The sequence below is a fragment of the Chionomys nivalis genome, chromosome 8, assembly GCF_950005125.1.
Source record: "Chionomys nivalis chromosome 8, mChiNiv1.1, whole genome shotgun sequence".
Taxonomy (NCBI): Eukaryota; Metazoa; Chordata; class Mammalia; order Rodentia; family Cricetidae; genus Chionomys; species Chionomys nivalis.
This window is the reverse complement of record NC_080093.1, coordinates 66,681,376-66,969,733: the sequence shown is the minus strand read 5'-3', so window position 1 is coordinate 66,969,733 and position 288,358 is coordinate 66,681,376. Positions and strand designations below refer to the sequence as shown.

General features: G+C 46.5%; 1 protein-coding gene across 9 annotated transcripts; it reads right to left on the bottom strand.

Annotated features, from left to right (window-relative positions):
- Positions 1–177,626: 177,626 nt before the first annotated feature.
- On the bottom strand, positions 177,627–281,596 carry Fgfr2 (fibroblast growth factor receptor 2). Of its 9 annotated transcripts, none has more exons than XM_057777580.1 (18): positions 281,093–281,596; positions 277,082–277,400; positions 257,779–258,045; positions 256,579–256,656; positions 243,842–244,011; positions 233,767–233,890; positions 215,222–215,412; positions 213,990–214,137; positions 210,595–210,797; positions 201,939–202,090; positions 198,746–198,867; positions 196,503–196,613; positions 194,337–194,527; positions 187,615–187,737; positions 186,487–186,557; positions 184,647–184,784; positions 182,709–182,814; positions 177,627–179,267 (listed from the first exon to the last, which is right to left on the bottom strand). In XM_057777580.1, the coding sequence occupies exons 2-18, from the start codon at positions 277,245–277,247 to the stop codon at positions 179,103–179,105; spliced, it is 2,526 nt and encodes an 841-aa protein (XP_057633563.1). In that variant the 5' UTR covers positions 277,248–277,400; positions 281,093–281,596; the 3' UTR covers positions 177,627–179,102. The 9 variants fall into 9 exon arrangements, with proteins under 9 accessions (XP_057633563.1, XP_057633565.1, XP_057633564.1 ...); XM_057777582.1 differs by having other exon boundaries at positions 210,601–210,797; XM_057777581.1 differs by lacking the exon at positions 213,990–214,137 and adding an exon at positions 212,740–212,884 and having other exon boundaries at positions 281,093–281,595.
- Between the last annotated feature and the right edge of the window lie 6,762 nt (positions 281,597–288,358).

The window sequence follows — 288,358 nt, the reverse complement described above, 5'->3', positions numbered from 1 at the left end:
GACTTTCAGCATCATCAAAGAACCAAAAATAAATCCAAATTGCTCTGTAAGTGTGAAGTGTGCTTTTTTCCATTCTTGGTTGAAAAATGGCTGCCGAGATTGTACTCAGATTTTCCAAGCTATAAATCTCTCTTGAGCAAGGACTAGCAAGGACATTTTTAGCCCCAGAGAATATTTTTGTCAGAAAGATGTGACTGAAAAAAAAATCAAGAAGTCATGATGGCATCTATGTGCTCTGTTGGCTGCAGAGGTCACCACTAGAAGCCAGGTCATCACCAAAGGATCAAAAAAACAAAAACAAAACAAAACAAAAATTTTTTGATTGAATTGACTCAATTCAATTAAACTCAATAAAAATAGCATGCATCAGGAACTATAAAAGTGCTCATGTTCTTTGACTCACTCATCCTGTTTTTAGACACTCATCCTAAAGAAAAGCAAACCACAGTAACATGATACAAAATGTGAAGGAGTTCATCGCTGAAGAAGAAGATTTGGTTAATCAAATTACCATACATCCATTTGATGGAAGGTTACATCTCCATAACGACATGGAAGGCACTTGTGTGGTAATAGATCATGGCTTATGATATAATAGGGAGAGGATTAAAATGTAGACTATTATAATTATGCAAGCCAGTATGTCTGTGTGGAAAGGACTAGAAGGGACTGTGTAAAAGTATAACTCTTGGTGGGCTGTATTAGTTACTTCTCATTGCCATGACAAAAGTCGTGACAAAGAGTCACTCAACAGAGGTAGTGTTTATTTGGGAAACGGCAAGAAAGTAGAGTGGTGGGAACATGAGCTAGTATGCCGTGTGCCATCACCCATGAGGACGGTGCTCTGTCCCCTTCCTCCTTTTTATTCAGTCCAGGACCCCAGCCCATGGAACAGTGATGCCCATAGTCAGGGCAGGTTTTCCTTCCATTGGGAACAATCTCACGGACACACCTAGAAGTGTGCTTCCAAATGCAATCAAGTTGACAGGGAAGACAAACTGTACATAGGCATATCCATGTTTCCATCTTTGTAAAATGCAGAAATAGTATCCATTGTGGAGTCGAGAAAGAAGTTAGACACCATGCGAATTTTATGATAAAGAATTCCACTAAGCAAGGTGCGCTGTCACTGCCAACCACACTTGTGCTACTGATCGCAAAGCCGTGGTCATCAGAGAGGCCCGGTCAAGAAGGAAGGAAGAAGACAAAGCTACAGTTAAACCAGAATGTGATTCTCTATGACATTCGCCATGAAAATAATATTTAATCAACAGAGATAACAACAGAGGCTCCTAAATCCCGTGCACAAACCCTAGATACTGCTGCTAATTTCCTATCCTGTCTTCTGGGAAGAAGTTGCAGACAGATCGGAAGTTCCCTCTCTGTTCTAGTAACCTGTCTTGGCAAGTCACCCATCACTAAGATGGCCAATCCTCAGTTCTTCACTACACCCTCCCTGACGATGACTGAGAGGGAGCCAGCCTGGCCTGGCAAAGTGAGCCACAGTCTAGAGTGGTTAATTCACTGGTCAGCCTGGCTGGGTTGTGCTACCCGTTCATTTGGCCAAACATTCTAGATGTTTCTAAGAAGATATCTTTTAAAATGAGATTAATATTTCCATCAACAGACTTCTAGTAAAGATGACTCTCCACAATGTGAAGGGTATCACTCAAAATGGCACTAGCAGTAAAATGACTGACCCCTGGGAGAAGAAGAATCCTGCCAACAGAGGGCCTTGGGCATAAAATGAAGCATTGGCCTGTCTGATCCCAGCTTGTTGGTTTCTCTGCAGTTTGGCCTTGCTTGCTGCCAATTCCTTTAAAATCCATTAATTGGCCAGTCAGCTAATCATTTCACTCTCTGTCTTTTCTGTCTCTCTGAGTGTGTCTCTTTCTGTAATGTTACACATGCATATCACATACATATATACACAGTACATATATATGCTTTGAAAACACACACACCTTATATTTTCTTCCTTTTTCTCTAGAGAACCCTATGAAGACAAAGGCCTGCATCCCTGGATGTGTGTGCACTAGCACCAGGCACAGAGGAGGTGCTACCAGAGGACATCTGTCAAACGAGAAAGGGAGAGGTTCTAGAATGGTGTTCTCTCAGGCCAGATCTTCCCATCCCTCCAGAAAACCCACATAAATTAAATCATCTGCAAAATTCTCATCATTAATAACTCACAGACAAGTAAAAAGGCAGGCTTGGTGGCTCATACCTGAATCCCCAGCACTAGGAAAGCTGAAACAGGAGGATTTCTGTGAGTTGGGGGCAGCCCAAGCTTCACAGTGAGTTTTAGACCAGCCTAGGCTACAGAATGAGGTCCTGAGAGTTTTTCTCAAAAATCCAGGAAGGGAAGAGACAATGAATGTGAAAAAATATGTGGTATACAAAAATTAAAAATTGCATAACAAGGTCCATTAATCTACACAATGAATATATGCTAAAAAAACCACAAAAATATAAATTAGAGGAATTAGGCAAAGAAAAAATGAAAAAAGAGATCACATTTGGCATTTCGTTCTCACACCTCTCACCTGCATCTGAAATTGCCCACTACTGAGGTCTCACTGTTGCAAATAGCTTGAGGACTTGCCATGGAGTCACATGCTCAAAGGACTGAACTGTTCCCGACCTCCACCTTCCCTGTGAACATTCATGGGTGGAAAACGGTGTGCCCACTGTTTTTGTATCTTACCATGAAGTGCTACAGACAAAGACCCTACTATCCTGGGGGTGACGTTGTTAAAGACTTCTCACTTTTCTAGGCATGTATTGAACAAGGTGCAAGGTTAATGCTCACCTGCAATCTTAGTACTTTGTGGGCTGAAGCAGGAAGACCATCGAAAATTCAAGGCCAGCCTGTGAGCTCCTGCCTCAGATAAGCAGACAGAAAAGATATCTATCTGCATGTCTGAGTTACTAACTTGATTTTCTCGTCCCTATTTTTGTTTAAATACTTTGAATCCTTTATTTAGTCCAAAGAGTGCTTTTAAATGTGTTAAATGTTTTCTTTTTAGGGGTTCACAAAAGGCCTGGTTTTAAAACCACCTTTTCCACAACTGTTTTAAATCAGCACAAATGTTCTAGGAGTAGACTGGTTGGCTCTTTTAACACGTTTTTACTGAAATGGATAATCTTTGACTTGTGCAATTAAATACCTGATTGGTTTAATGTCCTAACACCAACCAGCTTCGTAACAGGCACGAACACTTTGGCCGCCAAGGGGGCAGCCATACAGAGTGGGACCTAAGGACCCACTTGAAGCTCAGAATGTGACTGCTTTTGCAGGCAGAAAATTAAAATCTCTGCTTTTTGACACCCCCCCCTCCATTCTCTTTATTTCCTCTTCAGCGAAACTATCCTGGGACTCTGTCTTCAGGAGCAAGGTTAAAGGTCAGCCAGCTCTGAGACACTTGCTGTAGGATGGAGCAAGGGAGAGCTGGTCTCGTTTACAGTTGTGTTCCATCTGTGCTTGGAGGAAGCCTGTCTGTTGAGGACAAGCAATAAGAAACAAATCCCTGAACCACGAAGCACAAAGTAGCCAACGCCCACCTCCATCTTTCTCAGGAGGCCTGAACTCTGCTCAGGACATCAACCAGGTCTACCCCACTACTGGATTTGCTTTGTTTCATCTGGAGCTAAGAACCTCACACATAGAGGGCAAGCACTCTGCCAGCAAGCTATACCCTTAGCCTTGTGCATGCATGTGTGTGTGTGTGTGTGTATGTATGTGTTCTTGTGTATGTGTGTGCGCACACATGCATGTATAGACCAGAAGTCAACCTCAGCTGTCATTCCTTAGTCAGAGTCTCTTACAGGTTGTCAAGTAATCAGACTGGCTGATCACCATGTCCCAAGAGTTGGTCTGTCCCTTCCTCCCAAGTGTTGGTATAAGAAGCTTTGCCACTGTGCCTGATTCTTCTCGGGTCTCGTGTCCGTGTGATAAGTACTTTACCAAATGAGCCATCTCCCTGAGCCCTGGCCTTCAGTCTTTTTTAATTTTTCCTTTAGGACAGAGTCACCGTCACAAGTGGCTAGGATCCACAGGCTCGTGGATCTTGATCCTAACTGCAGTCTGTCCAGTTGCAGTCAGAGGGGAGAAGACTCGCATCCCAGGATTCCGGAGCCCCACCCTGGACCAGTTAAAGCAGAATGGACAGGGCGGAGCCTGGGCTCCTTGTATTGAATCCAGTAGAGCAAATGTTCAGACTCATGGGACAGACAGGCTTCCTAAAGAGAGTTCTGAGAAACAGCCGAAAGTCGCTCTGCCCTGAAAGCTGCCATTCAAAAGATTCCAGGTCATATGCCTCAGGCAACCGAGAGGCCCTAGGCTCCAGGGTTTCACTCAAAGAACGCTCACTTTTCTAAACCGACAAGCCCTCTAAGGCTCCCTAGAGATTCATGTGTCCAACAGTTGAATCTAGTTTGTGTTGGGGTTTCTCCCCCCACTGGAAACACATGTGTCCTTTTGTTCCATGGTCTCACTTGGCACTGAGTCCCCAATTCATGTGCCCATCAGATTAGCTTGAATTCCATGCTTTCTCTGCTCTGACAAGCTAATGCAGAGACCTACAATTACCTGTGGGCTGGTTTGAGCCCTAAATGGAACTAATGTCTGCCCTGACCAAATGCCTCAAGACCCGCTCTTTTTTCCCCTCCTGTAAATTGCTGTTTTAATAGGCTTTCTTCCAGAAGCAAAGCCCCAATACAAGTTGGAAATGTAAGCCTACTAGATTCTGTGCACACTGTTGTTGAGTCTTGGCCACGCACACCCGTGTTCGAAAGCTTAGCAAAATGAACAGTATCATTCTTACAATGGGAGAGAGAATTACTGCCTCAATATAATCTCATTTCCTATGTCCCAGAAGTGAGGAGAAACCACTAGTTCCTCTCGCCTTCCATAGGAAGGATCTATAGTTGGGCTTTAGGAAGATACACCCCTGCCTGTTGGTACCTGTATCCTGAAGCTCTAAACCATCTTACCAAGGAGAAAGAAACCTACTTAGCACTCACATTGGCAATATTAGAAAATTTCAACTCCGGTTTTCAAATGATGACATGGTACCCAAATTTGTTCTGACTGACTCAAGTTTTGTAAACTTAGGAAGGGACAAAAAAATGAATGTATCTTAAGTCTCAGGTCTTACTTATGGGCCCCCATGGAAAAAAAACAGCATAATATTAGTATTAAATTACCTTCCATATCCATCAGCAATGTGCTGTGTGTCAGTCCCGAGAGGGACAATCAGATAAAACCTTACCAAGTGTCTGTGGAATTTGCTGCTCTTGGCGTCAGAACTGAAAGGGCAAGGGGGAGCCAAGCAGAGCCAACTGTGCCTGGGGAGTGCGGGGGTGGGGTGTGTACACCTACCTGGCTTCAGGAGATGAGGGTCCCTTCCAGCTCAGGCCATCTGCTGTCGTGAAGCCCAGTGAAGGCTCTCGGTAGTGAAAACGGAAGAAGTGAGAGCCACGGTCCTGCTCTTCCGTGATGCCGAATGTCCCTCAGTGAAACGATAGCCATTGTCTCCTCGGTAGTCAGAGTGGACTCCCCTTTTCCTGGGCTCAATCTTGTTCTCGAACCTTCCATTGTGGGTATATGCCCAAATGCTAGATTGCATAAAAATCAAATATCCCTTTAATTCTTGGGAGATAAGCACCTTTGTGCCACTTTAGGAGCATTCATTTCCCTCTCATTTAGCATTGCAAAGTACCTGATGGTAGCTCCCGATGTCCAGGGACCTATAAGGCCACTTTGTCCGTAAATGTAGTCTGTGTTACATGATATTGCTTTCACCTCATAGACATGACTGCTATATGGGCAGATAGTGTTCCTAACAGCACCAGACAAATTCATGTAAAAGCATGTTTTAATTTAAAGTAGCATTTTGGACATTGCACATGCTGTCATTTGACACTAAATACGCAATGACAGTCTCTAGAATTGTTGGACATTATGAGTAGGTAGGTCCACCATGTTTGGAATCACTGAGCTAGGAGGTCATCCGAGTTCATTAACATCATCAAAGTCACTTCCAAGATCCCCCCCAAATATGATTGTGAAAGTTTGAAAAACAAGATTCAAGATGCTGCAACTTTATTGCTCCCATTTCACGCATTGGAAGTGCTCTACCGTTAAGACAGCAGTGATAATGACACCTGGGACAGCGTCTAGAAACAGCGACAGCTGGCCCAGTGATGAGCAGATCCCCGCCTGAGGAGCTCAGGTCTCCAGGCCTTCTAACATCCCTTCCAGCTCCACACTGTTCTTATAGGATCGAACTCAGCTTTGGTTAAGAGCTAAGAAGGCAGACTGTACCCACTTGAATTAATACCTCTCCCCTCTCATAGCTGTGTCATCTTCCTCAACTTACCCTCTCTCAGCCTGAGGACACTTGCACAATGAAAAGGCCCCCAGTGAATTCCTGCTGTGAGATGGGGCAGGTAGGCCAGGGATAGCTTAGCCTCAGGACCTGACAATCACATTGGCTGTTCTTAAAATTCCAGCCCCTCTGCTGATCAGGTCCTTGCACATTCTGTCACAGGCCAGTTTGGAAACACCTGCTCCAAGTCAGGTACTGACCCAGAGCACAGCTTCCAGAACCTTCCCCGCCACATTTCAATTACTGTGTGTGTGTGTGTGTGTGTATGTGTGTTTATGCATGTGTAGGTATATATGCATATGTGTATGCAAGCATGTAGAGGCCAGAGAATCATAATCTTCCATGCTGTTCCGCAGGAACCACCCCCCTTGTCCTCTGAACAGGTTTCTCATTGCCAGGAGCTTGGAGAGTAGACTGGCCTGGCTGACCAAGGAGCCCCAGGGAGCCACATGTCTCCATCGCCCCAGTGCAGAGACTATAAATGTGTGCCACAATGCCTGGATTTTTTTAAATGTGGCTTCTGGGAGTTGAACTTGGGTCTTCATGCTTATATAGCAATCACATTACCAACTGAGTCGTCCTTCAGCCTTAAAAAAAAAAAAAAACCAACAAAACCTATTTTTTTTTTGGTAGCCTTTATGTATTTCAGTTTAGTTACAGCCTTAGGGTCCTGATTTTTACATAGAAGCCCTTCCTCCTCCTGCCCAGGTAGAAAATGGGGTATGTGTTCCCAAGGTCCCCATTAGGCTGCACTTAGGTTTAATCATGCACACAAGTATAACACACACACACACACATTGACACACACAGACACACACACATACACACACTGACACACACACACAGAGACACACACACGGGCACACACACACACAAACACTTCATCATCATCACCACCATACAGGTACAACCACAGTACTGTCGTCAGGTAATTATCTTCCTGCTACCTTTGCTCTCCAGAGTTCCCTTCCTGTCCTTCATGCAGCTGCTCCTGACTCGGGGAGCCCCCGGGGCAGCAGATCTGCCCAGCCTTTCCATCCTGCCTCATCTTGCCCCTATAAAGACATGCTGCCCTGAGCTATACAATTTCCAGAACAAACATGTAAGCTGCTTTACAGCCCAGCCCAACGCAGGAGCAGAAAGCTGTCTCTCTGTTCCGATGACTGTCTTGTTAACTGGTATTTTATCAGTCCAGCAGGACTTGCCCGGACAAAGCGGGACTATTTTTACCCAGGCTGTCATTGCACAGGTGTGGCCAGCAATGCAGCCGGGGTCTCGGTCATGCCATCCAGCACAAGATGCAGAGGACATTCAGGTGTACCTGGCTGGGCGCAAACACCTGTGTGATGGCCACTGCCCCTCTCTGCTCCGTGTTCTTCACACCACAGGGGTGAACGATCCTGGACAGTTAGTAACCAAGCCAGCAGCAGAGGTTATGGGGTCAGGATTCCTGGGAAGAGGGGACCATTAAAATGTGCACTTCCTGAGGATGGCAGAGGAAAAAGTAAGCTGGAGGGGACTAAGTGGTTCTGCAGAGCCGGGCCCATACCCAAGGAGGGGCCTCTCTGGGTCACAAGGTCACTGCTCCCACTGCTAACCAAATTGTGCCAAGGTATTGGCCCCTGCGAATCATTCTTCACCGTTTGCACATGGCTGGGTGTCTCCAAATGTGACCTTGCTGAGGGAAAGTATGTTCTCATTTGTCACTTTGGGAATAATAAACAATTTCAAAACAGCTGGGAGGGTACTGCAGCTATTTTGAAACAGATAAAATATTATGCTAGAAATCATATTTTGAAGAAAAGAAGGGCGTGACTGTTTCTCTCTCTCCCCGTCCTCTTTCCCAGTCCTCAAATAGCCAACCAAAGGAGCACAGCTATGTTTGTTTTTGTTTTTATTTTGCATGCTTTCAGAGATCTCCACTAAAAGGCTCAATGTGTGCTAGGGACAAATACACTCTTGTGGCTACTTATAGGAGAAACAAACTCCAGCATGAAAACACCAAGGCTCTTCTCTTTTCTTATGTAAATAAATCTCCAGATGGCTCATTTGTAGGGCTCTGTTTACTGATTCTTGTTTTCTTTCTAGACAATCTGTTCCCAGTAACCATCTTATTGTGAATACTCAGGAGGTAAGGCTTCCAAGTTCATTCAGTGGAACATCCTTCTGAAGACACAGCCAACCTGAGTACCACATTAGTGGTGCCAATGCCACACAGACAGCGTGCATGTACCAGATACATACATCACATATACGGTACACACATACACCACACAGATATCACACATGCATACTACTACACACATGTGTACACACAACGCAATATACCCATCATCTATATATCACACACATAACTCACAGACATGTCACAATTACACACATTGCACACACATAACACACCTATCACACACAAATACCACACACGGTAAACACAAATCACATACATACCACACACATGCATGCATATACTACACACAACATAGGCATGCATCACACGTGTCACAAATACACCATAGGTTACACAAAAATGAACACACAACATATACACCACACACATCATATATACTACACATATCACATACATCCCATCACACATCACACACACACACACACACACACACTGTACCTAATGAAGGACTAAAACACTTGTTTTATTGTTGTTTGGGGACCTGATTTATGTTTCAGTGTCAGACAATAATTTCAGATTTATTTAAATATCAAAACTAGTAATAGGTATGTCTAGTTCAGAAGTGGAAATGTGTGCTCAAATTTCTTTCCTCCCTCCCACCTAGCGCTCACTGAAGACATCACAGTCATGCATGTTATCCTTTCCATGTAGGATCATGGTGATCGCATGAGCGTTTCCAACAGCCTCAACCAAGTCACTCCCAATGGACCGCAGTTGTGTGTGAAGTGACACACATCTGCCACCCCTGAGCCCTTTATTTTACCATGGAGTCACGGGAACTGGGATGGGAACGGTAGTGTCCGTGTCTCCCACCCACTCGAGAGCATTCATCATTACGGGACCTCACACAGGGGACTCTGGTGTGAGAGGGGAAGCTATGTCTTCATTTTAACTACTCTTGACTATGGTTCTATAATGTGGCCTTTGTTTATGAAGTCAAGTGGTGTAGCACCAGAGTGTTATTATATCTGGCTTCGTCACCCATGGAAATCATGGCGATTTCCATGTAACATTCTGTTTTTGCAGGCTTCTCAAAACTGTCACTTCTGCTTACTGCTAATCCTAGATTATAACAGCGACCAGGCCTGCAGCTCTGTCTTGTCTTTTGATGTATCAAGAACCTATGTTACTGCATCATAATTTAAAATAGTACTTTGCTAGTAAATGCATTTCAATAGATTTGATTTCCTTTGTAGGTCTGCATCTTTCATTTATGTGCTTAAATCATCATCCTCAGAAGGGATCCATAGATTGTGCTGCTTCACCAGGTAGGATCTATGGAACGCACATGCAAAGACTAAAGACCCCAACTGAGATAAAGTCAGGTTCTCTGAACTCATGCTCATTCTTCAGACACATAAATGGCCTTGCTGTAAGATCTGCCATCATAGATTAAGCCAACATTTACCTCCATGCTGATAAGAGATTTATTAATTTAAAAATTATTCATGTAAGAGATAAGACAAGAAGAAGATGGGGAGAAAGACAGGCATATGAAGTACAAAGAACAAATTCCTATGTTCTAATCCCCGAGGTCACTATTGGGATGGATTTGACATACAGCTTTTACACACTGCACTCCTTACATAAAAATAAACAAATAGGCTGAGTGGTGGTGGTGCACACCTTTAATCCCAGCACTCAGGAGGCAGAGACATGTCTGTGAGTTTGAGGCCAGCCTGATCTGCAAGAGCTAGTTCCAGGACAGTCTCCAAAGATACAGAGAAACCCCGTCTCGAAAAACTTTTTAAAAATACATTTATTTCCCTACATCTAATACTTTTCACTTAATAAAATAGAATAGAATGTTACCATGGACATCTTTCCTTTATAAAAGTTTGCCACATTCTTTTTAGTGACTGAAATATTCCCACGGATGAAGACACCCCAATATAAGAGAATCTCCTCAGGCGTTACTTGACCAAAGCTCTAACAAAGAGGAGTCTTCACTGGGGCCTAAATATTAGACACTTGAACAGCTCTGGGCTAGACTACCATGGCTGAATCAGTGGCTGAGACGATCATTAGCAGAATTAACCTCAGCTCCCCAACTCTCCAGACACAGGAAAGGTCTCTCTGTTCTGGGCAAGCAGATGTGGCCACTGCAGGGGTCACTGAACATTTGAGGACAGGCTGGAGCAGAAACAACAGGCTTGGAGCCCTATCTACTGACCCCTGAACCTGAGCAAGAGGGTTCCATCCAAGAGTAAAGTCAGGCTCTTGTATTCATGCAGCCTCTGGGCCCCTCCATTAGTGTTACCATTGATACTCTGGTGGGACTAGCCACGAACCTTTCAAGTTCTCCCAGACTCCACGGCATGGCTGGAAAGAATGCCTATCTGAACAGTGTGACCATCTCCCTCCTTGCTCAGATCTATCCCTTCTATGGCTGGCACACCTCTGCTACAAACCTTTCTCCTTCAGAGTCACAACAGATGTGTAGCCACAATAGACATGTTCATGCACAGTGAAACATGTTCATATACAGATGTACAAGTCTGTGAAACGCACGATCACATGTGAACATATATGTATATGGACAAATACATGCACATACACATTTCATACAGTAACACATTCCCGAAAGTGTCCGGTCACATGCAGACACATACTGTCATTATTGACCCACAGATCCATCAGCGCTCACACAGACACGCATTCCCCTGTGCACACACAACAGAATTGCCAAAAATCAGAGTCTAAACTCTGACTCAACAGCCTAAACCTGTTGATATCACCATGCCCAGCACTGTTGCAGCTAAACACGAAAACTTGGGCAAGGCCAGCCTAAGGCCAGAGGCTCCAACTCAAAAGAACATAGGGAGATGGAGCAGCCCATGGCAGGTCGAGCCTCGAAGGGAAGGCAGCTCTCCCTCCTGTCAGCATTGTATATACTGGGACTCTGGAACCTCAGAGCTGGACTCTGAGAGCCAAGCACCAGTCACAGGGCTCCAGGCTCCTGTGACACCAGTTGGTAGGCCCTCCTGGGTCCTCCTCTCCCCACCCATCATGAGATTAAGGGTTGCATATGCGAAGCCTGCCCAATGCCCTTTGCTCCTCTGCTGTTTGTCTTCGAAGCCACAAATCCTCCGCCAGGCTGGCCGTATCCAAATGAAGCAGGATCAATGAAGAGCCTGGCTCTCCACGAACTACCTCTCTTTCTTTTTGAGCTTCTCTGTACTACTTGAAACCCTCTCCTCGCTCCTAGCACAGAGGTCAGAAGGTCGGCCTCCCTCTCACGTACACGGTCCCCTTCACATCTTACTGTCTCCTTTCTGCTTTGGGTTTCAGCAATTTTCAGTTCCCTGGCTCTGAGTCAGCTCTTCTATCAGAACCACCAAGGCTCCAGACTTTTCCACCTCTATGCCGTGCGGGAAAGAAAACAAAGCCGGGCTTGTTCCCAGTTTGATAGGCTGCAAGTTTAGGGAACTGGGGCTTCAAATGTTTCCACTATTTTGTTTTGGCACCAGAGTGTCTGTGTTTAGTTCCATGTCTCCTGCCAGACTTGGGAAGCCAAAGTGATAATATCAACATGTGGAGGGACGGAGAGCGCCACCCGCCATCGTCTCTATTCCGGGTTGGCATGGAGTAAGGATGGGGAATCACAGAAGTGCACAGGCCTATGTTCGTACACAGGGAAACAAGACCACATATAGATACACACACTCTGTGAAACACAATCACGTGTGAATGTATATGCATATGGACAAATACATGCACATACATAAACAGGCCATGCAGAAACACATTTCCATGTGTGTATGATCACATGCAAGACACATACTGACATTATTCACCCATAGATACATCAGCACTCACGTGGACACACATTCCCCTATGCACACACTAATATATTTCTTAGCCTATATACACAGTCAAATGTATGCACAAACATATATTCGCTCATCTTCTTGGTTTTGTTTGTAGTACGATAATAAACACCATGATCAAAAACAACCTGGGGATGAAAGGATTTATTTGGCTTATAAATCCCACATCACAGTCTACTGCTAAGGGAGATCAGGGCAGGAGCTTAAGAGAGGAACCTGGAGGCAGGCACTGAAAGAATCCATGGAGGAACTCTGCTAACTGGCTCTCTGTGCCTTACTTAGCCTACCTACACAACCCTGGACCACCTGCCTGCGGATGGTACCACTCACAGTGAGCCAGAACCTCCCATATCAACCATCAATCCAGAAAATGCTGGGTAAACATGTCCAGAGGCCAATATGAAGACAGCCAGTCTTCAGTTAAGATTCTCTCTTTCTAGATATATCCAGGTTTGTGTCATGTTGACAAAACTAACCTACATGCTCATGTATGCATAGTCACCTTCCACCTAAACACATATTCACACCCAATACATATACACTCACATGTATACCCATGGGTGCATACACTAATACACATATTTCCAACCACACATAGACACCCTGTCACACACTTTCACATAGAGGCAGGCACATGAACATTCTTGTATGCACACTGATGCACACACGTGGGGCAAAGGGAGGTGTGTGCACTCCCCGACAGACTCTAAGCAGGCTACAATGATATTAAACTATGAAAATGTCATAGAAAGCTTCCTATTTTGTGCATTAACTAAAAGGTGTTTTAAATATTTAAAAGATAATGGCTAGCTCATAGAATGGCATCACCAAGTGGTTGGGTTGATGTTCTCATAGTTTTTGATGTCCCGGCTATACGTCCCTTGAGGAGAACAGGTCCTACACCGAAGGAAGGGGGAGATCCAACACCCGCGGGAGAGGGTCTGGAGAAAGGAAACCTGTCAGAACAGGATAATCCAGAAGCCACTTAAACGTCCTTTCCTTGCAGGTTCCATATATAGAAATATAGGAAGAAGAGCATTACGAATACATGATGAATTCATATGCTTTGTAGACACAAGTCTCCTGACTTTTCTGAGCAAGGTTCAGTGCCAGCTGCTAGCTCTCCGGAATAATGCAGACCATGAGGGAAGGGCAACTTCAGCCTGCTGCCCTAACAGCCTCCACTGAGCTCACCTCTGCCTAACAGTCTAATGGGCATCTGCTCTGATCTCTTGATTGCTCTCAGAACCTTCCCTGAACTCCAGCCTCTTGTGATCCTTGCTGTCAGGAATGCCAAGTTGTTGAACAGGGTCTACTTATCCAGGAAATGGTGCCTAGCACTGACCCTGGGTCCTGGCCAACCCTTAACTAAATTCTGCTCAAGCACTTCCTAGACGAAGACTGCAGGCAACTCCAGCATCAAGACCCGCCTTAATATCCTCGTGTCTTCAAAGGGGAGAATCAGAGAGAGTGATGTTGGAAAGATACTGTGAGGACGTGACAGGGTGGCACATGACCCGTTCTCTATAAATGTTAGTATTCATCGATTTGCTTGTGGTCCACCATTTTGCACAATAAAGATGTGTGTGTGTGTGTACGTGTATGATGTGCACATGTATGCACTGAGCTGGGTGAACAGACAGGAAATGAAAGGAATAAATAAAACTGATCCTAGCATCTTGTGATGGCCCACAAGCCATAAACACAGCCGAAGCGCTTGTTCTCAGAGCTGTTCCTCACGGTGTCTACATTCAGGACATGGCAATTGTTTAGTAGTGATCACACTGCATTTTTTTCTAGGGAAGATCGGATTGAAATTTCTTCCGGAAGCACACTTTAAAGAAAATTATAAATACATCTCAGTCAGTGCCTTCTGATCAAAATGGAATTCAAACTCCCAGTCTTGCGATGGTGACCTAGAGCTCATTAATCACAGTAAATTATTTTGACACCCAAGTGGAAAGTCCCCTGTAATGCTTTTAGGATCCGATTTTTATTCAACACTAATTAAAGGCTACTAAGCGTAAAGTATTAATGAAATCAAATTCCCAAAAGGAGCTCCCAGTACACAGACCCTAGCTCTGAATGAGATAGGGACCCAGAGAAAAACCACAGACCATAATGAGTTTTGAACCATGGAAATGCAATCAGCATGGCCATGATCAAGGGAGGGCTTTGCTGAAGAAGATAATAGATATTCCCAGTAATAAATTTTATGATCACCGTTAGCCTCTCTCTAGCAGTTTATGACTATTATGGCTATTGAGCAAAAGCTTTCCTAATCAAACATCCTTGCCGAGTGGCCCTCTGTTTGATTGCCCCACAGACACTGGGCCAGGGTTTATGCTGAGCCTTAGGGTAGGGAAGTTAACTCTGTAGCTTCCAGGAGGGGACTCCGAGGCTAAGGCCACAGGTAATCCCTGGATAGAAGTGAAGGCTGCAGTTACCCTCTGAGATCATGTCCTGAAAAAAGAAATCTGCACTTGTCTTCTTCGTTAGAATATTTATTAGCATATATTAACTCTACCTGATAATGGGTTTCATTCTGACCTCCTCATACATATATATATATAAAATGTATTTTGATCAGATCCATCCTCATTACCCTCCTCATTTCCCTCCCACCTCCACTGCTGATCCCCCATCTCCCTCCCCATTAATTCCCTGTCTACTTTCAAGTCTTCTCCCCCACCCCACCCCACCCCACCCCTCGCCCTGCCCTGTGAGTTTCATTAGAATTCTTGCAGGAGCACCAGGGAAGGGTTATTTCCAGGGGCATGGCAACTCTTTCCTCTGAAGAACCATTAACTCCACACAGACGGTCAGGGAGGGCCAGGGACTCCTGAGACCCTCCCGCAGCTGCCCTGCCTCCCTTCTTTAAGAAACAGTGGCTGCCAGTTTTCTGCCATCTCCTTAAACTTGTCTTCAACCGGATGATGAGAGCACCCACCCTGGAGCTCAGCCACCAGTGACTGGATGGAGAGAGAACTGGTCTGCTTTGGTGTCCATTTCTGAGGTTATGTCATGGGGCCATTGTGGCAAAAAATCACAGAACTGACAGAGAAGCCTCTGGAGAAGATGTGTGTAGAGGTTCAAGTATATCTGCTCAGGTTTGGTGACCTCTAGAAAGGGCTTAGCTGTGATCTTCCCGAGTGTTGTCACATTGAAAGGAGGCGGGACCTGGAAGAGGTGGGGCCGTGAGAATGAAGAGGTAATTGGGTCATTAGGGTTATAACTCAAGCTTTCTTCTATGTCATAGAGGTTGTGCATGAACTCTCGACCCTCTAGCCTTTGCCTCCCGAGTACTGGGATTACTGACATGCACCACCATACACAGCTCTGAGGTAGTTCTGTGGAACTCTGAGTTAGTGCCCCCCTGAGAACAGCCTAGTTGGCCACCAGCCTGAGACTCTTTCTTTCTAGGCCATCGTGTTTCCCTCTCTCAGTCACTCTTGTCACTAGGCTGTCACCCATTGCAAGTTCCTACCACAGACAAGGTGGTGATGGTGGTGTGTCCTGGTACCTTCGGAGCTGGAAGCCAAGCAAACCTCTCTCCTTTACAAAGTTAAATAGACTCAGGTATTTCATTCGGGCCTCAGGAAATGAACTGACAGTCTTCAACACAGTCATGCCAACACTTTCTCTGCCCTTCCCTTGGGTAACTGAATGGAACCCAGAGAGCTTTAGTCCATGTTTTATGATCTAATAGCTATGGCGGTGCATCTTAAAGAATTGCTTGCCTTAGCGCATTTCTGTCTGCAATCCTCATGGTTTACTGAAACCAAAGTTGTTATAAAGCTAAGAGCCCCCAGCCTAACCTCACATTTAAATAAGAGGCGTTGGTTATCGTTGATAGTTCTCTTCAGCTATGGGAAACCCTCTCTGTGTGCTCTGGTAGCTTACCAGTCCTGTGATCATCTAGTCAAAAACAGTTTTTGACTTTCCGTTTCAAATAGGGGCATTATCAGAACTAGAAGCAACCAGCATGCAAAGACTAGTGTTTCATTTTAGCAGCTAACAACCTTCACCTGCAGCCCACAAAAGCCGGACACTTAGCTTTAGGACCACCTCTAGAGCTGATGAGGGACAGGATTCAGACACTCTAGACCTTGACATGAGATAAATCAGAATACAGTGGACAGTGAGTCATGTGTCAGCTGGAGAAGAAACAGACCTGGTCATTATGCCGGGAAGAAGGAAGGCTAGGAAAGTTATTAAAAGTTGCAAAAGTCATCCCAAAGTCCCTGCACTCACAGCATCACCCCCAAACATTGCAGTCTCTTTTCCATCATTGCCCCCGCCCCAAAGAATCATTTCCCAAATGAGAAACCTCAAGAGACCATGAAGATTCTCCGTGTTTCACAGAGAGCTCTATCCACTTAGGTGGGCAAGGAGATTCCCCAGTATTGTGCCTGCAAGCTCAACTAGCTGAGTAGACAATAAAGAGCAGATGGGCAACCCCATCTGCTAGCAAAAGCGATGACAGGCCGGGCTTGAGGGGTGCAGATACCAAGTCACTTGAGATGGGATGCTATGGTCACGTGACTAGTATTTTTACAAACCCATCAGGACTCATCCATCCAGATGAAGGTTGTTCTCGGTAAGATCACCTTAAAAGGACGTGTAATCGCTCTTCTCTTCATAACCACTTAGAAATCCACTCAGTCGAGTCCGTTTCCAAGGGATTTGGTAACAAGGAATCTTGAAGACTAAAATGAGAGGGTGAAACGAACTGGGCCTCAAACATGCTTACCACGGCGCTAAGTGTACGATAAGAATGTAACGGGTGGTGATTTCTATCAGGGTTATTTTCCCAAGTTCTTAAGATGTGGTTAGCTTCCCTTTCATGAGTAAATATCAGCCTCTGCGAGGAGAGACTGTCCATCACCCAAGTTATTTCTCATCTTTTTTTCCCATGAGGCACCAGGAGCACATGCTGAGCATGGAGGGATGAAACCACAATCCAGGGCTAAATAACGCTGTTGTGATATGGAATACTGACCAGGCAAGCTAGGATCGATGTCTTCGGGTGCAAAATGGAAACTTCTAATTCTAAGTCTGCTTGGCTGTACTTGGGCTAAGCGTGTGGCTCCTGCCTCTGTTTCCCTGAAGTGCGAGGCAATTACGGTGGCTGGGATAATTCATATGCTCACCAAGCCTGTTCTTTCTCCCCAAATACGTGGGAAGACTGCATTCCCAACATCCTTTGCAGTTTGATGGATACCATATCATTTGCAGTGCCATATCCTGTGATCACACCCCTGCCCTGCTTCTTCTAAGCCATAAGCATAGACTTAGGGGTAAAATGGGAGGAAGGAGGAAACAAACTGTCGCAACACACACACTCACATAGACATAACATAAGCATACTGTGGCAACGAACACACACTCACATAGACATAACATAAGCATACTGTGGCAACGAACACACACTCACATAGACGTAACATAAGCACACTGTGGCAACGAACACACACTCACATAGACGTAACATAAGCATACTGTGGCAACGAACACTCACATAGACATAACATAAGCACACTGTGGCAACGAACACACACTCACATAGACGTAACATAAGCACACTGTGGCAACGAACACACACTCACATAGACGTAACATAAGCATACTGTGGCAACGAACACACACTCACATAGACATAACATAAGCATACTGTGGCAACGAACACACACTCACATAGACATAACATAAGCATACTGTGGCAACGAACACACACTCACATAGACGTAACATAAGCATACTGTGGCAACGAACACACACTCACATAGACATAAGCATACTGTGGCAACGAACACACACTCACATAGACGTAACATAAGCATACTGTGACCATATTATTTTAACAAACAGACAAATAAGACTTTTTTTTAGGAACCTGTTTTAGCTGACCAACTTAAAAATCCCCGTGTAGGTAGGCGGCAGAGCCAGGGAAGCACACAGGTGGTCCCATTAAAGACCAGATTAGCAGCGGCTGTAAGGGGGAATAGAAACTTAAGGACAGGAGAACTATACGGTTTTTAGAGTGGAAGGACAGGGGGAAAACAGATCTGGATCCATTGTAGAGAACAGTGAGAGATGAACAGCTAGAGAAGCAGGGAAGGGAGTGGGAAATGGAAGTGGGGCCGGGAGCACCGCATCCAGAAACCATGGCTTTTGGAGCCTTGTTTGCTTTTACATTAGATGTTAGCCCCAATTTAAAAGGATTCTTGTAAAAGGCAGCCCAATGGCATTTGGAGATCAGGCTTTGAACTGCAAGAGCCCACTTTAGAAGTCTATGCCAAATCTTGGGACTCAAGCCTGTCAGAATGCGTCCACCGTGACAAGGTTCTCGAGGCAGAAATGGGGGGGGATCATGAGAAATGAGTGGCACTCAGTCCCACCTCAGTGAGAACTGTCTCACTGCTTGTGTTGGGCACCTGGCATGACCGTGGCTTTTACGGGATATCCCAAAAATCGACAAACATAAACATAAAATGGGTCCTGGACCCTAGAAGCATGTATTCAAAAGGGAGAACTCACCAAGACAAAGTCAGTCTTAGCCTGGTGAAGAGCATGCGCAAGAAGGGCGTTTTCCAACATGTGGCCCTGGACCCGTGGAAAAAACAGCCCTCCCCCACTATGGGCCCTCCAAATGTTAAGTATTTTCTTACCAACAAACCTCTCTGCCTACACAAATAATACCAATCAAACCAAATCAGACTGAATTAAGAAATACCCATGTTTAATGGGTGCCAGTGCTCCAGGTGGTCTCAGGAAAACATGGAAGGGGGTAGAAAAACCAAACTGACCACCAGAGAGGAAAGAGGTGAAACCACCGGGAAGGGGTCACCGTTTGGCGAGCTTTTTTTGGAGGTAGAGTTTGGACTGAGGCAACTCCCAGGGGATGAAGCTTATGCCAGGAGTTGGGGTGAAGGCCCCAGCTAAATATTCCAGACTTTTTGTATAAAGGGGTGCCAGGGAACTGAGGTGATGCTTCTGACCAAACATTGAACTCTGGTAATAGTGTTACCATATTGTGAACTTCACTGTTAAAAGGGCCTTGACAATATTTTTTACTATTTTACCATTTTTTTATAAGTACAACATTTCTCACTTCTGTTTTTCCTGTAAACTCTCATATACACCCCTCCACATTCTCCATCAAATTCAAGCCCTCTTTTTTTCACTAATTGTTGTTGCATGAATATACATATATTAAAAAGTATGTATTCCTTAATATAACCTGTTTCAACCATATACTGTTACTCACATGTATGTTTTCAGGGCTGATCGTTTGGTACTGAAGAGCCATTTGGCACGCTCCTCCCAGGGAAAGGCTACCCCTCCCACTCTCAGCTTTCCCCAGTTGCTGATAGTTCTTTGTGTAGGGTTAAGGTCTCATAGGATTTTCTCCATCCTCTTTGATATGTCCAACGGTGTCATCCGTATTCAGCTAATATTTGGGCAGTCATACTGATGAGACTTTATGGGTGTAGATTCTGACATTACTAGGTGGCACTATCTCACGGCAAACTCCCTGATCCTCTGGCTCTTACAGTCTTTCTGCCCCCTCTTCCGCAATGTTCCCTGAGCCTTGGATCCAGGAGTGTTTTGCAGATGTATCCATTGGGATTGGGCACCACAACTCTGTATTTTTGTTTGGTTGTGGTTTTCTGTAATAGTCTCTGTCTGTTGCAGAGACTAGCTTCCTTAATGAGGAATGAAGACTACAGTTACCTGTGGGTATAAGGATAAATGTTGATAGATTGCCGTTAGGAATTATGCTGGTTTCATAAATTAGTGGTCATAGAATTTCCTCCAGAAACCATAACTGCTCTAACACTGAGTGGTTATCTAGGTTTCCAGTACCAGCCATGGTCTCTCTCTTGTTAAGTGACTCATAAGTTTAATTAGAGAACCATTGGTTACTATCAAGGTCTGTGTGTCACTAGTGCACCCTTAGGGTTATCATGCCATGCTGGTCATTGATATGGTCCATAGGCATCATAGCTGGGTAGGACTGTTGGCTGCCTCCCTCCTTTGGAAGCTTACATGGTTCCTTCTGGTACCATGAACACTAGTCCTCAAGGAGGGGCATTGAGGTCAGTCCCAGCTCAGGAGTCTTTGGGTCCTATTTCAGAAGTGCTTGGTGTCTTCAGCTGCAGGGACTTCTTTTTTTTTATTAATTAATTTATTTAATTATTAAAGATTTCTGCCTCTTCCCCGCCACCACCTCCCATTCCCCCCTCCCCCAATCAAGTCTTCCCCAAAGAAAAACATATAAGCATCCTCCTGAATATTAACCTTCATCAGGCGATGAAAGAAGACAGAGACAGAGACCAACATTGGAGCACTGGACTGAAGTCTCACGATCCAAAGGAGGAGCAGAAGGAGAGAGAGCACGAGCAAGGAACTCAGGACCGCGAGGGGTGCACCCACACACTGAGGCAATGGGGATGTTCTATCGGGAGCTGCAGGGACTTCTACCTCTTTGGGCAACCAGAAGCAGTAGCAATAGGCTGTAAGTGTTGTGATTGTTTATTTTTGTACTATGCTGAAATTTTTTAGTTTTATGGAGTTGAAAGGGCCTTGATTTGACATGGAACTAATAAGAATCATCTTAGGAAAAGAAAATGATGCTGTTATTCCATCTGTGGTGAGGTTAGTTCAAACACTGAGGTAAAGCAGACACTTTTCACGCTGTCCCTATGGAAATAATTAACATGTGACTCAATAACAGCTTGCGAAGAAGGCAATATTTTTCACTTACACATTCACAAGTAGTGGCTAGTGCAGGCATCCCACATCCTTGAGGAAATACTTCCTCTGTGCTAGAACAGGCAACACAGACTGCAGGAAAAGGCACATAAAAATCTGGTGTCCATATCCACTTCTTTTTTAAAAAAATATGTTTTTAGTTGAAATAGAATTACGTAACTTCCCCCTTCTTTTCCTTCCTCCCGCCCTTTCTAGGTGCTCCCTCTCAAACCCCTCTTATACACTCTTCTCCCATTGATAGAGCCTCTTTTCTTTACTATTACACACATATATGTACAGATATATACATATATCCTGCTGAGTCTATTTTGTTATTTGTGTTTATGTGGTTTCATCTCCCTGCATTGGACAACCAATAAGAGATTATCATCCAGCCACGGCGTGATAACGCACGCCTTTAATGCTAGCATTCAGAAGGCAGAGGCAGGTGGATCTCGGTGAGCTCAAGGTCAACTTGGTCTACAGAGCGAATTTTCAGGACAGCTAGAGTTACACACAGAGAAACCCTGTTTCAGAGAGAGAGAGAGAGAGAGAGATTATCATATCAAAAAAAGGGGGAGGCGCTCATTTTCCTTTTCTAGTAGTCCTTAGTTGCCTGTAGCTTTTTGCCTAGGAATAGGACTCTGAGAAAACTTTCTCTTTTCTTGTTTACAATGATATTGATTCAGTTTTATTTTTGCAGCCATTTCACAGAACGACTGTTTCATAGAAGACTCCCTGATCTTCTGGAAGTGCATTGTAAGCAACTTCCAAAGTTCTACAAATGACAAAGACATCTCGTTGCCTGGACAGCCACCCAAAGTTCTTTTGTAACATTGGGGCAATCCAATTTCAGCCTACAGGCCCATAGTATCTGGCAGACTTTTCAGTGAAGCAGGATATTTGAAGATCTGTTCTGCCTTTTACTGACAAAGTTTATCAGTTGCTTACTTCCATGTCCTGCAGAATGCCTGGTTGTTTCTTCTGTGAAGCAGGAACACTGAAGGACAATTCCATCTTTTGGAAAGTTCAGCTGTCACTTTTCTGTGGGTCCTGCTTGTCCAGTTCATACAGCATACCATCAAGCAGTGCAGGAAAGAGCAGTTTCTTGCCCAAATGACTAGCCTTTTGAAGGTAAATTCCATAACGAGATTCTTCAGTCCTCATCAACCTCTCTGAAGTAACTGATGTTGCCAAACACAGACATGTCTCATTATTGAGAATAGTCTAAGTTCTTAAAACTTTTTAAATGCCATATTTTGTAGGTCTTTGAAGTGTTGATGATTATCTAACTGAAATATATTTCTGTATATCTAGAAAACTTAACCAACATGATTAAAGTTTGGTTATTATAGATGACTGTCTATTAATCTGTAATTTTAATTATACATTACATTCTTAAAAGAGCTACATAAATATAATATCTTAAATAAGAATATATATAAACAAAATTGACCTAAAATTTGTATTAATAGACCTTAATCCATACCAATGTAAAGTATTTATTTCCATATCATATTCCCCCTGTTTTTTTCTAAAGAAGGATTGATTGTGACCATTAACCATTTGTACCCAACCCCTTTTTAATAAAAACCAACATTTATAAACAACCATTTTGGGAATTTGGGCATAGTTTTCCCCCAAACTACTTCCTGCTGTTTCTTGGGCAAAGTATTTATAGGGTTCATGGAAACCTTTTAGGAAAATCTTGTTCCATCAAACCACATTAGACTGGAAGGAATCCACAGGTTCCCATCCACTTTGGAAACAAAAGCAGAACCTTTTCAAAGTAATATATCCTTAGATTCAAATTTTGAAGTCAGGATCCCTTTAAAATATATATGTTGCTTTAGCTTAGCAGCCCCCAGAATCAAATATCTCTCTGCATTTGAAAAACTCAAAGAAAACATAGTAATGTAATCCAGACTCCTTGTGTATTTTTCATTTTTTCATGGCCCATTATTTTTTTTAACTCTATTTTTAAGAACCTCAGTTTAATATCCTTAAATTATTTCTTTTTAACTATGGCTCTATCTATCTTTTATCCTCTCTCTGTCTTAAGCTCATACACATTTATTAAACATACTGTGGCCCATGTAGAGGCCTTTTTTTAAAATCTGAATCTGTCTTTTAATGTGTATCTGAAATCATTTTCTGAGCAGTTTTTAAAATACTAAGTGGGCATGTCTAGGACTAATGCTGCAGCTTTGCTTGTTGGCTCTACCCTTTCAACATGGCAAAGGTATTTTCACTGCCTCTGAGAGCCACACTCACTGTCCCAGCTCCAGGGACACAGCAGGTCTATGTTGCCATTAAGCAATGAGTAACACAAACCCCATTTAAGCACTCTGTAGCAGGACCTCCCAAAAGAGCCAGAGTGGTTCATGCCGCCAGCACAAACCAGGAAGCTGTCTCTAGGCTGAAGATGGATGCCCCAATGTTACAAAAGAACTTTGGGTGATTGTCCAAGCATCAAAATGTCTCTGTCACTTGTAGAACTTTGGAAGTTGCTTACAATGCACTTTCTGTTTCCTTAGGTAATATTATATCCTTCTGGGGTCTTTGAATTGGAGAGTAGATTGTTATAATTATAGTTTTCCTTAGTTATGATAAAAGATAAATTAGATATAAAACTTTAGACTCACAAAGATAGAAGATAGAGTATTTGTCTTAACTTGCCAAAATGCAAATGGCTAGACCTTGTTGATATATTTGTTTCTTGTTTATATTGTATATTGCTATTGTACTTACTGCAGTTTTATTAGTTAGAACCTTCTCTTTTTTAGACAAAAAAGAAAATGTAGTGATATTTCATTTGCATTTTAATAAATAAAGCTTGCCTGAAGATCAAAGAGTAAAACAGCCCCCCTGGTCAGCCTTGCCACCAGGCTGTGGTGACACACACCTTTAATCCCAGTAACCACACTAGTTTGCCACAGAAACCTGGCAGTAGTGGTGCATGCCTTTCATCCCAGCTTTGGAGAGGAATTTAAGACGGGAGGAGACAGCTCTCACACACAGTCTCATTCTGAGATTCCTGAAGGCAGGATCACCATTTTGGACTGAGGTAGAGGTAAGAGCCAGTGGCTGGCTGTTTTGCTTTTCTGACCTCCAGGTTGAACCCCAATATCTGTCTCTGGATTTTTATTAATCGTGCTACAGAGTGTGAGACCAGCTTGCCCCTGATTGTGTACTTGGCAGCACTCAGCTCCAATCCAACCAATAGCAGGAGACTGTTAACCCCGCAAATCTCATTTGCTCCACATGACTCATTGTAGGGGAGCTGAATAATGATCTCCCCCAAAATAATGATACCCCCCAAAAGCATGAGAGGATAACCTTCTGTTATTTAAGTCCCCCCGTTTGTGGTTATTTTTTGTAGTGCTTCTGGAAACAGATACAGGGGTCTTCTGGGAAAGATAGCATGGAGTACCTGTAAACATCCTCAGACCAGTCCAACACGGCCCTGCTCCCTCTCTTAGAGTCAGTAGGTGTGGTTGCTGATCCTCATGGTCAACAGAACTAGATTTAGAGTCACCATGGAAACACAGCTTTGAGTATGTCTATATGGTGTCTCCAGAAATGTTGCAAACCTACCCTGAATGTGGGTGGCACTATGCCACCAACTGGAGTGCTTGACTGAATAAAGGGGAGAAAGTGGGGTGCGCACTTCACTTTCAGCCAGCCCCCCACCGACAGAGCAGTGACCTCACACTCCTGCCCCGCCTTCTCCTCAGTGATGTACCTGATCTCCTCTTAGGCTGCAAACAGAGGGTCAGTTCTCACGACCCTCCCTCCCTATGTTCTGTGGAGTATTTGATCAAAGCTACGAGGAAAGGAAGTCACTCACACTTAGAGACACTTTCCAACGACAACCTACTTAACAGCTGATTGATTCACTCAACAAACAATCGTTGGCAAAGATGCCCCCTCCCTTCTAATGGGGAAGGGCGGGATTGAGAAAAAAAAAAAAAACAGAAGCACTCTATAGCACACTCATGGGGAAGACAGGCTGTGTCCCAGTTTCTGGGGATGCCTTCAGAAAAGACGGGGCAAGTGTTTGTCACCTGAGGTACAACTAGGAGGATTTTTGTAACCCAAGAGCAGCAGGGCTGTGAGCGGTGTGGATCCTACATATTTCCCCCTTCTCTTTCCTCCTAGCCCCAGGCAGGACAAGAGGAAGCACCATTGGTCTCAGTGAGAGGCAAAGGCTCCTTCAACTCTCTCAGAATCTCTCTGAGTCAGGTTGAGACCACAGTTGCCACTGACACGGACACTAACACCTGCTCCCTTTCACACAGGGGAGGTACGTTCAGTCTGATGATGTGGAGACCACGCACCATCAGAATAAGAGTCCATGAGAAACAAGCCCCTGTCAGCAGCCAGCCTGGTCCTCGGCTGAAATACCCAGGCAAATAGCAAAAGAAAGAAAATCCAGAAAATCCACACGTGCCACTTGAGTTTCTCTGAGATTGTAAAATGAAAGGTTTGTTATAATCTGCTAAAAATAACCTGCTGGGAGAATTTACAGAGTATAGGCATGGAAGGGCAAGGGAGCAGGGTGTTTAACCAGGAAGGAAAGGTTCACATCACAGAAGGCTCAGAACCCACTGAGTCTGCGCTTTCGTGACAGGAAGCCTCCGAGTTGAATGTTAGAAATGTTCATTCAGGAATCCAGCCTTGGTTTTTAATGGCTCAGATCCTTCAAAAATAACAGCAGGGGCCTAGAGAAGCAGAGGAGTGGGCGCCAGGCTGAGAGTACAGAGGATGTGGCCGTGATGTGGGCAGATGCCCACATGACCTCCAGAGTCAGGGTCAAGAATGGCCCAGAGTCAGTGACCCCACTGAGATCGCACAAGTGGTCAGCAGCCCCTGACTAAAGCCAGTTCTGGGAAAGCAGCAATCTCCCTGGAATTGTTTATAACACACGCTGGCTCTGTCCTTTCCTGCTCTCCAAGGAGGACTGAATCCATTTTGCTCAACACAGCATTTTTAGACAATGTGGGTTTTATGGTTTTTGTGAAACAGAGGGAGGAATGAATTGCAAAACCAACTATAACTAGAAATGGCTTTGTAATTTTAAAATAAAATAAATGAAAACATTTCAGACCAAGGATCGCCCTCCAAGAATGGAAACCCAAACACAATCACTTTTTGCTGAAATATAGAAGCAACAGCAGAAATAAATCCAAGGGGATTGAGATCCAAAACTGAAACCCAATAAACTCAATGGCAGAAATTAAAGACAAATTATTAAAAAAAAAAAATTGTACCAAGCCTCCAGGCGAAGAGTACATGCACAAAGAAATCTATTGTCCTTCCACGTTTTCCTGGGCAAGCATCAAATTTAGACTTTGAAAGCTTCCCGCTGCTTGGGGAATCCAGATATTTATGTTGTGATGGGCACGCTGATTTGAGTGCTCCTGTCTCTGGTAGCAAATGAAGCAAAGGGTTGACAAATATTTTGTTAACTCCCCCACAAATGCCAGCCTTAGCACTGTCTGCACCTTTGCTTCCAGAGGAAATGGGAGTAGGAGACTATTTTTCTATTTCCTCAACCTGTCTAAAGGCCCAGGAGAACAGCCGGGAAACCACTGAAGAGTCACTCAGGAGAATAATAGACAGCCCTTCAGAAGACGGCCGAAGAGGCTGCATTGCATAACCGTGGCGTATTGTGTAATGCTTTCAAGTGCAGAGTGAGGTTTAAAAATCCATGTGCAGTCCTGGTAAAGCCAGGCTAAGATGCACCGGGAAAGGAACCAAGCCGAAATGTTAATGGGAACTCTTGAGTGGGGGACGGTATGTAGCTTGTACCAAGATCAGCTTTGATTTTCTCGCTGTTTTGTCTCATTTAAAATATGCAATTCTAATGACAAACGTAATGGGTAGCCAGGTAGATGACAGACACTTTTAACTGTCTAGAGCACATCCTTAAATTGTCCTAATAGATGGCCCTTTTAAAATAAGAATGTCAGGCGGGAAGTGGAACAAGCAAAACACAAAGGTCATTTCAATGCACCCTCTCTTGTTCTGGTCCCTAGGAGACAAATTTGGGGGAAACTAAGTGTCTAAGTGTCTCAAGCACTTTGGGCCTAAGGTACCTAGGAAGATTTTAGGCCAGTTGAAGGGCGGGGCTTACAAATCTTTAATAAAGAAGGTTCTCTTAACGTTTTAAATATTATGATCAGGAGACAGTGTCGGGAGATATTTCCAATCCTCAGATGATGGTTCCTTTGGTCACTTTAAACATGGGACAATAATGCGGCGTGGAGTTAGGCCAGTCTTTCAGATCTTTGTTTGAAGGCACAATGAATCACTCTCGGTTTCCGGTCATCTGAAATTCTGTACGTCTAATAACATGTTGAGCCAGGATTATACTTGCTGGTAACAGAAACCAACAAGAGCCATCCTCAGTAAAAAAAAAAAAAAAAAAAAAAAAAAAAAATGGGAAGAACGAAGCCCCACAGAACTGATGAAGCTGGCGGCATGGTGGGCGCGAGGGTGGAAGAGTCTGGGAAGCAGGAAGTGAGACCAACTTCCTTGATGGGCAACCACGACACAGAGTCAACACAGATGGCTTCCATCCTCAAGGTCTGAGGCCAGGTTTCTGGGAGAGGTCATTCCAACCGGCCTCATGTGGTCAGGAGCTCCTCAGTTGAGCCGAAAGGGAGCAGGGCATCTTGATTGACAGCACATGGAGACTACACAAATGTAGCAAAGAGGACCCTTAACATGAAAGAAAGAAACAGATGCCAAGAGAGAAGATGACTGACAGCCCCTCGTCTGCCAAGCCCAGGAGCACGAGCTCCAAGTACGGTGTGCTCTGAAGGTAACCACTGCTGTGCGTATCAGGCTGTTCGACCGGGCTGGAGCACACACCACCATAGCTCACAGCCTTAGAAGAACCAAAGAGAAAATGCTTAACAAAGACAGTGGCTTTGCAGTTCTAAGTCCAAAGCCAAATGAGGCAAACAGGGGAGGCAAGGCCGTTTTTCAGAGTAAAATGCATTCAACAGTCAAATTAACAACAGAAACCTCATTGCGCCACGAGCCTCTTTTATTGATTTATTTTCGACTCCAATTCTGAACACAATGAAAGCTGTGTTTTTTTAAAAATAAAACAAATATTTTTTTTTCCTTTCCCAATGCTACACAGAAACCTCCCAGGCAAAGCAAAATAAAGCTTCATTATACGAGATTCCACTCATTCCAGAATTATAATAATTTGGCCTGGGCTGCATTGAAGCCTGCCTTTGTACTCTTTCTGAGGAGTGGTTTTTCTAAACAAATCAATATCACACACCAAATTTCTGGGAGTCCTGGGGAGGACTGAGCAAGGGAGGGAAGTTCAGCACACAGCTTACCACAAGCGACATCACTCATTGAAGATGGGTCTTAATCATGGTCAAACAAAGATCAACTGGAAGATCTGGTGGTAGCCAGCCCCCATCTCTCTAGGCCCCTGTGTTTCTCTTAAAATCTGCACTTGAAAACTTCCACCCATCGCAATGGGTCTCCATCCTTTTGGTCCCATCCCGGGAGGTTTGAGCTGATCATGTTTGTACACACAGTCATCCGCTTAGAAACATGGCAAGTGTATCCTATGTAGAGAGTCTCTGTCCAGAACAGTCATTTGCCCATGCCCAATCCAAAGAGAGCATGTAGAACCTTGTTTGCCTCTTGGTCTTGAAAGAGAAAGAGGTGAAGGAGGGGGAAGAGAAGCAGGAGTGAGAGGAGGAGGGAGGGGAGGAGGAGGGGGAAGGGATGGAGGGGAAAGGTTGGGAAGATAGCATAATTGGTAAAATGCTTGCTATGCCAGCTGGAAGACCTTGGTTAAATCCCAGAACCCATATAAAAAACTGGGCATGGTGGCTTGCGATGTCAGCGCTGGGGAGGGAGGCAGAGACAGCAGGTTCCCTGGTGCTCACTGGAACAACTAGCCTCAGCTATCTGGGGACTTCCAGTTCGTTGAGAAGCCCTGTTTCAAAAAGCAAGGTTAACCACTGAAGTATAGGCAACCTACCAGAGGCCATTCCTCGAAGAAAACTGAATTCCCTCACCCCCATGGGGGTTGGGGGCTGGGCTGGGAGGAGTTGGAGGGAAGGAAGTGAGAGACTGATTGATCACAATACAAATTGTACTTTTTTCAAATTATACATACATGTATTTTTTCAAAACAAATTATATATATACACATATGTGTGTATGCGTATGTATGTATGTGTGTATATATATACATATATACATACATACATATATATAGATACATATATATATATATATATATATATATATATATATATATATATATGAGGGGAGTAAGCAGTGGGTAGAAATAATGGTAGCAAGTGACTGAAATGAGTTCCAAGGTTGACTTCTGATCTGGACATATGCATACATACGCGCACGCACGCGCACACACACACGTTGGGGGATAATGGGTGGGATCTTGGAAGTTATTTTTACTTCAAATAGAGACAACATTAGAAACGGTGAATTATATAAAAACAGAAACTGTATCTGAATAAGCCCATCTTGGATGGACTGCAGAAACAATACGATCCTGTTACATACAGCATAACTCACAATGTTCCTTAACATGTAACCGCATTTGAATATCATGGTTCGTTCGCACAGAGACCCATGAAGCAAAACCAGGAAGGCAATCAAAACCAGGAAGCAATCCGTGAACTTCCCTGGCATTTCCCAGCGCCCCCTGCAGGACGTGTAGTGTGAGCAGCAGATTACAACAGGAAGTGCGCTGCCTCCACCTCCACACGTGTTCCTGTATGATAGCTACAGATCCCGGGGAAGACAGCAATCATTAAAGTAAGGGCGCTCACCCAGAGCGACTTTCTGGAAGACGGCTCTGGAGAACAATACCAGCTTGGAAGACTCAAGAGTGAAGTAGACAAATTGTGCCCGAGGGGGAAATTAGGCACGGTGACTAAACTAAGAAGACTTAGAGAACTGACCACTCTGCGGTGTAGCTCAGCCTACTCAGGTAATACGCCACCTAGGACTTCCCATCTCAAGGTTGAAGGCCAGGCTGAGAGTAAAGTGTCAGGCTTCAAGCTCTCTGAACCCAGTGAGCTTTCCCTCAAATCTGAGTTGTTTTCTGGGTGCACATGGCTAGTTGATTTTCAGTAACCGTCTATGCAGCAAAACCAGAAGAAACACCCCTCCTGGTGACTTGCCTTCTGCAAAGAGTCATGGTGCGCTGCAGCCCAGCGCAGGCTCCGGCCCTCTGCTGAGCTATATCCTTCTTATAATGGCTGCTTCATGGAATCAAAGGAGTATTGTGAGAGGCGTGAGCAGTGAGAACAGACTCGGGAACCAGAAAAAAATGTAAATACAAGTCCAACTTTTCATTCTGCCAAATTCAAACAAACATCATTTTAATGGCCTGGCAGCCCCCGCAAAGTCAGCAGCCACCAGTTAAAGAAAAGACCATTCATTTAAGAAGAGAAGTGTCAACACAGGCATTTAACATAAGTCAGGTTTCCACAGCAGAGGGACCCTATATACGGTGACAGGCGAATTCGGACTAGAATTAGCCAAACAACATCATCACCCAAAATAAACACAAGGGGCACGTTGAAGGCCCCTTCCCACTCCTGGACCCATCTTCTATTAACAAAGCTTCATGGAACTTCTAAAGGTCCTCACAATTCATCATTCAGGGAGGCCGCCCTCCATCAGAGCTCACAGGTAATAAAAGTACCAACTACCAACTCGTCTCGGTATGAAGTTCAAACTGTACTAGCTGTAGAGAACAATCCAGCATATGTCTCATAAAAATACAGAACTCATGGGAAAAGGCTTGCGAATGCATTCTTATGACCCTGGGGGAGGCAGAGATCAGAGAGGACCCAGAAAGCCATGGACATCAAAGAGGGGAATAATTGTTGGGCAAACTCAAATATTTACCTTTTTGCTTGTTGCTAGCTAGATACTGCAGAATAAGGAAGCTAAGCAAGCCCCAGATGTGAATAGACCATTGGCCACACATACAGCTGGGAAGGCTTGATTCTAGAATGCGTAAGAATCCCTACAAATCAATGGCAGAAAAACAAACAACCCAATAAAAAATGGGAGCGAAAGATTTAAACAGACATTTACCAAAGAAAATATCCATATGTTCAACGAGTCTAGGAAAGTGCAATTGTCATCAGTAGTCCTTGGGGAGATGAAAATTAAAACTAAAACAAGGGGCTGAGAAGACGGCTTGGTCAGTAAAGTGTTTACCATGCAAGATTGAGGACCCGAGTTCACACCCCTAAATCCCACATGAAAAAGTTCAGTATAGTGGTGCAAGCCTCCACCTCAGCACTCTGAAGAAGGTGACAAGGGGATCTCTGGGGCTCGCTAACCAGCCGCCTAGCTGGATCGGTAAACACCAGGTTCAAGGAGAGACCTTGTCTCTCCCCCAAAAAAACTTAGTGTGGAGAGAACTGTAAGCAGACACTTGACAAGCCCAGCCCCCATCACACACAAACACACGTAGAAAGGACACTAGGACACGGCCGCACGCCCGCCAGGATGACTGAAATGAAGTGACTTGGTGACACCGGGTGTTGGAGGGACGGTGTACTGGCAGCACTCTCGTACCCTGTCAGCCGGAGAATGTTGTGGCAGCATTTAGAGTCACTTCTACTAGACAGGTTTAACTTCCTTAAACTTAAGTTTGGAAGTTGGGGTTTCAGAATTGTTTTGGATTAGATGTGTTCAGCCAAAGTCTGTGCTAATGGTAAAACAGACAAACAAACCTCACCACACACACCCCAATCTGAAACACAGCTGGTCCCAAGCCTCTCAGATGAGGGATAGGCTGAGCCTCCATCCCTCCTATGACCAGCGCTTTCCCAGGTACAGGGGAAACGGGAAGGCATCTCCAGGGAAACAAAGATTTGCTCATAGCAGCTTTATTCAGACCGGCACAAGCTGGACACCACCCAAGTGTCAGTCAGCAGTAATAAGGAAGTAAATTGGGCTAGGGCCACACAATAGAGTACCACACAGCAGCAGAAAGGTTCAGATTGCAGGGGCACAAGAGAATGTAGGTTTCTAAGACATAATGCTGAGTGCTGAAGGGAAATATCATACTGGATGTAACCAGACACAGAACGGTGTGTATCAGGTCATTCCATCTGTATAGTTAGACATAGCTTCCACATTAGAAAATTAATATATGGTGATAGAAATCAGACTAGTGTCCCTATTAATAGACACGCACATACACACACACACACACACACACACACACGCGAGATGGGGGAGGGAAGGAAACTGAATTGGTGATTGCCTGAGAGGAAGCAGGCAGGACACCTCTTGGGGTAGTTAACCTACTCTGTGCCTTGCTGGAGTGTGGGTTCTGCAGTGGTATGCATTTGTCAAAACTAATGAAATAAAACCCTTGAAAACCTGTAATTTTACTGTATGTAAAGTATATGTCAGTTTTTAGAAAGTGCTGAGGAAGTACCTTCTATATTAAGGACAGAACTGTAGGAATTTACCAGAAACATCAGAATGCAGAGACAACCCCCCCCCCGACACACACCAGAAAATAAAGATCTCTTCCAGACCAGGCGAGGTGGCAGGGTGTTTATGTTCAGCCAGTTTGAAGTCTCGGGGAAGGCAGGCTGTTTCGATGACAGTAAGTACATTTGATGGCATTCATTAGACCGAGGGTAGTGTCAAACACTCCTGTACATGGGTAACTTCAGATCTTTTCTGTCACACGCCTCCTCCAGACTCCCCTTTGAAAGGCCTGCTTGGTCTGGCCTCACTCAAGGGCAGCCTGACCTAACCCCGACCTCTCACCTCCTGCCCTGGAGCGTCTCTGATGCCCTGGTGTGAGATGCAATTGATCCGCAGATAGTCAAAATGTCCATGTGAGTTGGGGTCCCTTGGCTGGTGCAGGAGGAAGCTGGTGGGTCTGTCCAGTCATCTGTATCAGCAGATACCCTCCCGATGTCCCCCTCCTAAGGCTCCTCGGGAGCTCTCTGGGGATGGAGCACAGTCACCTGTCTGGTGATCAGCTCAGTGACAAATCCCTCTGCTGTCCTCTCCCTCCTCTGTGCTCCTTCTGTCTCTGTCTCTTTTTCTGGGACCATTTTTCAAATAAAGCATTTCCATGCAAACTGTGTCTTAAGTTCTGGTTTCAGAAGAGGTGACGCCGGGGCGGGGGCAGTTACGGGTCTATCCATACACAGTGGTGTACATCTGCATACAGATGTTTTCCTGAATCTGGAAACTTTATGTAACACAGATCCCCGCTCAACTGGCTGCTGGCCTGGTTGTTATCGCTTGTATAAATGTGGAAGACTGATGGCCTCCTGCTACCAGAGTCGGCTCCGGCTAAGGGAAACCCCTTGACGGGAAACATAGCTACGTAACTTCAAACCCCCTCAAGATCCACTGCTTTCTGTGTCAATAAGGAGCCTGTCACTAAACTGAGTTCAGTCCCAGGAGCATCATGTAGTTACAGGCTACCCTATGAACTCTGTTCTCAGTAACCAAGAGACAGGTCAGCGAGTGTCACCTACCTTATAAAAGACAAATCAATGATAAAAGTCACATTCACTTTGAATGACTATTACTTTACATTTGGTGAATTATGGTGGAATGACAGAATAACATGGAAAGAACACGAGCCGGTGTGTGAGCACGGCTGTGTCTGTTATGATTATTTCTGGGCTCTGTGATCTGGCTGAATCCTCAACCACTTGAGTGCTGCTGACAGACAGGGAAATCTGTACTCCAGGCTCGCGTGTCCTTCATCCACTGCTGTACACTCGGCTCAGAGCACACAGGAGAGCTTCAGGAAAGGAATGCTGCCCTTTGCATTTCTGTATTTCTCCTGAGTCTAGTCAGTCATCTGTCTCCCTTCCTTCTTCCCTTCCTCCCTCCCTCCCTCTCTCCCTCCCTCTCTCACTCTCTCCCTCCCTCCCTCTCTCCCTCCCTCCCTTCCTCCCTCCCTCCCTCCCTTCCTTCTTCCCTTCCTCCCTCCCTTCCTCTCTCCCTCCCTCTCTCACTCTCTCTCTCCCTCCCTCCTTCCCTCCCTCCCTTCCTTCTTCCCTTCCTCCTTTCTTTCTTCCTCCCTCCCTCCCTTCCTCCCTTCCTCTCTCCTTTCCTCCTTCTCTCCTTCCCTCCTCCCTTCCTTCTTCCCTTCTTCCCTTTTTCTCTTTCCTTCTTGCTTTCCTCCCTCCCTCCTTTCTTCCTGCCTCTCTTCTTTCTTTTCTCTCTACCTCCCCCTCTTCCTTCCTTCATCCCTATCTCTTTCTTTCCTTCTTATGTCTGTCTTTCCTCCATTTCTGTCCACTTCCTCCCTTAATTCTGCCTGCCTGACTCCTTCCTGTCTCCTTTATTTTTTTTCGAGGGTAACCAGAGTTTAGAAAGAGAGCAGCTAGTGAAAGACATAGTATAAATATATCAAAAAGCCGTATTCAGAGAGGGAAGTTCATTAGAATTAAATGGCTCGTTACAACAGATTCTCAGCTGACTTGCTCAATGTGTGCTCTATAATTCTTTATAAGGCATCTGCCAACATTTAGCCAGAGTGGATGACTCTTATATTGGCATTCCTCTGCAGGGAAGACTCAAGAAAACAGGGATAGGATGTGAAGACTATTACTTAGAAGCATGTTGATAAAGCCCGGAAAAATAAATGAGGAGATATTTAATCTGAGAAGAATGGAGCCAGGCTCCAGGTAGAAGTGGAGGTAGCTAGGCTTGGGTTCCACATCAGCACCTGAGATCAAGACTCACCTGTGTCTGGTCCCTGTCAGTCACTCCTCTCAGTTCCACTGTCTTCTTGTCCCAGATGGAGGCAGCATGGGAGGACAGCCAGCACCCAGAAGTGCAATCCATTCTGGGGAGCTGAGGGATATATGGTGGGGGGATGAGCTGCACCCCAACATTGCTGATATTTTTTTCTGATTCATAGATTAGTCTAAAAGAGATTTTCTGGTTTCATTGCAACCACAAAGGGCACAGTAAGTGTGCAAATTGCTCGCAACACAAGCTGTTCAGACTTCAATAGTAAGAAATGCCATTTGTTAGATCCATATCTATCACCATGCACAAAACTCAAATCCAAATGGATTAAAGACCTCAATATCAGTCCGAACACACTGAACCTGATTGAAGAAAAAGTGGGAAGTACTCTACAACACATGGGCACAGGAGACCACTTCCTACGTATAACCCCAGCAGCACAGACACTAAGGGCATCATTGAATAAACGGGACCTCCTGAGACTGAGAAGCTTCTGTAAAGCAAAGGACACTGTCACTAAGACAAAAAGGCAACCCACTGATTGGGAGAAGATCTTCACCAACCCCGCAACTGACAAAGGTCTGATCTCCAAAATATATAAAGAACTCAAGAAACTAGACCGTAAAAGGCTAATCAACCCAATTGTAAAATGGGGCACTGAGCTGAACAGAGCATTCTCAACAGAAGTTCAAATGGCCAAAAGACACTTAAGGTCATGCTCAACTTCCTTAGCGATCAGGGAAATGCAAATCAAGACAACTTTAAGATACCATCTTACACCTGTCAAAATGGCTAAAATCAAAAACACCAATGATAGCCTCTGCTGGAGAGGTTGTGGAGAAAGGGGTACACTCATCCATTGCTGGTGGGAATCCAAACTTGTGCAACCACTTTGGAAAGCAGTATGGCGGTTTCTCAGGAAATTCGGGATCAACCTACCCCTGGACCCAGCAATACCACTCTTGGGAATATACCCAAGAGATGCCCTATCATACAACAAAAGTATATCCTCAACTATGTTCATAGCAGCATTGTTTGTAATAGCCAGAACCTGGAAACAACCTAGATGCCCTTCAATGGAAGAATAGATGAAGAAAGTATGGAATATATACATATTAGAGTACTACTCAGCAGTAAAAAAAACAATGGCTTCTTGAATTTTGCATACAAATGGATGGAAATAGAAAACACTATCCTGAGTGAGGTAAGCCAGACCCAAAAAGAGGAACATGGGATGTACTCACTCATATTTGGTTTCTAGCCATAAATAAAGGACATTGAGCCTATAATTCGTGATCCTAGAGATGCTAAATAAGAAGGGGAACCCAAAGAAAAACATATAAGCATCCTCCTGAATATTAACCTTCCTCAGGCGATGAAAGGAGACAGAGACCCACATTGGAGCACCGGACTGAAATCTCAAGGTCCAAATCAGGAGCAGAAGGAGAGAGAGCACGAACAAGGAACTTAGGACTGCGAGGGGTGCACCCACACACTGAGACAATGGGGATGTTCTATCGGGAACTCACCAAGGCCAGCTGGCCCGGGTCGGAAAAAGCATGGGATAAAACCAGACTCGCTGAACATAGCGGACAACAAGGACTACTGAGAACTCAAGAACAATGGCAATGGGTTTTTGATCCTACTGCACGTACTGGCTTTGTGGAAGCCTAGGCAGTTTGGATGCTCACCTTACTAGACCTGGTTGGAGATGGGGGGGGGGTCCTTGGACTTCCCACAGAACAGGGAACCCTGATTGCTCTTTGGGCTGACGAGGGAGGGAGACTTGATGGGGGAGGGGGAGGGAAATGGGAGGCGGTGGCAGGGAGGAGGCAGAAATCTTTAATAAATAAATAAAAAAGAAATGCCATTCGTCTGCCCTTGATATCTACAGCCACCTTCCCTAAGCAGACACAAGCTCCCATCTTCCAACATCCCCTGCCCCATTCTCTACACAGGCCCGGCCGTGTGGTTTACAGCACCAAGCATTTGGCCATTTTTTGCTGAACCTTCTGGTCCTCTTCTTTCACGGCCCTGATTCTCTGAACAATTCCCACCCCAAGTACTTCCCACTGTACCCCATATATTATCCAATCTCAGCTCTCAGAATACTAGAAAACAAATTCCTTGGGGATAGGGGTTGGGTTGGTGTTTAGGCATGGTGGGATATACCTGGAATCAAGGCACTAAGACGATGGAGGAAGGGGATCAGGAGTTCAAGGCCAGCTTCAACTAGGTAGCAAGTTCAGGCCAGCCTGGGGTACATAAGAACCCTATCTCAGAAAGAAAAGAATTTGGTGGACAGGCAAGTTGGTTTAGTAGATAAAGTCAAGTGCCAGTCAGCCTGATGACCAGCTTTTGATCCTCGGGATCCACATAGTGGAAGAAAAGAATTAACTCCACACATTCATGTGGCATGAGCACACTCACGTGTATGCACACAGTTCCTACCTACCACACAAATAAATAAATATAATAAAATTCTTAATTAACAAAAAAAATTGACATAGCTGTTTCTGTACCTTTCCAATATTTACCTCAAGACAATTTGATTCATTCACATGAGAAAAAAAAAAAAAAAACATTGGTAGATTACTGCCTTGAACAGGATTTGCAAGAATTTGGGGCGATATTCATCTACAGACTCCAGAAAGTTGCACCCCCAATCCTAGCAACACCGTGGAGAAAGTACATTCTGTAAAGTCTGCCAGCTTCCCCACCCCCAGGAGCCCAAAGTTGACCCCGCCTCCTCCCCAAGCTGCCCCACAGGCAAGAAGCCTTCCTGATGCAAACACAGACCTCATTTCTAAAAAAAAAACGCTCAAGGTGGTGGGCAAATGAGCAAGGTGCAGGAAATGCATGTACACAGCAAACAGCCAAGGGGTTCAAATCAGGACTTTTCAAATATTCTTTCTGGAATAGTCTTTGAGTTCAGGGCTTTGAACCTGTGTGACCTTCTTTGGAGTCTGAAGGGTGGCATTGGAAACTGCATAGTTCCTAATGACTCCCAGATCCTTCAGGATCTGTCCATTTCTTCCTGTCTCTCTTCTGTTTACACAACAAGACTCACTCAGAGACAGAGCATTTACCTCCAGCAAAATGCAGAGGTAAGAGAGAAGGACCAGGTAGAAAGGCGAGAATAGAGTTTAGAAATACCTTCCCTCCTGTGCGAAGAAATGGGCTGCTATTCGGCAACATTACAAACTATGATCCTTGAAGTCAACAACAGAGGTGACTCTGGGTCCCTAGAGGTGTCCATCACAGCTTTGGCTTGACAAACTCCCAAAGGCAATGGGAGCTGTCTCCCAGCAAGCTGTGCACCCCACAGTGAGAGAGCTAGATCAGCCAGAAAAAGGTGGAGTCCAACAGTTTGGGAAGGGCACATTCAGACAAATTAGCTAATTTTAGCTTCAGGTACAGCTGGGCTGACCACTAAACTGTGACCTCACGTCGTGCCTGTCACTGAGAAACCACATTATCCTTTTGAGCGTGTTTATGAAAGCACAGGGAACTCGTGGTATTGTGAGTGAGACACTTTAAGACAGGTGGATGGAACCACAGCTGAGGCTCGCCACGTGTGGATTCCTGCAGAAACAGGAAAGGGAAGCCTGCCGGAACGTGGCAGCCCTGACTGGAAGGGGATAGCAGAAAGGAAGCAGAAACAAAATGGAAGTTCAAAGATGAATAGCAGAAGGAAGCACACGTCAGTCACTAACTTCTTTACACTGGTTGGTCACTGAGGCTTTTTCCCTCCCTCCCAACCTCTCCATCTCTCTTCCTCCCTCTCTCTCTCTTTTCTCCTGCACTATGTGCCAGTTAGTTTCGCTTCACCTTGGCACAGATTACAGTCATCTGGGAAGAGGGACGCTCAATTGAGAAAATGCCTCCATTAGATTGGCCTGGAGGCATGTCTGTGGGGCATTCTTTGGAGAGATGATTGATGTTAGAGGGCCCAGACCACTGTGACAGATGCCACCTCCTGGGCAGGTGCAGAGTCAGGGCAGGCAGGCTGAGCAAGCCCTGAAAAGCGAGCCAGTGAGCAGCATTCCTCCACAGATTCTTTCAGTTCCTGCCTCCAGGTTCCTACCGTAAGTTCCTGCCCAGACTTCCCTCAGTGACAAACTATAACCTGGAATTGCAAAATGAAATCAGCTGTTTCCTCCCCAAGTTGATTTTGGTGAGAGTTTCACCACAGCAAAGGAGAAGCAAAGGAGGACACATGGGAAAAGCTTCCCCCGAGCTAATCTGATTCTCCCCTCCCTTCCCAACTTCTAAGCCTCGGGCCGGAACACCTGCAATTTTATCTATAGCTGGATCCCATATTCAACTGAAACTTCAGAATATGCTTTCCCGACGCTTGCTCGAGAGTTTCGGATTGTTAGAGATGCTGAATAATTTACATTCTATAAATTCTTTTCAAACTTCTCCAAAAGAATAATTCATGGGTGCAGACTCCAGTTTGGGAAGCCGCTTAGCACACCCCTGTGTCTGGTGGTCCCCAGCTCCCCAGCCCAGGTTTAGAAAGATGGTTGGGAAGTAATAGGCACTCTATCACTTTCTCCACTGTGCATGGCCTTGCCTTGTATCTTCCCATTTAGAAACAAATCCTGGTAAGATTTTGCCTTGATCATAAATCCAGTTCAAAAGCAGTTTTTAATGGCAGAGGATTGATACTCCAAGACACTGGTTTGTTTTGTGCAACCTGAATAGATTTGTATTTAAAGTGTGTTTGAGGCATAGCAAAAGATCCTGGTGACGGCTTCTACAAATGAAGCCAGATATTAAATCTACATACTGTCAGACATTTTAAAAAAATGTCATGTTTGGTTGATGTCCCTGGGAGGCCTGCTCTTTACTGAGGGGAAGCAGAGAGGAAGCGTAGATGAGACGGAGGGAGAGACTGAGGGGAGGCGAAGGATGTAACAGATGAGAGAAAGATAAAAAACAAAAAACAAAACTCGCTAACTAGAAGATAGGTAAATTGTAAGAATGAGCTGTGAGAGCATATCCTAGAAAGTCAGCTGGTCTGCAGAACATGAGAGATTTCTTCTGAGGAGGGAGGTGCAGAATAAAGCAGGAGAAAAAAGCACAGAGACGCTGGGATGTGAAGTCACAGACTCGGGAGAGAATGAAGCAGAGGGCTGCAGCCGTAGCCAGGGGGAGTTTCCTGCCTGTGTGAGAGGCCCAAGGTTCAAGTCCTCAGCATTTCCCAACCTCCCCTGCCCCCAAGGAAAAAAGATAGAGAAAATGAGGCAACACCAGCACCAGGTCCTAGAGCAAAATGCCTCAAGCAAGCACAACAGTGGCCTCGCCCTTACTTAGGTTCTATTTACTTCTAGAGAATTCTGCTCCAGGGAATAAGACTCCTCTGGCAGCACAAGGTCCAACAAGCCAAGGGAATTCACTTGTATGGTAATTTCCTTTTCTATTCTATAAGTCTTGGGATGTCTGGGTTCTCATTTAAGACAACAAAATTTAGCTAGTTTTCTGCTATCCCTGTGAATACAGTCTAAGATACACAGTAAATGGCTGAACCCACACACAGTGCCAATCCTACCTATAATCTGTTTTTCCTTTGTATAGTTTAATTTGCAAATTATGTGCTCTAAGGGATTAGTAACAGTAGCCGGCAACAAAATTAATCAATTACTACAATAAGCAATAATAGAAGTTATATGTATATAGCCCCCCTCTCTCATTGTGCTACAGACCTCAGCAACTTCTACGTATAGTTTTCCCCCTTTCCTCATAACAGAACCCCTTTATGGCTTCTTTTCCAACGTACCCACATTGCTTTGTGCTTCGTAAAAAATGAAAGTGGCCAGAACACACAGCACTATGATAACATGACAACTGATCTGATATCCCAGGCAGCTTTTAGGTGACTCACGGGGCAGCAGTGTATGAGGCATGGACACACTACACAATGGGAGGATGTGTGTCCTGGGCACAGAGAGGGATACTGTGAGATTTCATCACGTGACGCAGAAGGACGTGTGATTTAAAAGCTTACAGAGTGCTTCTAGGACTTTCATTTCATCTTTTCAGATCATGAACTCAGGTAACAGAAACCACACAAAAAAAAAATGAGACTGTGGGTAACTGGGAGGGGGAGGGATAACTACTGAATTGTTCTTAAGATGTTTTCTCTCTTAAATGGGACAAGAGAAATAAAGCATGTGACTTCGGTCCCTCTTCCCTTTGCCCTCAGCTGACAAAGCCCCTTGTGTTTCTCATCCTCTGTCACTGGTGCTGAGGATGCATTCCGGGGTCCCGCATGCAGCAGACTCGCCCAGGAATCTGTTGAATATACATTCCCAGGGCTCTCCCTACCAGGAGTTCCGCAGCTACGACAGCAGTATACGCCATGAGCCCTCTCAATGTTCTGACACTTGAAACAAGCGAGAGGACCACTGACCTGGCTGACCCCTTCCCATGGGGCTGACTGTCCCACTATCCCTAGACAAAGACAGAGAAGACGCCAGGCTTGCCTCTCAACAGCTAGCTCCCCTTGTTCAGTCTACAGGGTAGTTTTTTTCTTCCTTCCTATGTGTTGGATGGGTATGTGTTTAACTTACAAGACCGTTGCTCTCCAAACAGCATGAACATCGTGGGGTTGTTTTTATTTTATTTTATTTCAGCCATTTCAGGTAAAATTCCCCACATGGCCTGTAACCTCCAGAACTCTGGTGAATGTTCGGATTGTTTTGCAGACAGGAAGTGACTGCGGCATTAACGCTATCCAGAAATGAGCGCTGATAAACTCTGGTGTGGCTACAGAAAGGAGAAACCAGGCCCAGAGATGCAGACACTCAAAGGCTGTGCACTAGAGAGGAAAAACCCACATAAACTCAAAACAAAGCCAGTTCAAATAAACCTCGTCCTTGCCATCTATAAACACAGGGAGTTCAAGAGAGAATCTTTTGGCCCCAACATGAAGCGAGGAGCGAGATAAGATGTGTTCTTTTATTTTTGTGTGCGGGCTGCAGGGGAGCCCCATTATAAAGGCATTTCAAATATCTGTTAATGATTTAATTGACTGAGTCTCGTTCTCCCCATATTGGGTTTATCTGGGCAGAGTTTCCTGCTATTATCTGCATCTGTGGGGGCTTAATGAAGGCTGTGTGTCAGCAAACACTGTTTAAAAAAAGAAAGAAAGAAAGAAGCCCGCGAGGATAAACTTACTAGGAGCTGACATTCTATTAGATATGGAGGGGTCAGTCATGCCCCGACTTGACTTGGATTCTAACACAGCTGTATCAAGGAGTCCGCGTGGCTGGAGGCAATGGAGCTGTTAGATCGTGTGCGTGGCAGCCATCCTTCCGGCTTGAAACACAATCTAGCTAATGAATTTACCTTGTTCATACCCCAGGTCCATGTCAACATACCCCAACCTGAAAGCTTCGTGCCCTAATGTTTTCAAATCCATATCCTATCAAATTCCTGCAGGAAGTCAACGCTAGATTTTGTTTCTCTTTGAAAGGGCATGCTTGTTTCGAGTGTATTGTGAGAGAGATGAACGGAGCTGTGAGACCTGGCTGTGCTTTCCAGAACAATCACTGGAATTCACTCTAAACCAACCAAACCCCTTTTAACGAGTTCAGGAGAATCCATGTGTTTGTATTGGCCTGCCTGGCTTTCGAGGCTCACAGAGCTAGCTGGCCAGCTTAGGCCCCATTGGCTGCTGGGGAACGCATTAGTCTCCCCAACATTGCTACCCTGCAAGCTCCGTAGCCAAAGGCGGTGCCAGGGAGTTCAAGCGATTACTTGCTTTAGGGAAACAAAAGCCGGCAGCCCGAGAATCAACGTCCCCTGGAAAAGGTCAATAATCCACGGTACTGCAATGGATGTAACAAATATTTAAACAAGGATAAAGTGAAAATGTGTTCAGTCATTTTGATTTATTTCCAATCACTTGGCTTTCGTGCTACTAAGTCGTTCACAAATTCGGGCTTGATTTCTGCTGACTTGTTCAGCCACACCGCTTATATTTTCCTTTCTTCTATGTGCCTTTCAATCACAGCTCACAGTCTCTTCCAAAACGGACCGCAAAGTCTAGCACCAGAGATAGTCTCCGTCCGTCAAGTGGCTACATACCATGTGGTTTCTGCAGCAGGAACGCTGAGCCAAGCTTCTGTATAATGCAGGGAGGAAGCCAAGCCCTGGACAGTCAAATCTGAAGCCTTAGAGAAAGGCCAGCCCTCGTTGATTCCCCACCCTCAGAGCAGTTTCTTCCGTTTCCGGGGCATGAAGACGGTGATGGTGGAGAAGGGAGAACTACCTTGACTTTGGAAGCAAAAGCTTTCATTGGAGCAGCCACCAGTATTTACTATGGCAGGCCCAGGAAGCAGAGGCTGGACCAGAGGGAGTGAGCTACCCAAGATTCTAAACAAGTCAATGTGTGGAGACAAAATACAGAAGGAAGAGACCTGGCTCTGAATGTTCGTTCTCTCCTCGCCTACAGGGCTGGGTCCAAGTGTGCTCATGGACAGAGAGACACTGCTAAGGCCCCTGTTAGGGCCAGTGAACTCCATATTCTTTCTACATAGAGTGATATGTGTAGGGTGGGAGGGGAGGCCCCACCGAGAAGTGTGAGCTTCAGACATGTAGTTGTGCCTACCTCCACTTCAGTACCCAGTCTCTTCCTCGGGATATTAACGCCCACATGTACTTTTCTCCTAATATCTTCTTCGGATTTGCTAGTACCCCTTCCAAGGTCACAGCCCCTTATTCTCTGGGCATGCTATATGCCAGGAATTACAGAACTCTAGATTTCCCAAGACTGAGCCTGGTACCATTTATCGAGTAAATCTTATAACTCCTCTACAGAGCGTTCTATGTTACTGCACCACATTTATGTTCAGCTTTTCAATTTACTTTAAAATTGCATAGAGATTGCATGTTTCACCATGGACTTGACCTTGTCCCTCTTATTGACAGCACTATTCCCAGCGCCTATAAAGGGCACCTCACACTGAGAACCTACTTCACCAACACTTGTGAGTAAGAAGCCTCCGGCGGAGGAACTTTATCTTAGGTAAATGGTTTCATCTATTCAAGGCTGTTCAACTAATTAGAAGAAAAGTTGTCCTTCCAACACAGACATTCATTTTGTAAATATAATTAGACTCAAAAAAAAATGTCCTTATGCTAAGGGGACTAGGAACTCTCAAGATTCTGTAAGGAGTCTAGCAAAGGCCGGGAGAGCACACAGGTTTGCTCTACCACGCCCCTGACCTCCCTGGCCCTTGAGAAGTCACAAAGCTTTAAGTTCTTGTTAGAGGGAGCATTTTACCTTCATGGTCTATTTCAGCTATTTTGGGAAGTAGCAACTTGCTGAGCAACCACATCTAGTACACACTTGGCACGGCAGAGGCGGAAGCAGCTCCAAACCCACAGGAAGAATGCTGGGTTCTTCCGAGACACTCGGCCCGATGACAAGTTCCACAGGCACCCGCAATGGTGAGGTGAACGATCAGGAAGTCTGCCCAGGACCTAGAATTACAACCTTCCACAGTAGTGTTATGGTTAGACATGTTGATATAACAGAAATTGATGAGGGAGGGAAATAAAGACTGCTTGGGGAACGGTTAATAGGCTTTGAGTTCATGAACATTTATGGAACAAAGGATGTTTTCCAGATGTAGCGTCTTCACGGGACCAAGTCTTAACTGGAACTGAGCTCTGCAGCATGGAGAGCTTAGGGTTGCAGTAAAGTAAAAACTCCCCCTCAAGGGACCACATTGCGGGGTGGGGAGGGGGTGGGCATTACATCCTAGAGTTATAGGAAAACAAAGCCAATCCACCAAGAAGCTGTGCCTACAGTAGCGGCAGACATTAAATGAGCTAGCTCATCATAGGTACAAGCATTTTTTTTTTTAATTTAGGAGAGGTTTATCCTTCTGAAGACAAAGTCTCTGAAATTCATATAATCTACTTTATACCGTGCTAAAAAATAAAATCTAATTTAAGGGATCTAACAGACTCTTAATGAAAAAGAATAAATCTTCAGAAGTTATTACCTGCAAACCCTGGACATTGTCTGTGGAGCTGGTTACCTGTGACAACCTATATTTGCCAGCTGGGATTGCCAGGGGGTCAGATATCAGCCCATAAAGTTGCTACCATAATTGATCAGCCCAACGGGAAGCAAAGCATCAATCAGAGTTAGCAGTCAGCAGGCACCACACAGGTGGGGGTGGGGATGCCGGCTCGGAAGCCCTGATTCTGAAAACAGACCTTGTCCCTGGAATTTTCCTGTAGGCTACAATGGGAGGGCCAAGCAAAGCCAGGTGTTCGGAGCAGGTGAGGAGCACCAGCCTGGACTCCTTTCTGTGAAGGACACAGACAGCCCACTTCCTCTAAGGTGCAGCCACCAGAAACAGAAAGCTTTGTTTCAACAGGAACTCCGAAGTTTAGAAACCTCTTGGTGCAAGTTGTTCGTGTTTGGTGGCAAACACTGAAATGTGTATGACCAGACTGTAAAAGCTGTTCTGCCTGATGTTGAGGATTCCAGAAGCAGGAGGTTGGGTTTATCCTGTTCCTGGGCTCATTCATGGCTCAGTGCCATCAACAGGAGGGCGATCTGATTGACCCCCTTGCCCCTCACATTACACACAGGCCTAACACATTTAATACAGAGCCTGAAATTTGTAGGCATCCCCATAAAAACATGATTTTGTAGATATGCTTATACTCTAATTTACATTGGTGGCCTTGAGCTGAAACTCTATTTTTTTTTCTTAATTTCCTAATTTTATTATCTCTCTGTGCCTACGTCTATGTACAGGTTTATGCATGCCACAGTCAGCATCTGGAGGTCAAAGAACAACCTTGGGGGTCATCCTCGCCTTCCGTTTGACTTGACCCAGGGTCTCCGGCTCAGTGCTGCATGTGCCAGGCTAGCACGCCCATGAGCTCCTGGAGATTTTCCAGCCTCCACCTCCCATCTTGCCAAAGGCTGAGTACAGCCACCTTCTCACAGCAGGACCATCTTTAAATAGATCCTGGGAGCCCAAATCCAGGTCCTTATGCTCCTGCAGCTAGTGCCTTACCCATAGGTCCACATTCTCCCCTCTTTCATATTCATCTTCACGAACCAGTTCCCTCCTTCTATCTTATGGGTCCCGAGCAGCGAACTCAGATGGTCAAGTTTGGTGGCAAGCCCTCTTACTTGCTGAGCCATCTCCCCGACTCCATCGATGGCTTGTTTAATCATTTCCTCTCTACTGGAAACACACGACTCCATTTCTTCATGACACAGGTGGTAGGCAGCAAGCATTTGCATCCATGCCCTCCTTTGGACCAGACTCTTCTTCTGAGATTGTCCACAGCAGGGTTCTTAGATAACCCTGGCCCAGTTATTCCCCTTGATGCTGAATCAATTTTTCCCAGCACAAAGTACAAAAGGCTCCTGTTAGCCAAACATACTGCCGGCCCCCTGGATAGAAATTAGATATAATTTTGTCAGTTGAAGTATGTAGAGAATTTTATCTCGTTCCTGTTTAATTTTACCCTCTCTGAACATTACTGAGTCTGGGAACCTCGTCACTGGGTGTGTGGCCGTTCACATTTCTCTCCTGTGAGCTGCTATCCATAGCGTTTATCCGTAATTGTCTAGAAGCCGTTTCTTTTTCTCAACTCCTGGCAGAATTCTCAACATACTAGTTATTTGGTCTTTGACGGCTTTCATCTGGGAGTATGATTGTTGGTTGTTGGTGTTTTTGTTTCCAGTGAAGCCGGTCTTACTATACAGCCCAGACTTGTTTCTACTCGCTGGCCCCCTGCCTCAGCTTTCTGAGCACTGGGTTGACAGGTTTGCTTTGTTCCCAGATCTTACACTGGCCCAGGAAATTGCCAAGTGCTTCCCCAGGCCCTCAGCTATGTGATAACTTTGTTTTCATTGCCATTTGTATGTTCGTGTGTGCTTGTGTCGGTGCGTGAAAGCATGTTGGCCGACAGCATCCTGATGGAGTAGACTGGCTGTCCAGCAAGCCCCAGGGCTCTGCCTGTTTCTGCCTCAGTCCTGGCATTACAAGTTTGTCCCACACCTGGTTTTTTATGTGGGCTCTGGGACAGGAGTTCAAGTCCTCATACTTGTACAGTGAACACTTCACTATCTCTCCAGACTGTCTTTTTACAAACAACTGTAGTATGTATATCACAACCGTCAGTCACTGTTTGCCTGTAGAGGGAAGAGGTCAGCATTGAGAGATATCTTAAATTGTCTCCCCCTTATTTGGGGGGGGGAGGGTCTCTACCTAAACCTGGAGCTCACTGATTTATCTAGGTCACAAGGCCCGCAGGTTCAGGTTACCTGGTGCTCTGCTAAAGAAGCCAGTCTTAGCTCCAGGTCCACTCTTCCCTCTTGGCATTCCAGACTAATTTTCCGTCCATCCAGGGTCACTTCATTCGTGGTATAAGCCATGACTTGGGTTTCTTTTCCTCTCTATAGTGAGTGGGTCCATCTTCTCAACACTTTCAGTTAAGTCATTTCCCCGCCCCAGTATCCGCTGACCTTTGATCAAGTTATTTAAAGACTAAGTCTCCCAGTTGTTTCTGTTCCGTGGGTTTATTTCTGGGTTTATAACAAGATATCTTTTTCCCCTGTAGTTCTGTACTGTTTTAGTACAGATCTGGGTTCTGGGAGTAGAAGGTTGATTTTCCCCACATTATATCAAGGTAATAGAGCTATTCCTGAACCTATACCTTTTGTATATTGACTAACTTTTCCACGTTCTTCAAAAGGTATCCACTGTTGTTTTTTTAATCCACCGAAATTGTGGATTTGTTTGAAGCGAATTAAAATTTTTTAAATGCCAAAGCCTCCCTTTCACAAGCGTGGAGGCATAGCAGCAAGGACCCTCTGTGAAGCCTCGACAGCATTTGAAGTTTTCTTGCCATCACTATGGCGCCGTGTTTACACTGTGGTTTCTGCTTTCTCTGGTGGTGTTGGGACATGCGACCGGGTTTTCGCAGTTGGGCTGTCTCCTGCAAATTCCCTGAGCTCCTTGTGCCAATCTTCTGTTGATTAAGCTAGGTCTGTGTTTATGTCACGGCATCAGCAAATGCCCCCCTCTCAATCACCAAACCGTCTTTGTTTATTTTGCTTTTGTCCCACGGAGCTGACCAGGCCCTTCCTAAACATGTTCGCAGTGGTGGCAATGGCGGCAGCAACATATGTTCCTTAAGGGAAACTAGTCCAAAGCCAAATTCTTCTTGTCTGCTCTAAGCTGGGGACATAAATCTTCATCTTTACCCCATTAGAAGGACATGAATTTCTATGAGATTTTAGTTTGCAAAGTTGGCATCAAACTTTACAAAATGCTTTTCAAACATCTTCTTGTGAGTGTGTAGTATATGTGTGTTTTATATGTGTGTATATGTACCTGTGGGTGACCGTGTGTGTTTGTATGTGTGCACATGCATGTGGAGGAAAGAGATCAACGTTGGGAGATCTCTCCAATCTGCCTCCACCTTATTATTTGAAGGAGGGTCTCTCCCTAATCCCAGAGCTCACTGGTTTGGCTAGACTGCCTGGGTACAGGGACCCTTCAGTATCTGCCTCCCAAGTTTGCTGGCATTAAAGAAGTGTTCCCATGCTTATTTGGGTGCTGGGGATACAAACACAGGTCTTCATATTGTATGTTGAACACTTTACTAACTACTGTTGCCCTAGCTCCATTTTCAAACTTCTCCTAAGACAAACTGTTGACTGTTACTTCTTGAATTAATAGTAATACATTCTCTGGGGTTCGACTACCTTTTCTTTCCTAGGCTGGACTGTCTAGGATCACCTATTCCTTTCACATGTATATGTATCTATATATGTAGCTAGGTAGGTGTGATGTATGTAGCTAATATTTCCAAGATGCCTTTATCTGACTATCCCTAACAGAACTCGGAATCAGCAACAGGTTTTACAGAATGACTTCTAAAGTTTTCACCATTTGGACGTCCCAGAGCTGTCTATTTTTTTAATGCATTTACTTTCATCTTGTATATATGAGTGATTTGTCTGCGTGTATGCTGTGCCCCTGGTGCCTTTAGATGTTAGAAGAGGGCATTGGATCCCTTGGAACTGGAGTTACGGATGGTTATGAGCCACAGTGTAGTACTGGAAATTGAAACCAGGTCCTCTGCAAAAGCAGCAAGTGCTCTTAACCACTGAGCCAGCCCTCCAGCCCCAAGTTGCATATTTTCTAAAACTAGAGTCAAACTCACCTACAAAACCATTGGTTTTGGGGGAGAAAAGCCTTTTAGTGCTGTCTTCATTTTATGATAGCTCACTGACCTATTCAACATGCTAAAGTGTCTCTTTCATTAATTCTGGCAGTTTTTGATTTTCCAGAAAGCCTAAGTCTCCTGGAAAACTCCATATCCTGTAGTTTTGGGGGGGAAAAATCTATGGGTGGTTAATTTTCTAATAGTCTTTCATAGTATTTTTTAGCTGTATTATTATACTTCCTTCTCCTTTGTTCTGTGTCTGTAGTATTTATTTTGTCTTTTTGCTAATGCCATTAGGAGGAGGATGCCCCTCTCAGCCTCATTTTCTAAATACCAGACTCCAGGCTCCTGGCTCTTCTAGCACTACGCCACCTATCACACGTTACTGTCTCTCTCTTTGTCTCTCTGTGTTCACTCCTTCTCTTTCAACCTCTCCATTCAAATCCTTTCTTGTCTTCCACCTTCCTCATTTTCAAACAAATGCTTCTAAGAGTAATCCACGTCATCCTTGGGGTACTGTCTTAGGTGTATTAGTATTACTTTTTTTTTTTTAGATTTTCTATTTTCTGTTTCATAATTTTTCTCATGACTCTTGTTTTAACTTGGGTTAATTTGGTTCCAAATATTTGGGCTATTTTTTCATTATTCCTCTGACACAGAGTCTTCATTTGATTGCTTTGTTATTGAAGAACATATTCTGCATTGACTAGGATTTCTCGTGCTGTGTAAGACGCCTTGGAGTCTTGGTGAGCTAGGGTGAGCAGTGCAGTCTCAGAACATGAGGTACTTCTCCAGTTTGTAGAGCATAAAATCTCATACTTAGAGTGTGCAATGGTGGCTCAAGCATTTAATCCCAACACTTGGGAGGCAAAAGCAGGGAAATCTCTGAGTTCCGAGCCAGCCTGATCTACGGAGCAGGTTTCAGGATGGCCAGGGCTACACAGAGAAACCTTGTCTCAAAACAAAAACAAAAAATCTCATACTTATTCATCCGTTTCTAGACTGATATTATTCAAGGATATTTTATCATTGGCTCACCTTTAGTCTACTTAACCCATCAGTTTGAGAACACAGCTTTAAGATTCTGTCTGTAATTGCTTACCTGTCTAATTCTTTCCAGAATTTTATCACTTTAGTGTTTTAAAGCAATATTATCGAGTGCCTTTGTGTTTGTGATGACTAGACATTATTATTACATTGCTATGTATGGGACACAGCTCTTTAACCCTCTGGGATTTTTGATTTGATTTTATCAGATAAGAATATTGCTATTCCAGCTTCCTTTGGTTCCAGTTTGCCTGCTATGTATCTTTTGTCCCTCTGTTACTATCCCAATGGAATCCTTATCTACCGTCACGCCTGTCTTTCTAACAAGATGTTGCTGGTTCTTGTCTTCCGTATCCCATCTGGGTTCTCCTGTCTCAATGGTGATGTAAATATATTATAATTACAGTTACTTCAGGATTTATTTCTGCTCTTTTGTTTTACTCTTTTTTTTCCATCTATTGAACTTTCGTGACTTTCTTCTCTTCTCCTATCTTCCAATGGATTAGCCAAATTCATTGCTTGCTTGACGCTTACATATTGTGCTTTTGTTTTCTGATAGTTGGTCTTAACTTATCAAGATCCCTAATTATGTTCCTGCCCCATCGACTACACAGATTTATGAGTACTCACACTTCACTCTGAACAAACACCTCGACGTGCCCTCACTCGCCTCCTCTCTCATCAGCGTTCCCCATTGGCTCCTCACTAGAGCCATTATGTCTCGGCGTTCTTGCTTGTTATGTACATCAGTGATGAGGACATGCATGGGTTTCCCTTCTGGAGGTGGAAGACTTTGAAGAGGCTTCTCCAGGCTGCTCCTTCTTGAAACAAACTTGAAAGCGCTCATGCCAAAGAGTAAACTGCATTCTCCTTGTAGAGTTGTTGACTCACAGGCAATTAACAAACATAAAGTTACCACATGAATGGTCATCAAATCATCACAAACAGCATTAGCCTTGGAAGCCTCCTGGGTGAGAAGAGAGAATCTCACCATTCCCAGGAGACAAATATTCCACCGCTCTGCTTCAGCTAAAGGTGTTCGTGTGACCAAGTCCCAAACTGTGACCTTTCGAATACCTAGCACCTGTGTTCACAGAGGGTCCCCAGGGAAGGTACCCATAAAGCAAATGTACCTAAGCACAAATGCACCCATCACCAAAGACATCAGGCTATGGGAAAAGGCATGACTGAGAAAGCATGGTCCAGATGCAGCCCAACCTTGTTTCTTGGTTTAGACCCGGCTCGAGCACTATCTGTACAGGCGACTATTCTTGTTCCTCCCTTTCGCTGAAAACTTTGTGTATTCCTTTTTTAAAGATTTGTTTTTATTGATGTGTATGTGTATATGTCAATGTGAGCTTCGGTAATTGCAGAGGCCAGAAGAGGGCATCAGATTGACCATAACTGGCAATTGTGAGCTGCCCAAGGTGGGTGCTGGGAACAGAATTCCAGTTCTCTGGAAGAGCAGTAAACTCTTTATCCCACTAATCCATCTCTCCAGCCACAAATTAAGGATATTCTGAGATATGTATTTTAGTCAATAAATATTTCTGAAGCTCTATCATCAGATAGGAAGGGGTTCCATGAGATAGAAGCATCTTTATTCTTCAGTAGCAGCTTACCTGTTGGCTTTCAAAGCTGCAGTACTCTTTAGAGATGCCCAGAGGTATTCTGATTTGCCTCCTCTTAGGTACCCATGTTATTGTCTCTCCTTTTCCTCATGATAGTAGCTACTATGACTTTGTGTCCTCTTTCGGCCAATGAAGGGTATGAGAGTGTGATGAACGCTACTTGGAAAATGTTTGCACCTGTGTGGGTCAGCAGCAGTCACTCCACTCTGCCATTGAAGATCGCGACATGCCATTATGGAGCTCTCAGTAACCAGAGATCAGTGTCATCTCTCCCCACAGGACATGGGACATGAATGGGAAGTAACTTGGTGATATCTTTATCTACGGAGACATAGGGGTTATTTGTTACCATGGCATGACATTGCCCATCCTGACTGATATGAAGGGAGAGATGCACAGGAATGTCTTCAGCTGCTGGCTTGTACAACTCCAGGTAGAGACATTCATGCTACGTTTTTATCTGTAGAGTATGCATGCACAGAGAACAGCCATTCACTCTGTGGGTTGTGTCGCTAGATTTGGGCAGCACTTTGATTTAAAATTAACAGAAAATACTTCCTGCATTATATGTCAAGGTTAACTCATGAATAGGGGCATTCTTACTGTGGTATAATAATTTTGTGTTTAAAATAAAAATATTTTAACCTACTCTAGATGTGTTTTTTAAAAGAATTTCAAAGTACTACGGTTACCAATAAGGTAGTGGTTCTCAACCAGCACGGAAGTAGAAGAAATCCCCCGCCATACACACACACACACACACACACACACACACACGCCCACCACTCCAGAGGACACCTGGAAATGTCTAGAGACACTTTGACCTGCCATCATCAACAGAATTTGCTTCAGGCTCATGGCATACGGAGACCATGGATACAGACCCTGTGACAGTGGCTCACCTGTTCAAAAGCCTCAGTGGTGTCACTGTGGAGAAGAGTTGCCTGAAGGAAAAAGAACAGGTCCTCCTCCGGTAGCTCATCCTCAGTTACATGGTCCATTGCGAAGAGAAGGGAAGGGTGATAGTTAATACTGATGGCAGCTTGTCAGGATCTGGAATTACCACAGTCAAGCTGCTGGGTGTGTGTGGGAGGAGGAGCAGCCCCCACAGGCTGGGGACCCAGTCTGCATGAGGAAGAAAGAGCTAGCTGGCACCAGCATGTCTACTTCCTGAGGATGGATGCAACACAACCAGTTGCCGCCTTGCCTGTCCTGCTAAGATGGACTGTGGCCCCTTGAACTACAAGATAAAATAAACACTTCTCTCCTGGCCTGCTGAGTGTTAAATCTCAACTTGACAGAGTCTAGAATCACCAGGGAAATGGGCCTATGCACATGCTTACAGAAGATTGTCTTAATTATACTAATAATGCGGGAAGACATATCTGAATTGGAGGCCATGCCATTCCCTGGGCAAGAGGGTCCTGGACTGTAGAATGTGGAGAAAGCAAGCTGGGTGCTACCCTGAATGCAGCCCTCCCAGTTTCCAATCCGGGGGTGTGATGTGACCAGCGGCTTAAAGTTCCTGCTCTTGTGAAGGGTTTGTAAGCTTAAACTGTGGCTAAAATAAACTCCTTCTCCCTCGAGCTGCTTCTGTCAGAGGATTTGCCATAGCAACAGAAAGAAACCAAGAAATACCCCTAGGTTGCTTCTTAACAGACATGCAGGCACAGCAACAAGAGCAACACAGACAACCAGTACAGGAGAGGGGAGGCTAAATGAGGAGCTCTCACGCTGTGGGGTCACGACTCTTTCACAGGGGTCACCTGAGACCATCAGAAAACACAGATGTTTACATTATGATTCATAACTGGAGCACAATTGCAGTTATGAGGTAGCAATGAAATAATTTTATGGTTGGGATCACCACAGCATGAGGGACAGTACTGAAGGATTGCAGCATTAGGAAGGTTGAGGACCACTGCTCTCATGACACAGAGTTCAAGATGTCAGAACATACTTAGGCAAGGTTGACTGTGCTTCCTGACTGCCTTCCTGGGGTAAAATGGGAAAAGAGCCACCAGCTTCATGGTGGTAAAGGCTTCCACACATTGCTCATTCAGGACACACAGTTAACATCAAAAGTGACCAATCATGTCAGCAGAATGATATGATATGAAAGGCAGTTCACCTCCTCAGGAAGAAAAGGCCAAGAGTAAGATAATCTACAAGGTGCCCTGATGCTATCCCTTCATGCTGCCAAAGTCATCAAAAATAAGGGAAGTCTGAGGGCCGTCTCAGCAAAGGTAAGCCAGAGATGTGTTGGCTAACTGGCCTCCTGGATGAGACCTGGACAGGAAATATAAGATGACAGGTAGGAATTAAAGAATTAGGCATAAAAGATAGATTTTTCTTAATATTAATATGTCAACACAGACTGCCCCATTGTGGCAAATGTACTGCATTAATGTAAGATATTATTAACAGGAAGAAATGGGTATGGGAATATAAAAACACCATGAACTTTTGCAATGTTTGGTAAACCGGAAAATAGCATGAAATGAGATTGTATTTGTCCTTGTTTGTTTTTGAGTCAGGGTCTCTAGCCCAGGCTGACCTGAAACTCCTTATACAGTCAAGATGACCTTGAATTTCTGACCTTTCTGTTTCTACCTCCCAAGTACTAAGATTACAGGCAGGTAGGTGGAGAGGTGATCTTCCCCAGGGGAGAGTACACCAACTGATTGCCCAGTGCTAAACAATCAGCCCTGAAAATATACATAGGAGTAACATTATATGAATTCAACCGGTTATATTTGGTAATAAATATGTATATACATATCCATATACATATGCAATAACCAATGATAACAAAAGAGGCCATGAATTTGAAGGTGAATGGGGAGGGGTATATGGGAGCATTTGGAGGGAAGAAAGGGAAGAGTGAAAAGTTGTAATTAAAATGCAATCTCAAAAATAAAGACAAAAAGTTACAAACATGTATGACTGCACCCCATTTCTGCAGTGCTGAGGATCAAACACAAGGTTTTTGGCGGGCTAGTTATGCATTTTCTCAACTGAGCTACCTTTCCAGCCTACAGAAAGATGCCCATTTCAAGAAAGATGATATGGCTAATGCAGGAGAGCTAAGATGGATTTTCTAGCAGTTACAAAGGTCCCAACACAATTGCTCATTAGGAGACATTACAGAATTGCATAAGGAGCCGGGCAACCAACCGGTCATTCATCTAGCTCAATATGCAGCCATTCTTTCTGAATACAAGACAGGCAATAAGCCTATCTTGTTAATCCAACTTCCATTGCTGAGATAAAATATCTGAACAAGACAACGTGCAGGAGGAAAGGCTTCTTTGGGTCCAGAGTTTTGAGGGTTCAGTTCATTATAACTGGATGTAGGATATGGCAAGACAGAGCATCTGAAGAAGGCCAGGAAACAGATAGGATGTTTTCTTCTTTGTTCCCTTGTACTAGATCAGGGATCCCTCCATAGGGAATGAGGTTACCATATTCAGAGAGGATCTTCCTCCCACAGTTGACTCTCTCTCTGTAGACATCCTCAAACACACACCCAGAGGAGGAGTTTATAAATAAATCTCCTAGGCATTTCTCAATCCAATCACATTAACGAAATTTACCATCACACTTGATTGACTAATACACTATAACATGAAGAAGGAGTCAAAAGAGATGTGGGCTGCAGACCCAGAGGGCTTACCTAACCTCTCTGCAGCTCAGAGAGGAGGGCCCAAGGATCTCCCTGGGAAGGGGAAATAGAAGGGATCTCCTGGGTGGAGTGGGGTGGGTGGGGATGGGAACTTGAGGGATTGGGCTGGAAAATGGATGTGAGGGAGAGTACTGAGAGAGAGGGCTGGAAAGGGAGAGGGCATCTTGGGGTCAGGTAGAAACCGATGCAAGGATGACCCCAGCTAAGATTCCCAGCAATAGCAGCTACGTGGCCTGAACTGGCCATCTCCTGTGATCAGATTGGTGACTCTCCCAATTGTCATCAGAAAGCCTTCATGCAGTAACTGATAGAAATAGTGTAGAGACCCACAGCCAAACATTAGAGCGAACTCGGGGAATCCTGCTGAAGAGAAAGAGGATGGATTGTAGGAGCCAGAGGGGTCAAGTATGTCACAAGAAAACCCACAGAAACAACTAACCTGGCTCATAGGAACTCACAGAGTCTGAACCAACAACCAGGAAGCCAGCTTGGGACCAACCTAGGCCCTCTACATATACACGACAGTTGTATAGTTTGGTCTACTTGTGGGGCTCCTAACCATGGGAGCTGGGGCTGTCCCTAACGCTTTGACTGGCTCTTGGGGCCCTTTTCCTCATACTGGTTTGCCTTGCCCGTCTTTAATACAAGGGAAGTAGTGAGTCTTACTGCGACTTGATGCAACACACTTTGTTGTTATTCATGGGAGGCCTGCCCCTTTCTGAATAGAAAAAGAAGAGTGGATGGAGGCGGGGATGGGGGGATGGGAAGAGAGGAGGGAGGAGAAACTAAGATTAGGATGTAAAGTAAATAAATAGTAACAACAACAAAGAAATGGGGGCTGTAATAAGATGGCGATCTACTTGAACACCGACGCAACAGGACTGAACAAAGCTGAATGACAAAACAGTGTTGCTGGACAGTGGTTTCCAAGTTGCCTTCCATTGAATTAATGGTCCAAAGAGTCTGGACGGTATCAGTTTACATCTGTCTCAGGTGGTTTCTAAACCATAATTAAAAAGTAACACAATCTTGCACGTCTCCTTAAAGTCTAGCATACCAGAGGCTGGGGTGGTTCAGTGGTTAGAGCACAGGACACACGTTGGATTCCCCAAGCTAATTATTAAGGTTAGATTAGCCATATTGGCAAGCTCTGAGTTTGATTGAAAGACCTGCCTCAGTAAATAAAGTCAAAAAGCAATTAAGGACGATTCCCAACATCAATCTTCAGGCCTCTGCATATACATACACATACACAAATGTACACACACCTACACACATGTACATGCACGCCCACATACATGGAAACATTCAGATACATGCACACCGGCCACACACATGTGAAAACGGTAAAATAAAAACTGTTTTGAGTGCAACACAAAGGAAACCGATAACACAAACGATCGCGCAAAGTTTCAGAGCAGTGTCTCCCATCATTTGTGAACATGTGAACGGTGCAGAAAGCAGCATTCACGGGGAAGGAGGGAGTTTCAGGCTTGCCTTTTGCAGATGCCCATGGCTGTGTGTGCCGTACAAGTGAGCAGGCACACAAACATCTTTCTCTCACGGTTGTCTTACAGACAAAACTGTGTGGTAGGGGGAGCGTGAGTAGTGGTGTGGGCAGGGATTGTGATGATGGGGACATGAGTGGGGATGGGCGCATGGGTAGTGGTGGGGGCATGGGTGGTAGTGGGAGCATGGGTGGTAGGGGTTACTGGTGGGAGGGCGTGGGTAGTGGTGGCACAGTGGGTTGTAGTGGGGACACCAGTGGTGGTGGGGGCAGTGGGCCAGGGGTCACAGGTGGTGGTGGGGACACGGTGCGGGGGCCATGGGTCAGAGCATTTGGGAAGGTTAGGATGCGGCCTGGTACCTGGCAGGTTCTATGGATGTGTGTCTAATACGTTTTGTCTCGTAGGCTCTGTTTCTCCATGGTACTAGCTCCAGCTTGTCTGTCTCACCAACCTTACAAGATGATTCATCCCAGGCTGTCAGCTCTTCTAGATGCCCATCCTCCTCCACCTGGAACCCACACCTTTTGCTTCAGGAAACTTCCACACCTGTCCCCTCCAGCACATCAAATGGAGGATGAATCTTTATTCGTGCCCCCAAGGTCTTAACCACATGTGTCTCACAATGTTTATTAAGCCATGAGTAATTGTTGTTGTTGTTTCACGAAAGTGTTTTTATTGGGGCAAAATTGGCACTGAACATGAATCATTTCAGATGTATCATTCAGTCCCACTAAGACACATCTTGCCACGATTTCTAAAATTTCTCATCTCTCGTAAAGGATACCCTGTTGCCTCTCAGCGGTCCCTTCGCCTTCCCCCATGCCTTCTTCCCTGAGTAATTTTAACCTGTGGATTTGCCCATCCATGATATTTCGTGTAAAGAAAGCCATCCTGTTTATAGCTGATTGTTGTCTGGCTTCTTTCAACACACCATAGTGGGTGCTGGTGCCGTATCTCTTTGGTGAAGTGATACTCCACGGTATGGCTATGCCGCATCTTCTTCCACTCATCTTTTGGTGGGTGTTTGGCTATTGTAGATAGTGCCACGAGAGAGAGAGAGAGAGAGAGAGAGAGAGAGAGAGAGAGAGAGAGAGAGAGAGAGAGAGAGAGAGAGAGAATATTTTCAGTTCTTCAGATAGATCCAGAGGAGAGTTGATAGGTCACACGCCAATTCTAGGTTTTGCTTTTGAAAGATCCTTCATATTTTTTCCATGGTGGCTGCACTATTTTCCATCCTCATGAACAGTACATAAGGGTTTTAATTTCTTCATATCCTTGTCAACATACGTCATTTTCTACTTATATTGTTGTGGTTGTTATTATTACAGCCCTCAGAGTAGGTATGTAGTGGTTTCTAGTGTGCTTTTGATTAGCATTTCTTTAATGATTAAATATGTTGCACATCTGTGTGTGTATGTGTGTGTGTGTGTGTGTGTTATTTATATACCTTCTTTGGGAAAAAGATGTTGGCATTGAGTGTTCTGGTCGTCTTGCCCTCCAGATGTCAGTTCAGGGTAGTATAAAATGTTCCTCCTATTTGGGTCTTCAGTGCAAACATCAGTCTTAATGTAGATGTGACCTCAAGGTACGAGTAAAGAAAATGTCAGAGGGATCTGCTACGGGTGTGTGTGTGAGTGTGTATGTGTGTGTGTTTGTGTGTGCACGCACATTAACTTAAAAATTAATTTTAAGACCTTTTCTCTAAATTAAAAAGAAGTTCCCCAAACCTGGGATAAAATGTAGTGAGCAGAATTTGCTGCTGAGTGCGTGCGTATCCATCCCCTGTTGCTTCTCTGTTTGCTCACAGGTGCAGTAACCAGGTCCTGAGCTCACTCACTAGGGTGCCGCACTAGACACCTGAGGACACTGCTGTGTACTGGGATGAGGGTGCCAGCCTCAGAGACCTCACACCTTACTCTGGTCCCCACCTGGAGCTGCTCAGACTCCGGTGGTGTCTCTCCTCCTCTTCCTCCTTCTTCTAACATGTGGAAATGAAAACAATATGGGAGTCTCACAAGATTCTCCTAGGAGATTCTAAACATCAGATGTCCGCCTGCAGAGGATGGCTCTTCTCTCTCTTTTTCCTTGCCTTTGGTTACACTTGGCCTCCCACCATCTTCCACATCCAATCCCCAAGAGGTGGGGCTGAAACAGTCACCAACTCCACCTTTTTCCTCTGATTGGTTAATGAAATAGCCACAGGGATCTTTTTAAAGCCTCTTGGGGTTCAGTATAATGACAGTGAGCCTCAGATCGGGGCTATCAATAAAAGACCCCAGTCATATTTCATGCGTGTGTCACAATACAAGGCCTTTCACAGATGTGATCTCTTTCCACGAGGTGTGCAAAACCAACTCTAGTATACAGACAGGAATGAGGGGACACAGAGTGAGATGAGCGGGGGGGGGGGGCTGGCCTCATATGAAGACTGGAGTTTGACCCCCAGAGCTTATAAAAATGACGTGGGGCTGGCAGCCCTCTGTAATTCCAACAAGTATAAGGCACAGCGAACTTGCTTTCCAGGCTAAGCAAACAGCAAGAGACAGCAAGCTGAGTACGGGATCAGCAAGGGAATCTGCCTCAACATGGAAGTTTGGGAGTGATAAAGAAAGACATTCTGCTTTAACCTCAGGCCTCCATAGCACATGCGTGCACACACACACACATGAACACACATACACTCATGCGAGCATCCCACATAGAGATACATACATATGTATCCAAAAAAGAAGACGTCTTGCCCAAGTTCACATCACTTCTTAGCCCTTTGATCTTGAAAGCTGCCAAAGCATTCACTCACAAGAAATCGTAATATAAGACCAAATTTTGCAAGTCGCTCGGTTCCGCTAGTCTTTAACAGGTTAGAAATAGTTAAATTTCGCCGAATGAAACTCCCTGCCTTAGTATCCAATACTTTCAACATATTTCATGTTTAATTTTAGACCTCAATTTCTTGGCAACTAGTCCAAACAAAATTTCAAACCCAAGCTGTACCCTTCCCTTCCCCCACCCCAAATAGTCCGTGGGCGAATTGTTCCACGTTGTGCTCGATGACCGGGGACACAGCTGGCAGAAGGCACCACAGAAAGTTTTTCTATTTGTCAGGATGGTTTTCTGCTCGATCCTCGTGGATGGCTCTTAATAACTCAGTCACGCACTGCTCGGCAGTGTATTGCTTCCACAATGCTAATTTAAACCATGTCAGTGTGCTTGCATTGGGACCGACAATAGCCAAACAACAGGGGAAGAAAAACGTTCATTCTTCAAATTAAATATGCGCTATTCATCTGCAAACCTCCTGCTTGAGCTGCTAGTTAAAATTTTTCTTTCTCCTGTCTCTCTCTCCCCCTTTTCCTCCCTCCCTACTTTTCTCCTTCCCTTCCTCCCTCCCTACCCACCTTTTCCTCTCGTTTCCTCTGTGTCTCTGTATCTTTGTCTCTGTCTCTGTGTGTGTGTGTGTGTGTGTGTATGTCTCTCTCCACATATTGGATAATTTCCAAGCATCTAACGTACACTTTACTGAAACAGGCTGTGTAGACCACACACATACGCAAATGGCCTGAATAAGTCGGGCGCATAAGCAACAGCCACTCGAGTGCAGAGAATGTTTAAACTTGAGAGAAAAAAAACAATAAATTCGAGCAGAGCCTTTCTTCTCAAGTGATTCCTTATTGAGGCTTCTGCTCTGAATTAGAAGTTTGTGTCAGGGTGGTGGTGGACATATCTGGGGCCCACCCTGCACTTTCTCTTTCTTCAGAACAAGTGACGCCATGGGAAGGGACAGCCCTGGGAACAGCCTGCCAGGGTTGTGCAATGAAAGGAAGGGTCGGAGTTGAGCCTAGATCATCTTCCAGCTTTCCAGAGCAGCCTTTAAGTCCTTCGAGAAAGGCGAACCCCTGGGGCTTAAGGTTGAAAGGTTTGCAGCCTACAGTCTTACAGGTTTTTCAAAGGCGATCGCTCTTCTGGCCTTACCTGCCAACACGAAATCCCAGACGTGGCAATTCTCTGCCATTTTGGCCTTGTGTCCTACAAGGTCCACATGGTCAGGAGCCTGCCTGGGTCCCCGAGACTCCTCCCCTGCCCCTAAGCTCCAACCATCCTTGCTTTCTGCTTCATCTACCCCAACTCCACCCCTGACATCCTCAGATCTGCCCAGTCCAGCTGGGTGCCGCCTGCCTCTCTTCCTCCGATCACTCTCTGTGTTCAGACCTCAGCTTAAATGTCACCTCCTCTCCTTAGCGTGTCGTCCCACCCCCACCCCATACCTCTCTCGGGAGCCTCGATCGCTTATCTCGGTCCTTGTTCCCTGGCAGCAGGATTACACATCCACACCCTTGCCTGGTGTCTTCGCAGGCCTCTCACTGTGAGCAGGACACATCCTTCTGTTGACATCGCTCATCTGATTCTCCTTGGCTGGAGATACATGGGTGTTGGTGGCAGGGGACCAGGCCTAAGCTGAAGCTCCAAGAGCAATGGCCTGTTTACACTCACCCCCTTGCTCTGTTGAGATCCAGCAAGAGACGTCCGTGCTGAGAGGATCACCCATCACCATGGGTCCAAAGCAAACAACAAAGCCACAATAAAGAGGAGCTCTCAAACAAGTCTGTTTTCGTGAGCCCCTGATCTTTAAACATGGCTTGTTACCCAACAAAAAGATAATATACTTCACAATTAACAACACCCCCAGGAACAGCCATGTCATCTTGTTTTCATTATGACCCTTTCATTCCTAATATATAATTTCTGATCTATTCACTCATTATTATTTCTCCCCACCATAATGTGAGTTTCATGCAGTCACTATGTCTCCAGTCTCTAAAGCACAGGCTTATAGGAGATACTTCAAAAATAATTGTAAATGAGTCGGATCCTACTTCTAATCCTCAGAAGGATTTGTACTGCTTTCCCGTCTGCAAAATCAAAGGAATCCCCAGTGTCCTGAAGAAAAACACTTTTTCTAGAATTAAAAAAAAAAAAATAGTGGTCAGAAAGTGGCTCAGCTGATAGAGGTGTTTGTAGGACAGGCCTGGGGGACCTGAGTTTAGGCCCCAGAACACACAGAAATATAGAAGGAGAGAGATGGTTCTACCTCCACGCACGACGGCAGCCCACAAGGCTACGCACACATCACACGCTTGTACATACACAATCATGAAAAAGCAAAATTAATAAAGCTGGATGTGGCCGTTCATTACCCATCATCGTAGCACATCGTGACCTGAGGTGGAGGATTGCTGCCAGTCCCAAGCCAGCCCGGCTACGAAGTGTGAAGTAAGCGCAATAAAATTCGTTGGTTTGCCAAGTTGGACTTTGGTGATTTCCTTATTTTGATCTGTTGTTGTTTGCCTATCTCATGTCTCCCAGGGGTAGGGACACACTACACTGCACGGTAGACGTGGTAAGGAGAATGGCAGTGAGGGGGATGGAGGTGGTAGAAGCAGTTGTGGAGGTGACTGTGGCAATGGTAATACTGGTGGTGAAGGTGGTGATGATGATAATGATAATGGTGATGATGTTGAAGGTGGTGGTGGTGAGTTTGGTTGAAAGCATCACCTCAGCTCCCTGGCACCCCTTTATACAAAGAGTATGGATTGTTTAGTTGAGGGGCTTCACCCCAGCCCCCTGGCATCCATCCTGAAATGTTGGGTGGAAAGCTCTATCTCAAAGCTGCCTCCCCTGGGAGTTGCCTCAGTCCAAACTTCACCAAATGGTAACCCCTTCCCAGGGAAGGTCAAGACCACTTCCACAGGCTATTTAAACTGCCCCCCAGAGAATGAACACGTGGTCTCCCAGTTTTCCATGGTCTTTTGGTTCTCTGTGTTTTCCCATGGGGCCACTGGGGAGTGTTGCCATCCATTAAACCTGGGCATCTTCTAAATTGATCTAATTTGGTCTGACTGGGATGATTTGTGTTGGCAGAGAGGTTTGTCAGCTGAGGAAAAAAACTTAACAGTGATGATGAAGATGATAGAATTGGGGATGGTGCTGATGCTGAAGTAGAGACGATAATGATGAAGATGATAGAATTGGTGATGGTGATGGTGCTGATGTAGTAATAATAATGATGAAGATGGTAGAATTGGGGATGGTGTTGATGCTGAAGTAGTGACGATAATGGTGCTGCTGATCCTGAAGGTAAAGCTAGCGACAGAAATGGATATGAACATCATAATGGTGGTGATAATAATGGAGGCTATAGTGTTGGTAATGACAGCTGGGACCAGCATCTCCAACCAGATTTCTGGTACTGAGGCTATTATGCCCTCTAAAACATGCAGGGAAAATTGATATCCACTGCCTGCTCTGGCAGAGTGCCTGTAGTCAATCTAAAATACCAGTCCTTGTGCTGACAGTGAGAGAGAAGCAGGAAGGGCCCTGTGCACAGAGAGAGAGACAGAGACAGAGACAGAGAGACAGAGACAGAGAGACAGAGACAGAGAGACAGACAGAGAGACAGACAGAGAGACAGAGAGACAGAGAGACAGAGAGAAAGAGAGAAAGAGAGACAGAGAGAGAGTAAAGATAGAAGCAGCCATTTCAGACTGTAGCCATGAGGCCTCCTGTGTGGCAGCACCATGCTGTGAGTATGGAGGAAGGGATTCAGCTTGAACAAAAAGGGGCCTGCACAGCCCTGAGAAATGGAACTGACTACAGGGGCGTGACTCAGCCAACTAGCCGAGAAACCCAGAGGCTGCAGATGGAAGGAGCAGGTGCAGGAAGGTGGTGTGCGGAGCAGAAAAGGGAGAAGCCTGGGCTGAGTGATGAAGAGATGGGAGAGGATGGTTACTGCAGAGTTGAAACCACGAAGAAGAGAAGGGGAGAGCTCACCAGAGCCCTACAAGGAGGGAGCATCTGGGACAGCAAGGAGGGACTTTCGCTAATTTCTAAATGAGACATCAACTCAGATCCAAGCTCAGTCTCCAGGCTGGGGAACAGCAGAACAAAGTCCCTTCCCCCTGTCAGAGGTACTTGCTGATCAAATGAAGTATCCAAAGGCAGAACTGGCTCAAGTCATAACGGTGTCGGTGTCGAGTGCTAAATGAGCTCAGGCACCAATAAAAATGGTGCCCTCCTAGGGTTGAGATTTGGGAGAACAGCAATAGACAAGAAGAAGTAGAAAAAGCCACGTGTGCCTTCAGTATATCTCAGGCGGTTCCTTGAGGGCTCTTTCCCATCCTCTGGAGGGGTCATTTTCCAGATTCCGGTGTGAACACAACATGGAGAGATAAAGGACAGCTGCCACTGGGGCTGTCATGAGTGGGGCCAATGAGGTGCTGACTCCAGACTTCTCCAAGCTGTTCAATAGGAACTGTCTCCTCGCTCCGGGTAGTCTGAAGGAAGTGAAGTTCTGCACCGGGTAAGCAGGTGCCAGAATGCTGCAGGACTCTGTTCTTCATCCTCCACTATAGGTCACCCCAACAAGAGAAGCCATTGATTATTCTTCTCTAGTAGGAGAGGCTAAAACCAACAGCTAAGTGTGCTTCCAAAGAGAGGGACCCGTGGAACCAGGAAGACAAGCAGGAGCTGCCAGCTCCACCTCCTTTGTGACCTTGAGCAGGTCACTTCACTTCAGTGACCCTTTGTAAAATGGGGACAACTAGCTAAGCCAAGTCGATCTGTCTCAGTGACTCTTGCTGTGCCCTTTGGTAGCGTCCGTCTCAAGTTTGCTTTGCTTATGACCAACTGACTGCCTCTCCCAAGGACACCGCCACAAGCTCCGTGAAGACAAGCTGAGTCTTGTCTTATTCGCAAATAGATTTTCAGGACAGAGATGCCATAGGTATTTAGGTCGACAGAACAAAAGAATAACTAGGTCCTTTGGAAGCATTAATCCTATTTCACAGGATTAATTCGTAGCTGCAATCCGAGGCTGGGAGAAATGAATGGCTTCATCAAGGTCATGCTCAGAAGGGTATAGAGTAGAGATTCAAACCAAGCCCACAGGCTCTCCAGGACACTTCTCACAGGCCAAGAGGAAAAGCTGGAGCCTGAATGTCCATGACAGGTACAGCCTCTCCCCCTCCGGGAATAAAGAAATCCATGCTCCAACGTGGCCTGCAAGATTCTGTTTGTGTCACCTTTACCCCCCTCTCCATGTCACTGCATACCCAGTTCTTCACCGTGCTAAGTCAAATCAGCCACATTTGACCTTTGTCCCTTCTGCACAAAACTCACTGGGATGCAAAGCCTTTGCACTTGCTCTTTCCTGGGCCTCCAGCACTCTTTAGGGTCTTCCTGAAGGTGCTGTTTGCTTATCGCTGGGATCTCAGTGCAAAGGGCAGGTGGGAGGGACCCGGCAGGTCAAAAGCTGTCGCTGAGAGCCCATCCTCTGAGCCTCTTATCTCCACCTGTCCCCTTGAGTCATTCACTAGTTCCCCACCTGTTCTAGCTTCTTTGCAGTTGTTTATCAAGACCTGCACTTATCTTATTTGTCTCCACGCGTTCGGGTCTGCGATTGCTGCCCCAGCTAGAAGTCAGGCTTCTTAAGAGACCAGCATGTCCGCTTCAGGGAGCGGCAGCTGCCAGACTTCGGCCTTAGTCACTGTGTGCACAGCACATATCATGGCCCCGCCATGACTATTCAGGCCAATTCCCGCACTAGAGTAAAGGAGACAAGATTCTCGTTCTCACTTGTTCTCTCTCTCTCTCTCTCTCTCTCTCTCTCTCTCTTTCTCTCTCGTCTCTCTCTCTCTAAGGTCTCAAGGTCTCTCTATTCATCTATAGCTAGCCTGGAAATCACTAGGTCAGTAGTTCTTAACCCGTGGGTCACAAATCCTTTGGGGGGGGGGGTCAAATGACCCTTTTACCTAAGACCATCAAAAAACACATTTATTTACATTATGATTTATAGCAGTAGCAAAATTTCAGCTATAAAGTAGCAACAAAAATAATTTTATGGTGGAAGGGCATCGCAACATGAGGAACTAAAGGCAGATGTTAAAGGGTTGCAGCATTTGGAAGGTTGGGAACCACTGCACTAAGTAGACTGGCTGGCCTTGAACTCATAAAGATCTGCCCACTCTGTCTGAGTGCTGGGATTAAAGGCTTATGCCACCATACCTGGGGGCTCTTTCTCTTTTCAGATGCAATTACTCCAACTAGAAACAAGGATGCATTGACCCAACATGTTGTTACAAGAACTCAAATGAAACAGCAGTACATTGCATGTTTCTCCAACATCCAGATGAAAGGAACATCCATCTGTGGCTTTATTTTTAATTATTATTAATTTCTTGCACACTCCCTATGACGTGGAATCTAGACCGTAGCAGTGAGGTGACAATTCTCGACCTCGGAGACTAGGGAGTCAAGTTCAGACAGCCACGTTTCAGCTTCATTGTAAGCATGAGATGACAAGTCAGCATAGCAAGTACATGCTAGGCCAGCACAGCTCTGGACCCCCAAAGCTAAGGCAGGAATCAGGGAAGGGAAGGACACTTAAGCTGACAATGACATGAAGAGGCAGAAAAGGTCCCTTCAACCAAGGGATACCAGTATGAGGTGGAGAATATAAATGGACTTAGGGGTCCAGCAAACAAAATTTAGGTGGCCACCGAAGCCGAACCCAGGAACGGCAGCACGGTCCTTGCTCTGTGGAGCGATCTGGGAATCAGTCACTAGTTCCACTTTGGCTAAAGACATAAGTACAGAGCCATTCTTCTCTACTCTCCGAAGAGCAACAGTGCTTTAAGAAATTGCACAACCTCAGAGGCAGGAAGCCAACAGGTAACGGTGAAGACTGTGGACAACTCCAGGCCCTGGGGAGAGATAGTGTTGAGAGCATGTTCACTATTTCAAGAGAAGATAGAAATTCGGGTTTTTGTTTTGTTTTCGTTTTAAAGCAAAGTCTCTTTATTGTGTCAAATCATAAGTTAAACAGTATATAAATTAAGTAATGTACCCAAAGAGGGTCAGGCCCGTGGATCCATAAAATGCAATGACTCCAACAGAAACGAAGAAGTCTACATCTGCTCATTGTAAATATAGTAGAACGGACACCATGTGAACTTACCATTCATCTTATAAGTGCCCTCCAGGCAGTCATAACAGTAACTACTGAGCAGGTTAAAGGGTGGAATTCCACTAAACGCTTTAGAGAGAAACATCACGTTGGTGATCTGGGTCTCTTGCAAAGTCCTGCAGTGCAGGGTCAGAGACTGAAGCTGCCGTTTAGGAGACTTCAAGAGCAGAGCCATGCACATGCCTCCAGGTTTCTCATTATGGAGGTGGGCATCTGGAGGAAAACTCCTCAGCAAAGGCTGTGGGCATCAGGAGAGCATCGTTTAGTTAAATACAATCTGGAACACCTTCAAGTCAACACTGAAGCCCCACCCTTCCTTCTTGGAATGGGGTGCTCTTTTTCTTTTCTTCCTTGCCCCCCCTGTTTCGCAAGATGAATTCCACGAAGCAAATGACTTTTATTTAGCCTTCCAACCCCAGCACCGCTGCTGTCCCTCAATAAAAGTTTTATTTAGAAGTTCCCAAAGAAGGCAAGTAGGGAACTCAGGTTCTTTAAGAGCTCCATTAATACAGCTGCTGGGCCGGCAAAGTCAACAGAACTCGATAATGTGTTTTATTTGGACCTGTTCTGCTCAGCACATGATGATAAGGAGGTCCTTGGAGCTCACACACTCACTGTACTGTGCTCACTCGGCCCCTTATTGATTCTGAAACAATGCATGCTTTCAGATCACACCCACGTAGGTGAGTAAGAACAAGGCCAGACAGGGAAGCAGCGAGAACCCGATAGAGCACTCAGAGGTGGCACCCAGGGACTGAGCTTCAAGGGCTGCCCCCTCCTTGTGCAGGGTTTTTGCGGATTTATGGGTCTTCACTCTAGCCTTGGTTCTGTTTGCAAAATAGGGCTTAACCAGGCTCTGATATGAGAGGGCCAAGCACAATGGCAAAGGCCTTTAATGCCAGCACTCAGGGGGCAGAGGCAGGCAAGTCTCTGTGAGTTCCAGGTCAGCTAGGCATAAAAAGTGAGACCTAGTCTCAAAAGACAAAAACAAACTGCAAAAATAGGGCAGGGGCATCTCCTGGAAGTCATACAACTTAAAAAAAAACACCTCATTGAGTATGATTGACCTCAAAATCATTGCTTATATGTAATGTATATAACTTAGTAAGTTCATGCGTAAGAACATAACATGGTCAGATGTCATGTTGCATACCTGTAACACCAGTGCTGCAATGGAGCATCACAAGTTAAAGATCAACCTACACTAGATAGAGAAACCCTAAAATACACCAATAATAGCATCAAAGAAACCACAAAACCCCTACTAACCATCAAGGCTTTAAATATATCCATCACTTCCCGCTCCTGAAACATCCTCCAGCCCCCAACTGACATTATCATCATTATCCCTATCCATCCCCTAACGAACTCCCTATAAGTCTTCAGATTCCAGTGAGCAGAAATCTTGGTGGTCATAATCAACACAACCTTTGTGGGTATCACCAGAGTCTCACAGGCAGATTTAGAAGGGATCCTAGCAACCTTGGGTCCTTCTCCACAGCTGCAGCCAGTAGAGTCCATTGTTCTGCCATCATCTATCCCGTTCCATCCAACCCTTCTGTAGGCACAGCAGGCTTCTGCGATCCTGAAAACTCCTGCCTTTGCTATTCCCTGTGTATGGAAGGCTACCGTCTTGGATGTCATGGGGTTTAGCTCCATTTCACTCTCTATCGCTTCTCCTGGCCATACCAGGCAATGTCCTTCCCTTTACCATCTATAACATCATCTCTTACAGTTTTTCTAGAAACATCTCAGGAATTACCTTGGAAATTGTCTATGGAGATGTTTGGCTTCCGTCTGTCCTAGCAAGAAAGCTTCGTAAGGGTAAGGGTGTGGGCCTGCATTGTTGTCTCCCATGACAAACCTTAATGCTTGGAGGGGTGTGATGCAGGATCTCTAATGCGTTTAGGAGCTAGGCAGAAAGTGGCCATAGTGAGAAGGACTGGATATTCCACAGAGGGGAGTGTCATGTTCTCTGAGTCTATGTTCAATGGAAGCATTCAAGCTAAGTGCAAGGCTGACTCAGCGAAAACAGGGGTAAAGGCCCCCTGTGTCCTCAGCTCCAGCCCAGACAAGCTCAACCCCAGTGGAGAGACTGGTGAGCCAGGGCAGGAGCCAGAGCAACCCTAGGCTTTAGGTTTGGGGGGTCTCGCTCTGTTTTCAGGTTCTCCAAGAACAAATACATTCATCCAACAGAACAGTTGGGTTGTTTTCAAACTTGCCCCATCTCAAACTTGCCCCGAACATGGCTACCTTCTTTCAGAAATGCCAGCAGAATTATAAATCAAATTTTAATCAAGAGAACAAAAGAGTTGGAACGGAAAGAGCTCAAGAATAGCAGTCTCACTGGCAAGAGGCAGAGAATATATTGCCTGCTTTGCCCTTCGACATGATTTATCCTCTGAGTCCCTCTTGGGTTAGGTTCTCGGTATCGAGAAATTTCTTTCCTAAGTCTGTGAGCATGCACTGACAAACGTGCCACTCGGACGCACAAGAAACTGTGTCGACTGGGATTAGCACATTCTGCTCTAGGTCACCCCAATCAGGGCAGTCGCCATGGAGATCTCCAAAATAAACTTGGATACTCACCAGGTGAACACATTCAAATGGGAATTGGGGGAGGAAGGATAGGGGAAGATGGCATTTAAACTGAGACCAAAAAGACGAGGTAGGAAAGGTTTCTGCGGGCACAAGAGGCACAGACAAAGGTGCCAAGGTCAGTGCTGGGGAGGGCCAAGTACAGAGCAAAGCACTATACATGTGGCCATCTGAGAAACGCCCTGTGTTTCTATTTTTCAAAAACCTTCATGTATATGCGTGTGCACATGTGTTCATATGTGTGAGTGCGGGTACATGCGTGTCATGAACACGTGTGGCGGGAAGAGGACAGCCTCCGGTGTTGGGCCTCATCTTTCACCTTGTCTCTAATGTTAGCCACTTTGTACGGGACCGTGGCCTATAAGATCCTGGGGATCTTTCTGTCTCTGCCTCCTACCGCCTCATAGGGCACTGCGATCACGGATCCACTCCACCACCCTCAGCTTATGTGGGACGGGGTCTGGGAGTTGGAGTTCAAGCCCTCTCACTTGTTCAGTAAGCCCTTAACTCACTGAGCCCTCTTCCGGGTCCTCTACCCCCACTTCTGATATAGACAAGTAGACAAAAAGAAAAGATAAGAAATGTGTCATCCTCAGGCGGGGCTCTCAAACTTTGAACAGATCTGAATGGAGATGTTCTTTCAAGGCTGGAAAATGTGGGCATTTCTCTAGGTTGGGGGGAAAAACTGAGAAGCAGAAGGACACGTCATCAGGAAGACTGTTTGCTCAAGGTTTTCTGTTTAGCCTAACCCCCCCCCCCAAAAAAAAAAAGTTATGGAAACACATCAGAAACAGGACTATATGTCTCCTTCCAATTTCCACTGCGGTCCGGCCCTGTTTTGCAGGCACAGACCTTCAAAGTCTTGAGGTCTGTGTGTTAAGCCTCCCCGGCTCTCCCACTGCCAACCAGTGTAACTCACAAGTGGAATTCATCTTGCGCTTGGGTTTTCCACATTTCTCAAATCAGAAATGAATGTGAAAGGAGCAAAGCTAACTCACCACAAACGCAAACACCAACAGCCTAACAGGAAGGCCCGCCCTCCCCAACCCTATCTGGTGGAGAGAGGCTCAGGGTCAGCTCTTCCGTCAGAATGAGGGATGACCTGGGTTGTTTTGATCTTTGTGCTTCAGAGTGACGCTGTTCAGAGCCTGCTGTGGTCACTGGGCATAGGCAGGGCTTTTAAACATCTGAAGGAATCAGAAGCCCCTGGGATCAGGGCCACCACTTGCTGGCAAAGCCATCAACCCATTTCATGGGGCCTAACATGGATCAGTCTACAAGAAGCCTCCTCCCACCACCACCCCCACCCTCGGCACCGCAACAACTTCCTTCCATCTGGAAACAAGGCTTTAAGTAGGAATGCAAAATCCTTGGGAGAGCTGCTTAAATTTTGGCCTCCTTAGAATTCCATTGTTTGGCCCAATTTGGAGAGGTCAGAGGAGGAGGGTTTAGAGGGGCAGAGGGGCACAGGGCTCAGAATTACAAAGCCCTTGGCCCCATTGTTTCCAGGGCTGGCTCCCTCCCTGCTCTCCTCTGAAGTGGCCAATCAAGTCAGTCCCCCTTGAGGCCTCTTGGTCTCTGAAAGACTTGGCAGCCACTCCACATAATGCAGTAGGAGGAATATTTAGGTTTCCTGACACAATGGTCCAAACAGTTTCTCTCCAGGACTGGACATCAGACAAGAAAGAGGACCAGCATGCCCCAAAGCCCTCTTCCCAGCAGCAGACCTTTAAATAAAGTCCTCTGGTGTCCCTAGGACTTTGCACTTGTTTGGTCAAATGGGTTAAACATTAGTGGTATCTTTATTATGGCCTTAGGCTAACCTAAACAGCCCCCTGTGGTGGGGGGGTGTGGGGAAGGTTGGGGTAGAGAAACACGCACAGCATAATTCACTTTACCTCTTGGTGGTAGAAAAGGACAAGCGAGGAAGGGGGAGAGGGCAGCATTGTCCCCATTGTCACTTAGAGGTTTATAAGAGAGTGGGGGGGGGGGGAAGAGGGCTTTGAATGGAGTGAATCAGACAATGGGAGACAAACCAGTGCAAGGCTATAAGCTTTTCGATGGGGCATAGGTCACGTCTAGGGGTCTCTGTGGAAGGAGCTTCTTGAAGATTTATGGTGGGTTTTGGGGCCATGTTGGGAGTTGGATTGAGTCTTTGCAAATTTTAAGATTGGAAAGAGTTTCTAAATCTTCAAAGCTTACCGGCCTCTGTTGCAAACCATGAAGGAATGTTGAGTTTTTCTCTGCCAAGGGAGGGTTGCATAGAGGGAAGCCTGTACATGCACACACAGTCCCCAACCTAGGATGGCTCAACCGAACAACTTTGCAACTTTATAACGGTGTCCATCAGTGAGCGCCTCGATGGCAAGAGGACCCAAAAGCTCCTTTGGAGAGTTCTGCAGTATTGCCGGGGTGGTTAGCAATTTAGAGGTAGTCAGCTCATGTTCGGTTTGACATTTAAAGCTTATGGTGTGTGTTATCAGAACATCATCCCAGGTTGAAGGTCGTAGGCTAAGAACCATATACATCAAATTACAAAATTCCTACCACACAGAAAGAAATATTATCATTTGACTGATTATACAGAAAACTAAGGGGTCATGTAAGAGCCCATGGCGGGTTCCATTAAAGACATTTGCTCCCTTGCTGGAATTGCCTTATTTGGAATAAATTCTTAAGACTGTCCTGAGGTACATTGTCCAGGGGTGGGGGTCACAAGTGACCCAGAGGCAGTCAAAGTCCTGAGGGGCCTTTACTACGCCTTCCTTGACAGAGATGTCGAATGTGAACGGCCCCTGGTGCCCAGGTAATAACACCAGCTAGATGGTAAAGAGAGAGCCAGGTCAAGAGGAGTCTGTGCCACCTCGGCTGCCTGGATGCCCCTGAAACTGAGCTGCGAGCCCTGTGAATTGGGTACAGAGACTCAGTTCAACAGGAGAGATGTCGGGTGGGAGAGATCAAAGGCGGGAGGGCTTTGTGCCACAGGACCCCAGTAAAACAATATGAAATTCTGACCAGAACCAGGAGCCCCGGGGCATCTAAGAGTCAACATTTGCATGCAGCTGGAATCTGAGAGGCAGCCCACAAAGATGAAGTGCCCCTCCGGTGGCCACGTTTGCAGTCTGCCAAAGGACAATGGCTTTGTTAAAAAAAAAAAAAAAATCCACGTGGATGTGTCGCTTTTAATTCAAGAACCATCATGAAAACATAACGTCCTTGAGTCTTTCCAGGATTTCCGCATTAACCCTACATTTTTAAATACCGCAACATTACGGTGAGGCAGACGTTTGAATTATGGAAGCTGACCCTGTGAAGCAAACATTTATTTTATTTTGAACTATCTGATTATCTCAGGTTCTCTAGAAGGGGCAAGGTGGGGGAGGGGTCGTGTGTAGGAAAACCAAGAGCCCTCACTCCATCAGGACAGTTAAGGTTGACCCTGTTTGTAGCCAGGCCACCACTTCCTGGGCAACAAGCTCACTCGGCCATGTGAGATGAATTAACTGTTTACTGCAAGGAACATGATACTGTTAGTTTCTTCTCACACCAGAGTGGGCTGTCAAATTGGAGTCAAGAGCAAGGCAATGATCCATGTAATTTAGAGATGAGGGGGTGGATGGCTTGGATATATATTTATGCCTAAATACCAAATGAAGGCTACTGACCAAGGCAGCCTAAGGTAGTTCTACTCGGAAAGATAATGATGTCTTGAAGGAAAACCTAATCTGTTGACTGTAGACATCAGCACTTGAAAATGTTGACTCAGCCTGCTAATTTTAAGACCATAATCCATTTCTGGGAAGACAAACAGGTCTTCCCTTCCTTGGGAACACTGTTGTCCTTAAAAAGAAAGCCAAGGAGAAGTCAGTCGTTTCTCAATGTCATAAAGACAGCACTCTGGAAACAGAATGTAAAGCATGTAGACACAGGCGCCTGGATCCCTCTACGAGGAGGGCTGGCTCGCGCACCATATTCGCTAGCCTACAGGATCTGGTACTGCCCTTTGGTACGTCTTAGCTAGCAAGAGGAACTGCTGCAGGCTGCCTTTCCATGGGATGAGGCCCATGTGACTCTCCCTGTAAGTCTCAGGGCTGCTATCCTTTGAACATCTTTCTAGACTAGTTCTGTTATCTCTTTCTACACATAATGATCAATACCCTGCTCATTACAGCTCTTTCTGCTAAAGGCTATTTTAGGCTATTTTATATCTCCTGACCTCGGTTTCCTCATGTGTTAAATGGAGACTATGCTTCATAAAAAGATACAAAAAAATCCACATGGAAGAGAAAAATTAGTGCCCAGTGTGTATCACACATAGGTCTCCACAAATTAAAACTGATTGGCCCATTAGCTCTAGCCTCTCATTGGCTAACTTTCTCGATTAACCCATTTATTTTTTAATCTATGTTAGCCATGTGGCTCAGTACCTTTTTTAGTGGGGCAGATCACATCCTGCTGCTTTGGTGGTCTGGGCAGAAGTGGGAGAAATTAACTTCCTCCTTCCCAGAATTCTCCTGTTCTCATTATATCATTTCTACTTCCTGTCTGGTATTCCTGCCTATATTTCCTGCCTGGCCAATCAGCGTTTATTTATAACATGATTGACAGAATACAGATAATTCTCCCACACCATTTCTGCAAACAAAACAGGCTATTTTATTTCTCCTGACCTCAGTTTCTTCATTTGTTAAGTGGAGACTATGCTTAAAAAAAGATAGAAAAAATCCGCATGGAAGAGAAAAATTAGTGCCCAGTGGGTATATGATAAACACAATTCCTTCTTCCCTTCTAGCTATGTTGTTTTTTATAAAATGTATAAGGTTGATGTGGTGTGTGTGTGTGTGTGTGTATTTGTGTGTGTAAGAGAGAGAGATACAGAAACAGAGACAAAGAGAGAGAAAGAAACACAGACAGGGACAGAGATGCACCAGGTAGCCCAGACTGGTCTTGAACTGACAAACCTGCCTCTCCTCCCCCGAGTGCTGGGATTCCAGGCATACACCACCATATTCAGGTTAGAGCGTGTATTTTGCTGTGTTGTTTTACCTGTTCTCAACATCAGTTACTGTCTCAGGGAAACTCCTTATTCACTTTTGTAGCAACAGAACCCAGCGCAAAGCCTAGAAGAGAGGAGGACATACGGCTCAATGAAGGATCTACAAAATGATACTCACTTAAGAGACCGATGAATATTTTTCTGACAGTTATCATGTTCCAGACAGCTTCCAAGGTATTGGCCGACAGAGTGCATCAGAACCCTCAGGAATGCTTTAGTCTAGATGACATGGTGGACTGTGGGTAAAAGGAAGAAACCAGCCAGTGTTCCATGGTGTTTTTATTGGGGAGGCCATGATCATATACAGCGCTCAGAGACGGGTGGTGGTAGGTCCATGGGTTGACTCGCAGATAGCAAGTGGGAATTTTTTTAAACATATCTACCTACCAGGAGGCCCATGTCATCAAGGAAACACTAAAATATATAGTCAGGTCTTTTCTTGCCACTTACTGATACTTATTGACCCCTTCACTTTGCTGTCTTTGAATACTTGAGGTTCCCTTAGGAAACAACAAAAGGCATCCAGTGTGACAGACAGCTGCCTACTTCCATGATTGTCCTACTGTTGACTAGAGGACTAATTTTCTACCTGCCTAGCTTTGAAGTGGCCTTCGGCATGTCCATAGGTTTAGAGAAGAAAAGAGGAGAGGAGAAGAGAGGAGAGGAGAGGGGAGGGGAGGAGAGGAGAGGGGAGGAGAGGAGAGGGGAGGAGAGGAGAGGTCCCCAGTGAATATGTATCATTGATACAGCCCAACCATGGGAAGGACCCTAACACCACAGACCCACAGAAAGGGCAAAGCCCTTCCCCTGGTCCAAGACCCAGTGTTGACAAATGATGGCCTTTCACTAAAAAGGGCATACACAGAAATCATCAACCACAGCCTGCTCCTCCTGATGAATGCAATCTAAACCCGCTCCCTGACAAATGCTTCCTACTGAGATGAACTAAACCTTCTTCCTCATTCAACTGTATACAATAAACCCTCTCCCTCACTCAGCAGTAGGTATAAAAAAAAGTGCTGAGTTTCCCAGCTGCTGGTGTGTCTCCATCAGATCATAAGACCCACCCCATTCTCGCTTTTCCATATGCGTGTCTGCCATTTCTTTATTCCCCGTCACCTCAGATAGGTCAACACCTAAGCCATTCAGGTTGTGGCAGCTGGTCGCTCCTTCCTACTCTCCTTGCTCAGGTATCCCTCTTGCTCTTGGTCCAGGACCCTTGCTGGTATCCCGTGTGCATCATCCCCCTATCCAGTGTGAAGGACACAGCTGACACTCCACTCCCACAGAAGAGGCTTAAGATGAATGTCTCTGGGGTCTCTGGGTACCAATGCAGCTCTCCCCTGTTTGGCGCTAAGTCACCGGGACACCGGAGAACGCACTACCAGGGAATCATCTGTTTCTCTCAAGTCACCACAGAATCACAGCCCCAAATAAAATGAGAAGGACTTTGCTTTATTTTTAAATAAAAGAAATGCCTTTAAGTCCAAGATTTCCAAGTGCTCTTAGAATGTGTCATATTTATCCCTCCATGTAAGGATTTTGTTGTTGTGCTGTTAGAAGTGATGGACAGACAAGAAAAGCAAAGTGTCCCAACCAGGAGGACAGCTGGTATCCTTAACGATGCAGGAAAAGAAGCAAGACTCAGGGCGTCCCATTCAGTACAGAAAGGCCCAGGTCCCACTTGTTCCCTCCCAGAGCCTCCCTGCTTTGCTGCCCCATCTCACTCTCTCACTGTGGTCTCCTGACCCACTCTACTCTTGGGAACTGCCCTGAAATCAAAGAGTTGCCAGCATGCCTCCAGCAGCCCCCATCTCCATCCAGACTCCCTGTTCCTTGAATCATCAATGTTTCCCCTTATGGGCGCAGGGTGTGCCCTCCCCCACCTCTGCTTAATACAGAGCCATCTATCTGCCTTTCAAGGATCAAGTGCACGGTCATTTTTTTCTGTGAAGTCTTCTCGAATCTCTCTGGCACTCAAATGTATTTGCTCTGTAGGTAGCGTTTGCTGCTAATTATAGCCCACATCTTATTTGTTTTGTGTCCGTGCCACTGACCTCTGCTCCCCGAGTCCTCAGTAACAACCCCCTATCATAAAGTCTCATCCAGCCTTTGTGGGGACAGAATACAGAGGTGGGGCCTTGCACAGCAATGTTTACCAAATGAATGAGTGAGTGAGTGAGTGAGTGAGTGAGTGAGTGAGTGAGTGAGTTAATGATTCCTTGTTTAGCAAGGGCTGCTCTTCAACGCAAATTCTCTTCCATCGCAGGTGCAGTAATTGCAGAGGTGAGCGAGTTAAGTTTTTCATCTTTGTGGTTTAATTCTTAGGCACTCAAACTAGATGTTTCTATTAAAATGCCCTTCAAAGGTCCCCTAGGTTTTGTTAATAAGGCTAATGGAGATTTCGTTTCCACCATTGCTACCTTCTAATGGAATTTTCTAGAGGTGCTTTTCTTTCCTTCGCCACTTCTTTAGGCAAGGGTCTTTTTCTTTCATGTCAATAACTTTGAGCGTACAAGAACCCTGATTCTAATGCATAGCCCAAGCCAAAAGAGTCATTTAAGAAATCTTAAATCTTCAAGATAGTAAGAGAAAGGGGATTAATGCCGCCTCCCTATGATCAGGGTATTTTCAGTGAGTAAGCTGCCTGGCAGCTCCTCTGGAGATGTGTGGATAGACTTTGCTGCTGAAAATTGAGGCCAGGTGAGCTGAGCATTAGTTCACATTTGGATTTTAATGCCCAGAAACTTTCTCATGCCAACATTGCAGTCAATAATTCATGCCTTCATGAGATGGGAAATTAAAGAACCAGAGAAGTTTTTGTCTTCTGATTTTTTTTTTGTTTTGTTTTAAATAAAAACGAACTTCTGGCAGCAACAAACAAACCACAGCATGGACCCTGGGAGAAGTCATTTTGTTAAACAACCCCACTACCCTATTGCAGCAATGGCGTTTCTAGCAGTTTTAAAAAGTATATTTTGAAAAACTTTGATCTTATTCTGTTAGGAAGTCTCTTCGGGGGAGAGTGTGTTACCTCTTCGATCCAGATGAGTAAATGTCATCAGGATACCTGAGAAGTGGCTGTTACTGCTAGTCCCAATGTGCTGATAGTCTCTCATTTCCGAAAGAGCATGCTCTTCTTGATAGCCTTGACCAATAAGCTGACACGGAAGAAAAGCGTGCCCATGAGCACCATACTACCTCTCTCTCTGGTCCCCTCAGCAGTCATATAAAAGAGCGTCATTACTTCCAATTTTTGTTTGTCTTGGTGACTTTGATTTGTTTTGGTTTTGTGCTCTTTTTCATTTCAAAAACATCATGTTTACCATTTTGATCAATTTAAATCACCAAATCCAGTGGCATTTGGTACATCCCCACCGACCTGCCACTGAAGACTACTGATCTATTTTCCAGCTCTATAGTTACCTCATTGGATATTTCAAACAAAAGGGATAATACAATATATGAGCCATTTGGCCTGATTTGTTTCTCTTAGCACAATACTTCCAAGTTCACCTACCCTTTTGTGGCTGAATGGTATTCCACGGTGTGGGAAAATCATATTTGTATTTGTAGGATCTAGGAGATCACATTTTGGGGACATTATTGGTTTAGGAAATTATGACAGGAACATGGAAACTGTGTTCTTGTCGGAAATCAAGCTCACGGATAGGAAAAATCACCTAAGAAGTAGCAAGTGAAACTTAGATCCCAGCAATTCAATGCCGGAGGCCCGAAGCCTATTTATAATAGGAGTAACTACTCACATAGAGACACAAGCATAGGAAATGACAGGTGGATGCAAACCTTACATTCCAACCTGCTTAACCCACGGTGATTCATTTTAGCGAAAGTGTGTAAGTACCTTGAAAGTGGCGAACCTTCTGAATTGAACTCTCTGTAGCATTTAAAAGACGATTCTTAGGAAAGACGCAATGTTTACAATACTTAATTAAAACATAAAACATCATGAATACTTAGATATTCCTTTATTTATTTGTTTTACATGAATGAGCGTTTTGCACACATGTATGTCTGTGCACCATGGGCATGTCTGTGCCCATGGAGGCCAGAAGAGGGCATTGGATCCTCCTAGAGGTGCTATGAGATGCCATGTGGGTGCTGGAAATCAATTCTGAGTCTTCTAGAAAAGCAGTTAATGCTCTTAACTGCCAAATCATCTCTCCAGCCCAAATTTAAGTACTCTTAACCCATTTTCTTCTTTTAAAGTATGTTTAAGTGCTCCACTAACAAGGGGCCCTTCAGAACAGCATCATTATTGAATAGCCTCTTTTCAAAGATAATTTTCTGAATTTTTCCATCTTTGTATTTTAGGATTAAATAAAAGACACCAGGCAGTGATAGCACATGGCTTTAATCCTAGCACTCAGAAGGCAGAGACGGATGGATCTCTTTAAGTTTGAAGCCAGCCTGGTCTACAGAGCGGGTTCCAAGACGTGCTCCAAAGCTACACAGAAAAACCCTGTCCCAAAAAACAAAACTAAAACAAAAACAAAAAAGTCAATAGAGTAGGTAAAGCTATAAATATGTAGCTAATAAACCATTTCTCCGTCCACCACCCAAAGCGTGCTCACTGACAACTGGAGAGTCTCAACTGCTGAGGCCTGGGTGTTATAGCTACAATAGTCAATCCTTTTCTACTTTCTTCTTCATTTACCAGTGATTCTCCTCCCTAGGCAATGTAGCCAAGACCTGACCAAAATGGTGGAACTGAGGCACACGGAGCCAGATATAATCCCTGGTTTCTCATATAGATCTTTCGAAAGGCAGGGGCTCAGTGAAGGATTCTGCCTAAAAGTCTCAAAAAAAGGCATTTAGTTCTAGGGTCTGAATGAGACAAGAGTCTGAAATCCGTGTGACTGAAGGGATTCATTGACTTGTGTGGACGTGGCAGATACCTTACTGAGGTGAGGAAGTACAGACAGACCAAACTGAAATAGGTCTGCTGTCAATCTTCCAGAGAACCAGCTCCAACACATCTTGTTCCTCTGGAGCCGCTCCAGCACGGTCAGTGGTAGACACAGGATTCGTGCGTCAGTGAGACAGAAGCCCCGCCTACACACTTTGAAAAGTGATTTAGATCAGCAGGAGGCTTGGGACTCCTGTTTGGGTTCTTTATTAAATTGCCTTAAGGATATTTGATTTTCCAAAGCAGAGTCAACGCCTTCACCAGAACTGAAAGGAGCCCCTACTCTTTCTCATGAAGACTGGAAATGTCATCACAACTAATCTCATCTCCTGGCTCAAGCCCACTCTGACTGGCCCACCTTCTCTCCTTCTACCTCTGGTCCTGGCTGAAGTCAAGACCTTCAGCAGGTCAGGCTGATTCTATATCACAGACTACATCACATCCTTCCCTCTCTGCCTTGATCCACTTCGTCTTCGAGAATCGTTTAAACATCACTTCTATGGACGGGGAGTGGGGCTTCCCACACATTTCCCAACCTGAAGAGCTAAGTGCGGTTCCTTGGTTCTGTTCCAACTGAACATCTTAGGCTTCAATTTCAGAGCAGTTTCCACCGTCTAAAGTGAAATGCTGGCATGATTATTTGTTTGAAGCTTATCCCCTCAACTGGGATGTAAAGCTTGCAAAATCTGGAAACAAGGCTGTCTTGTTCATCCTAGGAGGTAGCTTAGTCATAGACAACCAAGGACAGCTTTCCATTCCTGGACTCAAACACGACTCTGGGACCTGTGCTGGTGTCTCACTTTCTGCCCGTTTTCATGGCCTCCCCTGCCCATTTAAAACTTAGCCCACCTTGATCTGGCGCTGCTGGGACTCTCACGTGTTTACCAGGAAGCTCTGAGCCATGCAGACAGCGAAACCCCTATTACTATGCTTTCCACATTCCCAGAAGAAAAATATGATCACCCGGAATGGTGTCCTGCGTGTGTCCTGCGTGTGTCTGCTGGAGCAGAAATCCTCCCTGTGGAGTCTGTTTATTTCCTGAATTTTATGGTTCTTTTCGAAATTCAAATGAGCAGCAAAATGAATGTGGAAACGGCCGCCCCACTTGCTTCTACCGGAGGAGACACAACTGCACCACACGGAAGACAAATCAAAGCCCTGATTGTCACTAGAAGCCTAACACGGCGGTCACAGGAAAGGTCAAACTGGAGCTATCAGAAGCCAGGTATAAAATGAGATTTTAAAAAAAAATAAAAAGTTTGGTTTCTTGCCTCCAATAATTCCCTACGTCTCCAGTAAGTAATTCCTTCCCATCTGCTGCTGATAGTTCAATGTCCCCTCTGATAATGCTCTCGGGTGTCAGCTGATAAAGTATGGCTGCTTTGATCTCAAAGCCCTGATTGTCGTCAGTTGCCCATGCTTTGGACACGTTCCCCTTGGAAGCCCATCCAACAAATTTCAGCAGTTACGGGACTAGTATTTCAAATGTGGTCAGACTCTAAGGGCCCTGCCTAAAAATGGGCCTGAATGACCTCCCCTGAATAATGCCTGATTCCTGACCAAAATAACAACAACAACAACCAACCACCCCCAGCTGCTGTTTGCCCTATTCCTTCTTTAATCTGTACTCCTATCCCTTAAGAAAAAAAAAAAAAAAAAAAAACTGTTCGAAGCACTGCCAAGGTCTTTCAAGAACCAGTCCAAGAAGCCTTGGACAGCCTGGTTCTCTAAAAGGATACCATTGTAATGTCAAGCGCTCAAATTACAGCGACACACATACATGTCTCACAGAAACCAAGGTTTATGTGTTTCAGGATTTCTTCTTAGTTAACCACAATTGCAGGGAAATGGTACCACATTCGTTGAGTTAAATGTGGTAGCAATTACTTTGCTGGCAAAGGAGAAGGAGGGGCTTGATGGCCCACGTTCTACGAGTCAGGATTAAATAACCGTGTCTTTCAGAGTTACACTGATAACTTGGAACGCGCCCCTCACGCTTGCAACTTCTGAGAAGTCAGTGTTTCTCACAGACAAGCCCATTTGGACCTAGCCAGGAGGCACGTCAGACAACTTCAAGAGGAAAAAAATATCAAAGAAAAAAATTAATACATATGTGCGCATGCGCACCAGCACAGGCGCGTGCCCAGACACACGGACAAAGCCACTCTTGAGTTTGCGGGTTATTAAATGCTTTTAGATACCAGGAAATAACTTGAAAATTGCTTTCCTGTATCATATTGACTAAAACAGTTCTATGGCATGCTTTAGGGAAAGAAAGATAGGGGTCGGGTAACCTGAGCATTGTTTAATGGTCACTGATTTTACTAATGGCCAGCCAGCCTTTTGGATTTCCTTAGAACGCAAGAATTCGATAAGATTCCTGGGAGCACGCTAAACCTAGGGGCCCTTTTCAAATGCAATATAGTTTATGTTTAGGATCCCAACTTCACTTAGAACAGAAAATGATTCCCTTTCTGCCATTGGCTAGAATGCCACAAATGGTTCAGATCTTGAGTTCCCTAAGTCACACATAAACAGAAGTACAGACCCATGTCTATCTCTTCTCCCACTAAAGCGTGTCAGCTCCCGGACTGAGAAGCAGACGCTCTTAACACAACCCAGCACACTAGCAGGTCAGGGACAGAGGCTTTCCTGGCATGAGAAACGATGGAGTCAGATGTTTTCTTCTCATTGGGAATTGCGCCGATACCAAGCAAGTTCAGAAATCCAATAATCCGCAGACTCACCAGGGTGTCTCACGGCTCCGGGCTCGCCAGCTCAGTTACTAAGAAAAACACCCAAAGGAATTGGAATTCGATGAGGTGTCTCTAAAGGTAGGAGGCAGAGCAAATTTCTTTAAGAAAAGAAATTTCCTTAAAAGAGCAAGATAGATTTGAATGGACGGAGGGAGAAAGGAATAATAAATGGATAGGATCAACCAATGAATACATAGGTAGTCAGGCGATGGGTGGCTGGTATATAGCTAATAACGTATCTATTGACTTAGGTAGAGAGAGAAAAAGACCTAAAGCAAAAACCTAAGCTTGATCCCCTGCCATTTTATAATAAACATGGCTAGAAATGTGTTTCTTCTCTGCAGTGAGACTAGCTCCTTTTCTAAAAAACAAACAAACAACAAAAACAAAAAATCCTTGTCTTCAAATCCCTTTGAAGATCAAATGGCAACAACCAACTCAAACATTTATTGAATAAGAGAACATAGAAGGCAAATGTGCCAAGTCTCAAAAAAAAAAAAAAAAAAAAAGCAAAACCTTTTTGATGCAATCTAGTGTATCAGAGGTGGGCCCAAATTCACTATCTAGTGCATCAGAGGTGGGCCCAAATTCACTATCAGTCTGCTGCATCAGAGGTGGGCCCAAATTCATTACCTAGCTTAAGATGACCTTGATATTCTCCTCGCATCTCCACTTCCAACGTACTGAGATTATAAGGATGCACCAACAAACCTAGTTTACAGGGTGCTGGGGTTGGACTCAAGGCTTCCTGCAAGCTAGGCAAGACCTCAACACCAATGGAATAGCATCTAAATATATATCAAGGTAACAAGTTAAGTAAAATATGCAGTCCTCCCTCTAGGGTGATGTGGAGGACCAGAGTGTCAAGGAAGAGCCAGCCCCAATCTGCAGCCTGACCCACTTTCCCCTCATCCCATCACTCCGTATGCCACAGTGGCCCCCGGGAACACACACGTTGATCTTCTAGCCTAGGCATCCCACTTCTGCTCAAGCCACAGCACCATAGGTCCCCTTTAGGAGTTAATACCTCCAGGTCCGGGTCCTGAGGAGAGTTTGGGGACCTATCGGCAGAGATCCCAGCGAGGTAAGTAAATGCCCTATGGACGGCACCAAGCAACACAGGCTGCACAATCGTTAGTCCAGGAGAGAGAGGCCAGAGTAAGCACAGGAAAGCACAGGCGGGGTGTGTCTTGCCTGAGTCTAAGGCCGATGCCTCCAGCAGCTGTATTCCTGATTAGCCACTGTAGATATTAAAGAGAAAAAAGATCACGGCCCTGCTGAAAACGGAACTAAGTTACCGTGTGACTTATCAAACTATCCCAAATCTTGGCAGGCTAAAACAGCAAACATCATTCCAATATTCAGTTTCGCTAGACCAGCAGCAGGGAGCAGCTTAGCAGGGGTTGGAGGTTGGTGGGGAGGTCTTGGGGTGAGGTCTCTCCTGAAGTTTCTGTTCCTGTGAAATATTGGAGGAAGAACCTACCTCAAGCCCCACCCATGTGACTGTTGATAGGCCTGAGTCCCACACAAGAGCTTAGCGGGAAGCTATTCCCCACCACGTGGGCCTCCCTCTTCACAGAATGAAGGACTGGGAGTAAATACATCTGCCTTTTACGCTTCGTTGGAACTGGGGTATATTTGAACTTAGAATTCTTCCCGCTTCCCTGAACATTCTCATGACATAAGTGGAGTTTCTCCACACACACACTCCAAATTTCCTACACTCAACTCAGAAAGCAACCCCCAGGGAGTAAGAATACACCCAAGTCCTTTCATAACCAAATCTCAGAGGCAACAGAGCACCCTCCTGCCACAACAGCTGATTGGTCACACCTTGGTACAGAGGTAGAGGAGACTATACTCAGGAGTGAACCAGAAAGGTGGAGGGGCGGGGACAAGGAGGGTTCTTCCCTGTGAAAGGCTAGTGCTGTTTCCCAAGGATCCTTCTACATCTCTCTTTGGAGATCAAGTGGCCATGACTAACTTTAACATGTGTATTGCCTAGAACAAAGGTCAAACAGCGGCTCATATGCCATAAGTCTAAATATGTTGTAGTGTTGGGGTCACCCACAGAGCCTTACACATGCGAAAAGTCTACCATTGAGCACCGCCCCCCAACCCCATGAGTCTAAATATTTAAAAGCTATCAATCACAATAACTAATTGTGTATTTCATTCATGTGAAGCAAGCATGTGACATAGCCAGCTTCGGTCCAGAGATGTCCCCAATAAGTAGCTTTGGAAGAAAGTAGGGGGTGAGCGCAGGAATGACTAAGAACGAGGGTAAACAGGGAGTGGTGGAATGCATCTATTTTCCTGGAGGACCAAGTGACATTTCCCTCTGCCTCACTGTAATAAAGCTAGGTCTAGCCCTTAGTGATGCAATGTTTTTTTTTTCAACTCTTCATTGGCATCCTTCAAACTGCCACATATCCACAAGCAATACCCAGAAGGCCAAACCCCAGTTACAATGACTCTATGTGGCCCTCCCATAGTCTACTGGAATAGTTTATGTTTAGCTCCAAGACTCGGCTCTGGGAGATGGCAGAGCGCTTTTGCACAGGATGGTGTTCCCACAAGTCCCATCCTCACTGTGAGCACACTCTCCACACACCATCCCCTGGGGCCCCCACCTTCTCTTCCCTGTGTTGTGCAAGGCCAGACCCCCAGAACACTTTCCTATCTGCTTGTTCCTGAGCCCAGCTCCCCCAGTCCAGGGTACCCAAATCCCTTGAGTGACTCCTGTTGAAAACAAAACCCACCCGCCCCAGACAGTACCTTGGGGATTTCAGCCTAGAGAGAAAAAGGGAAACTGTCTCCCAACTCTTCCCTCTGTGGTCCCACATCTGTCTTCCTAGGTTACACTTGAACACTACTTGGAACTTTGCGGCAGTTACACGGAGGAGTCTTGTCTGGATCAAAAGTCACGCGCTAACTCTATACTGCAGTAACGACACAAGAGCTAACACTAACACACAGAAGTCACTTTAAGACATGCTTCTTTTTGCTATGGTCTTTAAAAATATGATTACTTAAAAATCCTTCTTGCTCTCCTAAAAGGATAATTCCCCCCTCCCCCCCGGGAAGGGACCAGACCATGGGGACATAAGGGGTCTCCTATACTGTGCAGAACAAACGGCTAAGACGTTTATTGATTCTCCACTTAAGACCCTATTTCATTATGTCCATAAAATCCGTTATAATTTTTAGTATGATAAATTTCAGACAACTTATAATTCTGTCTGATGACTTAGCAGTTAGTAAATCATTTCTTATTTCTAAGGAGCACTCAAGCTACCCATTAAATAGGAGCGGAACTGTGTACAGGAGCGAAGCCGAGACAAGCTAGAGCAGGGGCTGTGTCTGGGTCCCCGCCCATCAACTGCGGAATGCAGACTTCTGAGAGCCCTGCCACATCTGGTTCAGGTTGCTGATGGCCCACAGTGGTCTGCGTTCATTACCATCTAATAACCACCTGGCCGCTGTCAAGGCCGCCTAGAGTGGAGGCTGGAGCCCAAACCCACATCTGCTGTGGATCTCTGCATCCCCGAGTCCCCATCCTTGTGACCTCCATGTCGGCTGCCACAATGTCAAGGGCATATATAGTAAGTCCAGCTGCCGGTACGATGCGTGCCTTCGAGTCAGAGATGTTGGTTCCGATACCCTGTAGATCACATAGCATGTTCTTACCCAAAGCATGGGGGACAGGAGGCAAACAATTGCAAAGAGCCAGTGAGTTTTTATCTGCGACACCCTCATAATATATCCTGGCACCTTGGAGGTGGCTCAGCTCTTTGAGTGAAGGAGTAAAGGTTCTTTAAATATAATAGTGAGTCCAAATTTTCTGTTTTCTTTTTTTTCTAAAGTTGAGGAATCACTTGTTTGTTTGTTTGCTTCTACTTATTTTTTGTTTTTGAGACAATGTAGCCCCAACTGGCCTGAAACTTACAATGTAACCCAGGCAGACCTTAAAGTCACAGTTATCACACTTCCTAGTTCAATCTCTAAATAAAATAACACACACAAACACACACACGCGCTCATCTATCTCTTCTGATAGACATTCAATGATGCACATATTACAATAGCATTTGCCACCTCACCAGATGAAGGGTCACACCTCCAGCTACGACAGGTTTTCTGAGCAGCTGGGATGGTTCTTCTAGGCAGCCTCTGCACCAGGCTCATGAGCAAGATGCTTCCTCACTGTCAATCAAGCCTGCAAGTGCTGAGGACACAGGCTAAGCCTATCAGGCAGGAGGTAATGCAGAGGCTATGACCTAGCCGGCTCAGGGGAACGTTCTGAAGCAAATAGTTCCTTCCCCTAGAAGACAATTGTTTCTGCAGTCCCATGACATCGCTAAGAGGACACGGCTTTGCTGTAGATGCCTGTGAGCGAATAGGAATGAGGAGCGTCTCCATTCTAAGTCAGCCTGTCGGTTCAGGACAAGGGTTCTCTGGGTTGGACAGTCGTCACAGAACGTCCAAAGAGTTAGTAAGCTTAGAAAGGGTTTTGGGGCCTGGGATGGAAGGGCTTTGCTCTCAGAGCTGGAACTCGTAGGACCTAAAGAAAACAGTGCGTTATCCTCCCCATGTGCCTGGGTGGATGAGGGACAAACAGTTACAATTTAAAAGTTATTTATTTATTTATTATTTTTAATGAGGAAAAGTCTCACTACAGGTGGTCTGGAGACCAGTTATGTAGACCAGGCTGGCCTCAAACTCACAAAGATCCCCCTGCCTCTGTGATCTAAAGTATGTGCCACTACGCTTGACTTGTTAAGTTTTTCAAAAAGTCCAGGGGGAGGGATCCTTTGCTCCTTTCTAAGAGGATTGTTCATTCCTTCCTCAGCCCCCTTCCGCCATTGATTCCATCTGCCGTCTTTTGCAACAGAATGCAAGGTCATCACTTTGCATCTTTCTAAACAAGGCTAATTCTGATAGCAACTGTGCACTCAGTGGGTTTCTTAATCCCCAGGAAGAGCAGGAGGCAAATGCTAGGTTCCTAACTCACACTCTTGTGGGGACTCTCACTGACTCCACTGGTGAGACGTTTTGGATTGTGGTGATCCGTGCTACGGACCACCCAATATGAAAATAAACTTACTGCTAAATTCTTCCAGCACACAGCCAAGTGCAACAAAGCCAACGGGAACGGGCAGGCGGGCCACCCGTGGCAAGGAGCCACGCGTGGAGAGGTCACACAGGGAGTGTTGTGCTGTGGCAGGCTGCTGGGGGAGGGAGGTCTAACAGAGGTTCACACTACCACGGGAGAGATGTGGATAGGTTACACAGTGGGAACTTTGCACCGCCCTGGGGCGATGGGGAGGGGCACTGTGGGAGGCTCGTTCCGTAGGAGATGTGCAGGGGTCCTACATTGAGATTTGCACTACAGGGGATATGTCTAAGGAGCACAGTGGGGTTGCCCTGCAGGAAAGTTGTGTGGCGGGCTCACACAGTGGGAGAGGGCTGCAGTTCAAGAGAGATGAGACAGCCACACCGCGGGGTTACCCAGTGGGTGTGTCCCACAGTGAGGGGTTTGCTGCCAACAAAGGCCTTTCCTAGAGGCAGCAGAAGAACCCAGCCCACTTAAGCCTTCATCTTGGACCTGTGAGGATCAGCTCCCTCCTCATAGCTGACTGTCCACTTATACATCATTTATTTGGAAGCTCGCTCCATCTCACACGACAAATATTTTCGAGCACCGAAGTAGACCAAAGTAAAGACAAAAGTGAAAATGAAGAAATGAGCAATCTCTTGTTTTATAAAGTCCCCAGTTTAAGGGAGCTGTTGCCGGTGAAACCACAGACACCTGCCAGGGCGTGGTTCTGAAGGACACTGTTGTCAGAGACCTAGGCAAAGGGTATGTGGCAGTCCCTCCGAGAACTGACATATGAACACTCAGACACAAGGACAAGGAAAGACTCATTCAAAGGAGAAGTGGAAGGAGAACATTCTAGGAAGAGGAACAGACCTAAGCATGCCTCAGACCTCACAGAGGTTGGTTAAAACACCTGTGATCTACAATCAGCAAACACCTGCTTCTCTTTTCACTTAGGAAGTAGTCAGGGTTCCAACATTTAAAAAACCGGGAACACGGCTGGCAAGATGGCTCTGTGGGCAAGGGAGCTTGGTGGCTGCCACGCCTAAGGATTTGAGATCAGGGTCAAGAACCCACTTGGTAGAAGGAGAGAATCAGCTGCAAGTTATCCTCTGATGCCAGCATGTGTGGTGTGACACATATACTCCCCCATCCTGGCACACACACACACACACAATAGAGATAGATAGATAGATAGATAGATAGATAGATAGATAGATAGATAGATAGATAGATAGATAGATAGATGATAGATAGATGGAAGAAGAAGAAGAAGAAGAAGAAGAAGAAGAAGAAGAAGAAGAAGAAGAAGAAGAAGAAGAAGAAGAAGAAGAAGATAGATGATTGATAGATAGATAGATAGATAGATAGATAGATAGATAGATAGATAGATGTAATCAAAAATACATCCATCTGGACTGAATGTAGACTACAGGAAGCAAGTGTGCAGTCTCCAGAGGACACTTTCATAGCTGTTCTATCAGACAAACTCAAACCAGATGCCAAGATAAAGCACAATTCCTCACATACCCAACATGCTACTTTCAAATAAGCTTCCTTAGGATAATTAGAAGATAGGATTTTTTAAGTGTGTGTGTGTGTGTCTGTGTCCAAGTATGCATGTGGAGGTCAGAGGCTAACTTATGGAGAAGACTTCACACTCTGAGCCATCTCACTGGCCCTCTGGGGAAATAGAATTTTAAAAGAAAATGTAATTAAAAGTAGGAGGCTGCAATAGGATTGTTGCAAGTCGAGCACTAGATTGGGTTATATAGTAAGTTACCTTCAGCTACGTTTAAAATAAGCAGCGAGAGCAAAGCTAGGATAGCAGGGATAGGAGAACACGTGAGGTAAAAGTCAAAGAAAAAGGCAGGGTTTTGCTTATCTTAAAAGAAATAGTATGTTCTATTCTGCTATTTTATTATTTTAAAAATTACTAACTCCCAGGCCCACAGACCTCCCTATTGGGAGGGGCAGCACCTGTCCCTCAACCAGTTCTTGCTAGCCATCAGGTTCGCCCGAAGAGGGCTGAGAATCAGACCCGCAGGGAACCATGACTGGCACCGGGGATTGCACTGAGGGCCAGGCGCTTGGAGAATGAGAAGGAAATGGAGAATGTGCATGAGTGAGCCTCGTTGTGTGAGACGTGTGGCTGGCACAGGCAGGACCATGGGCCTCCGGCCCACAGGCATGGGGAGAGGGGGTCTTCCCTTCCCAACAAGGAGCAACCATCCTGCCGCTTTGATCAAACTTTGAAATGAATCCAAGCAACTCTGAGGATGAGAATGTATCCCTAGGTTCTTCCTGTGTGACTCAGCTCTGACTTGACCTTGTTCCCTGGTCTGGGCAAAGCCTGCCAGGAGACACACTTCTCACCAGAGCTCCTGAAGGCTTCTTGTGAAATCAAGGACCTGCTTGAAAACCCCAGGTGAATCACCCTGGAAACTGAGGTCTACTTCCTGGAGCCTCATCTGAGGTGCTCCCTGAAGGTGAACCTCAGGCTCCCCACTCCCTTCGTCTCCAGCAGTGTCAAGGCCGTCAGCCTCAGCCGACTCCCACTTTGACTCACCAGAATCCCCAGCCTAAGTTATTGATGTGTAGACACCTGGCCTGTATGCTGCTTTTGCTTTGAAGGGAACCTGGAACTGATACACGAATGGGGTGTATTAAAGCAACAGGGCGAAACTTAACTGAGCACCATGTGCTCGTCCATCTTTACAAGGCCCCTGACTTAGCGTTCACGCCATCATGCGGAGCTGGGAGTATCATTACCCCACTCTATAAAGGAAGAGACTGAAGCTAAGGGGGGAGGGGGGCAGGTCCTGATAGGTTTCTCCTGGTACCGTTCACTATGCTTCACACTGAAGGAATCACAGGTTTAGTTCAAAAAACTATGTGCAGTTTAGTTCAGCCCACATCCTGGGCACTGTTAACAGGAGAAACTGGAGCCCATGAGGTCACTGGAAAGGCACAAATGTTTTTAGAGCATCATCATCATCATTGTTCTGAGCCATCAAGAAATGGTTTTCTGAGACAGCGTCTCAAACATGATGTTTGCAAGGATGACCCGAAATTCTCATCTTCCTGCCTCCATCTTCAGCATGTGGGGATTATAGGCATGCACTATCCTGCCAGACTTGGGCAGTGCTGAAATTGAACCCAGAGTATCGTGAACGCTAGGCAAGCATACTACCAACTGAGTTACATTCGTAACCCAAATGGAACAATTCTAAAATAATTTTCCAACAAGAATTGAAACGCTGAAGCCAGGCCTTGGTTGTGAATGCAGGGGTTCCAGCCCTCCGGAGGCTGAAGCAAAAGGGTTCCAAGTTTGAGGCCAGGCTCAAGATATTGCCTTAGCATACAACCAAAACATACATACATACGCACATACATATGTACATACTAAAAGTTTGAAGGCCTTCTGTATGACTCTTAGACTAGATGGCTAAACACCACTTCAAAGCCTTCACAGTAGCCATTTGGGTACACTGGGCACATTTGTGTAAGTAACCTTCACACATCAGCCAGCAAGGTATGTTCTGTCTCCAAACAAAGGTTTTGCCCTCACTGTGAATACTCCAGCTGGAGCATGGAAAATGGGTCCCCAGACTTTGAGCACATAGGATGTCCTGGACATGGTGATATGTGAAGTTCATGGTCTTTGGACCTGGGGTCTAGAACACAGAGTCTAGAACTTCATCCCAGGCAGGAGTGTGGTTCTCCTCAGTGGAATCCTGAAGCAGCCTGGAGGCTGGGAAAGAGAGAACACTTAGCTCAGAGGCTGGCACGCAGGAAGAGACTTGAGAGGGGTAACACCCCACACGGCCAGTCTTCTTAGTCTGGGACAAACGGACGCTATGGAGAGAGGAACCTAAGTCTAGGGCTCTCAGACAGGGTTGTGTCAGAACATCTACCTTTCAGCGTCTGTCTTTCTCAGTTTTCCTCTTGTTGGTGGTGTTATTGTGGCTGGAGGATTTATGAAGGGCTCTTCTCTCAGAATTTGGAATATCTGGGAGCCTTTATTATGTGGAGATTTCTGGGACTTCTATCCAGTTGGCTTTCAGAAAGACTCCTCAAATCCCAATGCTCTTGAAGTTCTTAAAAAATGGCTCTTTAAGGTTTCGGTATATAAAAGAGCTTGTCAACAAGCCTAAGGGCCTGAGTTCAGTCACCCCTGGAGCATACATGGTAGAAGAAGAGAATCGACTCTCACAAATGGTTCTGGTTTTTATGCTGGGCCATAGTATATGTGTGCACACGTGCACACACACACATGTGCACACACACACACACACACACACCAAGATCTACACTGAATAGGTATTAGTTTTACTAAAAGTTACTTCTCCCATCAGAGGCTACCTGCTGGAGGAATCTCACCCATTACTGAGTGGAAACAGGTAGGGTCTTCTCCTACCCTGGTTTGTCCTGTGGCACTACAGACAATGAAGACATCTGGTCTCTCTCTTGGGGGAGTGGCTCCTGATCTCTCTCTCCCATAATGTGGTCCGGCCAGTTGGGTGTGGAAGAATCTGAGGTTCCGAGTAGATATAAAGAGCAATTTACAAATAAACTATTGAGAAAGGAAAAACATTCGCTCACCTACCACAAATCAGTCATCCCAGTGCCTGCTAGAAACCAGACCCCTGAAAGCCTTGGGGAAGCCTTATCTCCCATATCCAACAGCTTAAGCTCTGTGGGAGGCATCAGCACATTCCTCAGAAGGTTAGAATGTCAGAGTCCAGCTTCCAGGAAAGGGAGACTGAGGCCTAGGTGTCTTCCCTGCTCAGCGGGTCCACATGAGTGACACGGTGAGGGGGTTTGGGGAGGAGATGAGCGCCATTTGATTCTGGAGTTTTAATAAACAAGAATAAATGAGGCTTTACATGGCAGGGTGAAGATCATGAACTCCGCCTTCCTGCAAACCCCAGAGAACTGAGTGCAAGAGCCGATAAGCACAACCCAGGGTGAGATAGCTAAAAGCAAGAGTCAGCTCCTGAGCCTGCTTCCTACTTGCTTTCCTTGTGGTGTCCTTGTGCACTGAATGTCATCCTCTGCTCCATCCATGGCACACGCAGCCTGGGAGATTTAGATCAGATGCCATTGAAGAAAGCTTTCGTAAATCTATATGGGTTCATTTACTCTTGGCTTTGCCCTTTTGAAGCCATGTGAGGAAGAACAAATGGTTTTCTTATTTCTAAACTGAGAATATTAATTGTTAAGAATTAAATTAGAAGGAGTAGGGAGATGGTTCAGTTGGTAGAGTATTTACCGTACAAGCATGAGGACCCAGGTTCAATTCCAAGCACCCACTTAAAAGCCAGGCATGGCAGCAAATACCTAAAATCCCAGTTCTGTGGAGGCAGAGACAAGAGAATCCACGAGGCTTGCTGGCCAGCCAGTCTAATCAAATCATCAGGCTGTAAGTTCAGTTAAAAACCCTGTGTCAAAGAGATAGATAGATGATAGATAGATAGATAGATAGATAGATAGATAGATAGATAGATAGACAGACAGACAGGAACCCAGTGGTAACCTCTGACCTTCACACATACATGCACATATGTACACACACACACACACACACACATGAATATTCACATCACATAAAATTAAATTAGCTGCTTGGGACCGTAACACACACCTGTAATCCCAGCACTCAGAGGCAGAGGCAGAAGGATTGCTACAAGTTAGAGCCCAGTCTTGGCTTTATAAATTCAGGTCTGCATGGACTATGGTGTGAGTCTTTATCTCAAAAACAGGAACGAATAATTAATTTTTTAAAAGTAAGCCATGAAATCCAGTATTTGCTTAGAATACATCATAATTTCTTTCCCTTAAGATTTTCTTCCTTAGTTACCAGTATACATTGACCACACCAGATGTTGGTGGCTGCTTTAGTTTTCCAGCTATTTATTTTCAAATTGGGTTTAGAATTTCTCCTTTCACACAGATAGCTCAGGAAAGATAATGGGTAGGAAGACAAAACTTAGGAGGTGAGAGCAGGAAAAACAAGAGTTCAAGATTAGCCTCAGTTACATAAATTCAAGACCAACCAAAGCCAGCTACACAAAAACTGTGTCTTAGTTTTTTAAAAGCTGGGGAAAGAGCGTAACAAAGCAAAAAATGAATAAATAAAATAAATCTATGTCCCCAGTGCCTGGCACAAAAGAAGTACTAAATAAGTAGGAATGTAGTGTTCCAAATGTCACCATCATCATCAGTGCATTAGTGGACTGAGAACTGAACATTAAGTGTGCAATTCAGAAGGGGAACACAGGGACAGAGGCAGACAGGACCAGAGAAAAGAAGGTCCCTCAATCTGAAGCTAGGAAGTTGGGGAGGGGAGGAGGAGGTGGAAGGTAGATCCTGAAAGCATTATCACATGGGGTGTAGGTCCATATTTCTATATGGTGTGGCAGCCAGGCTCTGAAGCCATAGGTCCCATCTGAGGTGGTCACCTAGCCCTGCAGACAGGCTGTCACTGCCTAATAAAGGGTCAGGATGTTGGTGTTCCTTTCTTTGTAATTTGGAAGATGCCTTATAGAGATGCTGATTCAAGCCTACGTGACAGCTAGCATACACAGCAGACAGGTAGATGCGGACGTGACAAAACGCCATTCACCTGGTTACCTAGGAGACAGGTCTGGTGTGTTTTCCCGCTCAGTTTATGTGTCGGTATAAAAGCTGTTCGGATAATAAACGCGGGGAGATCTTCAGGAGACGAGAACCCTGAGATGCCCTTCCGTGATGACCGTGTAAGCTGTGTCTGGTTATTCCTTGCAGCTCCGTACCAGTCCAGTTAGGAAAAATAGTTATCTATGTTGGGGCCCACGGGCTCTAACAAGGGGGATAAAGTAGAAGGAAAATACATTCGGGACAGGCCTATGGATGTATGGTCCAGCTATCCAAGGCCCTGAGCGCAGAAGGCAGCCGCTTGGCTGAAGTCTCTGCGTTCACCATCTTAAAGTCCTTACTACTTTTGAACAAGAGACCATTTCTCCCTCCTCGTTTTCCTCTTACCCTGGGCCCTGCAGATGATGTAAACGATTCTGAATCTACAACGCTGCTTTTTCCACTCACTCGACAAGGCATCTATGAATTCAAATGTGTCATGTCTGTATACAACCTCACAGCCCTCTGGACAGAGTAAACTGAAGGAATGTTTAGAAATGAAACAGTCGCTGGGAAGGCTGATGGACAAGAGGCCTTTCAAAGCAGCTGGATGCTGACTTTTTTTTCCTGGAAAGGGGCCTGTCTGCAGGAAACTGGCTTGCTCCAGGTGACAACCGGCCTATTTATTCTAAGACAGGATAAGGCAAAACTCCCTGCCACGGAATTCAAGCCATAGGGTTCACAACTTGCTGATATTCTGAGAAACCATAGAAAAAATATCATTCCAAGGAGCAGCACGTGAGGAGTTAACTTTTTTTTCCATACTGGAGAGTAGGGTCTCAAAGAGATTTTTACATTGAACAAATATCTATATACAACCTGACAGCGGAGGGGATGGGGGCCTTTCAAGTCAGTATAAACAGTGGGGCTGACTTCAGAGTTGGAGAACTCAAACTTCTGAAAACGGTTTTTATTTCCGAATGGCATCCTCCCCACCCCCACCAAGAGGTCACTTCTTTAAACAAGCAGCAAGGGTAACAGTATGATGAACAAATTTCACTTCTTGTTCAGCTTTTCCATCCCCACCACGGCCTCCGTGAGGCCAGATGGTACCGGAGTCATCGCTCGTAAGTCAATACATCTGGCGACATTCCTGAAATGACAGACCTGACAGAGCAGCGGCAGGCTCCCACACAAAGCCCCTTTTCAGAGCGCCTGCACTGGGACTTGTCTGCCATAAGCAGAACCTAATGTGTGAAAACAAAGTAAAACCAAGCTCTTTCACGGGCCCTCGCCGGTGGGTTTAGTTTTCGCTCTTCTTGCTAATGCAATTCGCACTCCTTGTCCCATTCTGCACCTCAGCCTCAGCTCTGCCTGATACTGAAATGGTTCAGAGCTCTGACCGTGTTGGAGCTGCTGAGGGTACAAAGCCAGCTGCCATCAGCCCAGCCAATCATGTTGTGACATCCAGGTTGCAGGGCCCCTGGGGACTTGCTATCCCTCAAAGGAGAGAAGGGTGAGTCTTGCTATCCCTCAAAGGAGAGAAGGGTGAGTCTGGGAGGCATGGGGACCAGCCCCAACAACAACCTTTCCCCGGGAGGGTTTATGAAGCAGGCCCCTTCAGTAACCTCTGACCTGCCACTGGACAACAGTCCTTCAGAGAGCTGCTTGGCATAGCCATAAAAGCTCATGAGGTACAGCCATAGTGGAGGCGGGGGAAGATGGGAAAGAACTGAAATTTAGGTGTTTAATAAAGTCGAAGGTCACTTCCCCAAAATGACTTGGGTGGGTGTGCTCTGAATCATTCAGCTGACTATTCTAAACACCATATTCCAATGAGATCTCTGCCAGTGGGGCTACTATCACTTCAGATTCTTGAGCCAACATTTGCCATCTTAATTCCAGTCAACAAAAATGTCAAGCTGAAGGTCAAGGAATTCCTCATCAGGAGAGAGTCAGAGATCACGCAGTTTGGGTGTCTATGCTTGGAGATTTACTTCCCTGCAGTATTGCATGCAGAGCAATGTCCTCTGGTAGAAGACATGTAACAGATGGACAGTTGAGCTGGACTCGCTTGTTCCAGTGTGGTCAGGCACAACGATGAAAAGAAATAAGTGGGTGCGACAGAGTAAAGGACTTGAGGCGGCTTTGGGTGGGAAAGTTTTGTCAGGGACCTACAGATACCATGGGGACAGTCATGCAAAGCCAGAGCAAACAGGCCTCCTTGCTAAGCTGCTTGTGTCTCGAGTGAAACTCTGAGGAGGAGATGAACTTGACTCAAAGAATAGGAATAGGATAGCCCGAGGAGACAGTAGCAGCAGGGGCTTTATTAACCCAGAAAGGATTCTAGATATTGATGGAGTCAGTGGTTCTTAACGGCAACACCTTTGGTTGCTGTGATCAGAGTGGAGGCAGTGCTCTGGCTTCTAGTTGAGTGGAGACCAAGGATACAACCACCATCTTACAATGCAGCCCCCACAGGTCAACAGTGGCCCGCACTGTCAACAGTGCTGGCGTTTCCAAAATTCTTCTCAAAGTGCAGCGGGGAACAATGAGAGGCCAGGTTTGAGGAGAAATGAGCCAATTTAACAAAAAGAATATACTGGAAAGGAAAGCATGCTGTGAAATCTGTGATCACTAGTGTGTGACCTTTTCAGGGGAGGGGCTGAGCAAACACCTGCTGACCCACGACAGGACACCAAGGACTCCCCAAAGGGACAGTGCCCCCCACATCCAGTTTGGTGAACCAGTGAGTTTACTAGGCTCATTTGCAACAGCATGAATGATGGAGGTTACCTTCTAGGGGGGCTGGTGACTCCCAAACAGCCTCGTCAACAAAAAGCCCTCCCCTGACACAGACGATAACCTCCCCACAGATGCACAGATGGAGTTCCCACCTAACCTTCTACTACCTATATATATATATTCAACCACTTACTGTGCTGGCTAACCTTTGGTGTCAACTTGTCTGCATCTGGAATTAATTACAACCCAAGCAGCTGGGCACACCTATGAGGGATTTTCCTTGGTGGGATTTTTGGAGGTAGAAGACCCACCCTAAATCTTGGCCACACCTTCCGATAAAGCCTACATAAAGGACATGGAAGAAGGAAGCCTGCTTGCCCTCGCTCTTGCTGACAAGATCATCTACGCTGAGCCACCCCTTCACTGATGTTAGAACATCATCCAGACTCCGACGTTAGCTGGAAGCAGCAAGCTCTCTAGGATCGCTCCTGGGATTGCTGAGTCATCCCTCCTTGCCGACTAACTATCTACCTGATGCTCGGTCTTTCATGGAGGAGAAAACCTCTGTGAGACTGCTCAGATCACAGCCTGTGAGCCACGCTGATAGATCTCTTTTAATCTATGAGTGTATCACTTCATTCTGTGCTGTCCCTTTGGAGAACTCTCAGACACCTACAGAGACCATGTAGCTCAGGCAGAAGTACACACGGCTGGTAGAGGGTCCTGGAGGGAGCGGCTGGACTCTCAGGTGACAGTCCCTCCTTCCCGAAGGGGACTTCAACAGGCCCAATCTTATTCAGGGCTTCCTACAAGGAGCCACGGTGGCTCTTTCATCCCTCCAAGGTTTAGACAACATGGAGGAAGAGTGAGCAGAGAGAACATGCAAGAGCTAAAGGACACGGAGGGGTGCTGCGAACCATCTTTGTCTTCGGGATGTGACTTGGCCATCACCCTCAGCAACTCACAGCAGCTGTGGCAAGCTGCACGAGACTGAGCCCATCAATATTCCATCATGGATAGGGAGTGGGCTTCTGAGGCCCCACCCAGCCCCAGGAGCTAAAAGCAGTTACTAGTTTACTGGAGGGGAGAATCCTAGTCCTCAGGGGTGTGACCAGTGACTTTAGGAAATGTCCCCACCCATGCTCATACTCCTATCAAACCTGGAACACACACACAGACACCATTAAAGTGAGGGGGTGCTGTTGGGAAAAAGAAGGGGTTTGTCAAGAGTGAAAGAGAGGTATGGGAGGACAATAGCGGAAGATGTGGTCAAGGTACTTTACATATGCATATAACATTGTGAAAGAAATTTGGGGGAAATAAGGTTATTTATCAGCTGTAATTCTCTGAGTGTTACACAGCAATTACCCTGATACATCAACTTGCTGGCGAACGTGTTTGCCCTCCGTCAGAGAAAAACCTACAAACGTCTAAGTCCCACATTCTCACACCCAACTGTCCCCCCAAAATAGGCACCACCGAAGCTCGAACTTCCCATGCCAGCAACCGGATGGGCACGGCTGTGTGTCTTGAACGGAGTGGCCACTGTGGCAAAGGCAGCTTTACTTCCTTCCCATTCTATGTGATCGTCAAGTTCCACATGTGGTTGACTAAGAACCTTGATGAGCAAATGGCCGGGCATCCTTTCAGGTTTGGGACCTGGTCCTAATAACGGGTTCAGCGTCCCTAGGCACTAATTCATAAGCAGAAGTTGTCTCCTAGGGAGAAAGGCAAGGGGGAAGGTCTGACTGTGGCCAGCCATAGAGACCACACTGTGGAAGGCAGCAGAGAGTGCCCTCTAAATGTTCGCGCCCCCAAACACCTGTGGAGCTGTTCCGTTTCCTCAGGAACACGGGGGTATAGACTCACTCAATAACACCAGGACTTGCTCATCCAAGAATAGGATTTCAAATGGCATTTCCTATGATCCCATTGGCATTTCCTTCTACAGCTGTAGATTTTCGACAAGATCCTTCCAAGCTAACTCTATTCTTATTTCCTATCAGAAAACACAGGCGCTGTCTTGCTATGTGCTCACTGAAGCGTCGTTTGGAAGTCGTCGCCTAACCCATGGTGAGATTCTGAATTCCTTAATAGTTGAAACTGTATCTGGCCGTTCTTAAAAAAAACTAGCCGTGAAGCCAGACCCACACCCCACTCTGTGCCTCTTCCTTCATCTGTAAAAGGGTTAAACTCTTTGAAATGGTCCAGATTTGATTCATTAATATGAAGCACTTTTCTCTTTGATGTCAAACACTGAAAGACCTGAACAAAGCATGTGGGATATTTAGCATCTTAGGAAGAAATGAAAAACATATTTAAAAACCAAACCAATTGAAGACTGGGTTTATAGGCCAAGCAAAATTGAAGCCACAATATAAAAAAGGGGGGGGGGACGCATGCAGTATATTTGGTGATGTTAGAAGAATATTTGGAAGTCAACACACAAAATTTGTAATGTTCCTGTTCAGTTTTTACTAAGAGCATGTGTTTCAGCTTGGTCTTTGATTTCTCAAAAAATATTGAAGGCCATTTTGGAATGACACTAAACTCACTGTCCAAAGGACACAGGAACAGTAACACAGAGAAACATTTGTCAGTACCTGACAAAGTCCAAGATGGAATCTGCACCCTAAGAAACCCACTTCTGTAATTTCACATGTGTGTTATAATAGCGGAGATAGAAACAACTGTCCCTCATGTTGCATGTGTGGATATAACCTGTGTCTCAGTCATTTGACAAAACGTCGTTTCACCGGTAAAATAAACTAAGAATTGCCTATATCAACATCATTTGATCCAACGTGTTTTTAAATTTACTATTTATGAATACACATAGTTTAAAATGTATAAAAATGAGCTGGCTGTGGTGGCATGTGTCATTCCAGCACTCAGAAGATTGAGGCAGGAGGATGGTTGCAACTTTAAGACAAGCCTGAGCTACAGAATAAGATTCTGTCCTAAAATTACCAAAAATAAGTCCTATAAAACACGCATCGGATGCAGGAGGCCGAGACGACCGGCAGGCACTGAGTGACAGTGACGGTATGAGCGTATTGTACAGTGTGGATATTCAACTTTCTGTGCATCGAGTACCAGGAACCATTTCTGCACTCCAAAAGAATCAAAATGCATTATTCCTTGGCGGCAGTGGCTGAAATTTGGGCATTCTTTCTAATTCCAGTGACTGTTAGTATAGTAAGGAACCAGCCATGACTAGTCATTGAGTACTTTTTTTTTGTCCCATTAAGTAAAAGTAATTTTGAAAAATTTATTCTGGGCAGAAAGGCTTTTATAACTAAACTCCCCTCCCCCCCTTTTTTGTTTAAAGCTGTACCAAATAGTTCTTTTATAGCATTATCTAATTATGTAAATTATATTGTTATCCATAATATGTTTGTATAAAACAATAGACATTTCTAGAATGTTCTAACCGCGACAAAGGGCTCAGGGTCAGCCACAAATGTCATATTTTCTTTTTGGTGGTACTGGGGATCAAACTCAGGACCTCCTGAATGCCGGGTAAACTCCCTACCACTAGGCTATGTCCTTCATCCTCTGTCACGCGTTCTTTATTTCTTTTTAATGGTCTCTGAAGCTAATCTGATACTGATTATTTTTATGATAGCATGTAAGCAACTATTGTTATCCATGCTGCTATTTTTGGATAAAGTTTGCAAGTTTTGAAACTAAAACTGGAGCAAATTTTAATAATTAGATTTTGAATTTGGCTCCCAAGACAGGATTTTGCAATATATCCCAGATTGACCTTAAACTGGTGACAATCCTCCTGCCTCGGTTTCTTCTTCTTTAACTGTCGTTTTTTTTTTAAAGACAGTTTTCCTCATATAATACATGATGACCGTGCCTCTCCCCTCCCACAGCTCCTCCTAGATCCTCTCTATCCACCTAACACCCCCATTCTCGCCCTAAAAACCCCCCACAAGACCATAACCAAACTATGCAAGCAGAAGACCAATAAGACAATAAACAATGCCCAAACAAAGCAATATGAGATTTTTAGAAGTCTACGAAAAACTACCACTGAATTTATTTCGGATTGGTCAACTACTCCTGGATCTGAGGCCTGTTCTGAAGTGTATTTAATACACCAAGTATTAAATTGTATTTCATATAAACACAATTATAAATATAAAAGTATTGGAGAGAACAGGAGAGAATTGATACCTTTGCAAGCAGGTATCAATCACAAAAAGCTTCCTGCTTAGGGGTAGGATTCCACTTTTCTTAGCACTGGGATCCTATCTTGCTTGTGCCTATGCAGGCCCTGGGCACACTGACTCAGTCTCTTGCGTCCATATGTACATCAGTTCTCTTGTGTCTGGAAGACATCTACCACCTCTGGCTCTTAAAATATTTCACCTCCTCTTCCATACAGACCCGGAGCCCTAAGCCGAGAGGTTTAATGAAGACGTCCACTTAAAACCGAGTGCTCCCGAGTCTCTCACTCTGCACACCATCCACTTGTGGGTCTCTGTTAGTTCCCATCTACTGCAAAAAGCTTCTCTGGCGACTGATGGCTGACGCGTGTGAGTTCATTAATCCTGCCAGGTCGAGCTGACCATCAATCCCCAAGGATCCCCATCTGCCCCTCAGTGCAGGGATTGCAAGTCCGTGCCACCACACCCAGCTTTTCACATGGGTTCCGAACAGAATTTGAATCCTCATTCTCGTACAGCAAGCACTTTACTCACTGAGCCTTCTCCCCAGGTTCGAGACTTCATAAGTTTCATCACAAAATCCCACAGTCAACTATTGAGAAAAACATCTTTCTGAACAGTTTTGGTTCCCGCTGGCTCTCTAAGAATGCCCAAAATGTTACTCTTTAGACCCTCAAAGGCAAGAAAAACAGAACAGAAAAAGCACCATTTACACAGAGCTTGCACCTTCTGCTTAAGAAAGGTACAGGTGGGCATGGCTTGGAGCTCTGCTCTCTGGAGCCAGACAGTCGACACAGAGGGAAGCTGATTCATGAAGCTGTCTGCCAGAAGTGTGGTCCAGCACCTCGCTCCAGACCCAAAGTGGGGGAAATACCATGCTGGGTGAGCGTGGCGGCACATTGCCTTCACACCGTGGTCTGGATGCGTTCTTGGTGCAGGACTTTTAGAGGCTCTGCGGATGCCAGTTGGTCTCAGGGAAGCATTGCTACATTTTGCTGAGCTCCAGCCTCAGAACGAGGCAACACTGTGTCAGTCTCATTCCCAACAGCGTGGCCCACCAGGACTTCTAGGAAAATGCTTACCATCACCCGCAAGGCGCTCTCTGTCTCACTGGGGGCCTGGGTGAGCTGGAAAATGACCCCCACGGCTGTCCCCGGAATTAAAGCATTATGGACCACCCTGCCCTAGAAAATCAGAAGGACTGGGCTGAGTGTGACCATTGGCACTTGTCATAACAGCAGCGAGTCCAGTTCCCTATTCTAAACACTTTTGAAATGAGTGTCTCAGGCTGGGCAGTGGTGGTGAACACCTTTAATCCCAGTGTTTGGGAGACAGAGTCAGGCAAATCTCTGTGAGTTCGAGGCCAGCCTGGTCTACAGAGCGAGTTCCAGGACAACCAGGGTTGCCATGTCTTTACAAAGAAGAAAATTGTTTCCTTGCTATTTTCTCATGTCCCCAAGTGAGGTGCTGGGTTACTATGTGAGAGAATCTTTAGCTGTATTCAAGCCATGAAATCTTTTTATTGCACCCCAAATAGGCTCCAGGTGAGACTTCTTAATGAGAACGTTGTTCTGGAGAGAGAATTCACTGACAGCTCAGTCATCCAGAGCTGCAATGTTTGCTCCTAAAACTCCATGGAAACTGTTTTCTTCCCAGAAAAGTAAATATGTAACAAATGCTATAATAAATGCATAGGGCTGCTTGAGTCTCTCATCTCCCTGGAGTTACGTTCCTAGCATTTGTGAAGCCTGCCTGACTTCACACTGCCAAGTCCAAAGAGAAACCTAGCAATCCGCTTCAGCTCTTCCGGACACCAAATTAAATGTCCACCCTGGAGGAGGAATGATAAAATGTGCAGGGATCCTCCTGCCAAGGCTTCCGAGGGAGAGTGTTGAGTGCCACATGTAGCGGTCACTTGTATCTGTCTCTTCCTGGGTCACTTTGCCTCCTCCAGAAGAAGTCTGGAGTTCAAAGATGCATGGTTTTAGAATGACCCAATACATAAGCCAGCTTGACGTCACAAGGTGCAAAGGCAGCAATGGTAAGATCTCCCAAAGACAAAGGTCACGTGCCCCCCCCCCCAGTGAGGCTTATTGAAACGGCACCATGTTGTCATGCTCTGATTTCATGAACTTATTTGCCTGTGGTGTAACATTATGACCTGTTTGGTTCTGAATGCCTATTTGACACCGTACTAAGTGCCCTGAGAAGGGACTGTGAATTGAGGGATTTCCCGGATCAGCTTGGCCTGTAGACATGTCAGTGATGCAGTATCTTGATTATTAATTGACATAAAATGGCAATTTATAATTTATGAGCAACGCCATTCCCTGAGAAGGAGCTCTTGAGCTGTTTAAGAAAGAAGCTAGCTCAGCATGAGCCAAAGAGTAAGCCAGCAAGTAGCATGCCTCCATAGTTTCTGTCCGGACTTCTCTCAAGGACAGACTGTGACCTGCAGGCAAACCAAATAAACCCTTTACCCTTCTGAGTTGCTTTTTGACAGAGTGTCTTATTAGAGCCAACAGAAAGGAGACAGACACATTGCCCTCACTCACTTCTGAGCGCATTCTCTTAGTCATTTGACTCCGACCCTGTACCTTGAGACCCTAGAGCCCAGAAATGTGTTATCTGCCTTGGGTCTTCTCTAAGAAGCAGCATCCAAAGGCACTGAGCACTGTGTGCCTCAGCCTGAACACAGGGATCAAAGGCATAATCACTCCACATCAAACTATAATGTTCCTTAGCTCATCTTGTCTGAACACATAGTCTTCCAGAAACACCCGAAGCCAAATGCATTCCCAACTACAAGATATCCACCCTTGGATTAATTTACCAACTTTCTAAAATTTCCAAATCAATCCCCCCCCATCCCCACCCCACTACTGTATCAAGAACTACAGCTTCTCCACAAATACAAAGAGCCTTGCACTGAGGTTTCGAACAGCAGTTTTGAACTTACTTTCAAACTAAATTCTCATTTATCTGCCACCTGCCTTTAAAACAGCGTGTCCTCATTTAGCTCAGGCTGCTGGCCTGAAAGCAAAGCAAAGCAAATATCAATAACAATGAAACGTACACTACGTTAATTGCAAAAGGAAATGAGTTTCCGAACACAGCAAACGCTGCAGGCCATGGGCTGCCCCCGCTGTGGCAGTGTTCTGAGCATTTCAAAGGACAGAAAGGAAAACTGGGAAAGATCAATATCGAGACACCAGTGATCTGCGAGAGTAATAAGTAAAGATGTCCGTCAAGGACCATTAACTGCTAATCACACTTTGGACCAAAACTAGCAGAACAGCCCCACCTGCTAACACAGAGGCTGCCTTTGGGTCATCCTAAAACCCAGCTAGGGCCGCCCTGGGTTTGTTGCTGATGTGTGTGTGTGGAGGGGGGGGGATGGATGGAGGGCCTTACAGGGAGTCTCAGCTTGAAGGTGTAAGTGACAACAGGGACCACAAGAAGAAAGCTTGTTCTAGTCACAGAATGGATTGTCCCTAGGAGTAGCCTCATGCTGAGGAGTTGGATTCCAAAGACCTGAGCCAGTCTCTTGGGCCAGGCCTTCTTTAGCTGGGGGAGGAGTGAGGGTTAAAAAACAAAAACAAACAGAAAAAAAAATGTGTGGTTTTAACACATTGCATCCAGCTTAGAAATCTCTAAGACATATGCCAGGGACTGCATGGGATTTTTTTTGGGGGGGGGGGCCAAATCACACATTATTTAAATCATCCTAATTGCACATCATGCCCTTTAAGTGTTTTTCAATAATTATAACATTTCTATTTACAAAAGCAATTAACAATTCAAATTCCTGGTACTTTTTTTAATGTATGGTACTTGGTAAAATATTTTCCTCTATGAAGAGGAACCAAATAAAATTTACGTAAGTATCTAGAGTCGCTCCTTTTTCCATGGGCAGCACAAATTCTGAAGGCTCTCATAAGAAATGCTTTCTTTCCACCCACTGGAATAGACGTAGGTTCATGCTGCATCGTCTCACGTGACCTCCTTCTGTGTGGATCCTTATGAGGGTGCTCTCCTTGCACCCCCAGGGGAAGGGCTGGACACATTTGTCTCTGGTTCCGGAGAACCTTTGTTATCATCTGTTACCCAGTCTCTCACCACCAATAGCAGAAACTGTTTAGACTTCAGTCTCACTTGTGGATTGAAGACGTTGTATACTCAAAATGAATTGAACCGTCCACAGATTATAAGGTGCAGCACCACATCTCTTGGTCCATTTCACCGTTTTCCTTAGAATGGAACAACACAAAAGGAATTGATCTTCATGGTCAACGCCCTTTATGCTGGGCATCATATTCCTTGGTGCCGGTGGGTTCTACAATATTCTCTCCTGCTTTTCTATTTTTTTCCTGTAGTCGAGACAGAAGTGTCATGGGTCATTGGTATCATTTGGACAATCCGCTTGTCTTTCTCTGCTAGAAGAACATCACATTTTTTGGAAAATATTATGTCACTTTCTTCATTCATGCTTTCATTTTCAAATTGCATGTTAAGCCTCTACTTTCTAATAGTCCCACTGACTCTACTTTTCTTCTGCTGCTGAATCGCAGCTGTAGCATCGCAATAATTATCCTGGTAAATATGGCGCCCTTTGCAAAGATGGGGTCCAAGGACTCATCTCCAGACTGCAGATACACTGGGGTCACTCTCACATACCAACCCAACAAGTGAACTGCATGTTATTTTTGCTGGGTTGTACATGCAAAATTTTAAACTTCTCTTTGGAATCATTTCTTCGACCAAAGACAACCAACCATTGCTTTGGTCTGTAGATTGTTCAAAATTTATGCAGGAAAGAATCCAGCACAGTTTGGATCTTGCAAAGTGTCCCCAGTGACTTTCCATTTTGACTTTATCACCGAAGTGCCAGAATGTTCATGTTTGCTCAAATCTACGGTGGAAAAATAGGGGCACATACAAAGGACCTGCTGACCAACTGTCTTCCAAGCTATCTTTTCTTATTGGAACCATCAGAATAAAATTAGGCCAAGGAATTCTCCATGTCCTTCTGTGTAAGCGGAGATCACTTTAGTGTTCTAGATGGTGTTTCATTACAGTTCGATCGTGACCATTGGACAGTTCTTGGCACTTCATCTCAAACAGTTCATCACCAGAAAAACAGATTAAATTCATCACCGAAAAAGAAACTGGTCACAATCCCTTGAGGGTACAGAGTCACACTGAGATGGAAATGTAGTGACCCCAGCATGACCTTCAAAGATCTGTGAGCGTGGTGGTCTGTCAGTTTCAGACCAACAATTATCAGAACCTCGTCAGTGTTGGAATCTCTTGAAAGCACTGCCCCTTTGAGCTTCCTTACAGGTCTAATAATTTCCCTGACAGTAGAATCATCTCCAAAATCATCAAAACAGTCGTCCTCACCTTTGGTCTCAGATCTCACTAGGAATATCTGGGAAATCATCGTGACATATTTCGGGAGGTGCATCCGTTCTGCTGATTTCCCTCCTTTTTCTGAGAGGGGGCATTTCTAAAAGCACCAGGAACTATTCCAGTGACCAAACACAACGCAACCGCAGTGCTTTATGGGGTTGTGCACTTATATAGTTTATCGTAGATTAACCTGCACGGTTTCTGCCCTTGAGATCGCTTCATTCAATGTGGACAAGACAACGTATGGACGGACATCTAAGGTCCATAACAGATGGAGAGCAAGGAAATGATAAAACCTGCGAGTGGTCCATAACACAGAGCAATCCTGTCTTGAGAAAGCAAACAAACAAAATCAGATTTCTTTTCAGTTTAGGAATGGTCTGCCTGTATGGTTGTTCACTCCAGGTGCATAGTGCCCTATGGAGGCCATAGAGAGGACCAGGTTGCTTGGAGCTGGGGTTAGAGGCTTTTGTGAGCTGCCTAACCTGGGTGCTGGGAACTCAGTTCTGCAAGAGTAGCAAGTACTCTTACAGATGAATCATCTCTCCAGGCTCATACGTATCATCTTTAAAGAACCTGTTTAAGGAAAGCCCTCCAGTCTCAGGTAAGCATTCATGGAGAATATAGCTGGTGCAGTACAGCCAGTACATCCACCGACTTGATTTCCAGAATGATCCAGCCCTGCTCTCCAAGGTGGATCTGCAGCCGAAATGTAGCTGCTGGGGCCTCCCTCAGCCCCACTGGCTCGTGTGGGAATCACACTGTATGGGGAGACTGAGGGAAGAGAAGGACCCTGAGGTTAAGGCCAGTCTGGGCTACATAGCAGGACCTTACTGGGGCAGTGGGGGCGGGGGGCTAGCAGAGAGTAGGGGAGCTTAGTGGCAGGGGTTGCTGATTGACAGTCACATCCTTCTAGATATTGAGTGTCCATGAGGTGGAGGCAGCGGTTTCTGTTTTCTCTAATTGCCTAGAAGATGTTAAGTCCTGAACCTGCAGGAATGACCTAACTGAACACTCAATGTAATCACCGAAACTCCACCTGGCCTCCCTAATTTGATGAAGGAGGAAGCAGAAAGCGATTAGAGGATTGAGAAGGGCTTAGAGAGCAGTGCCTCACAAGTGCGGGGTCAACTTTTCTTTCCTTGAAAGAAAAGCTCAGTGTATCTTTCTGGTCACACCACTCAGCGTAGAGACTCAGCATGGGTTACGAAAAAGTTCCTTTGCTCCCTGTCTCAGGCAATCATCCTCTCTGACTCAGTACCTCATGCACACAGAAACATATTTATCTGTTGTCTCTGAGCAACTCTTTATATCAGAAGCCTAAGGTGTCTTCCAGTTCAAAGAACAGCATTTTGAAGATGCCTTTCAGTTCAAAGAACATCACTTCCTCGTGGCCACGTGCCTTGTCTGGAGCCCTTGAAGGTGGGCACTGTGGATTACTGACAGTAGCTGGTTGTGTATTGGAGTAGCAGAGCCCCGTGCAATTGCTTCTAAATAACGGATGATGTACTGGACCGTCATGGATCCCACGAGACAGTGAGAGCCACGGTTCATTTCCAAATCCCTGTCCTACCTAGCAATCCAACCTGAGGGGAGGTGGGCTTAATCTTGACCCAGGAGAAAATTTGGTTTCTCTGACTTACATCTACAGCCAATAAAGGAGAGCTTCATAGATCTGGATCCATGAGAGTCAAAAAGAAGATTTTTAAAAGCATGTAATAATTGTTATATAAAGTCATCAGCAAAACTGGAAAAAATATTTACTATGTATTCCATAGATAAAGGACTATTATCATTAATATGTATATAGAAGTCTAATCTGTGTGGCAAGGGATAAAATACAGTGTAAAAATGGAAAGGAGCATAAATTCATAATTTGAGAAACCAAATCTGCCACTGATGGTTGGACAAATATAAAAAGATTCAAACTCAGTAATAACTAGAAAAATTCAAATATTCCTGAGACACCACTCTCCTCTATGAGATCAGCAAGTTCCAAACCATGACCGCATATTCTCTTTGTCTGACTGTGGGGATACAGACTCTAGGATGCTTCTGAGGGGAATGAAAATTGATAGGACCATATAGGGAGAAATGTGTTGCTAGCCAATAAAAATCACTATGTACGCATGCATTTATGCTCAGCCATTCAACCTCTAGGAATCTCTCCTGAAGATACCTGATACCTCTCCAGCAATACAGCAACATACATGTGCTGACAGTCCCCCCTCTGACAACTTCCTTCGACAACTTCTTACATATACACGATATATCTTGATAATATTTACCCCCAACCTCTTCCCCTACTCTTCTCAGAGTCCTCTGACACATCTCCCTCCCACATCTATGTCTTATGTTATAGTCTGACGAGTGTTGTCCATAGGCACAGTGACTACAACCTCCCTCATGATCTCTCCTTCCCTAGCAACCATCAACAACTAATATTTCCTCAACTAGGATGGGGACTCATGACCCCTCCCCCATTCATGCTAGACTGCTGACTGGCTTCAGATACCCCATTCACGCTGGACTGCTAACACGCTTGAAATTCCCCCATCCATGCTGGACTGCTAACTGGCTTTGAGATACCCCACTCACGCTGGACTGCTAACACGCTTGAGATTCCCCCATCCATGCTGGACTGCTGACTGGCTTGATCTCACACCAATCTTGTGCAGACAGCCGCTGTGAGATAGTGAGTGCAGCCACCATGTCATATCTAGAAGACAACATGTTACCACTCTCCTCCTCATCTTGCATCCTTTCTACCTCTTCTTGTGTAATGTTCCCGAGTCTTGGATGGGGTTTAATATACAGATCCCACTTAGGGCTCACGGCCATAGTAATAGGGAAAGAGGGTACGCTCATGTACTTGGGCAACTGGAATAGAGAACTGCAGCCGGGCAGCTTAAGTAACAGTAGTTATTGTCTCACGCTTCTGGAGGCTGGAAGTCCAAGATCGAGGTGCTGGTACTCCTCAGGCCTTACACACACACACAGGAGTAACCACTTCATTAGTTAAATTACTATAAAGTATTTAGATTCTAGTATCTGTTACCTAATATCTGACTCTGCCCACCACCAGCCCCGTCCCCCAACATGTTTTATTCCCCACCGTGCTTCTGTGAGAATGAACATGAACACAGCCAACCTAAAAGATTGTTGGTGCAAGATGCTGGTTTTGATGTCTCCAACTTGAGTTTTCTGTACTAATAAAACTTTATTGTTCAAATTCATCACCTCCAGGTTTCCCATACAGGAGGAAAGGACACCAATTCCCAGCACATTCAGTAACCTTTCACCCCAGGAAGAGCATCCTACCCAGACAGGCTTTTTTTCTATCCCTTGCTCCTGAACCTCCCACACTTTTGTTTGAGGCATGGTTTGCTTTCCTTACTCTTTCAGTCCCAGGAGGATTTTCCTTGTTAAACCCTTTCCTCAAAGCCTGCAGACAGAGCTCGCCTCCTCTGATGCCTGTTTCCCACAGTTCTGGGAGAACGTCATTTGTGATCATCCGGTAACAGTTAGCCATGGTGTGTTCTCCATCTCTGCTTGTCCACCCCCAAGGAGGTCGAGCTCTCTGGAGTCTAGCAGGGTGGTCAGATACACCTGAGTTGTGACAGGACATGCCTGTGTTTTCTGGCCAGCCATGGAGTCTTTGTCTCAGGGAAGACACTGGGATCACCAAGTATGTGGGTTCTGTGGCTAAAGCTGGGTTTTCAGCATCTTTGTGCCCACCCCCTACACAGCATCTTTACTCTATCAAGTCTCGTTTGCTTCTTAGTTCAAGCTTTGCAAATTTTTAAGTTTATATTGCCGTAGTTCCCACTTCTTCTCAGGATTAGAATCCCAGCTCCAACCCTTAGATAAGCGAATCACACTCCTATTTTCTTATGAGCAAGGATTTATGATACCTAGGTACCCTCACCTCTCAAAGCTAGCTGCAAGGCAAGCCCTTCCCATCCCCCACTGCCTACCACCACAGCCTCCCATCCCCCATTCTGAATTAAACTCAATATAGAAATCAGGCTTTAGTGTGCAAGTCTACCTGATGCAACAGTTTCAAAGAATAGGAAAGAGAACCTGAAAGTTTTAAATTGATGTGATTATAAATGTTAATGTAAACCACAGCCGTATTTCAATATTAATTCAGATGACCAGGAATAATCATGGTGATGTCCCGAATAAGGAAGTCCTACACTTGCACAAGTCGGCTATCTTATAAGAAAATCAGCCAGGGCCAATAGACTACAGCTTTTCTCTCCTTCCTCTGCCCCCTCTGGGCTCTGTCGCTGTTACAGTACCCATGAGAACCCAGAGGAGGGAATCAGCAATGCCACAAGAGGAAATGCATCTCTAAGGGTGCTTCCAGGCCGTCACAGCTCTGGATGAATGAGTTAAGTCAGGGGGTGTTCCTCCTGAAGCCTGGCTGATTGAGACTGTCTGTGCCAAGGGAGCTTGAGTCTGAGTCTGAGATGAGAAACGAGTGCAATAGCTTCGGTTCTGAGATCATCGGAGAGGCCAGAGCAGACCAGATGAAATGCCACGGTTGGGACTCAACTGATTACTGCAGCATCGAATAGACAGACAGAGAAATACCCAAGGGGGTTTGCCTCACGGGAGGCTTAACAGACTGCCAATGAACTTGGGGAAGCCCTTCAGCCTGAAAACCATTAAAATATTCATCTCAAGTGTAACATCAAAATACATCCTGGCCCATGAGCCAGATCTCTTGACACTAGAAAGATGAAAAGTCCAGAATTTGCAACAAGCCTCACTCAAACCAAAGGATCATGAAATTTGAATCAGGAAAAAAAAAATGAGGAGGGGTGGTTTTTATCCAATGATTCTCAACCTGAGGAAGGGATTTGTGTTTAATGTGTGGAAAACTTCACAATTCCCCTTTGAAATATTATCTCTTGATTAAAACAAAAATGTGTTCCATAAGACAGGGAACCCAACAACATTTCACCTTGGGTAGGGGAGTGGTGTGGAAAGTCCTTCTGTATCTGTGTTGCTTTTATTTGTTAATAAAGAAGCTGTTTTGGGGCAATGATTTAACAGAATATAGCCAGGCTGGAAAGATATATCAAGAGAGTAGGTGCAGTCAGTGAGAAGCCATGTAGCCCCACAGAAGAAAGATGCCGGATGAAACTTTAACCAGTAAGCCACAGCCAAGTGGCGATAAACAGATTAATAGAAATGGGTTAATTTAAGATGTAAGAGCTAGCTAGAAATACGCTTAAGCTATTGGTCAAACAGTATTGCAATTAATACAGATTTCTGTGTGATTATTTCAAGACTGGTGGTCGGGAACAAACAAGCAGCCTCCAGCAACAAGGGAGAGGCTCATAAGACTTCAACCCTCCCTGAGGAGCCATGGGCAATTAAAGATTGTAAGGGGGAGTCATATTCCATAGCTGTGCGCCCACTGGTACATGGAAAAAGTCCCCCACATTCATTATTGTGTTAGCAAAGTAGGTGGGTAACCAGTCTCCCCATGACACCCACCCATGATCATACAAGCTACCCTAATTATACACGGTAGGGCACACACACACAAGAAATAAAAGATATGAAAGTAGGCAGGGAACTTGGGAATATAAAGAGTGTGAGAGGGAAGGGGAAATAAAAATGATAAAATTATGAATTTTACATATGAATTATATGTATGAACATAAGATTATATAGTAAAAACTAATTACCATTTGAAGTGTGATAAAATATTGTTACTAATTCAGAAGTTGAGTCAGCTCATGCATTTAATCCTGTAACATCTATGTACGTGTGTGCGTGTTTGGTGTGCATATGGAATCAAAGACAGAAGCCCCTCTGTCACCGTCTCCAGGGTGCCACATGTCTGCCAAGAACTCACGCGGGAGAACTCATCCAGTAAATTCAGAGAAGGTGATCTCACCAGCTCCTCTCTGACCCCACATACAAAGCTAGCAGGTAACATTCATGGGAAGAAAACATGAAGAACACGCATCCTAGGCTTTGCCCTCTGTGAGGGAGGTCCAGGTCCAGGGTGGTTTCATTTGAGGCCGGCCCAGAGGAAAAGAGAATTACCTGATGTGAATTCTCCACAGCTTTTGAGCCTAGGCACAGAAAATAAACCGCTGAGACCATAACCTCTGCTTCATCCTACCTCTGAGACATTCTAATTTCCTATTAGCTATGCTGTTTGACCCACGAGGCACACAGGTATTCCTTTTCTGGACTGGGATATGATGTCTGACCCCTGGCCCATGTAAGGCAGTGTGGCCCTGTTCTTGGGGCCCACGGTCACCAATCTTGTCAAAACAAATGCTTTGGACATTTTGCTCAAGACAAGGACAGAGACACTGGTAACCTGGGGTAGAGGACTGAATAGAAGCCTCGGCCTCACCTGCCGGCCGTGACAAAGCCCTGGGTGTCTTCCCTAAACCATCATGAGCACTCAGACATGCTTTCCTTCTTACTCATGCTGTGACTGTTCTTTTGTGTTTAATATTTGATTTTTTTCATGTTTTTTCTTTAAAAGGACAGAAAGAGCAACAAGAGTATCATAACCAAGAAAGGAGATGGTGTGTCTAAATGGGAACATAATTGCACAAGGCCACAGTCAGTTAAACCTAGTAAATCACGATGAGCAAAAGTGATTCTGAAAGCTGCTGCCTGCTTTGTTCAGATATCAAAGAGCCGGCGCTCTCAGATGGGCGAGGTTTGGGACTGTGTGATGATACTTCAGGCAGGCTGGCAGACTGATCCGAGGTGACCGAAAACTAGATTTGTGTCCTTATTCTAAATCTCATTTCCTCTGCTCCGATAGTCTGATAAGAATATCTTTACCATCGATTGCCTCCAAAACTGAAATTATACAAGCATGGAAATTAGCAAGTATGCATGGGAAATATGCAGTAATTGATAACTTATTATCAGGCTACAGGCAAGTTCTCAGCAGGGAGGATGGGCAGTACACAGTCACCAAAGCTGGTTTGTTGCTGCTCTTGTCGCCAGCATCTGTGTGTGGTGTGTGTGTGTGTGTGTGTGTGCATGTGTGCATGTGGGTGCCCACACTGATCTGTGCAGCGAGCCTATATGGATACTAGAGGTTCTCATCAAATGTCTCCCTCTATTGCTCTTTTTTTTCTTTAAAGTTTTTTTCTATTTATTTACTGATTTTATGCATATCACTGTGTCTTGGTCAGTGTTCTCTTGCTATGAAGAGACACTATGATCACAGCAAACTCTTATAAAGGAAAGCATTTAATTGAAGCTAGCTTATAGGTTCAGCAGTTTAGTCCATTATTGCCAGGGTGGGAAGCAGGCTAGCATGAAAGCAAACACTGTGCTAGAGAAATAGCTGTGAGTTCTACATCTGTATCAGCAGGCAGCAGAGAGACTAACACTGGCCTAGCTTGAGCTTCTGAAACCTCAGAGCCAACCCCCTCCAGCAATGCCATAGCTACTCCAACAAGGTCACATCTCTAACAAAGACACTCCCTAGGAGTCTATGGGGGCCATTTTTCATTCAAACCACCATAGCATGTTTTGCCTATGTATATATAAGAGTTCCATGTGAATATACGGCCCAGAAAAAGATAGCAAAGCTTCCAAAACTGTAATTGCCAACAATTGTGAGCTGCCATGTAGGAAGTAGGAACTGGACCCAGGTTCTCTGCAAGAGTAACTGTAGGCAAAGACTGCTCGTTTGTTCCTGGACTCCCAGACCCAAAATAATCACACAGAAACTGTATTACTCACAATACTGTTTGGTCAAGAACTTATGCATATGTCTAGCTAGCTCTTACATCTTAAATTAACACACTCCTATTATTTTGTATTTTACCACAAGATTCGTGGTTTACCGTTAAGGTTCCAGGGCATCTGTATCCTTTGGCAACTACATGGAATCTCCCTGATTCCACCTTCTTTTCTCCTCTATCTCTGCTTGGATTTCCCGCCTTGCTCTATTCTGCCCTGCCATAGGCCAAAGCAGCTTCTTTATTCATTAACCAATAAAAACAACACACAGACAGAACTTCCCACACCAAATAGCAAGTGTTCTTAATCAGTGAGTCAGCCCTGCAGCCTACCAGCTTTCTACACACACCTTACTCCTTAGATGGCTTCTCTCTCTGAATCTGGAGCTCATTGCTAGGCTGTCTCCTAGGAGTTCCTGTCTCTGCCTTCCTATACTGAAATCATGGGCATGCAATCCATGTAGTGCTATACTCAGTGTTTTATAAAGATGCTGTGGTTATGATTCATGTCCTCCTGTTTGCACAGCCGCACTTCATCCACTGAGCCATCTTAGCTGTCTCTCGGGAACTCACCGAGTAGACCATGTTGGTCTTGAACTGAGAGAAGTCCTCCTGCCTCAAGCTTCAGAGTGTTGGGATTACAAAGCCTGAATCACCTTGAATGACTATGGTTTTTATTTTTAAGCTCTGACATAAGAGTTACTAATGAACACTGATTCCTAGAGTCAAGATCCAACCATGTATATTGGCTTAAAACTGTTCGGATTTACTCTCGTGTCTGCAGCAGGCGAAACTTGTAAAACAATAGTTACCTTGGCACTAAGTGTCAGGCAGTGGAGAACACTGATCCCTGAGAAACAGAAAGCAAACAAGGTGAATCCTTCACTTCCCCAGATAGAATTTTCCGGGTTTGCAGCAAAGAGGGGGAAACTGAGGCAGAGCTTTACAGACCTCCTAAGTTGAGGTCTAAGGTCAAAGCCGAGAATCTGTAAAAAAGCAAGGCAACTGGAGTTCATAGACGAGAACACCAGAGAAGAATAAGGGGCCTAGAGAGAAGAGCCTGGTGGTCTATAGAGAGCCTCTTCAAAGCCTGAACAAGGTATAAGGCCATTAACAATGCCAGGGGAAGATCTGCAAGAGGCTTCAGGCAAAGGATGCCGGGTGCGCACACGGAGCCACACTGGATCCCACCAGCCAGCCCAAGAACTCAACATTCATGAGGCATTGTGTAGGGCACTCAGGAAGGTCTTGCTTCAGTGATGGGGAATAATCAGCCCGAGAGAGGGCTGTGCTCTGGCCCAGCCTAACTAATCACACACAGAAGACTCAAAGAATGACACTGTTTCCAAGGAACTTAACTGCAGCCCAGAACAAAGCTCAAGAGTGTTTATAGTAACGCAGAAACAGCACCTACCACAGGCAAATCACAAAGTGTGCCATCCAACCGAAGATCACCAAGCATGCGTAGAGACAAAGAAGACAGAGTCCACAGTGCGAAGAATAGTCAGCCAATGGAATCTCAGCCCCAGCTGACTCACACGCTAAATTTAGCAGAGAAGACATTAAGTGCGTACTTTGAATTTTTTTTAATTTTATTTCACTTTTATTGATTTATTTCAGTTGTACGCAGGTGTATATGGTACATGCATGCATGGGAAGGCTCCATGGCGCGTGCATGGAAGTCAGAGGGCGTCACGCGGGTCCCAGGGTTAAAACTCAGGTCATCAGGCTTGCCGGCAAGCACCTTTACCCACTGAGTCATCTCATTTGTCTGGTTAGTAGAGCTTTTGGAACATAGGAAATATAGTTAAATGGAGTCCCATCTACAGATCAAAATCTGCTATATGGGACTCCTGGTCAAATAAACAGGGAGATGAAAATAGGTAAGCTTGAAGGTGAAGGAGTGGGGAGCTGTCCAAAATAAAATATGCCGTGAAAGTGGCCAAGCAAACAAGGCAGCAACACGTGAAATGGGTATTGTTGTTTTGAGATTTGAACTTGCTAGTTCTCAGAGCCTTGGATCCCTGATCCTCCTCCCTCTACTTCCCAATGGGGTTACATTGAATGCCATTATGCCTGGCTAGACAAATGTTCCTAACCTTAGACAGCAAAAGGTGCAACCCGTGAAGAACAAGACAAAAAAATTGGGTTTCACCAAAAATAAAACTTATGCTCTTCATAGGATGAAAAACAAGATCTCTCAGAAAGAAATTTTTTCCAGACCTCTGTAGTCTGTGGACTGTGGAGCCTACCTACCTACCCTGTGGGCCAAAAGCCTACCTATCCTGTGGCTATGTCTCACCTGGTTCCCATAAGTCACTCCCCATAACTGCTCCAGACAAAGCAATCAATGCCTTGGGGCACCTAGCCTGTCCACCTAGACACTGCCGCCTGTGTGCTCAGCCTTCAGCACTGAAGGTCATCTATCCCCTTCCCAAGAGCTGTGTTAGGAAATGTCTGTACTAAACCTGGGTGCCATGGATAACCCCACGTAGCCATCTCTAGGAGAGGAAATTATGAGAGAGGCGAGCTTGGCTTTATGAAAACTCACTGAAACTGCAACCAGACTGATGATCTAAGAAAGAAAAGCAAAAGCAGGCCGAGATAGGAAGATGGGTCTGTCTGCCGCAGGGGAGGCTATCTATACATCACCTTCATTCTGAAGCCAGCAACGGCAGGAAGCCCACTTCAGCACACACCCTGGACCAGTGGATTAAAACAAACGCTGATCTTCCTGTATTTCAGAGGAAGGCCCAGGATGAGAGGTGAGGAGAGGACAGTAAGGCCAACAGTACCTGAAGTCAATGAGAATGGCAGATGGGGACAACTTAGCTTCAGAACTGTGCCTCCCAAACAGTAGTGTTGGTATGAAGTGGCAGCAACATCCCCTAGAAACTGGCGACATCAGCCCTCAGTCCCTGCAGAACCTGAGCCCAAGGGTAGGCCTGCCCCCTGCGCCTCTCCAGCCTTCTGGTTACTGTAGGGGCATGTGAAGGGGGCCTTGGCTTTGAGTGTACACTGGACTCATGTGGGGGCACCTTCAAAGCCAAGACCAAGATGGAGACCTCTTCCCAGAGATCTTGATTTTTGTGATTGACTTGTTCACCTGGGATCAGGCCTGGGAACTAACATTCTACCCCCAGGGACATGTCGGGTCCCTGGGGACAATCAGGAAAGGTCACTGCTGATGCTCACAGATGCAGACTCTCCAGAGGGAGCGGAACATCCCTGCTCAAACAGGCGTCCCACACCCATGTCATTCCCATGTTCCTGTTTTACCGTCAGGTGTTCTCAGCATTGCCTAACAGGGCTAAGCCTCTAACCCGGGACCTCATTCAAGCAACAACTGTTCCATCAGCCGGTCAGCAGACAGCATCATTCACGTGCCAGCTCCGCTCCGTGTGCCCATCTAAAAGATAAAAAATGAAGCACGGGGACTCTGCTGTGGCCACGTGTGATCATGACGGTGTCCGCACAGGGACAATAAAATAAGAAAGGGGATGGACAAGGAAGAAATGGAAGGGTTACTCTTTTAAAGTACATTTCAGCTAATAAAGAAGGTGAGTCAGTCAAGAACTCTTTGGAAATACCCAGGAAGGTCTGCCCACGGAACAGTCAACATGCTTCCCTTCCCACGCTACCCCTGGCCCACTTATTCCTAGGGAGGTTAAACAAACAATTTGTTTTGTCTCTTGAAAAAGGGGTGTAGACATCCATCACCAGGGAAGAAAAATTAAACAGCGCCAAGGCCAGCTGAGATGCTTCCAAGAGAGATAAAGGCCAGAAACAGAGTAAACTAGGAGAGAGAGAAGGGCGATGAGGGAGATTAACCCGTGCACAGACTGTGCAACCTGCCAGCTGGAGTGGCTAGGGCCAAGAGGGCGAGGCCTGCAGACAGTTGCCAGGGCCAGGGCTGAGCTGGCTCTCCGGGTGCTAAGTCAACAGCTCTAAAGCATTGTTGTGGATGGAGCCTTGGGCCCTCACCAGTCTGCTAAATGGACGTATTGTAATTCCTTGTTTACGAGCCGCTCTCCTCCTCTAAAGAAGGGCTCCCGAGGAGCTGAGTTGACTGTCACCTAGCCCTTGACTCCTGGCAGCTGGCACAAACCACCTGGCACGAACCACCTGGCAAGTGACCCTACGAGACATTTTCTGTGGCCTTACATAAATAGCCTATTCTTTAGAGGGGATTGCGAATGTTACATAAGAGCCCGGCTAATTTCCCATGTACCCGGTTAGCAAAAGGGAACAGGGGCTGTCATTATCTGAAGGTCCGGCAGAGCTGAACGGTGGATTGAATGTTGTGTTCCCCTCACACTGCTAATGTCCAGGTGGGCCTCAGAAGAGGACCTTGTAGAGATAGGGTCCTTGGGTTTAATAGTTGTAGAGGTGGAGATGTGAACACCCTAGGATAGACTGGCCCCTGGGTCCAAAGAGATGGGGGAAAAAAAACACAAAGAGAGGAGTCACAGGTGATAGAGGGAGGCATATTGGCACATGCCACAAAGCGCCCAGTGCTTAAGGGCTGGAAGAGATTTTCCCTTTAGCTTTTAGAGGGATCGTGGCTCAACCAATGCCTTGATTTCAGACTTCTGAGATTCTAGACATTTTGAATGTCTCTAGCCAAACCAAGCCAGCAACCGTTTGTTCTGAAGGCAAGAGGACAGGAACGCAGGCAGTAAGGGCACTGGGGTTTCATCCTCACAACGGCCTTGGATGGACGTGGCCCTGGACAAGACTAAAGAGGACTTTTTAGCGGGGAGAGACACTGGGAGGAGCTCAGAGTGTCACTCAGTTGACACAGCTAAGGGCACAAATCAAAGGTCCTTGCTTTTCTACTCCGGTCAAGAACAGTTCCAAAGGAAGGGATGTGAAACAGGGAACATAGCCAGGACGGACTGACAGACAGACTAACAAAGTACACCCACACCAAGGCCAGAGCCCCATAGATACCACCAGTTCCGGCCAGGCAGCCCCATCCTGCTCCTGGGAACGATGCTGCCCCCACATCTCAGCAGAGCTCCTGTTGATGAGGAACACATCACTTTTTCAACTACAAAGACCTACTGTACCGGGCATTTACATGCCAACTCCTAAATTATGGCATGGAGATTTGTTATTAGTAATGAAAGTTCAGCCTTCTCTCATTTCTTGCTAGCTCTTTATAGCTTAAATTAACCTGTTTCTTATCTACATTTTGCCTTGGGGCTTTTTACCTTTGTTTTATTCTGTACATCCTATTCCATGGCTGGCTGGCAGCTGCCTGACCCTGGGTATTTCCCTCTCTTTTCCCATCTCTCTTAAGCCTAGACTCTTATTCTCTCTGCCCTCAAGCCCCACCTATCCTTCTACTTTCTAGCAATTGGCCATTCAGCTTTTTATTCGACCAATCAGGTGCCTTAGGCAGGCAAAGCAATGCATTTTTACGTCAAGGTAATGCCCTCCTTGCCCTGATGTAAGCTCTAAAGATTTTAAAGCTCCTGAAATAGAGTGGATTGGAAATAAAAACAAAATAACCCCAGTTGTCAAAGAATGTGCTCCCTTGCCTCCCGACCCATGGGAGAAACTGGAGAACCTCCTGCTTATCTGTCAGCAGACAAAGGCGCTCATGGCGCTTCCTGGGAGTTGAGACAGGGTCTCTCTGTGTAGCCTTGGCTGTCCTAGAACTCACTCTGTAGAACAGGCTGTCCTCAAACTCACAGAGATCTGCCTGCCTCTGCCTCCTGGGTGCTGGGATTAAATGGCACGTGTCACCACTGCCTGGCTTTTCAAAGGACTTTTAAACTATTTGATAATTTTTAAGTCTGCATATTCCACACATTCCTCCCCCTCAGTGTCCACCAACTCGCATCTCTTAGACACAGCCTTTCCTAGATGGAGAGCAGGCAGAATAAATCGATCCTATGGACAGAAGAGAAAGTGCGAGCCTGGGAGAAGATTCAGCAAGCGGAAATATGAGGCACCTACTCAAGCTGAACTCCATAGACTACACAGCAAATATTTGTAAGCATAAATAAATCCCAAATGATTCTTGGAACATTTGTGCTTCAAAAAAAAAGTTGTTTGTTGTTTGTCTGAAATTCAAATTTAACAGCTTTTGCTTGTTATTTTTAAGTCGGGGATTCATGCAGCCCAAGCTGATCTCAAAACTTGCTATTTTGCTGAGGGTGACCTTGAATTTCGGATCCACCTCCTGAATACTGCAATTACAGACAGGCACCATGCACCCAGTTTATGGAATGCTGGGGATCAAACCCAGGGTTTTCAGACTTAGCCACACCCCAGCCCTCCACCTGTATTCTTATTTACTAAATTTGCAAGCCTCCTTGGAAGAGCTAGGTCTGGATTTGCATGGCGATTCAGCTCGCTCTCTTCTCTTCTCTTCTCTCCACACACACACACTCCAAAAACAGCTGAAATAGTATAAAAAGGATGGCATTTGTTAAGAAGGGGTTGCAATATTCCAGAAAAGAAGTGCTACTAAAGATGGGGAACAATTACTCTTTACTTCATCCACTCGATTCCAGAAAGCTCAGCCTTTTTAAAGAAACCAGAGTGGAGGGGCCAAGAGCTCCAGGTTTTCCAGCTCCAGACTCGATGTCCTTGCAGACACAGCCTTTGTTTTCCTCTGGGAAGGCAGCATTCCCAGTCTGCAGACCTTCAGCCGAGATGGCTCTCCTGTACTGAGCGGCTGGTGCCTAGACGAGGTTCTGTCGTCTCCAGTGCTCACAGCTGGTCACGGCCACAGCAATCATGAAAATGAGGAGCTCACCGCGGGCACTGTAGCAGGTCCAGCAGCCTTGTGGCTACTGCTTGGAACTTGGACCCACTGTCAACTCAAAGAAGAGGAGAAGAACGTGATGGAGAAGGACCAAGACTCCATGACATCATCCAAATCCTGGGTCCAGTTTTAACTGAAACTTAAATTTCCCACCTTTCACACCAGTGTCACTTCCTGGGTTTATTCACTTGCCACCAAAATGCTCCTTATTAAGATAGGAAATCTCTTCAATGTGATAAATGGTAGCTTGCTGCAATTATCGCAATTATTGTCATACCATTGATTAATAACCAAGGGTAGATCCAGGTGTCAAGACACGCTTTCCCTGAACCTCCGAGTCAACTCTTCTTTCAGAGAATTAGTCATTCTCCCTTGATTTGTTTTTCACAAATTAATAATTGCTTACTAAGAATACATTGAGCCACAAGTATCAGAATATCTAACAGAAAGTAGGTTACATCATTAGCCTCAAACAACAGCTGAACTAGAGGTTAGTCATGGGAGTTTGATTAACTACCTCAACACTTCCCACTGTTCACCCAAGACTTCGGACTTTTCCGTCTTTCTGTTACACGGCTCTCACACTCTAAAGAGAAGGAAAGCAGCGGGGCAAAGGGGTTTTTCTTTATAGTACACACCACCCATTGTCAGAAGGGAAAAACTGGCCCGAAAGTGTTCCACACTTCACACTGTTGGCCAGGCCTTTGTTATAGGCTCCCTCATAAATCACCTCCCAGAAAGAAAGTGGGGTGTGGGGCAGGGGTGGGTAGTGTCCATGACTAGCTTAGACCAGCTAAACGTAGAGATTTTCATCGGGCAGAGTGGTTGTCTGTGGGGAGATGTCCATCAAAATGGTTTCATTCACCTACCATTTTGAGAATCAGGACATATAAAAAGGAAAAGCACTAGGCAGGTGAATCCCAACTTTAGAGAAGTCACACATGGCGTTTATCTTTTTCCATAAAGTAAAATCACAATGAGCCAAAAGGAAAGGCACCTATGTGGAAACTATTTCAGATGCCCTGGAGCTAGAGGAGATGAGCCAAAGCCAGAGGGCGGGGCCAGACCTACACATAGCTTTGCCTGCCTTTGGCAATGAATTCTAAAAATACAGACCTTTGACAGCGTCTATTTTAAATTGCACAGGCTATGTATAGGGCCTCTACTCCTTCTCGGCTAGTTCCTAATTTTTTGTGGTGAAGAAGGAGCGAGAGCAGGTTGGACTTAGCAGAACAGGTAAAGGTGGCCTTTTGAATCTTGGAGTTAGTATTTCCTGGCTGTGCGGCTCTTCTCTGTGCACCAATGTCCTCATCTGTGAAGACATTAATAATACCTACCTGGGGAATCTAGAGAGATGGCTCAGCAGTGAAAAGCAAGCATTGTTTTCACAGAGGACCCAGGGTTTGGTCCAGCACTGTCATGGTGGCTCACAACTATCTGTAACCCCACTCCCCGGGAATCCAATGCAACCTTCTGACCTGTGTGGGCACCACACACACACATGGTGTGCAAACAAAAAAGGCAAAATACACACACACACACACACACACACACATATATATATATATATATATATATATGTAATGAGGAAGTCTAAAAGATAATGTGTTAAATAAATATTCACCAACCGGTAAAGGTGCTTGCTGCCAAGACTGACAGCCTGAGTTCAATCGCCCTAGAAGTCACACGGGAGGAAAAAAAAAAAACCCAACATCTGCCAGTTGTCAGGTGCTGGCATTAGACAGCATGGCATGTGGAGGCCCAAACACACACAAACACACACCCAAATACCCCACTACCACTACCAAATAAATAAATGCAATAACAACAATAATATCACCTCATAGGAGCCAGTTGCAAACACACACAAATCAATTTGGTTTACTCCCTGTAAATGGCCTCCAACCCTGAGACTCAAGTGGGGCCCGACACCCCCCCACCTCCTCACCTCCCCACACCCCCACCTCCCACCCCCCACTTTTGGAGTCTGATGAAAGTCGCCCTCAGAGTTCAGCCTCCGCACTGAACACTGATTAGCAAGCTGACAGAAAAACAGCTGTGTGACCTCGTCTGTAGGGCCCAGCAGCACTCAGCTCTCTCCACTCGGCAATTCGGCTTCACCTGTGGAAATAGCGCCCTCGGCGTCCCTGGTACACTAGCCAAGCTTCAGACGCAGGCATCAAGGAGCCTTCAAGGGCTCCAGAGATGGCTCAGTCAGTGAACTGTCTGCTTTGTAAGAATGAGGCCCTGTGTTCAATCCCCAGAACCCAGTTTTTGAGACAGGTGGGTGTTATAGTGCCACTTAAAACTCCAGTGACAAGAAGCAGAGACAGGAAGGCTCCGGGACATCCCTGGCTAGCCAGCCTAGCCTACTCAGTGAGTGCTGGGCCTGTCTGAAGAACAACATTCAAGGTCATCGTCTGTCCTCCAGGCACAGGTATACACACACACACATGCACGCATGCACGTGTACACCTGCACACACACACGCATGCACGTGCACACACACATCCACATGCATGCACATGCACACACACGCACATGCACACACGCGCACGCATGCACTCACGCACTCGCCATTCATCTGCCCTTTTCCCTTCCCGCCATGTCCATCTCCATCTCCATGGACTGTTGCTACCTGCATCCCATTTTCCCAGTCCACCTTCCCCACGCTGCCTACTAATGGCATAGCTTGAAGTCCCTGGTCCAAAGCTTCTCACAGCTCCCACTACCTCCTGAGTTTGTCCTAACTCCTCCTGTTACCACATTCCATATGAAGTGAGTGTCTTGAGGAGAGGGAAGCTAATAGGGATAAGCCATTAAACAGCAAATTCCCCCTCTTGCTTTAGGTCATTTAGGAGATAAATGTTTGCATATTGGGGTGTGATAATTTGTTTATTCAGTAGATACAGAACCCTGATCAGTCAAAGACACTCAGAAGTAAGGCTGTCTCTTGGAGAGACCATGTGACCTCACTTTTCCATATTATCTGGAAGGTGGAGAGGCTATTCCTTCAGCACTCCTAAGGCCAAGCCATTGCAACCCTACCCTCAAAGCAAAGGTGTCTGGTAAGGGAGGGACTTCCTCACTGAACCAGCGAGACTGACGAGTGGAATTATACTTTCAGGCCTAGGATTTTAATTCGGGTCTAGTCTTTTAAAATGAAGACATATGGAGTGCGCACGGAGTGCCAAAGGAGGCAGCATCGCTCCCTTTTCCAGTAATCTTCACCAGTCACAAGATGGATGACCCCTTGACCCCTGTTGATCCAGTTACGCGAGGTCAGCTCACACATCATTAAAAAGAGTCAGTTCAAGCCATGGGCACTTTCCCCTGAAGCCCAGTGATACTTTGTCTCTAGCATGGTGTTTTGTTCAGAATCCTCTGGGCTTACTGGAATTTTTCCACTGCGTTTGATTCCCTGGGATTCATGTTAAAAGAGAATTTTAAATAACATCCTTCAAGAGGCAGTGACCTGTAGGTGACTTTCCTACCCCCAGCCCAAGTCATAGCCACCAAAAAAACAGCCTGACCTGCCATCTTGAAGCAGGCTGTCAACTCCTATCTGACAACAGGCAACCAGATCAGGGCCTCACTGCCCCAGTTTGCCTCACATCAAAGCCAGGGAGCAACTGGTTGGATAATTTGTGCCAGTCATGATGGAACTGGGAAACACACAGTCTGCAGGTCTCTTCCTGAGGCTGCGTCCACTGACATCACTTGGGTAGCTAGAAGTCAGCCCTAGCAGGAGTTGGAACTACTGTTCCATAATGGAAGTCAGGAAACCCACAAGTCCCAAAGTCTCCTGCCCTCCATCTCCACCCCAGTCTTCCTCAGCACTTACCAGCATGCATTGCTTGACTGCAATGCTCTAAGGCTTCATCAACACCAATCAGCGCCAATCTGTACATCCTCATGATTTTGTAAAACTTCCCTGAATTCCAGCAAATTAAAGAAGCTTGACACCTCTCAGTGACAGCTTGGGCCTGTCCCATTATCAAACTTTCTTCTAAAATTATCCCTCATTCATCCGCTAAGATGCTTCCTAAGCCTTTCCCTCCTCAAAACGGGCCGGAAAGCAAACTGGCCTTTATTGCTGCCTTTTCTGGGTTTCCCTGAAATCACCTTTTCCCAGTCTGCCCAGAGGAAGCCTAGAAGAAGGGCAGCAGGTTAGATCCGGTTTCCCTCTGTTTTCATTCGAAGCCTTTCACAGACTTACACTGAGAATTGCCTTGTTCTCCGAGGCTTACGAGGCTTCAGGCTTGTGCAAGGGTTCATGGCTGGCCAGGAACTTACAGGGCTGGATGCCTCCCCAGCCTCTGTGGCTCTTCTTGGTAAAAACCAAGGGCACTTGATCAGGCTCAAGGTTGCTCATACGCTCACCGTCTATGCCTCAGCTTAGGCCAATGTGATTTAGAGGCCTTCTTTCTGGCCACAGAGAAACAGGAGCACCTCATGGTTAGCCGGTGGGAAACTAGGCCTGAAGTAGGTTCTGAGCCAGGTAAACGTCTTTAGCACCTCTGTGCTTCCTGTGATCAGAGGCTGCAGGCCCCTCGACCTCACATAGATCGGCACATTCAGTCTCTAGGGGAACCGTTTTGACCTATAACCAGTGCTTCTCCGGAAGCAGGCAGTCCCTTCACACTGCTGTGTCTTCCACAGAGCTGACCTGAGTGTACTCCCCAGAAATCACATGGTGGTTGGAGAGATCTAACTCCCACGAAGTTACCCTCACACTTTCCCATGTGCGCACATGCTCGAGCACACACACACACACACACACACACACACACACACACCACACTTTTTAAAATTTAAAACAAGAAGCAGAGTCCCCACAACACCGCCTCTACCCTCTCCCAGACTCTTGCTTTCTCCCCTCTGCTGCTCCCTGCCCCCAACCCCGCTTCTGGAAACTCCTCATTGATTTTCACTGAATTTCAGACCACGAAAGCTAGTGACCAAAGAGCCTTAGAAGGTCCAGGGACAGAGCTCAGGAAGTTGCTCTCAGTTGCTGGACAGGAAGGTAGACGTAGAAAGGGAGAGAGATTTAAAAGCCTGTGACCTCCCCACACCTAAACCGTGCCCCAGAAGTGCCACCTCCAGCTCCACCCGTGCCTCACCCCTGGTAGGAGATGCCACACGGAAACAATCAATCATTTAAGTCCTAACAGCAGGGGAAACGGAGTATGTGCCCCTACCCATCAGAACCACCATTCCAACATTCTTTGAGTTCAAAAGGAAACCCACAGGATCAGCTTTTCCCACCCTCTTCAGCCATCGGGTGTGAACCAGGCCATCTTTGATCTAATTTTCGGTCGATAAGCAGAAGTGGCCAGGGAGGAGAGGGGAAAGGCGACTGAATCTGTGTGGAGAGGGTGCACATGCGTACACGTACAAGGGTGTGCTCCGGCACTTAGGCAGGAGCTCGTGAACGGGCATGAGCCAATTGTGGTTGAGCTGATGGGCGGATGAAAAGAGACAAAGATGGTGGCTCACTCCCCAGTGAATCATCAGAAGTGGCTCCAACTGCGTCACCAGCTGAGAGAGGTTAGAAACTTCGCATTCAGTGAAAGCCGCAGCGAGATGATCCTGAGCTTCCTGGTAACTGGCTTTTCAGTAAAACCTCGCGATAGTGTTATTCTTGCGTCTCTGAACACTGTCCAGACCCGCAGAGCTTTCCGTTCAAAGAATTTTCAAATCCGTTTCCTTCGGCAAACATCATCTGAATGGGAACCTCAAATTCGTAATCTGTGGTACAGGGCCTGGTGGATAGTGTTGTGCATGTGTGTGTAAAACATCAAGATGATGCCTAGCCTTTTGCTATGCCTGAAGCAACCTTTTACGGGCATAAGAACATAAGCCAAGATTCAATTTGGCAGCCCCAGGGAACAGTTTAGCACCATGATGTACCCACCCAGCTCAATTTTGCACAACCAGGAAAGAAAGAAGCTCTGTGACTCCACACTGTGCTTTGAGATGAAAGCAGGAATTTCCTGGCCCACAGAACAACTCAGAACCATGGAGGCAAATGTGGGGGAGAAAGCAGATAGAGAAACTTGATCACTCATCCTCAGTTATTAAAAAAGGAGAGAAAAATTACATTTCTGATAGCTACAAAAGCTACCCAGGCCTTACAAGCCAGATCTTGTCACACTGTTCCTCAAAAGACTTGAGGAGGGCAGGATTCAGTTTTCAACAGCTTCGGCTCAGGACCTGGAAGATCCCCTGACCTTAGTGGTCAGATGCAGGGTCAGAAACTATGAACCCTAGAGGTTGCTCCTGGGGAAAGAAGGGAACGCATGAGAGCAGATGGCAGGGGCTCAAAGTGACCTCAGTGGCGTTGAATCCTACAAAGCCTGTGTCTGCTTCCTGGGAATCCCCAAGTTCTGTGAAAATTCCTGCTTCTGTGTTATTTTCAGTTGTTTTCAGAGAACATTTAGCCCCATCTCTCCTGCTATGGGTTAAACTCCATTCCTCCTCAAATCCGTCCCTAGACATCATGGCAGCCAGCGTGACTGTGTGTGTAGATGAGGCCCTGTCACAGTCCATCTCAGGGCACCTCAGACTGGGTAGCTATCAAAACTGAAATATGTTGCTTACAGTTATGAATGCCACGAAGTCCAAAATCAGATGGCTTCACTGTCTGACAAAGTGGTCTTTCTGCTGTGGGAACAGCCCCTCTTGCTGCAGCCTCACACTGTTGAAGGTACCAGAAGGTTCCTTCAGACTTGCTTTACAAGGGTACTGAGCCCACTCCTGAGGGTTCAGTCCCCATAATCCGAGTTGTTACTTTTAAAGACCTCGCCTAGGCTTCAAGACATAAAATCTGAGGCTTGCAAGATGGCTCAGTGGTAAAGGTGTCTATAGCCAAGACCCATGACCTGAGTTCAATCTCTGGGACCCAAATGATAGAAGGAAAGAACTGACTCCCGCATGTTGTCTCTGACTTCCATACACATGCCATGGTGCGTGTGCCCACACACAAATAAGAAGACATGACGTGTGGTTTCGCACAAACACTCAAGCATTCAGACAATAGCAGGTCTTTAAGAAGTAGCTAAGGTTGAATGTAAGGGAGCCCTGATCCAGAGGGTAAGTATTCCCATGAGAGTCATGGTCAGAGAACTTTCTCTTTGTACATGCTTAGAGGAAAGAACAGAACAGCCATGTTCAAGTCCCGCCCTCACCAGAAACTACCCAAAGCATTGGTCAAAGCCACTCACTCAGCTTGAGGGGTCTTGTTCTCACTGCCCAAGAAGACTGAAGATGTTACTTATGGGAAACTGAGTCCCACACCATTAAGTTGAGGGAGCAGATGGTACATGAAGCATCTTCACTATCAAGTTTGTTCTCTGCCCAGCACAACGTTAGTATTGTGCTAAGTGTTGTGTGGACTTGCTGAATATATCTAAATGGATGTGAAACTATCATTGAGGAATATGTCCTGTGCTTCTTATTGCTCATGGATACACACATGCGTGCACACATGCACACACCACACACACACACACACACACACCTGTCAACCCAGCTGATTGTTTCTTGACACAAATGGGAAGGTATAAGGTCTGCGCTTGAACTTTTCTATTCACCCTGTCTCTCCTCTTACACTTCCCATCAGCTGGAAGCTCCTCTTACATGAGGTCTTCAGGTGCCTGCATTGTTCCATTCCCCACTGGCTTCTCTGGGTACCCTCCTGCCCTAGGGAGGAAGCTGCTCACACCAGTCCAGTGGCTCCTCGTCCAGCCAAGGCCTGTCCACTTCCCGGAGTGAGAGAAGAGGGTGACTGGAGGAAAGGAAGGGGCTCAATGAAGTGACAAACCAATGATTTGGAGCGTAGGTTACCAAGGTGAACAAAACAGTATCAAGGCTAAAGGGGTAAAATGTCTATGATGACAGACCACGGGGACACTTCTCAAAGATCCTACCAGCTGTAAGAATAAGGAAGCCCAATACAGATTGCTTAAGAACGGAAAACCATGAGGAGGATGGGGTGCGGATAGGAGGAGCTGGCTGACCCACAAAACCCTCCCAGAGCCCAGGAAAAGGTGAGCTAGACACACCATTGGGTCTGGGCAAGAGAGAGGGTCAAACAGGATTAACAGTCAATTCCTCTTCTCCCCCTAGGATTTCTTAAGATGACTTCATTCCCAGACGCTGCTCTCCAATGGGGAAGCCAGGCTAGATGGACTGAAATAACTACTTTATCTAGGTGAAATTAAATGAGCAACCGTAAAACTGTGCCTTCCCAGAGAAGAGTTCTGCTCTGTGGTAGACAGCTTCATGCCCCTGTTCAGTCAAGAGAAACAGTGGCATTTCATTTGTATTTTAGTAAGAAAAGTTTGTCTGAAGATCAGAGAGTAAAACAGCCCCACTGGTCAGCTTTACTATTAGGCAGTGATAACACACCTTTAATCCCAGAAGCCACACTAGTTGCCATAGAAACCTGGCGGTACATGCCTTTAATCCCAGTGGTACATGCCTTTAATCCCAGAGAGGATTATAAAACAGGAGGAGACAGCTCTCAGGCACAATCTCATTCTGAGATTCCTGGAGGCAGGATCGCCATTTTCAGACTGAGGTTGAAAGAGCCAATGGCTGGCTATTTTGCTTTTCTGACCTTCAGGTTGAACCCCAATTTCTCCCTCTGAGTTTTTATCAACTGTGCTTCAGAGAAAGGCTTGTTAATGTATAGTGTGGAAGAAAGCTGACTGCCATGTGACATTGCAGTCTCTTCTGGTCAATATTCTTGTGAGGACACCCTGGTTAGACTCTCTTGAGCAGGTGGCCGTGCTTAGGAATGTCACCCAGGCTGAATAAATTCTCAACAGAATCTATATACTGACCTTCTCATTCATGTTTGGGGAGATGGCTCTAGTCCCTTGAAATGTCAAGATGACAGAATCCAGAAATTCATATTTGACCTCCATAGAGCAAAAGACCAAGGACCCAATTTTGGCCTGGGTTCCAACAGTGAAATTCAGCTTCCATTTTAACATTCGATATTGCTCCTTCTTCTTTCTGAAACTTTTTTCCCCCAAGAAATCTGCAAAATTTCCATTTATAAATCTTTGCCAAGGTTAGAGGCTTGAACTAGCAAACTGAACTTGATCTTGTGAGGATGAGCAGGTTTGAGTCCAAATTCAGCAGTCCTATATACCTATCAAGATTTATTGCCTATTTATGGCCACGTTTGCAGGGACAGAGGTTTAACAGCCCGTTTTACCAGAAACCATGCAGACCCAAATAGTGTGGTTTTGACAATGTTTATATTGAAAAGAGATATGTGATTCTTCGATGCTGCTCTGGAATGGAGTGACCACATGCGAATGTGTTTCTCATAAGTCTGGAGGCTGCCAAATGTGACAAGGGGGTTGTTGGTTGGCAAATGAGGAGCGAGGTTGAGGTCACACCTAGTCAATAGCAAAGGACAGCCAGAGTCTTGGCTCAGAGCACCTTGCACTAATGCCAACCCTACCCAGGACAGTGAGCACAAAAGGCAATGTGTCCAGGGGATACATACTGCACAGCAGCCATGCTCACAGTTGGTGGAAACTGAGGAGACTTATAGAGTTTGGTGTAGATGGAAGTTTCTGTCCTAACTGGTCCCACAGCCATTCAGTCCCAAAGAAACACACAGAGGCTTATATTAATCATAAGCAGTTTATCTTATTGCTCAGGCTTATTACTAACTAGCTCTTACAACTTAAGTTAACTCATAATTCTTATCTATGTTTAGCCACGTGACTTAGTACTTTTTCTCAATAATATATTACCACCTTGTTTCCTCTGCATGTGACTGGTGACTGCCTCTCTGCTTTCCTTTTCCCAGAATTCTCCTAGTCTGGTTGCCCCACCTATACTTCCTGCCTGGCTACTGGCTAATCAGTGTTTTATTAAACCAATACAAGTAACAAATCTTTACAGTGTACAACAGCATCATCCCACAGCAGTTTGGGCTCATCCCATGCCCTCTCCTCAACTGTATTCTCTAAGCTCACAGGGAGTATCAGTAGTTATACCAAGAAGAACTGGTCAGCATTCTGCCAATTACCTTACTTATGAGACACGTCTAACATGATGTATTGCTACTCCATACCCATTGGTACTCAGCACCCATTCTACCCTTCTTGTTACACACCTGCTTGAGTTGTAGGGGCTAAAAAGCTAGAAGCTATATTTCCTGAATGCCCCAGCAACTATGTCTTCAGATACATGTTCATCTTGCCCAATCAGATTCTAGCATGATGACAAGGAAGGTAGAAGGAATGCCTTGTTGACTCTCCCTTCTGATAAACCTGGCCTTGAAAGCATTTAGTTTCTGCACAGCAGTATCAGTGTCTTGGTTTCATGGGTGTCAGGAATAGGAGACATCCACATGGCTAGTGTTTGTCACAGCAGATGTGGTTGCTCTCTGGTGTTGGTGGGGACCCTGGTGTCTTTGGATTGCAGGAGTCAGTGGCTCCCATCAGCATTTGTCAACTTAGAGCCTGCTTCTTCGGCCTTCTCAATAATTCTCTAAAACATTTTGACATCTGGGAAAGTAAAGAAAACTGTACTCATTTAAATAGTGTGTGATTTTGCTCTCTGTGAATAAGACTTGAATGGGCGGGCCTAGAAAGGTCAGATAAGAATAGCAATGTGTTGATCGCTCACTGTGAATTAGAAAGTAGAATTGGCAATCTATGTGACTCCCTCACTTTAATCTTTAGGGAATGAGGGGGACAGTTGGGTTACTTCTTCAAGCCCTGCAGCAGTGAGAGCCTAGTACAGAAGACTGACAAACCTTTGATGTCCAACGTGCTTCCAGAAGCACTTCTTTAGGACACAAGCGCACTGGGTGAAAGGTGACAGAACAACTCTTTCCATTTTCAAGCAGCTAGCAGGTTACAATATTGTGGTTTTGGATAGCTGAAGACTATAAAGTGAACTTAGAAGACTATGCTCCTTGACTTTAGCGTGACAAAACCAAGGTGTTTATAGCATCAAAGACAGATGTCATCAGACAGAGTCACCCACATTTCAGTTCCTCTCAGTTCTTCTCCCTTAAGCTACCCATGTGGCTGAGCCACTGCATTCAGGGAAACCTTGAAGGACATTTATACTTGAAGTTTACAACAGCTTGATCCCATAGCTGGACCAGAAGTCAGAGTCCAGTGAGACCACTATCCTTGGGAGGAGCTCTGAGATGCAGGTGGACAGCCCTCCCAAGCCTGCCATCTTGAATTCTTGACCTTTCGTTTCCACAGACCTCATTCTCCACTCCCAAGGAGTTACCTGGTATCTAGGCAGGCAATGCTTCTAGTGCTTATAATACAGTCACAGATTGGGATACAATTTTAGAACACAGGCGTTCTTCCTTCCTCGTGCCTCCTCATGGCTCTCCTCAGGCCTCCCTGTCCACTGTTCGCTTGCCCTGGTTTCCACCCTTTCTCTCCCTTGCTCCTTTTTCCTGCATTGTCAGCTTAGGTTCAGCAGTTGATTCAGACATTCTCCTATAGCATTCTAAATCCCATTTTCCCTCCATTGCTGTCATGGCAGAGGCAACATAAATACCAACAAATCCCGTGGTATGTCTTATTCACTACATGATTCTGACTTTCCTAAGCATCAGAATTCAAGTCTAGACTGAAGGGCTGCCATCATGCCATACCCTCCCCTCACTACACAGCATCCCCTCTCCTTATCACACAGTACCCCTCTCCCCTCACCATACAGCACCTGCTCCCCTCACCACATGTCACCCCCTCCCCTCACCACACGGCACTCCCATTTTACCTGTCCACTATGTCTCCTCACTGAGTTCAAACTTCTGTTTAAGTCTCACATTCAACTCAAGATCTCCCTATTTCTACCCTCCTTGCTCTCCGCAGGTGACAGAGAAGCAGACGCTTGGTTGGAAGGGAATGCTGATTGGACCTTCTTTCCTTCATGTTCAAAAGGGGGAGGCTGGGGCTGGAAGGAAGGCTCACTGGTTAAGAGCACTCGTAGCTCTTGTGGAGGACCGGAGTTCAAACCCTAGACCTAAGAGGAAAAAGCCATTCTCAACCAAGGAATTGGACAGGAACAAGATGAGTACTGTCCTTGCTATGGGATAAAGATCACTAGGCTAAGAGAAAGAGAATCGAAGGGCAAGTTAACTTAGATAATCGTGTGTGGGTGGAATCTTCTACCACCTACAACCCCGCTCCAACCCACACCACTCTGGGGTGTGGGGCACCACACTGAGATGAGGTAGGTGGGCCTTCAGGCATTTGAGAAAGTCCTCTCCTGTCTTGGTGTTACCTTAGGGTCTTTCAGAACGGAATGAGGACAGCTCAGCAGCAACCTTTGTTGCCCAGAAAGTTAGTACACAATTTAACAGATATTAGCCTGCTCTCTGGGGCTTGGCCTGCCACCTCTCTAAGTTTGCTGCCTCATGGGCCGTGCCTCATGGATCCTTGGGAAAGAAGAGTCTCCTATGTTTATGAAGAGTTGGTTTCTGCCCTTGCTTGCTTCAAATAGACATTGTATTAAGAAAGAAGCTAAATAAAGTAATTGTCCATTTTGGATGCTGGAGTGGATGACTGATATCCAGAAGACTGTGGTGACACCCATGTGGTAGACAAAGGACATAGACTCCCATAAAAGACTACACTAGTCTGGAACTTTATTTTGTCTGGAGACATAAGAACTGCCTTAAATCTACAGGAAGGGTCAGTACTTAGTGCTGGAGGAATACCTTGTTGTACCAAGTCAGGCTTCCTACTATTTGGGTATCAGAGTTGTACATGGTTGGGAGGGGAGCAGGACCAGAAATAACAAGGTCAAGTCTGAGAAAGTAAATGCAGAAAGGTGAGCAGGAAGGATGCCTCTAAGGTATACTCTGGCCTCAGTCATACTCGAAGGAATCTTCCTTACTCTGAGTTTGTGTCTTCCAACCAGAGGACGCCCTAATTCCTCAACCCATAGCCAATTTAAGAGCATAGTGCCATATAAAAAGAAAGAAAGAAAGCACCTGTGACAAGTTCAGGATGCTGACCCGGCCATTTAAACTTTGATTCTTGTCTTACTTTTATTTCCTGTTGCCATGATGAAAATACCCTGGCAGAAACAACTGAAGGGAGGAAGGGCTGATCTGGCCCACAGTGCTAGGTTATGGCCCAGGATTTTCTGGAAATTCACTCAACAGGAACTTGAAGCAGCTAGTCACATCCAGTCAAGAGCAGAGAGAAAGCGAAAGCATGCCCACTAGTACTGGGCTCACTCTCTCTGCTCTTCCAGAGTTCAAGACCCCCTGCTTAGAGACTGATGTCACCCACAGTGGGGAGGTCGTTCCACCTCAATTAATACAGACAAGCTGATCCTGCACAGACACACCCACAGAACAGCCCAATCCAGACAATCTCTCACTGAAACATCCTTCCCAAGAGATCCTAGACTCTGTCAAGCTGACAGTCAGAACCAGCCATCACCCCTCACCAGCAGGCCACTTACTCAGTGCTCAGGTGACTCACTGCTGTGGAAGAACCAGGGACCAGGTAAGGCAGGAGAATAGGGTCTCGGCATTCAGCCACATTCCTCTGGGCCAGCAACCTACCTCCTGGTCTCCCTTTTTTTCTGGACTTCTGCAGACTGGGGAAGTCAGAGATGGAAGAAGGATCGATAAGATTCCTTAAAGCTAAAACTCTGCTTTTTATTTCATACACAGCCTAGCTGCAGCGGAAGAAGAGCTTGACCACACAGGCCTCTCCTCTGCCTCCAAGTAGTCCCAGTGATGATGGCCCCAGCCTCTCGTCCCATGGAACACTGCTCCTTTCTGCTCTCTTCTCGGTCATCTAGATTTCTCCCGCCCCCTTCCTACTCTTGTTGGTAAAATGCTTGCAGAATAGGCCCTAATGTCCTCTGGTTTCAGAGAGCACACCCACAAAGGCTCTATTTCTTTGGTGAAAGTAATAGACATTTAAGCAAAATCACACAAGGTCTGAGTCGTGTGGTCCCATTTCGTGAAAACAGTTCCCCCTGGCAAACCGTTTGCTCTTCCTGTCAGCATCCAGGTACCACAGGTCCACACCCCTGGCCTTGGTAATTCATCTACAGACCTGCAGAGCCGCGGCACCCGGGCGTTCTCCTCAGAGCTCAAAAAAAATCGAAAAGGAATCAACAAGTCAAGCTACAAGGCTGCCTTGGCAAAGAGAGATGTATTAGTAAGGTTTATCACTACTGAGTGAGCCCTAAACACAATCCTTGTTCTAACCGCAAACCCAGCAAGGTGCGGCCACTCCCAGATACTTCCTTCTCTTTCTTCCCTGCAGCCTCTTCCCCTCCTCCACCAACTTTTTTTTTTTTTTTAAGTATTGCACTTGGAATTTTTTGCTCCTATTATAGTTTGGATTTTTTTTCCCCTATTCTTCAGACAGCAACTGTATCAAAACCTCACATGAGCTCCAGGCTCCTCTTTGCCCAGGCAGCGTAATGGTTCCATTCCAAGCTACTCAATCTACTCAGCTGATGTCTGAAATGGTGAAATGGTCCGACACCCACTTCATTAGCATCAAGGGCTAATTTCGTTTGAAAGGAGTTGAAAGCAGCCAGGACTTAGATTCTGGGGTTAATTGGTCTGTTTGCCACTGTTTGTCAGAACTCAATTGAAAGAACATCTTCAAAGCCCGCCTGTGATACTGGCTCCCACACTGTCTGAAATGCTTCAGATGTCTTTATCAATGCCAAAAATGCAGCGAGTGAAACGGCCTTTTTTCCTCAATTATTTCTGCAAACCGAAGAGGGGAATCCATGTAGACAGATAATGAGAATTGACACAGTGAAATTAAAATGCATGCTCAGACAAGCGCTCCGCTCTTCCAACAGTGAGCATCACGAGATTCCACCTGCCCTAGCTCGCTGCCCTCAGCCCACGGTATTAGGCCATCCTGGAAGCTTCCTGTCTTCTTGTCTCCCAGAATCCTTTCTATCCTAGAATCCCAGCCGATTGGAGTCCACTGGTTACTTAGCAACTCCAGGACCAATTGGATTTGGTTTTAAAATGTCAACATCTGCATTGTGTTCAAGGTTATTTTTTGATTCAAAAGTTTATGTCTGGAGACAGGGAAAGAAACGTGTGCGTATTTAAAAACAAAATTGCAGTTCCTGGTAGAGCTTCCTCCTAGCTGCAGCCCTGAGCCGTAGATTCTGAGGTTGCTGTTCAGAAACTCAAATCTACACTCCTAGTTCCCTTTTCTTCTGGACATAGAGAGAAGTAGAAAGGGGGAATAACGTGGGTCATCCACCTAGAAATCCAGCAGAAAAGAAAAAGAAAAATACTCCTCACTTTACAACAAATAGGGATGCTTCGGGCCAAACAGAAGGTCTATCTCAGCCTCCATTTTATTAAGAACTGCAATTATGGATCTGGGCTTACACGCATCAGATGGGCAGCCAGCAGAAGTGAATGGGCTACCATTCTGTGTTTGGTTATTCTGCTTACACCAAGATATCATGGCTATTGCCGGGCAGTGGTGGCGTACACCTTTAATCTCTGTGGATCTCTGTGAGTTCGAGGACAGCCTGATCTACAGAGTGAGTTCCAGGACAGCCAGGGCTACACAGAGAAACCTTGTTTTGAAAAACAACAACAACAAAAAAGATATCATGACCACTTTTTCCTCACATCTCCCCAAACCAAACTACAACCCCCAAATGAAACTGGACAAGTCAGCTGGCAGAGAAACTGGGATAGCCCACACCTAATAAAGTTAACTTTATATTGTCCACAAGTAGCTCACCTTTTAAGGCCTTTGGCCCCCATTACACGAAAGCCTTCTCTCCCCGGGGTGGTGTATTGGGCCTGCTATGCTTTGGGAATCAGGACTTGGAGTTCTTGCCACTGTTAAAACTCCCTGGTGCCGATCTGTTTGTGTGCTGTTTCGGGGGGAAGTTAAACAGAAACCCCCACAGGGAAATCAGATTTGGAAAGCTCACCAGCAAAGGCAGCTCCAGCCTAGCACCTTTCTGTAAGACATCCAAACGGGCTGCAGACCGATGCTATCACGCCACTGGCCTCTGCTGAAATGAACACATTAGCTCGCCTGCCTTCCATTCTAGAGGTCAGATTACCTGCTGGAGAGGAAAGGAAACACTAAATCACTGTATGTAAGGAAAACTAGCCAAGAGGGAGCTAAGCAAGCAGGGCAATAGAGACTCGCTATCTAGGGTAGGGTCTCCTGTCTTGAAGGAGTGTGAAGTGTGTTAGCTAAAAAGAACTGCAGGACGGAAAAGGGGCCAGAAACAAAAACACTCAGCACATTTGACTCACCTCTCAGCAGAACACCCAGGCCTTGGTGAGGCTCAGACCATTCCTTTCTTGCCCAGAGCAGAGACCTGATTCCTGTTATCTTCACTTCCACAACTACAAATGTTATCATTACTTCCCCACTGATAGGGCTCTGTTTTACATACACAATAGAAGACTGTACCACACTTGCCCTCCTGCCAGAAGGGACTGGCTTAACAGGAGGAAGGGGGGAAGAGGGAGAGAGAGAGAGAGAGAGAGAGAGAGAGAGAGAGAGAGAGAGAGAGAGAGAGAGAGAGAGAGAGGAGAGAGAAAGAGAAAGAGAAAGAGACTGGGAACTAGACTAGGAGAAGCCCAGAATATTAAAGCAGCCTTTCAGAAAGAACTGTGATGGCACGCACACAGGTACATACACATATGCATCTAAAAAGCCACAGCTAAAGCTAAGCATTGAGCGGGCGTCATGTCAGAAAGAGTGATTTATTTATTTCACTGGTTCATTTCCTCCCTCCCCCAGATTCCCAATATGCTTTGGGCTCAGATCTTTATATGTGAGGAACAGAAGCCTGAATCAAGATGAACAAGAATCAGTTATAAGTATGACAGTGGCATATCTCTGGCCTCCGAAGAGCCCCGTCTGCTTGCCCAGACTGCAAATACTTTTTCCATCCAAAAAAAAAAAAACCCACAGAGGGCTTAAAGTGGGGTCCCCTGCAGCCAACCTGTCCTGCTTGCCTGCCACCTATGGGGGCAGAAGGAAGCCTGATCATGGATCTTCTCCAAACCAGAGCACCTAGGCACGCACGCGCGCGCGCACACACACATACACACACACCTTAAGTCATAGTCAGGAGCACAGAAAATAAGGCTTACTGAATATGCTGATCCCATCTCGCAAACCTGACTTCTGTTAATTCTCTCTCTTTCCTCTATTTTTCTTCTGGGATAGTATCAAAGTTCCTGAGTGCGCCCGTCTAGGCCTGAGCAGCAAATATAGATCGGGGTTGTGGCAGGCCTGCTCCCCAAGGCCACTATCTCCTGTGCAGTTACGAGTAGGACTCTCTGCCCTATGACCCTCTGGCATGCATCTGTTCCTTTGTCACACTGGAGCTCAGCACCACAAGGACTTAGCATTTATCAGTACAGTAACTAAACACTATGAAGGCTCAGCACTGTAACACAAACCAACGTTTACTTTGGCTTCTCTCTAATTTAATCCCTCCTAGAACCTGGGTGCACCATCGTGCCCAGCTTCACATTTTTGCTTGTTTTAAGACAATATTGTTAAGATTTACTTTATTTTTAGTTATGTGTATGAGAGTATGTCCATGTGTGTCTATGCATGTAAGTGCGGGTGCCATAGGGGTCCAGAAGAAGGAGACCGATCTCCTGGAGCTAGAGTTTAAAGGTAGTTGTCAGCTGTCCAATGCAAGTGCTGGGAAACAGACTCCAGTCCTTTGGAAGAACAGTACTTGCTCTTAATTACTGAGCCGTCTCTCCAGACCCTCTAAAATGGCATTTTTCTTTCTTTTTGAGATCTAATTCACATGCCTTACCATGCATTCTTTTGGACGCGTCACAGAGGTGCACATTCATAATCCCAGCACCTAAGAGGTTCAGACCAGAGAATCGGGACTTCAAAGCCAGTCTTAGTAACATGGGATAGCAAACATAATGAATAAATCATCTTTGACCAACGAGGGCAAAAGTAGACAGATTTCTGAGAGTTCCGGACCAACCAGGGCCACTTAGAGACTGTCTCAAAAAACAACACACACACACACACAGCAACAATGGTTTTTAGTGCACTTATGAAGGTATATGATTGGCCCAATCCCAGGATACTTCATCCACTGTGGCAAAACCCTGCTTGCTACCTCTTCTGAATTATTTTCTAAAGAGGATTTCGAGTTCTATGACCTGTAACTTGTTTATAATTTAAACTCACCCCTAGATTTTGCCAACCCCCAGAAGGCCAGACTCCTACAGATCACTGGGCAGCCAGTTCCCATCTGAACAAGGTCTCCAGGAAGAGGAGGTGCAGACCTCTCCTACAACTCGGATCCCCTAACCTTCCTGAGATCGGGTAAGTCAATCTGTCTTCTTTCTTAGCTCAACCCACCCCCAACCCTGAAAAAAGCTGGGACTCAGCAACCCATCTCTTTATAGATTTCCCCTTTCAAGTTTCAAAGATTTGCTTCTTCGCTTCACTGAATTGTGTCATCCTTCCCTGAGGCTGAGAAGAGGCAGAGGTGACTGCCACTCCATAGGTCACAGGGCAAAAGGAAGTAATGGTTTCCCGGGTAGAGGCTAACTCCTCCAGTTTCTCCTGTGATGTACTGGAAACTGAAGGCGCTGCTCAGGGGCCTCCCACATAGAGGTGTGCCAGAGTAATGCCCTTTCTCTACATAAGAAAAACTGAGAAAATAACTTTAAAAAAATATTAATCATAAAACTTCTGATCGGCCCAACATGCCAATAGCAGGTAAGACCAAATACTACAGCTGCAAGGGTGGGTCTGAGGGTTGAGACTGACACAAAAGTTTTAATTTAGGTCTCTGGTCATCTTTACACTCTGAACTTTGGTTCACTCTGCAAAACAGGCAAGCTAATTTTAATAGACCAGGGAACTCACCCTCACCCTTTGAGAGATCTCACTCTCCCTCAGTGCTTCATGCAATTTCTTTTTCATTTCATCTAAATTAAAAACGGTTTGATTTAATTTTTTTTTTTTTTAGTTTTTTTTAGTTTTTAGTTCATCTAGTTAAAACATTGAGGAGATGGGAGAATCTGGAAGGAGGAAACGGAAAGAGAGAAATGGTGTAATTATAATCTCCAAAAGCAAAAACATCTCTTTTAAAAATGTGAGGGGGCAGGAAGTTGGCTCAGTCGGTGGAGACACCTGTTGCCAAGCCTGACAACCTGAGTTTGATCCTGAGTCCCTGCAACTCCTGCAATATCTAGGCAACCGTTGATTGCTATACAGATGTGGCACATGTGTGCCCATGCAAATGCCCATGCAAATGCACACAAATAAATAAACATAGAAATAAACTTAAAAATGTAAAAAAAATAAACAGTGGGTAAAAGTTGAGTGGTGAATAGGGCACAGAAAATCTCAGAATCCCCCTTACAATGGCCAAGGCTGGACACATTGGGGTCACTCGTTGTCTTGAAAGAAGGTCACCTACACTGGGGAGAAAGCAAGGGAGCCAGTGCATTCCAGTGATCTGTGTCAACAAGGCTGGGGGGAGGCAAATCTGAGTTTGGAGCTATCAGTTAATTGATGTGGGATTCCCTTCTGTATGCTGTGAATATCATTGGTTAATAAAGGAACTGCTTTGGGCCTATAACAGAGCTATATGGGAATAGAGCCAGGTGGAGAAAACTAAGCTGAATGCTGGGAGAAAGGAGGCAGAGTCAAGGAGAAGTCATGGATCCGCCACAGGAGACAGACATGCTGAAACTTTGCTGATAGGCCACGACTTCATGGTGATGCACAGATTAATGGAGATGGGTTGAATTAAGATGTAAGAGTTAGCCAATAAGAAACGAGAGCTAATGGGCCAAGCAGTCATTTAAATAATACAGTTTCTGCGTGATTATTTTGGGGCTAAGCAGCCGGGAACTAACTAGTGGCCTCCCTACTACAGTGACTTGGTAAACAACCAGGAGATTGGGCAGATCCCCTGTGCCACTGTCGAACAGTTTACATGCAATAATTGCTACCACTTAGGAGATGAGGGAACCCTGTTAAAGAGATTAGACTATTTTATCAGGGTCCTACAGCTAGATATTGAAAGTGAAGAACTTGTCCCCCATCTGCCTTTGGGCTCTGTTTTCCTAAGCAGTTCTAGGGCAGCCTAGGCTACAGTATGAGAACCTATCTCCAAAACAAACAAATGGGCAACTATTTTAATTATCTCACTGAGAAAAATGTATCCCTACCTTATACCAGAAGACCAGAATAACTTCATTTGTAGCAACAGTTAAGCAGAGTGTTGAAACCATAGGCACAGGATAGGATGGACCAGTATGATGAAACAGTAACACTGTTTCAGGATCACCTAGTAACACTGCTTTGGGAGGCTCCTGTAACACCTCACAGGTCCTAGCAGACCAGAACTCTTCACAGACTACCTCTGTTCCTGTGCAGAAAAACAAGACTAGGCCCGGCGGTGGTGGCGCACGCCTTTAATCCCAGCACTCGGGAGGCAGAGGCAGGCGGATCTCTGGGAGTTCGAGGCGAGCCTGGTCTACGAGAGCTAGTTCCGGGACAGGCACCAAAAGCTACAGAGAGACCCTGTTTCGAAAAAACAAAACAAAACAAAACAACAACAACAAAAAAAACGAAAAAAAAAAAAAAACAAGACTATTTAAAAAGCCAAAGGACAGATGAGAAACATATGATAGACACACAGCCCCTTAACTTCATAAATATCTCCTATCAAATAAATACCAGACGTGCAACAGAGAATCTAGGTGAAGGCGATGAAAGAGCTACAGTAAAGAAGTGATAAAAGTCTTGACAAAATTCCTAATGAAAGCAAACAGGGTAATTGGCCGAGGTCTGCATGGATTAGTAAGAGTGTGGGCAAACACATTCTGAGCCAGGGCTGCAGGGCAGGCATGTCCTGTCAGCCTCCAGCAGGAGCAGTTAGGCAGCCAATGCTTGACTCTGCAGCCTTACCTTTGGGGATTTAATACGCACGTGCTTACATATGTAGGAAGTGGTTACACGTGCACGTTGTTGTCTCTTTGTTCTAAGTAAGAAGGGTTGGAAGTAAATCAAATAACATAATAGGAAGAAAACTGGTTAATAGACTCTGGAACAGAGAGGGGTGTGTGTGTGTGTGTGTGTGTGTGTGTGTGTGTGTGTAAGAGAGATAGAGGAGGAGAAAGAGAGATGTACTTGTATATGATGTAGTATACTTGTGTGTGACATATGTGCTGTGTTTGTGTGTGAGATAAGCTTGTGTGTATTTGTGGTGTGCTTGTGTGTTGTGTATGCATGATATGGTATGCTTGTGTGAAAGATGTTCTTGTGCATGGTGTGGTGTGTGATGTTCTTTTGTGTGGTGTGCTTATGCTGGGTGCTTGTATGTGTATTGCGTTTTTCTGTGTTATGTGGTGTCCTTCTGTGTTATGTATGTGATGTGGTGTGCTTGTGTATAATGTCATGTATGTGTGATGTGCTTGTTTGTGTGTGAGTTATGTGATGTGCTTGTGCGTGTGATGTGTGTGATGTGTGTGTGTATGTGTGTGAAGTGTGGTACATGTGTTTGGTGTATGTTTTTGGTTTGGTGCATGTACATGAGTGTCCTGGTACAGGCACCCATACACGCACATGTTAAGGCCAGAGCGGGAGTCAGGTCATTTCTTCTATCACTCTCTGTCTCATTGCCTTGAACAGGGTTTCTCACAGATACAGAAGCTCACCATTTCGGATGGGCTGCTGGCCAGCATGCATCTGGAACCTATGCATCTATACCCTTCATTTATTTAAAGAATATAATATAATATATATGTATAATGTAATATATAATATAATAAAGAATAAATGTCTTTATTCATTTTGGAGTTACACAGTGTCTTAGTTAGGGTTTCTATTGCTACAATAAAACGCCATGACCAAGTTGAGGAGGAAAGGGTTTATTTGTCTTACACCTTCATATCTCTGTTCATTATTGAAGGAAGTCAGGACAGGACCTCAAACAAGACAGGAACCTGGAAGCAGGAGCAGATTCAGAGGCCATAGAGGAGTGCTGCTTACTGGCTTGCTCCCCATTGCTTGCTTAGTCTGTTTTCTTATAGAACCCAGGACCACCAGTCCGGGATGGCACTACCACAATGATCTGGGCCCTCCCCCATCAATTACTAACTAAGAAAATGCCCTACAGCAGATCTTATGGAGACATTTTCTTAAATGAGGTTTTTTCCTTTAAGATAACTCTAGCTTATGTCAAGTTAACATAAGACAAGTCATCACAACTGACCCCTTGTCAACTTAACACAATGAACACATCACTATTAAGCCACAATCTTTCCTATTTTATTCATCCCCAAAATCTCATATTAAAATCATAAATATCTTTTTAAAATCCCAGTCTTTACAAATTGAAATACATTACAATTTTGGTCCCTTTTAAATAGCCAATCTCTTCTAAAATCCAAAGTCTTTTAAAATTCAGTCTCACAACTGTGGGCTCCAGTAAAATAAAAAAATAAAATAAATCAAATATGTTCTTACTTCAAGAGGGAAGAGCCAGAGCACAATCTGAACAAAGCAAAACCAAACTCCAAAAGTGTAAATAACTCAATGCCAAGTGTCTGGGATTCCCTCACAATCTGGGCATTTCCAAGGGACTCAGGTCCCTTCTCCAGTTCCACCCTCTGCAGCACACACGGCTTGTCTTCTAACACAGGCTCCACTCCACTGCTGCTGCTGTTCTTGGTGGTCCATCCCATGGTGCTAGCATCTCCCAAATGCTGGGGTTTTCTGCTGAGCCTCTCCTGACCTCTCACAGTGCAAGCCTCAGCTGTTCTCCATGACCCCTTCATGCTTTCAAAACCAGTACCAGGATGAGGTACAACCTCGGCCACCTCTGGAACACAGCTTCTGTGTGCTAACCCACAGGGAACACTTCCCAGAAGATTTCATCTCAACAATGCTACTCTCTTCTTAATCACCACTGATTTCTCAACTTTAGTTGACCAGCATCAATTATCCCAGCAAAGCAAAGGCTTCACTTTAACAGTTCTGGTGTCTTATTAATCACAGCCCCAGCAAACCAAAACCACAGAATCTTAATTCAAAATAATAACTCTAATAGAGTCTTTAAACTTCCCTCTGAAATGTCACACACCAGGCCTCCATCTTCTGCATTGCCCTCAACATCTTATCTTCTTATCTTCATCCTTATCTTCTAAGCTCCAAAAAATAGTTCACCAAACTATTTGTTCAAACCTCTAAAGTCTTTCCACAGTCCTTCCAAATGCAACATGGTCAGGTCTGTCACAGCAATACCCCACTCTTGGTACCAACTTCTTAGTTAGAGTTTCTATTGCTTCTGTGTGTGTTTCTTTACATGGGTACTGGGAATCTGAGCTCAGATCTTCATGCTCACACAGCACATTGTACTCCTAACCACTGGGCCATCTTGTCAATCCCTGGAACAAAATGCTATGCAAATATCAAAATGGTTATCCGTTATACAAAAGAATTAAGTTGGTCCTTTATCTCACTCTGTACAATAGGCAGGCACTGTCCCACTGAGCTACATCCCAGCCTCTATGACACCATTTTATGACACTCTATTTAAATAGAAGTAAAATTCTATGATTTTTGAATTTAATAGTACACTTTAGATATGACACCAAATGCATAAGCAACAAAAGAAAGATACATAATCTCAAATTTATCAGCATCAAAAACTTTTGAGTACCAAAAGATATGTTAAGACCATGAGAGGACAAAGTCGAGCATCATGGTCCTGTGATCCTAGCTTTGGGGAACCGAAACAGGAGGCTGGCAAGGCCAAGACCAGTTTGAACTGCACAGTAAGAAGCTGTCTCCTGAAAGAAAGAAAAGGAAGGGGGAGAGAGAAGGCAAGAACTACTGTAGCACGAATTTTAATTGGTATTAATAATAAAACCCCAGAGTCAGATATAGGGGTTAATGCTGGAAGATCAGAGAAGCAGAGTGGCTAGTCACTAGAGAGTTCTTACCTCTACCAATGCAGACTGTAGGGGCCATCCTGTCCACTGACTGCATCCTCAGACTGACTGCTTCAGACTGCTGCCGCAGACTGTACTGAGCTCCTGTCTCCTTCCGCCCAATATTCTTCCCCTCCACTCAGCCATATCACTCCTGTCTCCACCTCACTAGTGCTGGGATTAAAGGAGTGGGATCCCAAGTGCTGGGATCACCTTTGTGTGAGCTCTGTGTCTCTTTTAGCCTGGATCAATTTTGTGCAGCCCAAGATAACTTTGGGCTAACAGCAATCGGTCTGCCTCTGTCTCTGGAGTCCTGGGATTAAAGGTGTGTGCCACCACTGCCTGGCCTCTAGTGGCATAGCTCTATACTCTGATCATCAGACAAGCTTTACTTGTTAAACCCAAGCAAAATATCACCACAAACTCTTAACAGATATTTCTCTTAAAGGGAGATGCAGTCAGCTAACTGCTGGGCTTGACTGTCACTGATACAGACTTTCCTCTATGATAGTAAAAATTTTCCCAATTAGACAGACAGCAGCAATGCTTGCATGACCCTGTGAGTTCTCTGGGAGCTGCTGAGACATGTGCTTTAAATAGTCATTATGGGCTAAGGACGCCGCGATTGGCAGAGTGCTTGCCTAGTATACAGGAAATCCTGGGTTCAATTGACAGCGCCACGTAAAACTGGGTGTGGTGGCACACACATCTCATCCCCGCCCTTGGGAAGTGGAAGCAGGAGGGTAAGAAGTTCAAGGATAGAACAAGTTCAAGGGAAGTCTGAGATGCATGACACCCCATTTCAATAAAAAAAAAAAAGTTGAAATGGTAACTTTTACACAGGTTACATTTTACCTCAAGAACAAAAAGGAGTTCTTTATTTACCAATAGGACTAATCCCCAGAATACTTGCTAAGTAACATCAAAAGCACTTCTCTGATACAGAACTACAGACCACAGGCTATCATTCATACATCACTTACCATAATGCCCTTATTAATACGGCTTAGCGTCCTGGGAAGACAGGCAGAGAAGCAGACCTACACCTGAGCCACCTTAAACTCAAGCCAAACACGTTCTTCCCATGCAAGTGTCAAGCAGCACTTGCCAATGGCTTTTTTGTACAAGTCAGGTTGGTTTCCCTGATCTTGGGGTCCACACAGGCAGTTCTGGGCTGAGTTTTGCATCCCTGTCTTCTGTGCCCAGTTATAACTGCTGAGCAGGGGGCCTGGGCAAGCTCCCCAGTACAGAGCTCACATGCATTCCTCCAAGGCTGGACCCCCGCCCCCCCCCCATGCTCCCAGTCAGTCAGCTTTATTCTGTTAAACGAGGCTCCTCCCTCATATGTTGAAGACCAAACCCCAGGACCATTAAGAGGCAGGACCTTTGGGAGGGGATTAGAATTAAATAAAGTCCTGAGGTAGGGTCCCCAGGGTGCAATTAAAGAAACTAGAACTGGTTCTCAACTATGTGAGGACATGTTTGGAAGGCAGCTGCCTTCGGACCAGGAAGAGCCCTTGCCAGACTTCAAGTCTGCAGTGCGTGCTCCTGGGCATCTAGCTTCTACAGCCGTGAGATGTGAAGTCTTTCCTTTAAGTCAGTCCATCTGCACGTCAGCTTTGCGTCATGGTGACAAAATACCTGAGACAAGCAATTTATAAAGCAGGAAGGTTCGCGCTGGCTCACACTACCAGTCCACGGTCTCTTGGTTCTGTTACTTTATAACACTGAGTCTGTGCTGAGGTGAGACTTCATAGCAAGGGTGTGGCAGAAGAAACCGCTCAGTGTGTGTAGTCAGGAAGCGGGGAGGTACAGAAAGGGGCCAGGTCACCTTCAAAGGCAAATCCCCCAATAACCTATCTTTTCTCTGTTAATCTCCACGTCTTCAAAGTTCCACTACCTGCAGCATGCGGGGAATCAAACCACAGTACCGTAGATGGTGCCTATGCTAGCTGTCCAAACCAATGGGGGTGGGGTAGGGAGAAGGAGAGTGAGGGCAAGATACAAGGAGAGGGAGCGAGATAAAGATTTTCAGGGCTACCTATCTAGCTCAAGTGTGCAGCCAGCAGGAATTGGGAGCTTCCGTTCTACCCCTGGATCTAGAGAACCCCCAACTATCCCCTCCCTCACTGAGGGCATCCCACGGGTCAAGTACCATTTTTATGTTAAAAGTTAGACATTTTCATCCAGCATCACCCCCAAACACACCCCCTGCTGTTCTTAGTGCTCAGCTCAGAGGAAAACAAAACCATCAAATGAGTTCCAGCGCTAGAGGAATCACCATCTGAGGAAAACTTCTCAAAGGACAACACAAGCACTATATTTTATGGGTGATTTCTGGGATTTTCCAAGGGTAATTTTGACCATATGTTTTCCTCAGGTCTATCCCCCAAGTTAAATGCGATTGCTCTCTAGCCGACAGCGGGGCCAACTTCTCTGTTCCAAGTTTCAACATTACTAGGAGGCAATCACAGCAAACTCCCCAATCCTCCAGCTCCCACAGTCTGTCTCCTAGTAATGTCAGAAGCTGCGGACATAATGCCTTGTCACCGTGACCGCCTAAACATGGGATGAGCAAGGACAGCAACGACAGATATGGGTGAGGGGAAGCCAAGGAGGCTTCAACCCTATGCAAGAACTATAGGAAACAGTGAAGAGCACACTGATTGGGTATCCAATGCCAAGAGGCCAGTCCTGAAAGCATACATATGAGTAACAACACACAGACTGAGCAGAGGTATTTCTATACTTAGGAATATATGTGTATATACCTGGATGTAGGTAATATCAATTAATGAATAAAAGAGGCAGTGGACTGGAAAGAGAGAAAGGAACGGGTGTGTAGGAGGGTTTGGAGGAAGGAAAGAGAAAGGGGAAGGTGGTGTGGTTAAATTACAATATAATCTAACAAAAACAAACACAAAAGATGCAGGGATAGCTGGATCACTCCTTCCTATCAAAGTTTGAGGGTCCTCAAACACCCTCACCTTCCCCCCCTGAATGCCTACGCTGCTTACGCTTGTTACATGGGGGTGCAAGGAAGGTGTGCAGGTGCTGTGAGGGTGATTGCACACAAATCTCCCCCAGGCTGAGGCTTAGTAAAGTTACATGATTATCCTGTTACACGGCTGAGCTGAAGGGTGGGGGTGCGGCTGGAATTCGAATCCCAAGTTTCACCCATTTCACCATTCGGGCTAAATCACTCTCATCAGCTCAGCTCACCTGATTCTTCTTCCCCAGTGCTAATTTATGTCTTCGCTTTGCATCCAATTTAGTCCCTTCAACACAGGCAGCTTCCTTGCCTGTCAGTCCCTCTGGGGAGGCCTTAAGATGACTCCTGCCCAGAAATTACTGCCTTCGGTCTGAACACACGTGCCCAAGGCATTCCTCTGGGTCCTGAATCCACACCAGGACCTCGCCAGCCACCATCACCAGCAGCTTCTCTATGGGCTCACCGACATTTCGAGCCTCTCTCTAGCCCCTTGCTGGAGCAAATGCTGCTTGCTTCCAGGGCTACCTGCGGCTCCCGTTATTTTTCTGTCATTGACTTCGTGCTGGGGTTTCTAACCACCCAATCCAACTTCCCTGCTCTCATTTCTTTTTCTGCCCTTGGAATCTGAAGCATCTCCCGATTTACTACCATCTGCTACCTTAATTAATAGGCTGTTTACCTCCCCTGTAGGACCTTGCAGAGATTCTCTTGGACGCCATCCCTGACTCTGTAGAGTTGCAGAGCCCTCATTAGTCTTGGTTTATAATCCAGCCTTCAATCTATCTGACAGTTCACATCTCCAAGCCAATTTGAATTACATTTTTTCTTGTAGGATTTCATAAGGCACAAATACGCTTTATTCAAACCTGGAACAAATTACAATTACAAGATTCCCTCTGTCCGGTCCTTTTATAATTTGAAAGGAACAAGAAAAGGGGGGGGGGTACAAAAAAGCATTAATATGATTTTTTGATATAAATTCACTGAGTTCTCTGCATTGAAGTCTCGGGATTTCGTGGCAAGCAATTCTCTTTCTACATAACATAGTTGGGCAGCTTCTGCCTCCCTCCATGTCACCACCTTCCCCAGCAGACTTGCATTATACCCAGTGCAATCACACACAAATCTATGGCCAAGAAATAAATGAAGAAAGTGACTTTTTAAACCTAAACTGCCAACGCTCTTTACAGGCAAAGATGGTAACGTGTCCAGAAGAGGAAACAGCTTGTGATTAGACTCTTCGCCGTTGCTGAGCTGAGGAAGTATCTCAGCAGATAAACCACTTACTTACTAGACAAGTTTGAGGACTGATGTTCGGATCCCAAGACCCACAGAAAAGCCAAGCACGGTAGCATGGCCACTATTGCAAGTGTTCCTTACCATGCAGTTGTCCATGATCTTTCTTCCCGGGTGAGTAAGGGGAGAAGAACGGGAGAGCATCTATCCAGATCCTTACTGTGGATCAGACCCTGAGTGAAGGGGTCATCCCTGTGGTCACATGATGAGTTTAAACAGCCTTGTCCACGTCTCCTGAAGATCCGGATCAAGTTGTAGATCTCTGAACCTCGCTACTGTACGCGCTGGGTAGGAGTTTGACAACGGGACTCTCAAAGGCCTGCTGGGTATTTCTTTGTTGGCTAAGTGAATTTTGGAAACACCAGAATTTCAAAACACCCCAAACATCTCTGTACCTTTTTGTCTGCCATTTGTCAGATGTAATGCTCAAATGGCTTCAATAATTTGCCCAGCATCCTCAGACTGTGGAGCCGGAAGCACAGCACTGAAGAGAAGCCTATAGGTTCCTGGAGCCCATGTCTCCTCCATGCCATCAAAGAGCCTCCACTGTGCTGGGAAGCTTCTTTTTCTGTATAGTTTTCTTTCTTTAAAGATTTCTCAGCATCATTTTTATAAGATAAAAATGTTTCTCCACATGCCCAAATGTCATGGTTCACATCGAAGCTCACATTAGCTCTACTCCTCATATCCACAGCAAATGGACCCAGAGACAAAAGGAACACATCCAGCATTTGCCTATGGAAAGGAGTAAAGTTCTTCTACCCCCTACAGCATGGGGGAACTTGAAATTGAATGACAACACGTTCCAGAAGCCCGAGACAAGCAGACCCATAGAGATTGAATGAAGAATGGTTTCTGCAGGGACTCGGGGGAGGAGGTGTGAGGAATAGTTGTTTAATGGGGACAGGAGTTTCTGAGTAGGGGAAAGGGAAAGTTCTAGAAAGAGATTGGGATTGAGGAGCTCATGCTTTGTCCTTTGCTTGCTCTAAAAAGCCACAGTTCTCCTTTATCAGGTCTCTCTGACCTGCAGCATGAGGACTCTGAGCAGTAAGGCCTAAGTCTGATTGCTATGACGTCTTCTGCCCCCAAGTTTTGTTTCAGATAGATTCTTGCTATATAACCAGGCTGATACTCCTTTCTCAGCCTCCTAAACACTAGGATTACACGCATGCATCCCCTGCCTGCCTTCTGCTGCTCTTGCTGTTGGTTTTTGTTGGTGGTGGTGGTGGTCTTTAAAAAGAAAGGTGGTCAGCAAGATGACTCTGTGGATTAAAGTATTTGTCTCCTAAGCCTGATGACCAGAATTCAATCCTCTGAACACACATTAAGGTGGAAGGAGAAAACCAGCTCTCCAAAGTTGTCCTCTGACCTCCACACATGTGCTGTGGCATGTATATGTCTATATACACACATCGTGCACACATAACAATAATAATAATAAATATTTTTTAAAAATGTTTAGTGAAAAGAGTAAGTGTCCACAGGGAGCTCACCCCCAGTAGGTATATCTACAATACAACCCATACACTGAGAGACATAGTGGAAGAGGGCAGAAAGATTTTAGAGCCAGAAGACCAAAGTACCAACCAACATGGAGACAGAACTGTCTAGACATGAGAGGGATACTGAATCCACGACATCTCCATAGCAGTATTGCCTAAACAAGGCCTGGATAATGGCCACACTGACCAGCATGCCAGTACAGACGGAGGACATGTCACAAGGCCCCACCTCTCGATGAAAAGATACAGGCTGCTCAGGGAGGGAGAACCAGTTTTCTTCAGGGATGAGTTTCTTGAACCCCAAGTAGTCAGCCCTAAACACACACACACAGAAACAACACCAAATAAACCCAATACAGTGGGGGGGGGGTGCGTGTGTAATAATTACACAAAAGGAAATCATAAATTCAGGAAGGCATTGGGGAGGAGCATGGGAGGCGCTGGAAGGGGAGAAAGGGAGGAGTGGAAATTATATAAATACAGTACTTATGTATGAAATACTCAAAACCGCTAATTAAAAAAAATGATTTTTGAATTGTTATGTACATGGGTGTTTGGCTTTTATGTTTGTTCGTGCAGCATTTACATGCCTGCAGGGCATCAAATGTCCTGAGACGAGACAATTGTAAACCTCCATGTGTGTGCTGGGAATCAAGTCCAGGTCCTCTGGAAGAGCAGAGTGCTCTGAAACACTGAGCCGCCTCACCAGCCCCAGAAATATTTTTTTTTCTTTAAGAATGAATAAATAAATGCAAATGTAAATCCTTTGACCCTGAGAACATCATCCCAAACCAGTTGGACCAAATGAAAAATTTCCATTTATAGACAAAGCATCTCATCTGATAAAAGGGGTAGCTGGCTAACCAAGAAAGTGCTAGCAACCTTTCCGGCTGTAGTCTTCTCATTCAAAGAGCAGATGAGAACCGGAGATAGGGGAAAGAGAACCATGGGGAAAAAATTGAAATAATTAATGTATGCCTTAAATTTGGCTGGAGGAGTTATTTATGAGCATTGTTGCTTCCTCTACATGATCAGTATCTTCAAGGAAAATGTGATTTTTTCCCCCTTCAGATGAAAGCGGTTCCAGCAGCAGGAGGCTATAAAGACTGAAGGCACGCAAAGGTTGTGAGCCGGTACAGTCAAGGATGAGGCAGGGTCTATTGTGTCTGAGAGGACATGTGCGACCCACCCTTGAGTTTCTGCACAAGGGCTCATGAGGTGAGAGAGATAGGACCGTGATGGGGCCAGGGATACAGTTCCGTCAGAAATTCCTGCCACCCAAGCACAAGGACCTGAGTTCAATCCCCAGCAAACATTCTAAGAGCTGGGTGAAGTGAGAGGTACGTGTAATCCCAGGGGTGGAGAAAGTGGAGGCAGGAGGATTATCCCCTAGGGCTCCCGGACCAACCAGCCTAGCCTTCTTGGTGAGTTCCAGGCCAGTAAGAAACCTTATCCCAGAAAACAACGTGGATGGTACCAGAAAAATGTAAGCCGAGGTTGTCCTCTGACCTCTATGGACACATACACATTCGTACACACACACACACACACACACACACACACACACACACACACACACACATACCAGCAGACCAGACCATGATGGTTTGGGACCGGGCTTCTGTGAGGGATAAATATCTATTCCCCTGCAGAAAATGAGGTAGCCCTTATGCATCACCAGGAAAGAAAATACCATTAATCTTTGCCTGGAGTGAATTGACAATAGAACGGCTGAGAGCCAGAAAAGAGCTGGAGGCTGAGATGGACCCACGGAAGCGGTGGAATGGGGGTATGCCTTAAATAAACTGCAAGTTTTGTTAGACATACTTTCTGCCCTCTTTTAATAGTTAACCTGACCCCAGCTCAGGAATCCAAGATAGCAAGGCATCTATTGTGGCCCGGGGAGAGCTCTGCAAACCCCAGTACCTTACAGCCTTGGCCGCAGCCATTGTCCCAGGGATTTGGGTCTGGCCCTTCCCTCTTGGCTCTCACAGCTCTCCAGACCCACACAGAGCTTATCTCCAGCAGGAGACTCAAGGGTTTATGATTTTAAAACATAACTTAAGTAAGTCTCCATCTTATCTCAGAATGAGTTTCTCTCTCACTCAGCGTCCCAGCTGCTTCTTGCTGCTCAGCCAGACTCCTGCAGAGATAAAAATACAACTCATTTAGGTAAATGATTAAATTGAGAGTTACAATATCACTGATTAGGTTTGAACAAAGAAGAGGGAAAAGAAAGCAAATTCTTTGAGAGGGTCAAGGAAGTGCCTGTCCTCCTATATGACCCCCAGGCAGCTCCCACCCTGAGTGACAAGGGTCTTCTGAGGGTTCCCTTGGGGGAACCTCCCCCACTCCGTGTCACTAGGGTCTCCACTTCCAATCTCAGAACAACTAGTTATTGTCTCCTGAGCGTGCATGTGTCAGTGAGTGTGTTTGTGTCTGTGGATTCCTTGGGATGTGGAAGGAACCTCCTGGAGTCAAGCCTATGTCTTGAACCTACCGGTCCTGAAGTTGCTGGAAAGAAGATGCAGGTTGTGTGAAGAGAATCAGTGTGACCACACATGGCGAATGATTTAGAATATGTAAGACTGGGTGTAATGAATGCAGGTAACAGGCAAAGATAAAATAGCCACCAAGGTATATGATAGGTCAGGGGTGGGGCACACTTGGGGTAAGGAGAGAGGTACCTTGTGTACCCAATGTTATCCTTCACAGAGGTCAGACCCACATCTGCGTAAGACCAAGAGTCAGTGTCTACTGAGAACAGAAACTCTGGGTACCACTCTTGCTATATCTTCATCCCAGTCCTGTGGCCCACAAATTCCCCAAGCAGGATTCCAAAAGCAGGCTCCACCCTCTTACCTTAATTCTGACATGATAGAAGAGGGAGAGAAACATTCTAGCAAACCAAAACTTGTTGGTCCATCATAGCCATCCCCCAGCAATCACCACAGCTTCCCACTCATCCCATCTTTAGTTGAATTCCTAGTCACAGGAAGCCCCACGGAGCCGGGACAGAAGAGCTGAGCACCCTCCAGATCCTCACTGAGAGTAGAGGAGGCCATGAAAGGCGATGTCATTGTTCTTGTTTCATTTTGCCCTAGAGCCCAGCCCTGTGCTACTGATGAAGGTGGTCGAGGGATATGCCCTCACTGAACAAAGCCAGCGATATTCAACTCTTCTCTAATAATTGGTCACACCACCAGAATGGCACCACAACCCTCCACCACTGTAGAGTCTGGGTTGCTAAGTTCATGAGACAGATTCCAAAAGATATGGTGTCTAGGGGAACAATGCTTTGCAGGAACCATGTGTCAGGAGAATGATGTGTAAGGGAAACCAGGTTCCCATGTGGTGACCCAGTCAGATCCCTGGTCTGGAGGGTTCCGTTGACCCACACAAACCCTCCACCCACACAGGGCCCCTGATCATGATTCAGCCTGACCTAGCCTTTGAGGTTTTGTTCGATTTTTTTTAGCACAATGTTTTCCATGGTCTTGTCATTTTGCTTTTTGTTTAGAAAAAAAAAATTAGACGATACCTTAACATCCCATGTCCCCCTTTATTAAAACTAGCATTGAAGTGGTACTTTTACAATGAACATGCCAAAATGGAGTCATAACTGTTAGCTAAAGCCTGTTGTTTTCATTAGGGTATAGTCTTGGTCTTATACATTCTGTGGGTTTTGGTAAATGGATGATAACATATATCCATCCTTATATGATTGTATAGAAAAACCCCAAACTTAAAATCCCCACGTTCTACCTTGTCATCCTCTCTGCCCCTACACTGGCAGAACTGTTTTTATATCCAATTTTGCTGGGCAAATATATATATATATACATATATATGTGTGTGTGTGTGTGTGTGTGTGTGTGTGTGTGTGTGTGATCTCCTTTTTCCTCTTTAAAAAGTGATGTTGATTGGCTCAGGTGAGATCATCATAAAGTCGAGCTCACAGAGTTTCACCAAGCCCAGTCAGAGGCATTCAGTCCCTACTCCCCCAATCTCTGAGTAGAATGCAAGACTCCTCCATCCCTGCTGTCGCTCTCTCCAGGATTTTGCAGCAGAGCTAAGTTCAGTGGGTGCTCTGGTCTGGCCAAAGAGGGTGAGGGCAGTGGGTGGAGGCACCATCTTGCACCCTTGCTTGTGAGTAAGTGGGTTGGGTGCAGGTGATATCCAAGTTATGCTGAACTTGATAGGAGAGAAAATGGGGGTGAGCAGTGGGAGCCTGAGAGAAGACAGAGCATAGCAATACCAAGCAACCATTCTCAAAACATCACCAAGGCACCCACTGGGGGCTCCCAGGCCCCTTTACAGAGCTCATGACTTTATACTTAACAGCAATACTATGAAATACCATACATTCTCATTCTTGAAACAACATATGAACAAATTTTCTGTCTATATGATATGCCTTCTCACAACAGATTAAATACATAAGCACTGATAGTATCCCAGCTATCTTCTGTTAAAGCAGACAATAAAGAACTTTTCAAAAAGTTAAGAAAAATTTCTTTTAAACATATTTTTATATCTATGTATGTTATATGCACACATATGTGTGCATGTGGGTATGTACATGACAGGTGCGCCTGTGGGTTTGGAGGTATTGAACTCGGGTTGTAAGCCTTGGTGACAAGATCCTTTACTGACTGAGTCATCTTGCCCACTGTTTATAAGAGTTCAAATGCAGCTGAGAAGAAGTGGTGGTCCAAGTCTTTCTGCAGGACAGACTACCCGCTGGCAAACATCTGGGTGCACATCACATACAGCCGTGCACACAGGTCCATAGTGAGCAAAGGCTCCCAGGGAGAGATCCTTTCCTACGAACATGAACGCAATTACAGCCCAACTCAGGCTTTTCCAGTAGCCATACTACCATTAGCCAGAGTTGGGTATATCATAAACATACTGTTACCAGCTGCCTTCTGGGCTGTACTCAACCTTGTCTGTCTCATCCCAGACCCACTGGTCTCCACTCATTCATTGATTGTTCAGGTTCTGCTTATTGATTCAAGCCCTGTGTAATCAGAGGCCTGGAGGGCACCACAGAGATGCTGAGAGACTGGGTCCTTTGCCTTGGCAGGTGTGCCCTGCAGTGGAACATTGTAGAATGTTGTTTCATCATTAAACATGGTAAAGACTTCAACTCCCTATCTCAAATGGGAAGGAAGTGGTAGGAAGCCAAGTCCCAGTGCCTCTCACCCACCCTCACATCGCTGAATGTGAGTGAGGCAGGCCTCCAGGCAACATCCTAGGCTTTCTCCTGTTTCCTCTGCCTACTAGAACTCCTTCAAAGCTAGTACTCCTGGGAATTGCTAGCTCCAGAGAACTGGAGAGCCCAGCTTCCGCAGCACTGGGGCCAAAGCCCAGAGATTTGAAGCTCCTCAAATGCCTCAGCTTGCTCTGAGAAAACCAAGCCCATGAGTCTCCCCTGACCCACACTGGCCTCCTCCAGTCTCCCTGCACCCTTCCTGCATTCTGCTATTCTGGATGTACCAAGGCTCCACAGTCCTGCTCCTTCCCTTCGCAGCCCGCATACCTTCGAGACAACAGCAGCTCCCAGAGTTCAGCTAGGTGGCCAGGCTGGCCTGGGTGAGGGACACTCACGAGGGCAGGTCAACAGGGCTTTGTTAGAACAGAGATAACCCTCCTGGTAGAGAACATCCTTGCTATCTAATCAGTAGGTTTCCCAGGCCTTTCCCTTGGACTGTATTTGCGTTTGTAAAAGAAAAGAGCCAAGAGCCAAGGATGTTACATTCCTTTCCTTGTTTCCTTTTCCTTTTCTTCTTTTTATCCTAACGATTAGGCCTGGGCATAGTGAATCACTTTTTTTTTTTTAATTTTATTTTAATCAAATAGATGTATCCAAGATCCTCAGAGTATGCAAAGTGGCCCAGGCTGAGCCAATCTCCTGAGCCGGCCTCAGGCTGCACTCCACACTATCTGTAGCAGGGGCTCCTGGGACCTGCCTGGAAAAGGCTGCCAAAGTGTGCAGGGGAGCAGGGCAGGCCTCTATGCTGGGGCGTGGAGGATGACAAGCATAGCTAACAGGGCTGCCAGACAGCAGAGGGCCCAGGCCCAGGTGGGGAGGCCACTGTTAAGAAAATGTTTTGAGTCCTCCTCTCTTGCCGACTTTAGCCAAGGCAAGAGCGTGAGAACACACACAAACCCAGGAAGCACAGGAGCCCTCTTCCCTGCAATATGTGTTCTGCTAACACCCAGATCTTAAAAACACCTACCAGAGACGAAAAGAGGAAGATCCTAGCTCAGCCCTTGTCTGTTTGCACACACACACACACACACACACACACACACACACACACGGACGCACGCGCATGCGCGCGCACACATACCCTCATGTGTGCACACTTGCACTAATTCCCACTGGCTTTCTTCTGAGGCTCTGTACTTCAGGTCTTCTATTATGACCGTTTACTATCCACATTCCTTATTCTCGGGTCACAGATGGAAGCTTGGGTTTAAAGAGAGGAGACATCTGAGTCCCTGAGGTAGCACCGTTCCCTGCAGTCCTTTGCTGTGGTTAATTAATTTCTCCTCCCAATTGGTTGTACATTCCCTCAGGGTGGCGTTAGGCCTCAAACCTAAGACAAATGTCACTCCGTGCCCGTGGCTCCTCCCAGTACTCCTGGCCCCGCCCCCTAAACCTCTCCCTCCCAGGGGCTGGGCTTCCACCGCCCCCTGCCCCTCCCCCCGCTCCCCCTCCCCCAGCCTGATCCTTTTGTAAGTAACTCAGCCATTTTGGCTATGCCTAGTCTCTTGGTTGGTGGCTCCCCTCTTGCTGGCCTTCCTCCTCTGTCCTCTCACGGTCCGGGTTAGTCTGCCGGCCATGTTCAGCCTGGACTCTTCCCTTTGGCTGCTTTCTCCCTTCATCTACAGTCAAATTCTCTGTACTTTAGGAGTAGTGATGTCCTCCTCCTTTGGTTTGTTTTTTTCATTCAGGTAGTGTGTAGATTTCCTGAGTCCTGGTGGAACCACACACCTAGCAGACACTTAATAAATGGGGTTAATAGCCTGATGATGCCTGAGGATAGGTGATAGAAGAGTCGGGGCGGGGGAGGGGAGGTACACCATTGGAGAAATTTAAAGAACCTGTGTGTTCTTTCAGCAGGTTGTCAATCAAAGGCACAGCCTTGGTTTCCTGCTCTAAAGTAATAATTTGCTTGGACCTAAGACCCCAATTTTCTTCTCTCCTTCCTCATCTTGGGAGCACTTCCTGGCAGCCGAGAAGAGCTTGGTTGGCTCCTAACTTGAACTCCAGCACTTCCTGTGGGGGGGAGTTCTCATAATCGCTGCCCACAGCTCCCCAGGGCCAGCTTTGGGTGGTCCCCAAAGACCTCAAGCAAACAGGACTGGGGTTTCAGAGGCCTGCATCCCAAGCCCTGCACTGAAGGAGGAAGCAGGGCTTCAGTTTCCCGGGTCAGCATCTTTTTGGCCACTAGCCTGCTGAACCAAGCCGCCTCTCAGCATGGTGGTCAGTCTGAACAGGCTGATGTTCTCAGGCCTGTGCCACTCAACACAGTGCCCTTGGCTCTAAGATGTTCAAGAGAGGTGTACCACAGAGAGAAGCTCAGCAGCCTCCCAGGTGCCTGGGCAATCCCAGCACCGCAGACATTTCCGGATTGCTGACCCTTCAACCCACATCCCCTCTCCTCCCCTCTCTCTAAGCAGCACCGTTCTGATTTCCTTCTGAGGAATGAGCCCTGTGCCACTTGGACACAGTCTAATGGGACCATCATTCAGGACATGTGCCTCCCCACAGTCCAACCACAGATGCCCGAGCCCCCAGCAGAGTGCACATATGCTCTCCCAGGAACCTGAGGTATAGGCAGAACGAAGGCAGCAATGGCTGCTGCCCCTATTCTAGCAACGACTCTGGGGCCACATTCCATCTGCTTCCACCAAGGGTATTCTCTGGGCAACCAAGCCTCGACGCATTTGCCCTGACCCTTCCAGCTGCTGCCACATTTTTCTACTTTCTGTTCTGTTGCACACAACCCGGAAGCCCCAAACTGACATGCCTACATCCTAGGGCAAAGGCAAGGTGATCTCATCTAGCTGCCCCTCGTGCCATAGTGGTAGGGTACAACTGTAGCAAGGCCAAAGCTCCAGGCCTGACACCACCTCCTGCACAGGCTCTGTCTGAGGACCCCATTGCCCTAAACTTGTTTCCTCATCTCTAGAATGGCAATGTTTTCTTGCCTTGTGGCAATGGGGTGTGTGTTGATAGAATACACAGAGGATGCTTCCTTGTTATCAGGAGTGGCCGGTGGGGGCTGGGGACACAGTCCAAAGCTCCAGAGTAGTCGGGAGTAGCTGACGGGGGTCCAGGGTAGAGTCCTGATAGAAACATTCTCCTTGCTCACCACCCATTCATCCCAGGAGGCATCTGAGAACCCCAATCAGTGTCCTGCTGATCAAACACAGTGGAGTCACCTCAGTGCTTTTTTGGCTGCGCAGAAACCTGGGGTGTCCAAGCCCAGCCTCCCAAGGCCCCTTTCAGGAAAAGGCTTCTTGAAATAAGAGGAGGTTGGCTGCCAAGTTGAAACAGCACATAAACCTTAGAACCCACAGATTTGAGGGAATTCTAATCTTGGCCCAAACTGGCAGAAGGAGGGGTGTGGGGGAGGGGAGGATGAGTCAGAGATTCCACCCCTCCGAGGGGGCAGCCTAATATGGCGTTGGGGAGCCAAGAGAGACAACTTAGGTATGCCTGGATTTTCAGACTGGAGCCATGACTCTGGCCAGGGACCAGCTGTGCACCCCCACATGCGTGCGCACACCTACCTCTCAGAGGCTCAGAGCAGAGCTTTAGGACAGGGAATGAGTCAAAACGGAGGCCCAGAGCAGCTTGGAAGAAGCAGCTGACCTACTTGCAACTCGACACATGAAGTGACAGCAGCCGCCTCCACCCAGAATGCACCAGGGCTCAGTCCCATGTAGCCCTGTATCTTTGGGCATAGTAAAGCCCTTGGCTGACTCTCAGGTCTCCAAAATGCAGTTGCCTTTGGATCTGTCTCCAAGGACCTCTCAGCATATGAACATCAACATGAAGAGTGCAGAGCCTCCAGGGCTGAGATTTCAGCTCCTACCATAACTCTATAGGTTACAAAAACACAAGTTCAAGATGGCTCTTGAAGGAGTTGGTGAGAACTTACTTGGCTTCATGTGGTCCTGGCTACCTCCTCACTAGCCAGTTGACTGTGGGCATATGTTTTGGCCATCTGCAAATGAATGGGGGTGGAGAAGTGGTCCTCACAGCCAAGGTTACTAAGAGTCTTCTGGAAGGAGGTTTTGCTGAGCACTGGCTCAACAGACTGGGGAGAAGCCTAAGAATCTGCATTTCCAACCAGTCCCTAGGGTTAAATTAAGAGGGGGAAAGAATGCTTTATCTTATCGCCACATCCCAAGTCCTCTAATTAGACCAACTTAGATGGCAGGCCCGTTCTGGCCAATAGTTACATAGCCACCTTGCGGTAATAGGCCAGGCCTATTAGGTCCTGGCTCCATCCCTGGAGACAGGATTAATCAGCATCCCCAGAAACAGATCACACAGCAGTGGGGCTGTTGGGATGAGTCAGGGGAGAGAATTATACCTGAAAGGTGAGCAATAATTACCCATGGGGTGGGGTGATGGCAGAGCCATCATGGAGCCCAAGGAGGCTCTGCTCTCTCCAGCACACCTGACTATTTCTGTTTGGACGCTCTGTTGAAGAACTCAGATGGTGGTGATGTTTGCTGAATGTAGGCTTCTGGTGAGCGCGGGAAAACTCTAGAGAAACACCTTGTTCTCCTTCAGCAGGGACAACGCCTAACCATCACAGACCAAAGGATTGTATCCCAGTACTTGAAGGAAGGATACAATAATAGTTATTCCTACAGAAAACTTCAGTAACACTCTCGGGTCACCTGTGTGTTCCATGTATTAATCTGTGCTCTGCAACAGATATACAGAAAACTATAATGTGGTCTTCAATACAAAGGCATTTATTATTTTTTTTTTCTAAGAAAATGTGAACAAGCATCCACCTCCCCCAGAGGGGGCACCAACGTCAGACCAAAGTACAATTGCCCTAAAGCCCATCTTGGCAAACCAACAAGTTTATTTGGCCTCGGTAAAGGGTTACTACCACGAGAGTGAGCAACCCTAAATCAATAGCACCAGTAAGGAGCCTTACCCAGCCCGGATGACAACTTCCCCAAAGCTGTAACGACGGAAGCTCCTCTTCAGCTAATCTTCCATACTCTACACATACCGTCTCCTGCCAGGAGCATGAGATCGAGTACAGCTGGGGTGGAATTACATACAGCTGGGAGGGACATAGAAGAAGAAGCATATGGAATTGATGGTGACGCTCTAATGACCCTCCTCTAGCGTCTCCTTCTATGAGAGAACATCAACAAGCCTCATCTTGAGGGTCTTCTCCGGAAGACATTGTTCTACAACAATTTGATACATGAAGTCTGTGTCTGACCTCAGAGAGACTCCTGAAGAATGAAGACAATAAAAATGATAATAATAATAATAGTAAGATGATGAGGTAGTTGTTGGTGATGTTAATATGCCTCTTTCTTTGTCCTTGGGGATTGGCATTCCCTTTTAGGTGCCCGTTGGGATCAAAGGTTCACATTTTCAGTGATTTCCTCTAAAACAGGCCAATGATTTGCTCTCCTTCCAGACTGAGCCTGCACTGACTCATCCAAGTCTGCTAGCTGAGGAGATGAAGAACACAGAGACTTAGCATTTGGTCCACAGTCCTAGGTGTAAATCCTGGACCAGGAGTGGCTCTCAAGTTTAAATCTCAATTGTATTCAAAGATGATCAGAGTGCTTGACTTGAGCCTCATTTACCAGAAAAAGGAATCATTTTAGACTTTAATCAGCATGGAAAGTCTGAGCTCAAGACGTCTGAATTCAATGAAACAAGGTCACATGACCCTATATAAGCCCTGTTCCCCGTCTGTGCTTCCGTTTTCTCATCAGCAAACGTAAGCGTTTATCTCTCATAGGCGGCTGTGAATATTAGAATGTATAGAGCACCTAATGCTTGCCAGTGATCTGAGAAGTACGAATAAATCTTAGCAATGATCATTTGACTCAGATGACATAGATGAAGCCCCTCCTATAGGTCATGAGCTATCAGATCAGTTGCACATTCACAACCTTGTCCTCCATGGGGCCATAGTCTTGGAGAAGAAAAGACTCAAAGAATGATAATCTACAACACATGCTAGCACTGAGCTTTGCATGAAACAGGAACTCTGCCTAGAAGAGAACAGGAAAGACCTTGGAAGGGTAGAGTGGCCAACAAAGGCCTTGACTCTTGCCACAGGAGGGTGTTGGGAGGGGGAAACTAGAGAGAGTGAACAGAGATGTGTTATAAACAGGCCTGCTTGCCCATGGGGTGATGGATTCGGGGCAAGAGGAAGGTGCATTTCTGAAAGGGAAGGATACGACAAGCCTGAAAAATTGGTTGTATAGCAAGCATTGATTTAGGCTTTGCCCTGAGGCAGCAAGGGGCAACAGACATTTTTAAACAAGGGAATAGAATGGGACTATAGGATTTAAACAACAACAACAAAACAAAACAAACCTGAAACTAGTAACAGAGAGGAAAGTGGGGCAGAGAGGAAGGGATGAGGAAGGCTGAGCCAATTAGGAAACTGAGCCCAGGCCGAATACCACAAGGATACAGGCGAGACCGGATAATGGAGATGGGAAAGATGGCCTGGGCTTAGAACATTTTGCAGGAGGATAGACAGGAAGTGGTGGCCAACTGAATGTTAAACAGAGAGAGCAGGGGAGGGGCTGATCAGTCTCTAGCTTAGGAGGTGGGGAAGACATCTTGACAGGTTAGAAAGTTCAAGAAATAGGAGCTGTTTGAATGAAGCCCATGGACCAATATCAGGAATCTTTACGTGTCCTGCAGGCCACCACTTCACACTTAGTACTTCCTGTTTCTTTAAAACAGAAAGTCACTGCAGGACACGGAGTCAGCTTTCAAATATTTCCCTGAGAACGCCTCCACGAGGCCAGGAGCTCCATTTTCTGATCATTCCATCCAGATTGTTACAAATGCATCCCTAGGCTCACTCAGAGAACAAATAAAACACAGCTACAAATGCAAACCACACCTCACAGAGGGCTGACGCATGCCCAGATAGTCTCCTCAGCTACCATTAATTAATGCACTTAAGAAACAGCTACTTTAAGACTCTGCCAAAGTCCAGTGTGTGTCTTCAGTGCAAAGACGAGTTCTCCTTTCCGTAACCCTGTCCTCATAAGGAAAGAGAGAGAGAGAGAGGAGAAAATACCAACCTTAACCATGGAATAAGTGGAGAGGATATGGCTTTAAAATTAGAGGCTGGAAGAAGAGCACACTGTGAAATCCCAAACCCCAGGCAGGGTCTAGGGAGCCGCAAACCACACGGATTTGAACTTCAAGAGGAGACGATGTTTTCAAGGGCCTGGAAATAAAGAGTCCCAGGTTCAGCGGGGGAAGGACAAATTCTTATCCAAAACGCATCTTTATGGCTGGGCTTTGGGGCCCGGAAAGTGTTCTTCATGGAAATGATGAGCAGTTTCCCTATGTCCTACACCAGTGAAGTTTCGGCTCTGAGAAAATCAGACTTTCCCCTACAACTAGGTCAGCTGGGTGGGAGGCAGGAGAGCCCTGGGGAGTTTGCGTTTCCCAGGATGTTAAAGAAAGAACCGCATTATAGACAGGGATGTCTGTTTGTTTTTAATGCGTTTATTCTTTCACAATTTCATTCATATATACGAGGTTTACTATGATCATGACCTCCTCCCCATCACCCTCTCTTATTCCCTCCCCACTCAGAGAGCCTCTTCTTCTCCCCACCAAGCCCTGTCCCCTTTTATGTCTTATCTTTTTGTTTTGTTTGTGGTCCACTGCATTGAACTAGGGTTTCTTGCTTGAGCATGAGGGGTTTTTCTACTCGAATAGGGACAGTTTACCAGTGGCTATGCTATTGAAGACTATGAAAGCCTCTTCACCATCAACCACTAACTATCAATATAACTCCTTGAGGGGAAATAGAGCCCGATGAGTCCCTCCTTATCTGTAATGAGATGTTGATGGAGCCCATATTGTTCTAGCCACTGCTGTTCTAGGTTCATGTGTACAACAACCATTCCAGTGAACCCGAGGTTTCTCACTGACTTTGCTTCTATCTGAAGCCCAGGAAACTACTTGAGAGAAAGAAAAGACAACCAGACAAAAATCTCTTCTTGTCCAGATATGTCATTTGTGAGCCCTATATCATCAAAGACCTTGAACCACTAAGCTCCACTCAGGAGTGAATGGCTCAAATGTTCACAAAGATTAGAAGACACTTCCAGGAGTGATGCCGGCTGACTAGGTGGGCACTGACCAGATGAGACATTATGTCCAGTCCAAAAGGAATAATGTCTTCCACACACCCAAGGATTGTAACTGAAAGGAAAAGTGAGCCAAAGGCACCAGCATTGAAATTTCTAAAAGACTCCTTGAAATATGCACAATCTCTTGAAGGCCTCTAAATTTTAACATTGAGAACAAGTTCCAAAATATCTTAGACACAACACGGGCCAAACAAAGCATAGCACACTGGCGCCCTTCAAGATCTGGGCTCTGTTGCCTCCCAATGTTATCAAGACAGAATTTCAACACGTCAGTGGAAGGAAAGAGAGGTCTTGCAGCATGTAGAATCAGGGTGCAGCCAGCTCCCAGCCTGAGTCTCTTCTTAGCTCACCTACCTACCAATACCTATGTAGCTCCATCTCAGTTTCTCAGTATGTAAGGAGAGGGGAAGAGGTAAGGCGGACATCAAGTACTGTCTTCAGCCAGTATTCTCTACCCATGGTTAGTAGACCCATTCACTGAATAAGGTATTTTCTGCAAAACAGAGAAGCTCTTTAGCTTTTGATGGCTCAAGAATTCAGGTAAATGGAGCCCTGGGTACAATGTTCCAAGTCTTGGGTGATGCTTCATGAAGACTCTCACTAAAGTGGTTGAAAGTGGGCTGAGGAGATGAGGTCACACCATGTGAGATACATGTTTGCATAGGTATCAGACCTCAGCTGCATCTTTCATCATTATCTCTACAAGAGGCTCAGAAGATAGGGACTTTGTCAATGTCTTTGTCTCCATTTGGAAAAGGAGGAACTGGAGGCTCAGAAGGGCCAAGCCAGGCAGGTCAAAACAGGAAAACATGAAGAAATGTAAACTGCTTCTTATTTACAACTGAATCCTATCTGGTTATTTTCCGGTTTTAATATTGGTTAGTATATTCAAGAAACTTCCACTTTAAGATTGTCTTGGTTACTAAGTGAGGTCACTAAGAGGGAGAGGGAGAGAAAGGAATCATGGAACAAATATAGGAGATAGTAGCTTTAAAAGGTCACTAGAAAATACTCATAGATCTGTAAGCGGAGTCTGCTCATTCATTTCCCAACTGCTCAGACCCAAATAATCACACAGAATCTATGTTAATTACAACACTGTTTGGTCAATAGCCTAGGTGTCTTTCCAGCTAGCTCTTATATCTTAAATTAACCCGGTTCTATTAATCTACGTATCACCCTGAGGCTGTGGCCTAACAGTAAGGTTCCAGTGTCTGTCTCCTTCAGCAGCTACATGGCGTCTCTCTGACTCTACCTACTCTCTCTCTCTATTTATCTCTGTTTGGATTTCCCATCTGGCTTACTCGGATAAGCCATTGGCTGAAATAACTTTATTCATTAGCCAATAAAAGTAACACATATACAGAAGGACCTCCCACATCATAGATCATTGGCTAGCACAGTGATCACCGGAGAGGCTCCACTGACACTCGATGAGAGAAGATACAGAGATCCACATTAGGCCCAGACAGAGAGTGTCCAAATCAGATCTCTATCAGGTCCTTCCCCTTGGTCCTTCCCCTTGGAGCTCAGGGAAACCCCAGAGAAGAGGGAGAGGAAGAATTGTAGGAGCCAGAGAACACAGCCCACAGAATCAACTAAGCAGGGCTTATAGGGCCTCAAAGAGACTGAAATGACAGTCAGGGAGCCTGCGTGGGTCCTCTGCAAATATGTTATGGTTGTTAGCTTGATGTTCTTGTGGGACCCCTAACAGTGGGAGTAGGGGCGTCTCTGACTCTTTCACCTGCTCTTGGGACCCTTTTCTCCTACCACGTTGCCTCACCCAGCCTGATAAGACGGTTTGTGCCCAGACTTATTGCCACTTGTTGTGCTGTGTTCAGGTGATAACCCTGGGAGGCCTGCTCTTTTCTGAAAGGAAGTAGAGGAGGGGTGGATCTCTAGGGAAGTGGTGCAGTGGGAGTGGAGAGAGCTCCTGTCTGCCCTTAGCCTATGCACTGTGTCCCAGGAATCTATACCCTCAAGCAAAATCTTGAAGGGAGCTTAAATCTGGGCCATGGTGCCCTTCCCATGGTTCATAGTTGACCATTTTTTTTTTTTTTTTTTTTGGTACAGGATCTCATTCTGTAGGCCAGACTGACCTTGAAGCCTCCGTCTCCTTGCCTCAGTGTGGTGGCAGATGTGTGTCACTACACCCAACCTATAAACTCCTCTGTTATATTTGTATATTTGTTTGTTTTGCAGTCCTAAAGATGAACCCTGGTCCTTGCAACTGAGCTATGTCCCCAGCTGATCTACTCGGATTCGTTGTTTACACACACCTATGTATCAGACCCCTTACCAGGGATTTTTCAAAGTTACCCAAAAATAGCCATTTAGAAAGCTGTGCTAGGGTTATGATCTTGCCCTTATGCTATGCCTGAGAAACCTGGCAACATGGGGCCTGAGTGTTTCACCAGGGTCACCTGGATGGAGGGGGTTGAGGTAGGTTTGAAGAGCAACTTCCAGACTTCACTGATGCTGAGATTCCTGGCTATTGCACCCTCTCTTCTCAGACATAGAAAGTGAAGGATCTCTTTGCGCCCCACACAGTGTGTGCCTGACGGACGAGGTAAATGTTAGTCTTGAAGCCAGCAGTCGCTCAAAAGCGACCCTGCTGGTCTGGGAGTGCCCACGGCTCACACATTCATCTGTGAGGAAACCTAGTTTGTGTATCTTCAGTGGATAATATCCAGTACTAAAGATGACAGTAGGTCAAAAAGTGAGAAAGAGCAACCTCTGTGGTGTAACTCTGGGAAATGGTCATGAGTAAACTGAGCTCATTGAAAAGCTGGCTCTGGTGAGTTCGAGACCAGCCTGGTCTACAGAGCTAGTTCCAGGACAGGCTCCAAAGCCACAGAGAAACCCTGTCTCGAAAAACCAAAAAAAAAAAAAAAAAAAAAAAAAAAGCTGGCTCTGGAAGTAAGGTTGCTCTCCTGTATTTCAGCCCCATGCATGTTTGTCTCAGTGTGTCTTCCACAGGGTCTTGTCTAGGGACAAGCTTCCCCTCTGTGACAGGGAGGAGAAAGAACATCAAAAGAACCCCAAAGTAAAAGCATATCTTTAACAACAGCTAAAAGTGAACCATTTCCAACAGGGGCTACTAGTTTTTATCCCATGGTATAAAGATACCTCCAGTGAGTCAGGGAAGCTCAAAGTTCAGCCACCGAAGCTCATATGTGGAGGGAAAACTCCATCATGAAATCCAGTTGGCTTTTGCTGGATGTTGTAAGTGCTTGATAGGATGCTTTGTTTCTCTCTCTGTTGCTATTTGTTCTTTGACTTGGAGGATGCCTTGCCCAAGGGGACATGCCACTATGTTTGGGGGCTCTCTGATCCCCAGATGATTGCCTCAATGGGCTTCCTCAGTTGATTACAGGAAGTTTGAGGTCTCTGATTTGATGATGTCTTTCTATCCATCATCTATCAAACTACCTCTTGCTATTTAGTCTTTCAGTTCAGCTTGCTATATACTTAATAAACTCGCCCACTCAAAACTGCAAGCATGACCATTGTAGACTGTTTCTGGGCTACGTAGAAAAAGAAATACTAAGTTGAGTACACCACACCTTTCCATCGTCACCAAAGTCACACATTGACGCTCCAACCCCTAATGTGGAGACAGGCTTTGGAGACAGGGCTGCACTAAGGTTGAAAAGGGTCTGTGCAGGCAGGACCTTATCTTAGTTACTTACTCTTTCTTTAGCTATGATAAAACGTCATGGCAAAAGCAACTTAAGTTAAAGGCTTATAGTATACGGGTCTAGCTGCAGGATTTTGAGGCAGTATATGGGTCAAGCTACAGGATTTTGAGGCAATTCGTCAAGTTGTATCCACAGGTAGGAAGCAGAGAATGATAAATGTCCATGTTCAGCTAGCTGCTCTCCTTTTTATGCAATCTAGGACCCAGCCCTAGGGAATGGTGCCACCTGTTTGAGGGCGGGTCTTCCTACCTTAGTTAATCTAGTCAAGATGACCCCTTACAGGTGTGTCCCGAGATCTGTCTCCTAGGAGATTTTAGATCCTGTCAAATTGATACTATTAGACATCACAGGCTTTATCCAGTAGGATTGGGGTTCCCATAGGAAGAGTCTCTCTCTCTCTCTCTCTCTCTCTCTCTCTCTCTCTCTCTCTCTCTCTCTCTCTCTCTCCTCTAATGCCCCCCCCCCGCCTTTACGACTAAGCACTAAAGAAAGAACACACACGGACTCAGAAACATATGACCATCTGTGAGCCAGGAAGAGAGCCCTCACCAGACCCCACCAGGCTGCTCCCTGACCTTGGACTTCTAGTTTACAAAACTGTATGAAAATAAGCTTCTCTTACTTAAGCTTCACATTCTGATGTATTTTTATCCTGGCAGCCAGGGCTAGAATCCCAAGGGCAGACCTAGAAGACGAGGGAGAATGAGGCCAACTTTGCAAGAGCCAGGCACCACCCCAAGGTCTCTCTACCTAACATCCTCTCCTTCCATGATCTCCTCCACCCTAAGGTATACTGTTCTCACTGTCTCCAAAGTGCCTTTGTGCTCACGAAAACAGGCTGCGCCTATTGCTAGGATCTACCAAGACCCTTGGCTCTGTCAAATAGCAAAGCACCTCCCTTGCAGGGCCACTATTAAACACTGACCTAAGTCCCCTTTGTCTCTGACTCAGAGGTCTCTTCAGTTTTGCAAGCCTCATGCTGTCTGTCTTCCTCTGAGGATCAGCCTGGCCCTCCAGATGATTCCACAAGGCTATATAAGGGGTGTAGGCAGCAATGGAAGGGTACCCCATCCTCCTTCTCATCTGGCAGAAAGGGGAGAAGGGGTGGTCAGACCTGGGATGTGATTGGCTGAGATCCAAAACACTCAGGCTAAATGAGACTCCAAATACGGCAAGGTCAAAGTGGGTGTCAGGGAAGATTTTGATACTCTCTGTTTATCTCAGACCTTCACATTCAACCACCCCCTAAACCATGTGGTTTATATACAAACAGTGTGTTTGGTACACAAAAGTGCTCTGAGCCAAACACCCCTACTCCCCAAATCCCCTACTCCCCAAACCCCTTTATATATAGACTTAAGCCAACTTAGCCCTAAAGAAATTCTAGAACCATCCATGCCTCCCCTGATCCTATACCCACTGTCCTTTCTCACCAGCTTCTCTGCTCGCCAAACCCATCTGAACTCTCCTGTTAAGATGCTTCAGGGTCGTGTTAAGGATCGTAAGTAACCAGCTGGCCCTACATGGTGTGACCACTCTAAGACTCTTGAATGTTCTTATTGTTCTGAGAAGCTGTAAAAGCCTGATCTACAAGAGTGTGTGTGTACAGATGCTCACAGAGACAACTCTAAATGCCCCCTCCTCAGGCCTGGTCTAGAGTACATGTGCACATGCTCACAGAGACAACTCTAAATGCCCCCTCCTCAGGCCTGGTCTAGAGTACATGTGCACATGCTCACAGAGACAACTCTAAATGTCCCTTCTCAGTTTCCTCCCAGGGTCTTTCCCAGTCCACAGGTGCCCTGTGAAGCAGGAGAGGCCAACAATGCATTCCTTCACTGGGCTCTCTGCGTCTTCACCTTCTCCCTCGAGCCCACCCAGTCTTTGAAAAGGGCCTAAGTTTCCACCCTGGGGATCTGCACAGGGCTCAGCTTCCCCAGAGCGGTTGTGTGTACCCAGCTTCCTTTATGAGGGGGTCACCCCTTCATCTCCTATCTCCTGCACTTGACTAAATTTACCCACTGTCAGGTCAGTAAAATAAGAGCTAAGTGCTTGATTGGCTTTCAGCCTCATTTGGAAGACAAGGGATGGTTGAAACCAGATCTGACCATTTTGATTATCAGTCTCCATCACCTGTACACATTTACAGCCTATGGAGGGTTTTCTGTGGATCTGTTTACATGGGGGAGTTGCGTGCGGATTTATGGGGCAAGTGACTCTTGGGTCATTTTAAGTCTTCAGCAACTGGAATTTTGTGGATGCTTTTAACTGTACTAGTTGAGAAGGGGGAAAGAAAAGACAAGACACTCATAGTTACGTGTCCAGGTGAACTACAGTGGCTCTAATATAAATCTATCCTAAGTGACCTTTGTGTTCTGAAGGAAAGGCAACAAAAGACCTCTTAGCCACAGAAATCAGAACACACACAAGAGCACCACAGTGATAGAAACCCCAGCTGGGCCAGCAAGTTCATGAGAGGACCACCCCCCACCCTCCAGGCCAGTCAAGGAAGATGGTGTTACAGGGCAAAGTAGTCCCTCAATAGAGTGGACTGGTTTACTTCTTGCCAAACAAGCATCCCTCGCAGCTGAATGTCAACCTCTCGCCCTCTGTCCTTTTGGTGGAACAGTGCTGTTTACTTAGCTGTGGGTTTGTAGATCTCTGCGGCAACCCTCTTTGGAGGAACAATGGCATGCTACTTACCTGGCACGCCAGGGGTGAGATGGTATCAGGAGGGCTGGGTTAGAAATACACACGGGCCACCTGAGAAACATTTGCTTGGCCAGAGAAGCATGTTTGGTGATGCTCACCGCACCCCTCATCTCACTCTTTTTAGACTTTTTTTTTAAAAATATGTATGGGTGTGACCTGCATATATATGCATATCATACGAGCGTTGATCTCCATGGAGACCAGAGGAGGGCATCAGATCCTCTGGAGTTAGAGTTACAGAGAGCTGTGAGATACATGGTGTGGGTGCCAGGAACCAAACCAGGGTCCTTTGCAAAAGCAGCAGGTGCTCTTAACCACCGAGTCATCTCTTCAGCCCCACCAGCTTTCCCTTTTGACTGGATGCCATTCTTGAAGCATCATCTAATTTTAGCACCTTGGTACCTCGAAAGTCCTGCCTACAAGCCACCTTCAGGGGCCCAGCATCCCACCAGCACATCCTATCTAAAGCAGGGGCCATCAAAGTCTTTTTCACAAACAATGAATGGGTGGCAAGCATTGTCATTCTCAGCTCTGCCGATCATCTCTGTTCAACCATCTACTCTGCCATCATCTACCAAAACTGCCCTAGACATTATGTAAATGAAGGAGTATGGGCAGATCCCAATAAAACTTTAGCTATGAATGCTGAAACTGGAATTTTATATAATTTGTATATATCACCAGATATATATTTTTCATCCATTTTAAGATGGATGAAAGTCTTTCTTAGCTTACAGTAAACACAAAAAGCAAGCAGGAGGTCCAATCAGGTCTACAGACCTTACTTTGTCACTGTTTGAGGTAAGCATGACAGAGCGAGTTCTCCCACTACCACACTCCCCGCCCAGGGGTTTGCTGTGGGCTTTGTAGGTTAGTGTTTGGAATCCGCCTCTCTTACTTGCAACCTGGGCTGCTCGTGGATGGTGACAACAACACATGAAATGTCTTCTGTATTTTGGCTCAGCCTAAAGGCAGCAAGAGGCCACTAAAGGACTGGGCTCCCGGGGAGAAGAGCTCATGGCAGGAAAGAGATTTCCTACTGCCTTCTCTGCAGTGATAACATGCACAGAGAAACTCACAAGTTTTCCCGTAGGAAAACAGCAAAGCAAGAGCTCCACATGAAGGGGCCACCCTAAGTCTGCATGGCCCTCCCTTCCAGCTGCCTTTTCCCACTGAACACTCGTCCAGAAGGTTGGGGATGTTGATACAGCGCTTATCTTGCAGGCAGAGGCCCTGGTTTATGCGGTCCACTCCCCAATACCACATAAACCAGGGATAGAGTTGTACACCTGCAATGCCAAGCCCTCAGGAGATAGAGGCAGAAAGATTAGAAGTTCAAGGTTACACAGGGGTGCAGGGTCAGCCTGGGAGGTATGAGGCCCTACGTTCAAAAAGAAAAGAAAAACAAACAAAACCAAGATACTCTTCTGTTAGCCAGGATTCAGAGACCTTCCCATAGAGAGAACAGTTCGTGGCAGGCTCTCCAAGCCCCGCCTCGCACATGGCAGTCTATCCACACAGCCGAGTCAGCGTCTGACTTGAAGTGTGTCGGGCTGCTTGATTCTTTAATGTAGAATTTCCCTTTGCCTTAGGTCCTCATTTTGGTTTGCTTATCACAATACCACCCCTGGAACTAGAGTCTTGCCCTAGAGAAACGTCAAGAAATGCAGTTCCCATCTGGTCGAGCTTTTAGACCATGGTATGAAAATCCATTCACCAGCTTGGTCTGTTTCATCCTCAAAGTGGAAAATGGTCCTTCAGAGACCTGGTGGAGCATCCATAGCCTGGCTATGTCGTAGAGATAATGCTTGTTTAAATGGTGAGCACAGCAGGCTGGCTGTTGTTCAAACATCATGATTACTGAAGATTTTGATCATTATTTTCAGTGATATAGAGCACAGTAAATGTTTGTGTTTGTTTTTCAGAAGAACCCACCTGGTAGCTCACTGGGTGAAGGCCCCAAATCTGATGACTGTGTGTGACCCCTGTTATCCATGTAAAGAAAAACCAGACTATCTCCACCAAGTTGTCCTTGAGCTTCACAAGTGTGCTATGGCATGTGCATGCCATACAGACATAAAAAGTAATAAACACATTTAAAAAAAGAGGATTGGGAAAGAGACATGGTCCTAGTCATATTCACAACCAACGAGCAGTAATAATGACACGCACACACATACACACACACACACATACACACACACACACTATATGTATATATATATATACACTTATTTTATCTTTATATTTATCTCAGTACCTGAAGAGAGAGAGAGAGAGAGGGAGGAAGAGAGAGAACAGCTAATATTTGAGTGCCATATAACAGGGATAATTTGGTTCATCCCATATAAAAATCGTATTTAACCCAAATTCCATTTGACATGGAGATCATTTATTACCCCATTTAGATATTAAGAAAACATTACTATTCTTTTTTATTTGGCTTGGTGTTTTTAACTAGTGTGTGTGTGTGTGTGTGTGTGTGTGTGTGTGTGTGCGTGCAACTACATATGTACATGTGCTACACATGTGGAGTGTAGGTCAGAGGACAACTTGAAGGACTCAGCTCTCTCCTTTCACCATGTAAGTCCTGGGGATTGAACTCGGGTTGTCAGGCTTGGTAGCAAGCGCCTTTACTCACTAAACCATCTTGTCAACCTTGGGTTTGTTTTGTTCTATTTTTGAGATAGGGCTTCTCTATGTGGGGTAGGCTGACCTCAATCTTGAGATAGTCTTACCTCAGCCTCCTACATGCTGGAATCATAGCAGTACACTGCCATTCTAAGCTCTTTCTTTATCGAATGATGTGTTCTGTCTCCTTCTAAGTACATCATGCTACAGATTTTGACTTGCAATGGATACAGGCAAAATTCACTTAAGTACACTCAACAAAGGAATTACAAGAGGACCAAGCGCCTGAACAGACATCCCCCAAAGGACACAGAGTTCTTTGTGGAGAAGCAAAGTCACTTGTCCACATACATGTTTTAAAATAAATACTCCATGGCCTGAGGCTCCACTTCGAAAATGTTTGACACTGACGGTCTATCTGTGCCTCTCATGACTCCTGAGTCAGAAGTGCAAAGCAATTTTGAGGCTCCCATTCAAAACTTCTCCCAAAACTCCAAGAAAATGGGAGCCAAAGGGGCCTTATTCAGAATAGCAGGTAAGAAGTGGAAGGTTTCCCCTGTCCCTGCCGGAATAGACTGCCAATTCCTTGAAGGTTTCCTAGGATGAAATGTGGGAGGAGATAAGCTCTGCTTTCATCTCTTAAAAACATCAATAAATAACTGAATAAATAGCATGAAAACACGGCTGGAGGGCCCCAGTGTGCATGCGCGAGCAATAGAACACTTATCAGTCCCTGCAGGCTGCTCAAGGTTGCCAGGCTGTATTTGGAAGAAAACTGGAGATTCGAGGTAGTGATGAAGCAGAAAATCTCTACCCATCATCAAGTGCAGGCTTCTTCCTTCATCTCTCAGCCGAGAGGACAAGGGTAGGATTGTTTGACATCTCAGTGGTGTGTGCCTTTGTTAGGAAGACATAGTCAAATGTCCACTCATCCCACATAGGACACCAAGAGACCACCAAGCATGGCTTGGTTAGCCACAAGCTACTAGGCATACTTACAGGAGCAGAATTGAACAGTTACATACCAGAGTGTAGGTGACCCCCAAACAGTTACATCATTGAAGTCACCCAGCATGGATAATGACTTCCCCCTATCTGCATGGACTATCCCCTTAAGCTAACCTTCTATATTCTATGAGCCCCAGCATCTCCCAAGACCCTGTGCATCTGAAACAGAACTACACACGGCTGGGAGAGAAGTGCAGAAAGGAGGGAGATAGGGGCTGGAAACTCAAGTGGGTGTCTCTGGGGGAAGTGGGGTATCCGTAACCCCTCTGGTTAAGGTGGTAATGACTGCTACATTCAGAAGACAAAATCAGCAACACTCAGTCTTTTCATTCCACGAGGACCCATAAGACCTCCTAATTGTCGAAGCTACTTTGTAAGTGTGGAAGGCAGGCCAATTCATCTGGAAGACACTGCCTTTCTCTAAAAAGCCCAAGAAGGTAGTCTACGCCTTTGACCCATGGTCTGAATAGTACCCACCTGCTCAGTTATGAAGTCCATAGGACAGACAATTCACACCTGGGAGTATGCAATAAAAATAGACAACAGCCAGTATTAGCAAGGATGTGGGAAAATTGGGATATTGTTAGTAGGAATGCAAAACAGGGTAACTGCTTAGGAAATGAGACGATAATTCCTCCAAAGTTTAGACACGGAGTTATCCTGTGACCCAGCCATTCTAACCCTAGGCATACACCCAAAAGAAATCAAAACACTTGATCCCTCTCTCTTAGTTAGGGTTTCTATTGCTGTGTAGAGACACCACGACCACAGCAACTTTTACAAAGGAAGCATTTAATTGAGATGAGGGCTTATGGTTCAGAGGGTCAGTCCCTTATCATCATGGCAGGGAGCATGGTGACTCGCAAGCAGACATGGTGCTGGAGCAGCAGCTGAGACTCCTATATCTTGCAGGGAATAGGAAATCAACGGAGACACTGGGCAGTCTCCCAAGCATAGGAAATCTCAAAACTCACCCCAACAACGACACACTTCCTCCAACAATACCATGCCCACGCCAATGAAGCCACACCTCCTAAAACTCTGAGATTCTGGGGGCCAATTACATTCAAACTATGACCCACCCTTGAGAAACCCTATAGATGGATGTTAAAAAGCAGGGTTATTCATTAGGTCCATTAGTAGATGAACAAAAACGTAATACACCCACATGACAGAATATCATTGGAAATAAAGATGGCACACTGATACACTGCGATATGGATGAACCACATGTTAAATAAATAGAACCAGACACGAAAGCCACCTGCTGCAGGACCCAATGTATGTGAATTGTCTCATCAGAGGACAGATGAGAATTGCTGGGAAGAAATCTGGGCAGTGATTACTCATGAGTACTGGGTTTCATTTTGGAAACTTGGAATTAAATCTGAGACATTCTGATATTAGATCATAGTGAAGGTTGTATGACACTGTGAGCATACTTCACAAGAACTACTAGCATGCATAAAGAATCCCCATGAGGAGGGCGGCCATCTGCCAGAGCTAAGCCTCTACAGGTCATCCTTATGGTAAGACCCATTATGGATGTCCAAGTAGAACCGGGGATTTGGGCCAGCACCACCAAGCTGTACAAAGCATACATACAAGTCGATTCAATCCCAGTTCACCTGCCACGTCTTTCTATGGCACCAGGCAGGCCACAGTCTTAGCTGTTTAAGCTATTTCCCACTTGGGTGACTCTTAGAAACCTGCAGTTCAGTTTCAAGTTTCTATCTGCACTACCTAAGCCCTTTGGAACCTTCTAGAAGCCTTCTATTAGCCAGGGCAAGCTGGAATCCCAAACTGTTGCTCTCAGAATGGTAGTTGGGTCTGTGAACCATAGCTGTGCACACATATGATACGGTGAATTTGTTTTCATTTCCTGAGTATGAGGTTCAAGACGATCTCCCAACATCAGACGTTGAGAAGTTCCCGGGGAAGAGGCTTGGCAGTGGATGAGAAGCCCTTTGTGCCCAAGGAATCCACAGAACTCCCCAAAGGGGCTGTCTTTGTAGCCTGACCCTCATCCTTCCTGTCCTATCGTAGGCCACAATTAGCTGGACTTCGAGGCAATCTTCTAAATGGGCCCCTCCTACCTGGAAACAACGGGGCCCAGGACACACCCAAAACATCTACCATCTTTTGGTTCTTCACAGATGAACTGATTTCACTGACAACCATCTACTTCTCAAAGCTTTCCTTCTGTCTAGGGTGGGGTGGTGTGGATGTGGCCCCAAACCCCAGGATTCTCATCAAGCTCTGTATATATTTCTTTGAGGTATTTTTTAAAATGGTATTTCCTATCTTCCCCTCCATGACAAATCTCTCAAAAATGAGTCTAAAACTAAAATCGCCAATAACTGCTTTAGGATTTCTGGCTGACCCAGCATGCCCTAGAACAGCCAAGAATGGCAGTTCTTTCACTGTTGAAAGTCATAGTGTCCTGTGAGGTATGGAAGGCTGATCTAGCCAGAGATAAATGAGCATTAGATCCTGTGCCTGAGTCTAAATACATGGGTAACACCATCCTGCCCCATGCTGAGGGCATCCAAAGGATGGAGATGGCCGGGCAGCAGCAGACCCACCTTACACCCGGGTGACTGTTTTCACATCCTTACTCTTTGAATGCTCTACTGGAGACAGAACCCAGGGCCTGAAGGTTGTAAACACCCTACCGCCGAGCTGCGCCCCAGCCCACACCCACGTGCTTCATCATCTTTCCTTACCCACATTCTTTTGGTGGGGTCATTACCTCGTTCCACTAGTAAGAAATTGAAACAAAACCTGATGCCACCTTCCTGGTGCCTAGTGAAACTCTGGCTTCACTCACGACCCAAACCCAACAGGAACAGCAGGACAGCACTGTTTAGTGACCCTCAACCCCGCACAACTGCAATGCCAGTGAAGAAGCAGCTCCTGAGCAATTATAATGGAGCCATATTGACCTCCACACACAGACAAGCAAAACACTCTTTCAAATTAGACCATCTCTCCACGCACCACAAGGACGGCAGCCTAGAAGGTTGCAGGTCCCAGGACCCAGACAGTCTAAGGATCTTGTCTTTGACACCTCCTCAACCTTAGGTCACCTTTAAGGTCTCTTCCACATTGCTTCTCTGGGAAGTATAAAGGACCCAGGAAGGAACCATGTCTCTTTCTGTTGAGGTGTCGGTGAGTAACCTAGCCAGGGTTGAGCCAAATTCTGATGTTCCATGGATCGACCTGCCCCAGGCACTGCTGTTCCCAGGCAACCCTGGTAAGTCACCTCGCTGTGTGGCCTTCCAGCTTTGCCTTTCCTGCATCCACAGCACCACGCACTCTGTCAACACCTCCGAGCACAGGAAACCATTGGGGAAGACACAAGTATTAAAAAAATAAGCTGCGTGACATTTATTTTGTCTTGTTAACATTAATATCTGTAGAAACATTTTTATTGTCAGTATAAAAATTAACAGGTTTTATTAAATACTTTCTCCAATTTCAAAACACATAAAAATCAGTGTAATCTGCATTCATGTCACATGACTGTAGCAAAGTGAGTGGGTGTCTCCAAAGCAGAACACAATACTTGAATACGGAAATCAACAATAACCGGTCTCTCGTCGGGTGCAGCTATCAGGCCAGCTCTTTGGGTGAGACGAAGGCGGAAGCCAGAAAGAAACCCTCTAAAAGAAGGAAGATGCTCCCAAACTCTCAACAGAGTAATACTGGGCTTTTGATATTCTGAGAGAATGGAGAGTCCCCAAAGGAGTTTCTGAGGCTGAAGAACCTGAAGCTGTTACTAAACCTCACGGAGGAGAGGTGAGGCTCACGTGACAAATGTGTAACTCAGGCAGAAGGCCAGCTGCCAGACAGAACCCACCCTGCTATCATTCCGATGGACGTCTGTTCCCAGAGAGTGGATTAAGGCATTTTGGGATGAGGACGCTGGTACCATTGGTCTTGGGAAGTCTGGGTAAATGTTACACGAGGGTGACAGAGCTTAACAGGTTTCTTGTAAGTGGGCATTGAGGTGGCTAAACATGATCATCGGACAGCAGAGTTGAAACACAGATAAGTCGAACACGTCACTTCCCCCCACATTAGTCATAGATGGTAAATATTTCTCTTCTTAAAGGATCCAATAGCCAGTTAAGTCCAAGCATAGATTAACTAGTCCTCTGTGCTGCCTGCATAGAAATGCCACTTAAATTACAAAAAAAAACTATAAATGATTAATCATTTCGTATATTACCAATTGGTTAATAAATTAATGTGACACCATTTTCCCTGAAAGCAAAAAGTATTTTCCCACCTCTGCTCGGTGAAAATTAAGAAATTCTAAGAACAGCATTTAGCAAATATCTATTTAAAAAAAGAGAGACCAATTTTCTAGGTGCATCAGGACATCCATTTAAAATCAATACAAAAAATAATTCCTTGTAAATATATAATATATATTTATACATAATTTGAATATATTTACATACATCCAGCACCTATACACTGCATTTGTGCTCTGTAAGTGTGTGCTGACATATATTTTCTCCAATTCTTACAAAATTAACAAGGAAGGCAGAACACGCGTCTGCCTTGAGTCCAACCGGGGCACAATCCAGGACACACGGTGGGTCAGAGAGGGCGGTGTGGTGGCTTGCAGCTGTCCACTTCTCAAGAAACATTCTTCCTCCCCTGGGAAGGTGACATGTTCCCAACTCTATAAATCTTTACACATGTGCCAAACATGCTTCCCATTATGTACTCCTCTGTTCCATATATACAAGTGGAGGTGTGTCACATGCTCTGGAGGCTCAGCCTCTCTGTTCAGTGTATGTAGGTTCCTGGTGACGTCCCATTTGGGGACAGGAAGACACGTTCGCTCATGTTTTAACACTGCCGTTTATGTGTGGATACTGAGGCAGGCAGGGTTCATAAGGCATGGGGTCTGGAGAAAACACAGAATCGTCCCCTGAAGAACAAGAGCTCCTTGTGTCGGGGTAACTAGGAGAATACTGTTCGAGAGGCTGAGTGAGGTCCAAATATTCCTGCAAGAAGGGAAGAGAAGAATCTCATTTCAAACAGGAGTTTCTGAGACATCTCTATCAGACTTGGGAAAGGCCAGGCTCACCCCACACTGCACAAAGACCTCCCCGAGACCTCAACTCCATTCACTGCAGGCTGCCCCAAACTTTTATAATAAACCACCAGCAAGTAGCCGACCACAAACACACCGTGAACTGCTGGTACTGGGCGGTCAGCTCTGCCCATAGGACCGAGGTGACCTACTGTAGCCCTCCTCACTAGAGCTCGGAGATGGAGTTCAAGATTCAGCGAAGCAGAAACACAACAGGACCCCTTTAAATAGCCAGGCCATGAATATGTATGTTCTGAATCACGTCCTACAGTTATCATTTCTAGGATCATTTGAGGGGAAGGCTCCTCCGTTCGTTGCATAATTTAACAGATGTAATTCATTACTCCCAGAAGCTCTCAGAGTTAACAATGTAAACAGGTTGGGGAAAGGCTTGGATACCCTCGTGAATGTTAAATCCATAATGGGCTGTTAAAGGAAAGTCTAGGAAAAGGGCTCCTCTGCCCCCCAAAGCAACTTTGGCTGTTGCCGAGGTCCCTCTGGCTCGCGCCCTTGTATGTTTCTGTTTGGCCCACGAACTAAGGCTACTTCTCAACATTAGTACATGCGTAGTAGAAAATCAAATTAAGAGTCATATCTCATGGCAGTCAATGACGTGAAATGATACAAATTTATATGAAATTATATAAATTTCCCCATTTCAGAGACCATAAAGTTTTAGTGGAAGACAGGCATTCATTTATTTACACAGAGTTGGGGCTGCTCTCATGCAGGGACAGCAGAGTTTCGACAGAGATCATATGGCCTTGAAGCTGAAAATGTTTACTCTCTGGCCCTTACAGAAAATACTAGACAACACTGGTCAGAAACCAGGAAAGATTTCTCTCTGTGTCTCTTCCTCAATGTGTCTTTCTCTGTCTCTCAGTGTGTCTTTGCATCTCTCTGTGTCTGTCTGTGTGTCTATGTGTCTCCTTCCTTCCTTCCTTGCTTCCTCCTTCCTTCCTTCTGTTTTGAGACATGGTCTCAAGAATTCAAGGTGTCCCCTTCCTTCCTTCCTTCCTTCCTTCCTTCCTTCCTTCCTTCCTTCCTTCCTTCCTTCCTTCCTTCCTTCCTTCCGTTTTGAGACATGGTCTCAAGAATTCCAGGCTGGCCACCAACCTGCTAAGTGTCTGAAGATGCCCTTGGACTCCTAATCCTCCCACATCTATCTCCCTGAGCGCTGGATCACAGGTGGGCACAATCACGCTCAGTTTACGTAGGGCTGGGGGATGGAGCCCGGGGCTGAGTGCATGCTAAGCAAGCACTCTTATCAACTGAGTTACATCCCCAGCCCTGAAAAGATTTCTAAACAGGGGCCTTTCTTGTCTCACTGCTTAATGGCACTGGCACAGTAGGGTAGCTTGGCTTACATACCCAGAAGCCAGCAACTCCTCTATGACATGTGGTTTTGCTGAGAGGGGGCAAAAAGCGCAGACTACAGCACAAACAGCCCCAGCGTTATCAGCAGAGAGTCCGTGGAATGTTGGCGACCGTACGGTTTAAAAGACAAAAAACCACCATAATTCATCACCAGGGCTGGCAAGAGAAAGAGTCGCCATCCCAGAAGGGGGATGTGTCGGCTCCAACAACATCAGCATTAACCGCACAACCAGAAACAAACACGCCTACCACATCAAAAGAGGACTTTTTGCTTACAATGATAAAAATGAAATTTTGTCCTAAATGGAACCATTTTTCTTGAGCATGTGGTAATGATTTTAAGAAGGAAAGAAACTTCGATTTTTATATCCGTTAGACAATATGGCACTCTGCTCTCTTATTTTAGGATACGCATATAAAGTTCAGTAGAAATGGGTCCCACTTAAAACATAAATATATCAATACACAGCATTGAGTACGGACCTGGGACCATTAAATGAAAACTTTAGTACCCTTCCCAGTTTCTAAATGAAGTTGTAACTATTCAGATCTGATAGGGGAAAAAAAAATCACTGGATTCCAAGCCTAGGGTTAAAGGAACTTAGGCTAGAAACAACAATTTTGGCAGGAGAAGAAAGTTGGGTTTTTTTTCCCTCCCCCCACCTTGAACTATTCCTTTCAACTTCTGAAGGTCAGCTGTGTTCATTTAAATGCAAGCTCCCCCTTCGTCCAGCACAAGCCACCGCCAAGAGCACAAGATAAAGTTGCCACAGGAAGGTTTTATATCTCTACATTCAACTTTTAAGTATTTGGGAGATATTAAAACTTTTTCTACTGTTGTGAAAACATCAACCTTTTTGTCATAAGGGAATATTGCTCGGCACCTTCAGGGAACATCTCAACATTCATTTCCAATTCCTAGCAGGTTTCCCTGGACTGTGAGGCTCGCTCAGCTTTTCTGCTTGTACAATATTCTTCCTAAAACCCTAGAGGTCATTCGGTTAATGTTGAAGCCAGAGACATGGCTGTATTTATACAAAGAGTAACAGAAAATGCTATCTTTGGTTGGTGTTAAATTATAAATACAAAAACTGAAATATTCTGGGTGTATTCACGTGTGTGGGTATACATGCATATGGAGGCTTTGTCTTACGGGACAGGATCTCTCGTTGGAGCTTGAAGTTTGCCTGTGAGGTTAGATTAGCTGACTATTGAGCCCCAGGGATTCACGTGTCTCTACCTCTCCAGTGCTGGGATTACAAGAGAACACCATCACACCAGGCTTCCGGTGAGAGTATGATGCTCGTGGGGCTATCACTCTACCCACAACTAGCTACCACCCCCCAACTCTGCCCCAGGGTAAATATTTTAACAACAGGCACCGTCAACTTAAAAATCCTCTAAGTCACTCATAACAGAATTATTACACACACATCAGCACATACACGATGTGTGACACACATGTCACACAGAAAGACCCAAGCCACATGTCTTTCCAGACAGGCTCACCCAGGGCAGTAGCACATGGAAACGACAGACTCTCACTGCCTTTCATCAAGCTGGTCAGCCCGTGAGCACAGACAGCATTCACACCAACCACCAGGACATAGAATCCAAGGCTCATATTACATACCAGTGCCTTCCGCACACACCAAAGCACTACCACAGAACATGTCCACCTCTTCCTCCCTCTACACACGCCACACACACTGGGTGACACGGCACCACCGGTTGCCATGAGGGCAACTCAGGAGGCCTCAGCCTCCAGCTTCATGAGTCAGAATTCTCAAAATTCAGTTCTGAGAAAAGAAAAAAAAAAAGCCCTGACTGAAAAGGAACACACAGTTTAACTCTGCTCGACCCTGCACAGAAACGATAAAAGTCACCACCGGCTCCAACAGGGGAGCTCGCATTTAACAAACGGGCACCTCCCAAGGCAAGCAGGGTCTCCAGGCTTCCGGAAGGAGGCTTTTACCTCGTTGGTTGTGAGAGTTAAAATCCGGTCCAAGTCTTCCACCAGCTGCTTGAATGTGGGTCTCTGAGAGGGTACGGCATGCCAGCAGTCCCTCATCATCATATACCTAGGAGACAGGGTTTCTCCGGTGAGTTGATGTCACTAAGGACTTGATATACAGACACAGATGGTTTTCACAGGGGCCATGGAGACATACTCTAAATAATGAAATCTAACTACACAAACACTAGCGTCACAGAAACTTTTCTGCAACCCAGAATGCTTTAGGAGGGCGACTCTGCATCCAAAAAGGGACATCTGTGTTTCTCTACTACCTCTGCGACAGTGTGACCGACCATGACGTCATCATACTTTGCAGCTCTCTCTAGAGAATGGAAGGAGACATGTTTGCAGTCTGTCTTCTCCCTCCCAAACACTCCCGCCTCAATTACACTTTGGTTTTTTTCCTTTTTTTTTAAAAGTCTGTTGACAAAAGTTCCTCAGTTTAAATAAATAAATATATATATATATATATATATATATATATATATATATATATTCAGAAACCACAACTTGAAGGTTTATGCAAGCTAATCCGCCACCACGGAGCTTTAAGCTAACTTCCTGATTAACTCTTGGATAGCCCAAGCTTCCCGCCTTATCTTGATTATGAGTTTCGACAGACCCTCTATGTTAGAAGAAGCAACAGGAACACAGGCACACAATAAATGCCTTTATATAATTCGCTATATAAAGTGGCCATTCATCAGCCCTTCACTGTACACCAGAAAGTACTCATCGGGATTACTGTTCAGAAATCCTCACGAAACACACAATAGAAGGCGGTCTCTGGGACAATCACTTTCTTAGTTCGCCCCAGAGGAGGGGCAGCACCTCGCTGCCCAAGGCACGCGTCATTAACACAGCACAATTTCACTTACAGTTTGGGGAAGGCGTTCCTAGAAACCAGCTCATACTTTCAGAAACAGAAATGGTTCCCTAACGAGGGCACCAGGATAAACCGTGGGTTCTCTGCTTTAAAATATGGGTAACCAAACACACTACTCCATTCAATGAGTGAGTGCGGTTCATGTAATGGCAATTTTTTCTCTCTCTCTGGATACTTGTGTGTGTGTGCATGCGTGTGTGCACATGTGGAGGTCAACCATGGGTATTGTTCCTCAGAAACCATCTGCTTTAACCTTTGAGATAGGGTCCCTCACTGAGACCCGAGGTTTGCTGTTTTAGGCTAGGCTGGCTGGCGAGCCCCAAGGATCCTCTTTTCTCTACCTCTGCAGTCTGAAACTACAAGAGCACATACCACGGTGGCCAGATTTTTATGTGAGTGTTGGGAATGAACTCGGGTCCTCAGGCTTGTGTGGTAAGCACTTTACCAAATGACTGACTCCTTGTCCCCATCACTCTTTCAAAAACTTATTTTCATTTTATTTTATAGAGAAAGGGTCTCGTTCTGCAGCCCAGGCTGGCCTCAACCTTATGGGACCCTTCCTGCTCCAGCCTCCAGAGTGCTAGGATTGCAGGTGTGAGCTACCATGCCTAATGGTCATGACCATTATCAGTGATTAAAGGTGCTTTGAAAAGAGTCTGTTTCCTCCGTGGCCCTGTGGGCACTGGGCACAACCTTGTACATTCTACAGGGGCAGCAGCCCTGTGGCGTTCTAGCTTGGTATGTGACCTACAGATGTTCATGTCACTGTGGCGGAGCTCACTCCTTCCCATTCCAGACACTTCAGCAGAATGTTTTCTTTTGGACAAGCCATAGTTGTCTGTGTAACCTTCTATCTCGGGGCTAGGATTGAGCCCAGACCACCTCAACAATCTGTCTTATTAGAGCATGTTTAGAAAACGGGGGCCTGAGGAACCCAAGGCATGTCTGGAGAAACAGGACAGATGCGGTAAGCCTGCTACATTTTCAGCAGGGGTGGCCATAGCCCTTACAGCTCATTGGTGCAGTTGGCAGGCTTGTCCATCCTGTGTCCCTCCTTGAGCAGCTTAAAAAGTTCCTCCACGGGAATCCCTGGGTAGGGTGAGCCCCCTAAAGTGAAGATCTCCCACATTAACACCCCAAAAGACCAGCTGCAAAGAAAAAACACAGCATTAGTAATGTGCCCGGCTTGCAGAAACCTAAACATGTCAGTTAAAAAAATAAACAGCCACTCACTTCTAACATCCATAGATAAATGAGCTCTCCCGCAATCCATCCTACGTGCCCTTTCCTGACCCCCCAGGAGCCTCCCTAAATGAGGACGACATGTGGACGGTCTGATGGAATTTTCCATTAATTGACAAAGCCGCACCCCTGTCTCTTAAAGTTCTTTGTCTCTTATGTGGTGCTAACCAATGTGGGAGGTCTAGACTCCTCGACTTCAGCTTCTTCTGTCTAAATCACCCTTCTCCCTTTGTGGTTGACACAAGCACCAGGATCTACAGATGACAGAATAAGGCCAGAAAGCTGACTGTGAGAGGGGACGCCTGCCCTAGAGGGCTGGCGGAGCACCCGCAGGGCAAAGACTCCATGATGCTGTGCGGGGTGAAGGGAGCCAGCACAGGGCTGGGGTGAGCATGCCCAGAAGAAGAGGCTCATCGAGCAGAAAGTGAGAAGACCTCACAGGGTGCTGTTTATACTCGACTTCTCAGAGAGCCACAGCTGATTTCCCCAGCCTTGTTTGGTGGACTCAAGGCTAGGAGACAGTCAAGCCGAGAATCGTAGGTTACTTGTGTCCCGAGGTTCTGGAAACTCATGCGTTCAGACTCCAGGAGGTCAGTCCCAACACTGAAACTGTCCCTGGTTGTCTACCAAGTATGAGCAGGGGCCACAACATAGCTAAAACAAGTTCAGAGCCTCAGTATATTCTGTACAAATAAAAACTATGACTCCTTCCTTCTGGAAAGGCTGGCGGGACCAAGCATGCTGGTGGTGCAGAACCAACAGCCACATCAAATGCCTTGAAGAAAGAAAGAAAGAAAGAAAGAAAGAAAGAAAGAAAGAAAGAAAGAAAGAAAGAAAGAAAGAAAGAAAGAAAGAAAGATTTCAACATAAAAACAAAACAACACAAAACCCATAGAAACTTGCAACAAACAAACAAGCAAGGTGTCTTTTACCCAGTTGTTTCTCCAGTAACATCTTTCAGCTAAATTTCCCAATCTACAACATCAGTTGGAACCTGGCTCTAACAGTAGCTTAAATGATTCATCAGAGAAATATGTAGTTTCTATTGTATTTCTAGAATGCTATCAGAGGCTAAGACAAGACTTAAAAATTTAAAAAAAGCACAGCGAGCCGATGTGTGCTCATTCAAACTGACCACGCCTCCTCTAGAACCAGCCTCTCTGAACAAGCCCGGGGCCACAGAAGAATCATAGACACCTAACTAGGAAGGGCTCAGGGCCTTCTCTTTTCTAATTTTTAGAAAGATAGGTTCATGATACGTATCCCTGGCTGGCCTGGAACTTGCTACGTGTAGTCTAGGTCGGTCTTGAACTTGGGATCCTTCTGAGTGTTAGGATGAACCCGTGCACTTCCAGGCCCAGCTAAGGGAGCGAAGAGCACGCCACCCACTTGACCGAAGTGGTAAGTGAGTATCTGCCATCTGCGATGGGTGCATGGTGCTTCCACGTGGCAGCAGGAGGATGGTGTCCCCATCTTCCAGAGGCAGGCAGACCAGTAACCAAACCCTGGGTACCAACCTCCCATAAACCCATACCTTCGATGAGCATGTGGAACCTAAGTATTTCTGCAGCTTAACCCTTAGAGGAGCCAAGGACAGAGGCTACTTACACATCACTCTGATGGGTGTAAACCCTATCGAAAAGGGCTTCAGGAGCCATCCACTTGACCGGAAGTCGCCCCTGTCCAAAAAAAAAAGAATGTAGAGAGCCCTAGGTTTTACAAGAATACTACAGAAGGTCCAACAGGGCCATACCCTATGTAAGAACACTGTCTCATTTTTGTAGCCCAGACAGGTCCGCCACTTACAATTAACCCAGGGTAGGATCAAACTCTTGGCAGTCCTTCTGCCTCAGCTTTTGAGCTCCCACACCTGGCTTCCTAATGCTGTCAAAATTTAAAATAAAGGACTCAAGAACTACACCCTTTGGTTAGGTCCTGAAGGGCCTTCCCACATGCGTGTGGGGAGAAGCTGCGCCTAGGAAACAAGTCTCTGCATTGGTGGAATGCAGAGGGAATTACTGTGGTGACATGCACAGGTCCCATTTGCTTGTCTATAGAAAAACCAAGGTCCCGGATCAAGTCAGGACTTCCTGGCTGGTTCCAAGAACCAGGTCTGAGAAGTAGATTTAGGTCCCTGTCTCTTCCTCGTTTCCCTACTTCAGCCTGTCTTGAATGTGGGCTCCGAAGCTGAGCTCCCACCTAGTACCCAGGGGTGGGTGACCCGTGCTCCCTCCCTCCCCAATCCCGGGTGCTCCCTTGCCCTCTGAATGAAGAGATGGCCTTCTAATGGCTTTCATCAGTTACCACTAAGGGCAGAAATAAGCTTCAGCTCGCTCTGTACACAGCGGCTAAGATGCATAGTGTCAAAGTGCTCTCATCACCCATCTCCCTAGTACATAGGCATACCCCAATCAGTCTCTAGGTGAAATGAACCCAGCAAACTTCAATGCTCTGGTCCTGGCTGTAAGAGCTGAGCCATCTCATCATCCCCCAGTTATGAAGGTTCCTAAGAGAGCCGCAGAAAGCCGTGGAGGCTACTGACTGTTATTCCATATAAAAGAGTGCTCCATATATACTAAGCCTATCTCAGATGTAGCCTAAACTGGCTGATTGAGAGTTAAGCAAAAAACAACAGAACGTAGCATGGAGGGAAGCCTCCAGGGTTCTCCCACTGATAAACTTGGCTTCCTTCTGCAATCTTCCCTGCCCCCCCCCAGTGTGACGTCACACACTCACATTTGTGGTCTTTTTGTAATAGTCTATATTGTTGATATCCCTGGCCAGGCCAAAGTCTGCTATCTTCATCACGTTGTTTTCTGTTACCAACACGTTTCTGGCTGCCAGATCCCGATGGATGCACTGCAATAGAGGAGGAAGAGAGAGAAATAATCCCAATGTGTTTTAAGAATCAAAAGAAAAATAGACTATTAAAAGAAAATTGCAAGACAGAAAACATACGCCAAGTCGAAACTGGGTGCAGAAAACTACCAGAGGCATGCTGGGCTGTAAAGTCCACAGGCTGACTAACATTGTCAAGAGCCCCAAACGTGACACGATAATCACTCAGTCTAATTTAAATAAACAAACAAAGGCCCTAATCATCTTCGAAAGTAAAGGGTGATTACATAAGCACATTCTCTTTTATCTGCAAGTGCTCCACAACACCGGTGTCTCTGGCAGCTTCACACAAACTTGACATCAGATACCAATCAAAAACCTCTGAGTGCAACACTTGCTCTCTCCAGTCCACGAAAGCCCAACTTTTGGGTGACGGGGTTAAATTCCACTGTCGTCTTCATCACACGATCCCTTCTCTAACAGTGGGACCTCATGTTCTACAAACACTTGATGTTGGCAAGGTCTACTTCTGTCATGTCTGTCATTCCTTTCCCTATGTGATGTCTGTCCCACCTAGCCTAGGCTGTATGAGGACCATCCTCACTGTTAGACCCAACTGGCCTCCTCTACTGCCCCCACTCTTTCTCTGCAGATGGACAGACGTCTGTTTCTAGAGATGGTGTTGTTACTGCAGCCTCCCCCATCTTCTCTCTCTTGCTTGATTCTCTTCTTCCCCGTCCCTCAAAAGCAAATAAAACTACTATGCACTGTGTGTTTCTACTATCCTTGTGGCACTAATTCTTAGCTACATAAAGCAGTTGCAAACCCCTACCTCCCTCCTGGCCTCTACTGAGACTGGAGGACTCACTGTCCAGTTACTCTGGGACATTCCCACGGACAGTAATGCCCTCTTGATATCTCAATAGTCAACGTTTCTACTCCCCAGACTCCTATCCTGTTTGGTCCTTAAACAGAAAGGTTCACACTCTACACTCAAGTCCTGATCATTCCAGCTCCAAGTTGTCTCAAAGTCCTGTCCTCCACTGCTTATCCCTTAGGCCAGGCTGTGGTCACTGCCTTTCCCCTACCTCTGGGGACTGCTGTGCTGTCTGCCCAAAGGCTTCTGGATTCCCCTTTTATACCATATACACTATGTGTTTCAGACACAGCCTAGCATGTCCTTCCCTGGCTCACTGCCCAGCCAATGTCCATCTATCCACATTCTCGGTGCAGGCTGTGCAGAGGCGAAACTGTGTCTGTGCATACATCAGGACCTGGCACTTCTATGCTTGTTATGATACATACATCTGATGGGGGATGCACTGCGCCAACACTAACCACGGCCTCAGGAAGGTCTGGCCATAATTATTTACGAAGGCCAGGCCTTCTAAAGCTATTGTGTTTCAGCGGCACTTTAACTGTCTACAGCTTCATTTAGATACCTGGCAAACAGGACCCCTGACCACCCACCTCTATTTTTAGAAGAGATGTGGTACAAAGAAGCAAGCATCGCCCTCCAATGCCTTTACATAGGTGACGAATCAAGGTTAACGATCACAGGAAGCAGAGATACTCCATCCACTGGATGAACAAACTGGGAATGACCTATTATAAGCTCTCCATGAAATGACCGCATAAAAATGGAACAAGCCTAGCTGCTTCTGAAACATGAATAAGGAATTATTTTAACTCTGCCCTCGCCCACGCCCGAGCACCCCGTGCTCACTTGCATGCGTGGGTGGGCCAAGATCAGAGTCGAGGAAGCAGCAAGCCACCCAAGTCTGCATGTCCCCGGCCAGACTAGAAGCGGGAAATGTGAGAGCTCCCAGGGCTGCCTGCAGCTCTGCCTGGGCTGGAGTGGTTGCAGATTTGGAGGCCTTTTCATATTCAACTTCCAAGGCCTGGGCCAAGTCCTCCTGGTGGTGTGTGTGCTCCCGCTGACATGTGTTCTCTGTGTTTGGCAGGCTGAGTGGTCAGAGGAATCTGGCTTCCCCTGCAGGGGGCTCCGACCACACATGAGGCTGGGACAGAGAGGCTGCTGTAGGCTACTGCTACCATCGTGTTCACTCTATAGACCAGGGTGCTGGGAAATACTGAGGGCCAAACAGAAGATGGGGAACCAGCACTCAAGAAGAAAAGAATTAAAGGTAAGCCAAATCCCACCACACAGAAGTCTGAGCTGTTTTCCAGCCTAGAGTCCCTACTGTCAACAGAATGAAGGCCCTGGGGAAGCTTCCCCACAGGTTCTTAAGGAAGGGAAGCCCAATGGCCCTGTGATGAAGACAGGGTGCTAGACAGCATGTCACCTTATCTAATTCTCATGGTGACTCATGACATGGGTGTCATACGTGAGGATGTGGAGCTTTCTTTTAAATAAAATTAATATACTAGAACTGGAAATAGGAAGGATTTTTATAAATACTTCAAAGCAAAAACACCCGCAGTGCTATCTAGTTAACTGTATGAGCCATACCATCTCTTTCCTTGTCTGGCCCCACCTCCAACCCACACAAAAATGACAGCGGCCTGAGGTCAGTCACAGTGGCTCCTCTGGATACTCACTGAGCTGGGCATACACATCTGTCCCAGAAACTGTCCTCTGGGTTGCCTTCACAGTTCTGGGACACCAGCAGTTCTTCATCACCTTCTACAAACTGCATCTCTGAGGCCCACTACTCCCCCACTTCCTCATCTTTCCCATTCCAGAACTTGCTCCTCATTTCTAGAAGGAGAGCCTTCTAAGGGAAGCCTTCTTAAGACCTCCATCCAGCACCCTTGCATCCCTCTTCGGAGCCTTCACTGTAGATAGACATGAGCTAGAGGCGTCAGGGCAACACAACAAATCAGAAAGGCACGTAGAAGCATTCACCCTAGGCTCTTCCACAAACTGATGGAGCCAGCCACACAGGGTGATGACCCACAGCCTGGGGCAGAGACTCTACTCATCTGCCTGCATCCAGAGAGAATCGGGAAAACCCCAAGGTCAGAGAGTGGCTGGCAGAGGCCCAGAGGACCCAGGTCTGGAACCAGTCCTTTCCTCTTTGACCCCTGGACGTACAGGTCTCATTCCAGAAGAGAAGACAGTGATTCTGCCTACCTGTACACACAGCATCCCTACCATGCCCTCGCTGTCCCTGGCACCCTTCTCCATAAAGGAATCCTAGCCTATCTATGGTAGGTGACCTTAAGCACCCATGACACACCTGATGTCAGATGTTTACCTCTCTGTGTCTGGCTGATGTAGGCTCTCAGGAGGTAGCTGGCAATTAGTAATAAGAGCAACCATAAAGGTCATCATATTTCTGCAAGGACAACCTATCCCGCTGCTTCTCAGCCCCAGGTGTACTCAATCCCCCTTGATTGATGTGACAGCCCTTGTTCCACTGTACCTAGCAGCTGCAAACTAAGAAGTCTCAAGTCCACAACACTGGGGTGGTATGGAACCACCAACCAGTTCTGTGGCCACACGGAGCAGCCCCTCCCCCTGAATTTGGGCAGGGCTACACAGCTGACCTCAACGTCAGTCAGTCCAGAAACCCTTGATTCTTCAGTGACTTCCTTGATTCTCAGCCTCCCTCACCTCAGCTTCCCCCCAGTTCACCACCATAATGATGGTTGCCTAAAACATGTGTGGGTCTCATCTGAGTTCCAGCCTATGGCTTGCTGGTTGACACCTTCCCTTAACCAGCTCTCCAATGTGAGCTCTGTATTTTCTACTGAAATTACTTCCTGATCTGCCTCCTCGCTCCCAGGTTCTCCTCACTATGGGAACCTACAGGGCCATTCCGTTTCTCAAGTTGGGCATCAGGTGATCTTTAATCACCCTGCTTCCCCTCGCCTGATCATCCCACTACATGACAGTAAAATGCGCTCAACTTCCAACCACCAACTTCTTTCCGTGTCTTAGGATCTGATAAAGTTTGGTCCATAGAGGAACTCGACATTTCCAATGCGCCACACAGAGGCAAACTATAAAGCACACACCTAACCCTAGTACTCACCCTTGATAGCTTTGCACAGCCCCAAAGGGTCAAGCCCAGGGTCCCTGCCTGACACTGCAAGGCCCTGAATGAGTAGGGCTTTATCACACTGTTTCCAGTTGTTTATCTACGCAGTTTTATTCTATGTTTATTGGCATTCTTTTCATAACTCTTGTTTCAAGAAATCAAGGATGGCACATGTTCTGCTCACTCCACTGGCCATCCCAGTCCAGACAGCAGCCATCAGTGGAATCTCGAGGACTGAAGAAAATGAAGAGGCACTTCTTCTACCACTTTTGCATCAGCCACAAGCCCTACTCAATACAAACACTTCCCCCATCTCCCACCAAGGAGGATGCCCAGCAGCGAGCAAGCCTAGAGAAGTTACTAGGCTAACTGCCCGGTCTAGGCTTCCATGTGAAATAGTTCAAACATTTCAAGGTCAAATAGTGCCACGGCTGTGCACATCGGCCAGATTTATGATGCTCATTCGCTCACTACACGTGCAGTCTACACATATCGAAAACACACATACACACACATACACGCATATACATACACCTGTACACACAGACATGCATGCACATATGTACACACAAAAATGACACAGGCACACACATGCACTCACGTGCAAGCATACAACCTGCTTGTTTTTTATTGCTGATCACTTTAGAAGTGAGCTACAAGCACCACAGTTACTTTATATCTTGGTTCCTCAACATTTCCTAACACTGTAGCGTGGACGGAAAGCCATGAGTGGAAAATTCCAGACCATAAAACCTTGTTTTATATACGAAATCATTACAAATACTATGTAAAGGTACCTTTTGGTTATGTGAATAAGTTTCACAGAAAACGGTTGATTTTAACAGACTAGGGCTTTGTTTAGATCATGTCTCGTTATGTACAGGCAAATATTATAAAAACTCACCCTAAACCTCTAACTCTGGTGTACTTAAAAAATTTGCAGTAAGAGCTATCCCAACTGTGCATCTCCCATCTTAATACAATGCAGGGTTACCCCAAAATCCAACTTGAACATAGCAATGTTACTGAAGATTCAGTCCATGTTCAAGTGCCAGTCACTTACAGTAATATCTGACCTTCACCTCCCACTCCAAAGAGCCAATCCAGGACTGTCACACCTCTGCATCTGGTTGTTCTGTCTCTTTAGTCTCTTTAATCACATCTGTCTGTCTGCCTCTGCCTGTGTGTGTGTCTCTCTCTATCTCTGTATTTCGCGTCATCCAGGCTGGCTTCAAACCTGATGCTCAGCTGAAGATGACCCTGGATTTCCATTCTTCTGCCTCCACCTCCCGAGTGCTGGGACTATGGGTCTGTAGCTCTACGTGTGGTTTATGTAAAGCTGAAATGGAACTCGGGGCTTCATGAGTGCTGGGCAATAGCATTTCTACTACGTCCCCAGCTCCCCCGCGATGTTTTAAACCGACATGATGCAGATATTCTGAGGCTGCATCGTGTTCCACATTTTAGATCTGTCTGTCTGTTTCTTGATGCCAAAGATTTTCTCGGGGCAACCCCCTCCCCACCATGTGCACATATACATGTATAAAATCAGGACTCAAAACTGCCCAAATTTGGCTTCTAAAAACCTGTATGTCAAGAGGTTTTATAGTTGCTAAGAAAACAAAAGGAGAAAAAAAAAAGAAAGAAAACATAGGTTCTATAAGCTGTAAAATCTGAAGAAAATAAAAAATAATAATAAAACATAGTGAAACTGAGCACAGGATAACTCTAAGCCGTATTCCCAGGTGATGGAGAGCAGGGCTCAGGAACATGCATGCATCCCTGCCACCTGCACCATCGACACAGGTCACCTCCTTCACTCTAGACACTATCAAGGCTGTAGAATCCAGATTTATGACCCTTCAAGCAGCCCAGACTCAGAGTGACAGAGGCGCACCCTGCCAAGGGATCTTTTTGTCTTCGGCAACCAGAGGAGCTAAGGACAAGGGAACCGCAGCCAGCTCCATTCCAGGTAGGAGCCGAGCCCATCTCTGCCCACACAGCACCCTTGTGCCCCGCCTCTGAGCGTGGGGTTGAGGAAGGGTGCCCTAGGTCCTCAGAAACACCCATGAAAACTCTGAGCACCTGCCCAACAGCTTCTAGAATAACTGGAATGCTTAGAGTTCCATTGTGAGTGGTTCGCTTGGAATGCCAACCATTCACCTCAGGGGACCTGGCCAACTTCTGACCACAGGATCACCGAAGGAGACAAAATAAACAGAAATCCCAGACTCTCAATGTCAGGACTACTCTTGGGCTCAGTCTCCGTTCTCAGATCATTTAATTCCACATCAAGCTCATCGTTCTCAACTTCACAGCCAGGTCCACGCCCAAGGCTCACTCTGAATGAAGCCCGAGCGGCCCAGGAGCATCCCACCTGCCCGCCTCCACACAGAGCCCACTCCCCTGCAGCCATCCAGAGTCTCTGAGGCTGCTCTGGTCTTTCAAGAGTCCATTAAACTGGAACATGAATAAAACCACAAATACTTTCCAGGGTGTACAAGACATGCAAGGACTTGATCAAGCAAACGAACATGTCTGAACTGCCCAGCTTCTTCAAAGCCTCTTCACTAGCTTTTGCCTCTAACCAAGCAGGATGGGGGAAGGACTTACTTTTTGGGAAGCCAAGTACTCCATGCCTCTGGCCAGCTGGTAGGTGCAGGACACTAAGTCCTTGAAGGTCATCTGCTCCTCGGGAACTCGGTTAATGTCATAGGAGTACTCCATGCCAGGTGGCCTCCGAGCTCGGAGGTACTCCCGGAGGTTGCCTTTGGAGGCATATTCAACTATGACGTAGAGTGGCCCTGTGACAGAGAAAAGAAGCTCCCTAAGGCAGCGAAGGCAGGAACTACCCTTAGGTGACTCAGCAAAATTTCTAGTCATTTACAACCCACTGTTGTTTTGGAGTGTTTGAGGATTGAACCCGGAACCTTGGCACACGAGGTAAGTGCTGGGTAAGTAGTCTATCACTCAGCAACAACCCTCACTTTTTTCTTTAGAGTTATGCAGAAAGGCATGGATAAAAATAGACCTCCATTTATAATCTTCCCAGAATGATGATGACCAACATGATAACTTCAAGGATTTAAAGAAATAAAGGACACAGTTGGAGGAACCTTCTTGTCAGTGCCCTTCTTTCTCTATGGCGGTGGTTCCCAGCCTTCTGGATGCTGCGACCCTTTCATTCAGTTCTTCAGGTTGTAGTGACCCCAACCAGAAAATTGTTTTTGCTGCTACTTTATAACTGCAATGTTGCTACTGTTACGAATCACAATGTAAGTATCTGATAATATGACTCTCGTGAAAGGACCATTTGACGCCCACAAGGGTTGTGACCCACAGGTTGAAAACTACTGCTCTATGTCTTCCTGGAAAAGCAACAATCATCAGAAGCCTAGCCCTTCCAGTTCCCTAGAGCCACTGTGTGTGTGTGTGTGTGTGTGTGTGTGTGTGTGTGTGTGTGTGTGTGTGTGAGAGAGAGAGAGAGAGAGAGAGAGAGCACATGCACACATACACAGATATTGTAATGATAAATAAATATTAAGCTTGTAGAATGAAATGAAAGATGAGAATTTAGATGGCTTCAAACAGTCAGAGCAATAGTGTAGACTCCAGGGCTGGAAAGAGCAGTCCCCAGGCCACATCCTGCTCAATTCCAGTCTGAGTCATGGTATTTTATTGTCATACGGCCATGCCCATTCATATCTGTCTCGTAAGGGCTGATTTCCCAATATAATGGCAGCGATGAGTATTTGTGACAGAGACCACAGGTCTGCAGAAGTCTAAAATATCTACGATTGCGCTTTCGAGAAGAAGGTTCCAATCCCTGCACACCTGAAGAAGCAGCTGCACAAGCATTTTTCAGGTCTACTAATTACTGTCAAGTTGATTTCCAAAGCGCCAGTAGGCACTCCTGCGAGCACCCAGGGAAGTGTTCCCCCTGGGGGAGACTGCTCTTTCCTTCCACTTTCATTCTGGGAAGCTATTCTTGAGAGCTCAGCCATCTGCTGCCTAGAGCAAGACAAGATTCCTCAGTCCCCATTTTAAGGGAAGAACTTCTCAAGCAAAACAGACTGGCCTTATTTTAAGAAATCTCTCGTGTCCTCACACAACAAAAGCATCAGAAGAAAACCCTTTCAAAACAGCTCCCATGTCCAACTTTCCATGCCCCCAGGGGCAGCCACAGACCTGCTGTGTTCCTGTGGCTGGTAACATCTTCCTAAGGATAGAACAGAAGTCACCTTTACAAAAATGTGTGTGTGTGTGTGTGTGTGTGTGTGTGTGCATATGTTTGCTTGTATCTGTGCATGTGAGGACACATGCAGGTATGTGTGCTTATGTGTGGCAGCTAGAACACAGTCATGTTTTTTAGACAGGGTCTCTCACTGACCAGGAACTCACTGAGAAGGCTAAGCTGGAGGGCAGTGAGTCCTAGGATCCACCTTTCTCCATCTTCCCAGTGTTAGGATCGTAAGAGCTCAACTTTAAATATAGATTCGGCAGGTCCTCATTGACTCTATTGACTGAGTTATCTCCCAGCCTCTACTTTTCTGTATTTTTGAGACAGACTTACTATGTACCCCAAGCTGCTATCAAACTTGTGATCCTCCTACTTCAGCCTCTTGAGTACTGGGATAGGTGTTCACTACATGTCTGATGGGAATAGATGCCCTTGAGATGCCCTAAGAGCAGAAACCCTACAGCCCAGCTGTTTCCAGATGAGGCCTGCTGGCCAGCAGTGCAGTGTGTGGACAGAAAATACACCCTCCTCCTACTTACCATCTTGAGTGCAGGCCCCCAGGAGATTGATGATGTTCTTATGTTTGCCAATCATCTTCATCATCTCCATCTCTGACACCAGATCAGAAAGGTCCTTCTCTGTGGCATCATCTAGGAACGTGAATCATAAATCGGTTGGTTTCTCCCAACTCCCAGGATGTCACTCTTAGCCATCAAAATGATGATGGTCAACATGATAACTTCAAGGGTTCTTACTTAGAACACCATGGAGTTAAATTTTAGAACCAGAAATATTTCTCCATCTAATCAGCGAAGACATAAAAGTTGAGGCAGGGGAGTGTCATGCTCAGTATCAAAGTGGTCACATGGGCAAGAGTTGGGATCAAAACTAGGCCCCCAACACTAAGGTCAAGTCTTTCGCGACAAAGTTCTTGATCGTGAGCTAACCTCATCCTCTGATATATCTAAGGTACCTTCTAGAATATACCAAACTTCCCAATGCCCCCCAACAACTTCAAGAATGATGGCGAGAAAACCGTAGGAGGAACATTGGGAGACGCTATAAAATTTGTTTTGACAGGCGGATCTCTGTGAGTTCGAGACCAGCCTGGTCTACAAGAGCTAGTTCCAGGACAGGCTCCAAAACCACAGAGAAACCCTGTCTCGCAAAACCAAAAAAAAAAAAAAAAAAATTGTTTTGACAGAGCAACAACCCAGGAAGTAGCCCATAAGTGTATCTGCAAACGCAGATGCATAGAGAAATAGTCTGAGTGAGTAAAAAGCCTCCTCAATAGCTCCTGCTTACTACCCTCACGTCTCACAGGCATGGCATATGCACAGCAGAGGCCCAACACACATGGGCTCACGGGGAGTTTCAAAGAAGACCATTTCCAGTGTGCCCCTTTGAAGTTAATTCTTTTGTTGTCATTTTCTTTTCTGTAGTTTTAGGACTCAAACACAGTGTCATGTGCCTGCCACTCAGGTATTCTACCACTGAGTTAATTCAATACAGAAAGAAAAAAAAATCTGAGCTAAAAGAAAAGAATAAAGGTTGAATGTGTCTCTAATACAGGGGCATGGATGTATCCTGACCTTTACGGAGAAGAGGGAAGGGAGGTGGGAACAGAGCAGCCTACAGACACATGGCTCAGCATGCTGCCTTCCCTAGACCTTAGTCATACTCTAGTCGTCAAAAAGGATGCTAAGAAGGCTTTGGGGCTAATATCCTCTGACCGTGATGAAAAAAAGGATGGTGGACAATCTTGTTTAAAGAGAAAGGCCAACCCCTAAACCTTCCTTTCTCCAACAGCTCCAGGGATCTCAAAACCAGGAGTCCTATAGAAAATATGATGCTTAGTCCTCCCTACCCTGCCTTTGTCCTGGTACCTACACACTTGCCGTCTCCTCCCTGCTATCAACCTTCAAGGCAAGGACTATCCCAGAGTTCCCTGGGAATCTCAAGTCAAAAGCTAACAAGACAAAATGAATGGTGTTCTGGCCCTTTCTTGTCTGCATGTTCTCAGCAGGGAGGGATGTGGTAAGCATCCTGCTAAAGAAAGAAACAGCCTACCTCTTGGGCATCCTAACGTTCAGGACAGACCCCTGCCTACAAGTTGGGGAACCATTGGGCACGAAACCTTTCTTTCTGAGGTGCCCACAACAGAATTTATAATGTGACTTTTCCCTTTAACTCTTCATATAAAAGAATATCATGCAAGGATAAGTTAACAGTGAAAAGTAATTTAAGCTCCTTGGGCATCAAGCTGAAAAAAGGACATTTATATGCTGGAATTATCATTTACATGTCCCTGAGATTCTGCATCAGCTCCATTCCTCTTTGTTCCTTTTTGGCTTCTAAGTGACTCTTTGGATCCACATTTTGACAAAATGTGCCTTTCTGTCTCCTGGCCCTCCCTTATTCCCACGCCAGTACCTACAACTCATTTGCATGTTAAAGTCTGCGTACCAATTTACCATATCAATTCCCACCTAAACCCCTAAACTTTCTAAGCCCGTGAGTACACACACGAGAGGAGAATCAATCAGGATTTCTTCTTAAGAGTCGGTCAGACAACGACTCGACCCAGCAAGCTACCACTTGTTCATAAACTGTCTTTTCTTTTACTAGCACACTGCTCAAGGTAAATCCTCTGCCTTAGATGCTCATTTATCCTGAAAACCCCTCAACCTCCAGGTCAAGTATGTGCTCTCTGCCCTCACGTCATTGCAGAGTTCACGTTCATCATGGCGGGCCCTCCCTGCCCTCCCATCCACCCACTCACCTTTCAACATCTTCACTGCCACTGTGACGGCCTCCTTGGGTTTGTCTTTATCGATTCCCACTGCTTCCGCCATGACTACTTGCCCGAAGCAACCTTCCCCCAGGGGTTTGCCCAGCGTCAGCCTAGATGTGTAAATAGGGGATTAGCATAGGGCGTCTGGCTGAGGGGCACAGGGAGGGAAATTCCAGAACTAAATATAAAAATCTTCCAGAGGCATGCATATGGAACCAATGAGGCTTTGGTGCACACACGGGGTATTTTCTTAGTGACGTTTTTCCAGAACGTCAATTACTGTCGGAGCAGCTATTAAATTTCACATTTGTGCTCTTCATTTGTTTTCTTTTTCTTTAGGGAAGGTGTCCTTGCTAGCGAGGTGGTCAGCTTCGCTGCGTGTGTGCCAACTGTGAGGAGCTTTGGTCTTTAGCCAATTAAATATTTGTGATTTAAAATGGAGCCGAGGAAGAAAAAAAAAACTGTGAAAGGCTGCTCTGATTTGCTGTCCCTGTCAAGGGGCAGCTTTCAAACGACTGTCACGCAATAGCAGGGGATTTTATGGCTACTTTGCTTGTCCACGCTACAGGGTAGGAGCTTCTGTAGGTTTCAAACCATCTGTAGTTTCCCACTGCAGGTAACTTCTCGAAAATGGGCAGGACAGCTTTTCTTTTGACAAAAGTTTAGAAATTCTTATCACTACCCAAAATAAAAACAAGGAAGAAAGTAGAAAGCAAAAGGGCACAAATGTCATTTTTAAGCACAAAAGTTCTATGTGTGTCCGATAAACAGCCTGACATTGTTTTAGGTGTTCCACAGGGAAGTCTTTGGAACACTTTTGAGTGTGTTTTTTATCTTCATTTGTTTATTTTTTAGATTTGTTTTTTGTTATGTTTTAGTATGTGTATGTGTGTTTCTGGGGAGGGGTATGCACATGTAGGTGCTGGCGTCCATGGAATTCAGACATATCAGGTCCCCCAGATCTGGAGCTACAGGAAGTTGTGAGTCGCCCATCATGGGTGCTGGGAACTGAACTCTGGTCTTTTATAAGAGCAGTACCCGCTCTTTACTACGGAGATGGCTCTCCAGCTTGAGTGGGCTTTTCTTCCTTTTTAACATAAGCATAGTACAGCCAAGTATCGAGCCTTCCTCAGAACACAGCATTTACAGTAAGCGCCCGATATTTTCAAAAGCTCAAAAAAGAAAAAAAAAAAAAAAGGAGGGCAACACATGCCATGCTGAAGGGCATCCCCTTTCAGTCCAGAAATAAAATTAAATTGAACATTTTGGCAGAAAATAAACATTTGTGTTGGAAAATGGTTAATTTATGCCCTATTGCCCTGCTACTACATGCCTAACAACCCTCTCTTTGTGTAACTTCAGCCTCCAATCTAATAAACCGCTTCTAAATAGCCTTCATTCATTGGAAATCTGCTCCACCCACATTTGTGCTAAACATTGCTTGGAAATGCATGGGGCTCAGATTTTCCACACTGAGGTCCCCCTGAGTGGGAGCCGCTGCACAACATAAGACTCATGCTGTTGACTGCTGTCACAGGTGGCCAAAGTTACAGAGTCAACCTGAAAGCTGCGAGTTTGTAACATATGAGCACAACTCTCCAATTCAGCCTTGTACACACAGGAACGTGCACACGAACCCAGCTATGTATGTAATCGCACACAGCTAGGGGGCTGGCAGGGGTCAAGCGCAACATCTCTTCCTCCACCAAAAGTCTGCGGGTAAAGAAACCATTCTTTGTGTTTTCTCTGGTACCTCAACCAGTAAAAATGTCCAGTAAACATTCCCTGGATGAAGGAAGGAAGGAAGGAATGCTCCTTTCACCACAGCATACAAATAAGCTGGAAATGATTTCCATTGACATAAACTGAAGGCTGCAGCGACAGCTACTTAGCCCTGGATTAGGATATATGTGAGGATCTCTAACAAAAGTGGGAACCGAAGTGCTGCAATTGTGTGACTCAAAGACCCAAGTGAGGCTCAAGCTTCCTTCCCCTGCCAATTAGAACTGGCCATCCTGTCTCGGGAAATCTTATCTTGGTGTTCCTGAATCTCTGTTCACATACATACATACACACACACACACACACACACACACACACCACAGTATGTGTGTTAAATATACCACAAATAATCTCAGGAAGACACTGCAAAGGTCAGGATAGGTGGGCTGGATGTTTTCAAGCAAGCTGAGAGCTCACTTCTGGGTATCTGATGCAGAAAGAGCCAATTATTTCCACCTTCTGCGACTCTCAAACTGTCTAGACTCTGTTCCTACAAGAAGGAAGCCTCCAGGGTTGGTCCCTACCTAGAAGGCAAAGGCTGGTGAGCCACCATCTGCACCACCAGCTCTGTTAAACACACCATCTTGCTGAAGTTTGCAGTTCAAAGGGCCCTGATTACCAGGGCACAAGTGAAAATGAGAGATTCCAACAACCAGCATTGTGCTCAGCCTCAGGAGGAGTAAACTGTGACCCTCATTTTATAGCCAAGAGATTCAGAGGATTGAGTGAATCCCTTGGGTCTGCCCAGCCACTGACTGGCAGAACTGGGATTCAAATCTAGCACAGGCACAGGCCAAATTACATGAAGTTATTCAGCTGGGCCAAAAGACAAAACAGCTCCCAGCAATGCCCGTGCAAGCCTGCATGGCAACCTTGTACCTCGACACATAACTATATACCTCCCTATCAACCAAAAAGCAAAAGTATTGTAGATCATAGAACTCAGGTATCAGGGGCCAGACTTGAAATTTTTCAGTCCAATATCACATTAATAACTACTAAAAGCAAAGCAAATACAAAACAGCAGCAGCAACGAAAAAAATAATTCCCCGATCCCTATGGGAATTTCTAGTAACCAGAAGTTTTAAAGTCTGTACAACTCCACTGTTGTTCTATCTGACTAAGTTTGAATTATCTAGAAACTTCAACAATGATAACCACATGCCATCTTGCTTGGTTACTAGGCAGGACTTTGTAGTTCCGCTGCAAAAGAAATATTAAAATTTTTTCTTAAAAATTCTTTTTTTCCTAGGAGTTGGTTATTTAGAAACACAATCTCACTCCTGTTGACAATGTCAGACCAAGACCTTTGCAGCTAAAGGCCGTGGAAAGAAAATGTCAATCCAATCTTCCCATTTATAGCTAAGTGCACACTGGGGCTGTGCGCAGAAGTACTCACTTGTCTCTGGGGAACTCCCACTTTGGATCCTCTGGCAACTCATACTCGGAGACCCCTGCTAGCATTGGGGTATCTGCCGTGGAGGACAGACGAGTGGTTATCCTCACCAGTGGGGTGTTGGAGTTCATGGAGGAGCTAGACTCAGCCGAAACCTGGATACAAAATGCAAAGAGGCAGATGTAATTCTGGCTCTACCTGGGAAGCCTGGAGGTAAGCTGGGACCCAGCCAGAGCATCAGTTCTTACAAAGAAAGGGGAAGGAACCAGGCAAAAAAAAAGTTGGGGGGACCAAAATGAAAAGTCACAGGAAAGATCGGGTTTCCCCACAAAAAATATTTATAGAAGTTAAATCATGGTATTTCTCCTTCTTATCTTAATTTTTAAAGACAGCCACTTAAAAAATGCACAGACAGACCCCACAGGCATCATTACTGTCTTTTGTCCTTTCTTCGTTCAGAGCCCGGCATGAGAAAGATTTCCTTAGTGCTGTTCAGGCCACAAACTGATGTTGTGCCTCTGAGATTCACTAACACGAAGGCTGGGCTCAAGTACAGGGCACTGGCCAGGCGTGCGCAAGGTTCTAAGTTCCTTTTCCAGCACCATAAAAGAAAAACACGTCTAAAACTGAATCAGCAGCAGGGGTTCACAAGCACTTGGCGGATGAGATCTGCACTGCCTTTGCCTCCAGAATGTAAAAGGGTATCTCAAGGAAAGAGGGGTGCTTATGCGTGGGAATAGCATTCTGGGAACTCATGGGAAAGGCATTCTGGGAACTCAAAGGTCTTTCATTCGAGGAAACCCAAGGTCCAGGCCTGGGAGGTCATTCTTCATCTGTCCCCAGTCCTTCTGAAACTTGATGATGCCGAGACCATTTAGTGAAAATGGGCTGGCTCCTGTCACTTTAGCTTCTTCAGTAGACAGGGCAGTGAACACATGAGACCAAGAGATGAGGGAAAGACGACGTCACACTGAACCACGCAGGAAGGATCCTCCCCGACCTGGCAGCACACAGGGCTTCACCAAGTGACTTTCTCGTTTCCCTTGATCTCTATCAGCCTAGGCCAGACACAGTGTTTATCTCTTAAACATACGGTCTCCCCTTAACTGATCCCTGAGAAAGAAAATTTACCCAGAATCCATGTGAAGGCTGTGCCCGGGTATGACTGTGGGCTGCTGGGTACTGCTTCATTCTAGACCACAACTGAGGGTTTGGCCAAAGACGCATGGAATATGAGGTTAGACAGGCACCATTCAGACCTCACCCCCAGCCATCCTGGCTTCCGTCCATGGCATGGCTGGGGATCCCCAGCTGAGCACACAAACGCCTCCTCAACCCAACTGGCAAAGATGAAGCCAAAAGAACTTTCGCAGGTGGATCCTGGGCTCTCGTCAGAGGGACCCACGGACCTATGTTCCTGGGACTGTCCCATTCGTCATGCCTGTTTGTTCTTCGTAAACCCCAGCCACCCCCAATAAAGTGAAAAAAGGTGCCTGTAGTATTAAAATCAATGGCGTTCAGGGTTATCCTTGGCCATATAGTGAGTTCAAGCCCAGAGACCCTATCTTGGGAGGAAGAAAAAAGAAATAAAAGGAAAGGAAAAAGAAAAGAAACGAAATATTAAAATCAAGGAATGAGTTTTGGCGTGAAATCCTATCATTTAAAATATACATGGGAACATTTCTGAACCTTCTGAACTTTGTCTTTGAGAAAGTGGAAAGGTGATTTTTTTTTTTTAAATGAAAAAATTCATCTACGTGTGTGTGTTTGCTTGCGTATCTGTGTGGAGGTCAGGGGACAACTTCTGAGAGCCAGTTCTCTCTACCACATAGGTTCCAGGAATTGAACTTAGATCATCGGGCTTGGCAGCAAGCGCCTTTGCCCATTGAGCCATCTCACCAACCCCTTGGAGAATCTAAATTTTACTATGGAGACAGGGCCTTTACTCATTGTGGCATGACAAAAATTGTTTTTTGTTTTTTTTTTAAAGAAGGAACCACGGGACTGATAATTGTGTAATAGAGAGCCATACCCTCAAGGGCCCAACCTCAAAGGCAAACGCAGAAACGAGCAGGAAGAGTTGAGGTAGGGACGTGTGAGCTCCTCTAGAATCCACTCCCCTTGCTCCCTACTCAAGCCACCAGGTGGGAGCCACTACGTAAGAGCCTCAGCCAGAGCGTGAGGAGGAAGACTCCCAGCCCCTTTCACGGCCTGCGTGGCGTCCAGCCTCCAGTGGTGAGCTGTCTCATCTGCAGGCTGCATCAGAAACCAGTTTTCTGACCACATCACAATGTCTACTTTCTACTGGCCCCAAAAGTATCACGAGCTTCATCCATAGGAAAGGGACTCAGAAGATTCTGGAATGAGGTTTGCCTACAGCGCTTCCGCGGAAGCACCTACCTGACTTATTCTGAATCAGGGTCATAGGTTACGCTTGAAAAGAGTGTGTAATTTTTTATTTAATTATTTTGAAGATCTTTCTGGTAGTACTTCTACATAAACAGGAAAAAAAAAGGCCAAAAAAAAAAAAAAACAAAACAAAAACAAAAAAAAAAAAATCACTTACAGTAGTAGAAATTCACACCAGAGAATCAGAGGCAAGAAGTCGCAGTCAAATTAGTAAGCATCAGCTCAGGAAAGAAAAAGACAGGCCCCAGAGAGCAAAGAGCCAGCGGAGGCTGCTGCATGCAGCCAGGATGCTCTTCACAGGACCATCAGCTTGGCCCACATCACAGGACCCTGAAGTTCCAGAACGAAACCGTCAGGATCCACGGAGTGCACACGGACTGCACACAGACTGCCAGGACCAGTGAGGAGGAGACACTAACTGGGAAATCGCAGGGGACCACGGTGCTAAATGGTGCTGATGTTCAGAAGCCAGTGGCACATGGCAGCCTCTGTGGCTTGTCCCTAGGAGTCAGTGCTCTCCCTGGGGATGCCACTACAGGCATTTTCTGGAAGGATATCTAAGGCTAGCAGTGGTCACCTTTTAAGGAGAGAGATCCAGAGTTGAGAGCAGAGGAGGATACAGGTCTTATTCCAGAACTCTCTATATCATTTAGATTTTATTACCATGGTCTTATGTCTCTTTTGTGTTTTAGTAGAAGTTCTTTCTTTAACCAAAATATTATTTGGAATAAAATAAGCATGAGCAAAGAGAAAAACGAAGGCAGAGGCTTGAAAAACACAAACTTCAGTCAGAAAACAGCCAGATCCGTGCCTTCGCCCCCTCTCTTGTGCCACCAGGCTGCTGTGTGTTTCCACATTCTTCAGTGTGCAAACCCAGTGACCATCCAGGGCCAACCTGCCCTGGGTCTGGTGGGCTGCATCCTGCTCAATGGCACTGGGTGCTTAAGATCAGGGTCCCGGGGCTGACTTCCAATTATAACCTGCACTACTCGTGAATCTCAGGCAGTCTCAGTCCCAGCTCACAGAACTAGCAGGACAGCAGGAAGACAGCGTGGGCTAAGCAGTTGCTGCTGAGCTGGGACAGCCATAGCTCTTCAGAGTGCCTCGCTGTGTGGGCTTGTTCTGATGCTAGACAGGATACACTTTAATTGCATATCTTATTCGCGAGATGGGACCCTCAGCTGCCAGCCAGGATGGCCTGGGGCTCCAGTGAGTAAGAAATGCCAAGGATGTAGGAGATAGGGGACAGTCCTAAGGTGGAGGAAGGCAAGCTACGGGGTAACACAGTCCTGCTGGTGAATATGACTGAGGGGCTACTGCAAACCGGAGAGATTTACCATCTGGTCTGACAGTAACTGCTCTATGGAGAACCTTGGACCCAATGGGAATGAACACCAGAGCCCTGTGGCGCAAATTTACCATATACACATATACACACACACACACACACACACACACACACCCTGCAACAGAGCCTCTTCACAAGGTTTTAATGTGAACATTTTTCAAAATGGAAAACAGAGAAAGAAAAAAAAAAACTAAAAATAACACAGAAAAAAAAAAACCTTGACAGTCTTTGCTGTAGACGTTGCTACTAAAGTATAAAACTGTGTTTACATGGGGGAGTTTTGTTCAATAGAGTGCAGATTCAGATTCAATGCACAAGCCTGGGAAATACCTTTGTAAAAAACACAAAGAGAGAGAAAGGGTAAGAAAATACCCAAAGTGTCTGAACATACAGAACCTGCTCTCGCTGTCTACAGAGGTATATCTTAATTTTAACCTTCATGCATTTTACTATACTGTTAAAATCCCCTGTGGGACCGTAAAGTATAACTGGCTTTCTCTTCATTCCCCTTCCTCAGAAACTCAACCTGTCTGGAGGGCTTGGCAGCATCTCCGGCAGGGGGTTCCCGCAGGAACCCTGTGTTTCAGGGGCTCCTTCCCTATGAATCGAGGCCCCGCCGACCACCTTGAAAGTCATTCGTTTCCTCAGAACCATCATATGGCTGATTTTATTTCTTTTCTTTCTTTTTTAATTATAACTTCCCTCCTCAGATAATCTTCAGTCCTTAATCTAGAAAACTTCAATCTGGGAGTTTCCCCTTCAACGTGCTTAAAGCCATCCCACAGTTAGAAGTTACTTACAAACAATAAATGCTAACACTCCAGTAAATGGTTCCCCCACCCACCCAAATCTTGGCAGGCGGCTTTTTAAAAGCCACGCGCTCTTCCCAGTCTCCAGCTCGGCTGCCTTACATGGCGGGATCCCTTTACCACGTGCCATAAATCAAGCTTTGAACTCAATGTGCTTTTCATATATTTCCATAGTACATGTGGGAGATTAAGGGAGGAAGTGGGTTTTCTCCCCATTTCTTTTTAAAGGGCCACCAAGAAATAGCTGCCATCTCTTTACTGTGGATTAAGTTGAACACTCAGAGGGGACCTCACAGACGACAGAGTAGGCAGAAGCAAAGACGAGGTGGTGAGGAATGTGTCATGCTTGTCTCTTTATTCCTGAGGACTGACACACAGCCTTGGACCACAGACTACTGGAGACACCCTCCGACTCCCAGGCAGTGGGCGGAGCCTTCCACATCAGAACAGAAGCCCAGGGAGCACATAATTCTGCTATAAGTCTAGCTCCACACATCTCTACCTATAGCCAAGCAGAAGGCCTGCATCACACTAAGCTTCAGGGGACCTTTAGGGGTGGATTCCCCCCCCCCTGCCTTCCATAACAAAAGTTAGGTAATTACTCAGACTTCTCCTTAAACAGTCCCTACCACACGTGGATGCTTGACTGGCCCGCTACAACAACAAAACATCCCAGAAATTCTACTACACTTGGGCCTCATCAGCAAAAGTTCAGGGTAGGTCTGGGTCAGAGAACCATGTCTTTCAGAGGCTGAGAGAAAGGCCAGGCTCAATGGGGGACAAGGAAGGCAGAAGATTCCTATGAATAAGCAGACTCCACATGGGGCAGCCACAATTATCCAGTTACCCAGATGTTTACAAGAACCAGGACACTGCAGCACTGGGTTGATACATCACAAAGGAGATTCCAGGTCATGGTGTTGAGCTGCTCAGCAGTGAGCAAGTCAGAACTTACTTTCACTGAGTTTGGGATACTCCAAGACCATGAATACATCACCCCGAGAGCAGCTCTGGAATCAAGGGTTCCTCCATCCCAGCCCTAATGACCATATGCCTCAAAGGCATTAAAAAATTGTTCTCTGATTTTCTCAGCTGCCCATGTCAGTGGTTGAGGCTGGGAACAGACACCACAGTCCCTTGTGAGACTGAGTAGGCTATGGATTCATCTGGACATGGCCAACCAATAGCTGATTCTCCATCTTGTCCTATCCAAGCTTCTGACTTCAGAAGAAGAGCTGACACACCCTGGAAAACCTTCTCAACAAACATGGCACCCCTGCCTTAAGCAAGGCTTCCTCTGTCCACCTGTACCCCCATACTCCCTGACAAGGGACTTGTGGAAGTAACAAGGCAAATCCCTCCCCTTGGACTCAGGGCTATACAAAGACCATTTCTCATTGGCCACCGATGGTCCAATTGGCTCACAAGGTGCTTCTTCGGGTTGGCTACTGCCATTTAACACCCTAAGTACCAAGAAGTAAGAAGTAAGAGAGCGGGTGCCTACAAAGTGTTCAGTCCTGGCCTTGGAAGGGAGGGATGAATCCCCATTATAGGGAGATCCTACAGGCTTCCTACCTGCTTATAAAGTTACTTTTCTTTCTCCAAGAATCAAAGTATACAAAAGTCTCCCCAAATCAATGTTTACTTTTAAAAAGGCTATAAAAAATTTGATATTGAAACAAACAAACAAACAAACAAAAAACTCTACTTCTTTGCCTTAGAAAAATAACATATCTGCTTTAAACAAGGGCTGGGCAGGGAAGTAAACATCAAGAAGGAGAAAGAAGGGCTGAGAAGGAGATGGTTCAAAGGATAAATGGCCTTCCTTGACCTGAAAGCAATCTCTAGGACCTACATTTAAAAAAAAGAAGAAGAAAGCAGGCCCTGGGGCTCACAGGCCAGACAGCCTAGACGACTTGGCTAGTTCCAGGCCAATGAGTGAGAAACTCTACATTGAAAACCAAAAGAGGTAGGGAGTGGACCACATCTGATAAATGACACCTAAGGTTATCATTTTGCTGCAGCACACATCTGCACACACCTACACATCTGCATGCACAAATGCAGCAAGAGTAAACATAGCAACGAAGACAAGGGTGAATCGCGTGGAGAGAGCCTGTGATTCTCCACGCTGTGAAGGTCAAGAATCAAGGCCAGGAGGATCAAACGTGGATGTGAAGCTGTATCATACGGGAGCTCAGGCTAGCACAGAAGGAAGCCCAGCCTCTGAATGCCTGGGAGCACCAGTCCTCCAGACATCTGATTACAGGCTCATCTGTCGCCAGGTAAAAGGCATGCTTGGCATCCCTGTGGTATGCACTCTGTCATTAACCTATCTCCAGGCCTTTGTGGGACTTTTCCCTCCAGCCACAGCCCAATACCCTCTTTATCCTGACACAAGATAAACATCTCCTCCTCCCCGAAGTAGGCTGTGCTTTGGGAAGAGCTGTAGCACACTCTAGAAAATGCTGGGGTCCATCAACACCTCTTTAACCCATTTATCTCCCAGAGACTTATTTATCCAGAAGGCCTGGTACCCACACACTTTTCTTATACAACGTGACCCCGCTGAAATATTTCAAAAGGACCTTGCAGTTAATGGCAAATGGGCAGGCTTTATCTGACATGAAACTGTTTGATTTATTAGTAGTATTACTATTAACATTAGTATTAGTAAGTAGTATTAGTATTATTGGTGATGATGGGGTTGGGCAGGCTAGGCAAACACTCTACACTCAGCTACAACCCCATTCCAAGAATCCTGGAGTAGGCCCACGCACTAAATTGGGTGCCTGGTTTAAGCTGTGCATTTAGTAATGACAATGAATGCAAGAGGAGGGAAATGACAAGAAACCCAAAGTTTCCCTTTGTTGCACAGGGAATATTAGAAGAATGGAGGGCTCGGGGGGAGATGGATAACGAAGACAGTCATTGGGCCAAAGAGAGGAAAACTCGATGAGCACGTGTGTCAACGGGACCTCGGGGGCAGCTGCCTTCTCCACAGGAAGCGACAGGAAGAACACGACAGCCAATGTGAAACTTCTTTAAAAGATGCTGGAGCCAACAAGATGGCTTCTCAGGTAACAAACAGTGCTCAATACCAAGAGCCCTACCTGCTTGATTCCTCCCTGGCTCCCATGGAAGTTGTCCTCTGGGCACCATAGACATGCTATGCCATGTGCATGCCCACATGCAAATTCACACACACACACACACACACACACACGCACACACACACACACGCTGCATAAACAAAAAAAAAGTAAGAAGAGTTTTCTTTAAAAGTGATGAGGACTAAAGAGATAGCCCAGTGATTAAGAGCACTTACTGCTCTTGCAGAGGACCCAAGTTCTAGTTCCAGCACCCACATCAGACAGTTTGAAACTACCTGTAACTCTAACTACAAGAAATCCAATGCCCTCTCCAGGCAACCCAAGAGTTCCTGCACACATATAAACATACATACACATAAATAGAGATGCATTTTTAAAAACGATGAATTATGGACCAATGTCCTCGCCACACCATTACAGATTTCACTTGCTCCCCAATTATTAAAACAAATAATGGAGATGGGGACACCACTCCCTTTATTTAAACCCCCTATGCCATAGTTCCAATGTGTAAGCAGTAGTTCAGCTGAACCTTCTGACTGTATGTTTCTGATCTCTACTTGAAACAATAAAGCAAAGAAAACTAAAGTCTCTTTCTTGCCATGGCGAAAGCGCCATCTGAATATCCAAGCCCGGCTCCCAAAGAGGCAAGGTCTCCCAGGCATTGCTGATCTTCCTACAGACTCCTGTCCTTGAATCTTACCACCAACCCCAGGACAGGACCTCCAGAGAAACTGCCCCTCCCTCGGAGCAACTCTGATTGCACCCTGCTGTGCTTTCTTCCTTTAAAATTAGACCCCGCCCACCCACCCCAGTGACCTGAGGCTCTAAGTTCCCAGTGCTGATGGATCCCTTGCACAGTAACAGGTTATGCTGAACTTCATAGTCGTTAGAGGGGGAAATCAAGGCAGAGGAAAAGATCTGGGAGCTGGCTGGGTGGTAACGGGGAGTAAGTTTCTTCAAACTCTTTATCTACTTTCTGTTACCTGTCTCCGCAGGGGGATGCGCTTGGTCAGTTTGTGCACAGCCGGCTGGCTGCTGAAGTCCGGCTTCTTGGTTGTGGTCTTCATTCGGCACAAGATGACTGTCACCACCATGCAGGCAATTAAGAAGACCCCTATGCAGTAAATAGCTATTTCCAGGTAATCTGGTGAAGCTGTGATCTCCTTTTCTCTCACCGGCGCTAGATTGCAGATCACAGAATAGGAACAAATGAGTAGGCCACAGAGTTAGGATACCGGAGGGATGCATCATAGCGTAGCTAACGGAATCACTCCAAAGGCCAACAAGGGCTTCCCCATCAATAAGTCAATGCAGAGGGATATTCAGGGGCACAATAGCCGTGCGCCTCCCGCCTGGGTCTCTCCAAATGCTAACAAACAGTCAAGGGCTCCTCAGTTAATCACCACAGCCCAGATAGCCACCTTCTCTAGAAAGGCATTTCTGTGATCAGTGATCAGCATAGCTGATACCAAGCTGTAATAGGAGGTTACAAGGCCACATTCGCGAGGCCCCTGGATAGAGCAGGACACCCAGTCCCCACCACAGGAAGCTCTGGCGATGTTGCCGCTAAACACAAACCAAACTGAGAATTGTTCAAAAGAAGCATGTCCACTTTGTTTCTAAAGAGATGGGGACGATGCTTTGTTGTTCCTAAGGAGGGCACTTCAAGGGAAGGCTCAACGGGGCCCCAGAGGACCACAGCTCCACGTGGACTTTACAGCCATCTAATAGGCTGGCCCAAAACATTTTGGTGAGTCCCTTCACACTGTCCAGAATATTATCCAATTAAACAATCAGATGCATCAACCATGAGACAGTCACATATATAATACATAATATATAATACCTAATAACCACTAAAGTGTTTGTATATCAAGTTACATTAACTTGTTACTGAACCTTTAAAAAAACATAGCACCGCATATGGGTAGAGATGTGACTGACTTAGCACGTTCTTTGGTCAGCTCTATCGTCCCCTCTTTGGTCCTCAGATGGTCCACCTACAAGCAGTGTATTCCAAACAGTATATCCTCAAGCTGCGCTTCCTCAAGGGAACCGTGCTATCAGGCAAGTTGGGCACTTACAGAGCACAGCATTGCGAGTATAAGCAAGCTCAACAGGAGAGGCATCTCCATTTCAAGAATACATACTCACAGAGCAGATTCATAACCAAAGGGAAGACGGGTGCAATGGTTATTATTTTAGAGCTTATATATTTTAATCAGAAAAACTACTCTCTGCAAAGACAGTCAAAACTCTCAGCAGTGCAGCACAAAACGAAACGACCGATTTACTTTTTTTTACAAGCCATAAAACAAGCATGCAGTACGCATGGTCCTCTAGAAACAAGGCATTAATAACTGAAGTAGACAAGCATCATTAGCCGCGATATACGGTCTATGCAGTTTTCCAAGGGAAATGCAAGGCAAAGCATGAGCGAGGGCAGCACTCGTCAAGAAAGTTGGACTAGAACAGAGGCACGGGTTAGAGACTTGGACAGCAAGGGGCTTCGTTGATGTTGATTTCTCTAGAAGGCAGAAATAACATCAAGCCCGAGACGGCCTAGGCATGCGCTGCAGTCAAAGCAAACTGAAAGTCCACCCTAGCGAGGCATGCAGCAAGCCACCGGATTCCCAAGGTAACACACTGCTTCTGCACACCTGCATCCAGAGGTGCTTCCCAGGCACCCTGATCTACATCTAGCTGTACTCAAATGAAATGTAAGCAAGGTGGACCGAGAGGCATCAAACCACATGGGGGAATATTTTTAGCAAAGTGAGATTTGCAATGGGAAAAAAAAAATGACTTTGAATTTCACAAGTAATTTTGACTTCCCTCTTAGGAGTAGCTCATTGAATCATCAGCTTAAGGATTCACTAAAATTACGAGATCCCTTTGGGTTTTAAAGGTGAAATTTGACTCGACATACGAGTATGGAATCTCCTTGTACATGAATATCTAAGGTGGTTTCAAATCCCTGGGGGTCACTTTGAATATTTATTTTCTTTGCATCTTTATGCAATAGATAAAAGGGACTATTTCTAAGAACAGAAGCTGTGTTAATTTTATAGCAATCAACCAAGAAAAGAGAAAAACCCACGGAGAGAAAGAGCAGTATGTACCTGGCAGAACTGTCAACCATGCAGAGTGAAAGGATATCCCAATAGAATTACCCGCCAAGCACGTATATTCCCCAGCATCCTCAAAAGTTACATTCCGAATATAGAGAACCTCAATCTCTTTGTCCGTGGTGTTAACACCGGCAGCCTAGAAAACAAAGGAAGCGAGAAAAAGGCTAGACATAGGAATGATTGTGGAGGGGGCCTTGGAACCAAGAGGCCTCGTACCAGCGGCTCCAGGGGGTACCGGCCATCAGGAGATTCCGACTGCAGCCCATCCACAAAGCCCACAACCAAGAGACATCGGCCAGCTCACCTCTGCAGGCCCGTCACCACACCGGCGTCACCACCTAGACATGCATGCAATTGAACACATGGAAAAATGAGCCCACAGAGTTCTCTGACTGTTTGCACTTGGGTTTGGGGGGTGGTTTTTCCAAAAAGTTTGTGGCCCAGAGGGGCTAATCTGGATTCTGGTCCTGCTGGATGCAAACTCCCACTGTGAGGAAAGGGAAGGTTCTCGGCCGGCCGTGATGGAACAAAACATGGGCGATAAGCTGTGAGGTAGTCGGCTCACACATTCCTTGGGCTCCATGGGAACCAAGGTGGGAGGTTATCTTAGCAGAGTTTGGTTAATTTCTCTCAGGCTATTATCATCTTGTCTTACAGAAAAACTGGAATTTCTTTTGTTTCCTTTTTTAATATGAATGTCTGAATGTGGCTACTTCAGTATCACCGAGTCACACATTCATGAGACGATCATCAGCCTCCAGTGTTGGATAGGACCGGGTATGGAATCAACACAAATAAACACAAGTTTCGCTTGGTGAATCCTATCATGCGAGCGTTTCTCTACACGACCAGCATAAAAAGCAATGTGAGTCCTGCCGATTAGACAGATACTGCAGACTCAATGCATGCAAACTCGAGGTTCACATGGTACTCAGACAGCGATCCCGGGAAGGATGCAGTCCAAACACGACAGACCAGAAAGGAGGGCTTGAAAACCGGGTGGGGGTGGACGATAATCTTCAAGCACTTTGAACATTGTGGGCATTTTTCCATGGCTGCTGGCGTGGTGCCAGCTGCACCACCAAAGAAAGATCATTATAAATATACCAAGGCCACAAGAGTTATTCTAGAAGCTGCCTGCTGCCTCCCAAAGCACCGAGTCTTTTCAACTTCTATATCCAGTTTTCTTTTAAAAAAAAACAAAAAACAAAAGCAAAACACAAACACAAAAACGTTGTTACCTTGCTGTTTGGGCAGGACAGTGAGCCAGGCAGACTGGTTGGCCTGCCCTATATAATTGGAGACCTTACATATATATTCCCCAGCATCCATCTCCGTCACATTGAACAGAGCCAGCACTTCTGCATTGGAGCTATTTATCCCCGAGTGCTAGAACAGACATAGGAAAACAATATAATGGCCAACCGGGAAGGACTCGGTGCTGCCTATGGTCCCACCACCAACACACCACAAGAAAACAATCTCCATTAATTACTTCTAAAGGGCTGTGGGTGGGGGAGGAACAAAATGAGTCGAGCGGTGGCGAACAGCAGTGATCTGATAGTGTAGGGGGAAAAGGGCGAACAGTCGGTGGGATGGGTGTTGCTCTCCCAGCTGGCCGGCTGTCTCCAGCACTTTGGATCCTGGGTATGGCTGGCTAGAGAGAAGACTTATTGGTTGTGAGTTCTTCATTCGCCCCCTGTCGCTCCTACGGTTGTAAGAGGAAGACTATACTTTGTGAGTACACCCCCTGTGAGCATGGTAGACAGGCAGGCATGGCTTAGAATTGACAACGCAGACCTAGCTCACCATGCTGGAGGGGAAGCTAGACCTGGAAACTAAAGAGACTGAAGCCACAAAAATGGGAACTTGAGGAAGAAAAAAAAATGTCTTTTAAGGATAAGTACAGAGAAAAGGGAGTTCTCCTCATTCATTATTTTACAGGCGCAGAAAGACAATCACACGAAAATCACAAAGAGGTGAGAGAGAATGTTTTGAAAAAGAAAATCATTGTTCCTAAAAGGTGGCTACTAAAATTTGATTCTAATAAATATGATATCAAACAGCATAAAATGTAGAACAACATCAGAATAACATTGGCACAGTGTCTAGAGCTTGTCAGTTGTTCCCCTCTATTCCGTCCCATTTACTCTGCACACTGCCTTGCAAGCTGCACCTCCGACCCCGGTTTTGAAGATATACCGTCCGGTTAACCCTCACTAGCATCTCCTGTAAGACCTCAGGGCTGACCAAAACAGCTGAATCCACCAATTGCATAGGAGCAATTCCCCTACTCCACAGCCCTCTTCAGAACTATTACTAGCAGGCCTGGTGGCTACTAGTTACTTAACATACTCTACTGACTAGCCCATAAAGAGACCAATCTCTGAAACCCAACAGGAAGTCAAAGAATCTGGCCGAAACCCCAAGGGAGCCCTCACTGTAGGCCCCTTGGGATCCAGAAAGTCCTCACCTTCAGGACCTTGAGGTAGGGCAGACCATCGGGCCCGTATTTACTGCCGTTCTTTTCAACATGCTTGATCCACTGGATGTGGGGCTGGGCGTCGCTGTAAACTTTGCAGACGAACTCCACATCCCCTCCGACCACCGCAGAGGCATTTGCAGGCAGTCCAGCTTGGAGGATGGGCCGGTGTGGTGATCGCTCTGACGGAGAGAGGCGATGGGAGGGGGAGAGAAAGCAATAAATGAGTTGTGTTGTCCAGGAGGCTGTCGGGGAACTCCAGCCAAAAAGGCCTCCGATCTGCTGGCTGACTCCTTTGGAATAACACGGGGGGGGGGGGGGGCCCATGCACAACACAAACGACTTCAAAGCGGATCGCTGGAGCACACCCCTTGTAAAGGGTACTTATTTTCAGAATTCAGAAAAGCACGTACTACACCGCAAGCTACAGGTTACCTAGTGAACGAGGGGAAGTTCTTTACTTCAGCCATCGGTGAGTCGGATGGAGCTGGTGGAAGGAGCTTACTCGCCTATCTGGCTTGAGATGATACCCAGATTCACTTTGGATGTAATTTAGACAGCATGGGCATGTGACATGGCTAACTTGTCAGGTCACGCTGACCATCAAGAGAGGTTCTTCTATGCATGGTCTCTCCCAGTTCATTGCTAAGAAGGTCTGAGAAGTCTTATATCCCCCACTTTAAAAATTGCAAACTAATGCCCCAAGTGAGGTTGAAACCAAACTAACTGGATCCTTCTTTTTATCATGACACAGACGCCATTCCGTGGTCTTTTCTTTAGTTGTTCGTTTATTTGACAAGTACCAAGTGTCACTAAGTGTCAGGCACCCGATGTATATACGTAGATATTCCTTAGCTTTCTCAGGTGTGGCACTAAAGAAACACAGGGACAGACCCGTTTTCAGGCTGAGTTTCACAGTATCGGAGGAACCCCACGGGAAGATGCTTGGCCATTCTTTTCTAGCCTCAGAGAAGAATCTCAACAAAGCACACTCCTCCTCGTCTTACACCAGAAGGTTCCTCTCCAGACGAGAGGTGTTCTCAGCAGACATCCAGAGAGGGATCGGGTCAGGTGTGCTGGCAACTATATGAGGTGCCTCAAGAAACTAAGTAATAGCCAATTAAAACTGAACTAAGAACTTTCTCCAAAGACATGCAAATGGCTAACAAGCAGTTGGAATGATGCTTAGCATTTGTAATCATTGGGAAAATGCAAATCAAAACAATCATTTAAAATGTAATAAGACCAGAACTATTGAGGGCTTGGAGAGCGAGTGAGGCCCTGTACCACTTTCTGTACTAGGGTAAGTATCGGAAGTCTGAAGTAAAGACCAAAGCAAGTCATCTGATCCAGCAACCCTCACTTCAGTGAAGATCAGAGAGAAACACATGTATCACAGAACTAATCACAACCACCAAGATTTTAATTTGATCAACAGAAGAATGGGTAAAATAAAAACTCTGGTCTCTATAGACAATGGAGAAACTGCCTTGAAAAGAAGGGGATCGTGCAATTTGATGCCGACGGACAGCAGGAGTGGACCCGGAGGACACTATGATAGACAAAATTCATCAGTCACTGGGCAGATACTGTTTGACCCCACTACTAGGAGAGACATAAAACTCTCAAATCCATATACCAAAGGAATAGAATAGTGGTGGCCAGGGATGGAGAAGAGAGGAAAAACAAAGTCTAATCGTAGAATGCAAACTTTCAGCCACGTAAGATGAAGACATCCGAGAGATCTGGTCTACCCATGACTGAAGATAAGGTTAAAGCTACATTAGGAGTCCACCACACATAACTGCTCTTACAACAGTAAAACGATTGACTGAATGGACAAATGAATGAATAATCGAGTTAAAAAGAAAGAATTCACAGACTGGGCTGCTGTTTGATCTCAAATACAAAAGCACCGTCATTACAAATTTACTGGAACCTTCCCCACAGCAGCGCTATCAATGTCCACACGCCATCCAGTCACTAATCCCGTCACAAGCGCACGCTGATACACTCCAACACTTCCCCTTTCCTCGTTCTCCAACCACGAGTTCCACTGTGCCAGCTTAACAAAGACAGTTCAGACAGAGCTGGGCATGGTGGCACACACCTGTCACCTCAGCACTTGGGAGGCAGAGGCAGGTGGATCTCTGTGAGTTCGAGGCCACCCTGGTCTACAGAGTGAGTTCCAGTCAAAGCTACAATGATAAGACCCTGCCTCATAACAACAACAACAAAAAAAAAATAGTTAAGAGAAACAAGAAGAATGCCTAATACCAGCCCAACAATGGCCCCATGTTTGAGGTTCCCTGTGCACTGGGCTGGAAGCAGCAACTAGAATGATGGATCTACAAGTCTTTTTGTATCAGGGGCCTTCCCAATGAAAATATCATCCTGTGGAATTTGCTGAACCAGAGCCAGACCATTTACAAACTGACTCTACTCCATAAGCCCGTTGCTGGCCCTTAAGGAGCTTTTTAAAAAGAAAGAAAGTTTGAGCACATTTCATTCTGGAATCTTCCATCACTTCATAGACACCTATATTTCCATACAATAAAGATAAGAATTTCAGAGCCCTCCGCAAAGAGTCATTCACCTGCCCCTTCATCTCCCACAGAGATTGAGCAAAGAACAGAGAAGCTAGACTGGTCGTTTTTTGTGATTAGAAAAAAAAAAAAGTCTCAAAGCTTCATTTCTTCACACATCACAGGAAACTCTCCACTCTTTGGGATGGTGTACTGCTTCTAGGGTGGACCAGAGGGACTTGTGTGCCACAGGGAATAAATGGAGTCTGCTTTAATCCCAGCTGGGCCCATTAATGCGGGAAGTCCCCTCATGCATGTATCCTCTGTCTTCACCAAGCCTATGTCCCAGGAGTTCTACCAGCAGGATGGAAGCCCTCGGCTGGGCTGGTTGCTGTTCATTTCTACCCCTCAAATATCAAGGTCAGTTCCTTCCCATAAAAGAAGGAATTGTAGGGCTGAGGTCATGGCTCTGTCAATCAAGCACCTTCTACATAAGCTTGAGGGTCTGAGTTCAAGCCTCTAGGCGATACATTTAAAAAGTCAGGGGTGACAGCACGTGCCTGAGAGAAACTGGAGAAGTGGAGAGGGGAGGGTCCTTGGAATGCCACGGCCTGCCTCGACAAATCTGTGAGTTCCAGGTTCAATGGGAGACTAAGGAACATCCGTCTCTAGCCTCCACAAATGTATACACATATGTACCTACACACACACACACGCACTTGCACAGACAGACACACACACACACATACACAGATAGGTGTTTATGCAGATATGTTAGAGACCAGAGGAAGGCACTACATCCCCTGAAGCTGGAGTTATGGGCAGTTGTGAGCCCCATCATAAGTTCTAGGAACTGAACTTGGGGGTCCTCTGTAAAAAATAGCGCGCTCTCTCTCTCTTTCTCTCTCTCCAGATCCAAGGAAGGAATTTTAAGCGTCAGTTCATTCCTTGCCTTGGTTTTCCAATTTTGCATTCACAGGCATTCTTTTGTGCATGTATGCACACGTGTGAGCGGTATCCCTGTTGACAGTCTTTCTCGAGAAACAGAAGTACTACGGGATCCCTCAGGTTCTGAGCCAGATTGACTGAATTTCACGGCAGGCCTTTTTCCTCAGCCATACTTGTTTCTAATAAACGGTCTCACTGCAAACACTACACACGTAATACCGAATAACACTGCCTGTGAACAAGGAGTGCTTTCAGAACGCAACATCTCCTCCCGAGCCAGCCCTGGGCAGGGAATCCGTCGCTGGGGCAACACTGGCAGGGCCTGGTCCAGAGCTTGCAGTCTTGTTTTACTTGCGGTCAAAGGGCTGCTGAGCTCCGGTTATTAAGTTATTCCAAGCTATCCGGACTATTTTCACCCAAAGGGAAAAAAGAGACCTTTGCAATGGTTCAATGTTATTGCATGTGCAAATTATAGCAAGTCGAATGTTAGAGCTTGCAGTCTTGAATCCATCTTTTCAAATTTTCTCACCTTATGTGAAATAACCTCCTAACTACTCCCTCTCCCCTCTCAGCTCTTTCTCACTTTGGGCAGAAAAACTGCAAGGACGGTTGCTGTGTAATAGAAACCTTACACCGTCTCCCCAAACTTCTTACAGCTGCGCTCAGTATAAAATGAAACCTCGGAGAATGTTATTTAAAATGTTTTTAAAAAGTCAGTAGGCCTCATGTTTCATTTCTCCACATCAGGCTTTGATTTCCTTTGCAACCTTAGTCTCTGCCCTTAAACAAGTCAAAGAATGAGGCCTGAAACGTCTTGGAAAAGGACCCAGGATGCCAACTTCTGCCAAGTACCACGCTCCTCTTCTCGTCCTCCTCAACCATCGATCTTCCACTGGCGTCCGTAGACCCTTAACAACAGCTATGGGGCCACCAGGGTTGGGGGTGCACACCTGGAATCCCAGCACTCAGAAGCCCGAGAGAGAGGAGGACCACAAATCCAAGCTCAATGTGGGCTACATAGTGAGTCCTTGTCCAAAAAAGGGGGGGGCAGACAACAACCACCAGGAAGTTGGATAAAAATAAAAATAGGTGGAGAACTTCTGGAAAGTTGGGGTGCAAGCAAGTCAGATGAGGAAGCTTGGCAAAGTAGGTGGCCTTTCCCGTGGATATAGGAGAAGAGGGTGAGGGCCCCAGAATGACAGTCCTCCAAATAGCTCCCCTGAACCTCATCTAGCCTCAAACAAATCAAGGCCCGTGGGTCTGCGACTTTCCATAGCGTCCTGCAATAAAAGGGTTAGTCTGAATTATTTCTGGATGAGAGACCAGCGCCCAGTGCTGGCTCAGCTCTTCTCCGTGACAACAAGGATCACATCCCCTCCAGTAGGCAGGATTTACAGGGTGAGGCAAGCTTCTCTTATAGCATGTTGAACTCGCAGATATTATAGAAAACACATTTTTTCTCTTTCCAGGGGAATGAAATAAATACGCAGAAGGCAGATAGGCCGACGGGCAGCTTACCTCTATTTCCTGACTGCAGTTTAAACAGTTACAATTTGGACTTACAGGTTGTAGATATGTGGACCCAAAAGGGGGAGGGGGAAAGAGGGAGGGGCTTTCAAATAACCATCTGAGGTTCCTGTGTGAATTTCAAATTAAACCACAATGGAAAAGCAGCCCAAAGTGTGCGGCTGGGGCCGATGGGACAGTTGGCCGCAGCTCTGGAATGAGGTTCCTCTGAATAAATGCTTAGTAAATACAGACTGGAGTGCTTTAAAAAAAAAAAAATACATGCCCTCCCTCCTGTCTCTCCCTCACTCTTGCTCTGGCCCCCTTGCTTCAAGGGTCCACTTCACTATAGCAGAAAGCCCAGCTGCCGAGAAACTAAATAGACACATTAACTCTCTTAAGCCTTGCTCTGTAGCTGGGAGCCAAGACCCAGCCACAGAGGGTAGGACAACAGCCTGCTTCATTCCAAAGTAATTATGGAGCTGGGGGGAAGAGGGAAAATACCTGAGTGACGAAAAATAAATCTGTTAATTGACCATTGAAGCGTTATAACATGTCAGGACTCCTCTGGACAGAATGATATGTCGGCCTGTAAGAGACCTACAAGTTCTTCTGGGACAGAGTAGAGGCCTCCAGTCTTCAGAAGCAGCAAACAGGTAGCTCAGAGATCAGAGAACTGGGCTCTTAAATCACACCTATACATTAATCAAGTCCAGAGTTCCTGGCTTCCCGGTATGGCCCAGTATCCTGAGATTTTCTCCTCAAAAGTCAAGCAGCAATTATCACAAGGAAGGAAGGAAGGAAGGAAGGAAGGAAGGAAGGAAGGAAGGAAGGAAGGAAGGAAGGAAGGAAGGAAGGAAGGAAAAGTTGAGTTACTTTCTTTGAAGTATGCCTGAAGCATCCCCAGGAAGGCCCTGGAAGCAGCCAGTGCCCTCTTGAACAACCCACTCATTCAAGGAGTATGGATAATTTTGCCTGCTCTATCTTTAAATTGAAATCAAATTTTAATTGCCCTTCTTCCAAACTGGCAGTTTCTTAGCAACTGCAAAGGGCTGAACAGAGAAAAGAACGCTCTGCGATTTGGAAGACAAATGAAAACAAGAGAGTTCTTTTCCTAAAGCCAGCCTGGCTTTTCTCTCAACAATAGGCGGTGGCTGATTTTGCTGCATGAGAATGCCCTAGATCAGCTCATGAGGCAAGGCTATTAGGGAAGGCAGTCATCAAAGCAGCTCGTTCATGGATGTTCAGGGCCCAGGAACCTGCTAAAGGCCTCACGCTCATTATACTCAGCAGAATGAGTTCACTGCCCTGTCAGGCCTCTGCTGACGCAGTCACACCAGACGGGCTCAATCCAGTTGGATTCTGAGTTTTGTTTTCCCTAAGCTTTTCCCAACCCCCAAATATCAGCGCAAAAGATGGCCAGAACTAAAAATGATCAACAGAGAAAGGTAGTGTGGAGCTGGGATCAAGAGAGCACAGCACTTTCAGAATGAGTGCTGGTGCCCAGGACACCATATTAGTGCATAGTCCTCCCCCACCTCTTCCCGCCCCCAACAGCTCTGGCTGTCCTGGAACTCCCTGGGTAGACTAGGCTGGCCTTGAACTCACAGAGATTTGCCTGTCTCTGTCTCCTGAATTATTATTCTATTTTAAATGTGGGGCCCTGCTCTATAGCCTGAGTTGGGCTTGAACTCACAACCCTCCTACTTTGGCTTCTCAAGAGTTAGGCACCACTAGGTTCAGGGCTCTTTATTACCTTTTTCCTTCTTCTTTTCTCTTTTCATCTCTCTTTTCTCGTGTACACACACACCCGTGCGTGCAGGTGCACACTTCCATGTGGCGGCCAGAGATCAGTACCGGGTGTGTCTCCCTTGGCTACTCTCTCCCCTAGTTTTATGTTACTTATTATCATGTGTATGATGTATGTGGAGAGTGCACACTTGCCACAGTACTGGGTACAGCTGGTTCTCTCCTTGCACATTCCGTGGGTTCCAGGGGTAGACGTCAGGTCATCAGGATTGTGTGGCCACCACCGTAACCACTGAACCATCTCAGCAGACCTTCCCCCTGAGGTCTGAGACAGGCTCTCACGGACCTGGATTGCTCAGCAACTTACTTGGTTGGGTGGTCGGCAAACCCAAGGTCTTCCTGTCTCCCCAGACTTTTTGCATGGCTACTGGGGATCTAAACTCACATCCTCATGTCCACACAATAAGCAACTTTACCCACCGAGCCCTCTCCCCATCTCCTTCCCACTCCTGCATCACTTTAAAAAAAACAGATTTATTTTTATTACCTTTAAGAATGTGAGTGGTGGCCGGGCGGTGGTGGCGCACGCCTTTAATCCCAGCACTCGGGAGGCAGAGGCAGGCGGATCTCTGTGAGTTCGAGACCAGCCTGGTCTACAAGAGCTAGTTCCAGGACAGGCTCCAAAACCACAGAGAAACCCTGTCTCGAAAAACCAAAAAAAAAAAAAAAAAAAAAAAGAATGTGAGTGGTGGGAAGGTTCAAAGTATGTACACTTCAGAGCTCAGAGACACTGGATCTTGTACAGCTTGTGTTACAAGCAGTTGTGTTTCTCTGTGTAGCCCTGGCTGTCCAGGAACTCGCTTTGTAGACCAGGTTGACCTTGAACTCACAGACACCTGCATGGCTCTGCCTCCCGAGTGCTGGGATTCAAGGCCTGCGCCACCACTGTCTGGCACAGCGTACACTCTTAACCACTGAACCTCTCTCCAACCCTCTGTACCACTTTGGAAAGAACAGAGCTTGCACTGGGAAAGGTGCCTGGCTTGCTGTCTTTCCTCTGCTCTTCACTGCTGTTCCAGCGGGTGGCCACCCCTCCTGCTGGAACATCTGCCTATGCAAAGTCCTGCAGAACGCGGTGGCTGGGGCTCTGGCTGCCTCCAACTAAGCCCACCCCAGACCCCCTCCCACAGCTCTGCAGAGACCTGCAATGTCTGAGGAACAAGGTTGTTACGGAGAGATGAAGTGTCTCCTCTCCAGGTCCGAAGTAACAAAGTTTGTTATGAAGGATGCACCATGCAAAGTGCTAGAAGCCAAACACGGTTAATTCCTTTGTGCTTGCTCACTGGCGTGGACAGGCACAGCGAAGGCCTGGCTGGCTGGGCTCAGGGCTGGGGAGACCAAGCACGAGCAAGCAAAGGACCTTCGCTAAAGAATGTCACAATGACTTGGTTTGACATGGAGCACCTTCTACCTGCTCAGTTGTCAATTTAGATCATCTAAGGCAGATTACAGGAGCGGGGCTTGGCGTCACTTATACCCCCAGTGTTTAGGGTGCCCTTGAGCTCTATGTCTTCAGAGGTGTGTCAGCACTGACAGCGCTTACACCATGATTAGATCTGAAAGTGCCTCCGCTCGTCTTTAAAGGGGGCTTGGCTTTGGGGAGATAAACAAGTTCAGGAGACCAGACAAGTTCACTAAACCATACCTTCAAAACAAACAAACAAACAAACAAACAAAAAAACAGCTTAAAAGGCTCAGTTTTATGCTATACATGTAGCCCAGGCTGGCTTCAAACTAGCCATATTGCTGATGATGACCTTAAATGTCTAATCCCTCTGCCTCCACCCGGGATTACAGGTGTACACCACCACACCTGGTTTCTGTGGTACTAGGGATGGAACCTGGGGCTTCATGCGTTTTAGGCAGGCACTCACTCCACAAGTGAGCTACAATTCCAGCAAAACCACAGTTTTTTGAGAAGGAGACAGAGCAAATGTGACAATATTTTTGAATCAATAAAGTTTATTCCTAGGGTCGTGGCAAACCCACACTTTTGGTTAGCAAAGTCTATTAGCTTGCTCGGTTTACTAAATGATGGTTATTCTCTCAACACCAAGGTTCCCCCTACACTGGGCTTCAGTGTGGATGCTGATGTCAACTCAGACGTCAGCTGTCCACAGGCTCCCTCCTGAGGAGCAGAGGTAAACACAGCTGAGCTGCCCCACTGGGCAGGACACCATCAAGCCCTGCACCCCACTTGCCCTGGGGGAGCAGCACAATGCAGGAATGTGTGATTTTAGCTGGAGTGTGCAGAGCTGGGCCGCCCTCACAGGAAAAGCGTGCTGGACAAGGTTTTGTTCCTTTTAAATTGCTCAGGTATTAAACACACCCTCTTATTAGAAAGGCCGATCTCTGAATTAGACCACATCTTCTCTCAAATGATTTGCAAAGAAACAAAACGGGGATCACTGAAAAACCCCCAAAGTCAAAATGCTATGCCTCGGGTTTCGAATGCTATGCAAATATCTGAAAAGATCAAGTTAGCCTATTTTTAGAAATACGTCCTTGAAAAGTATTCACACAGGTGCTCAACTAATAGTGTGTACAAAGTTATCCGTGGCCATGTTTTAATGGAATAAGGGTATAAGCATGATGACATATTACGGCTCCGGCAGCAGCATATGGGTGACAAGAAGAACTGGAGCAGACTGCTGTGCGTAGGCCCAAGGATCTAGAAGACGACGTGGTTCCCATCATTAACTTTCACCATTGAAAAAGCCTCTCTTAGAGGAAGTCCAGAAAGCTCCATGCTAATCCCTCAGATGCCTTATTTTGCTCCTGGAGTGGATCAAGCAGAAGCAAAAGCCTTCGGCCCATCTGAGCAAACAAGAAATGCCTTCCCCCAGGTACTGACAACACGAGAAGCTGAACCATCCACTGTTTGTTCTCTTGGAGCCAAAACGAGCAGGCTGAGAATTACCGGAAGCCCGAGACGCACAACAGCAGTGGAAAGGTTCACGGTCATCACCAGATCCCAAACTCTGCACTGTCAAGACAGAGGACCCACCATCGCAATACAATACAGAGAACTTCTAACGTTGCTTCTAAACCAGTGACATCCTCTCTCTTCACAAGAGAAATGGAACACCATCCCCATGGCAACATCAGTGTCCTCGGCCACCTCCTCCCTACAGCCTCCTGTCCTGGAACTGGTATGTAAAAACCACACCAGTACAAAAAACTATACCCTTCCAAATCCAATCCACTATGTTAACAGCATCTCCCAGCTATACAGCCTCCCTTCTCCTCGTCTGTGGGCACAGAGTAGACAAGATGATGATGAACACAACAGCCGGGTAGCGTAAGGCTAAGGGAGTCCAGGAGAGCGAACCTAGATATATCACTTCCAAAGGGGAGACCATGACATCACGGCCACACTCACTCCACGTAGGAGTTGGCAAAGACTCGACTACACGACCCTTTGGCTCATAACAGCGGGTGCTGACTAAGCTGTATGAATACATGTATTAAAAACTCCGCAGTTTCTCTGTTTCAGAATTTGAAATACATTAGGATGCCCCAGACGAAGAGAAGTTGCTCATGAAATTGCCTGCTCCAGAGAAAACGTGCCTCATCCCAAATGCTTGGGCCGGAAGTGCTCCCAATTAGGGCCTTTCTCAGCTGTTGGGATATGTGTGCATCTGCTTTACCAGTTGAGCATCCATAATCCCCAAACTCTGAAATCTAAACTTCTCCAAACTCTGAAACTTGCGATCAGTGAGGGAATTAAAATCTTAGAGGTTGACTTGGCAGGTTAGGGATGCTCAACCCGAGGGGCCCATTACCATACACTGTCCCTGCTGTCCACACAGCATCTAGCTAAGCTAGCTCCCAGAGTTAAGTACCTTTCCTTTCGCCTGCCCCACCTGCCCCGCCGGCCCCTCCTGCCCCGCCTGCATTCCTGCGCACAGTCCCAGAAGCCATCTTCACACACTGAACTGTAAGACATTAACCTGACCTCAACACTTCTTTATCCTCCCACCCAGATGCCATGCCAAAGATCAGACAGCCAACCAAACATTAGCCCTCTTTGCCAGTCACCTCTACCAGGACTCTTGCCAGAATGGAGGGGAATCAATAACCTTCCTTTCTCAACTGTGGGTCAAAGGGCATCTGAAGGTTCACAGGAACAGAGAAGAGCAGACTATGACCAAGTCCCGACAGGTTCCTGGCAGGTTGGTACCCATGAGCTGTCATCTGCTCCTAGAGCTTACAAGGGGTGACTTCTTCCGGGAAAAACGCTCATTTGCCAGTCAATGCCTTTGAAGCAGCTGACCACTGACCAGACTTTGCCCCCGGGAAGCCCTGTGGTAAGGCAGGAATGCGGAATCGCTCTGGAGCAATGAAATCTCATTAAACGGTTTTGAGCCCAGGGAGTTTGGAAACCCCTATCCAGAAGAAAGTACTAAGCCTCCGGTAATGAGAAACAGGCTGAGTGTGTGTCTCAGCCTGGAGACAGCAAAGAGGCACAGGACTGCCTAATAAGAGTGACCAACGGTCACCCGTGCCATGAGTTAGAGCACCGCTCTCATGGCAATTCTTTCTTCGGTGGGTGCTACAGAGAAAGTAGGTTATTTCCCGTTATGGTTGGAATCAGAAGCGGCCCCCATAGGCTCAGGTTTTGAAAGTTTGATTCCCAACTGTGGCACCACCTTGAGTGCTCTATGGCCTTTAGCGGGTGAGGCCTGGCTGGCAGAAGTGGGTGGCAGACCTGACTATGCCCTCCCCGATTTCTCGCCCACTCATGCCCCCACCACAAAGCCAGCTCCACCCTGCCTTTCCTCTAGTGATGGACTGAAATACCTCTGAGTCTGGGAGGCAAAATATGCCTTTCTCCCCCAGAGTGGTACAGAACATACGATCGCAGCAACACACGTGAATAAAAATACTCACACTGTCCAGTTAAAAAAAAAAAAAATCAACACGCAGAGGTACCAGGGCTTCCCAAGGCCACAGAAGGCAAAAATGGACTTGAACGCTTACACCCCGCATAATTCCCACCGGACTCCCCAAAGGCACAATGTGGCAAGGAGACTCTCACATCCTAACTGTGACAGCCATGGTTTGGAAATGTAAAGCAATGTGTTTCCCGCCGGCTGCCACTTGGGGCTATGATTCTGTGTTTGCACAAAAGCCCTCACTGCAACCTTAACCCTTAGCCTATTTGCAGTGGAGGAGCTTTCTGCCTCTCTCCAGCTAGACTTCCTAAGTGCAGAGCTGGCGGTGAGAGACAGCCCCAGCATAAATCAGGTATCAGGCTACAGCAAGAAACGGGACAGTGTCAGTTGGCAGCAAGATCGTAAATACGGACAAATCTAGGCAAGGCCTGGGAGGCCAGGAAACCACTGCAGGTCCCCCCGAGGGGGCCAGTGCTGAAACCTGGCTGGCCCTAGAGGAGCATAGGCCTTCCAACCAAGAATGGAGGGGAAATTGGCATTCGGTGCCTTGAAACCTTCACATCATGGTCCGGGCTTTTCTCAGTGCTCTAGCCAAGACCGTTCCTGTCACGATAAGTTCTAAGAAGCCACTGTCAGATGGAAACTGACTCATGTACGATCTTCCTCATCAGAAATCAAGAAGACCCTACTAGTGGTAGTTTCTACAAGGAACTCAATGGTCAATTGAGTCATTATTAAACTTACTATTGACATTTCTTTATTTTCATTTTTGATACAGAATCTCATATACCCCAGGCTGACCTCAAACTCACTTTGCAGCCAAAGATGACCATGGGCTTTGAATCCTTTCCCCAAGTGCTAAGATCACAGACATGCCATACCATACCTGGTTATATGCAGGGCTGGAGATGGGACACAGGACTTCACCATGTATACCAGCGAGCTCTCTACCAACTGAACCACACCCCAGCCTGAGCCCCTAATGTCACTTTTCATCAATGACTTGAACACTCCAGATCCACGGCAGGTGCCACCCCGGGTAAGCAGATGTGGTTTTAGGAATCCTGACTTCTCCAATCCCTCCCTCACTGCTCTGAGATCACACTAAAGTCTTTGCCATCCCAGCCTCCGAGCAGCAAACCAAGGCTTTGTGCAACCTCTCCCTCTCTCCCTGGAGACTGCCAGAGGTTCCAGGCCATGGGCTGGCCAGACAGCAGAGCTTAACGGTCTACCTGGAAGAAGTCAGACCTCATTCCTCTCGAATGCACACCTGAGGAGCTCAACACATGCTGCCAGGCTGTGTCCCATCACATCTAGAGCTGAGCTGTGGGGAACTTGTGTCAAGGGCTAGCCAACCGAGTCATTCTGGCCTGCTGGTGACAAGTCAGGACTGGAGGAAACGCTGAGCCACCCTCAACCAGCTAGAGGTGAAGGACAGCATGTGACAGCCCCGACCATCCAAAGCCGGGGCTGGGAGATGAGATTCCAGAGAACCAAATTAAGAAGGAATCTGAGGTCCTATCCGTACCTCCAACACACTCTGCACCACCCCCCATATCCAACATCAGGAGAAGGGGGTCACCAGTAAGTATCCAATAGAGTTATAATGATTAGCAAGATCATAATTCAAAGCCAAATGAGGGTGAAGGGTATTTCTTCATCCGTGGGTATACATGTATGCTTGAACTTGTGTGGGTCCACGAGCGTATGTATCTGTGGAGGTCTGAGGTTCATATCAGGAATTTCCTTGATCCCTCTTCTACTTTATTCTACATGGCAGGGTCTTTCAAACTCAGAGCTCCCTGGCATAACTAATCTCTCTAGCCTGCTTGCTCAGGGAATCCTGTCTCCACCACACTCACCCAGCATTTACCTGGGGGGTTCAAGGGTCCAAACTCTAGCCCTTGAGTCCATTTGCTTGGCAAGTGCTTTATCTACTGAGTGATCCCCTCCTTGCCTGACACTAATCGTCTGAGATCCATGGAGACCACATCTGAGATGCCTGCGCTGGGGTCTTCTCAAGTCCGCGCACACATGGCGGACCCCTGCTGGGCCCAAATTTCCTCAAGACGGGGTGAGGGATGGAAGAAGAAAAAGGAGGTTCTGTGATCCTCTGTAAGCCCAACAGCCAAGCCAGTCTAAGATGGCCTGGGTGACATCATTAACCAGGGGCGCAAAGTCAGCAGGAAACAGAATTCCACCTATTGGTCCCCAAATGGTACTCGGTTTGCCTAGTTAAGACACGTGCCTTCCAAATACAAGAACCTGGTTTAATCCCCAAAACCAACGGATAAAATCTAGGCATGATGGTGTGCACTTGCAAAGCCAGTGCTGGGAAGGCACAGGTACGCTGACCAGCCAGCCTAGCCTAACTGGTGAGCCCAAGGTCACAGTGGCAGACCTTGGGAGGAGGGGGAGGGGAGGGGACAGTGAATGGCTCCTAAGGACCAGCACAGAAGCTGAAGTTGTCCTCCAACATCCACACACATCCACGTACACCCCACTAGACACATTCTCTCTCTCTCTCTCTCTCTCTCTCTCTCTCTCTCTCTCTCTCTCTTCCTCTCTCTCTCTCTCTCTCCTGGTTGAGACTAACAAAAGTTATTGAAGAGTAACCCACTCAGGGACATTCGTTACAGGGTACTAATACACCCATCCCACAAGTGATGATAAACATCTTCTTCAGTCTTACTGGTTAAAAAGCAGCAGGTTCAGAAGGACTCAGTAGCTCTTCTGGGGCCCAGATGTTCCTGCCACTGGGCTGGCTGCTCTTATCACTACACTGAGCTGTATTTGTTCCTAAGATGCCAGGGCCTCAGATCTTGGGTCAGACCCAGTGAAAAGAGTTAATGACTTGTAGGTGCCACATGATGGTGGCGGGGCACCCATCAAATCAAGGACTTGAGCATCCCTCACTGAGGAAATAAGGTGAAGACTCACCAGCTCCCTTAGCCATATGCTTGGCAGGCTGATTTATTATTGCCACAATCACTGAGACGTGGAGCTTCGTGCTAATTTTCCTTTGCTATAAATGGCTGAAAAGTAATGGTGTCAATTTTAATGAGGATCAAGCAAGGCTCCTAAAAGAACCTTGTAAATGAAGTGCAATCTCCTCACACACAACAATGGCCTGCTGTTTTATTCTAGAACACAAGAGTATCGTTTAAATTACACGGCCTTTACACGGTCATGCGGAGGTGGAGCCTTGCGGTCCTGATGCTGCCTAACACCTGAACCCCAGATGCAGACAACGCAGCAACACTCCGGCAAGAGCCAGACTTCCTGGTCACTGAAAGAGTTTCTAGTCTTCTGTGAAGTAAGAAGTAACTGAGACCCTGTTACCACACAGCAAAGTACCGCATTTACACTCCAGGGCCACCAGGAGTTTGTTGCCTAAGCCTGAATCCTTTCTGTTTCCACTTGCCAAGATGTTCAGAATGACTGCCAACCCTGTAAGTCTCTATGTGGCTCCTCGGCTGACTCAATTCTCATTTTATTAGTGCTTCTCAAAGCAACTGCTGGGGTTTTCAGAAAAAAAAAATAAAAAGAGTATTTCACACCTCCATCTTTACGGAGAACGTCTTCTATTCCATTGACTTTTGGCTTCTATTTATAAAGAAGGTTCAAGGCTTAGAGAAAAGAAAAAAACCCACTGGAGTTGTGCTTTAATGGCTATTCCCAACCAGCATTGTGTCATTATTGGCCCGGGCTGAGCTGGGCGATCTCCCAAACTTGTGACATAATCAGGCCTCTCTCTGCATTACTCCATACACTCCACGCTCCCTCCACATCACACCACTGAATCATACGCTCTTTTCAGCAAGACTGATTGCCAGGGGATTAACACGGGACAGCCCAGTGCCATTATTCAGCAGCCCCATTCAAATCCCAGCCCTGAACTCTAAGAGAGATTTCAGAGCTTTCACAGGGATGAGCTGCCAGGGAGCTCAAAGGGGAGGTGGGGAGAGGGGCTTTTGAATGTTCAGCAAAACAACTCAAGCTAAAACCTGCTGTAAGCAAGACCCTGAGGCTACAGCGGCCCTGCCTTGACTCCTCGGTTCTTGGAATGGCCCCAATCATGAATAATTTTGTAGACCTGTGCTAGGCTAAAATCCCAAAGGACTCCTACAGAACAATTTTTTTTCCTCCGTAATAAATTACTTAATTTTAAATCTTTCTTTTCTTAATGCAAACACTTCGTGTCAGATTCAGTCCACGCAGCCTGAAGTAAATCCCAAGGCATGTGTTCTTTGATGAATGGATTTAGAGCCATTTGTGACAAAAGAAATCCCCTCACACGTCACTCCTCTGTGTGTGTGTGTGTTTACTAAAATATCTGAGCCTGGCAGACCACAGATGTCTCAACAAGAAACAGGACCAGAGCCAGACCTGATGATGCAGTTTGCAAGATGAGCTACTCAGGATGCTCAGACAGAAAAATCAAAAGGTTGACCTGCCTGGGCAACAGAGCAAGTTCAAGGCCAGCCTGGGCAACTTAACAAGCTCTTGTCTCAATATATCACGTACATATTCTTTTAATTGTCTGGAATAGCTGGCTGATGGTGGTGCACACCTTTAATCCCAGGACTCAGAAGGCAGAGACTGGTGGATCTCTGTGAGTTCGAGGCCAGCCTGGTCTACAGGGAGAGAGAGTGTTCCAGGAGAGCCAAGGCTATACAGAGAAACTGTCTTGAAAACAAACAAGCAAGCAGACAATGTCTGGAATATAGCTCAACGATAGAGCACTCGCCCTGATTTCAGGCCTCAGTGTTTGTGGATGGGGAAGTGAGAGCCACAAGCTACATTATAGGGACAAAAACTACAATCTCCACAGTAGGGAGGTGGAGGCAGGAGGATCAGGAGAGTTCAAGGTCATCCTCAGCTACACAGCAAGTTCAAGACTAGCCTGGACTACGTGAGACTCTACCTCAAAAAACATGGAAGCAAATAATTAAGACATAAAAGAAGGCCCTAACACTCTTTTAGTGGATAGAGGGTAAATATTGTGCAATGGCCTATCAAATGTCACATTAAGCCTTCTGAACCACTCAAATACTCTTGTCCCTGAATGCTTACACTCAAATGGAAGTGAAGGACGATGTAAACGAGGCTTGGGAAGGCACAGTTTTTGTGACTATCACCTCACTTAACCAGACAGAAAAAAAAATCAATAGGATTTTCTGTTTAACTTTTAGTTACCCTAAATCTTCAATTAAACAAAACTATGCAATTTGGTTAATCCTATACTGAGGAAGGTTTTTAGCGGTTCTTGGGCAGTTCGAGAATTTGCAAACTCTCCTTTCAAATAGTTTGTATTTTTGAAAGAGACAGAAATACCCCTAAGTAAGAGAATAACCAGGACCGTGCATAGAAAATGATATAGGAGAGCCTCTGTTGACAGAGTAAAGCGGGTAGACGCGAGTGTGGGGTCACCCAAGACCATGAAAAATCAAAACAGATCCCCGTGAGCTCAGAGCTGAGTCGGCAGTCAACAGTCTGCACATGGAAGAGTGACCCAAAGAAGTGACCGAAGACACTGAAGGAGCCCAGTGTCACTCTGGGTGACAAATCAGAGCACAGACAGCTTCTACAGGGAAGAGATCTGAACCCACCATCCCTGCAGCCCAGAGAGCCCAGCTGCAGACTCCTGTAGGGATGTGTGACAGGGATGTGTGACAGCAAACACTACCAACTTGACAGGGCCTCGAATCGCGCAGGAGACAAACCTCTGGTCAAGACTATGCAGGAGCTTCTAGGTTAAATTCATAAAGGTGGGAGGATGCACCCTACAAAAGGGTACCCCATTAAATGAACTGCACAAAAAGAGGAACGGGGTGCCTTGTTCCTGACACCATGCCTTTCCCACCATGATAGCCTCAAACCGTGAGCCTGACTAAAAGCCTCCTTCAGTAAGCTGCTTTTGTTGAGTATTTTATGTTAACAACAAGAAACGTAACTAAAGTAGCAACCAATCAAATCTCTTCATTAGTCACAACAAAAACTCACGATAACCAATAAAACTGTAAAACTTGGGAAGAAATGTTCCTTTCAGGAACTACGGGCTGCGTAACCTTACGATGTGCGACAAAAACACATTTGTGAGCTCTCAAACATAGGCGGCTCCTTTGCTCAGAGAAATATCTCCCAGGAAGAGACACTGAACTACCCAACGACCAACTCTGACATTGACTTTTTTCTTCCAGTCAGACACGGGCTCCATGATTACATTAACTTTTCCTTTCCTCTTTAGCCAGTGTCATACATAAGCTGCCCTTCTTTAAACAACGTTGCCTCTCTTTAAAAACAAAATTTTCCAGGGCTGGAAAGGCAGCTTAGCAGCTAAGAGCACATACTGCTTTCTCAGAGGACCTGAGTTCCGCCCTCAGCATCCACACCGGGTGGTAGACAACTGTCTTTAACTCTAGCTCTGGGAGACCGGAGGCCCTCTTCTGGCCTCTACAACTGCCTGCCCTCTCTTGTACATATCCACACAGACACACACTTATGTACACAATTAAAAGTCTCCCTGCACAGACTAAGATTATTCAGAATAATCTTAGCTTCCAGAATAAAATGCTTTACAGCACAGGCACCCGATAAAAGATAATGCTTAGGAACCCAGAAGATCTGCACCTGCGACCCCACAAAGGCTGTATAACCTGGCTACCTGGGAAACAGAACACGGTCATATGACAGAAGCAACCTTCTCAGATGACATCTTAGGGGCACAAAAAGGAGACAAGCTGATTCTCCTTGAGTGTGAGGAGAACAATACCCACCCTGCCGTGGTTTTAAATGAGTTGTGCTAGAACAAACTGGGGGTGTACTGCTGCCAAAAAGGCAAACTCACCAACAACATCGAGGTGGTAGGTGTGGTTGATGGACCCAAACTCATTCTCCACTAGGCAGGTGTAATTGCCTTTGTCCGACGGGACCACGCTCTCCATGATAAGGCTCCAGTGTTGGTTTCGTACCTGGAAAAGCCAAAGGGAAGCTGATTACTGATAACAAACAGCACCAGATACCTGTGGTACCCTTCCTTGACTTAAAACGAAGTTGGCTGGGGCTGAGAGTTTAGATCAGTGGACAGAACGTGTGTTGAGCACGCATGAGGTCTGGGTTCAATCCCCAGGAAGTTGTTGGAAGTAAAGTGTAGAGGAACTGTAAACTGCCCTCGTAATTAATATTCAGAACGGTGATGAACGCAAGGAAAGGTTTCCCTAGAACAGGCAGATATTGGCATACTCTGAACGCATAGGGCTATCCAGGGGTACACAAAGGTGTGCCCCTGTCTTGGATTTAGGTTCCATTAAGAGAACCCACATGGCCAAGAGGACCAATCACAAAGCCACACAATGCCACACATCACTGGCAGGCAAACTCCTAAGGCTACCCTTCCAGTGGGAGCCTGCCGTCCCCAGGGCACCACGGAACTACCTGGGGCCAACACTGATGATCACGGACTGTATACCACACCGTCTGCTCTTGGGTCAGCTCTATTCTTGTTCTCAGAGCCTCTTGTGTCTTTCTCTCAAGAAGCTTCAACTTGAATAAATGGCACATGTTCCTGGTTTTCCCAGAATTCCAGACATGGGAACCAGGACTCCTAGTTATGTATCTGTTTGTAAGTTCCTTGAGACCCTCCAAAGATAAAAGGCGCATGAGTCCCACCCCAGTCTGTCAGCTCACACTAGGTTCTAATGATCTCCTCTTGGGAGAACCTAAACTAGAGAGTAAGGAGAACCACCGCATAGCCATGCACTTCTAAGAACAGGGGCAGGGAAGTTGTCCCATGATGCACCTGTGAGCAGGGGTAAGAGTAGGCTGTCACTGTGGCTGCAGAGTGGAGTCACTGCTGCTGAGCTCACGGCCAAGATCATCGTTCCCCATCAGTGCATCACGTGGTGCCATTGGGGAGAGGGGCTGGATCACTCTTAACAACCCAAGCAAAGGGTCAGGAACGAGGCTGAGCAGTCACCCCGCTTAGATGATGCCACTGACCCCAACCCTTGCACAATCGTGGAGTTGCCTCAGAGTTCAGCACAGGAAGGTAGCAGAGGAAAACCGACTCCCAAGTGAGACAAGTGGGAAGAGGGAATGAATCTGAGAGCTTAAGACTGATAACAGAAAGCCTGTGCTCTACTCAAAAGAATCACATTGGTCTCCTTGCAAGGCCTACAAGGCAGCCTAAGAGGAAGTCAGATACCCCACCCCCGGCTACAAGTTCCCTACTCCATGCAGTAGAGTGTCCCGATGGGGGAAACTTATGCCACATTCCGCGGTCTTATGGGAACCGATCTAACTCCTATCCCAGGGTGCTACTTGAAGCTGTTACTCTGGGAGGTGGAGAGGAAGTGTCCAGCTCTCTTGCAGAACTCAAGGCAGAGCTTCTGCATCCCAGGATCTCGGGAATATCAGAAATGGCTCTCTCCTTGTCAGACACATGGAGGGTAATTTAGGGATGCAGCCACAGGCTCCAGAGTCACCAAGCCTCATAATCCAGCCTTGAGCCCTGCTGTAAATATTCAGTTCTTTGAGCCCCCGCTCAAATGTCATGCCCATAAGCCTTTAATCATGGCAGCGCCTCACTCTGGACCCCATCCAAACTGTCAATGTCTTTCTTGTGCCTGGATTCAGACTCTGGTACATGGCATATTCCAAATAAGATTTGCCCCTGAACTGCTAAGGGAGGTGACGTTGGCTGCCTAAGACACCTGATTTTGGCTTGGAGCAGCACGGTCTAGCAACTGCCTTTTGGGGTACCCCTCCCCACAACCTCCCTTGCAGAATACATGGTCAGTTAGGAGTTTCCTTGGGTCTATGACGGTCTAAGAAAGAGCTCTGAATATTAACTTCTTGGAGACACACTACAAATACCAATAACTTAACATGGATAAAATATAAAATGCTATAACAATAAGAAGCACCTATACCAAGGTGGGTACCTCGACCCTTCTAGAACCTTGTTATCCAAGCAATACCCCAGCAAAGCAGTGCTGTTCATATTTCTTTCCGACACCACTGCCCCCAATTGAATTCCTTGACCACCATCAAACCCGCACTTTAAAGCTGGAGCATTTTTCAAACTGATGCTCTTAGAAGCTGCCCACAGTGGGACGTAGGTACTTCTATACGAGAAGAGAGCCTGCTGTTAATTGGGGGGCTGCTTATTGGGGGCCGCTTAACAACAAGTACAACAACTACAGCAGCAACTCTGTAAGACACGGGAACCGCAGGCACTGAGTTCGGAAATGTATTAAATCAGTGTTTGCACATCAAGATTCTGCGTGACCTGAAGAGGGTACCCTTGCAGCCAGCGCATGAATGGCACCTCACTTGCCCTTCCGTGTGTTCTTAGTGTCTCAGATCTGCAGGGCCACAGTTGTTTTGGCATTTGGGCCAAATGCATATACATTGTTTTTGCTTTCAGAGAACAGGGAATATAAATACACCCCTCCCCGCCCCCGTGGGGGAAAAAAATCTGCTCAACCTCATTAGCAATCAGGGGAATGCAAATTAAAACAATAATGAGACACTTGTTCACCAGCTGATTAACAAAAATTAGGAAGATCGGTGTCACTTTAGAACTTGAATGAATATAAGGGAAAACAGACACAAGTGGAGAATTGCGACATAAAGCCAGAGAAAGCAGTTGAGGGATAATTTGGTGGCACCCATTAAAATTAATGACACTTTTTGTTGTTGTTGTTTAACCCCATGAATGCTACGTTTGGGTATCTTGTCCATAGAAAATAATCAGTCTAGCCAATCAGCGAGTTCAAGACCTTGTCTCACAAAGTAAGATAGAAAGTGATTGAGGAGGACATTGGATGGCAACCTCTGGCCTCTGAACACGTGTGTGCACACACAGGAACACACAGACACAGGAACTGAAAGAGAAGGGCTCCTCAGCCATCTGATGGGTTCTAGATCCTGTTCTGGGGAATGCCCTGATCTGGCTCTCTCTAGCTGACCAAGAACAAAGGGCCAGGGACAGGAGGAATCCTGCATATAGCAACATTCCTGTGACTTTATTTTCATTCCTGCCCACAGCCAAATTTGTGTGGAATTCGTTATTTTCCAGCTGCCAAATAACAGAATTGGCGAACAGAGCTCCAAAACTATGTTCACCAAGGTCTTTCTTGAAATAACATTTCAGCATTGAAACAAAGCAGACCAAAGCTAAACCCCTGAGCGCTTTAGCTTGGAACATGAAGAGCAGATTCCACAAATGCTCCACACCCCACCCACGTGAAGACAGAAGGTGGTCTAGACAGTTTTTGCTGTTATTTTTGTTTGGTTTGGTTGTTTTTTTTTTTTTCCTCCAGACTCTTTCTGCTATCTCGAACCTAAGTGCCTATGAAGGCCTCAACTATGTTCAGGTGACAATAGGGTATGAAAATTTAACATCAAAACAAAATCAAAACATATCACCAGAGGGTCAAAGGCCAAAGGCCCCAACTGTCACCTGGATGTTTGGCTTCCTCATTGCAAAACAACAAAACACTCAAAGATTTCCAAACACCCAGGTGTTTCACTACCAAGTGGAATAAACATCCAGAAGCTGCACTCTGAGCCAGCTCGAAGGAGGTGTCCATGTGTCAACAGATGCCCCTGTGACTTCCCGGAAAGCAGCAATCACCATAGCCTGGGCTTCAGAAAGGTGGTCCACAAACACTGTCACTATTCCATCTCCAGTCCCATTTCCAGAAGGCTCCCGGGGATGTCAAACCATCCCTTCTGAATGCAATTGCACACGGGGTTCGCACGGGGCTCACACATGTAGAGGGACTGGCACTTGGGGCTGCTTGTCATCACCCAGAAATGACAGCAAACTCTTGTTAATGCTTAAACCGGCATTGATGGGTAGCGGCGGCAGTTAGTTTTGCAGGGGGTGTCCAGAGAGCAGGCCTGCACCATCAGCCTCTGCACCACCACAAGTGGAAGCTAGAATCTCTTCACTCCGCCCAGTCGGCAACCCCTGAACCTCTGCAGAGGAGGTGTGACCAACACTGCCAAGTACAAGGGTACCCACTCAACAGTCTGCTGCCTGAAGGTGCTAACGAAGTGGGTGGCAACAGGGCCTCCAACGCCTTTGAACTCAGCTCTTTAACAATGCTGACCCTCAAGACCTAAACAAAGAATTGTCATATGATCCAGCAATTCCACGAAGGATATACCCCAAAGAACTGGAAACTACAACTCAGATACAGGCACACAAATTATAACAAAAGGTGGTAGGTACATCCATCTGATGAGATAGTGATCAACCATAAACAGGAATCAAATCTTGACTCATACTAGAACTTAGATGAATCCTGAATACATTATATGAAGTAAAATAAGCTGGGCATAAAAGGCAAACATCCTGCAATTACATTTACACGAGGTACTAAGAATAGGCAAATTCATAGACAAAAAAAAAATAGACTTGAGGGTCTCATGTGCTGGGGAAGGGGTTATTTCTTAATGGGTGCAGAGATTTTATGTGGAGCAACAAAAAAGTTTTGGAGATAATAAAAGTGGATAAACAATATGGTATTATAGGTATTCTAGAACAATGTTTGGTGGGTTTTTAAGTCTCATAACCCAGAGAGGGGACAGAGTTGGAAGAACAAACACACACAGACAGAGAGAGAGAGAAAGAGAAAGACAGAGAGACACAGAATCATGCTTCTGGTCACGCTTTACTTAGAATCCAACTGCCATCCCCTCCCCTTTCTGCACATACTAAAATATCAAGGCGTTAGTGGTGGTTCATTCCTATCACCTAGCGCTAAAGGAGGCAGAGGCAGGAGGATTGACTTCAAGGACAGCCTGGGATACACAGTAAGTTGGAGACCAGTCTCAGCTACCCAGTCTAATTAAATGGCAAGACTAAGTGGACAATGCCAAATATTTCTATACTTAAATTAGTCTAGGTCTTTTTGGGAAGGTAGGGGTTGCTTTTGTTTTTTTCCTTTGAGACAGGGTTTCTCTATATGGCCTTAGCTGTCCTTGGCTTTCCTGGAACTGGCTCTGTAGACCAGACTCACAGAGATCCACCTGCCTCCCCCTTTTAAAAATACTTAATTCTTTTTATTTTAATAATGTGTATTACATGGGGAAGAAATGTGCATACAAGTTCTGATGCCCGCAGAGGCCAGAGGCATATCAGATCTCTGGGTGCTGGGACCTGAACCTGGATTCTCTGCAAGAGCAGGACACGCTCTTCGCCACCAAGCCATCCCTCCAGCCTGAGTTTTGGTTCCATTTTTCATTGCTCTAATTTCAAGTGACTTTGTGTTTTCCCTTCTCCCTAAGACGGCCCCATGCACAAGTCATTCCAGAGCATGCTGGGATGTGGTGGCCAAAGGCCACAAAGTCATAAACAAGTAAGAAAACTTGCAGGGCTGGCCTGGCCATCAAAGCTGAGGTGGGCTCCAGAATGACAGGGTTTATGAAGAAAGAAGAAAAGCTGCACAAATAACCAATGTTCCTTTACGGAAACTTCCAGGTCTCTGGCTTTCTGGGAAAACACACTGTGGAAAACTTGACACCTTGCCTCATTACGAAGCAAACAGGCAGGAGTCAGAGGAGTGTGGGGTTGGGACTTAACAGGCCCTCTCTGCAAGGGTTGAAGTTAGGTGGGTCTCTTCAATTAAGTATCTCTTGAAGGACAGCACCGCTCAATGGGTAAAGGCAATTGCCTCCAAGATTGATGACTTAAGTGTGGTTCCCCGGGACCCATCCAGGGGAAGAGGAGAACCAACTCCCTCCCACAGGTTGTCCTCTGACCTCCACATGATTCCCCGCCCCCACACACAGTCAAATAAATAAGCTTTTCTTGTTTTTAAGTAGGTCTCTCCTTTCCACCTGAGGGGTGCAAAGCTACAGCCTGTTCCAGACGGCGCCTCAGGTCAAATGTTGGCAGGTGCATTTGTTTAGAAGTTCACATAACAATGAAGAAAATATCCAAAGGAGAACCCCACACAGGGACCAAGGCACCCAACACTGTGCCCTGAAGATGCAGGGGAAGTCTCAAGTAGGCGGTGGTGCCACACCAGAAAGAAGGACCCAGCCCTGGGAGAAGGTGTTGGTTGCGGGACCTCCCACGCTTCAGGACCCGGAACCCTGGGGCAGATTTAACACATCTTTAGCAAGAATTATGCTTCTGGGAACCATGTTTGCCAAGCTGAAAGCTGTTGACTTCCCTAAATCCTAGAAGCCCCTGGGGCTCCACAGAATCTCTAAATTTCCAGTATCACCAAAATGATGTCCCACTGGTATCAACCTTAATTGCCCTGTTGTGAAAATCTCTATTGCGACATCATTTACATTGGACAGGTCATCTCAGCAGCCACCAGACCACAACCTCTTTCTTCATGCCAGAGAGAGAGATTAGGAGAGCAGTGGGGTCAGGACCACACATTCCAAAGGCCAGCTTTCCCTTTGTCCTTTACACCCCTTTCCTCTATCTTTTGGGGGGTGGGCATGTATAAGTATATGTTTCTGTGCAAGTGTGTACAGATGCCAGAGGTCAAATTTGGGTACCCCATCCCCGCATTATTTTTGGAGACAAGATCTCTCACCAAACTTGAGGCTCACTGATTTGAAAGGGCTCACTCACTGGTCAGTGAACCCCAGCCCTGGGGTCACAGGCACACACTAGCATATCTGGCTTTTTTCATGGGTTCTGGTGTCAAACTCGGTTTGCACAGAGAGAGCGGTTTACCAGCTAAGCCATTTCCCCAGCCCTCAAAAAAAAAAAAAAAAAAAAAAAAAGTTTTTTTCAACATCAAAATGTCCTTCAGATTTAGAGTTTTGCCCCATCCATTCAAATTCCTTTCTTTGCCTCCAGTAACAGCCTAACACTAATTAACAAAAACCCTCAGGGTGGGGCGGGAGGGTTGGAGAAATACCGGAATACCGGGGATGGTTAAGAGCATTTGCTGCTCTTGCAGAGGACCCACCGGGCAGCTCACAACTGCAGTTCCAGTCCCAGGGATCTGATGCCTTCTTCTGAACTCTGCAGGCACCGGGCAGGCATGTGTGCACAAACACACATGCAGGCAATACTCAGACACACAAAGCAAATTAGCTAAATCTTTAAAACAAAACAAAAAACCCCAGCAATCCGGACATGTGTCCTCACAAGCTACAGCCATTCTTCGAGGTCCTCCTGGGTGTTCTTATTTAGCACGGTGTTGTCATGGTTAATTAAAAGTACCTGCACCTGCTAAAAATCAAGGGCATTCCCTCATTAAGCCCCTGTGTCTAACAGCTCCATAATCGTAATCACTCACTCACATTTGCGAAATGTTCCTTATCCATAATAATGATGTGCAGCCCATTTATTTTAAGACCAAGAGTCTCTGGAGACTCACAGGCTCGCTTTGTACCTGCTTGGAGGTTGTCTTCCTGAGCAGAATTTGGATCTGACCACCACTCTCACAGTAAAACTGCTCTTAAGTCAACAGTTTCGACTGCATGGATTCTGAGTTTCCGCAAACGGGAGCGGACAGAGTTTAAGTGGTGTGACCCTCCTTTTCTTTTCTTTTTTTTTTATAATTTATTTAACTTTATTTTATGTGCATTGGCATAAAGGTATTGAGATCCCTTGGAAGTGGAGTTGCAGGCAGCTGTGAGCTGTCATGTGGGTGCTGGGAGTTGAACCTGGGTCCTCTGGAAGAGCACCCAGCTCTTAACTACTGAGCCATCTTTCTAGCCCCCATGGCCCTCATTTTCTAAGCAGCAAGGACTAATAAAATCTGTCTACTTGTTAATTTTACTTACTGCTTTTAGGGTCTAAACTAAGAAGAAAAGGACAAATCAACCTCATGATACCTGCTTGCGCCAACAAGTAGGAGTCCCGGTTGATGATGGGAGACTTTCTATGTCTGAGGTTTAGCAGAACTGCCCTTCTTTGGTCCTACCCTCAACTGTCCCCAACCTAGAGACAGACTTACAGGCTTTTCCCCTATCTTCCTCTGGGTTTGGACCTCTACATGTTCATTTTTAAAGGTTAAAATCAAAAGGCCAAAATTACAGAAGCAAATAAACCTTTGAGGGCGAAAGCCTGTTCAGCCAGCCCCCGATCTCTGACAACAGGATAGAAGCCCACAGAAGCTCAGCAGGCTGGCATGGGGGCTGGGTCCCATGGTACCAGGTTACACACGGGAGAGACCGTTCTTCCACACACCCTAATGCTGTTTCCACGAACACCTCCCCCACCTGCTTTCAAGAACTGGGCATGGGTGACATCTATTTACCCATGCAGGAAGTTTCTTAGATGGGTCTTCATGCCCTTGGTTCATCTCCTCCCTGGGGACCCGTTTAATAAGGCGGAAGAGCAAAGAGCTGGGACATGGCTTCCATGACGAGGTCACAGGAGGCTGTGACATTTGTTCTTCCGCTCTAGCTCCTAGTCTGCTGACCCTGAAGATGGCGGCTCTGCGTTGGCCCATGTGACAAGGAGCAAGAAAGTGGATCCTAATGGCAACTGAACAGTTCCCTCCCTGGTGTATCCTTGGAGGAAAAACCCAGCCTTGGCTAAAACCCTGCACATCCTGGGAGAGACTTAAAGATCCCACCAGCTGTACTCGGTGTGCAGCAGGACTGTGAGTATTGACTGCAAAGCCCCAACCTGGAGCAGCTTGTTACACAGCAACCGATAACAAATACACCCTCACCTCTTCCAAATGCACAGCAGACCTCATAATAAGGTTACCTTAAATCCTCTCTACATGCAAAAGTCTTAAAATTCTGTCTGCGCTGAGTAATTTGAAAACTCCATCTCTTCCTCCCCCTCAAAAAAAAAAAAAAAAGTCAACTAACTAATCCTCAAGCTTTTCTCTGCTCCTCTTTTTGGTTTGTTCAGTTTGTTTGTTTTGGTGGTTGTTGTTGTATGTAGCCCTGGCTATCCTGGAGCTCATTATGTAGACCAGGCTAGCTTGGAACTCAAAGAGCTCTGCCGGCCTCTGCCTCCTGGGTCCTCTGATTAAAAGCATATGCTGCCACACTGACTCCCTGGCTCTCCTTTACCTCTATTCTACCACTACACTAGGACTCCATTTCCCTGCCTATCTCGGCACTGTGCTAACACTACATTTCCCTGCCTATCCCCCCCACTATGCCAACACTCCATTTCCTTGCCTATTCTCCCATTGTGCTAATACCACGTCTCCTTTCATGCTCACCTGACGCAGCATGCACTTGTGACTTCATCTTTATCAGCAGCCTCCAAATGCCAGCTCTTAAGTTGGCCTCCCTGCCATACCAGGGCCCCTTTGACTTGAGGCCACGTCCAGCCCTGCTTGCGTTAGCTTCCCCAGTGCCTACACATTGTCCTATATAAGGATGCTCAATCAGTGATGCTGAATGGGGGAGCAAACCTATACTTAGCATCCCAAGGAGCCTTCTCAGGGATATCATAGACATCCTGTTGCCCAACTCCCCAGTGAGTGACAAGACTAAATTTTAGGCCATTCTCTGATGGGCCCTTGAATATCTCTGGCGATGGAGGATGGGGGGGTGGTTGCTGCTTCCTTCATTGCGCAGCGTCTCCCCCTGATAACGAATACTAGCTCATACTCCCTCCTCTAATCCAAGCGATTCCCTCTCAATACAACCCCGCCCTTACAGGGCAGCTGCACCAGTTCACGTTTTACAGACCATAAAGCATATAGAAAACAGACCCTCAACTTTCGACCCCCTGGTTATTAAACTTTCCTCGTGTAAACAAGAACGAAAACGGGGACTAACTTTAAAACCACAGGGGCGTCCAGGGTGATATTTCAAACATATCAAACAGTGACGCGATCAATTACAGTAATTACATCTTTTGAAAAATACATATTCCTTCTGGTCCTGCCAACTTCAGAGGACTTTAAAAAAAAAAAAAATAAACATCTCAGAAACACAGGAGTTCGGGCGCTCAGTCCTACCTTATAACCTCCAATGCGATGCTCCTGCTTAAACTCCTTCCCATTTTTCAGCCACCTCATTGTGGGTGTTGGATTCCCCCCGGCTGGACAGCGGAATTTCACAGTGTTGGCGGCAGGGACAGCATGCAGCCGCTTCTCCATCTTTTCTGTGTTGGTCCAGTATGGTGCTCCTGAACGGGAAGACAATGAGATGCATGTAGATGAAGGGAGAGCCTCGTATCTTCCAGGAAGGTAAGACGGCTTCGGGGCACAGGAAAGCATCTGATTTTTCTTTGGACTTCTTGGATAATATTTATGTTAGGGAAATATTTTCAGAAGTCTGGTCCAGCTGGCCTAGCAGAAAGTCCCCAGAGGGGATGCTTATTGGGTTATGACTATTAACAGGGGGGAAAGAAAAATCTGAAGCACCTTCTCTCTGGCTCCAGTCTGGTGCCAAAAAATAATTTCATGTCAAATCATGCTTTAAAATGCTACTTTATATTCAGAGAAACAATCCACATAATAGCAAGGGCTCAGTCCTCCAAAAACACATCATTTTAGATCGCCACACCTATTAAATGGTCATATATACACACTGTAAAAATAAATAGTCCTTGGAGACCACATAAACTTACCCATCAGAACTTTCTGTGTGGGCATGGGTAGAGGGGTGTTCATGTGGATATGAGTACATGTGCACGCGTGTGAGGCCAGAGGTCAACCTTAAGTGACGTCCCTCAAATGCCAAAAACTAAGCGCCTTATTTTTTGAGACATGGTCTCTCAGTAGCCTGGAATTTACCCAGCAAGTTCGGCTGGCCTACCACTGAGCTCCCAGGGATCTGTGTGTCCCATTTCCCCAGCATTGGGTTTATAAACATGTGGCATCACGCCAGGCTTTTTCTAACATGGGTTCTGGGGATCTAAGTCAAGTCCTTTATACATGGATCTAATGCTCTAGAGAGCCCGAGCAGTCTTGTAAATGGCCATCAATAGCCTGAGTTCTCATCTGAGCATGGTAAAATAATCTTGGGAGCCATCATTAACCTCCTAGTAGCCTGTACAATAAATCAAAAAACTGTATAGATAAGTATATCTTAATTGTTTAATGAAAGAGATCTTTTGTCTTTCCAGGGGTGGTTCTGAACACTATAATCCCAATGCCATGCCTAAACTTCATAGGAGGCAACTAATCAAACGCTAAATAAAGTCATGGCCCCTAAATGGCCTTCACAGTCACAGGAACAAGTGATTTTAAAAGCCCAGAAAAAGAGAAAGGTCTTTCAGTGACCACATAACAAGTAAAGTGCATTCTATAAGCAGGCGCTACATCATCAGTCCAGAGCGCTGCTACCGATTCTTCATGCCTGTACTAATGGCTCCAGGCTTCTAATGACCCAATGTGTGCTTGCCAGGCACTGTTCTAGGAGCTTGTGCATGCTTAGCATGTGAATCACCTCAACAGCTCAATGAGGAGCTACTATCATCCCTGCTGCAGGCCAAGGAAACCGAGTCCCTGAGACCTGACCTCCAAAGAGCCACAGCACCAAAAGTCATGCAGCTGAGATTCAACCAAGATCAGTCTGAGGCCCAAGTCCCAGTTCTTAGCCCTGGTCTCCTGGCTAACACAGACCAGCTTCAGCAGGAAGTCATGCCTTCCATCATACCTTCTAGACACTGAAAACTGGACTCTGAAACAGTCAGTGGGGGGCAGACACTTCAACCTCCAGTACTGTTCAGAACGTCCACTGAACATCTGGGCAACAAATATACTTCCCACGCGATGAGGGGTGGCAGGAGCAGCACACACACTCCACAAACCAGAGGCAAAATAGTCACAGCCAGGGAACCTATTTGGCAGCCTCCCCTCTAGCATATGCTGAGAGAGGTTCAACCTGAACAGCAGGCTCTCCTGTTACACTCACTCTCTGGAGCAACTGCCCCTGCCCCTGGCTGCCTGGCCCGTGTTTGACGACTGCTATGAGAGGTGGAGCTGGGATGTCTTATCAAGGACACACTGTATCTTCTTCTGGCTGATGCATGCCCAAGTGTCAAGGTGGTGGGATTTAGGTGGTAAGGCTGTGCAAAACCGCAGGTGCTCACCCATTCGGAGAAGAGGGAAATCAGGGAAGGGAGGGAGCAGAAGGGAGGGGAGGGGAGGGGAGGGAAGGGGAGAGGAGGGAGATGGAGGCCAAGCAAGAAGAAAAGAGGCTGCACTATTTCCTTTCCATCCAGTTGCATTTGCGATATGCATCATGAGGACCTTGTAGCTTGGGCACTGGATGCTTGCAAACACATCTATTCTTCTGAGAGTTCACCAGAGGACCACTGGACTCCCACTTACCACAAGACCCCAAGGGCCAGGCAAACCCTGAAACAATCTCAATCATCTTTCATTTTAAAAGCTTCTACTTAGAGAAATCCATCCAAAGCCACTGAAAGCAGCCATTGAGATCCCAAAATAAATAATGAGCTTTGTCCCTACACAAAGACTTTAACAAATCTGACCTAAATGGAAAGCATACCTCAGGCTGTCAGGTGTCCAGACTCATGTCATTGTTTAAGTAAACACAATGGCCTATTCACATGAATTAGCTAAATATTAATGCAGTCACTCAGATAGCATCAATACTGCTGGGCTGAGCTCTGGAATGTCCTTTTTAAAAAACAAAACATAAAAGAAATCAACAAATAGGTGCTTACAAACCATTAAGCATGATTTTCATGTTCTCTGAGATCAAAAAGTAGGGGGTTGGCCTCAGGAACTAGGAATGTTCTTTTCCACTCTAAGCCATCAATGAGGCTACCACGGCAGGGGACTGACCCCCAGCCACGCGCAATGCACTGTCCTGACTTGTGCCAGCAGCACGCTGGCAACCCAAGCCTTTGTCCTGGTAGCCAAGCCAAGGCATAACTTAAGGAAGAGTATAAAAGACCGCTGCTGGGATTTCTAGCAGGTCGCTGTTTTCCTGAGTAAAACCACACGTAGAAAATCTGCTCTCACGAAACGGACCCTGGCCGCACACCACGGTGTGGGCGTCGCTTCTTGTCTCAGCCTCAGGGACCCACGGTGGGTGGGGGCACTATGAAACCCAATCACTCTGGGGCTGCAGCTCGAACTGAATTTCACAACAGTCCTCCAGGAGCCGAAAGGTCATTGAGCTAAGCTGTTCAAGGTGCCAGAGCCAGAAAAGGGCTGTCCCAACGCTCTACCGGGCTTCTGACTTTCTGCTGAGTACTACGTCGTCGGAACAACAGCCCTTGCAACGGAGCTTCTGCTTGGGATGGCAAGTGTACATATTATTAAAAAAATAAACATGATGCTGGAGAAGAGATAAATCTATTTTATTATTCATAATAATAACACATTTAAAAAATTTTATGGCTCTTTCTGATATAAACTTTAAAGGACCTACATAATCTAGAAAAATAACACTCCTACAGGACCATCCTACTGTGCTTCCTTCTGTAACAGTCTCCTGCCCCTTGAGACAGTCTTGTCATGTAGCCCAAGCTGGTATCAAAGTCAAGATCCTGCCTCATCCTCCTTGGTGCTGGAATTGCAGGTCCAACACTCTGGACTCTGCAGACTCTCCTCAATATTCCCTGCCATTTCCACAAAGTAACCACGTCCAAACGTCTAGGCACCAAAGAAGTAGCATATACATCCAGAGAATCAAGAACCAGGCATCTTGGGGGAGCCAAGCCACCCTTTTCCCTACTGACGCTTGAGAGCACTTCAGCAATTCCATGGGGAGCAGGAACTGCTGCCAGGGAGTAAAAGCCTGCAGATGCGGAGAAGGTCCTGGTACCTAGCAGATGGCCACACGTTGGTTACTCAACAACCTGACTGGGATGGAATCGGTAAAGCCAAGAGCACACGAGGCTGCCTGTAATCAGGACCTCGAGCAGCTGCCTCCCTTAGGGATACGCGGCACACACTCCAAGTCACCTGACTCAAGAGCGGAACCTCCAAAGGCGGGAAAACATGAAGCACACCGAGCCACTTGGGAAGTGAAAGAATGGACTACTTCCCTTTGGCTCTGATGTTCACAGATCTCCTCATGGCATACACAGCAAAAGAAAAAAAAAATGTCCTGTTAGTCACAAGATACAAACAACAAACAAATCAAAAGAACAGTGAGAAGCAGCCTAAGTAAGTAAAATCCCATCAGAAAGATACAGGCAACCCACCGAGAACTCTCCTCCTTGATACCAGCTCTCATCACCTCTGGGTGATTGTGTTAAGTCAATTTTCACTCTACCAAAATGCAACTGAGTAAAGAGAGGCCCTAACTCCACTCACAGCCCTCCATGGCCATCATTCACCATTCTGTCCCACCATGGAAGCCCGCACTTCCTCCTCTGTAAGGGTTGCTTCGTTATCACCAATGCCAGCTTCCACACTGGGTGTTCATCCTTGAGAGTCCACCTGATGGTGGCTGCCAGCTAGCAAGCAGAGAATAATGGAGGCCACCGCTGAGCTGCAGACAGGGTGGGAGGACGGATGGCTGGGAAAAGCTTTGCTATAAACCAGGGAAGCTGTTCTGATAAGGTTCTAATATTCTTTCCAGGCATCTGTGAGCTACGCAGGTATTGATTTTGTCAACAAATGGGAGGGCTGCAGGGGTTTCTGGCCCTGCAATTTAAACTTAATGACAAAACATAAGCTGCTGGGCCTGCCCCGTAAAAACCCGTACACGGCCCAGTATTGACATCTCAGGTTTACAAGCTGTTCTCTGTTCAGAACCTAAACGCAAACACAGCCCAATATTTTCAAGGGAAAACTGGGACTCATATGATAATGTTCCTCCATCTGGCTTGATGGCTGACAGGATCAATGTCACCCAGAAAGGTTAAGTGATTGGATCAAGGTCACAAAGCCAGAGGCTGGACCAAGGCTAGCCCTGAGTCCCCAACTCCCTTAGCAATGCTCTTCAAGCACAGCAGGCTGCCCTGTGAACCTTCCCACAATAATTAAGTCAAAAGTTCAAGATTTATGTGAGCCAGGGACACTGATGACTGCCAACTTTATTTTTATTGATGCAGAAATTTTAAAACGCATGGGCTGTTTCAGCTCTTAGATCAAGTCTCCCCAGCTCCCTAAAGCCTCACTAAGGCCCCTGCCTTAAGTCTATAATTAGGCCTTTTAAAAATATCTCTAATCAGGACATCTGAATGCTATGCCCCCTGATATGTTCAGGGTTTGTTTTGGGGTTTTGTTTTGTTTTTTAATATCACTGTTCTTACAGTAGACTGCCATTCATCAGCTTTTGGTTTGATATAAACTGAGAGAAATCAAATCTAGTAGAGTTAGAGATGGGTTGGGGTGGGTGGGGACTTAGAAAAACGTGTTGTCTTAGTCACTGTTCTAGTGCTGTGAAGAAACACCATGACCAAGGCAATTTTTTATAAGAGAAAGCATTTAATTGGAGCTTGCTTCTAGGTTCAGAGGTTTAGTCCATCGTTATCATGGGGAGCATGGCAGCACGCAAGCAGACATGGTGCTGGAGAAGAAGCTGAGAGTTCTACATCCTGATCCACAGGCAGAGAGAAAAACAGAGACTAGCAAGGGTTTTTGAAACCTCAAAGCCCATCCCCAGTGACACACTTTCTCCAACAAGGCCACACCTCCTAATCCTTCTCAAAGAGAGCCATTCCCTGGTGAGTAAATTTTCAAATATATAAACCTTTCGGAGCCATTCTTATTCAAACCACCACAGGTACAATCTGGCTTCCAGAAATCTCTATCTAATAGCCCACTGACCACTGATGTGTTTTAGCCAAAACACATAGTGGGTGGGGGTGGGGTATGTCAGTCACTCACAAGAGAAATAACTAGAGTCCCCTGGAAGGTTCCACAGAATTGTCAGGGCCTGCTACAAGCAAGGCTGTTCCAACCACTGACAATGCAGTTAGCCAGGGAGGGCCACCATCAGCACCTTCTGTCCTGAGGCACCTGGACCCACCTACGGATGAGGTTTTCATTAGGAGGAATTTCCAGAGCATTTGACAGCCTACCCACTTGGTCTTTTTCACCCTTTTCAATTCCTACATTCACCAGCTTGGATACCATCGCTTCCAAGTTTAAAAAAACAAAAAACAAAATAACCACACCAGAGCGATGGTGACTCAGGGCTGTTAGCAGAGACAGGCATTACACTAAAGACTCTGGGACCTCAGACAATGCACTTTGGCTTTCCCTAGTGCCTCCTAACTTCCCACCCCCACCCGCTGACCCTGAGTCCCCCTTCTGGAAAAAGAAAGTAAGATCTGCCGCTTTTCTCTCTCAGGTGGAATAAGTGGCATTTGCAGGTCTCAACAAAAATGAGACCAAAATGAAAAAATATCCCTTGTCACTAGAAAGGACAACTCCAGAAATGGGAATCTTGATGCAGCTGTCCTGCTATGGAGCCAAACTTCTGGTCAAATGCCACCAACCCGAGAACTAACCCTCAGAATCTTCAGAAACAATCACGTTAAACACAAGCGCAAGGAAATCAATATATTTTTTAAAACCTCCATAAATCTGCTGCCAGATCATCTACAAAGACACTTAAATTCCCAGGAAAGGCAAGAACTAGGTGAATTCCCTTTCCTGTGCTGATGCAGAAATGTGGAATCTTTCAGGACCCTCAACCTGGATGAGTTTCAAAACTCAGCGTTTGAATTGGTAACATTTGGTCCAGAGAAAACAAGCTGAACCTCCGCTTATGATGACATCACAGGAGTGCTAGTGCTGGCAAGGTATGAGGACATCAGCTAGTCAGCTAAAATGTGACCTGGGGACACCCTTCACACCTGCGACAGACGGATTTGACATAAAAAAGGATGGGTGGGAGCCCTATCCATCCAGCCATCAGCCCATGTAGGGATGCACAGTGTGTGTGTAACAGGATGTTAGGAGATGCTAAATTTAAAGGGGTCTTAGGGTCACTAGGTCTGAGAAATCCCGGGACAGAACATTAAACAGATGTGTCCCTAGAAGACCCCTCAGAACGTGGATGGTGTTGTTGGACTCGCTAAGCAAGGGTCACAGCACGAGGTGTTTCCTAAACTTCCTACAGGATTCAAGTCACTTTCAGCAAAAACTTACTCTGAACTAGGGTTCCAGAGAATATTCTTTGAGAAACAGTGGCTTGGTTTCTTCAGATGTGGACCAGGTCTGAACACGGCTCTCTTTTAAGGTGAGACCCATAAAGGATGTTTGGGAAGCTTGGAAAGCCAAAAACAAATATTCATTCTCTACCAGGCTGGTCCTTGCTCCGGAGAAAACAATGGGTTATTGAAAAAGGCAGGCCCAAGATGCGATGCCAGGTCCCGTAGTAGACAATGTCACAAGGTACAACAGATGACTTCCCAGAGCCTGTATGAACGAGGTGGGCTCCACTCTCTGAACAAGATCAGGAAGAGCAGAGTTAGAAGTTAGGAGCAACCCAAGCGCTCAAGAATATCCACCCAAAACATCAAACAGCATCTTCTAATTAAGGCCACCAGCTTCTTAACCAAAACCGCATTGTTCTGCCTCATTCCATTTGGGTTTGTTTTCTGCTGCATTGGTGATGAGCAATCTCGTGACTTCATCTTAACATCTTAATTCTTTTTCTTAAACATGAGTGTGTGTGGGTGTGTGCATGCATGCACATTCATGCTGACTGTGCTGGCTAGTTTTATGTCAACTTCACACAAGCTGGAGTCATCTGAGAGGAGGGAAGCTCAATTAAGAAAATGCCTCCATAAGATCCCCCTGTAGGCAATCCTGTAGGACATTTTCTTAAATAGTGATTAATGGGGGTGGGGTCCAGCCCATTTTCTGTGGTCCCACCCCTGGGCTGGTGTTCCTGAGTTCTATAAAAAAGCAGGTTGAGCAAGCCGTGGAGAACAAGCCAGTGAGCAGCTCTCCTCCACGGCCTCTGCATCAGCTCCTGTCTCTAGGTTCCTGTCCTCACTGCTTTTGGGGATTACCTGTTAAATGGAGCTGTGGGTGAAACAAACCCTTTTCTCCTCAGCGTGCTTTGGTCATGGTGTCTTATCACAGTGATAGTAACCCTAACTAAGACGTTGACTGTAGGTGTCTGATCTCACTTTGCATAAGGGGGGTTTCGAGAACTAACCCAGGTTCGGTGCCAAGCACCCTTCTCCCCTGAAGGTGCCAAGCACTGAAGCATCTCCCAGCCCTCTTCTTAATTCTTGGTTGTTGTTTTTGTGCTTGGACTTGGTTACCATGCTTTCTGTGCTCCACACAGAACTGAAGATCTCTGCTGGTCAGGGAAGCTTGTCTTCCTACACTGAGCCAACAAAACCAGATAAATGACCATCTAGCAACCTGGCAGAAGGAATTACTTGGACATTTTTCAAGCTGGACGACAGAAACTTGAAACACGCAATGTCCCAAAGGGAAACAGGAAAATGGCGCTCACAAACCCAAGACTACCACAGTGGGCACAGTCACCAGGGCACCCCTGGCTAACTAGACTCAAGTTGAATATTCAAGTACACTCCAGTGGCAACTCCAGACAACAGTGGCATCACGGGAATCAATGTGGACACAAGAATGTCTGCAGGTGTCTAAAAATGCAGAGAACTCAGAGCTTCTGCATTTTCTCTAGGAATCAGGTCAGGTATTCGACACTTGAGTTGAAAAAAAAAAAAGTTTGACCAGTAACATCCCCTTTCCCTCTTTGCCAAATATCCTAGCCCCAACATTCTTGGGTCCACACACACAGGCCACAGCTGCTTAATCTCAGCTGCCCCAGGCTGCACCTGTGAATCAGACCAGGCTAATCACACTAACAGATGGCAGAGGCCAAGTCACCAGCTAAGAACTGCTATCACTTTAAATAGCATCTAAGGTTTCACCGGCCCCTCCCTGCAGCAGTATCCCTCTGGTACAGCTAACACCAGCCCTTAATCACCTCACAGCACCCATTTCGGGGACAGAGCCAGTGTCATTTGAGAGCTAATTACCAAAAGCCCCGTTGCAAGGTGAAAGTGTGGCAAGTTCTCTATGGGGTGGCACCTTTAGGCGCTGTGCTCTGCTGCCCAGCCCATCTACACAGACGCTGAGCCATTAAGCAAGTAGTCGCAGCAATATCCCTAGAGGTCCCCAACAGGCAGACTCCCAAATACTAGAAGATTCCAATCACTCAGCCTCGGTTATAATATAACCTATACCTGCTGTTACACGTTATGACATCACATGTGCTCCTGGTGATGTCGTCAGGGAGCATACTTGACCCAGCACAGAACAGTTCCCAGGTGTGCCAGCAAAACCAAGGAGGTGAGACTTGATGTCTCAATCAATCATGGAGGCACCCACACATGGTATCACTTGAGAGCTGTAAACAATTGTGCAAACATGATCATACCACCACCACCATCCCCCGTGGGGACCTGGGATGCCCATGGGTACTAGGCATTGAGTGGCTGGACACTTTCCTTTGTTCCTAAGACTATTTTCTGGTAACTATAAGAAGACTCGCTGCTTCTGCATTAGGGGTTACTGGAGGCAGTACCTGAACCAGGGCCAGCCCCAGTGCCCTCCAGAGCCAGTTGGGAGGGCTCTGCCTCCTGCTTCAGGGAGAGCCAAAGCAGCAACTATGAACATTCTGCTGAGTCCATGTTGTTATCAGAGGATAGTAAGAAAAGTAACAAGCCTTTGCGAGGCTGTCACAACTCATAAGGCGCACACTTTCACTTGCCTTCTTGGTTTTCATGAATGTGACTGGTGGTATGTGCTTGTTTGGTGTGTGTGTGTGTGTGTCCCTAAGGTAGCAGTTCTCACACCCTAATGTGAAATGAAACACACACAGACACGGACACACACCCTGCACCTCCACTAACTAGCTGGGTCTGAAGACAAGTGTAAGGAAGGAACATGCATCTCTAGAGAGTTCCCAAGTGATGCCGACACTGCTGGTCTGGGCACACTTTGAAAACCAAAGTGTTCACTCTCCCTAAAATAAAAATTATATTCTCCAAATCATTTCTCCTTATGCCCAAACCATTGAAACTTAAGAACAAAGCCAAACCTTCACTGGAGGGACGGTGTTTATCCTAGGACTTAACGACACTCTCTCCATTAGCTAACCCAGGCTAAGAGTTGGTGTTTTCAATGAATGGTACAGGAATAACTGAACATCCAGAGGCAAGAGAAAATGAATCTTGACGCAGAGCTTGCAAATAGATCACAACTGGAATATAAATGGAAAGCACAAACTGTGAAGCCCCAAGGAGCGAGAGGACTGCCCTTGGGTTTGCTCCTGATGTCTTAGAGACAACCCCAAAGCATGACTGGATCCATGAGAGCCTATAAACGAGCCTTAAAAATGCTTGCTCTGGGCCGGACGATAGTGGCGCATGCCTTTAATCCCAGCACTCAGGGAGGCAGAGAGGCAAGTGGATCTCTGTGAGTTCAAGGCCAGCCTGGTCTACAGAGTGAATGCCAGGAGCCCAGAACAGCCAGAGCTACAAAGAGAAACCCTGTTTCTAAAGAAACAAACAATAACAGGGGGAAAAAAAGAGCTTGCTCTGGGAGACGCTGTTGAAAGAAAGGTATTTGCACACCAGGAGAGAAAATGTGAAAAGAGAAAAGGAAGCAGAGAACTGTCGTCCAAAATACACAAACTCTTGAAACTCAACAATAACAAAACAAACAACTCAATTAAAAAATAAGCCAAAGCAATCACCAGACACTCACCAAAGACACATGGAGACGGCAATCGAGCGCATCTCAAGATGCTTCCCGACCTTGTCATGAGGAAGCGCATTTTAGACCGGCAGAAATCCACGGCACCAGCATACCCAAAGGCCGGCAAGGATGCAGCGCAAAGGGAGTGCTCCTTCACGGATGGCGGCAACGCATAATGTTGTGGCTGCTTGGGAAAGCGGTTTGGCAAGCTTCCAACGAATCTGAACTTACCACAGCATCTAACAGTTACGATCCAAGGAGAAGAGGAAATGTGTATCTAAACAAACCCACACCTAGTGTGTGGCATCTCTGCTTGTGCCTGCCAAAACGAGGCAACAACCAAGATGTCTTTCAACGAAGGGATACATAAACTTTGCACATACAGATAACATTCAGTACTAAGGAAAAATTAGCTGAATTCTATGGAAAATTCAGAAAAAAAATGTAATGCATATCACTAGGGGGATGGTGCCAATCTGAAAAGCCTACATGGTAGATGAATCTAACATATGATATTTTTGAACAGGCAAAGTTATGGAAAGATGGATGGTGGCTAAGGGCTGGGCGTGCATGCGTGTGTGTGTGTGTATAAGTGATGCCCAGCAAGTTTAGGACAGTAAAATTTGAGTGACAACACAATGCTAGAGACGTATTACTATTCACAGTCCCAGGGCCTACAATGAACCCTGATGATCGCAGACCTTGGACTCCAGGCTGAGCTGAGGTGGGCTCTTCAGAGGTCTCAAATGTTGTTGACAACAGGAGACGCCACACTTGGGGCCAGGAGAAGTGTGTGGGTAATCTTTTAATTTTGCTCTGAGCTATTCGAATCGTACCCTCTTTCTTTCTGATCCTCCTGCCTCCACCTCTGGAGCTGAGACTACAGGCAAGTACCACTACTCAGCCATGTAGTGCTGGGGGTTACGAGCAGGTCTTTGCACACGCGGGGTAAGCACTTCACCAATCAAGGTACATCGCCAGCCCTAAACACATAGTTTTAAGGCCACGGGTTCATTTTAATAACGAACTGTTATTCATGACTCATTGAATTCACTTGTGACAAAAAAAAAAAATATCCTTTCACAATAATGCTGAATACAACAGGCATGGGGGGGAGCAAAACAAAAGAAAACTATCCTCTTCGCAACAGTCCAGCCCTGCCCGGAGAACGTCACCGATTCTGTGTTCTGCTTCTTTGTGGAACAAACATTCCCAAGCACTGAGCCTTCGGAACACATGCTCCCCTTCGCTCTCTCTAACTGGAGCACACGCGCCCCTTCGCTCTCTCTAACTGGAGCACATGCTCTCCTTCGCTCTTTCTAACTGGAGTACATGCCATTCCCTGCCTTTCTCATCACCATCCTCAAGGTAAAGCATCCTTTCTTCCCCTCAGCAAGAGGCAACATTGCAAAGGCTAGGGTCTCTCAGCCTCAGAACGCTCATATTCTGGATCAGATAATTTTGTTAAACTATACACCATGTATAAGGAACATCTCGGACCTCCAACCACAAGCCGCCCCCAGACCCTAGGATGACTTTCCAAAATAGATCAGTCAGGCAAGGTGGCTCACACCTGTGGGCCCCACTACCCGAGAGGCTCATGGAAGGATCGCACAAGCCCAGGAGTTCAAGTCCAGCCCGAGCAACAAAGTTGAGACCTTGTCTCCATAAATGGATATGATACATCAGTAATAGCAGTGAGATACTCCAGGGAGGGAGGAGAGTCGACCCCCCCCCCAGGCAGGAAAGGCATGATGGGAGTTACGAAGAAAACCAAGATGGCCACAAGTCCTACGAACACCAAGAGACGGAAGAAGAGAGTAAAACCACAGACAGAAAGAGTGTTTGGAAGAGAGCTGTTGACACAAGAAGAAAGGACAAGTGGCAAGAGGTGGACAGAAACACAGTTTATTCTCAAGTTGGAAAACGGGGACAGCAGACATAGTGGGGGAGGGGGCAGTGAGGGCCAAGGGACACAGCGCAGCGGTTCGGGGAGGACTCGACAGAAGACAGGTGAGGGCTCCCCTCGTCACTCCTCTCTTGGGGACCTCCGGAGGCAGGTTACTTACTCTGGTTGTTCCTGTTCTCACTGACAAAGTCTTCGGAGCTATCTGTGTCGTCCTCGTCATCTCCGGACGAGATGGCATCTGCATTCAAAAGAACATATCCATGGATGTGTTTGCAGAAGTCAGTCACCATCACCTGCGGCTGCGTGCTGCTCAGAGAGCGCCCAACCAGGTGCCCAAGAGCCCGGGAGGAGTGTCAGAGACCTTGTAGTGGCTTGAGGGTCTCAGTGACTCGGGGTTTTCTCCTATCTAAACCCACTCTAAAACTAGGGTGGATTGAGCTTCAAAAAGTGTGCAAATCCCCTTCCCTTTTTTAAAAATTTTGAAATACTTATTTTTTTCTTTCATGTGCATTGGTGTTGAGCTTACACACATTTCTGTGTGAGGGTGTTGGATCCCTTGAAACAGACGGTTGTGAGCTGCCATGTGGGTGCTGAGAATTGAACCCGGGACCCCTGGATTCAATTCAGAGCAGCCAGTGCTCCCAACTGCTGAGTCACTTCTCCAGCCCCATGCCACCCCCGACAAATTTTGCCTCCATACTAGCCAAACATTGGTTTTATTTCCCTTTTTCAGCATTTTGGGTTCCCTTCAAGATAGAAATAACTCCCTCACAAAACTCAGGTTCCTTTGGGGGCCTTCTGATGGTTAACTAACATTCTGAAGGAGAATTCCCAGCGGGCCACAGAAGAGGCCTGCTGCTACCCATCCCCTTCACTACATGAAAGGAAATAACAGGAGAGAAATTCAGAGTGTGATAAAGGAACCGAAATCTGGATTCCCATAATTCAAGTGTATACTGTAAATGCCAAGAATGCTGGGGTGTATGGGGTGAAGAAGACTGTGTGCTCTGCTTTGGAATATCTCTGTCACTTGAGACATCTGTGGTACACCAGGTTCCAGTGAGGAATTTCAAAAACAGATCAGCCAGGCATAGTAGTTTATGTCTGTGGCCTGAGCTCATCTGGGGGAGCGGGGACAGAGAGGATGGGGCAGGGAGCTGATATGAGTCTAGGAACTCAAGTCCAGCCTGGGCAACAAAGGAAGACCTTGTCTTGAATGAATAGCAAACTGACGCTGTATGTGCCTGGCAGTCAATGAGTACAGCTCACTGTGATTTCACTTGGCTGAAAATAATAATGATTTTTCAATCAGAGAACAACCACAGAAGAGACAGAGCGTCACCCTTGCAAGCCAACTCACCTGTGACATTCACCATGAAGTACCAAGTGTCACTGTCTACCGTGCTAGCTGCAGTACAAGCATAGAGGCCGGAGTCTCTAGGTGTGGCTCCTTTTATCTGCAAGTACTCCCCAATAAGCACTGTCCTATTGCTGGGCCCCAAGCGCACCCCATCCTTAGTCCAACTGATCCCCGCGGCATCTTTCAACAGGCAGCGCAACTCTAGCGAGTCCCCGGGGGCGACCGCGTACGATTCTGGTTGGGAGATTTGGTATTTGGTTGGTGGCTCTGCAGAACAGGTGGGAGAGAGAGGCAGATGGGAAGGAGGGAGAGGAGAGAAGGTCCAACAAAGGTCAGTGGAGGCCAGCTCTTTCCCAGGAGACACTGTTCTTGTTGTACAAATGGCCTCAGGAGACGCCCAGCTCTCACCACACCCCCGAAGCCGGAAAGCAGCCCCCACTCAGACTTGACTGGCAGCCCTGGAAACAACAGCCACAGACGCAGCCAGCAGAAGCTGTCTTGTGTTGGTTTGTTTCCACATACTGTGTATAGGGCTTTAAAAAACAACCGCGCCCAGAGTAGAAGGAGAATCCACCAGAAAAGTTTAAAGGGGATTGCCAAGCTAGTCGTTCAACATGACAGTGTGTGTAATAATGCTCGCGTGCTCTCTCTCGCGCTCTCTCTCTCTCTGACTGACTTAACTACTTATTTGTGTCTCACTTAGCCTGTTTTTCAATGAGAAATATCTCAAATTCAAGGGCAAATAGACTCATCTGCAAAACTCTTGGCCATTTGGAAAGCGGCAACCGTTGGCTTACTCATTATTATTAGCTCTCAGGGTCTCATCAGTACTGAGCTGGCTCTGTCCTGGGTGAGTTGGGAGACGGACGCTGTCTTTCTCAAAATGACAGATGCCTGGTGCTTTTAACATCAAAAGAGAGAAAAGGAGTGGATCCGTGACAATGAATGACTTTTGTAAATCAGCTTTTGGATAAGGATTCTACCTACATTGTCCACCCCTCGTGTTACTAGCAAAGCCAGATCCATCCTGCCCCAGTCCCTGGCCTCCTCAGCCTCCTCTTTTCTATGAATACAACATCCTCCCTCCCACTCCTATTTAACTCAGCTCCTCAGATGCCCAGATTATTCATGGCCCTCCATGATTCACCACCCCGTATCAGTCACTTGGCTGGATATAAAAGAGGTCTCTCCCACTCTAAAGTCCATCTGCCTGCCCCCCAAAACTACCGGAGTAGACACATTGCCTACGAATGTCCTGACTTCCTGAGGAAACCTTCAAATCCCAGACAGAAACTCAATTCTGATAGATCATCATAACCCATTCACATCTTCACCTTGGGGCACCTTTGACATACACAGAGAAGGCAGCCATATTGAACACCAACACAGTCCTGAAAGAAGTAGGGTGGGGTGAGACCACTGGCCTTCCTCAGGGCCAGAGTGACCCTGAGGGTCCATGAAGTAAGCTTTCATGCCCACCGTGAGATCTGTGAGTGGTACCCAGGGTCCCAAGCCCAGAAAACACAATGCTTTCCATCCACTCTGGGACAATTCCAGATCTGGGTAGCAACATCACAAGGCAGTTATTCTTCCCAGAGCCCACTCAAAAGAACAAATCTCCCACATGACTAAAATGCAGTCCATTCATGCTTTAGTCTCACTATTTAATAAACATCTGGTCCAAGAAATAGCAGCAGTGCAGCAGCAGCCAACGCAAGGGGCCCGAGGCTTTTCACGGGGAATCCCCTCCAAATGCACGCGAGCCAAGAGGGGCACAGGCGTTAAACAGTGTGTGAATACAGAGAGGGAAACCCACCTGAGGAAGGAAACAGGAGTTGATGAAAGATAGAACACCCCCCAAACACACACACACACACAAATAGGGTCGGGGGAGCAGAAAGCAAGCCCCAACTGACAGCCAGGTAAGGTTTCCAAGGCTTGCTTCTCTCGCCCACTATTTGGTGAACACATCACAGGCCAAGCTTTGTTCTGGATGGTCAGGAAGCAGCAGGAGACAAAGTGGAGGCCCTGCCCTGGTGGACCTTCCCCTGGAGTGGGGCAAATGAAAGCGAATAGAAAATTCACAGAAAACATGAAGGGTATAAGGTGGTCTTAGGGGGAAGTACCTAGGTAGCAGTCCACGTGGAGATGGTGGGTGAAGGCCCCATGGGCTGCCTGCAGAAGCCAGCAGAGCATGGCCCCAGGGCCAAGCCAGCCACTTGCTTTGGTAAACAAAGACTTCTCCAAACAGTGTTGTACCCCTTCGGGTGTGTATTGTCTCGGACTGCTTTTGTATTACAAGGGCAGACTGGAGTCATTGCAAAAGAGATCTCCTGGCCTGCAAGCCCCAAGCATCCATAGTGTTGCCCTCACAGAAGGTGTCCCAGCTTCTGCTGCAGGAGGTGATGGGAGAAGCAGCCACCCTGTGTGCTGACAGGGAACACACAAAGCCAAGGTCTCAGGCCTGCTTAAACCAAGAGACAGCTGAACTGAGCAGCTAACAGAATGAGGGAAAGGCGGGTCTGGCAAGATGGCTCCGAGGATGAAGGCATGCTTGCCTCAAGCCAAGACTGGTCTCCCAAACCCATGAAAAGGCAGAAAGAGGAGAAAACTGACTCCACAGAACTGCACTCCATATACACAACATGGCACGTGTGCCCATACATCAAACACACTCAACAATAATGACAATAATAACAACAACAAGAAGTAAAATAAAGGATTTATAGTTTTTAAGAGCAAGGAAGAGAAATATGGAGAGAAAGAGGGGTTCAATTTGACCCCAACTCTCATATCATCTGCCCCTCTAATCCCAGCATCTCTGAGTGAAAGATTCAAGCAACATTAGAAAATAACAGGGTCCTAATGGTTACCCTAGCCACTGAGAAGCCCTTCCTCCACAAAGGCTCAAGACTTGCTGAATTCAGGCTGCACAACCGGACCACGCTGGACTAATTCAACCATCCTGCGCCACCATTTCTAGCTCTGCCATGAGAAACACGGGATGAGGGGGCTCTCAGGTAGGGCAGAACACTGATGTTTAGTAAAGGGCACTGCCCGGGGTGCAGAAGGACACCTGAGTCCATTTCCTCTCTGCCCTGCAGAGCCTCTTGGCCACAGGGCCCCCAAGATACAAGAATATCCAGGCACTGTATGGAAAGCACCGAGGAGCCACCCACTGTGAACCTGATCCTGCAGCCACAACCCACGAACTGATGTCAGTCACCACACGGCTGTTCTAAACTGAAGGTGTTCGCCATGACTGTGCACTACGCTGTGTTCGGAGAGGAAGACGGAAACCACTGGGTTGTATCTCAAGACTTCACGGATGGGCTCGCATCTCAGTGAATGGTAGGAACAGCCTGTCATGCTCAAAATAGGATCTGATTTCTAGTGGGATCTCTCTAGCTTCCCCGGAGGATGATTGACTTCTGAGATAGTAATAAAGTATCATCCACAAACACATAAGAAAGATAAGTATCTATGAAATCAAGGCATTCTAACGTCAAGGCCTCCTCCTAGGCAACTGCCTTGGATAAGGCAGAAAGCACAACTCCTCCTGCCTCTGCAATGGCCTTTTCACAAGAAGACGCACGTAGGGGGCGGCAGCATCGGGAGTAAGCCATGCTACCTCTTTCTCGGGTATCCTAACAAGGAGGGAGGATGGGTGAATAAACGCAAAAGAGAGGGGGAAAGAGAGGGAGAGGGTCAAACACTGCAGAGTGAGGGAAGAGATAATAGAGGACACTATAATAATAGAGAGATGGGCAGAGACATAATAAAGAGGGAGAAAAGCCAAACCCATGGCATCCCAGGCCATCCAATGTTCCCAGTGATCCAGCTGGTAGGTCCCTACAAATGGAACACACATGACATGCATCATGGACCAGGGTACTAAGAATATGGGACCCAAGAGGCATCCTGGGAAGAAGCCATCCTGCTCCTGCCTGGCCCTGGAGACTCGCTTGAGAGCAGAAGTCTTCTCTTCTGTGCTCAAATCCTTCAGGGAGCTTCACACAACACTTGCTTCCTGGAGTCCTGCAGTATTACCTAACTCTACGCCATAATCACCTCACAGAGTCCGACAAGAGGCCGAGACCCCAAAGACACCACGCTTACCACCCTCCACCTGACTTTCCCACTCAGGCTTTCTTCTGACACAGGCCGCTCCTTGCCTGACTCGGCCAAGCTGCTCTGTGTAACATGTGACAATTGACATAGGGCAAGGAACTCCCTGGGAAATCCAAACAGTCCCTTTTATAGCAACAGCAACATTTCCTGGACTCAACATTTCTGATGCCATGCATGGCTTACCGCTCATTCCCTTCTCCTCAGAGCACTCCCTTCCAAGCTCCCTCCTCTGCACGCTCCACAGCACAATGGGCAGAAAGTTCCAGAAGCTACTTCTCTTGACAGCAAATGCTCTTTTGGAAGTTTCCACACACAGAAAGTGTGCTCTCATACAGTTTTCATAATTACATGCAAACTTGGAAAGACACACAGGAGCTAGGCCATACATTGTCATTGTTACCTAAACTCTCTGAGCAAACAAGGTGACATGTGTACTTTCTGGGAGGGACCCACTCAGCTGTTTCTACCTGCTACAAACACCACAGTAGCTGGAGGCTTTCTCCTGTGTTTCTGCCACAGCCCTAACCTCTTGAGACACGCCAGCAGTGAGCTGGGTAGTAAGTAGGTGTGTTTTCAGAGAGTCGACCACTCTGATAGGTGGGGGGGGGGGGCGGGGTGGTGGTAAAAAGAAGGTTCTTCACAGCATCAAAAATCAATAATGAAAATACCAACAGTGTTGGGGCACGGTGGTACTGGGTGAGCATATAAGAGGTTGGGTTAGGACAGTCATACAGTCAAAACCTATATTGGCTTCAGAGTGAGTTCAAGGCCTACCTAGGCTACAGAATACGTTCACAGCCAGTGAAAAAGCACATCCATGGCCCTCACCCCACCATGAGCCTCCTTCCTGTGCAAGACACCCCTCAAGTCACTATGCCTTGAAACAGGGGTTTCGAAATAAGGGGCTTCTGACCCAGCTGAAAGGAAACTGAGGCAGAATCTTCCTAATCCCCCAAGTCCTTCTGCAGAACCAGGTAGGTCATGGCCTCTGGGTGGGAGCTACCTGGATGTCACCAATGGCAACTTGTGTTTACCCTCCTATAACTGAGCAGAGTGGGGAGACTCGCTGCGTGTGAGCCACCATAGGAAGGGACCATGCAGTAAGTAGATGAGGCTGGAATGAGGAACCTCACAGGACACAGATGGACTTCTCCCTCAGCACCAACAGGGTGGCCATCTTGAGGCTCCCAAACAGCTAGGGTGGCTAGAAACGAGAAGCTGCTTCAGGTAATGCTTTCTGTTGCCAAGCCAGCGACAGCAGCACTTCAGACTGTCACTTTTTATAATGTTTGCCCATAAACTTTTCCCGTGTGGTTTCTGAAATGGCGCCCAAGTACAAACAGAGAACAGATGGGAACCCAAGTCCTGCCCTGGCCAATCATCTCCTGCAGGAGGCATGGCAGATTCTCACCGCTCAGGGAGGAGGAGACACCTCTGCAGGCTGCCTCTGGGGCAACTAACCACACCATATTTCACACACCAAGCCACTTCTAGGGTGTCCTCAGGGCGACTCCACTTCCAGAGACTAGATCAGAGTTAATGAATGATACAGCAGGTACCCCAAGCAGCCTCACTTTGGGATCAGGGTATCTGATCCCAAAACACATTCCTCTAGAAGGGAGAGAAAGGGAGATTGAAACAGATTCACCTTGAAGAGGGAAATGCAAGGAGGAAAGGGGGAGATGGGAAGAAAGGGTAGAGGGGATGCCGGGGAAAGGGATGGAGGTGGAGAACAGGCAGTCACATTGGTGTGTCCTGTCAGGGGACTGGGCTGCCCAGCTCAACTGTTTCCAGCCACCTTCCGGCACCCCTCTAGACCATCAGGGCGGCACCAAGAACACTGCGGCAGAGGACAATAACATGGCCCGGTGCTCTCCCAGACCGTGCCATCCAGTACAAGACAAATAAACACCACAGACACTGGATTGCCAAAAGACTTGACGGAGAATGAGAATCAAGCTGCCAAATGTCACTGCAAAGTCACAGGACACCAGGCTTCTGACAGGCGAGTAGCAGTGAGTTGACCCACTCTGCCCTCCAGACCACAAAGATGCCCTGTAGTGGCCTCCCACTGTCCTGGTGAGTTGTGTTCACTGGTCACAGAACAGTATACGGAACTCGAAATGTTCTTTGTAACCGCAAGTCAACGCCAAAGGCGTCCAGAAAGCAGGGCAGGTGGCACCAGGCATGGCATGCCCAGCGAGGTTTTTAGAAACCTGTGACATGTGGCAGCATTGGGACCTTGGAGGAGCCCCATCTGTACATTTTTTTTTTTTTTTTTTTTTTTTGCAAGGCATGGTTAGCATGGAGCTGGCACCAGAGTTCAGTATAAGGGCAAAGGTCCTTAGGTGGAGTCAGAAAGAACCACCCTGGTGGCCTGTCCTTAGACACAAAGGTGACATCCCAGAGCTGTTGCAGCTCCTGCTGGTTCAGAGCGTCCCCTTGACAAGAACCAACTTGCAAATCCTTATATCAAACTCAGGCCTTATAAGGCCTTGGTACAATTCATTCTTAAAGAGAGGAGGGGGTCAACACCCACACAGGACCAAGATGGAAGTTCTCAACCTAAAGAAATATTGTTGCATAAAAAATGGGGGGAAGGGAGGAAAGAGATGTAAAGGCCGGGGAGAGGAGAGAGGTGAACAGGCTGCCAAAGCTTTCTGTTTACAACCAACAGCTGGAGCGCCTATTCGGACAGACGTTGTGTTGTGTCTGTGTCACCCCCACTAATAGCTACCTCAGCCACGGTAGCCTGACAGCCCCAGAAACTCTGGGCTGGCTCAAGCGGCCCCATCAGAGAGGACCAGTAAGCAGTAAATGCTTCCAATATGGGAACCATTACCCATGACGTATCTAGGCACACCCCTCGTAATTTAGGTTTGGCTTTGAGAAACAGGGTGAACGGCCCTCTGTGTTTGAAAGAAATTATGCTAAGCCCAGGAGAAAATGAAAATATAAAAGGGGCAAAGGAGCCTAAGAAGGCCCTTGCCGGAGACTGAGTCACTGTGCCGCCCAATACCTGGACTCAAAGTGACGGTTTCACCCCCTCTCCGTCTGAGCCCCTCCCCCAATCCCACCCTAACATGTGATGATGGTGTCCACGTAACAAAGAGACGATTTCACTCCTGGTCACAACATATGTGCTCAATTCATTCATTGACACGAGTTGAAATTCCCTCTGGGCTATGGGTAGAAATCAAACCAGCGCAGTCTACACAAATCCCCTAGCTATTGATGCTTTGCTTGAGCAAGAACTGCAAAATGGAGCCTTTTGTTCAGAGAGTATATCCCAAGGAACTTCGGCCATGGGATTCCACAGCACCCAGGAAGTAGAAACTGGCATTACAAGTTATGTCAAAGCACCTAGAGCTGGTGGCTCAACGGTACAAAGAGGAGTCTGTATCCGATCTGGCTAGCCAGACCCAGGTCCCCTGTGTCCCAAAGGCACACTTGCAGAGAAAGCGCGGGCTCCCTATGGTCTGCAGGACTCCTTTGACATGTTGTTCTGGAAACCTTGCCACCTAGGCCTGGATCCACAGACAAATGCCACCAGGCAACATTGGTGAATCTCAGCTATGGGAGAAGGCATATGCTTGCTGTAGCTACATGAAGGAATGGGGTAAGGAGGTCTAACGAGGCAAAGGCCTGAATGGAATATATCTAATCTACAGTGCACAGTCTTAAGGTCTACTGACTTGTCTCTCTGAAAAATTAATTTACAACATTTCCCGGGTCCCACATTCCTTCCTCCCTCCTCCCCTCATTCATCCAGAGGGTATACTGTCCCCTGTCCCCAAACTGCCACTCCACCAGAAAGGCTCCTATGCAGCTTTCAAAATCCAACCCAAATGTCACCTTTATGAGATTTCCTGATTCCTACTATGACAAATGCCATTACCCGTCTCCATGACGTCACAGCCTTTGTTTTATCCATGTGGTATGCGCAACAGGCAAATGCATTCACCCCTTACCCAATAGTCTCCTGGAGAGATTCTGAGAAGATGGGAGGAGGGGGAATAAATGCAAGGACCTTGGTTTACCGTGCATGAGGACCACCTTCCAGGGTCAACCCCGGGCATGGGCTGGGTTTTCATGGGCTCTCAGAGGAGGATAGCACTGCCAGTTCAGAAACCTTTTGTACCAGACCAGGGGCCTGCAGCTGTCAAGAATGAACGTGGTCACCTTGAACAGCACCCTGCGGCTGAGACACCAGCAAGGCCAGCTGCTGGCAAAAGGCAGCACACAGAGAGTCCAAAAGAAGTCCCTCCCACGCCCTGATGTAAGGAGCACACTGAGAGAAAGTACGCTCTGTATGGGAGAGCAAGCGCTCTACCTGCAGCCCTGCCTGCACTGGCCAGGGGCCACCTGGGGCTTGGGTGCATGGGTCACAACCTGATTGTAGCAGGTCAGCCGACGAATCAGCTGAGGATTTATACAGCCCCGGGAGAATATCCACTTGCATTCCTCCGATTCCAAACCAGGGTTTTCTCTCGAACGAACAAAAATCTGTCATCTCTTACGTATGCTGCTTCCCTGCATGGGGATTCCTGCAAGGTTCTCAAGGAGAACTAAACATCTGAAGGTCTTGGGAGGTTTCTCCTCACCCAGGCCATATCTAATACCTGCTTCAAGAAGCTTGTGGGCCAAAAGACATATGGTCTACTGTACCTTTGGGGGCTGCGGAGACGATGGCTCAGTAGGCAAGGTGCTAACTCTGCAAGCATGACTTTGATTCCCCAGAACTCACATTTAAAAAAAAAAATTAAAAAAGGTAGTTGTAGTGAGAGGGCAAAGACAGATACATCTATCTTAGCCTATATAGTGAATTCCAGGTCAGTGAGAGATCCTGTCACTAAAACCAAGGTGGATACATCAACAACACCAGAGGAAATGCAACTGAGGTCACCTTCTAACCTGCACACAAACGCAAAACATACATGTGCTTGTGTACGTACGTACACACACACACACACACACACACCCCTACTATTCATCCATTCAATGAATATGCACACCAAGTCACAACCTGCAGGAAGTCCCTACAGCCAAAGACGCCAGCAGGCTGTTATCATAACCACCCAGATGCTAGGGATGAGGCCTCCCGACACCAGACAGGCGACAGGCCCAAGAATCATGGTGCCTAAGTCAGCTACAGCTTGAGGGCCTGCTAGCGATGAGCTGGGGTAATTGGCAGGTGTTCCCCAGGCGGAACTACATTCCAGGGGCCAGTTTGCTGGGACCTCATGTTGCCTGTGGCTCTTTCGAATCTGCACCTGGAACAAGCTTGCCTCTCTGACTCTGAGATAAACATCCAATAAGTGGCATCCACTCAAGTGGAGATATTTGCCCTCTAATTCCCTTAAGGGGCAGATTGATGCCCAAATCCTATGTGACATTTTCCCTGTGCAGAGCAGAGCCTCCCTCCTCCGCCTGGTAAGTACTTTCTGAATAAAAGAATAGCTTTAAAGTGGCCTGGCTACAAAAAGTAGGGTTAAGAGTTAGCCCTAGAGGGCAGGCTGCCTCTGGCTTCTCTGACTCCAGACCTTTGGGGGCTGTGGCGGGATATTGTTCAGCTCGTTTATTTAAAGGGTTTGGCCTTTCTTTTCCCAGCAGGACCCTAGTTACAACACCATTCAGAGGCTGCAGATGTGTCCCCAGGACCAGTCCCCTCTGCAGCATCCCGGCCAATTCAGAGGAAGGGCCAGCAGCTGGAGGCTAAGAAACAGATGGCCTTCTTTCTTGGGATGGGTTTGATCCTGTTGCTGGGGCTCAGCTAGCTGGGGCCTGCATGGAAGCCGGAGGAGACTCCGGGCTGCAGGACCGAGAAAGGCAGGCCAGAGCCTTAAGGATCCCTTTTCTGCAGTGATTTGTAGCAAAACGCAAGGCTCTGGGGAGTCTATCCAGGAGGGCTAAAACCCACATTTGCTTGAAGTTTCTAATTAAGATGGCACCACCATGGTTAACCTTTCTCTCCTGCCTTACAAACCTCAAATTTGCCTGGAGGGGAGGCTTTCAGAAAGCAAACAAATCTGAAGGGCTACCTTCGGGATTCACCAATGAGTCTAGGAGATCCGGGCAAGGTGCCCAAACACTGTGGCTTCCTGAGGACAAGGTGTGTCACTGTGCCAGGCAAGGAAGGAACCGTCACCACTCTGCCCATGATCAGCAGGGCTTTCCTGGCCTCCATGATGACTGGGCAAGAAACCAATCAGAGAGATGAAGTGCCAGGAAATGGACATCAAGGAGCAAACAAAATAACCCAGCTGCGGCATGGCGCAGCCGCCTCAGACTGACCACCCCTTCAAGGGGAAACACCTTCCCACAACAAAGATAAAATGGGAACTAGACATAGTGGTTCGCGCTTGTAATCCCAGCACTCAGGAGGTGGGGAAAGGAGAATCAGAACTTCAAGGGCATTCTCAGCTGCATATCTCAAGGGTTACATGAGACCCTAGCTCAACCAATTAACCAAGAAGTTGGGAAACTGACTCCAAGGTTATTAATCACCCTGAGCCGGGAAACGCACACCTATAGCATCATCTCCCTGCCGGCTTGGGCGGCGGCCATTGAACTCAAGGACTGTGTAGTTCTGAGGGAAAGCTGCCTCGCTTCCTTCATGTCAATAGTGACCATGCCTCACGTCCGACCTGCAGCCCTGAGCATCCCCAACTCACTGCACAAGTGACACCTGTGTCCCGGCCAGTGTCTCTCATCTCCACACCTGTCTGGGACCAGAGTGCACTATTTTTTTTTTCAAGCCCCACCAAAGTGAACTTTGCTTGCTTTTAAAAAAACAAGCTTCATTTCCTGGCTTCTTCTGCCCCTAGGGACACCCTTCTTGGCCAAAGTTGGAGGAGGAGTGGGTGTCTGGCTTCCAGCCTTGAGTTCTTGGAATTTTTTTTTCTTTTTTTCCCTTGGGGGAGAGGAGGAGAGGCAGAAGGTGAATAAAAGAGTGGGGAGTCCCTAACCTCTGTGACATTGAAAGGGCCCCCACACCTATCATTTCCATAACCACAGGCAGAAGGAGTCCCGGAAGTCTTGTGCAGGTGGGCCTTTGATTTCCCACCTGGTTGCAGGGCAGAAATGCCTGGAAGAAAAGCTGGAGATGCTAGCAGGATGGCAACCCAACCAAGCTAAGGTTTGGTGGGATCTGAAGCAGACCTTCAGGGTACAAGGGGCAAGGAAAATCTGGGGGTGACTGAGGAGCAAATAAGCAAGAGCAGGAATGTCCTTCCTGTCCCGAGTCCATTAACTCAGCATAAGTCACCATCCAGGACTCTGTGCAGTCTTCCACTGGTCCCCCCAGCAGCAGAGGGTAGACCTCTAATCAATTCCCTACATATCACCAGAGGCCATTACAGAAGAATCACAGACTGTAATTGGTGGAAACTTTTCATTGCCTGAAACTCTTCTCAGAATGACTTAAGGAAGTCATTCTGAGTGGGTGGGTCCCTGAAGCAGAACCAGAATCAGCTAACCAGTCCTTGAAGTTTAATGTTCAAAGTAGGGGGTAAGGAAAAAACAAGAGGGGTGCCCAGCACTCCACCAAATCGCCTCTTGCTGAGGAAGGAGGAATCAGCTGTGAAATCCATCTTCCACCAATACATTCACCTAAAGGCTAGGTACGTACTCACTGTGAAGTTGTCCAGAAATCACAGCATCTCCGAGAACCGCAGTGATTTTATTCACAAAATGGGATGCCTGGGGTCTGCTTGTTTGGTAGAAAAGGCCAAGATGCCAAGGTACCTAGTACATCTGAGACACCACAGGTACTTAATAAATGTCAGGCTTCTCCCATCATCACCACCTTCACCATGATTATGGCAAGGAACGAAGAGCATGACCTCATCCATCCTCATGGCAACCATCATTATTCCAAGAACGGAGCTGAAGGGCATGATCTCACCCTGAACCTGAGCACTCATGAACCCTGTTAGAGGAGCCACGCAAATCATTGCTCAGTTCCGTCACCACTCTGGATCCCATCGCGATCAGATTGGAAGCCTGGTACCCAGCCACTCTAGCAGGCTGCCGGAGGAAGACATCACAGGAGGCGGTGACAAAAGGCAATCACCACCTGCTCTTGGGGCAGGCTCCTCACTGGCCTGGACAGAGCGAGCACACTACAGCACACCCATCCAAGCCCACAACAACCTCTCCACCATCCTTCGCTGGGCCTACATGGATCCTTTAGAAACCTTATACCGAAGACTCTCCTGCCAGAATACAGCATGCCTCATGACACGTGTTCTCCCTATGTACTGTGAGGCTACAATTGACTTTCTTAAAAAAGAAAGGAAAAAATGTCAACCTCAAACACTTGAATTGGAAGCAGCAGAAGGGTCACATGTCTAAACTCCAGGGGGCTCATAAAAGTCCAAGGGGGAAAAAGGAGTAAGCTAAAGGAAGGTCTAACGTCCTTTTCTATTTAAATGTCTGTAAATTCACCATTTATCATTATAGATTACAAGGCAGGCATCTTACGAGGTCTTTGAAATATGGGTTCTATTTACTTTGACAGAGGGTGTGGGGTGGGAAGAAACCAGGGCTTGCCGAGCACCTGCGCCGAGCCAGGAACTGCAGTCCAGTTTGCACCCAATCTGCACAATTTAGAGAGATATTATCTTGGTGTTTCAGAGGGGTTATCTCTCTTGGCTGAGGTCAAGAAGATAGTAGAGACATTCAAACTCAGCTCCCAAGGGCAATTTCCTCTAAGAATACACCTCCAGAAAGCAGGTCACACACTATTCAAACCAGCCCCCCTTGGCTCTATTGAAAATTCTAGGAGTCAAATGTTGACTGAGGACTCCTTGGTCTTTAATCTGAGCATTTCTCCATACAGGTCATATATTCCGCGGTGTGCCTGCTACAGCTACAACCAGTTAAACAACAGTCTTAGTGGAAAATCCATAGGCCTGGGGAGGAGCAGGAAAGAGGCGCCCTGAAGCAAGCCACATGACTCTAGGGCTAGCCAACTGTCAACTCTCGACGTGAACCTGAAGGGTGTCCAAAGAGAATACCGTTTTACAAAGCTCTCCGGCTACAGATCTCATTTCGATCAGTACCAGACACAAGAAGTTGGCCATTTTCAGGGTCTAGTTACCTTTAAAGTGTGGTCCCACGTGGGAAAGAATAGTGTTTGTAAACTATCAGGTGTAACAACAGCCTACTGTGTAATAAAAAGAGAAATTCCAGGGTTAGGAAACAATCATGGAATTTATGAGTTTATTTAGCTAGCGCTCAGGATTGAGATGTTTCGGGGAAGGCGCTACATAAATAACAGGAATAAACATGCCGGCCTGGTTCTCACTCCCGAACCTATGGGCACTCCCCTTAGGAGCTGCTTTTAACATCCCCATAAAACATGCTCACCATAGCCTGAGACTCTGTGTGCACACTCTGTCCAGAAAGGACTTGGGCTTCATGCTTCTTTTGGACAAGAAATTAAAGGAGAGGATATGTTGGGGTTGGAGAGATGGCTCAGGGTTTGGGAGCACTGACTGCTCTTCTGGAGGACCAGGGTTCAATTCCCAGCACCCACATGGCAGTTCACAATTGTCTGTAACTCCAGTTCCAGGAGATCTGACACCTTCACACCAACGCACATAAAATTGTTTAAAAAAATAAATAAATAAAAGAGAGGGTATGTGACAGCTTAGCTCCCTGACTTGGCCCAGACAAAAGCAAACAGTGGATTTTCTTTTATGCTCGTAATGTAAAAAAGCCCACAAAGGACATCGTTACTTATGATGGCCACAAGCGAGCGGGCAGCACATTCCAGATTTAATCACAGGGCTGAAGACATGGCTCAGTGATGAAGACCATTGGTTCTATTTTCAGAACCCACATGGCAACTCATAACCATCTGGAACTCAAGTTCTAGAGGACTGAATGTCCTCTTCTGGCCTCGCCAAGCCGCAGGCACATACATGGTACATATACATACACGCAGGCAAAACACTTATGCACATAAAAATAAATACACCGAAAAAAAAATAGTGCAAGCTTTCCAAACTTACTGAAAATTGAGACACAAGCTCCTCAAGGATGACCGACGACTGGGCCTAGAAGCTAAGGCAGGAGGACTGATAATTTTAGGCCAACCTGGGCCACAGGGCAAATTCCAGGCCAGTCTGGGTTAGTAGTGAGATCCTCTCTCAAAAAACAAACCATTAGTACAAAAGAACAATCACAGTTCATCCTGATGGTTGAATACACTTTTGCAAAAACAAAACTTCAAGCTTTCCCCAATTGTGTGTGTGTGTGTGTGGTTTTTTTTGTTTTGTTTTGTTTTGTTTTTGAGACAGGGTTTCTCTGTGTAGCCCTGGCTGTCCTGGAAATCGTTCTGTAAACCAGGCTGGCCTCAAACTCAGAGATCTGCCTGCCTCTGCCTCCCAAGTGAGTTGAAGCCACTACCACCTGGCTCATCAACTGTATATGAAGAGACCACTACTGAACCTTTGGCTACCACGCATGGGTTTTTCTAACAGTAAGGGCAAGGGAAACACATGTGTAAAAAGGGCACGTGCAAGCAGCGGTATGTCAGAGGCATCCGATCCCCCTGGAGCTGGAGATAAAGACAATTACCAGCAGTCCCCTGTGGGTGTTGGGGACCCAACACTGGTCCTCTGCAAAAGCAGGAAGTGCTCTTAATCATGGAGTCATCGTCTCAGCCCCTACAGGGACATTTCTGCACAGGAAACCCATAATTACCTGTAAAACAGCCTGCAGCGCCCCTCCCCAAAAATAACTCCTGAGCCTCTGACCAAACCAAGCGACCCTGCTGGATCAAACTTGCCAGGGATTGGATCAGAAATGAGAAAGACAGACCCTGATGAGAGGGACTTACTTGGCTGTCTGTGGAAGTAGCCAAACCGTCTGCAAGCGAGGGCTACTGCATGCCCGCCACAGAGAATGTGAGCGCTAAACATCCCCTTCCTGTTTAAACACCACCCCAGTTATTTCATAACCATGTAATTATTCATTAAATCTGATATTAGAAACATCTCATATTGGAATGTCTGGTTATTTGAATTCTCGCCATCAACAGAAACAAACAAACAAACAGAATCAACTTTGAAAGATCTTGGAGCAGAAGAGATGGCTCAGTGGTTATAGAAACATTGCCACCCTTGCAGAGAGCTTACATTTCCCTCCAGACCCAACTCCAGGGCATCCGAAACCTCGGGCTCCACGAGCACCTACACTCACGCGCGCGCACACACACACACACACACACACACACACACACACACACAGAAATACACATACAGGAATTCAATCCAAACAGTTAAAAAGTAAATCTTGAAACGACAACAACCACAGATCTTTAGTGCTGGCTGGGAAGTAGAGGCGGGAGGCTTTTTTTTTTTAAGTAGATGATCAATCTTTTAACTACTGAAATAAACAGCACAGACAAACACACACACACACACACACACACAAAGCCTTGCTCTATTTGGATCAGCGGAAGCCAGCAAGAAAAAGTTATATAAATGCCAATTTTCTAGGCTTGCCAGATTTTTGCTCTAGAAGTAATATTAAACACAGTTCTTTGTCCACAAATTGTGAAATGCGTTATATACTAATGAAGAATGTGTACTCCTTTGTATGTTTAACAGCATGCTCCTGCATTTGGTTTAATTGACCAAGAATAAGCCCTTGTTCCTCGGCGAACTATCAAGTTACAGTCAACTCTTAAATATTCACACTCATACTGAGGAACAAAAATGCAGATAATAGGAAACACAAGACTTATTTTAAATCAGCCACTTGCACCACGCAGATACCTCTTTTCTCTTCTCTGAGCTAGCAATCAAATGTGGAGGGCTGAGACCACAGCACGTGGGGTACTCTCGGGCGAAGACTTACCCTACCCTGGGAAAATCTGCCTTAAACTGGTTCCTCACACTCAAAATCTCTGCTCACCTGATCCAGGGCAGCATGGCCCTCACCCCTACACCCCAGAAGACTGCCCCAGAACTAGTGGTTTCTTTTCAAGGCATGCAAATTACTCCCCCCCAACCCCCATCCTGGGTTGTCGCTTTGCAAAATTTCACTTTGCAGAGAGGGTGGGGAAGTAATTAAGGGTTTGGGGTTGGAAAAGCCCTTTTATTTTAGCTCCTACTGGGCTGGGGGTAAACAGATTCCCTTAATGTCAACAATGACTTAATTAACCAGAGCAGGTGACAATGTCAGGGGGAATCTGAAGTAAGGACCAGACTGGCAGTAATCAAGCTTGACCACATTGGAAAAATTCAGACTATGAATCAACAGAACAGGTCTTAGAATCAGGACCACCCCTCCCCGATCAGCAACTGTGGGCACTATTGTCCTTCGTCACAATGAGTGACCAGCTGGAAACAATCATTTCTACTCTGAAAGGCTGAGTAAAATCTTACGGAGATTACTTTCTTCTTAGGTCGACTGACTTGACCCAACCCTGCTGCTGCCACTTGAGAAAGTGTCCAGAGACACTCGGGACAGGATGGGATGGGGGATGGTGACATACATGATTAAATACACTACACAGAACTCCATAACTGGACATAACATTTCCCTAGAGAGTCAAAAAAAGAGGGGCTCCTTAAAAAGGGGACCAGGGGCTCTTTCTAGAAACTTACCGATTTTATATTTCTCTGGCCCAAGAGACATCTAAACTGAACTTCCCAATTAGCAAGCCAAAGTTTTCCATTGGTAAAGCTTCAGGTGATCAAAGGCAAACCTAGTGTTAGCTAAACTTCTAGTTGCACTAAATACAACTGCTTGAAGGGATACACACCCACACATTCCATTCGGGGTGGGGAGTCTCTGGAGCCTAGCATGGATGGTCTCCTCTATCTTGATTACCTTCTAATCACCTGGACACCGGTGGCAACGCTGGTCAGACAGACAAGGAGAGAGCACCAACCCTGCAGAGCCAGCACAGTGGCCTCCTCTCAGAGACATCTTCATCGCAAACATAGCTTGCTTGCTGCTGAGAGAGCTGGCACCAACTTGTCCCCAGCTTGCTGGGGATGGTGACAGCCATGGCCACCATCGACACCAGAAGCTGTGCTTTCTGCTCTTTCTGTCCAGATCACTGGTGAAACAGAAACCTCTTGAGGAGGTCGTCAGCAGGCACCTGGGGACATTGCTGTTCGGTGACTACTGATAAAGAGAGTCCCCAAATTCATCATGTTGAACCCTCAGTGAACAGGGAAACTGAGGCCCTGAGATTTCTCTGCTTTATCCAAGCCTGTTCCGGGGAAGCTCCACCTCTTAAAGCAATTTTTCTCTTTTCCTTTTTCTTTCCTTAGCATCTCCCAACTCTGGACGTGACTCGAAATTCATACAAACTCTGAATGTAGCGAAGTGTACCCAAGGGCATTGGCAACGTGTGACCTACAACTTCTGGGACTTCACGGCCTTCCTCCCTAGCCCTGCGTGCACCTACAGGTCCCCAGGTGGTGGGATCTGCGTGCAACAATGCTCACATTGTCGGGTATCAGTTCTTACACAAAGGGCCATTTGGGGGACTCCATCACACTGCCCTTCCTTCCTCGCCCCCACCTGCCTTCTCCCTGCACGTCCACACACATCTTGTAGCCTTCCTTAGGTAATGAGATGCAGCCCAGGAAACCCTCCAAGCCCATGTTATAACTCGGCACTGAAATCAACTCATAGCAACACTGCCCCGAGAGTCCAGATGAAAAACGACAATTCCTTTCCTAACTGGGGCTGTTTCCGAAGCCCACACTGTAGGAAATCCCAGCTCAGCTTCCTTAGTTTGTGCTGAGCCACACACTCCAGGGAAAACCAGCAATTAGGGGAACATCCATTTTAATTATTAGCAAAATTAAAAGAAGTACAGGCCAGACTTTCAGAAACCCAATCCTTTCCCCCTCGCATTAAGCCCTTTGAAAACACGTCACTGTTGTAAATCACACTCTCCCCGATGTCACCGGGTAAGTCACAAAGAGGTGGTTCCAAACACGGGCAAGAGGCTCTATGTTGAACAAGCCTCATACGCAATCTTCCTCTCTGAAGACGTGACAGGTGCCACGATGTCTCACCTGGTAACTGACAACATTTCCAGGCATCCGAAGGGCCCAGCGTCCCCCAGTCTCAGTCACACAAAGCCAGTGACCCATCTCTCCAGCCCCACCTCTCAGATGAGTACATAGCCCTCCTTGTGGACATCCTTAGGGATTCTGTCCACCCTTACACTGCTCCTCGGGACTCTGATTCGGGTGCATAAACACAGCAGCTCAGCCGACCTGCCGGCCAGCGCCCAGGGCCGTGACGGACTCCAAAGCCCAGCCGGCACCAGGTGGGCCCTCGGCAAACACGTTCATTACGTGGCGATGAGAGCCGGGATCTGCAGTGTCACGCTCGGATTACCACTCAAAAAAAATAACTCGCCTACCAATATTCCCTCCTGATGACAGATCTCCACGCCGCACCAAGCAGAGAGGCTTGGCTATCGACCACATCTCTGAAGGCCCTGGGAGAAGGACCAGATCTTTGCCCCGCTCAGAATTTCAGCATGTTCTCCTCACAACTTAGCTTTTCCCATTTGCAACCAAGTGTCGAAAGCCAACCGCCAGTGAAGTCTGGCGTGTCCTCGGATGGGGGAGATCCCCTTGCTCTATTCCCTTTGGAGTTTTCCTAACATAAAACCTGCCCTTCTGCAATGCTGGACTTAAACACAAAGAGCTTAGCCACAGTTTAAACACCATCCAGCATGGCAAGCTTGGTTCTCAGTGCTCAACTTCAGAAACTTCTTTGCTCTTAGACAACGCAAAGAAAACATCAGCTTTCGGAGGCTGCCTATTTCCTTTAGCCAAAACACAGGCTCTCCCTCCAACCAGAAAGTAACTGCAGGAGGCCGTAGATGACCCTACCATCATCTTGCTAAGAGACATCCCCTCCGGAGTGCTGTAAGGCATTGGCTGAGAAAGAACTGCCGCGGCCTCCCTCACCCAGTACAGAGAACAGAGCAAATGAAACCACTCCACTCATGCCTGGGAGCCAAGACCCTCCCTTCTACGCTCTGCTGTGGAAGATGTAGAGAAAGGTCACCCTCCTAAGGCAGCTGGCTGACAAAAAGGCCTTTCCTTTAATGACCACTTCCCCCAGACATAGCCCCAAAACAACCTGAAACCCTAAAAAACGGCATGCAGGAACTTACCTTCTGGTTCTAACGTGGTATCCTCAACTAAACCGAAGGAGGGCCGGGCCAGGGACAAGGTTGCCATGGTGACCAAGACCAGGCAGATGAAGTGCCCCCAGCTGACCATGGTCACGGTGCCAATCCCTGGTCCTCTTCCATATCTCCATGTGGACGGCAATCCCATCTGCACACTTCCTCAAGGACCATGGGCTGCCTGCAATGCCTTCAGCCCACAGGGGGCTCAGGAGCCAGAGCGCTGTGGCGGTGGCTTGTGCTCAGGCTGCTGCTGTTGCTGCTGCTGTTGCTGCTGCTGCTGCTGTTGCCGCTGCTACCGCCACTGAAAGAGATTCAGCCAGTTAGTAACTGTCTTTCTCCCGTGCCAACTCGCTTAAACCCAGATGGGATAAAACCGTGTCTCAGCTGTGTGCGCAAACACATCTTTTTCATTATCAACAAAAGCCTGCATCCTCACCTCAGCGTCCCAGGTGTTTCCAGACTGGTCCACAGAGCTGAAGTGGACTAAGCTTTTAAAAAGCTCACTTTTAAGAGACACCAAGATCAACCATCGCTGAGGACCCAGTCACCCAGCTACACATGCCCTGTGCCCTTCCACCCGCTATCAAAGCTACCAGGTTGCAGAAGCAACCTGACCTTCCTTCCTTTCAAGGTCAACTACAAAAAAATAAAGAGAGAGAGAAAGAGAGAGTGAGTTGAAAACGCTGGGCTTGGCACAAGCAGCCTCATTAGCTTCTCTTATCCCAGCTGGCCTTTAAGAGGCTGACAGGAGGAGGGTCTGCCCAGAGAGCTGAATTTCAGCTGGGCTGGAGCTGAGCGGCATGCGCCCCCCCCCCTCCAGTGTGGTTCTCGGGAAGAAAGGAGAGCAACAGAATCAAAGAATCCCAGGAAGGCTACAAAAAAATTCCCACCAGTTTACACTTGTCAGGATTCATTTTCAAATGCAGGCGTGTATTTCAGCCTCTCGCCAAGCCGCCACTTACAAAGAGGGAGTTTGATCCAAATGGGGGTTTCAAAGTCTGAACTCCCTTCCACTGACTGCACGGCAGGGCACAGGCAGACTAACTAAATGTCTTCACCCTATGTCAATGGGGGGTAACAAATAGGGCAGACACAAGCCTGGATGAATAAGGCAAGAGTTTATCAGTAATGGTGATGATACGTTTAAGTTGTCCTGCCGTGTGATTGGCCTGGGGACTTTCAATATGCCAACCTATTAGCTAAACTTCCCAAGTGTCAGTTACAAGGGGCACTCAACTTACTCTACCCCAAGCAGGGAGAATTCCCCAAGAAAGCTTGCCACAGTACAAATAACTTTAAGTTTGTTCAGTATCCTCAGTGACTAAGCCTTGAGTCAGAATGCACGAGTTTCGTCAAATCAGCTGTGGAGAAGGAGTCGGAAAAACCTTGGGCGCTGGATTCTGTGAGGGGCATTTTATGGAGGCTGGGGATGGGCTAAGGTTTTAACGCAACAGAAAACAGTCTAACCCCACGCTCTCGGTGCTTTCAGTTATGACACAGGATCTCGACAGTGCCAGAACCTCCCTGAAGCCCTGTCCTAAAATCTGTCCCTTCTCCTCTTAACTGAGAATGAAGAGGCTGCACCATCTTCAAGTGGGAAAAGGCTGCCTTTGTTTCCTAAGCACAGGTAAAATGTTTATAAATAACAATAAAAGCCAGAAAAGTGTGTGTGTGTGTGTGTGTGTGTGTGTGTTTAGATGCCCAGCGTTTTCAGGATTTTTTTCTCCCTAACTCTTTTTTCTTCTTAAAGAGTCCCCAAAAACCAATCCCTGACATACCTGTCAGAGGAAAGTTCACAAACATTCTCATTGATTGACTAAGAACTTACAGAACTCAGGGAAATTTTCCACCTCTCGAGCAACTTTACAATCTCAGACCACCTTCCCCACAGTCCCTACCCAGGAGTGCCTCAGCTGGAGGAAGAAGATGGTCAGTGCCCCGGTGGACTCAACTTGGACGTCGGTTCCTCACAGGCCCAGGCCCCACAGCGGCCCCCTCCTCAAACCTCTGTAAGGCGAGAAGGAAGGCAGCAGGTCTGCACGGCTCCTCACCGGAGTGGACAAAAGTGCTGAGCGACCTCCTAGGCAGGATAATTAGGTCCCAAGGCTCGGTGTTGGGAACACAGGCCCAGCATGCTGCTGGCGGCCACAATCCCAGCTTCCTGCCTTCAATACCATAATCCTTCCTGGAGGCTGAGCCCCAGTGAAAGCCCCAGCGTGTTTATTTTTCCCCCCTGAAAGGGAACTCTCTTCTCAGTCTACTAGGGAGGAGTCCTCAACCTCACTCTGACGGATGGCTCTTCATGGGCCACCCGCCCTTTGGGGTCACCTCCGCGCAAGTCTGCCTCCAAAGACAGGCAAAGTGACCGGCAGAAAGGGCCTGGCTGGTGAGCCTACTCAGTGCTATGCAACTTTGCACCCTCTCCCCATCAGGCTAATTGAAGACCAGCTTGGGGGTAGGGAGTGCAGCCTGCTACCTCAATCCCAGGATGCCTTAGCTGGCTGAGCAATTGGCATTTTGTTCCCAAGAGGATTTCTCATGGGAGAAGTCAACACTACCAGGCTAATACTAAATACTAAATGTAGATCCCTATCCGGACCCAAGGTTTCCTTACTTCTCGCCGTAGCTAAACAGGGAAGGGAGCTGTCAAGGGCTGGAGGTGGGGGGGGGCGGCGGGGGGGGGGGCGCTTAAACACAAGGAAATCCCAAAAATGCAAACTGCCATAAGATCACAATCCCTGCCCTCCTGTTTCATTGGATACTTTGAGGAGCTTAGGGGTGCACATCAGCACCTCACTCATTGTAGCATTTCTTTCATTTGTCTGCCTGGAATATCCAGTTTTGTCCTCCTTCTTGGGGCGCTAAAGAGCTCTGAGAAATCTGCATTTTAATTGACATTCCAACGAGAGGGAGAGGGGCGCCTGATTGCTTTTCTATTCAAACTAAACAGGCTTTTCAGATGAAAATGAGTCGAGACTGGTGGAAGATTTACAGGGATTTGGGACACCGGGGACAATAGAGTTTTAAATGTTGATAGCATTTCACACCAAACACATAATGGGTGCCCTGAGTTTGAAAGCAAGTCTTCCTTTAAGGGTAGGTTTTATTGAACTGGAGAAGGGGGGCAGTGAGGAAGGAAGGTCTTGGGAACTTTGCAGGAACACGAAGGAGGCTCCGCGCCTGGAGCCGGCCTCCCCAGCCTGCCCCCTGGCCGCGACGGTGGAAGCCAGCGCCACGCAGGGCCCTCGGCCGATTCCCCAGCGCTAAAGAATGAGCGCGCAAGTTAGAACTCGCCTGCGCTTTCGACATCTCGGCGCGGCTGCGGTCAGAGCAGCTAGGAGAACTAGGAAAAGTCGGTCCAGTTCGCCCCCTAGCCCCAGGCGCGCTGCGATCCCTCCTGCGCCAACCGCTGTGGCGGGCGAGAGACGCCCGGCACTGGAATCCGGGACCCGAGCCACTGCTGACCCTAAGGTGCCACCCGGGCATCCCCATCCCTTTAGGGCTGCCACCGGACACTCTCTAGCAGTTTCTCCGCCTCCCCACCCCCCCACACACACGCAAAATAAAACCCTCTCCCAATGGCCTGTATGGTGCTGGACTGGAGCTCCCAGAGCCCAGGCACCCTGAAGATGCCCTTCCAGAGCCCCCGCCTTTGGGCTGTGCCACTGGCAGGCGGCCCCATGGCGCGCCGGCTCTGAGCTCAGAGGAACGCGTCCAGTCGGCAGGACTGCCCGCCGGAGTCTGACAGGGAAAGGGTGCCGGCGGCAGACACAGATGTCAGCATCTGGATGGAGGTGCTGAAAGAACTCCCCCAAAGCCAGCCATCCACATGCAACCACTCCCCCATCACCAATCCAGTCAGAGACCGACAGGGCGCGCCCCCAAATCGTTTCCCCGGTGCCCTCCTCCCGGGTATCCTGCGCCCCTCGTCCTCCTACGGCGCCCACTTTCCCAGCTGGCGAAGCTCCCGGAGGCGTTCGGCACGGCGATTACCTTGAATGGCCGCGCTCCTCCGCGCTAGGTTCTGTGCCGGAGCCCGGAGTGGATCGGGATGGAGCAGACTTTGAGCTCGGAGAAAAACTCCAAAAAGAGAAAGATCCCTTGGGTTGCAGCCGGCGGCAAGGTTTCGAGGCTTCACGCACGCCCCGGATCGCTGAACAGCGAGGACATGACGCCGGGACTGCCCTCGGATCTGGGCAGCGAGAAGAAGAAAGGACTGGGGTTTGGTGTTGCCTACTCCAAACTTTGCTGGCGAGTGGCGAACACTCGCAGCGCGCAGAAACGCTGAGGCCCGGGGCCTCACGCCCGGCCCCCGCCAGCCCGGAGAGCAGTCGCCACGCCGGGCCAGGGACGCGCAGGCAGCCCCCGCGCCGGAGCTCGTGCGGCCGCGGACTAGATCGTCCGTGCGCCCGTTCCGCGCCCGCCGCCGCTGCTCGCCTCTCTCGGCGCTCTCCCCGCGCAGCCCGCGCCGCCGCGGCAGCCTCCTCGGGCGGGTCACGCCCCCCGCTGAAACCCGAGCCGTTTCCTGGACGGCGGCGCCCGCTCTGCCAATCAGCACCGCTCGCCACTCCCGAGGACTAGCAGCCGCAAAGAGACACCCGCCCGGGAGGCTGGGGGCCCTGCCGCGTTGCCCGCAGGGGTGCGAAGATGACCTCTCAGAACCTGGCTAGTGACCGCAGGGTCGTACGCCCTGTATCGCCGCGGTCTCCTTCCCTAGCTCGCTTAGATGTACAGAGTGGATGCTTTACGTTGTTTCGTGTCAAGTTAAGAAACAAACAACAGAATGCTGTGGACCTTCAGACACCTTAGAATATGTCTGCAGGGTACTGGGACCAGACATTTCACGCCACGGAAGCTTTGAGGGTGGGAGTAACTAATATTCGTGGGAGATGTTGCGTTATCTTGTCCTTCTGAACAATAGAGGGCATTGGGGGCGTGTGTTTGGGAGGCCCTCCCTTAAAAGGAATAGGTAATTGTACTTAATCCGCACATCTGCCTGCAGAGCTGCATACCCAGATTCTGAGGGGAAAGCTGCAACTGGTTGTTGTTAATGTGGGTGTCTTTGAAATAGCCAAAATCTGCAACAGAACATACCTTGCTCAATAGTATCAATGTAGATTAGCATAAAGAAATCCAAAGGAGCGTTGGCTGAGGAGATGGCTCTGCAGTTTAGAATGCTTCTTGCTCTTCCAGAGGGCCAGAATCCAATTCCCATCATACTAGCAGGCTCTCACAAGGGTCTGTAACCTCCTTAGGAAACTGCACTCAGGTGCACCTACCCCCACACAAAGACACAGACACATAATCTAAAATATAAAACTAATTCTTTAAAATAAAAGAGAGGCTAGAGAGAAGGCTTGGTGGTTAAGAGCACTGCCTGTGTGTTCCTCAACTCTGGTTCAATTGCCAGCACCCACATGCTGGCTCACAACCACCAACTCCAACTCCAAGGGGCCCAAAGCCCTCTTCTGGCCACTGAGGGTACTGCATGAATGGTGTACAGACAGACAAGCAGGCAACATCCATACTCATCAAAGAAAATGAAAATAAATAAATGGATGGATGAACAGACGGACGGACGGACGAATGGATGGACAGACAGACAGAAAGATATAGATGATAAAGGGAAGAAACCCAAGATCTAGAGAGCTTGGAAATGTCGTACAGTGATAGGTTATTCACCTAGCATGTACAAAACCTGTGTTTGATTTCCAGTCCAAAAAGAAAGAAAGGAACTTACATACTCAATTCTATCAGAAAGAGTCATCTGACCTTGAGAAAATTGGATTCTTCAGTTGCAAAGCAGGATTCCCTAACTAAATGTCAGGCCAGGCTGTTAATGACTGGCATCTCCCATGTGTCTCTTCCGCTAGACTATCTTGGGATCATTTATCTTTCAGTACACCCTCTCACTCACACAACCCTTGAGCAATTGTGCTTAAATTCAAGATCACGTTAATTGTAATCCTAGCACTCAGAAGTGTGAGGCAGGAGGATTGCCCTAAGTTTGTGGCCAACTTGGTCTTTATAGTAAGTTTGAAGCCAGTCTGGCCTACTGAGCTACACTTTTTCTCAATAAATAACTTTTTTAAAAATCTTAATTATTTTTTTTCTTTTCAAGAAATTAGTACACTTTCAAAAGAATGTGGTTATCTTTCAAAGTAAAGCTTGTACAGAGAAAATAAAATCTTAATTATTGAGCCAAGTATGGTACCACATGCCTGTATTCCCAGAACTCAGCAGATGAAGAAAACTTGAGGAGTTTGGAGTCGGCCTCAGGTACATGTTGAGTGTGTGTCCAGCCTGGGCTACTTGAGATACTCAGAAAGGTCACTAAGTTCAAAAAGACTCCTTCTAGTGCCTGAAGACAGGCACAACCAGACAGTAAAGCCCACCCAGGAAAGCAGGTCTGGAATGGGAGCGGCACCAGAGTCCCTAATACTTAGACTTTATGCCATTTCCACACATGGATTCCTCAGGCCCTGCATGATTAGATCATTTTTATTCACAGAATAGCCTGGGAAACCTTTATGCAAATCACTCAAAAGCTAGGAGTAACAAATCCATTTTCTATGCCTCAGGCAGATAGCTATGAAATTATAGTTTGGAAATTCAACAAAAATAACAACCCAATTCCCAAACAAAATGATCTGTCTATATGTTTATTGGGAAAGGATGTAGTTTGGATGAGCCCTCTGGCCTGAATCGGGACACCTCAGCCAGGTGACACTGAGCCATTCACCGGCAGTGCCAATGTGTGTTCCTTCTCTGACCTGGAATCACAAACGAAAGGCTAGGGTCCTGCTCCAAGCTGGTACTTCTATCTTTATGTTCCCCCACTGATGGGAAACTCCGTGTCTCAGGACACAGAGAGCCCTTTCCCATACTGCAGCGGGTCCACCAGCCATTGAAAATGAGGTTAGCACATTCTCACATAAATTAATGGCCCAGGAAGCCGCTGTCCCTGTCCCCCCATTCATCCATAGCTTTATGGATGCTGAATGGGAGGGAAGTCTTCCGCTGAAAACAAAAACACCTTCTTTAACGTCAGAGGCAGTGTGCAGAATTTGTTCTTTACGGAGATGAAAAGGTAGCCATCCATCCAAAGTCCCTGATTACCAAAGAACACTCATTTTTTTTCTCAAGTGAGCAAAGTCCACAAATCCACAATAGGAAATTCTTAAGTTAAAAAAAAAATAAGTATGCCTGGAATTTTTGGAAGAAATCAATTTTGCATCATATTTAGACTTCAAGTGACCTCAAGGGTCCGGGGAAGCTTTTGCCCCAGCCCGGCTTCTGAATGAGAAAATAATCTTTTTGCAGGTTTTCTCCCCTCTCCCTTCTTCAAGTGGCTGGAACCCTTTTTGTCAATGGTCCCCCGTGAATGCTGTTACTAATAAGCCTATTAATGAGTTTCCACGGCCGAGTGTGAATAGGTAAATAAGCCCCAATCTGTTGAGGTTCTGGGGGTGAGGGCAGAAAAGCCAGCAAGAACCGAAGGTGACAGTTTGAACTGAAGGCAGCGAGGCGGCAGGCTTCTGCTGAAAGAAACCCTAGACAAGGCCACATTCTCCACCCTCCACCCCCTACGGGGGCCTTCTTTCTTCCCAATTTTCCCCTTTTACAAAATGTCTTGAGTAGTCACCCTTTTCTTTTTCCCCCAGAAGGGCTCAGGACGCCCCCTCCCCCGCTACTCTAGTAATGATACATCAATAGGATGAAAGAAAAACGAGGACTCCAGAACTTAACTATCCTATACATTTCAAGAAACAAATTGTGCGGTTAGCCCATCGCTGTGAGAGGGGGGAGGGGGGAGGCTTGGCCTCTCTCTGTTGAGATTCTGATGTTTCCTTTTAATAATTTGTATTCTAATGGGTTGGGTTTCCTTCACCCTATGAAAATGTGGGGTGAACAAAGGCTGTGTGACATTGAAGGCCCTGCCACTGTGGGCCAGGCGACATGCAAAATGATGGGTTTTAGTCTTTAAGTGACGTCTCTATAAAGTCCAAAGAGACTAGAGATCAGGCAGGCTCACAGTCCAGGACCACAGCCTGGAAGCTTTAGATGAGAAAAAAAAAAATCCAGTCTCTCTGCCCCACCCATCAGTTTGTGGCATTTATTTCACTAAGGCAAAAGGCATTGCACCTGAATGATATTGACGCTGAATGTCATCCAGGCTTCTAAACTGATGGACCTGCTTCCCTGGGGATATGGAGTCCTTCTAGGATCCAGACATGGTGATGTCCCAGTACTAGGCAGGTAGAGACAGAAAACCAGCAATCCAAAGATAGCCTCAGGTAGGGAGCTAGGGGCCATCCTGGACTACACGAGACAGTGTCTAAAAATGAAGGATGGCCTCCTTAGTAGGACTATCTCACTTTGATGCCAAGGGGATTCGCTCTTTGACGGAGGCCTTGTGGCAGGCGTTCCTCTTCATTGTTAGCTCTGTGTGAGCCTGAGCCAGTTACTTCGGTTCTCTGAGACATCTGTTTTCTCTGTAGCAAAGGAGGGGAAGCAGTGATTCTTATGATGCAGCTGCCTCGTGAATTCCAAAGAACATGAGTGGATGAGGATGGGACAGACACAGGGATTTCCAGAAACTTTGGTACATGGGAGAGTCCACGTGTGTTCTACAATAACCACCAACCCACCCACAGGTTACTGTCCCCAGTCCCAGGGCCATCAAGGGACTGAGCTTGGAGCCTGCTGTGGCTGCGCTATCATTATTGTGCTATTACTAATAATTAGTAAGGACCTCCATGAATAGATTCTGGAGCCATCCCTGCTGACATGCCCTTTCACCCCAGCAGAACAGCCCAATGAGGACCACCTGAGAGGTCAGCCTTGGCACGGTGGTGTCCTAGGTTGCTCAGAACATGGAGGCAGGGAGGGGAGTAAGTAAGGCATCTCAGTGCTGGTCAGTACTTCCTGCTCCTATGCAGGAGTTCCTGGGGGATGGTAAAAGGCATAAATGCACGGGTCCAGCAAATCTAATAACGTGCGCCTCCTCTCTCTGGAGTCCACACGACAGTGGTATCGTTCTTTCTCCTTTGCTAGATATTTGAATAATTTCATTAAAAAAAATAAAAGCACTAGAGGAGACTCCACAGGTGAATGGTGTGGGCTTTCATTTCAACACTGTCCCCTTCTGCCCTATGTCCCGTGGGCAGGGAGGAGTTCCTGCCATCTGCTCACCTGACTATGAGAACGGACTCAGTTAGCCAAGCAGCCACCTGGTCAGCAGGACGCTCTGAGTCTCTTGGTGGTGGACAAGCAGCACAGGGTAGCAGAAACAGCACTAGGTCCAGGCACCCCAGGTTTGGTTTTCACCCCACTCTTGTCAAAGGGCTGTAGAATGCTGTAGTCATCACTGTTTGCATAATTGAGGTGCCCTCCCCCACTGCGTTCATGCCTCCCCTCTATCCTAAAGGACAGAGCTCTTTGATGATCTCTTGAGGGTCTTCTGGCCTACACCTTGAGGTCCAAAGAGGCTGAGAGGTTGTCATTTACCTGTCACCCAAGGGCATGCTGTATTTCAGGAACTCTGCGAGGAAGAACTGACAGCCGCCTGTGAGCGCTGCTGTTGACCCCTGCCCACTCATGAGCCTCTACGGGAAGACTCCTCTAATCCAGGCCCTTCGCTATTCAAGAGCAATGGCTGGCATGTCGTTTCTTGGCTGCAAGCCTCCGGGCCCTTCCGTCGTCATCCCCACCCTCAGCACACAGGGACTACCTCCACGACAGCAGTCCACCCCACACCCCCTCAGCAGACTGCGCAGAAGTTAGGCATACGCTTGTACCCCAGTGCCTAACAAATAGGAAAATAGGAAGAGATTCACTATCGTGTTCAATTCTACCATTGGTTCCCACCTGCCACACATCCCCGCCTGGAGCCCCATGCTTCAATTTGGTAGCACTAGCCACATTCTGAGAGTTCCAAAGCCATGTGCAGGTAGGGTTGCCGTGGTGAACAAGAGATGTAAGAAGCTATTGCTATCATGACACCGTGCTGGATGGTGCAGGCCAAGCCCTTGCTTAACCTCTTCCTCCTCTTCCAGGAGGCCTTCAGGGGTTGTTCCTTCCTACCCAAACCCATCTAGACTGCTCCCATGGCCTGGATAGGAGCATCTTGTATTGCCAATAGGACTCAGGACAGTGGTCTCACCCTTCCTAGTGCTGTGACCCTTTAATACAGTTCCTCACGTTGTGGTGACCCCCGCCATAAAATCATTTCATTGCTACTTCATAACTGAGTTTGCTGCTGTGATGAATCATAATGTAAACACCCGTGTTTTCCGATGCCTTAGACAACCCCTATGAAAATGTTGCTCTACCTCCAAGGGAGGCACGCGGCCCACAGGTTGAGAATTACTCACTGGCTTAGGAGCATGCACTCTACTGTTTAGCATGGAAACAGCATGGGGGAAACACTGGAGAGATTTCGTTCAATAAATACAATGTTTACTGTTGACCCCATGAACCTGTGTCCTGCATTACCTGTGGGAAACCTGAGACCCCCTAAGTCAGCCCTTACTCTCAGAGAGACTTTCTATGGGTCTCCAACTCCCTGCACTGAGGTTCACTGTTCCCTCCAACCCTTGGGAATTCACAGCTGTGAGTGGCCAGTGAGAAGAACATTCTGAACCCAGATGCCCCTGGTCCCGGGGCAAGCGCAGCAGAGATGCACCTTGCGCATGATCCTGGAGAGAGGAGCTGGATGGCGAAGAATCAGACTACCACAGCTAGAAAGACACAGACAGCCTCTGCCTCTGAGTTCACAAGGCCTGGCCTGCCTGCCATGCAAGAGCAGTTTGGTGAGCTGTGCTCGTAGCTGCCGGGACTGCAAATAGATCTCGCTGATTGATGGGGATCTTCCAATCTCTTCATGGGGTGCCTGGGAAGCATATTTCCGTGAGGTTTTACACAGTGAAATCTACCTGGAAATTAGGGAGAAAAAGCCTTTTTAGGGCAAGACTGACTTAGCTATGTGTCATTTTGTTTGTGGTGACCCAGTTTCCACGGTGCGGGCCTCCTTTTCTGCAGATTTCTGCTTTTTCGTTATTCTGTTTCTCGAGGGTGTGTGTCTATTTTGTCTAACTGTAAAGAAGCCGCCTTAATAAACCAAAAGGGAGGAAGCTGCTGCTGCCAGGATCCTGCTGAACTCAGAGAAGGAGGCAGGGAATGCAGAGCAGGGTGATGCATGCAACCTCAAGACTTGCAACCCTTTTAGGGTCCCAGAGCTCTGGTATTTTGTCCCCT

Coding starts and splice junctions, on each gene's coding strand:
- Fgfr2 (XM_057777580.1), bottom strand. CDS start 277,247: ATGGGATTGCCGTCCACATGGAGATATGGAAGAGGACCAGGGATTGGC. Junction 215,413..233,766: donor CTACCACCTCGATGTTGTTG/GTGAGTTTGCCT, acceptor TCTCTCCGTCAG/AGCGATCACCACACCGGCCC. Junction 184,785..186,486: donor TACACCCATCAGAGTGATGT/GTAAGTAGCCTC, acceptor TTTTCTTTGCAG/CTGGTCTTTTGGGGTGTTAA.